We start from the raw sequence: 288,358 nt of genomic DNA on the forward strand, positions 1-288,358 counted from the left end.
TTTAAGAAAAAACACGAAGTATTATGAGAATCTGGATAAAATCACAAGCGTTGGCAACACTGCCATAGTCAAGGAGCAGCAGCCCATTACCGCGCACTCCCCCGCCCTTCTGGTAAAGAATGAGCAATGAAGTAGCTTTTTCAAGCAGGTCGCACGTCAGACTGCAGGCTGCGCATTGCGCCGCGCTATCCCACAGCCCCCCCTCCCCCCGCACAGAGAGCGCGCCCAGTGTTCCCCGAGCTGCGCCTGCGTGTGAATAAAGTTTTTGTTTAAAAAAAAAAAAAACCGTCCTCTCAGGCTGTTGGCCGGTACCATTACAGCGGAGGGGTGTTTTCTCCCTTCTAAGCGAGCCAAAGGGGATAATTTCCTAAAATGGGGGGGTCTAACAGAGCAACAAACCGCGCCGCGTCTCAGCGATTCGCAGTCGATCACGCCCCGCGGGACGGAAGGGAGAAGCGGTGCTGCAAGTCGTGCGCCCTGTTCCGGGTCCACCCGGAGGATGGTGTGAGCCGGTCGCCCCTCCCCACGCCCTGTGGGGCAGCTGGTAGGGACGGGGAACAGCGGACTGTAGCGCGGTAGACATGGCGTATCCTGGGCATCCCGGCGCTGGAGGCGGCTACTACCAGGGCGGGGTAGGCGCGGGCCGGGGCCGGGGCCGGGGCCCTGCAGGGCGTTGAGGGGCTGGGACGAGCCTCCCGCCGGGCGCAAAGCCAGGCCCGCCCCGCTTGGCTGTCCGTGCTGCGGGGCGAGAGGAGCCCCCCCGGGGGGGTATGGGGGGCGAGAGGAGACACCCCCCTACACACACACACCCAGCCTTGTGCGGGGGAGGAGGCTTCTTCCCCGGCCTCGGGGGCCGTGTCCGGGCTGCAGGTGCCTTGCCGGTGGGTGGGGGTCGGACACGCTTTGCAGGCCTGCGCCATGTCTGTAGCAGGGAGCTCGGCTTCTCTGTCCGGCAGAGTCTGTGCGCCCGGCCACGGAGCTGTCGGGGCACGTGCCAGTGCTAAAGCTCAAGTCTCCGTGCAACGTCCACCGCCCACCGCCCCAGCAACAGCACGGCCGTGCCCTGCCTTCTCGGGAGCCGCCCCCCGCTCTTCCGCTGGCGTATGGATCCTGTTCGCAAGCCCTGTGGCTATGCGGCCTCCACGCCATCGGCACTAGACGCCCAGCTAGTTTAAGATCTTTTCCCCACCCCCCCGTCTCCCCGCAGCACTGATCTAGACGCTTTCCGTTGCAGTGCCCAGTACCTAGCCCACAGTCCCTAGCAAAAGCGGTGGATTGTATGAGATTTTGAAGAGCCACCGAGCTTGATCTCTTGTGTGTCCCCTCCCTAGATGTAAGATGGTTCAGGCTGAACTGGTTCCTAGGCCTGTTGAAAGCATTTGTCTGGTTAGTGTAATCATGTAAACAGTTCTTAGATCAAAAGTAAACTGGTTGGAGTACATGCATTTTACAAGCTTGCGGGGCTTGGGAGAAGACTGAGTCAGAATATTAAATTTCTGTAGCAAGCCTGAGGTGGGTAATGGTTTTGTTTTCCTGTTATAGTTAGGGCTAGAACGGGATTTTTGCTGCCGCCTCTGGCGGACCAGAAGCTGGCTCCTATCACAGCACATAGTCTCTTCCTTTCCTCTTAGAATAACAAAAGCTGCTGGCTCAGGCAACTGATAGAACTGTAGAAATGGTGAAGATTTTTTCAGTGTGCTGGTGTTAATGGAAGCCATTGAAATCAGTTTTCAGAGTAACAGCCGTGTTAGTCTGTATTCGCAAAAAGAAAGGGAGTACTTGTGGCACCTTAGAGACTAACCAATTTATTTGAGCATAAGCTTTCGTGAGCTACAGCTCACTTCATCGGATGCATACTGTGGAAAGTGTAGAAGATCTTTTTATACACACAAAGCATGAAAAAATACCTCCCCCACCCCATTTTCCTGCTGGTAATAGCTTATCTAAAGTGATCACTCTCCTTACAATGTGTATGATGATCAAGTTGGGCCATTTCCAACACAAATCCAATGAACTCAGTGACAGTGGTAGATGCCTAATACCTCAGAAAAGCAGCCTACTTGATTAGAATCCCCTCCCTTTCCCAGCAAATCCAGTTCAAGATATATTCTTCCATCACCCTCAATAGAGGTAATAGCATACTAAACTTATCCTTTGTTAAATAAAACTAATTTAGTTAGAATCAAAGCTCTGGTTAAAACATGAATATTGCTTTTGTGGGTACAAATAACACTCAGCTTCTTTGAAAGGAAGAATGGGCTTGTGCTTTAACAGACGGGAGCATAGGCCCAGGCCTATACCAGAAATTTTGTCAGTACAGCATTGTTGGTTAGGGAGCATGGCGGGGTGACATTTCTGTACCAGCAAAAGCTCTAGTATAGACATAGTTTACTGGCATAAAACTGCTTTAGCCGGTATAGCTTACTTTGCTCACCAAGCCTGTATAAACTACACCAGCAGAAGCATTTGTATTGCTGCGGTAAGCTGTATCTACACTAGAAAGGTGGTGCCAGTATAACTATACTGGTATTGCTACCCCAATGAAACTTAAGGGTAGACTTGGCCTTAGGTGAGCTGGGTTCAATTTCTGGCTCTAATAGTCTTTCTACATGATTTTTAGCAAACCATTTCACTACTTTGTGCTTCAGTTTCCCATCTGGAAAAGGGCAATACTTTTTTTACAACTTTGTCTTTGTCATTGTAAGCTCTTCCGTGCAAGGATTGTCTATGTATTTGTACAGTGCCTAGTATACTGGGACCCACATTTTTAGTAGTGGATTTTATATGTTGCTCTTAAGCAGGGGTTGGCAATAATTTTCGCGGGGGGGCCACTCCACGAATTTTTGTAAGTCGTCACGGGCTGCATATTTCTACTATATTAATGGAGGGGGTCGGAGTCTGGGAGGGAGTTAGGGTGCAGGAAGGAGCTCCGGGCTGCGGCAGGGGATTGGGGTGCAGGAGGGGGTGCGGGGGGTGGGCTCTGGGAGGGAGTTTCGGTGCAGGAAGAGGTGTGAGGTCTGGGAGGGAGTTTGGGTGCAGGAGGGGATTCTGACTTGGGGTGGGGTGCGAGGTGCAGGTTCTGGCCGGGAGGCGTGTACCACAGGTGGCTTCTGGCCAGCGGCGTAGTAGGGCTCAGACAGGTTGCCTGCATGCTGTGGCCCCATGCCGCTCCTGGAAGCGGCTGCTGCTGGCATGTCTCTGCATGCCCATTAGAGAAAAGGGGGGAGCGGGTCTCCATGCACTGCTTGTTTCTGCAGGCTCCTCCCTGGCATTTCCCATTGGCCGGTGTCTGGCCAATGGGAACTGTGAGGATGATGCTGGGGCAGCATGTGGTGCTGCCTCCTGCCCCTGCCAGGGGTGCGCAGAGACATGCCAGCAGCGGCCGGTCACTTCCAGGAGCAGCGTAGGGGCAATGGCAGGCTGCGTACCTGCCTAAGTTCCCTGCTGCGCTGCATGACTTTTAGGGGCCCGGGGATCACGAGGGGGCAGCCAAAGAGCCTGGTGGGCCAGATGGAAATGTTAGATGGCCTGGATCCAGCCCGTGTGCTGTAGCTTGCCCACTTCTGCTATAAAGCAAATTAATACTAATAATTTGTGGTTTCATCTCAGTCAAGCAGGGTGCACTCTTTCAACCTCAAAGCACTAGAGCAAGGGTGGACAAACTACAGCCCTTAGGCCATTTTAAGACAGCCCGCGAGCTCCTGCTGGGGAGCAGGGTTGGGGGCCGCACCACGTGGCTCCCGGAAGCCACAGCATGGCCCCCCCCTCCGGTGCTCCATCTGGGGAACAGGGTCGGGGGTGGGCGCTCCATGTGGCTCCCAGAAGCTGCGGCATGTCCCCGCCCCCCCATGCTCCAGTCGGGGAGCAGGATCGGGGGGCCACTCCACGTGGCTCCTGGAAGCTGTGACATGGCCCCCCTCTGGCTCCTGTGCGCTCCAGTGGCCCCCTCCGGCACTCAAATGGGAGTTGAAGGGGTAGTGCCTGATGACGGGGCAGCGTGTAGAGCCGCTTGGCCATGCCTCCGCGGAGGAGCCGGGGAAAGGACATGCTGCTGCTGCTTCTGGGAGCCACTTGAGGTAAGCACCGCTCAGAGTCTGGACCCTTGAGCCTCTCACCACACCCCAACCCCTTGCCCCAGCCCTGATCCTTCTCCTACCCTCCAAACCCCTCGATCCCAGCCCGGAGCACCCTCCTATACCCCGAACCCCTCACCCCCAGCCCCACCCCAGAGCCTGTACACCTTCCTGCATCCCAATCCCCTGCCCCATTCCTGATTCCCATCCTGCCCTCCGAACCCCTCGGTCCCAGCCTGGAGCACCCACCTGTACCCCAAACTCCTCATCCCCAGCGCCGGAGCCCGCAGCCCCCCTTCGCCTGCATTCCATTCCCCCAGCCTGGAGCCCCTTTCCGCATCCTGAACTCCTCATTTCTGGCCCCAACCCGGAGCCTGCACCCCCAACCAGAGCCGTCACTCCCTCCTGCACCGCAAGCCCAATTTTGTGAGCATTCATGGCCCACCATACAATTTCTATTCCCAGATGTGGCCCTCAGGCCAAAAGGTTTACCCACCCCTGCACTAGAGTATAAATTTGACTCCCTAATTTAGGCATATTTGCTATGCAACTGACAGTGCTGGTGGCTGATTCTGAAGGAGGTCTGATGAAGTTAGTGGAGATTACATATGGTTTAGAGTTGAATGTGGACAAGACAAAAACTTTATAGTGGTATGCAAGGATCCTGTGAAAACATGGAAGATTCTAGTGAATAACAGTCATACAGCAAGTGAGAAGTTATTGCTACTTTTAGGAAGCACATTCAGAAGATGGAAGATCTGATACTGAAATCAGCACCAGAATAACAAGAGGAAAGAGACATTCTGGAAGAATATATATCTGAGGAAAAGGGATATAAATCTGAAGACTAAACTCCGACTCTTAAAAACCAACATTTGGTCTGTATTACATTACAGCTGTAAAACATGGACATTCAAACAAAGAAACGACAGCCCTTTGAATTATGGTGTTATAGAAGAATTCTGGAAAATATGGATAGACTATGTAACCAGTGAAAACATACTAGAGAACTGAGCAAATGCTAGTGAGAAGACAGACTGAGTTTGCAGTGGATGATGTGAGTTTGCAGGCACTTCAAGGGAAAGTTGATGGCAGGAGAACAACACAGAAAAAGAAGATCTTTGATGGACAGTGTAGTATCCTGTGTGGATCAAAAGAACTAGATTAGCAGAGGATCGTATGGTCGCAAACCTCCAGGAATGGAGATGCCATATACAAATAATTTAGGCACTCTGTGCTACTATTAGATCACTGGACTGACTCAAGTGTAAGATTTTATGTAGGCCTGCTTTACATTGTAGCAAGAATGTACACCAAAGTTGTGTGCTCTTTTAAAGCAGTTATATGTTTTGACAGGGTGTATATAAAAATGAATTGATGTTGAAATGTAAGATTGCAAATATTGTTGTCAACTAAAAGCATTAATTTTATCTTAATCATTTATTTCTTGTTTTAAAGTATGGAGCTGCTCCAGGAGGACCAGTGTTCCATGGGCAGACTCAAGATCCTTTGTATGGTTATTTTGCTGCGGTAGCTGGGCAGGTATGTTTTCCCCCCAAAACAATTTGGTTGAAGTTGACATAAGACAAAAATATTCTTATTATATTACAACTTAAATATTGGACATCAGTGTTTGCCACAGAGATGCATGTATAGCAGAACTTCCTAGCATATTGAAACTCTGAATACTGGAAACTGTGTGTGAGGACAAGCTGGGAATCAAGTCAAATTAGATTAAATACTGTTTGAGTTTATGCTGGCTCACTTTAAAACTATGCACATGGGTGGGGAGGGCCCATCACTTGTAGTGTAAGAATCCAACCAGAAATGTCAGCTGCATGGATGGCCTCAATAAGAGCCAGGAGAGGTTAGTAAGAGTTAGGCCATTATGTAAGGGGATGGCTTCACTAGGTGTGGGAACATGGGAGTACCAGAACCTGGTGGCATGAACTACCTGGAGTAGCTTGCTGGACAGAGTGAACATAGTATAGGAGAAGGGTGCATTTTTTCTTCAGATATTTGTTTATTTTTTCTATGCCGGGTTTTGACTGCCTATTTATTACTCTAAAGGATTTGGTATACTATAATTTTGTATTTTCTACATAATGTCTTTAAACATCTATATATTCCTGTAAGTAACAATTTCTAATCAATGTTAAAATCTTATTTTAATCAAGTAAGCTCCCTAGAGCTAGAGGTTTTATTGCTGTGATAAAATAGACTTTACATCTTTCTAGTCATTTTTGTCTAATAAATCCTATGTATTGTCCAGTAAACAAGTTGTCTGTCCAACTGTTGGTTTATTTGCAAAAACCCATTAATGCTGTTTCAAGGGTGTAATTGTGGAAGACAAGACATTCAGAATTAAGGATCCCAGAGTACTCTTGGTCTCTGCCCCCTTTTCACTATTCTCTTTCAATAATTTAACTTCTTAAAGTGTAATAGTTTCAAAAATACACGGTTACTGAATGAATGCATTCTGGCAGCAAAGACAACAAATGAGAATATTAGAACAAACCACATGAAGGTAGTCAAATGAGTACATATCTAAGGAGTCTCCTTATTCGTGACGAATCTGGTTCTTCACTGAAATAAAGTAGAGACCTTTAGAAATGTTTCTTACTGAGCTAAAGAAGAATCTGTTATCTACCTGTAGTAGTCCTTGAGATGAATAAACCTGTAAGCAAAGAGTGACTGAATGGATAAAATGAACAGGACTATCACGTGTCCATCCATGAAAATACGTAACAGGCCAAACCCACCTAACTTTTCAAGTCAAATTATTATAGAACCTCCAAACTGGCTTGACTCCTTTTTCATTTGCAGCCTGTTGTCACTCACAATATATTTATCGCAGGATGAATTTGTACATCTGCAATATCAATCTGAGTTTTATATAAAAACTTATACTGGAAATTATCTTAAAAGAAAAAAACATATGAATGTTAATATCTTAGATATTTAAAATAAAAACTGAAACCACACTAACCTTTTTTTCAGAATCTCTATTCAGTGAATTGAATTTGTCTCTGAGAACTATTCACTTTATTACTGCTTGTCTGTAAAGCCCTGTCTAATGTAAAGTTGGACTGTTAAGGGTTTTTTTACCTAGAACTTGCCTTATAGCTCTGTTTCCAATTTCCATTCTTTCAGTTCTCCTTGACATTTTCAAGTTGTCAAGATACTGGCTTCTTGTTTTGCTTCTTAATTTAAAGAATTTTAGAACGTGATTGACCACTTCTGATTTAATGTAATTGAATTTCTTATACTGGAGTTTTCCTGTGTTTCTACCATACCTGTAGTGCATATAATGCACTGTTTATGAAGCTGGCCTGAAGACCAAAGATACTAAAAGTTGGGGAACAGTGTATTGTATTGGTCAAAAGGTACAATTGCCTTTTGTCAGGCCTTGTAAAATTAAATGTCAGCTAGAATAAAGACCACTTATTTACAGGACATATTCAGAGGAGTGTATCTGGAGTTGATAGATAAGCATGTTTTCCCCCCACTAGTCTCTCTTGGAAGTACAATAGTTATAAATTTGAAGACTGTATCCTTTCTCTGATGATTTTATCTGGGTATCATCTGTAGTCAGCAGTTTTTATCGTTCTTTAAGGCTTAAATTAGATATGTACCAGATATACAAAACTCTCAGGAAAATGCTGGGGAAAATTAGATAGGCTTCAAATATAAAACAACTCCCTGTTTTAGTACTTAATGCTTCTGGAATCAGTCAAGTCTATTTGCATCTAAAAAACATTTCATATTAGAATGAGGTTAAATTGCACTTTAGAAATTTTTATGAACTTTAATCGTGGGTGTGAGGAATGTGACATGCAATTCCAACTCCACTTTTGACAGCTCATTGCTTTACCTGACTTGGCAGTTGTTCATAATCTCTAACTGGCCTTGAGAGGGATGCTTTGGAAGGAAATCGTATTCCTAATTGAGCAAATAGGTATTTTTTCTGTTTTATTCCTTTAAAATACTTTACTTTCTGCTTTAATTTGCTCTATTAACAATTTACTGTTCCAAACTGACGGTTCAAAAAAAGTTGATCTAATATCTATCTCGGGAAGTGGGGATATATATTCTCTGATATAGTTTACTTTGTTTTGTAGAGTCCCATTATAGAATCTAGAATGCAAATCTTTAAACCAGGATTGTCTGTGTTGTCCTCAACAAGCTCATAGCACTTTTAGTTCTATATTATGGTAACTAATCTTATCTCGGGAGTCAGGAAGGAGGGTTGTTTCTCTCTTCCCCCCCCGACCCACCCTCACATTTTGTAATCTTCGGAATGTTTTTCTCCTTCCTCTGAAACATCAGATTGTACATAACTAGAGATGATGGGATACCAGTTGAGGTGGAGTGGTGCTCTGAGTTGGTACAGCGAATTCTCTGTGCCTTGCTGATGTCTTGCTCATGTGTTCAGGGTCAAACTGATTGCTGGATTTGGGGTGGGGAAGGAATTTTCCCTCCACTCAGATCAGCTAGGACCTTGCTGTTTTTTACGCCTCCACAGCATGGGGCATGGATCTCCTGGTAGGATCATCTGGACTTATTTCACCCAGTGAATTCCCTACTGTCACAGGGGCATTGGATGGCACATCAGTATTTCCTGTTCTCTGCTTATGGCATGCAACAGTTCAGTTTTCTGAGGATTAAAGTACTCTAGTTTAACTGAGATCATTGGGTGCAACAGAAGTATTTGGGTGATATTTAAATAACCTGTGATATTCAGGAAGTCAGACTAGATGATCTAGTGGTCCATTCTGGTCTTAAACTATGAATAAAATAATTTGGAGTGAATTTAAATTGAAATTAGTATGCTAGGTAGAACCAGTCTTTTGTATATGGTTCCATGTGTAGGTTTATCAGTGAACATGGATCTTGATATGAACGTTTATCGACATTTACTAGTGAAAAGCTAACTTTTCCAAGCCTACTTCTCTGTTTTCAAAAGGATGGACAAATAGATGCTGATGAGCTGCAGAGATGTCTGACCCAGTCGGGCATAGCAGGAGGGTATAAACGTAAGTTGACAATTTAAATAAAAGTATATTTGATTCATATTAGACAATCATTAGTTGTACTGTCTGCATAGTTAAGTTCACATGGTAAGAAGCATTTACATTTGTCTTTGAAAGTAGTCTAACTGCTTCCATACATTCCACTCTGGAGCCTCTTGCACTATGCTGCAAGAACTTAGTCATAGGGAGTAGTTGGCCCCGATAACACTTCTTTACAGAAGGATTTTAGTTTTGCCTTCTCACTTCCTATTGGCTCACCTGGAACTGCTAATGTTTCAGCAAATTTAGTTTGTGTTATCCATTAGGCTAGCAGGTACATTACTATGAGATGATTTTTAGGTCTATCAATTAATTGCAGTTAACTCACACAATTAACTCAAAAAAATCCGTTTTAATTGCACTATTAAACAATAGAATACCAATTGAAATTTACTAATATTTTGGATGTTTTTCTACATTTTCATATATATTGTATTGTGTTGTAATTGAAATAAGTGTACAAAAACAAAACAATGTAAAACTTCAGAGCCTACAAGTTCACTCAGTCCTCCTTCTTGATCAGCCAATCACTAAGACAAACAAGTTTGTTTACATTTACAGGAGATAATGCTGCCCTCTTCTTAGAATCATAGAAGATTAAGGTTGGAAGAGACTTCAGGAGGTCATCTACTCCAACCCCTGTTCAAAGCAGGACTATCCCCAACTAACTCCTCCCAGCCAGGACTTTGTCAAGACAGCCCTTTAAAACCTCTAAGGATGGAGATTCCACCACCTCCCTAGATAACCCATTCCAGTGCTTTACCACCCTCCTAATGAAATAGTTTTTCATAATATCCAACCTAGACCTCCCCCACTACAACTTGAGACGATTGCTCTTGTTCTGTCATCTGCCACCACTGAGAACAGCCTGGCTCCATCCTCTTTGGAACCCCCCCTTCAGGTAGTTGAAGGCTGCTATCAAATCCCCCCTCACTCTTCCCTTCTGCAGACTAAATAAGACCAATTTCCTCAGCCTCTCCTCATAAGTCATGTTCCCCAGTCCCCTAATGGTTTTCATTGCCCTCTGATGGACTCTCTCCAATTTGTCCACATCCTTTCTGTAGTGGGGGGCCCAAAACTGGATGCCGTACTCCAGATGTGGCCTCACCAGTTTTGAATAGAGGGGAATAATCACTTCCCTCAGTCTGCTGGCAACGCTCATACTTTTGTAGCTGACATTGCAATGTATTTATGTGCCAGATATGCTAAACGTTCATTTGCCCCTTTGTGCTTCGGCCACCATTCCAGAGGATCTGCTTCCATGCTGATGACTCTTGTTAACAAAATGTGTTGTTTAAATTTGTGACAGAATTCTCCCTCAAGGATTTCAATGTCCCCTGCTCTGTTTTACCCGCATTCTGCCATATATTTCATGTTATAGCAGTCTCAGATGACCCAGCACATGTGGTTCATTTTAAGAACACTTTCACTGCAGATTTGACAAAATGCAAAGAAGGTACCAATGTGAGATTTCTAAAGATAGCTACAGCACTTGACCCAAGATTTAAGATTCTCAGGTGCCTTCCCAAATCTGATCGGGATGGAGCATGCTTTCAGGAGCCTTAAAAGAGCAACACTTTGATGCAGAAACTACAGAAACTGAACCACCAAAAAAGAAAAATCAATCTTCTGCTGGTGGCATCTGACTCAGATATGAAAATGAACATGCATCGGTCCACGCTGCTTTGGATTGTTATTGAGTAGAACCCGTCATCAGCATGGATGCATGTCCCTTGGAATGGTGGTTGAAGTATGAAGGGACTTATGAATCTTTAGCATATCTGGCACGTAAATATCTTGAGACACCGGCTATGACGCTGCCATGAGAATGCCTGTTCTCACTTTCAGGAGACATTGAAAACAAGAACGGGCAGCATTATCTCCTGCAAGTGTAAACAAGTTGGTTTGTCTGAGCGATTGGCTGAACAAGAAGTAGGACTGAGTGGACTTGCAGGCTCTAAAATTTTAATTGTTTTATTTTTGAATGCAGTTTATTTTGTACATATTCTACGTGAGTTCAGCTTTCATGATAAAGAGATTGCACTACAGTACTTATATCAGGTGAACTGCAAAATACTATTTTTTTACAGTGCAAATAATCAAAAATATAAAATGAGCATTGTACACTTTCAATTCTTTGTTGTAATTGAAATCAATATATTTGAAAATGTAGAAAACATCCAAAAATTATTTAAATAAATGGTATTCTATTGTTTAACAGTGCGAGTAATTGCTTGACTGCCCTAATAATTTTGTGAATATGATATTCCAATGCACAATTAAGATTTATGTTGGACCGGGTGTTGTGGACACCCAGATTCAATAAACGAGAGAGCCTTCCACAGAGTCCATTAGAAACCAGCATAAAAGGTCCCCTTGGAGCAGGCCCTTCTATTGAGAAGGTATGAGTTCTCTTTTCATCCCTAGGCCCATGGCTCCTGGAGTGTATTTAGTACCAGATTTCCAGAGGATCGATTCAAGGACTTTTTGATATAGTTTCTCTAATTAGTCTGTCACAGAATTCAGGGGTTTAAGTATCTTGTTGATTTTTCACTCTACAGTATTTGGCTGTCTAGGAGATATCTGTCTGTTTCAGATGTTGGGTAAGTTTTAACTCAGAACAGCCACTCTCCAAATATTAATGCTTAGAATTTTGAATTCTAAATGGTAATGTGTAAAAGAGTTCATGTTTCAGAAGTGGTCTTTCTGCAACTCAGTTGCAACATCTATTTGACTAGATAGTCATCTCTATAAAACCTCCAGTGAAGGAGTTTTACACCTAATCCTGTCATCAGCCGTTTGAGCAGTACAGGTTTTATTGATTACTACATCAAACAGAGGAATTTGATGACCTGGGATGTAACCTTTTTAAATATTGATCTTGTCTGCATGATAGTCTTCATACAAAGATAATAGAGGGTTTATACAGCAGAAGCTGACATACCTTCAGTTGAGTTGAGCCCCATGTGTTTACTTAAGCATAGTTAGTAGGTGTAAGGCTGCCAATTTTGTTGGATGTGTTCCTGGAGGTTTCATTGTATGACATAATCTTTAATTAAGATTGATCTTTAATTCCTGGAGACTCCAGGACAGTCCTGGAGGGTTCACAACCCTGAGTAGGTGGTTACAATGAGGAAACTTCTGTAGAATATCCAAAAATTATATTTTGAATTTTTATCCTGAGCAGTAAAGAAATCTGGAGTGAAGGCTACAACTCGGACTACAAATCTGGGTTGATGCTCTTTAGACACTACAGACAAAGTACAAAGGTTAAATTTAGACCTTTCTAATCTTAAAGTTCATGCAACTGACTTTTGAAATTTTTAAAACAAATGCACAGATATTTTAATGTGAAGCTGTGTTCTGAAAAGGTACTATAAAAGTAGCAGAGTAGATTCGATTCCATGTTTTCTTCTGTGAGTCCAACTCTAACTTGTACAGTTATAAATAAAGATTTTTCTTGCTGCCTGCTTTGGAAACTTAACTTGATCTGAAAATCAAGGTTTGTTTTTTTTTCCCTCCCCTGCTGCTTGTATCATCACCAGTAATGAAGATTGTGTGGGCCAAATTCTTCCCTCTTTTACACCTGTGCAGCCCCATTTCTCTTAGAACATAAATTCCTAATGAAGTACCAAGTTCTCTTAACTAATCTGACGTGCAGTGAGACTAATGGCAAGAGTAGTGTGGATTCTCAAGCAAGCAGGTATAATTCTGAATCCACCAAGAACAGATCTGTTTTGTAAGAATGTGCCATTTTTCAAAGAGTCACTTTGCAGAGTTGACACACATTCATAGTGTCTAAAGCCTTGTACTTACAGTAACACAACAACTTAAAGCGCAATTAGAGGCTGGTAATTAGACTGCAAAAACAGCTCTGTGTCAAACTTTTGGGAAGTTAAAAATAAACTATGTACCCAAGTGTCTCAGGTTTTTAACTTCTACAATAAACTAATTTGAGAGAGCCTTCATAATTCCATTTTTATCCCTTTATTTTGTAATAAGTCACTCGGAAAACAAGTTTTTCTAGTTCGATAACATCTGTAACGTATTAAAATGACCAGTGTTAACACACTTAGGAAAGTGACACCCGCATGCATCTATTGATGTTCACCAAAGAATGCTATGAGTAGACTTGATGATCCAAGTACCTGAGATATGATGTCCACAAAGTTAAATTTGTGTGTTGAGTGGAGCTGAATTGCTCAGGGCATCAGTAATGGTCTAGATGTGAAACATTCTGTATCCCAACAGTTTGACTCCAGTCTAGGCTGGTAGCGTTTACTGTTATTACTGTCCTGATCAGACTACCCATTTTGATGTAACCAAAAGCTTAAATGAGTTGAGATTGACTAAAATTTATCTCATTTGTAATTTAAGACTGGATTCCAAAAACAGGCTTAAAATAATAACCTCTTGCACCACCCAACTCATAATGTAAGGTTTTTTCTTTATGTGAATCAGAGTGAGATTGCTAATTGCAAGACTGCAGCTTTCCAGTGGGAGTGATGTCTTATTTCATGTCCATAGTATGAAACCAAACTGAGAAATCAGTAATTCATATTTACTGCTACTAATCTATTTCCCCCCCCTCGTTTAAACAGCTTTCAACCTAGAGACGTGCAGGCTCATGATTTCTATGCTGGATGTATCCTTTGTCGTGTGTACTACATAAATATTACAAAAGGAAACTGCTAAAAGAACATTACAGTTGCAAAATCAGGCACTCCTATGTTAAGAAATACAAGAATTAGTTTGCACTGGCAACCTTAATTCTTCCCCTTGTATTTATGCATTTTGATATCGTCTTCAATTCCATAATACTTTTTTCTACAGAACCCTGTCTCATTCATTGAGAAAAGAAGACTGGGTGGGAGGGGGAACCTGGTATCAAAAATCAAGTATGTTAAGGGAAGGGCTGTTATAAAGAGGATGGTAATAAATTGTTCTCCATGTCTGAAAGTAGGACAAATAGTAGTGGGATTAATCTGCAGCAAGGGAAATTTAGGTTAGCTATTAGGAAAAACTTTCAAACTATAAGGGTAAACTGGAAATTTACAGGCTTTTGTTCTGGAAAATTTCAGACCAAATGGTTAAAGATTGGTAAAGTTATAAGTAACTGAAAACAGTGTGTTATAATGGAAAGTGTCTGGCAACCTTAATATGTGCTGCTATCAGGCCTGCCTGTAATTGCATTAACATGAAAGCTCTGATGGCTTAAAGTGCTTTTTAAAAACACACTGGTTAATCTTTATATTGTAGGCAGAATGAGTTGCTAGTTATGTCATTTAAGTAGAAAGTCTCCATGGAAGAGTATCCAAGGTAGTACAGCTCTAACACACAACTGGAATTGGAAGGATTAGCTACAGTAGAACCCCTATTTTCTGAACATTGATCTTATGAAAGACGTGTTATATTAACCTTTTCTTTCTTTTGCTGGCCAAGTCCTTTTTCTGCCACAGAATGTGACTTCAGTCCTTCAGCCAGCATTCAAGTGGCTGCACATGTTTGACAAGTTTGCAGTTCGCTCAAAAAAAAAAAAAAAAAGCATACTGTATACACTGGTTATGAACGATTAACTTATGCATTATACCTATGTAATTCTGAGATGTTTGATATTAAGAACTGAGTACCCAATTGATAAAATAGGGGTTCTACTATATTCATTTATAAAGTTTCTCTGCACTGATGTGATTGGTACTCAGTGCACCGATAGATCACTTGATATTTAGCATACCAATAGTAGACTCTTGTGACTGACAGAATTGAGAACACAAAGCGTAAAAAAAAGCCTTCATTTTCTAACTCAAAATGCCAAAGGAATGAAAAGGGAAAAATACAAGAGGAGAGTTGGTTTCTTTTGTACAGTATTGGAACTATAACCACTATTCCAAATGCTTTGCTGCAAGACATTATCAGAAATAAAATAAGAAGCATTAGGACATGTAGGCTCACCACTAACAAAATATAGCTCCCCTATAGTTCTCTGGTCCACTACCTTTAGAGTCTGCACGGATGCAAAAACTATTAACTTTTATATCTATCCGCACCCATATCACCTATCTTGCTGTTAAAGCCCTGTGCAGATACAAAAATTTGGATCCATATGCGATCCGCAAAGATCATAAACAATACAACCACATTCGCAGATATAAAGCAGATATCCATGGATTTGCAGGGCTCTAACTACCTTAACTTTCTTATTTTACTCTTGGTACCTGACCTGCAAAACAAATCTTATTTTTATGATATCAAATACTAGTATATGCACAAGCCTTTATTTTATTGCTTGCTTTTCTGATGTTTGGACAAAGCTACAGCTGCATTTTAATGATGAAAAATGCAAGGAGGCAGTACAGCACCAGAGAGGAAATGCTGTATTTATTTTTCAGATGGATGGAGGAGTACCTTTGGCTTTCTGATTGCTGACTTTTGGCCAAAAGTATTCTGTCTACCTGAGCTCTGGGATAGTTTTTTGCTCTAGAGGAAGGTAACACTAGCACAATGAATTTTTTTAAGATATCTTTTATTTCCCAAACTTCAGTAAATAAATTTCAATCCTGCATGACTGAATATAGATCCTCATTGAGGAATATTTAGCACTTGTTTGGAAATTAAACAGTTTTTCCTTAGCCATGATTCAGAGGGATATGTCTGGTACATTGGGATTCAATGAATTTAAAGAGCTCTGGGCTGTGTTGAATGGGTGGAGACAACACTTCATAAATTTTGACAGTGACAGAAGTGGTACAGTGGATCCTCAAGAGCTGCAGAAAGCCTTGACAACTATGGGTAAATTGTGAAACTTCCCTATTACTGGCTGTTGAAATTTCTCCTGCTTCTAGTATCATGACTTGGTGGGATTTCCCAACATAATAATGTTTTGCATTAACTGGCACACAACAAATCTTCGCATAAAAATTGCCTTGGATCACTGTAAGTTGGCTGTCATTTCACTATTTTTCCTGACTCTTTTAATTAGGATTTAGGTTGAGCCCACAGGCAGTGACTGCAGTCGCAAAACGATACAGCACCCATGGGAAGATTACATTTGATGATTACATTGCCTGCTGTGTAAAACTCAGAGCTCTCACTGGTATGTTATAGAGAAGTATCTGGTAATACATTTTTTATTTTATGAAATCAGGTTAATCTAAGGTGTCTCAGAAAACTTTAAGCTCTTAATCCCAGGAGTTGGCTCTTCCTACAGCAGTCAGAGCTGATACCGTATATTATTATTGAAGTTCTCCCACTTGTCCTCTTCTGAAAGGGCTTAATCGCTTCAGGGAAACCAACTTTTATGCCACATTACAAACATAGCAATGGTTATAAAGATTGTTTGTTAGCCAGGCCAGAAGTCTCTCCAACTATTCATTACCATAAAAGTGTATGGAAAAATTCCAAACTGTTGCTTTGAAAGACTGAGGTTAAGAACCTAAGGAATTACCATCTTGGGAGTTTCAACAGTAGTATGAATCGCTTCCTGTCTGAGCTCAACTATTGTCTTCCCCACCTCTTTCCTTATTTCTTCTATTTTCTGTTTGTTCTCTTGTCAGTCGCCCCCTTAACTTCTTGCTGTCACCCTGGCTCCAGAACCCTCTCCATTGCTCTCTTCAGCTCTTTCTCCTTCTTGCTCCTGCCCTGTTAGAACACTGCTCCTAACGCTTCCTCCAGTAGCGAATAGTGCACTTATGAGTGGGCCACAGCTACTCTGCTGAACCAGTGTTCACAGTAGAAGGTGTAGAGTGTTAATTATTTGGCAGCATCAAAGCTCTTCTGCATTAGCAAGAGACCTGTTAATCCTCACAAAACCAGTCTCCAGGACTTTGCTGAAAAGAAAAACTGGCCTTTGGACAAACTGGCACATGAAAACCTTGTGCCAACTGAGCAGTGCTTAAAAGCTACAAATTTGAAGTAGACTACAGGAGAGAGTGTTTTTGCATATGCTGCTTAGTAATATAGTGGCTGATTTTAATCCGAAGGATAGCATCTAAATACTTAATGTTTTGATAAAATAGAGTGATTCCATTGATTCCAGTAATATACAGTTCTTTATATATTTTTGCAGACAGTTTTCGAAGAAGGGATACATCCCAGCAGGGTGTTGTGAATTTCCAGTATGATGATGTAAGTGCACCTAAGACACTTGTTTACGCCATCCTAGCTACAATTGTAATGAAAGAAAAAGTACTTAGAACTGGAGCCAAAAAATCATTTTGCTAAAGACTATTACAAGTGGCACCCTTATTTCCTATCTTAGCTGAGATTCCAAGGATAGGATAGGTTTTGAGAAAGTTGTCTCTTCCCATCCGCTCTTCCCTCCTAACCAATTGTGGAGGGAAAAAAATGGTGGTGCATACTTGTCACTCCTCCCTCAGACAGTAGGTGTTCTAGATCTTCAGAATATCGTGTGCTTTCTGGGCTGGGATCCAGGTATAGTTAGGTTTCTGTTTCACTCCTTCGGTTGGCTTGGCTTCCCCTCAGTGAAGCTCTCATGCTGTCAAACTTTTTTAACCCCTCCACCCCCCCTTGGAGGGGGACTCTGATGCTCTGGTAGCCTCCTTGGGCGTGGCTCCCTGATTGTGTCTTGTTTGGCTGAAGACAGTTTGTGGAAAATGGAGTTGATGGCAATGGGTATATGTGGAGAGCATTTCAAACAACAGAGTGGTCGGGGGGAGGAGATTATTACTGTTCCACTGCATGTGGTTAATATGGATGCCTGTTTTCTTTCAGTTCATACAGTGTGTTATGAGCATCTAATTGAAGAGGAAGGAAGATGTGGATGGGCATGATTAACATTCCACTTTGTGTTTTGCTTTGCACCTAAATTTATCATGGCAATGTAACTAAATATTGGTATTTGCATATTTTATAACGATGCTGCTTTGTGATTTTTTTTTTAGTTTTGATAAATACAAATGAACAAAGGATGTTTTTAAAATGAAAGATCAGCTCTCATCCTTAACCTTATTTTTTTTTTAATTTTGCATATACTTGTAAATCACCTTTTTATGTATAACTTAAATGATTATGTAAATCGTAAGACTTTCTGTAGTGTTTACACTTCCCCCTCTCATGAGCTACTAAAAACATTCATCACAGGGCAGCTTGTCTTATTTCCTGTCCTACATAGTGGCATGGAGCCGTGGTGGTGGTTTTGTTCCATGACAATACTGCATAGAAGAGTCAACATAATAGGGTAATGATCATGCTAGAAAGCAAGATGGAAAATTGGGAAACTACAGTTAATCTGTAACCTGATTTCTTCAGGATGGACTCCACCCATTTTGCCATGGATGGCAAGTTGCACATCTATGTGCAGAGACCATTTGAAGAACTTCTTCTCCCATCCGGTGATCTTGTAGCGGGCTGCTCTTGTTGCCTTAAGAAAACTAACTGTTCAGTTTGTGCCACTTGAAAATAATATTGGTTTATATCTTCTATACATATATGCAGTTATTCACAGAATTAGGTTTATATTTCCCATAACTGTACCTTCAGCTCCTACCTTTGCAAGCAAAAATACTTCAGCTTATGGAGGCTTAAATTCATGTTTCCTAGCTTAAAGGGCTCTTTACCTTAAAGTAAATTTAGGCCTTCTTTAAATGACAAATAACCCAAAAGGCACAAACCCAGTTTCTATAAAATTCTTTGCAGCCCAAGAAGGCTCCCATCTCCTCAGTCACCTGCCTAAAGAGTCTTGGTGCTTTCCAGCAGCTTCTGTGGCTGGCTCTGCTGTTCGCCTGGCTTATTTTAGTTTTCTTTTTATTAAAACCGCTGTTACTTTAATTAGTAGTAAAATCTTATTTTTGCGTTCAAAAGGGTTGATTGTTATGAAACAGTTGATGCTTTTAACAAGAAAATTAAATAGCCTGGAAAAATTATTCCAAGCTAATATAAGGATATTAAACAGCTGCTTCTCTAATTTTTAGTGAGTGCTTATCTAATGTTCTTGTTAAGTGCTAAACTGTTTCATTAAAACAGGCACTTTTAACAAGAAAGTAAGATGTTTCAGTCCTTAGTAAAAGCTAAGTCAAAATCAAACCATTTTGCTTAGTAAAAAAAAAATTAAGCTGAATTTTTTTTCAGAATGCCTGATCTGTGGGAAATGTTGAAATGTTCACTTTTTCATCTAAACCTGAACAAGTATTTATTTTTCAAAGTTTTAGAGTTCCCACCAGCTCTAAAAAAGCAAACAAGCCAACACCCACCCCTTGGCCAAGAATATAGTTTTTTTCTTTCTGGTAGCATAAAAACAAACTTTTCCTGCCAAAGCAGATAATGTATTTTTTCCTTTCCCAACACTCATTTGTTTCTGCTTAAAATATTTAACCTCTTCAAAGCAAGCTTTATTTAAATACTTTTGACATGGTCATAACAAGTATTCTTTATGTAATTCTGTTGTGCATAATGTGTTAAGTCTGTGTTTATCACACATGAGAACCAGAACTTTAGTCTTCTGCATTATTATAAAGGAGCACTTTTTAAATACATGTAACTTAGACCAACAAATTCCATACAGGAGCTCTAAGTTTGTGGTAAAAACTTGGAAACATGATCCAGTTACATCCAATCCACTAGGATAGATGCAGAATTCAAGGCCAGAAGGGACCTTCAGATCTAGTATGAACTCCTGTGTGTGTCAGGCTGTCAGCACCACCTCTCCACCACCCTCACATTAAACACAGCAGCTGAAATTAGATAAAAGTATTGCAGTCCACAGGAGCCCTAAATTATTATGTATCACATGCTGAGAACAGGGAAATGCTACACCCACAAAATGAGGAATGTGACTCCTCCTTCCCCCTCCCCACAGTCACAGCCAATTTGACCTGAAGGAAAATTTCTTCCTGACCCCACATATGGCGATCAGTTAGATCCTGAGCATAAGAGCAAGAACTGATCAGCCATGTACAAGAGAAAGAGACTGCTTGATGCTGTGTCAGAGCCCTGGCCCACTTCCATCTGTGGCCATTTTTGATGCTTTCAGAGGAAAGAGATTAAAAAAACAAACTCAAAAAACCCTAGAGTACGGGGAGTGGGGAGGGGAAATCTTTTCCTGATCCCTTCTGGCCAACCAGCTGAAAACCTGCAGTATGAGCTTGTAGCACCATAAGATATAAACCAGACGTGAGCCTCAGGACTGCTGCTGACCCATCCCATCACCTGCAACCCTATCGTACACTTGCACTCATAAAATTGTCCTCTCTTAAGAACTGTGCCAGAACTTAAGTCCCCTGATGGTTTGAAACTCTTCTAATTTCCACCCTGAATTTGTTTGTAGCCACTTTAAACCTATTTGGTGTTGTCCCTTTACTTAAATAGCTCTTCACCCTCTCTGATATTTACCTGGGGGACCATTGCTGCACACAGGCAAGCTGCATATGGGCCTGATAAATGTATAGAGCACAATCAGATCCACCCTAAAATCATCTTTCTTGAACATGCGTGACCAAAATTGTACACAGTATTCCAGATGAGGTCTCAGCAGAGCCTTGTATAGTGGCATTAATACTTCTCTGTTTCTACTGGAAATGTCTCACCTGATGTACCCTAGGATTGAATCAGTCAAATCACATTGCTGGCTCATAGTCATCCTGTAATCAACCTACACACTCAGATCTCTCTCCACCTCTGTCACTTCCAACTGATGAACCCCCAGCTTATGACAGACATTAGACCCAAATTCATGACCTTGCATGTAGTACTATTGAATTCCATCCCAGTTCTGTCACTCCACTATTCATGGTCATCTAGATCTTCCTAATTTACTGTATTCATCTATGGCAAGAAAGTCCCATTCATGTAGTCATAAATAGTTTTGTGCCAAAAAATAAACTTATCTCCATTTTCCCTTAAACTAACAGATATTGAGTCCTAGAGTAAAAAAGTCTTGTCTCAGGAATTGTAGTGGGACATTAACAGGGCAAGGAGCAAGCTATTGCTGTTAAGTAACTCTGGCCTTGGCTACACTTGTGAATTACAGCGCAATAAAGCCGCCCAGAGCGCTGTACGTCACTCGCTGTCCACACTGGCAAGGCACGTACAGCGCTGGGTCTCTGGGGCTACAGCGCTGCCCTATTCCCCCCTGCCCGAGAGGAAGAAAGTTTGTTGCGCCGCCGCGGGTGTGCTGCAGCGCCAGTGTGGCCGCCCAATGCGCTCTGATTGGCCTCCAGAAGTATTCCTGAGTAGCCCACAATGCCTGTTCTAGCCACTCTGGTCATCAGTTCAAACTCTACTGCCTGGCCTCAGTGACTAACCGTCAGACCCTTTAAATTCTCTGGGAATTTTGAAAAATGCCCTTCCTGTTTGCTCAGCCAGGCGTGGAGTGCTCTCAGTGAATCCTTCCAGATGACCATGCCTCCACACGCCAGGCAAGCCCCAGTATGGAGCAATGGTGAGGTGCTGGACCTCATCAGTGTTTGGGGGGAAGCTGTCCGGCCCCAGCTGTGCTCCAGCCATAGGAATTACGATTCCTTCGGGCAGATATCAACGGCCATGAGGGAAAGGGGCCATGGATGCTCTGCAGTGCAGGGTTAAAGTGAAGGAGCTGCAAAGCCTGCGAGGCAAACAGCCTCTCGGGTGCTCCCCCCATGACCTGCCGATTCTACAAAGAGCTGGACGCGATACTTGGGGGCGACCCAACCTCCACTCCGAGCACCACCATGGACACTTCAGAGCAGGAGGAGGAGGAAAGCGGGAGTGAGGGTGCTGGGGTGGGGGGAAACACCCTGGAATCCCTAGATGCATGCAGCCAGGAGCTCTTCTTGAGTCAGGAGGAAGGTAGCCAGTCGCAGCAGCCGGTACTAGGTGGAGGACAAACAGAAGAGCAATTTCCCGGTAAGTGGCTTTTTTTCGGGAAGGAATTTTTTCGGTGCAGGCTCTCTGGGTGAGGAGGGTTAGGGCTGCATGCATGCCTAGGTGCAGAATAGCGCATTGATGTGGTCTATCACATCGCAGTAATCAGCCTCAGTAATCTCTTCTGAAGTCTCATCCGGAACGTGGGCAATGCACTTGCACAGGTTTATTGGGGGTCCTTGTCCCAGTTAGGCCAATGTGTCCGTGCCACTGTGCCACGAGGGATGGGGGGACCATTGCTGCACACAGGCAAGCTGCATATGGGCCAGGGCAGAAGCCGCATTGCAGTAGAAGACCCTCCCTTGCTTCCCAGGTCACCCTCAGCAGTGAGAGATCTTCCAGGATGAACTCCTGTGGAAAATGTGGGGACAGTGTTCAGTATAGGTGCCCCTGCAGCTGTTGGTTCTCCCCAGAGGACAGTACAGCTGTGAAACAATCAGTCCCCCTTGACCCTGTGCTTACTCACCATTTTGGGGCTCCCAGGGGTTATGTGCGCTCGCTTTGGGATGGGAAAATTATGCTATTGTGTAGACTGTGTGCCCTCCTTAAGTTCGGGGGAATCATTACTCTGTCTGGTATAAACAATGCTGCCTCTGTTAAGTGTTGCATTTTGCCTTTACAGATGCAACCTTGAGATCTCAGCCATCCGTGTTATCGCCGGCCGAGAGACTACAAAGACTCAGGAAGAGGCCATGAAAAAGCAAAGAAGACATGCTGCAAGAAATGATGCAGCAATCTCTTAAAGAGAATCAAAAAGCACAGGCGTGGAGGGAGCGCGAACGCAGGATCCGCCAGGAAAACGCAGTGCCCCGGCGGCAAAGCATGGAGCTCCGACAGCAAAGCACGGAGCGGCTGATAAGCTTCATGGAGCGCCACGCAGACTCTATCCAAGCGCTTGTAGCCATGAAGGTGGAGCACTACCGAGCCCGGCCCCCGCAGCCATTGTCCCAAAACTCTTTCCCTTGTGCCCCCATGTCACCTCCAACCCACTTTCCCCAACATCCGGGTTCTTATCGCCACCAGCTGCCTCCAACACCTGTAGCTTCACCACCCAGCCCTGAAAACTATGACCCTTACCCACTGCACTCAACCCCCATCCTGATTTATAGCCATCCTGAAGTGCAGCACTCTTTGCACAGCACTCCAGACAAGAAGGCTGAGTATGAGAACAGGACATACGCAAATCTATGATTGAACCGTTCCCCACCCCACCCCCTTGCCCTTTCTGTTTCCCAAGCAGTTGTGTTTCTTTTCAATAAATGGATTTTTTGGCTTTGAAAACATTCTTTATTACTGCATAAAGTAAAAGATACCTTAGCCCAGGAAAGAAACAGGCACGGCAAGTCAGAACCACTGCACTTCACTCCCGTGCAGGGCACCAGACATTACTGGTGGTTTTCAGCCTCAAATTGCTCCCTCAAGGCATCCCTAATCCTTGCAGCCCCGCGCTGGGCCCCTCTAATAGCCCTGCTCTCTGGCTGTGCAAATTCAGCCTCCAGCTGTTGAATCTCGGAGGTCCATGCCTGAGTGAAGATTTCATCCTTCCCTTCACAAACATTATGGAGGGTACAGCACGCGGATATAATCGCAGGGATGCTGTGTTCGGCCAAGTCCAGCTTCCCATACAGAGATCACCATCGTCCCTTTAAATGACCAAAAGCACACTCCACAGTCATTCGGCACCTGCTCAGCCTGTAGTTGAACCGTGCCTTGCTGCTGTCAAGGCTCCCTCTGTAGGGTTTCATGAGCCACGGCATTAACGGGTAAGCAGGGTTTCCAAGGATCACAATGGGCATTTCAACTTCTCGTACTGTGATCTTCCGCTCTGGGAAAAGAGTCCCGGCCTGCAGCTTCCTGAACAGGGCAGTGTTCCGAAAGATGCGTGAAATATAGAGAAATACCCAGTTCGATTAACGTACTCGGAGGCTAGGTGCAGTGGTGCCAGAATAGGAATATGCGTCCCATCTATCGCCCCTCCACAGTTAGGGAAACCCATTTGTGCAAAGCCATCCACAATGCCCTGCGCGTTACCCAGAGTTCTTCTGAGCAAGCTGCGATTAATGGCCCTGCAAACTTGCATCAACACGAGTCCAACGGTGACTTTCCCACTCCAAACTGGTTCGCAACCGATCGGTAGCTGTCTGGAGTTGCCAGCTTCCAGATGGCAATAGCCACCCGCTTCTCCACCATCATGGCAACTCTCAAGCTCTTGTCCTTGCGCCGCAGGGTGGGAGCGAGCTCCTCACACAGGTCCATGAAATTGGCTTTCCTCATCCGAAAGTTCTGCAGCCACTGCTCGTCATCCCAGACTTGCATGACAATGTGATTCCCACCACTCAGTGCTAGTTTCCCGAGCCCAAAAGTGCCGTTCCACAGTGCTGAGCGTGTCCATGAATGCCACAAGCAATCTCGTGTTGTACTCGTTACGCAACTCGATATCATCATCGGACTCCTCACTGTCACTTTGGATCTTAAGGAATATCTCGACTGCCAAACATGACGTGCTAGCGAGACTCGGTAGCGTACTCAGCAGTTCGGGCTCCATTTCCCACAGACCGAAACGGAACACAGATCACGCTGCACAGAAACTGTTGAAAGATGGCGCCAAATGTGGATGGAAACACAGGGATTGCTGGGATGCGAAGCGATGCATCACCGGGCATTGGGACAGGACCCAGAATGCCCTGCACCCCACACCCCCTTCCTATAACCCAGAACGCCAAAATGGGAAGAGATGCTCTGTGGGATACCTGTCCATAATGCACCGCTCCCAATGCCGCTGGAAGTGCCGCAAATGTGGCCATGATAGTGCGCTGGCAACTGCCAATGTGGACAGACTGCAGCGCTTTCCCTACTCAGCTGTACAAAGTCGGGTTTAACTCACAGCGCTGTACATATGCAAGTGTAGCCAAGGCCTCTGTGTTGTAAGAGTCAATAGAGATCAGGTAATCATTATGAATATGGCTGTTATTTCTATGTTGTGTGGTTTATGCCTACAGCATTTTGGCCTATATAAAATAAGTTGTGGTTAGTCTATTTTTCTTTATGGAGAAACATTTTTCTGGCAAGCAGCTTGTGCAGACAGCCCGTGGGAAGAGAAACAAAAACTAGGCTCTTATCTCTTCAGATAGTTCCTCTTGCACACATCTGGGGCATGCTAGGAAGTCATTGTGTGAGAGGCTTGCCCTGCTATTTACCATGCTGCATCTATAGTGTTGTTTAAAAGTATTTGGAGTCCACTGTGGTAAACTGGGTATCTCTGCTGAATGTTGAGTGTTCTTATTTAAGAGGCCTTTTAACAAAAGGTATCTATATATGAATTTTAAAAAATGCATACACACCACAGCCTTATTCATTGAAAGTCACTTTACTTATGTTACAATATGTCAGTAACATTTAAAACCACAGGCATTTGTATTAAATACTCTCATAGAAGTGGTTATTATGATGTTAATAAAACTGCAAGAATTTAGAACCCCAAATTACAATGAGTTTATTTTATAAAAGCAATGTTTTGTTTAGCTATAGGAAAGCCAGTTTCACTCACTTGAACAGCCCAATGCCTCTAACATTTGTCAAAAATATCACACTCAAAGCTGCAATGATAAAATGTGCAGCATTGCTTGTTGGTGTTTGTCAAAATCTGATGTTTCTGTAATGTAGTGTAAGAATTAGGAGGGTTTCAGGTAGCTAAGACAATGATTTGCAAAGTGATTGTTTATGTCCACTTTAACCAGTCCCCAATGGTGAAACCAAGTACTTGTCCACTATGAATGTTTTACTTAAGGGGGTAGCTTCAGAAATTAATAGAGCTTTTTATAGCAACACACAATAAAAATACTAGCACAAAACAAAGCTGGCAGACTCTACTGATATGTACAATGCCAAAAGCTTTTCTGAACGTGGTCATATTGTAAATAGTATTTTCTCCTGCAGTTTAAACAGTCCATAATTTGCTATTTTGGAAAAACAACATTTTGCATCTATGCAATGATTGTAATAAAAAATGAAAAGTACAATATTCTATATAAAACACTAAGTACTGAAACATTTTTTACCCATAAGAAAAAAACAGGTCATATACTCATAGTTTGAACCTACACTAGATTATTCCCTAGCATAAAATACAAAGGTAGTGAGCAAAAATCCTTCTGCTATTACAATATGCTATATTAGCACTTACTGTATTACAGCCTTACAGTATTGTATGTTTATCTGCTAGCACCACTATACTTGAAGGTCAGTCAGGCAAATTTACAGGTGTATCTAACCTGCTTGTAAAAAAATACTCAGCGTGCTAAAGCTTGAATACAGTCTTAAGGCCTTGTGTAAGTTTTTAAAAAGAAAACCTTTTAAAGTCATAATAATGCAGAGAAACACAAATAAATTGGTGTCTTGGTTTTGAACTCCTGTAACTAACACCAGCGTTAAAAATGTTACCAGCTGAATTCATACCCCACTCTGACTTCTGAGTCACTCAGCCCTCCCTCCGCAGAGTGTGCTTTTTAGTTGCCTTGTTCTTTGTATTTCCCCTAATCCTCATTTCTCTCTGAATCCCGTGGCAATTCAGGTCTGTCTATACTGCAGAAAAGTTCAGACTGGTTCCGCTAAAGTGACTTTAAAACTGATGGAAGCTATGGTTTAGATCTGGTTTTGAGGGTTAACAAAGCCCGACTGGCTTAGCTGAATTGGTTTTAAAACCAGGTATAAAGTTTGCCCAGTGTAAGACAGGCCCTTAAAACCCCAACACAGTACAGCATTACTATTTCCTGCCATGGTTTCCAGCACTTGTTCCTGTTACCTGCTTTAAGCAACACAGTTGTGGACTTTTCCCAAATGGTTGTTGAAAACTGTTCTGGAGGCTCAGACTCTATCCCATGGGCCTGAGAAATACTTTTAAAAAGTTATGTGCTATCCACACAGGCTGACACCAACAGTCACACGAGTCTGGCCAGCAATCCCATATTGCCCAATAGAGGGGATAATGCATGGAAGCTATGCACACTGTGGGGCATCAGCAGCATGTGAGACAATGCATGCTAGGATGTCCTATGGCACACATGGATGGAGGAGCCAAACCTGTAAGGAGGTGTTGGTTAAAATGTCCGATAGTTTTTACAATTTACATGCAGGAATGTCTGTCCACAAACTATGCTCAGCCGACCAAGCAACAAACTGGTTACATATTTGGTTAGAAATTGTAGTGTAGAAGGTCCTACACCAGCAAATGTGGCTATTTCTGGCCTTGATGTTGAAAACAGTTGTTGCACTGGTGTAGATAGGCTCAGATGAGTTAAATTAACACCAGTGGAGATGGGAGGGGAAGGAAAAGGCTTGATATCTAATCTGTTGTCAAAGTTCTCTCTCTTTTTAATTGTAGCCATGCTCTAAAGGCCCATTATTTTATAATCACCCAAGACAGTAAAATGTACTGTATACATGGGGCCTACATACATCAGTTTAGCAGGTTCAAAGTCTCAGACACCAAGGAGAAAACTGTTAGTCATTTATAAGTATCTGTACTTAAAGAAACATGTCCAGAAAAATCTCATGAGACTTAAGGTTAAATTCACAACATATTTATACACAGACACACTGTATAATTAAAGAATTGAAACTTTTTTAACTAGATGTGCTTACTTGTTTGCATATAATACTAATGTGCAAATTAGCAATCAGACATTTCTGATACATTGTATGAATTTGTTCATCAGAAACTGTAGCATGGGTTCCTTATGTTACCTCCTCCTTGTTGATAGCTTGATTCTCAGCACATCCATCATCAGCAGGTAAGCTGTGGCATGAAGAATTTAATACACAGAAGAGCACAAGCATGGTGCAAAGTTTCTATTTGAATGCAGTACCTGCTTTTCAGTCCTCAACATATTGCTCATATTAATCTTATTTTAAATATACAACATTCTTAGCCCACAGTATGAAACGGAGATCATTGCTTTTAAAGATAGCTCACTTTACTAGTAAAAATCCTTATTATCAGGCACCTATTTATGGCACGTGTGAAATAATTTAGGCCCAGATCCCTCAAGGTATTTAGGTACCTAACTTCATTTGATTTCAATGGAAGTAAGGAGCCTAAATCCCTTTGAGGAGATGGGCCTTAGTGACCTCTCAGCACCCTTCATCAGCAGGTGTGTGCATCACAGCTGGCACCCATATTGGAAGACTCAGCAGAAAAGCCCATTAACTTGATGGGCCATGACGACTGTGTATCTTCTCCACTCTGTAGTTGCTCCATCTTGAGCAGGGTGAAGTTTTGCATGGCAGCTGATATCACCACTGCATGTGCTGCAACTTGTGTGATTACAGCGGCCCGTTATCCAGCTAGCTTCTTTCAGAGGCATTAAACTAAACTAGTGGCAAATTATGTAATACAAAAACCAAACAACTGTTCTGGGTTTAACCTGGTCAATCTTCATTGGCATTTGAGGTTCATACACCCTACAAGTTCCTGTTTTTGTACAATTACTTAATTTACTGTTCAGGTCACTAACTTAGTGCAGAATTTTCCTCCAGAATGCATTTGAAAAAAGGCAAAATTTCCATTAAGTGCCAGGTGTTTTCACTCTCTAGGGCAGTGGTTCCCAAACTTGTTCCGCCGCTTGTGCAGGGAAAGCCCCTGGTGGGCCGGGCCGGTTTGTTTACCTGCCGCAACCGCAGGTTTGGCTGATCGCAGCTCCCAGTGATCCCTCGGCCCGCGCCGCTTCCAGCAGCTCCCATTGGCCTGGAGCAGCGAACCGTGGCCACTGGGAGCCGCAATTGGCCGAACCTGCAGACGCGGCAGGTAAACAACCCAACCCAGCCCGCCAGGGGCTTTCCTTGCACAAGCGGCGGAACAAGTTTGGGAACCACTGGTCTAGAATACCAAAGCGAAAGCCAATATTTATTTAATTTAAATTTAGTGCTTACATCTAGATTACCAATCACTGCATATCTCCAAATGTCAATCATGTCCATTAAATTACCCTACACACAAATAGCGGTATCATCAAATCCTACAAATGAGTGACACCAGAAAGAGAAAAAGGCTGCAAGCACAGAATACAACATAGATAATACAATTAGGAGACCTATTCATTTTCAAAACAAGATACTATGAATGTTATATAATCTGCCACTACATTACATTCAGTTTCGGCCACCAAATCTTGTTGTGTCTTAATGGAAAGGGAGGAACAAATGAATATATAGAAAAATATAAACAAGATTATTCAAAATTACACACGAGTTTGTATTCAAACAAAATATCAGAAAAGGCACATGATAAACATTTCAGTTACTAAGGTCAAAAAACTAATGCATGGAGAAAAGTTATCTTCCTTGTGGTAGAACAATGAGTTGGTCATTTTTACACAAGAATTTCCTTATTTGGGAGAAATATTTAAGGGCCTGATTCAAAAAGTCCCTTGATGGCAAAAGGAGTCCCATTGACTTCAGTGGGCTATGGACAGGGCCGGCTCTAGGCACCAGCAAAACAAGCAGGTGCTCGGGTCAGCACATTTCTAGGGGCGGCATTCCGGTGCCGGCCATGCTGCCCCTAGAAATGTGCCCCCGCTGCCCCAGCTCACCTCCGCCTGCTCCCCTGAGCGCGTCACCGCCGCTCCGCATCTCCCCCTCCCTCCCAGGCTTGCCGCGCGTGAAACAGCTGTTTGGCACAGCAAGCCTGGGAGGGACGGAGGGAGGGAGGAGAAGCCAAGCAGCAGCGCGCTCAGGAGAGGCAGCGGTGGTGGAGCGGAGGTGAGCTGGGGCGGGGAGCGGTTCCTCTACCCCTCCCCTTACTTTCTGCGCTCCCCCTCGCTCACCTCCGCTCCGCCTGCTCCCCTGAACGCGCTGCCTCTCCCTCGCCTGAGAGGAAGGGGGGAGAAGTGGAGTGGCATGTTCAGGGGAGCAGGTGGAGCAGAGGTGAGCTAGGGCGGGGGGTTGCGGCAGGGGGGGGAGCCACAGGAAGCAATGGGGGAGGGGAAATGCGGCACGCTGGGGAGGAGGTGGGGCTAGGAATTTGTGGAAGGGGTTGGTAAGGGGCAGAGTTGGGATGGAGCCGGGGGCGGGGGGGCATGAAAAAAAAGTGGGGGCAGTCAAAAAATTTTTTGCTTGGGGCAGCAAAAATCCTAGAGCCAGCCCTGGCTATGGCTCAGACCCTTCTTCCATAAGATGTACATTAACAGTTCTCTGTCCTGTTGTCTTTGGCCTACGTTCAAACTAAACCTTTGCAAAACTAGAGAGACAAGATAGGTGAGGTAATATCTTTTACTGGACTTACTTCTGCTGGTGAGCGAGACAAACTTTTGAGCTACACAGAGCACTTCTTCAGGTCGGTTCCAAAACTAATCAATTACATACTTCTGTACCGACAAATCTATTATCTGCATTAAAGTGCAGAATCTTTGCCCAAAACCATTGTGGATGCCAATGCTTTTCAAACCCACACTCTCTGTTCTCATTCATAACTGTAATAAGTCACAACGCTTACCAAAATCTCTTGCCATGAAGGGGATAAGTTCCTCTGCTAGGCCAGTGTTGTGTAGATGTAAACCTGCACACTGTCTTATAAATAAAATATAATACTTCTAAAAATCTTACCTACTTAACAGTTGCTGACATCTTTAAAAATGTCTTAAATTTAAAACTAACCTAAATTTGACTAAGTATCAGAGGGGTAGCCATGTATCCACAAAAACAGCAAGGAGTCCGGTGGCACCTTAAAGACTAACAGATTTATTTGGGCATAAGCTTTTGTGGGTAAAAAACAACTTGAAGTGGGTTTTTTACCCACAAAAGCTTATTCCCAAATAAATCTGTTAGTCTTTAAGGTGCCACTGGACTCCTCTAAATTTGACTTGCTTTAATCAGAGAGAGAAATTTGATAAACTGAACTCTGTTACATTAAAAGGCTGTAAGTGGTAAATTTAGTAAGTAAATTCCACTTACTAAAGGAATATGTGAAAGAGGTAGAAGATTCAGAAGCACACATTATGTTCCCATCAGCATCTAATCAATTATATCACTGTGGGCCATGTATTCTAATATTTCTTATTAGAAGATATCTTTTGTTCTGCAATGGAATTACCAGAGGGCTGGACATTTGTCACTTCTGGAGAGGTACTGACAGGAGAGGTGTTTCAGCTGATTTATAATTGCCATTTTTATTATTTAAAGAACATTTACAATTGAAAATGCCCAGGGATGTTACAGCATCCTTTGGAATCCTTCTGATGTTGTAACTATATCTACTCTACATCCTTTAGCACACTGCATACAGTTGACCAGAAGTCAGGCTAATGCCATCTTGCTGCATGTCTCCTTCGTAATGAGTTTCTTTTTGCCTCTTCAATTTCATTGGTCTGGATCCACTTGTATTCAGCTCAAGGCCCATGCTAACTGCAAAGGAGCCCTCTGCTGCTGCATGTGTAGGGTATGTCTACACGGCAGGTGGCAGTGAGCCGCCCAGCCAGGATAGACAGACTGGGGCTTGAGCCAGCACTCTAAAAATAGCTGTGTGGCTCTGGCAGAGACTCCGGCTAGCCAACCAAGCTCAAGAGCACCCAACCTCTAGGCTTCCGCTCAAATGGCTAGCCTGAGTCTCTGCTGGAGCTACAAAGTCCACATAGCTATTGTTAGCACACTAGCTCACGCCTTGCTAGTGTGAGTCTGTCTACCCGTGCTGCGAGACTTACTCCCAGCAACAGTGTGGACGTACCCACAGTATGGTAATGCATGGTACAAGCGATACCAGTAAAAAAAAAGGGATTGGCCAGTTGCCTAGCTTTCAGTTTTTGTATAGTGCTATGATAGCATCATGCCCATCACAAGCTGTATACTCTGCCGTGTTGCTCCAGCATTGGGTCTGACGCGCTTTACACACCCCCCCCCCCATCCCCATCCCAAATCTGCCACAGAGACCCCACTTCCACCGCCTTAGCTGACGACCTTGGAATACTCCTCAGTTTCCAGTAAATGTATGTTCACTGCTAGTTAAAGACTCCAGCTCTGATTTCAGTGGGATTGTTCCTGATTTATACCAGTGTGAGAGGAGACAAACACACATCACCACTATCAGACAACTTATTTTTGCTGGTTCCTTAGGTGCTGATTTAAGCCAAAGCATCATTGAACTTTGATTTTTCTGTTGATTATAACAAATATATTCCCAGATTGTGGAGATTTTGGTCAGACACCAGTGTGCTGAGAAACACATTTACAGTAGTAGAACTGTTGTATTTCCAAAGCTGTCTGCTCATAATATTCAGAACACTTGAAGTGTGATGATGTTAGTCATGACTGTTTCTTTAGGCATTTGGCAAAATACATGTGTGTTACAGCTGTTTTCACATTTTAAAATGTTTACATATATACAATTTGTATATGGAGATTATAAACACAAAAGGTAAAAAAGATATAGTTCTTGTTTGTTTGAAGTTTATGCCTCTCAAAACTTAAGATTCTGTAGTAAAATTCTACATTTCTTACTCTTGCATGCTAATTTATACTACAGTATGTGGTTTACCCCTTACTTGTGGAAAATAAAGAACAGAGGGTTCATGCACATAGCATAATGTTTACATTGGTCACGTGCTTCAGAATACAAAATTCTGAACTCAATTTTGTTGTTATTTGGGGACTGCATAAACCAAAGAAAAACTTCTTTTATTTGGGACTTGTACATGAATTTTAGTTGTATTTCTACACATATTGGTCATCATGCAAAATAATCTTATCATATTCAATCTATTTATCCCATGTTAATTTTTGTGATTTTTGGTTATTCTTTACAGATTTAATAGAATTCTAATCAACAGCAAAACATGTTGTTTTTTTCCCCTTGGGTTTGAGAGCAGGTTCTCTCTGTGATCACTGGCATCTCTGTTGTTCTTTCAAATTGTCTGAAGAGCAGATGAATGTGCCATGACTCAGTGATGCTGAGTTTCTATAAAATTTGAAGTAAACAGTTCTGATGTCACCTAGGTAAACTGTAGAACTAAATGGAAGTCTCCCATAGCTGGAGGGGGGGAAAGGAACACACATATACAAAGTTATAATACAGTTATTAACTAAATTATATGAGAGTTTTGTTGGGGAAGAAAGGCTGCTTTTTTAGGTCTCTAGTTCCTAGTGGATATCTATTCATATCACAATGTTATCAAACGATCGGAAACATTTCAACAGGACTGAAAGCTGCATAATAAAAGCCTAGGACTGGGAGAATAGAGTTGAAGAAACAATGTCAACTTAAACTATCAAGCTTGTGTCAGAATGCTTTTACTCACTATTGTTACAACTAAAACTGATGTTATCATAACTAAGGTTAGAGAGAGCACAAAATTTCCCCCTACAATTTGCCTGCTCAGAACTTCTTTAATTTATGCCAGGGGACTGGATAGGTACTCAGGCAGCCCCATGACTGGGGGAAATAAGTGTGGCTTAACTTCCTTTGTACCCCTCTGCCTGCACTGTGCTGGCCCAAGATCTCCTTGACCACAACTCAGTGGGTGAGATTCTGTGCTGTGCCTCTGAGTATAGCAGCCCAGAGCTCGCAACACAGCGCGATGGGGACACGAAAGTGGCTTTAGCCCTGCCTATTCTGGGCCGCTCTGGGGGTTGGAGCAGGTCCCAGTGTAATTTAGACAGCGCTGGCAATAGACAATACACTCCAGAAATCCTGGCCAGGAACAGTTTTTTTAGGATTCGTTATCTGCCAGCACAAGTTAAAGAAGTCTTGTGCTAGAAGCCAGCTCAGCCCCCAGCAGTCTCCAAGCTTAGAGAGGAGGAAGACTGGCACCTGCGTCTGCACAGCTCCCCAGTTTTGGCTGCTGCTCTGGCATATCTAGGAATCGGTCTCTGTTTTCCTTTTAAAGACTGACAGCAAAATTAGTCACTATGTTGCAGGCTGGCTGGCCCTTTAAGGCAGCTATCCCTCACCCTCACGGAGGAGCTGGCAACATAAAGGCCAATTAGAGAACCCAGCTGGATCTAATGGGGCTTAATTGGAAAGAATGATCCCAGCTGTAGTGGTGAAGCAGAGAGGGTAACTGGGAGTGGATGACAGGGGATGTATCCCTTGATGATTGCCTGTTCTGGGCATTCCCCCTCGAGCATCTGCCATTGACCACCCAGAAGATAGGAATCTGGATTAAACAGACCATTGGTCTGACCCAGTATGGCTGTTCTTATGTGCTTAATTCAGAGAAGGAAGACCCTGGATAGAGGAACAAGGATAGTTCTCCTGTGGGAAGTGCCAGAGGAAATCAGACTGAATCAGCCACTAGGAGCAGGGTAGGCTCCAGTGAGAGAGAGCCTTGAGTTAGGGCCTGCAACAGGAGAAAGAGACCCACAGGGAGCAGAGTAGGCTCCTGTGAGGGAGCCCTAAGATAGGGCCTACAAGGAGCCGGGATATCCTCGGAGGCACAATGCTGGAGTTCCTGGTGAAGGAAGAGAAGCTCTGAATGGGCCAGGAAGCACAGGATTTCAGCCAAGCCTGAGAGGGGCAGATGAACTATAAATATTGACATTATTTGAACTTTAAGTTGGACTTTTATTCTCCCCTTAAGAGGACTGAATGATTATGAGGCTTGGCCAGAGGGCCAAGTCACAAGAGACCCAGAGCAGGGATCGGGAGAAAATGCTGTCTGGAACTGGCCATTGCGGGGCTAAGGAAGTGGCCATCAAAGGGTGCGAGTGGGAAATTCCCTGCAATACAATGTCCAAGCATGAGGGGGCCACATTTAAATATTTCCTTAATTAAGAGTTTTCCTCTGACTATACATAAAGAAGGAGAGACACATACCCTGGCACTTTGTCTGTTAGCTTTCTTCTCCTCATCAGGAAGTGGAGGCATCGGGTATGGGTATTTTCTGCTGGAGGCAATAGATCCAGTGGAGGAAGATGGAGACTTTGCAGGAGACAGAGTCCTGAGATGTTGAAACACACAAAATAAATATGATGTCTTTGGGCACCGGAACTTCAACAGCAACTGCAAGTACTTGGAAGCTTGATTCAGAATGTAAATGCATACTCTATGAACTCAGTATTAGAAAAAAATTGATCATTACTCTAAACATTAAATGATTATAAATAAAAATCACTCAAATGCTTACAGCTTCCTTAATACTGGAAGGAAAACTTAAGGCTGCTTCTTATCTTTCATTAGTGTAGTTTCCCATAATAATCATTTTCTTAAACTATATTACATAGCATCATATCTTATCATTATAAAGTTAACAAACCAAGTCACCTATAGAATAGAGAACTAAAACAAAGAAAGGACACTGACCTTTAAATATAAACAATGCTAGTATATTCACAACTAAATATTCTACCAGGGAGTGAATAAATGGCAGTAAATAGTGGTCTTTTAAATAGCTTTTATACATTACAATGCTAAAATATGAACACAGTGGATAAACTACTATTTATACATATTATATTAATTTACATAAAATGCATGCGCTTGGAGGCCAAACTGTTAGTTGTGAAGAAACAAAGGCAAATACAAAGTGCTAACAACAAATTATTAGACATGCAAGCATCAAACAGTGCATAGTGTTCCAGCCAAAGAAAGAGTCTGATGAGAATATACAAAAATGGACTGATTAATCAACTGCAATCAGCATTTCTGTACAAGGTGAGCAGAGTAAGCAGGAGCAAGTCAATGTTTGTATCACATGAAAGGCATTCTTTTTACGTCAATAAGGTGGCAGGACTTTATTGACTGGAATTTTACACGTGGGAAAATCTCGACACTTCCCTTTTAAGATTCTGCACTTTTATCCAATGAGAGAATCCTATGAGGGCCCCATCTTTGGATAATAGAGAAGAAGAAAAAAAAACCCTGGAAGTAGAAAATCTAAATTACCCTAGCTCATTAGTTTCATTTTGCAGACAGAAGGCCAAACTTTGACAAGGGGCCTGCATCTGGCTGCCATTTGCATGTGGCCATGTCCCTCACACACTTCTTGAGCACTTTTACCTACATGCTCCATTTCTAGGATGTGCTTGAGGAAAATGTTGCCACTCCGTTTCTGCATGCACATTCTCAACCACTGCACACACAGCAAGAGGCTGCAGTGGTGAGCTACACTAACATCACAGTCATCAGAGCTCAAGTCAAACAGGACTACTCATAGTAGTCAATACAATGCCCAGTCGTAAGTTTTTGTAGGGTTGGGCCCTTATATACCAGTGTAGGCGCAGAAACAGGCTAAAGGCTCTGGAATGGTCTGATGAAAACTTTGCTCTCTGTTATATTTAATAGCAACTCATTTAAACGTAAAGAGTTTTTAAAAAACTTTTTTAGTCTAATACATTGTCATGATTGTGTCTGCGATTGCCTATAACTGCAAGCTCGTTTCCCCTACAAACAATGGCTGATGGTAGTTATGACCAGCAAGGTATCAATGGAAATTACATAGGAGCTTGTGACAGGTGTGAAATTGATGTCACCAATGTACATGTACTGTACTTCTAAAGTCCTGTGCTGTAATCTCTCAAATGTCATACTAGTTTAGGAAAGAACAAGATTATAGCCATACAGTTCTTTACGATATTAAAAAGTAACTGCATTTTGAGCACAAAGTGTGATAGACCAACACACACACAGAGATTTGCAGGATGACAATTTTAGGCCTCTACTGAAATATGAAATAAAGTATTTTTGTGTGCAACATTGCAAGCCTAACTGAACAGCAAACTGCCAATGCGAAAAATCAGGCTGTTTTTAAAAATCAAGGGAAAGGCTCACAATTTTTCAGACCTGTCCGCTCACTAATGCTAATCTCATTTGCACTGACAAAGGTTCGTAATGGTATTTTTCTCCCTCATTCAAAGGAACAATGGGCTCCGTAGTCAAAAAGAAAACCAGGAGCCTATTTTACACTGATAATGAGACCTAAAAATTAAAAACCCTTCATTTTCATTTTTTAAAACACAAAATATGAAGTAGCAGGAGATAAGAACTGAGGGTGTTCATTTTGTATTCTGAGGTCTTTATCTGAGAATAAGATGTTTATCTCAATATCATGGCCGAAGTGTGTGTGTGTGGATGTATACGGATCAGGGAAGAGAACATCCTTCTTCATCCCAGGATCAGGCTATGCTCCCTCCTACTGCTCCTCTTGGTGATGCAAGCCACCCCAAGAAGAGGAAGCACAGAGAGGAAGCAAGGCTATGGTCCTGCCCCCGCCCCGCACCAGACTGTGCAGGGGTGGGCAGTTGCATAGAGACAGAAGCAAGCAGCGGCAGCCCAAGGAATGGTGGCGGATGCACATTCTCTCTCTGCGGCAGGGTCCCTGGGGAGGATTCCTAGCTTACCCGGTGGAAACTACAGCTCTGCATCACTGGCCAAAGCATAAATGGCCCAATCTGACCCACGGTTTGTCACTGGGAGGGGTGGGAGGATCAGAAATAGATATGTTTCAAGGTCTGCTCCCAGGCACATCCCTGCAGTCCTACTGGACTTACAGGGGTTGCACAGATGTAATGAGGAGCAGAATTTGGTGTAATGGGCTAGATTCTCCAACATTTTTATTATATCACAACTATCTTTGTTAGGTCTCATTTATAACCACCTATCACAGATTTACAATGTGTATGCGTCGTCTTCTTTTGGTTTTCTATGTTTGTCACTGTAGTGGGTTTTTTTGTCTTATAAACTTTGTAGAAACAGTATATAAGGAATTTTGCAAATGATTTCAAAATCAGATGTGTATTACCCAAGAAAAATTTTTGCTTTGCCTTATAGGAAATAGAAAACGATCTCCAGGGAAAATGCTTCTGAATAAATCAGTTCTTCATGCATGCACAATGCTACATTTTCAAACTGGGCGTGAAACTGGTACACCCACAAAACGGTTTGCCAGTGTGTTGCTCCTACAAAAGGCCCACCTGTGCACATGAGCCATTGTGTGCACACGTTACTGCCTATACAGCTACCTACCTGGCATACAAATACCAATGGCAATGAGCAAACCTAAAGTGTTTCGAGGCGCACCAGTTACACCCACATCTGTGAAATTTAGATGCCCAGTTGGACGCCTACTACATTGAAAATGCAGTTGCACACTTAAATAGATAAACATGCCCTTCCCTCACAATCCCTGGCCACTTATTTCTGCTACTCATTTAGGTACTCTGGATTTTTTTTTAATGGTCTTGACTAATGTGCCACCTGTACAGAATGTGAAAACACATCGCAAGTTCAGCTGTGCACGGAGTCAGATGCACAATCACTGATTTTTTTTTACTTGTAAAATGCTGTACTGTTGAAAATATCATGCTAAAGACTCTATCCTGCCACTGTTTATGTGCTGTGTATCCCAGATTTATATGCACTTTAAATGAGAGAGCCATGTAACAACTTTCTCATTTACAGTACGGAAGAAAGTCAGCATCCAGCTAGAGGGATACTTGTGGGTAGTACCAGGGTTAGCGCTGGACAAAACTCTGCAGTTTGGGGTCAGGTGGGTTTCATTGAGCTTTTACCATGGGTTTCAGTTCTCATGGTTTCGCATCTGTTAACTTTCATGTTTTCGTCTGAACTCACATGCAAGGCCTGAAATACAAAATGAAGCCATGAATCTTGGGGGGTCTGGGAGTTTTCATCCTGGGGTCTGAGATCAAGAAGGATGAGTTAACGACTCATTTTTTGTGTCTGTGTTTGAAGCGGAAACTAAGAGACTTTTGTAATCACATTGGGTTTCAAAACGACACCAGTGATTTAGACAATGTTGCAGTCAAAAGGGATGGCGTGAAATAAATGTCACTTAGCCCACAGCTTAATGACACATGATCTCCTAAAACACAACTACTGTCAAAATTAGAGAAGACAGCTATGCTGGATGTCCCTTATTCCTCAGTGGTGCTGTTTATCACCTCATTTTGTAAACTGCACTAAATCAATTTAAAAATCCCTCTGGTTAAAGCGGCACACACCCCATTCTCCACTGAATGCATCCGATGAAGTGAGCTGTAGCTCACGAAAGCTTATGCTCAAATAAATTGGTTAGTCTCTAAGGTGCCACAAGTACTCCTGTTCTTTTTGCGAATACAGACTAACACGGCTGCTACTCTGAAACACACCCCTAATGCCATCAAACTGAAATAAAACCTTGCTTATATTGGTTTAGCTTAAATCAGTAAATTATCAGTTTATGAGTATCTATACTAGGGGTTTGCATCATTTTAACCAGATTGATTGCATTAAACTAGTATATATTTGTTCTAGTATAGATTAGGCCATATTTTAAAACACAAATACACCCATTTGTCCTCTCTTTTTTCAGGGGTGCAGGAAGAAGAGGGCTGAGTAGAAGCTGAAAGTGGGGCAGAGTTTTAGTTCTAAAGGTGGATCTGCAAGAATAGGGTGAGGTTCCAGTTTTGGGACATTCATTCTAAATATTGCATGAAGTTTCTAAATGATCCTACATGTGCCCAGACCACTAGATTCACACAGCTTATTAAACACATTTATCTTCAGAGTCTCAAGGTGAAATCCTGGCTCTACTGAAGTCAATGGGAGTTTTGCCATTGGCTTCAACCAGGGCCAGGATTTCACCCTCGCCACTACTCTTCTCCATAGAAAGGAGTCAACCTACCTAAGAAAATGGCTCTTGCCATTACAATGCCTTTATTAAACAGCTCTTTTCCATAGGAACTGTAAATCCCTCAGACAGAGCCTGTCAGAGTGAAAATCAGGGCCTTCTCCATCATGGAGCCATGATGTGGGAACTTATTACTGGAGAAGATGAGTGACTATAAACTGCTCCCTGCCTTTAGTACGCAGTACAGAGCTTACTTGTACTTTCCAACAACTGCAACTAAATACAGCAATGAAATAGAAAGGAGTAACTGAAAGTAAAAAGGAAGAGAGAGTGCTATTGAGAGAAAGGGGTGAATGAGGCAGGAAGGGAGGAAGGAAAGAAACAAAAAAATCTTTTTTTAAAAAAGCACAATCTGACCGGCCCAGATGAAACAGGGAGAAAATGAGCCCGGTGGCCCTGTGTGACTATGACCTGTCAGAGATGTGCTCACACACAAAGGCAACGGATGGTGGGGTAAAAACTTGGAAATTCGAGGTTAGAACTGGTGACGCAAAGCAGAGTTAAAGCTGGTTTAGGTGGCAAGCTGAGAAGGAGCAGAGGAGAAAGCGCAGAACAGGAAAAAGCAAACAAAGCAGAAAAATATGAGAGGGGAATGGAAAACTTATTCTCCCTTCCCCTCCATCCCTCCTGAAACTCGTCCTCCACCCGACCCTCCTCCCTCCACCATCTCCCTCGAGACAAGTGTCTGGGTTTTCACCTTGAAAATCTTGTTTCTCTGTAAACTATTTCCTATTACTGTAAATATTTGCAGTAACTCAAACTCGGGTAGCTCGGTGTTTCAGAGGGACCCTTTGCATCACTCATGCACAAATAAATCTATGGGACTGGCATACTTAAGGCTTTGACAGTTCACATTCTAATGATACCATCGCAATCCTGAGAGCCAGGCTTGCCTCAGTGAGGCCTGCAAGTAGTTCTTGATCACTGTTCAAAAGGTTACTTTCAGGAGAAACTGCAGTAGTAGGCACAGAGCTGGCATGAAAGGGACAAGTAGTCTGCCTCTAGTGTAAGACCAGTAGCAGACTCCTCTCTCCCTGGAGCAAGGCCAGGAGCCAGGGAAGCTATTTCCCTGCTTTGTCCACTGCTGGGGCTGTGCAGCAATATGCTGCCCCTTACACAGATTGTACATATACAATAAAAGGAAGGGCTAGATTGTAAGTGACAGATGAAATTCTCCTTTACAGTTCTTGGTCTCTCCTATTTGGGGAACCCACAGCTGGGTGCTTTGTGGGACCAGAAAGGCCAGCTTTGATTTTTAACCATTAAGAGTAATTATATCTATGTATATACACACAAACTTGACTCCCCTGTGGAAAAGGTTCAGTAAATAGGTCAACAGGCCACTATAGGTAACCTAGGGCCAACTTTTTAACATTTTTTTTGAAGTCTGCTGGGGGAAGTCCTCACAATGCTCTGTTTTCTGAAAATCTTCAACCTCATAGTTCGGCAGTTATCAATGTTTTGTGATTCTATCTTCCCTCTGCTGGTGTCAACAACAGCACTTAACACACTATTCCCAGAACTATGCTGACATCACTGAGGGTAGCGTAGAAACAGGGAAGTAAACAAAACAGCTGTGTTCATTTCAGCTTTCTTTAAAAGAGAGCACAAATGAAACAACTACCAAAAAGTATTATTCTGTATTAACTGTCTTCATTCTTAGAATCAGAGAATATCAGGGTTGGACGAGACTTCAGGAGGTCATCTAGTCCAATCCCCTGCTCAAAGCAGGACCAACCCCAACTAAATCATCCCAGCCAGGGCTTTGTCAAGCCTGACCTTAAAAACCTCTAAGGAAGGAGATCCTACCAACTCCCTAGGTAACGCATTCCAGTGCTTCACCAGCCTCCTAGTGAAAAAGTTTTTCCTAATATCCAACCTAGACCTCCCCCACTGCAACTTGAGACCATTACTCCTTGTTCTGTCATCTGGTACACATGAGAACAGTCTAGATCCATCCTCTTTGGAACCCCCTTTCAGGTAGTTGAAAGCAGCTATCAAATCCCCCCTTCATTCTTTCTTCCACAGACTAAACAAGCCCAGTTTCCTCAGCCTCTCCTCATAAGTCATGTGTTCCAGCCCCCTAATCATTTTTGTTGCCCTCCGCTGGACTCTTTTTCCAATTTTTCCACATCCTTCTTGTAGTGTGCGGCCCAAAACTGGACACAGTACTCCAGATGAGGCCTCACCAATGCCGAATAGAGGGAAATGATCATGTCCCTCGATCTGCTGGCAATGCCCCACTTATACATCCCAAAATGCCATTGGCCTTCTTGGCAACAAGGGCACACAGTTAACTCATATCCAGCTTCTCATCCACTGTAACCCCTGGGTCCTTTTCTGCAAAACTGCTGCCGAGCCATTCAGTCCCTAGTCTGTAGCGGTGCATGGGATTCTTCCATCCTAAGTGCAGGACTCTGCACTTGTCCTTGTTGAACCTCATCAGATTTCTTTTGGCCCAATCCTCCAATTTGTCTAGGTCCCTCTGTATCCTATCCCTACCCTCCAGCGTATCTACCACTCCTCCAAGTTTAGTGTCATCTGCAAACTTGCTGAGAGTGCAATCCACACCATCCTCCAGATCATTTATGAAGATATTGAACAAAACCGGCCCCAGGACCAACCCCTGTGGCACTCCACTTGATACCTGCTGCCAACTAAACATGGAGCCATTGATCACTACCCGTTGAGCCCGACAATCTGGCCAGCTTTCTATCCACCTTACAGTCCATTCATCCAGCCCATACTTCTTTAACTTGCTGGCAAGAATACTTTGGGAGACCATATCAAAATCTTTGCTAAAGTCAAGGAATAACACATCCACCACTTTCCCCTCATCCACAGAGCCAGTTATCTCATCATAGAAGGCAATTAGGTTAGTCAGGCATGACTTGCCCTTGGTGAATCCATGCTGACAGTTTCTGATCACTTTCCTCTCCTCTTGGATTCTTGGATCATGGTTTCTAAAGCCAACCATAAGATGGCGTTTTTCTTGAAACCACTTGAGTTATAAAATAGGCCCTTGAAACAATTAATTCATTAGTGTTTTTTCCCCCAAGCCTACACTTTATACTATAAGCCACTATCTTTGGTCATTTTTCTGAAGTTTTGCACGGTTATTTTGTTCAAAAATTTCTTTTAAAATATCGTATATTTAAGAGCTTAGAAAGCTGCTGTGTGATTTTTAAACAAAGTATCCTTAGTAGTAATAATGTCTTTCTTGTGTCTGAGAAGAAGCACCAGTTTAACTAAAATAGTTTATTACAATTGATTTAGTGAAGTGTTGCAAATTGCTAAGTGGGTTTAAACTTAAGTCAATTTCAACCAGTTTCCCAGTTAAGCTAAATCAATATAAGTAGATACAAAAACCAAAGGAAATGTCCATGCAGGGGGCTGCACAGTTTAACTAAACTGATTTAAATAAAGTATGTTAATTAAACTGTGCAATTTTTGTGTTTCATCAATGCCTTGGTCTGCTGAAGTTGCAGGCTTCCACTACATTTTGATAAGTACACCAGTAGTCAGCATATTTCTGTTTCTTCTAGATGGTTTCCTAAGGAATTTAATCTGGAGCTACTGCTGAACTGGAAAGTTGTGCAGAAAAGTGCTGTGACATTTAATGTGTACCTTTCTGCCAAAGCACTTCAGTAGTTCTTAAAATTATATAACTAGTCCCTAACTCTTTAGGGGGTGGGGGGAAAGGTGTGAAAGAGCATATTCCTAGACAGATTGTCCTCAGATACACACATTCAATTCCAAGAGACTTCAGGTATTTGAAGCCAAATTTTGGCTCAGGGATTAACTTAATCTAAATCATTACAGTTTGAAGCTACAGTAATTATGAGATAAAAGTTCTAATGCTACTAAGTTGCTAAGAGCATCCAGTTCTTTTTTTAATGAAAAGATATGCAGTAGGGTACTTCAGATGGATCTTTTGCCTCTACAAATATCTTTTTGCATTTTCAAAATGTAGCTGTTCTAAGTAACATGTAGATGATGTAATGGAAATAATTCACAGCTATCATTTAAAATACTAAAAGTATAATTGTGGGATTCTGAGTTCACCTGCCTTTTTTAAAAGTTTCTGTATTCATTTTTGGTGGATGGGGTATTCACTGAACACTTCATTTCTAACGCACTGCAGAGATCCAATCATGTTAACAGCACATGATACGGCTCACAAACAAGAACAGCTCTTTCCAAAGCACTGTGGGATTAGCAAATTAAATGTCTTCTCACATTTCCACAGATTGTGTCTGCTTCATTCTTTTATACTGTGCTGTTGAAAACTAGGAGCTAGTTCTCAAATACAGAGAGAGGTTTGGGGCCTGATTATCAGTTTTACTACAGTTCCTTTATGCCACTGTTTGTACAAAGGGAGCAGAAATGTGCCCCTCATAATACCTCCTGTGCAAGGGGACTTGGTTTATAGAACTGGTGTAAGCACCCTGACCTTGCTTCCAGGCCCCAGAATAGTGGGTGTTTTGGGGCGGGCAAGTGTTTTGGGGTGGGCTAGGGGATGGGGCATATTCTCTACTTCCTGGAGCCTACAGGGGCCATAGGAAGCAGAGCATAAGTTAAAGCAACCATATGGCTCCTCCATACACTAGACAAAACAGTGGCTTAAAGCTATCTTTGCCCCTAACCTGGGAATGGGGGAAACTGAGAATTGTATGAAGAATCAAAGTTTCATTATTCAGGTGCAAGATGGAGGCTGACTTAGTTTTTCTGTTTACTTGGCACTAAATTCACAATTTTCTCTTTAAAAATAAGTATTTTCAGTAGAACCCTACACTCATTTGTACCAGATACACTAGGTAGTTAGATCTTCCCAGTGCAGAATGTAGTGTCATATTTCTCATTTTTAATTCTGGTCATGTTAATTATTTCATCCCCATTGTATTTTTAAGGTAAAATTCCATTACATTTTATTCTTTTTCTTTTCATTGAAGTTTAGTATGCACTATATAGACAGTGGGAAGAATAAATGTGTTTTGAGATCACTTGTTTCAGTAAATGAAATCCTATTTAGGTTAAAACTATTTTATTAGTGGTAAATACGTCTCATGCCCATAAAACACTACTTGGCATAAAATGAGGAGAAAGCTACTAAAAGCTATAGATGATGGTGGGAATGCATGCACTACAAACACCCCTTTCAATGGCTTCATTAAAACATTCAGAAAAACAACTGGAATTGCACATGAAGCCAAAAAAAGAAAAAAAAAGACACCAAAAGGCAGCAAATGAACAAGGGGCCCTTTGCACCTACAGTAACTTGTACTGATATATACAAGATAGGAATCCCAACATATTTATATATGCTGGAACAGCTCTTACAAATGATATAGAATTAATTTACAAAATACCTAAAGTATGGTCCTTCAGTGTTTTTATTCACATCTTCTACCCACTTAGCTACATTATATTCTCTTTTGAACCAGGGATTTAAATACCTGCAGAAAGCAATGGAAGGAACAGAGAAGGCAGAAGAACAAGAAGAATAGAAAATCTGAGAACACACAGCACAAGCTCAGCAAGGATGTCTTCGTCCCCAAAATGCAAGTGAGTATGGCAAATAAATCAGTATGGATGTTGGGTGAGGAGTAGGCAATGTGTACAACTGCATGAGAAAATTTGAACTACAACAAGGCTCAAGTTCAATTAATCTGGAAATTGTTGAGGACACATTATTCATTTAATTTCCTAAGGGTGAAATTTACCTCTATGCAGAGGGCCAGGAATGATCACAAGGTAAATGCACCTCTTACGTCCTCAAAGTAGTGACATGATGAGATTTTGGCTCCTGTCCTGCAATTTACTCTCTGTGAGAGCAGGCGATCTACCCAGCTGGAATGAATTGCAGGAATGAGGCCTTAAGTGCTGCAGAGACTTTGGGCTGGCCCTCTGTACATGGATGAATTTCAACCTCACCATTTAAAATGCTCTTTTTGCCACCTCTGGTAATTTCTTTACAACTATATTGTGAACAAAAATTGGTTTTAATAATTTTGTGTGATCTGATAAAATTGCAAAGAGGGCTGTATAATTGATCTGATATTTTACCCTGTGAAACCTTGATTAGCAAAAGAACCACTTAAAAAACCCCATGTATGTGTTTAAGTTACACACAAACTATTGTTATTTTATTCCATGGTTAGCAGTAATATTACAACAGGTAAAGACAGTTGTTTTGTAACTAACTTCCCTTGCCCACCAATAGGAAGTTCACTTAATTGTACTGAAACCTTTCCTCTTCTCCCTTTGTAGTGTTAACAATAAAATGGGATGTAGACACTGCACAACTGGTTTGGTGCAATTTACATTCTGCATTTCTGGTATAACAATCACAATGGTGTAACAGTTATTTATATCACTGCATTTATATAATAGGGATCAACACAATCTGAAACAGTAAATGAAATGTAACAACAAAAATGCAAATATTCTTTTTTCAATTACTATAAATACCTTTGGGTCAGATCCCACAGCTCTTATTCATGTGAGCAGTCCACTGATCTCATGAGTGAACTGTTTCCTCAAGGGATTGATTTTACGAGAACAGGACAGGAAAGTTTTTCTTTTTCTTTTTTTGAAACCACAACGCAGTGTTCTACAATATTCCAAACCATGTCAAAGTCTAAAACCTGTCGCAGGTTGTTGTTTTAAAAAAACCTCCTTAGACCTCCTTTTTTTGTTCTGGAACGTCGTCTCCCTGCCCCGCATAAGCACAGCCACAGCTTTCAAAAAGTATTCGCCCCCAGCCGCAGTTGCCTCCAACTTGTCTGTCTTAATTACAGACGAGTGAAATCAGTAGTGCTTTATGCTTTCCAACCTGGCTTCTTCGTCAAAAGTGGAAGTTTTAAGCTGTGGTGCAGCCACAGATGAAGTGCTAGCAAATCAACAGGCTGGCGCCGGTATCGTTTGGACCTGCTGTTACAGTTTTAGCTGCTGATGTAGCTATGGATTCCCTGGCGAGTCAGCCAGAGCTGCAGTCCTTTTAACCTGCACTTTTTATCTGAAGAGGTCTTTGGATAACCATGAAACACTCCTGATCTATCTTTTTAAAGTAGAAAATAAAATGTAATGTGGCAACAAAGCATGCAGTTGTTATACAATAATGTTTGTGAGCTTCCGAGGCGCAGTTACATACAGGTAACTTCCATTCCTTCCCACCAATCTGCATATAGACAGGTTTATATGATGTCACTGCAGACCACTGAATTATATCAGGAGAAAGCTCTCAGACTGATTTTTGTAGTCATCTGTGCATCAGTCATCATTGAAATCCAAAATTACTTTGAATGATAAATTCTTATTTGGAATAAATCTGTCATTAAATCTAAGCTAAAACTAGACCAATGGCTTGATCTGGCTTGTAGCGCAACATGCAATAATGCAGAGGACCCAGGTTCAAGAGTGATCTCACACCTCAGGCTGGCAAGGAGGAGGGCTGAGCTAGCGCTGCATCAGCAGGAGCACCTCCAAGCGGTCAAAAGTGTTTTGCCACAGTGAGACTACTGAATACTCAGGGGAAGGGACTTTTCATGGGATAAAAATGGCAGCCCAGAATGAAGGAGCAGGTGAAACTGACCTGTGATCCCGATTCCCTGTATGGGGGTGGTGAGAACCCCCTTGGCTTATGCCTTGGGTTGGGATTTGGTGGGCGAGAGAAAGCCCAGGCTCAGATACATGGGTTACCCTGCTGCAAAAACACAATATATAATAGAAAAATCTAAGCCAAATCATGTTTATATCAATTATAACAATGAGGAAGATGCACACTTAGATTAACAGAATTAACAAAGAGAACCAGTACTGCTAATTGGCAAAACACATCTTACTAGGACATGTTTTAACACATCTCCATTTTATTGTCAGGATATTCGGAAAGTCTGTATTAGCTTTCTTGAATAATACTCATTGATTTTAACAGAAAACTATTACTTTATCAGACCACTCAATCAATTCTGTTGTAGAAACTTTGGAAGAACATGCTGGCCCTGTTAGTCAACATTTTCTCTGTATGGAGTGAACCACCTGACTTCATTAAATAAAAATTCCCAAGGGTTTTTTTGACTCATCTGGAAGCAATTAAAAACTGACAAAAATAGTTGTAAGTGTCTAGGTAGAGCTATGACATTTATCAGGAGCCTTACATCAACCAAGAAACAATCTGTTAGATTTCAAGGCACACACAAAATAATGCCTGGTATGTTTTTCAGGAATTGCATGAGACGCTTGCTATGTGCATCCCATAGTAATACTAATGAGAGCATATGGCTGAAACCCTACCCAATGCTTCAGAAATTCAGAGGAAACTAACAGTTTAATTTGTGGGCCAATTTCCAATCAGTTGCACAACTGTGCACACAAAACAGTGCACCTAATTAGTGCATGCAGTCACTGCAAATATATGCATAAATCAGGTATGTGTGTGTAAATGCACATCTGGTAGCTTCCTGTGCAAATGCTTGAATTCTGCACACATTCAGAGTATGGCACAAATCAGACTCATAATGGGTTAATTTACAGTGGATCTTGTTTACTTATTTGAGACAATAGTTTGGCACCTTATTATTTTCTTTTCACTGTGTGCACTATTCAGCTCCCAGATGTCACATAGGAAATATTCCAATCGCTATTATCCATTGTCTCAGGATATATTTTATTAAGGTTCTTCCACATTTACCTGAGAAGTTAATGAGGTGAATTTGTCTTGAAAATATTGCATGAACCCTAAGGCACCCTAAAAGCAGCTGGCATCATATTTTTGTTAAAACAAACAACAAATGTTTTGGTCACAGTAACAGATCATTCCTTGTCAGTTCTGTTCAAAATGTGATTTCATATTTCTAATTATACCCTATGTGTGACCCCCCCCCCCCCCATACAATTCTCTCCTCTCTTCACTGCAGAAGTGTTGCTTGGGAGGATCCAGTTTTGTAGCCTGTGAAACCTGCTCTCCTCATGGCTGATCTTCTTGCAGACCAGACTCTTGATAAGGAGTCTTTGCAATCACCAACCTCTCTCACCCATCCCCAAAGCAGACACCTTCAGGGGAAAGGGTGTCTTCCCAGCCCACGTAGTCTAGCAAGTATATTTCAGGAACACAGATGCTCTGTGCCACCCCCTTATAGGTTGCTGCTCTGCCCTCTGTAACAGAAGTCTGAGACTTACTTTTCAGCACCAGGTGCTGCCTCTGACTGTTACCATTTCTGCTTACACTATACTCAGCAGCAGGGAGGAAACGAGAGAATTAGATATGGCAGAAATTATAGGTCACGTTAAAAAGAGAAAATGATACAGACCAAGACAGGTTTTTAAGTTACTGTGATCCTCGCTATTGATTCATTCTCATTTATTTATTTATCCCGAAGTTCTCAGGTATTTTAAATACACAAGCTAAGCATCACAGACCAGGGGAGAAGATGCTTTCTGCTCTTTAACCTTCACTAGAAATACAATTCTCTTCCCAGGTGATGGGTTAATGTTAGAGTAAAAAAGTTTATCTGTTCTCTATAGGCCAAATTCAGCCCTGGTTAAGCAGACACAGCACCATTGACTGTAACAGAGTTATGCCAGACCTGAATTTGGTGCTATGTTTTTAAGCCTTGTCTTCAGAAATAAAAGTCAAAAAATGAAAGAGAGCACAAAACAAGTTTCGAAAGAAGAACTTGCAATCTCATCTGCACTCTGAGCAGGTTAGTCAACCAGGCTAATTTGCTCTTATCAAATTGTCTCATGCAAAGGAAGAAAACCAAACAATCAGCATTCCAATAAGAGTTTATCAGCATTAAGACCAAGGGGACAGGGATGCTGCAGTCACTTGAAAGTTAAACTCCTCCAAGGGATTTAAGAATAATGTTACTGGTTTTGTACTGCCATTTTTAACCATGCAATGTTGTAGCTATTAAATGTCTCAAACTATTAATGTTTGTAATTTGTAGCAAAGACTCATCTATGTGAACCCTTGGAAACTATGTATGCAACAAATGTATATTGAACTTGGAATACTCAAGTTTTGGAACAAACTCAAAATCCTTTAGCTGAAAAAGGCCAGGCCCACAGAAAATCTAGTAGTATCATCGGCAATACCAGGCGGTACTCAATACCTGGAGGGCCGATGAGAAGCACAGTCAGGAAAGTTACTGAAATACTTTCCTCATGGATTGTATTTTCTAAATGGACAACCTACCTAATTCTCAATTACTGAGGGACAATCTCCACTCATTGATATATTTTGCTTTCCACAACCAAATCTCTGTATAACTTTTCAAGAGTGATGTACCCGAGTATTCGGATTCTAATATCTAAACTGTATTGTTAAATCTATTCACCTACATTTGGGTTATTGCTGATTATGTACTCTGTGTATCATATGACTTTTAAAAACAAACTTTGTATTTGTGGATAGTCTAAGCACTATACCCAGATGTACAGATACTCTTTTCTCAACCTATGTATTATATAATTTTTTTAACATTAGCTTTGATAACATTTTTTAATCTATTAGCTTCCAGCAGGACTGGTATCAAACTCTTCTGCCAGTATGGGAGATACATTAGTACTGATGACACGGGGAGAGGGAATAATCATTTCTGTCAGGGTAGAGAATTATAAATTCTTAAATGGCACAGTAATGACAAAGGAAGCCTAATGGAAAATGTTTGACAAGCCTAGAGGTTACGGTTCCACCTATTCACCATCCTTTCAGATAAGGGGTCTAACTAAGTAGACACAGATAATATGGAGTATTTCTCACAAGAAGAATAGCAAATATGGGCCTATTCAATAAATTAAAAAAACAAAGAAGGCAAGAAAGCAAATCTAATAATTCTGTAACTGTCTATGTGAAGCTTGTACATGTATGACAGTTTTACAAATGAGCTCAATTCTTATTTGTTTAAATTAATACATACATGCCCATTTCTCTATTTTTCCCTTACTGGATCAGATCGAAAGCCTATTGAAGTCAATGAAAAGACTTACATTGACCTCAGTGGGCATTGTATCAAAGATTGTGCATGGACAGTCTCATTATGTTCTGATCCCAGTGGTTTGAGAAGATATTCCGGGTCAAACATGATGGCTTAGAGCACTAAACTGTAAATGTGTCCTCAAAGCACAGTTAGGTTCTGTTCCTAAAACCTCTGGGTGGGGATTCAGAGATAGGAAAGTGTGTCCCCAGGAGGACCAGTGTCCTCTGAAGTGGTTCCATCTGGGGTGAGGGCAAAGGAAGGAAAATACGTTATCTGAAATTCACTACTTGAACAGGACACACTCAACAATGGCAGTTTACAGTAGACAAAAGCCTGTCACCCCCGGTGGGGTTTACTATAGGTCTGACTGCGAAGAAGAAAAGTAATAATTAATTGTTTTTTAAAAAGTAAAAAGAGATTAAAAACACCTTTGTTAAACCATTTACCAGTCAGTACTTTGAGTGAGCCACAGGGGACATCTGTAGTTTCTACTTTAAAATGCTCAATGTAAATGAAAGTAGCATTAGTTTGTAAGCTGTTCTTTTCTGCTTTGCTGTTAAAGGGTCGACTTACTCAGTTGAATTAGACCGTGGCCTATATTTTTTGCCTCTGATTTTCTTTCTGTTTCCTCCTATATTACCTGAAAGAGATCAGAGAATAAAGGCAGACCAAATAATATCTTGATATGTACATGTACAGCATTCTAAAAATGTTTATAATTCATGTTCGTTACCTCCCTGCCAAACTAGTGGTATTGCCAGCTTCAGCCATTCAAAAATCAAGAGTCAGGCCTCCCCAAAAAGCCATGAGCTTTTATTTGCCATCTGGTTTCTGAGCCTTTAGGGTGCATTTGGGTCACATTTTCAAACTTTTCTCTGCAACCATGAGAGGTAGAAACTTACGTTTTAAAATATAAAAGCTGAAATTCTCACCCAGTTAGAACCTGCCAGAGCTGGGGCTCTAAGGTAAACACTAAATATTGTGAAACTCACAATACAATCATAAGGGTTGGAATCACTAAGCTCCTCGTGGTTGATTTCTCCACATTTTTCATGTCCTCTCACGTTGGTGTTAGAACAATGGGTGAAACCAAGGTGATATAAGTTCTATGTAATTAAACATCCCACTAACAGCTTTGTGTGCTAGTGATCTCTTCCTAAAATATTTAATATATTTAGAAAAAATGTCCAATACATGAGCTAAAAGGGACCCTGTCAACTTGAATCTTCTGAAGTTGACTCAAAACAATACAGTTTGCTAACAGAAACACATTACTCATAGTGCCAATTTTTAAAAAAATTCCTTTAAGAAAAAATTGTTCGGGGCTTTTCTACTCCTCTCGCCTGTTGGAAGGGTCTTTTAAGTGAGCCTACGACCCCATAGTTTCATTTTCGGCTCTACTGCTGGTAAACACCGACTATTGCAGGGCTTGTAAAAAGGCATGCACCATCAACAACACAGCACAATTGGCTATGCACAAAATGCTGCTGCAACAAATACACTGAAAACAAAATGAGTAAAATGCCCCAGTCTCTTTCAATTGTATTAATCTTAGTAGATACAGGTAGCAATAACAGGTAAAACATTGTGAGAGAATTGTGCATTTCAAGTTACCGGTGTCCTTTTAATGCCCAACCCTGTGAGGGACTGAGCACCAAATGCAGTGGGCTAACATCAGTGGGAGTCGAGGATGCTCTGTACCTCACTAAAGGTAGTCAGCTCTGCACAGGATCAGGCCCCTTAAAAATTAAAACAGGATCATTGAGAGACGGATTCTCCACCACTTTGCATGAACTCAGCAGCAGTGGAGAGGAGAGGCCACAGGGAAACAATTCCTGCTCCCTGATCCTGCACCAATGACCCAATGAGAAAGCAACTTTAACTCATGAGGTCTCTCCCTTCCCCACCTTCCCCTTACACTAGGGTAAGGAGGTGGCTGGTACTGGAGCCAGCTCTGTGCCACCACAGAACCCCCCTGTACTGACTATTTCTGGCCAACCGAATTCCTCTTTGCATCTTTTGACTGGTACATAGAGCACCAGAGAATCTGGCATGCATGTGCACATGCAGACCTGCATATAAAAATTGGGCATTCTGAATATATGAATTGTCAGACTGGACTTCCTCCTAGAAACTATTACGAATGGAAGGCTGCATGGAACGATAAAGATAATTTCCATATATTTGGTCTTGAATTTAACCTATAATCTCAATATCATCAGGCATTAACAACCTTGACCTCCACTGTGAAAAAATATACACATCTAAATGTACCGGTACACATTTTTAGCATAGTTGCTAAAACTGTATTAAATTTACAAAGACAAACCACGGATCCAGTATTGTTGCCCATAGACTGGTAAAACTCCCAGTGTAGCTGGTGGGAATTTTGCCGGAGGGGCTGCAGGATGAGGCCTTACATTGGCAGAAGCCTTTAATTTCTAAAATTTAACTGATTTACATTTAACATAGTTGTTCTCAGATGAGTGGCATCATCTGGGCAAGACTGTTATTTTACAGTCTTCCATGCATATGGGGAAGTGTGTACTTGTGCTCTCCCCAAGAGAAGACTAAGAAGTAGACTGTGCCTTCCAGTTTCCTCCTGCTCTGGGTGGTGTATGTAGAGGAGAAAGGTAGCTTGTGCCAGCCCTAAACTTGATGCAGTCTATGTTTCCAAGCACAGCTGCACTGGCTGGAACGTTTGGCCGTGAAACTTCGCCCATGCGCAGGGAGAGAAATTGTGGTATGGATAGCCAACACAGGAGCAGTTGGGACAAGCCACAATCTGGATTTTAGTAATAATCTAATTCAATAGAATTTAGCCTTGGTGATCAGTGACTGGAATGATCATTTGTCTAAAAAACTTAAGGCCAGGTTTTCAAAGGTAGTTAGCACTTAAAGATGCAGATTGGTGCCTAGTAGGATTTTCAAAAGCACCTAATCACTGAAGTCAATGGGGGTTAGGTACCTAACCTGCTTAGGCACTTTTGAAAATCCCCCAGGTGACTGCCTGCATCTTTAGATGCCTAAATACCTTTAACATCTGGCCCTCAGAGCCTTATTTCCAAAATTTAGCATTTCCTGTTTTGATATGTTTGACCCTGTTTGCAAAGATCAGCTGATTTCAAGCAACAGGGATAAACCTCCAAGGAATTTAGTTCCTTGTTAAACTCTTAAATATACATCTCTTAATCTCTGCCTTTGAAAAGCTGCAGTGGGGCCATTCTGATGCTCTTGTGGGCAATTCAATTAGAGGGTTAAAATTCTTAATTTTTCATACAAAAAGAAAATTGGGAGATGTTTTTCTTCTCTGATATTCATTTTTTTTCATCCAATGTATCACCCCCAGGTATTCTCAAAGATATACCTTTCCAAGGCAAAGTGGCTACAGCCAATGGAGTGGCATGCTTTACAACATATCAAGCCATAGAATCTCGCCCATTCTGCTCAAGTGGCACAAAGGAAGCAGAACTATCTGTATCTTCCCAACTGACTCAGGCCCAGTGCATCTGCATCCTAGGCCTTCCCCACCCCCAGACTCTGAGTGGGCATGAGTAAAGATGGGTAGGGGATGTGGTTGAAGCATGTTGTGCTCAGATAATAACTAGCTTGTGGGCAGGTCCTAGGGATCATTACCAGCTACTAAAGTTTAGAGTATCCCTGAGGCTGCTCTAAACTCTGCAGGAGCTGTGGCCAGCATAAAACCAGCAAGAGACTTGGAGAGCTGTAAATGGCTCACTTGTGGTTCCCCACTGTAGGCACAGCAGAGAATTTGGGCCATTATATCTGTATTAGGGTTCCTCTTAATTGAATATATGCTGCATATATGTTTCAGGTTTGCACTCAAAGGATTGCTTGAAAGTAACAGTTGAATAGTACTGTCTAAAATTGTATTTAAAATTGCAGTTTGGCCCATTGCCACAGACCTGGAATAATTCACCTCTTGGAGTCGAAGGGTCCAGAGCTCCTGCTGTTAGTGATACAGCAAAATGTACTAGTATGTTGTGCTGTTAAATCCAACTCCCAGGTTAAGAACAAAATGTACACAATTTTAGGGAGTCATGTTCCTGTCCATAGAACAATTAAATTGTCAGCATATTGGTAGTGACACCCAGGTGGGTTCTTTCTGTAATCAGCATAAAAGTTCTCCCTTACCTTGCCATGAGTTACTTCTAGGTCTCCCATTTTCACAGATGTCTGAAATATGCTTTGTGTCTGGGATCCTTTCACTCCATGAATGAGATAATCCATTTGACCTGGAATAGGAAGGCTCATCTGTGACTGTTGTTAGGTTACCTTCTCATAATTATATATTGGTTTGATGAGTTAGAAACATTCACAGTTCCAGGGTTGGGTCACAAAACAAAGCCCGAAGGTCTGTCTGCACCAACAGAGTGCACTGTTTTATGGTAAAGCGCTGCAGCTAAGTTTTGCTAGTACTGGCCATTCCTGCAGTGGTTCAGTGTGTCCACATTCACTAGCCTGGGTTCTGTAAACTGGTTCAGGGTGACCACTCATAGCACTTCATCCAACTGTTGCTATCCCAGTGCACTGCAAGCTTCCTAAGGCATCTTTCTAGCTATCTGTTCCTAGCTGTAGCATGCCCTTCCCCCCCTCCCCAATCATTGATTCCATCCTGACTGAGGAATGCATGCTAAGGCCTCACACAACTGGAGGGAAACATGATGATGGAAGGTGGTTGGGAGGATTCCCCATTACATTTCTTCTCCTACCTCTAGCCCTGGAAGCCCAGGATGATCATGATGAGCACCAATGGACCTAGGTTGGGGTGCTCTAGGAGCTAAAGTGCTCATTCTCAGCTGAATAAACGGGCATGGGTTAGGGCTGTCGATTAATCGCAGTTAACTCGTGCAATTAACTAAAAAAAATTAATCTCAATTATAAAGTTAAATCACAGTTTTAATTGCACTGTTAAACAATAGAATACCAATTGAAATTTATTAAATATTTTGGATGTTTTTCTACTTTTTCAAATATATTGATTTCAATAACAGCAGAGAATACAAAGTGTATATTATTTTTGATTACAAATGTTTGCACTGTAAAAATTATAAACAAAAAATAGTATTTTTCAATTCACCTCATACAAGTTCTGTAGTGTAATTTCTTTGTCCTAAAAGTGCAACCTACAAATGTAGATTTTTTTTTTGTTACATAACTGTTTTGTTTTTGAGTGCAATGTAAAACTTCAGAGCCTACAAGTCCACTCAGTCCTAATTCTTGTTCAGCCAATCGCTCAAACAAACAAGTTTGTTTACATTTACAGGAGATAATGCTGCCCTCTTATTTACAATGTCACCGGAAAGTGAGAACTGGCATTTGCATCGCACTTTTGTAGCCGGCATTGCAAGGTATTTACATGCCACATATACTAAACATTCATATGCTCTCACTTTCAGGTGATATTGTAAACAAGAAGCAAGCAGCATTATCTCCTGCAAATGTAAACAAGTTTGTTTGTCTGGGCGATTGGCTGAACAAGTAGGACTGAGTGGACTTGCAGGCACTAAAATTTTACATCATTTCATTTTTGAATGCAGGGTTTTTTGTACATAAATCTACATTTGTAAGTTCAACTTTCATGATAAAGAGTTTGCAAAACAGTACTTATATTAGGTGAATTGAAAAATATGATTTATTTTGTGCAAATATTTGTAATAAAAAACAAATATAAAGCAAGCACTGTACACTTTGTATTCTGTGTTATAAATGAATTCAATATATTTGAAAATGTAGAAAACATCTAAAATATTTAAATAAATGGTATTGTATTATTATTTAACAGTGTGATTAATCACATGATTAATTGTGATTATTTTTTTAATCACTTGACAGCCCTAATACGGATATCTTATTCTTTTTGTGAGCTGGAGATTGCAGTGTGGTCTATATACTCAGAACCTATATGATGAACTAATGTATTTCTTTCTTCTCATGTTTTCCTCTACGATCCAGATATGTGTTTGCTGAGGGCCAGTATCTACAGGGAGAAGATCCTTATAGAAGACTCCCTGCAACACAGCTAGTTCTGCTTCCCACTTCCTTTGCCACATGTGGCAGTGGCAACCCATGATGATTGTTAGGTCTACAAGAGGGGATGGAAGTAGACAAGTGGTACCTGGAGACTCATGGCAAGGTAAAACAGAGATTGTTTATTTACTTGGGAGAAGCTCAAGTGTATTTGTATATTTTAACTGTATATCTGAATATACTAATGTTCTTCCACCTCTTTTCTCCTTTGGAGGACAAGAATCTGATGGAGACTGCTTAGGTAGTTCCCAGGAGCTCGGGTCACTCACAGGTCACCCTAAGCGATTTATTTATTTATCACACAGATATTTATTGATTCAAGCATATTTCCAGGATTAAATATCTTAAAACTGATACATTCTTGGATAATTTTTCTCCTACTAGTTTCTTTTACAGGTGCGACGGGTGGCCCCCACTTTTTACAGTGCTTCGAGTTCACTGTTTTATACTGGAGTGTTATTATAAAGTTAGCTGTTAATATTTTAATGACATGCTGAATTCTCTTCAACTAACCGTTCATAGTGTTTTCCAGCATCAATGAGACCAAATGAGTAAAGCCTCGGCTGCTCTTTGGTCTGCCCAGAGATGTGGGTATTTGTGGACAGAGTGTCCTGAAGGCAATTTGCCTGATAGGTGGGTATAACATCATGGGGACTGAACTGAAAGGATCAGTTAATACTGGGATTGTTTCAATGCCTTGTTTTCTGTCCACATTAGTGGTATGAAAGAGGCATTACCCAAACTTGCTCAACAGTGGTAACAACATTCAATTTCTCTGGCATAAACAGACCTTAGCATTGTACAGTAAATAATAAACAAGTGAAAGCAACATGAAAGAAATGGAAGTATGAGACGAAACAAAGGCATATAATGAAGAGAAGAGTTACATAATGTTCAATTAAAAAAGTTAAACCATTTTTTCTTAACTGGAATGCAAACCTGCTCCACTGCTGAATACAAGACCTATGGAATCTTGCTTTCCCAGGATTTGGTTAGAACCGAGAAACGATTTTGCAACTGAAGACGTTGCATCATTTTAAGATTAACTTTCACTCCCTGGAAGTAAATTATTTATCCCCCCACAAAAATAAAAGCTTTAGCCAAAAAGGGGAGTGTGGTTAGTTAATTACATCTCAAGTACTGTTCCCTTGAAGGATACATTTGTCTTAGTCATGGATTTAAATGGGATACTTTCAAGGAAATGGAATGTGAGGCCTATATAGTATATACAGTTTCACATACTTGCTATGTTCAGCAACTTTAAATGGGCTAAAAATTGAGTGAATTTTATCAATTGCTCATTTATAAATTATCCAAAGGGAGAAGAAATAGGAAGTTTAAAAAAAAATTCAGTTCTCCTATGAGAAGGACTCTATTCCTATTACTCACTGCTCCTTGTAAATCATTTTGAAGTGCCAGTTAAAAAGGAGTTTCATAATTAAAGTATCTGATTGCAAAATGATGGCAGAGCATGGTGAGTTTATCAACCACTAATGTACTATGAACATTCTGCAATGAATTTGTCATTTTAAAATGATGTTGATGTCTTTTCTAAGCTATTGGTGCCACAACATACTAGCAAACTCTAAACAAATTAATAATGTATCTTTTTGGATTAGTACTTAACAATGGTACAATCTACTGCTCTGAGGGACTAAGAATAGTCAGCACAAGGTACCCATGTTTGCAAGATCAAGTCCTAGATTAACACTTGATTGAAAGGTTTCAGAGTAGCAGCCGTGTTAGTCTGTATTCGCAAAAAGGAAAGGAGTACTTGTGGCACCTTAGAGACTAACCAATTTATTTGAGCATGAGCTTTCGTGAGATGCATCTGATGAAGTGAGCTGTAGCTCACAAGGGCTTATGCTCAAATAAATTGGTTAGTCTCTAAGGTGCCACAAGTACTCCTTTTCTTTTTACTTGATTGAAAGTTTAGTATATTAGTCTAGAAATAATATTTATATAAACTGTGAGCACCACACTCATTTCTGCAAGTCAGCAAGAATAAAAATATGTTTCACTACGTCTAGGTCTACTACAACTACAAGGAGTTACCAATGACATTTACAAATAAGGATACAAAAATAACATTCATATTAACTAGTTTATTTTTATAACTCTTATTGAAACATGACAGTATCTCTTTTCTTTGATTACGTGAACATGATATAAAATTCACAGGATTTTTTATTTATTATTTTGTTTTTGAACCCGCCAAGAACACTATAGTCTTCTTGGAAAGCAATTTCCAAGCAGAGAGATACTGAAAATTAGATTATACAAACCTTGGACAGCAATGTAAATTATACTTATTCTCCTTTGATTTTTAATAATCAACAGTTTGGGGCACTTTATGTAGGGGTGACAAAAAATCAGTAATCAAAGAATAAAAGATGCCATTTTTAACATTCCACAAAGAAAGAAGAAGGACTCAAACCTGCTGCAAAACAATGAAATGTTCTGACTAATGGAATAATGTGTGATGGAACAGGTAGAAATCTGAAAATGCGACAGAAAAGCAGACCTCTTCTTAGAACTAGATGCTGAATTTGTGCTGACTCCAGGAGGTATGTCGCTATAAAAAGAGTCGGCCTCTCCAGGCTTTTTTACATAATCTCCCTGTGGTATTTGTCTAAAGCATAATAAACATTTTAAAGTTAGAAAACAAGACATGCACACATAAATATTAGTTTAGGAGAAAGAGGAAGAGATAACACTCTACAGGAGGAAACTGTTATACCACACACAATAAGAATATTAATAAACACCTCAGACTTGAAAGAGAAGTCCTTCATATTTTTGAGAATTCAGAAATGCAAGGTCAGAGGTTTAACTCAGAGAAACCTGCCTTTTAACTGAAAAAATCTGGCTGAGATTTTCAAAAGTCACGAGTTAGTTTTGGATGCCTCAGGTTTTGGATAATCAATTTCGGATGTCTTCAAGAGGCCTAGGTACAGGTGCTGCAGCCTGCAAAGGATAGTCAGCAACTGGGCATATGGCTATTCAGGGCAGAGACTAAAAGGAAGTAGAAGCTGGGTCAAAAGGGCGCTAAGGGAAAGGGTTGTGTGTTCTCCCTTCCTGGCTGGTTAACGCAGGGAAAGCTTCTGGGGAATTAATGCTCTGTGTTTTTCAGTTGCTTTGGTTTTTGTGTTTGAACCAAATGAATGAACAAACCCCAAAGAAAGAGTCTTAAAAGGGCTTGGAGCTTTATTTCCATTCCCTAGCTGGTGAAACTGCCAATCAGTCTGCATACCCATTCTCTGAAAATCAGACCACTTTAAGGTGTCTCCAATAAGGACACCCAAAATCACTGTTTAAAAATCTTGACCTTCATCTCAAACAAGGTTCACTTTAAAGCCCTCTAGCACTCTAGAAGCATAAACTGCAAGTCCAGAATTGTATTTTTAAAGCAAATGTAGTGCTTGTGAAAGGGATTAGGTTGTTTGGTCAGACAGAGAATTAACTATGGCAACTCAATTTTAGTAGGATTTACTCCTGGATCTCCAAGTGGGTTTAAAATGCACATTTTTTTCCCTCTGAAAGACAGATGACATGATGCTGACTTCCTTTAATTGGCACTGACTTCCACTTTGCTAAAGGTACTGGTTTGAAGGATTTCATCATCTGCTTGCTTGAATGACAGCTCCTAGTTTCGAGTTATCTCCTGGAGCTGCTGCAGCTTTACAGTTCACTGTGTCGGAAGTTTACACAAGAGGAATTTTGGACTACAGCAGCAGAACTTATTTTTTTCTGAGCTCCTGTGTGCAGGCTGAGGTTTTTTTTAGTACAGTGTTACTTGGCTGCAGTATAGTAAAGTCACTATCTTGAAATATTCATCTGAGCACCTCACTTCAAATGTAAATCATTACTAGGGTGTTCCCTTTAGGCTTAAATTTTAACTTTTAATTCTTTTCCATTTTGTCAACAATCAGTCTCTGAGTAAGTATTACTCATGAGATTGCTTGAAGAAGAAAAGTGACAGGAAAGACAAAGACAAGCTGCTAGCCCAGAAGTATTATAGGGTTTATTATATAATCTTTTCACCCTTTTAGATCATGCCTTCTGTTCTATGTTCCTTCTGTCATTCATCCAAGATTTGTTTCTGTTCTGATTAAACAACCTTTTCAATTATCAGAGGGGCAGCTGTGTTAGTCTGGATCTGGAAAAGCGGCAAAGAGTCTTGTTGCACCTTATAGACTAACAGATGTATTGGAGCATAAGCTTGCGTGGGTGAATACCCACTTTGTCGGATGCATGTATCGTATTCACTCACGAAAGCTTATGCTCCAATTCGTCTGTTAGTCTATAAGGTGCCACAGGACTCTGAACCTTTTCAATGTTTGCAATTAGAAGCAAATTATTTGCAAAGAGATTAAAATGTTCCATGTTTCTGAAGCACACCCATTTATCAAAATATATAATCACATTCCACTCATCCCTTTAACCATGATTTGAGGAAAAAGTTCCAATTTATGAACAACCAATCCCACTTTTCCTCTGATAGTGAATTTATAACCATCGGTTATCACTGTCCTCTGCAGATAATTCTCGCAGGTCAAAAATGTCTCCCTAATTCTAATGGATAACTTGTCCTTTCCTTTAATCATTAGCAGAAGATGCCCAGTTCAATATATATATATATATATATATTCACTATATCTGAAAATGTAGAAAACTTCCCAAGGTGTTTGTTTCTGTTTGTCACCATTAATAAAAATGCTCATTAACCAGAAGACTGACTTTCACTTTCACTTCAGTTTTCAGAAATATAGACTGTGTCCTCCTACAGAACTTGACTCTGTTAAGATTTCCTTCACTTCCAGATTTAAATTTCAAAAGCTCCTTATATGTTTAAAATATATGATCACACGCCAAAAGGCTCACGGACGGTAATCTTTTCGGTTCCTTTAATTCCATACTGAGTCTCACTTGTCTCAATCTTCATACACCCCAGGAATGTTTCAGAGGCAAACTTATTGTGATTTGTGGGTATCGCTATAGAGTTTAATGGTTCTGCAGTCTACTACTTAACAAATTGTCACTCTTTGATCAAACTAACGTTTTTTTCCATATCTTTGTGCATTTCAGGCTATCTCAGTCGATAGAACCATTGACATTTTACTCCTTTCAGTTTTTTACATTTGACTTGTTTCAGTTGCTTTGCTCCATCAAATAGTAATCCTTATGTAACACTGGCATGCAGACTGATGATTTGTTTTCATTTTGGATTAAGAGCTAACACTAACTAATTCCGATGAGGGCTTTCCAGTTGACCCTCTTGTATTTTTTTCATCTACTGAATCCTTGCTTATATATTTTCATAACTATTTCTTCAGATATCAGACTATAGGATTTCCTCTTCCTACATTAATGAGGTTTGGTTCCTAGGCATCACTGGCTGTTTCATCATTTCCAGCAAGTCTTTGCCTATACTAGTTTCCATCCTGAACCTTGGAATGGAAACTGCACACAGAATGTGTGTCCACATTTATAGCTTTCCATCTCACTTAATAAACTTCTTGGATGACGGAACCTAAAAGTTCACCAAGAATATATTAAAATTGGTATTTTAGATTCTCTCAATCCTCTCATGCTAATTTTGCACTGGGTTATAGGCTGGGTTTCTTTGATATTTTCAAGATTTAAGTTGCCCTATCCTCTGCCAATGTAGTTGTATCTCCAATCAAATGGCTTTAAGGCCAACTCATTCTGCACATAACAGATATGTAGGGAAAGAGTCAACATGGCTTTTGTACAGGGAAATCATGCCTCAACAGTCTATTAGAATTCTCTGAGGGAGTCAACAAGCATGTGGACAAGGGTCAATATAGCAAAATTGGACTTCCAGAAAGCCATTGACAGAGTCCCTCACCAAAGGCTCTGAAGCAAAGTAAGCAGTCGTGGGATAAGAGGAAAGTTCCTTGCATGAATCAGTAACTGGTTAAAAAATTAGAAACAAGGGTAGGAATAAATGATCAGGTTTCATAATAGAGAGAGGTAAATAGCATGGTCCCTCAAGGAGCTGTACTGGGATCTGTGCTGTTCAACATACTCATAAATGATCTGTGAAAGGGGGTGAACAGTGAGATAGCAAAATTTGCAGATGATACAAAATTACTCAAGATAGTTAAGTCCAAAGCAGACTGTGAAGAGTTACAAAGGGATCTCACAAAACTGTTTGGGCACCAAAATGGCTGATAAAATTCAGTGTTGATAAATGCAAAGTAATGCACATTGGGAACATTATCCCAACCATACATACATTGAGTCTAAATTAGCTGTTACCACTCAAGAGAGATCTTGAAGCCATTGTTGAAAGTTCTCTGAAAACATCCACTCAATGTGCAGCAGCAATTGTAAAAGCTAACAGAATACTAGGAACCATTAGAAAAGGGAAAGATAATAAAATAGAAAATATTGTAATGATGATGTACAAATCACTGATATGCCCTCACCTTGAATACTGCGTTTCAAAAAAGAAATATTAGAATGGAAGAGGTGCAGAGAAGGGCAAATGATTAGGGATATGGAACAGCTTCCATATGCAGAGAGATTAAGAAGACTGTGACTGCTCATCTTAGAAAAGAGATGACTAAGGGGGGGGATATGATAGAGATCCCTAAACTCGTGAATGGTGTGGAGAAAGTAAGTATTATTTACCCCTTCACATAATGGAAGAACGAGGGTTCATCTGATGAAATTAATAGGTGGCAGGTTTAAAACAAAAATAAGGATGTACTTCATGCAATGCACAATCAACCTGTGGAACTTATGCTGGGGATGTTGTGAAGGCCAAAAGTATAACTGGGTTCAAAAAAGAAATAGCTAAGTTCATGAAGAATAGGTCCATTAATGGCTCTTAGCCAAGATGGTCAGGGATGCAATGCTATGCTCCACATGTTTCTAAACCTTCATGTGCTTGAAGCATCTGGCACTGGCCACTTTCAGAGACAGGATACTGGGCTAGATGGACCACTGGTCTGACCCAGTATGGTCTTTCTTATGTTCTTATGATAAGAGACTCCCACAAACCAGTCTTCCATCATTCCTCTGCTGTACTGATGCAGCTGCGCCGCTGCAGCATGTCTAGTGAAGACGCTCTATGGCAATGGGAGAGAGCGCTCCCATCGGCATAATAAAACTACCTCTGCAAGTGACAGAAGCTATGTCAGCGGCAGAAGCTCTCCCACTGACATAGCGCTGTGCACCCTAGCGCATACGTCGGTGTAACTTATGTTGCTCAGAGGAGTGGTTTTTTTCACACCCCTGAGCAACATAAGTTATGCCAAATAGACAGTAGTGTAGACATAGCCTAAACAAATCTGCATTTGGCAGGACCTTGCTGCTACACGCCAAGCATTCTAAGTGAGAGAGAGAGAGAGAGTACTACAAAGGTAGAGGGCATGGAGTGCAAGTTCAGCAGGTGGCAGCAGCCGATATAGCAGTATCTTGGACCAAGACAGTGTAATAACTGCATTAAACAGGAGGGGATTGGTTGGTGGGGGAAGGCAGAAGAATAATCAGTGAGCAACTCTCTTTGGGTCTGATCTTCCACACTGAAGCCTATTTGAGTTTGGCCTTTGACTTGAATGAGTGCAGGATCAGGCCCTTGCAGTTAGGGATAGGAGGGTAGCAGGGTAGGTGGAAGGAAGCACAGTTTGGGGGACGGAGTGGGTTCTTCCTGGAATCAACAGCTGGACCTTGGTTCATGGGAAGAGTGATTCAATTAGTTTTACATTGCTTGTCTGAATCAATGTGAATCTTTGAACAGATCAGCATTTGGTTTAGACAGTGGAGCAGATTGTGTCACATTTTTCCAAACTGGCTCATACATCCTCACTGCTGATTCTGAACTCATACTAGTTTTACATTGGTGTAACTCCAGTGACTTCAGTAGAGTTGCTCCTGATTTATATCCGTGTGAACTAGTCCTGGAACTGTATTCTCATCTTGGTATATTCTCATACATATTAACCCATTTTTATCTAAATCCAATTTTATGGATCCTCCTTGTTCTGAAGTGCATTATCCTGAGTTCCAGGTTGTATATAAAACATAACTCAAATATAAACTTGCAGGATATATATGAGACTATTTGAGTTGTAACAGCAACATGGACTTTAACATCTATCTCTGTCATTGAAATTATTTTTTTCAAATTTATCTATGAATTTAATTTAACTAAAATGTATTTAATTTAAAGGTATAACTACAGGAATGAATTTGGTTTGGATAATTTAATGTACATCAGGTTCACATTACTGCTCACTCCTCTTGGACCTCAAGAACATTTTAATCTCTAAAAGCATATTTGGTTTTTGCTCTACTTTTATCTTTAATTATTTTTTTCTATATTTTCCTGTTCTTATTGGATGAAATACTGGCCCCACTTAAGTCCATGGGTGTTGTGCCATTGACCTCAATGGGGCCAGGATTTTAGCCATTGTGTTTTAAGTGTTCACAGCATTTTCAGATATTTCAGGTAAGTACTCCTTTATAAAATCAGAAGATAATTTAAGGCAGTGGTTTCTGATCTTTTTTCATTTGCAGACCCCTAACATTTTCAAATGGAGGTGCGGACCTCTTTGGAAATTTTAGACATAGTCTTTTGACCCCTAGGACCTGCAGACCACAGGCTGAAAACCACTGATTTAAGGAAACATTGAAATATGACAATTCATTATCCATAGGTGCTCTCCACAAAATTCACATCATCACAAAAATGGAAAAAGACAGAAATAATCATAATTTAAAGCCTTCCTAAGGGATGTATTCACTTTACTTTTATCACATACCTCTGTCTCCGATAGTTTCTTTCCATAGAAAAGAAGAGAAAGAAATAAGAATGAATTACCAATGTGTATATATTAGGGAGAATGTGGCTGTATTCAACAGCATAAACAACAAGTAAATCTAAAAGCAATGTAGGCCAAAGTGAAATTTTGATTCTTGATGATTCCTAAATAAATCACTTTTGGAAAAGAGAACAGATGTATTAGTTCAAAACAAATCTGTAGGTTTATATTCAGATTGGACTGTTAGCGTCTCTAGGATATGCAGTGCAATGTTTTATCAGTATCTGAAACATGCTTATTAAGTCTGGGAACTTTTGGAAACCTTTGTTCTGTTTTTCAATACATATTTCTGTATTACTAGGAAAATTCACTAAATTACTGCCTAATCATACCCCAAAACATGCATTAAGTTTTGAAGCTGTATTTCAAAGAGGGATTCAGATCTTCAGGTACTGCCAAAATCAGTGGGTGGTAATGCAAAAGTGGCTTAAAGCTGTCCTTTTATTAACCTAATCCTCATAGTATTCTATGCACGCCTTTCTCCTTGCACTGTACAAGAGCAGCTCTCAACTCCCCTAATTTACATGGCAGAGGGACCTGAAATTATAAAAATAGCTGGAGTATGTTCATTGTAGCCAGGTTCTCATCCAAGAAAGGGCATAACCTCCTGGCATGTTCTTGCATTTAGATATAGGGCATTCCAAATACTTAAGTCAATTATTTAATCATACTGGCATCATAAGAACATAAGAATGGCCCTACTGGGTCAGACCAAAGGTCCATCTAGCCCAGTAACCGGTCTTCCGACAGTGGCCAGTGCCAGGTGCCCCAGAGGGAATGAACAGAACAGGTCATCATCAAGTGATCCATCCCCTGTCGCTCATTCCCAGCTTCTGGCAAACAGAGGGACTATACAGTATAACTAGGAACAGCACTGGCCCAATATTCTGAATCATTTTGGTATTATCCAAGTAATGGTATTTGAATAGTCGAGCTTGGTTTCCTTTGTCAATATTCCACATAAAGGGGGTTGTAGCCATTCCATTTAAATCCAAATGCTGCTGACTTTTTTCTAAAAGCAGATGCGTTAAATCTTAACTTAATATCTGCAAAAATACTAAAATGTTTTGTTTACAGAAGAACTTCAGCACAGAAACAAAACTGAAAAAAAAAGAACATTAATACTGAAAGAAATGGACGTGGCCATTTTGGCCCTGATTCAGCAAAACACTTAGGGCCAGATCCTCAGATAATATAAACTGGATATCAGTTGAGAATCTGAAACTTAATCATGTGCTTCAATCCCATCCCCATTCAACAAACCACTTAAGCACAAGCTCACGTTTGGTATAAAGTTAATGGGAATTATGCATGTCCTTAAACTTAAGCTTGTCCTTAAATGGTTTGCTTACACAGGGGTTATCTTTCTAAATTCCCTTGACCATTAATAGAGATAATTCAGTTTCTATTTGATCAGCCACCCTAAATTTGTATAATTTTCAATATTCTTGCTTTATTACTTCATATTGTAAACAGCTATCCACTGAACATATATAAGTATTTTCAAATTTATTAAAAATTGCACATTATACTTACTTGTAACCCCATCCAGTTATTCCTAAAACGAGAGCCAACACTAAAATGGTGCCAGCAATAGCCCCTACTATTATATTTGTACTAACAACACCTGGGGAAAAGTGAAAGACAAAAAACAAAATATACAGAAATTTAAAAATAAAAATATACAAAGCAGTTAAAGCACTGTTCTAGAGATTTGTTTGAGCAATTAGATCTGTGCTGAATAATTTAAAACAGCGCTAGAGTCCTGTAAATAGCATTAATATGTTTAACAAGGGACTTTTAAAATTAGAAGCCATTGAATTTTGACCATGTAAAAGAAAATGAATTGAATTAATTGATTTCCAAATCTTGTTATAACTTCTGGAAGTAAATTAATCATAAAAAAAATTCAATTAAAAAAATAATACAAAGCCACTAGAAACACCTGCAATGTCTATGGAACCATATGTATGAGTCTGTGTGAAAGTATAAGAACATTAATTCTGTGATTAAAACACAAATGTTCAGTCAAATTTGATCATTCAATGGGCTGAACATTCTTAGCTTTCTAAATTTAAATAGGGGGTATCTCATATAATGAAATAGGATCTGTAATAAGATAAAATATCTTTATACCTGTATTGCAGGGGCAGGACAAGAGGACAAAAAGACTTAGAAACTCATTTTAAAATGTTCAACTTAAATTAAAAATACAGGCATGTTGATACTCTGTATAACATTTATACAACACGTTGAGGCTCTCTTTATTTGGTATAGAAGATTTCTTGTTCTCAGTTCAGAGATTAAGACTTTCTGTTTCTCATTATGATCATCAAGCTCAGTGCTTCCCTTTCCAAAAGGTGATGTCCAAATACAAACCTCCAAGTGCCATATAAAGATATAAAAGTTGCCCCATATGCATATTTCTTCAGTTATAAGTAGTGCTTATAAATATGCTGTAAATATGTACAATGAAATCTACATTAAGTGATCTCTCAATGAACAAATAAAAAGTGAGGTGTGAAGGGAGAGTGTCTTTTGATAGCGGCAAATGATAATTTTACTTTAAAAGCTGAAGGGAATCCTACATGAGATTTAATCATACTTATTATATGATGTCATACATTATTTTCATTATTTATATAATACTTAAAATATAAATACATAATAAAAACAGACTTTTACTATACAAAGGAATATTTGTAGACAAAATATCTATCTGACTGTTACCCTTGACAGAGGGCTTGTTTACATGGGAAAGTTTTACCAGTTATACCAGTATAATTACACTGCTATAGTCAGACTACTATAATTCCCCTTGGGACATTCTCATTCTCAAGTAAGAATGCCTTTTTCAGTGTAGTTTATGTTGCTTAGGAAGGGGTTTAAGCTACACTGAAAAAGTTATTCTTCTTTCAGAATAAGAGTATCCACCTGGGCAGTTATACTGGTGTAGCTATAAAGGTTTAAATTCACATTTCAGTTTTTACCAATATAACTTTCTTATGTAGACAAGCTCAGAGATTAAATAAAAAATGTGTTTACATAAATCACTTATTAAATCTGAAAGTGTACGTTCTGTCACGTGTGCACATATTATGTACAGATATTATATGTTTATATGATGTGCATGCATGCAACAAGAGGCCATGTTTTGAAAATTTGGCCCTGGAGAATAAGACAAAAATATAAGCAGTGCTGCCCCTTTTATCTGATAATGGGGGGGAGGGGTGCGGGTACTGGTAAAATTCTGCTAATCTTAACCAGGAATAATTCTGTTTATTTTAATAGGTTCATTCACATGAGTGAGGCAAGCAAGATGCACCTGGATTCACTTCTAGAACCCACATGGCACTCTTATGAATTCTACAGCAGTCAAGTTGTGCAGATCCAGTTGTAGGATTGAGCCATTTTTATACCATTTGTTTTGCTTTGTTTTTTTAAAGAGAGAGATCAGGCTATCTAGGACAGTGCTACTCAAAGTGGTGGTCCGCGACCGGTGCTGGTCCACGAGCCATCGGCTGCCAGTCTGAGCACACATTGGAAAAAACAATTGCCGGTGCCCCACATCAGATAGCTTGAGAAGCAGCACTGGTCTAGGATATTGCTATATGCTAAGTGAAGGAGTAGCTGATCTAGCTTTGCTTGCTGGACCTTCCCCCAAACCAAAGACTAGCCTCTACAATTTGTCATTTATTAAAGTATTACCACAAATATATGCATTACACACCTTTGCCTGCCATTTCTTTATCAAAAATTGAAGCATCTTTGTAAGCGGTGCTGCAGTCATCTCCTACCCAGAATCGATCACAGACACACTTAATTTCATTGCTGCAAACCTGCAGTTCAAAACGTAACCCAGAATAAAAATCACAAAATGAAATTTTTTCTCCATTATTTAGAATATGAGTTAGGTAGAGATGTGTGGAACTGGTAAAAAATTGCCTGCAAAGTTCGGTACAATATTTTTGTTGTTTCATTTTGGGAGACTGTGTCCCTCAGATTTCAGTTTTCTTTTAAAATAGATTAAATTGATAATTTCACATCAAAAACTGAGTTTCAGCACAGTAGAAATAGGAGTTATCAAGGAGTATGTTATGGCTCCCTTGGGGCAGGGCAGGTTTGAGCAGTCTGGGGATCGCTTTAAACTATGACAGGGACCAAGGGACTCTATGCCATCTTGGAATAGCCAGTACTCAGGGCACTCCAGCAACTCCAGTCTCTAGCCCAGCACAGGAACCAAATTCAGTAGCTGTGAACTGGCCAAGAACTCCCCACTCTGGGGGAATTCTCTTCTGATAAGATCCAGCTGTTTTATGGACCTTTTGTGCAATACAAAGGGTCCAGAATATGACAATCGAAACTGGACCTATATATTTTAAAGTTTCCCAGAGCATGGTACTAAGTCCTTTAAATTCATATGAGGAAAGATGAAGCAAGTGGGAAGAAGTGATGAAAATGAAGTAATTTATATAACTTTTGTAATAATAGTATGTACACTGACTGTAATAGATAGCTCAGACTGCCTTGACTCTGATGTATTCACCACCTTTATAATTTACACACAATCTTTAAAAACGTATCTAGAAAATTAACTTGTATTAACTTGTAACAATTCAGGTTACTTTAATAAAAATTATTTACCTTGTAACATAAATGCATAAACTTGGAAGCATTCAATAAAGGCAGCAGAAATGTGAAAGTCAAGGCTAAAAAACATGAAAACATACTCCATGTCCTGAACAAATTTTGTCATCTGTAGTGCCTGGGCAGATGCTGAAGTTGAAGGAATCAGTGGGGAGACATCTGCGCTCAAAACACATCATCTCTGGGCCACATGGTGTTCCATCCTCAACGTAGCCTAGGTCAGTCTCTTCATCTAGCTTAACATGTCCACCACTACAAAACAAACAAAGAGCCACAATAAATTTGTGCACTGCTTTCGACATAAGACTGTTCAATACACTGGATTCTTGGGTGGCACATTCATTTTTGTTTGTGTCATTTTAATGTGCAGAAACTAGGCAGAATCCATAAAAAATATTGGGGAGGATATGGGTTTTTTGTCAGCGGCCCTAATAAAAAACAAAGATACTATATTTCTACCGTAGACATGCTGCCCAAAAAAACCCTTTAAAATACTCAGATTAAACATACATAACTTCTGGAGGCTGATATTCTCTATTTAGCCATAGAATAAATGCAGGAAAAAGCAAGGCAAGCTTCCCCAAAATGGCATTATAATGTGCCTCAATCCAAATCTGGAAGAAGCAATGGCAGGGGTCAGACTGAAATTCAATTTACATCAGTTTTTGTTTTGTTTTTAATGACAGCAGTTGCTTCTCACTTAGGAAGGAGTTTGCTGACATTTCCATAGCAGAGGAATTTGGAGGGCAATATCATCTCTGTTCTATTTTATAGGGTTTTAAGAATTACCTGCAGTTGTAGGATTTCCCCAGCTGTATGACTGAAGATGTGATTTCACCATCAAGTTCTCCAAGTCTTGGGACATTAGAGATATTGGAACACAGAAGATAACCACATAGCACATCCCTGTTTTGAGGGGTTAAATAGACATTCACTCAGAAAAAGAATCCAATAAAAATAGTTTACACTTATATAAAAAAAGGTCTTTTGTTTTTTCACATGTGCTCGTAACTGGTACACAGCCCATCAGAATGGCAGACCACCACTTATTTCTCCCTCACTTACGTTAAGTGCTCAAGTCCAATATCACAGACAAAAGGGACCATAATTCTCTATGTTCCCATCCTCAAGAAAATTTTCTCTGCTTATCTGCCTTACATATTTTCCTGTTATCTTTCTTTGCTATTGCAAATACCTCAGTGGCCAGACTCTTTGAGCCTGAGGTCTTGTCTACATATAAAAGTTTTATCATTTTAACTATACCAGTACAATCCCCCTAATGCGGATGCGGTTATCCTGGTATAAAACTGCTTATACTGATATAGCTATTCCCATACAGGAAGGGGAATAACCTAGACCACTATAATACATCTTTATACCAGTGTAACTGTGGGCTTGGCTATGCTTACATTTTATAGCGCTCTAACTTGCTGGCTCAGGGTGTGAAAAATCACCCCCCCTGAGTGCAGCAAGTCAGAGCGCTTTAAAGCGGTAGTGTAAACAGCCTCCGAGTGCTGGGAGCCGCACTCCCAGCACTGGGAGCTATTCCCCTCGTGGAGGTGGATTACCAGGAGTGAGAGAGCTCTCTCCCAGCGCTCGCGGGCGACCACACTCGCACTTCAAAGTGCTGCCGTGGGAGCGCTCCCGTGACAGTGCTTTGAAGTTTCCAGTGTAGCCATGCCCTGTGTCCACCTTAAGGGTCATACCAGTATAACTATTTTGGTTTTAAAAAAATCACCTCCTACCTGAAATATTTATACTGGTACATGTCTGATTTTTCACTTTCTTGCATCTGAGCTGTCATTTATACCTAATTAGCACAGGTTTAAACAATTACCTAAAGTGCAAGGCAGTGGAGAATTACCTCATGAACTGGCATGCCACCCCTTGAGCCTCACCTAAGGCCACATTAGGAAAAGAGGCTTTTTATAAAAGGATTTTAATTGTTGTTTCAAAATGTGTTAGCCCCCAGTGTACACAAGTTTCAGGCCTAGGCTCTCCGTAGCAACACTGATTTCTGCCAGAGACGTCCAGAATCTATGCATTTCTTCACAAACAAGACACAGCAGTATTTACTTCAAATATTTGTGAGAGCTGGTAAAAAAATGTATGATACTGTACACAAATCTTCCAATCACCATTTTCTCTACTTGAGGATTTTATTTGTAGGAGAGAGGAATGTGGACTCAGACCCAAGCTTTCCCAAAGTTCTGGTGGTAGATGGATCCAAATTTCTGTTGTGAGATTATCTCTACTAGGTACTGTCTCTCTGGCGTCCATGATTTGGGTCTTCATTTCAAAAACATTTATACTCCATACAGTGGGCCTGATTCTCCACTGCCTTGCACTTTGAGAAGTCATTTGTACCTGTGCAAAGTGGGTGCATAAGTTACAAAATCAGAATGGTGGCATTTTACACCAGGTTTTCACAGATGTAAATGACTTCTCAAAGTGCCAGGCCGTGGAGAATCAGGCCCAGCCTCGCATTTAGGGTCTGACTACACTGCAGCTGGGAGGTGTGATTTCCAGAGTGGGTACACAGATTCATGCCAGCTCGGTTCAAGCTAGCACATTAAAAATAGCAGCCTGGACATTGCAGCACACGCAGCAGCTTGGGCGAGCCACCCCAACTCAGACCCAGGTGATTGGGCAGGCTTGGACTCAGGCAGCTAGCCCAAGCTGCCACTGGTGCTGCTATGTCCACAATGCAATCTTTAGTGTGCTAGTGCGAATGTCTACCCACAATGGGAATCACAACTCCCAGCTGCAGTGCAGACATACTCTTCGAGCAAAGCGAAGGAGTGATATTATGTACTGCCTTTCAGAGCCTTGGAGCAATGAGGAGGCAGGTAGTGACTTTAAGCCACCTTAACACCTCCTGGATTCTGGGTTGTTGTGATGGCCAAAGTGGCCCTGGCATAAATTTGGCTGATCTGAGAGCTGTTCTGATACAGAATCCCCCTCCGCCTTCTACTGGACTGCTCCACAGTCTGTTGCAGATGACAATCCATGAAGCTGGTGCAGACTATGGGGACTCTCCTCCAACCCCTGGCCCCATTCCTGACACCCTAAACTGGGGCTTGAGTTGTAGGTGGTCCTTAGAAGACAGCTGTCTTCTTTCAGTTCCTGTGCCAGGACAATTCTCCCCCAGCCAGATCCAGGGCTTTTAGAGTCTGTTTATGACAGGTGAAGGGTTGGACCGGGGCAAGAATCTCACACAAGCTGCTTTCCAGAGTAGATGAACTTACTGTTTGTTGCACTGTATCCAAGTGTCCTTGCCCCTTCCACAGTTACCTTTCTCAGTCCCTTCAATATTCAATTTCTCATAGCAGTATCTGTCAGCAGCTGTCACTTCTAAAAACAGAAACAATTTTCTTCTAATAAGAATATGCACATTTTTAAAAGCCTGATGCAAATTTGATGTTAGAAATCAGGTTGTAGATCAAATAAATCAAAAATTATCTTCTACTTTATTGCAGGGATATTGGCTCTAATTATCTCTCCAAGGATTTCTTTATTCCAGACCTTGTTTACAAGTAAAGACCAGTTTTTAAGGAAAAATGTTTTTGATTATGGCCAGTTTGAGGCTCTAAAGAGTTTGGGGAAAAATCTTGAGTTATAACAGCACTAGATTATAAAACCAAATACTTGCCAGGAACCCTGGATCTCTCTACTTATCTTAAATGAGGGAAGAACCAGTTCAGACAATAATAACATCAAAACCTTAGCTTAAGACTCAAATCTAGTTTTTAAAAAATTACAGCTAATTTCTCATCCTTTCCTCCATTATTTTTCCTTTTAATATATTTCCAGGTTCTATCAGGGACCAGTAGCATAAGTGCCTGAAATATAACACAAGCTATTCTCCTTTGATCTGTCTCAAGCAGTAGGAGGTACTAGATAGCTTATGACATGGCTGCTCTCATGAGACTTCCAGCCCAATTATTCAGACTCAACACGTTCTTTGGATAAGCTTTATAAAAGCATCTGAACTTCCCGAGTAAGAATCTAAACCAAACGTAAACTCTGAACCCTGGTTTGCCTGTAACAATTTATATTGTTTTTCTTCATCTCCAAAGAAAGCTGAAGCTCTGGCAGAAATCGTTTAGCTTCTGCCAGTACCAAGAGTGACAGAGTCAATGCTGAACTAGCTGAGACAGTCAATGCGAAAGCACCCTCCATTTGTACTAGAACAGCAAGCTAGGACATAAGAGCAGAGTGAATATCTTTGACCAAGACATAGCAGGCATAGCAAGTGCTGGTCTGTGACTGACCTGCTGCTGAAGACATTTCCCACAACATTTATTATTAGTAGTAGTATTGGTTTTGCAGTAGTGCCTAGAAGTGCCTCATGCACCAGGACCCTGTTGTGCTAGGTGCTGTACAAACACCTACCACATAGACAGTCCCTGCCCCAAAGAGCTAACAGTCTAAGGCTATGTCTATACTACCACTTATGTCGGAAACACTTATGTTGCTCAAGGGTATGAAAAAACCACACCATAAGCAACACAGATAGAAGTGCTGGTGTGGACAGTGCTATGTCGGCAGGAGAGCTTCTCCTGCTGACATAGCTACTACTGCTCGTTGGGGGGCGGGGGGGGGTTAATTATGTTGACGGGAGAGCTCTCTCCCATCAGCATAGAGCAGCTACACGAGAGATGTTACAGCAGCGCAGCTGCCTCGGTACAGCTGTGCTGCTCTAAGCTCTCTAGTGTCAACGTAGCCTCAGTTGAATCTTATTTTCTACACGTTGTCGTGTTCAACACACAAAGTTGCATCAGTTTAACTAAACGTGTGATTTCAAACAAATGTTGTTAAACTGGTGGGTGCAGCTCTGTGTGCGGAGACTCTTCTATTGGTATTTCAGGTGCCAGGGTTAAACCCACACAAAATTCCACACATTTAAATAAACTGATATGCACTAAATCAGACAAGAACGAAGACCTCTGGCAACCATTTATTTTTTCTAGCCATGGTTTCAAACATGTTTCTAACTGCTAACTAAATAAAGTACACCAATCAGTGTGAAGAAACTGATCACCATGGCAACCTAGGGAGGTCCTGGGCTTGTTCTAAGCTCCAAGGGCCAACAGGGACCGGGAGCACAGCAGAAGCAATTGCTCAGTCCCTTGAGAGAAGAAATTCTTGAGTGACCTTCTCTGACTAATGCATGGATCACCAGTGATGGTCTTTGAAGAGTCTCAAGCCAAGCACTCTGTTGGCTGGAGACATGGTTGCTATGCTGAAGGGTCTTCAATAGCCAGGGACAGAAGTAAAGTGAGGGAATGAAGATAGAGGATCACAGAGCAACTGCCCACTCCTTTTCATAAAAATGTAAAGAATTATACTAAAAGTGGGTCCAGGCAAAAAAACAAGAACTAAAGGGCAAAGTTTGCAAGTTTCCTCTTTTACATATGGAACCCAGTCTCATGTTGAGTACATATCATGGCACACAGTCCCAGCTAAATTCTGACTGATTTTAATGATTCCAGGTAGGTGTATGTCTGCAAGATATTTGAATTTTTAGAGCTATAGCAATGAAAGTCAACTTAGAAACAATAATGTTTACTTACTTTCACCCCAGATGTATTTACACTGCCGATCCCTGGTTTTACATCTTCCTCCAAAACAAATACCCTAAAGAGATTGAAGAGACAAAAACAACCTTTTTTCACATTTTCACAACTGGGTCAAATACACTTTCAAATCAGGTAAATTACTGTTATTCATTTTATTTTGCATGTAATGGAAAGACTAATTAACAGGTAATGTGGTTCTACTTTCTAACTGAAAATACTTTGTGAGCCTAGATCCAAATCTCTTTGAAGTTAGTGGAAAGACTCCTACTGACTTCAAAGGTCTCAGATCAGAACCTATAGGAATATGTTTTCCCATCTATAAAAATAATAAAAATATAAATCCAAATTATAATTACCTGTTTGTTATCACATGAATACCCATCCATTTTGTGACTATTGGGAGAACACTATAGAAAGAGAAAACAAGCACTTGATAATCCAGATAGTGAGCGGGCTATAAAAACAATTTATAAATCTAAGGCAATTAGTGGCATTTCAAAATTTCTTTCACTATCACTTTCCCCCTTAAACTTAAAGTAATTTTTATACAACATTTAAACAACTTACGATACTACTACAATAACTCTCATACTGACTGAGATTGTGCATGTGTTACACTTGTTCACTTTTTGTGAAAGAAGTTTAAAATATTACCTGGCTGGAGTTTCCTGTGCAGTTTTCTGGAATATCACAATCGTTTACCGCATCTCGGCACACAACCCCTTTCGATTCAAACTAAAACAAGTTTGAAAAATCGCTTTCTTAGTATCTCTATAACCAGCTTTTTCATGCAATAATCATTTCAACAGTTTTAACCAGAATCAAAGGAAGGGAAATTTTCAACTTTGGGAAGCTATTTTGACTCAGTTTAGATTCCACGCATGTCACCAGGATTAAGAAAACCATCACCTTATATTTTCAGTTACAAGTGTAAGGGCCAAATTTTGCTCTCACTTCTATTAATCTACCTAAGATACTTGCATGTCTCCCATCACTGTAGTACCTGAGGATCTCACAGTCTTTAATGTTTATCCTCACAACACCCCTATGAGGTAGAAAAATGCTTTTACCTCCATTTTACAGAGAGGGAACTGAGGCACAGTGAGACTAACAACTTGCCCAAAGTAAATGACTTGCCCAAGGATGTCTGTGGAGGAAGAGAATTGAAACTGAGCCTCCTGAGCCTGCAGCTAGCACCTAACTACTGGATCATGCTTCTTTTCTTTTATAATTTTCACTTCTGCCAGCACAGCTACCCCAGGTCATTAGTAAGAGATCATTGGGTCACTTACATCTATGTAACTCCATTATATCAGTGTAAATCAGGGTAGAAATTGGCCATAAACATTGTTGGATTCCACATCATTTTATCCCCACTTCTAAAGTATCCATACATTTAAGGATGAGAAAGTTAGTAATGACAGAATGTATGGTGTTTAATTTCTGAATAAACATTTTATACCATTGCCAAAAGCCTCATGACCTGATGAAATGGCAAAATATCCCACAAGTGGGGACTGTCAGTGCTGTGCACCCTGTTTACCAATGAAGCATCACTACTTCCTTCTCAGTCGCATCACCAGTTACAGACATGCCTCGGGTCCACTTCAGAGCCCTCAGTTTTTCCTGACTGGGTCTGTTAATCTGCACACCCCAGTTCACTTTTTTCATTTGTGCTCTCTTTCTGTGCACAGATTTTGTATAAGATTTGACATGCTACTGTTCTAGGTCCTCAGCCGGTGTAATCAGTGTAGTTTCATTGACTTAAGTAGAGCTAAATTGATTAACATCAGTGGAAACTTTTTTCTGACACCTGGCTTAGTTTTTTTCTCCCCTGCCAGCTGTGGAAAAAAATAGGTAAGATAGACAGATAGGGTAACATTTTCAAAAAGTGCCTCAGTGATTTAGGAGCCTAAGGGCTTGTGTACACATGCAGTTGTTCCTGATTAACTCCACATGTGGACACACTTATTCCAGAATAAGAGTGCCTGTTACAGGGTGACTGGCCCTTTCAAAGGGAGTGAGGACCAGCGCATCGGTGACCTGCTGCTCAATTAGGCTTAAGGGAAGGCAACTGGGCCTTATAATGGGCACCTCTGACAGGAAACAGGGAGGAGAAAAGAAAGATGCTGAGCCTGGTAAGAGAAACCCAGGTCCTGGGCTAGACAAGAAGTTGATCTCCAGAAAAGATCCCTGATAAGGCACTATCTGGGGAAGGGTGGCAGGATTCATAATATGCTTAGAGAAGCTTATCTCCTGAGGGAGAGCCTGAAGAGATATCACCTGGCAAGGGGCTGGCAGGATGTTTAACCATTGACCACTGTGGTTGAAGAAGAGGAGCCCCTAGGAATGGGTGAACTGGAAGAATTGCAAAGGGAAGGAAAAATAGCTGGTTTTGGACAATAGGGTTTTAGAACAAGGTGAATCCTCCTGTTTGTGGATGTGGGGGTGACAGTGTTAAGGTGACATGGTACCAATAAAGAAGTCCAGGTTGGGCATAAACACAGATAATCCTAGTGTACTTATTATATGGAAGCCCTAACTTGTGGGGAAACTGAGGCAAGGGTGCTACAGAGTCACGCCTGGCCAGCAGGGGGTGCTATAGGGCAGGCATACTCTTTTACATTACCTTGCTCCTGTTTAGTTTAACCCACTTTCACAACTCTATTTGGCAGACAGCCCTTAGTTCCATTTTCTAAAGTGATTTAGGCATTTGGGAGCCTAAGTCTTACTGAAAGTCAATGGGACTTGGCTGCTAAGTCATTTAGGTGCTTTTGAAAATTTTACTCATAGACATCTTCTGGGTTTTTTAAAATTGCATTTTAAAAAAATGTGCTTAGAAAAATGAGGTCTATTACAGCATAATTTGCACCTTTTTTGCATTTAATGATGAGTCCAAAGTCAAGGCAGAATGTGGCACTGAGCTGTTACTAACATTTCCCCTATAGGAGTCAGACACATCAATGCACATTGATTAAGATGATAATATCACATATAAGTACATTGCATAGATAACATTATTATTTATTGGATGAGCAGCGTCCTTTATTAGAACAGTGTCCTCAGCTTGAAGACAAAAGGTGAAAATCAGAAGTGTGTTTAGCTGGACTTAGTGAACAGACACTTGACCTACTCCTGCCTATTGATTGATTGATGAGTCTAAGGCTGTCTACATTAAACCTCTACAGTAGCACAGCTGTACCTCTGTAGTGCTTCAGTGCAGACACTCACTAAAGTGATGGGAGGGGTTCTTAATCCACCTTCCTGAGAGGCAGTAACTAGGTTGACGGAAGAAGCCCGAGAGCTGTCTACATCAGGGGGTAGGCCAGCTTAACTACATTGCCCGGGAGGGGGGGGGAGGGGGGTTCACTCCCCTGAGTGACATAGCTGGGACGACCTGACTTTTTAGTACAGACCAGGCGTTAGGAGAGTTTAAGCTTGTATAACTTACATAGGGCCTGATCCAAAGCCCAATAAATTAAATAAAAAGACTTGCATTGTATTAAATGGGCTCTGGATCAAGTCCCATGTTAAGGAGCCAGGGGGAGGTGTAAGTTAAAGTAACAGCAGGCCTCCTTTAACTTACACATCCTCACGCCTTACTGCTAGTTGCTCTTCTTACTACACTCTTCTTTGTGACCCTCTGTTCTATAAGTTTCCACAACAGAGACTCTCTCTGATTCAGAGAGGCAAATTCAGAGGTGATGTGTAAGTGATATGGTGCATGCATCTGAACATGTAAGTCCAAAGGAGTCCAGAAGGAGTCCAAATTGATTTGGACTGGTTTGGGGTTGGAAGAAGGTGTCAATTAGTCTAGACTTAAACTCACCTCTGAATTTGGCCCACACTCCCTGCCCCAAGTATCTTATAATCTAAAAGACAAAGATCAGAGTTAGATTAACCAGCTTTTGATGAGTTTTAAGAGTCAAACTTTCAGAAAGGGAGGTCCAAGGTCTGAGAGCAAAAATGCATGTGCAATTGTGCCTATAATCACCTAAACTCACTAACTCCCCATAAATGACAGCATAAGTCACTTTAAATGCATTGTACTTACCTGACACTTTCTACAGCAAAGCCCATTGCTGCACTCTGAGCCTGCAGTCAGGGTGCATGTATGACAGCAATCTCCTCCTTCAATGGCACACTCCTGGGGAAGAGACACACGTGTGAAATGTTACAGAGAAAAGCCTATTTCTCCAAAAGCTCCATTACTGCTACCAGGTGCTTTTAAACTCAAGTAGATTTTAACCAGGCTCAGTATGAAGCTGAATATATACTATATGCATGCCACTAAAACATCAGGATTTCCACATAGTAGAGTCTGAGATGCCACAGTTTCCCCTGTATATAAAACAGGACACAATTGTAATAACTGTGTGGTATCTGTTGTCAAATGCTGACAATTTTAATGGTGACCACTATAAACTCTTGATATACTAATACCATTTTCCAAATATTAAAAAATAATCTTTCAGGGCCTGATTTTGCAGCCTTAATTATGATTATTATTTAACATTACATACATATATATATATATATAAAAACCAAAAACCACCACCACGCTGGGTCCATTGCAGTAGGCACCATATAAACACATAATCAATGACAGCTCCTGCCCCAAAGATCTTACACTCTGTGTGCATCCCTCTCATTAACGTTAGTGGAAATTGTGGGTGTCAGTGACTCCTGGATTAATACCCGAGCCTGTAGTTATTGATCCAAAATATGTTGTACTTACTGCAGTAGTACCACAGTCACACTCTTCTCCATCTTCGACAAAACCATTGCCGCATTCTGGAGGATCTAGAAGCTGCAGTGCAAAAATTAAGAAAAACAAAACGCTACAAATCTTTCCCAAGATCCCAAGTGAACGTCTCAACTCTTAACTATGTACAATTTGTACCACAGGACTTAAACAAATTCCATTAATCACAAGGTGACATTTTCACTGTTCAGGATGGGGGTGGGGGTCTTAATTGGCTGATCTTGATTTTAATATCAGCCTTCCAATGGAGTGTTGTAGGACAATACACCCAGAAACATGTGGTTTCACTTCCCCCATGCTTCTTGTAAAGAGGTCTGTATTACCTCTTCCTTGCTAGAATGAAGCATGCATCTCTGAAAGACTTGTGAATTAAATAAACATTCATTTTTTAAAAATTGTTTTACTTTAAAAGATTTTGGATACAATGTTTTAAATCGCAACTTGATCACTCTGGCTTCCACTTCTTTCTTTCACATTTTCATATCCTATAAAAGAAAAATCTAAATGCTGCTAATCTAAATTGTGATGTGATCTAAAAGGGATACAAAAAACTTCTACTGTATTCTACTAATTTTTGTGAATTAGCATAATCAGTAAATAAAGCCATGATGAGCATACATTCTATTAAAAATCACTTTGTTACAAAAAAGAATCCACCCAGTGAAGGGATTTAACAATCAAAATGTCTCATCATCTGTCATGAGATGTGAAAAACCAGACCTGCAAAAGGAAGGATACAGGTGTTCAAAAACAAGAAACAGTTACATCCTATCAACAAAATAAACAGCGCTGACTATCCCTTATATCATTAAGTACATCTGTTAAAAGAAACACACAACACTTCACAGATGTACTCCCTATTATAATCATCCAAATGAGAAGACAGCATTTAATATGTGAACTTCGTGAGATGATTTTCACTGGGGTGCTGAGAGAAAAAGCAAATTCATTCTTGTTTACTTGATAAAGGCAGCTCTCTCATAATGAAAAATCTACGAACCTGCAGCCATGAACTATTCAAGTGAAGAACAATGCCCCCCTCTAGTGTTTACTGCAATTCTGCAGCTGTGCAATTGGTCATAAAGTTTATTCTATTCCTCCAGCTACTGAAGAAATAAAAATTCTGCTTTGGCAATCCCTGTTTTCTTTTGCATTCGTGGCAAACAACGCTGCCAGTTTAGCTTGTCTCCATGTTTCCTCACTAGTCCAGGATTAGCATTGTAGATGATAGCATCAGTTATAAACAAAGGATTCAAGATCCCCATCCTGAGTACCTTGGGTTTTGACTATTGCTGCAATAAACGAAGCTGGTGTTCACCAACTAACCTATTGCAGAAGCTACCATCCTAAAGGCGCCGACTCTTTTGCTAGGGCTTTCTTCACCTCTAATTTATACTTTGTAGTCTGAAGTCTCTGGTGGCTGGAGACTGTGTGGCCAGTGACAGTCCTGACAACTCAATTCCCACAGAACAATGAAGTTACACCAGAGATTAATTTGATCCACTGAATACTGTCCCTCCATCCTTTTGATCATATTTTTGCTCTGTATCTTTAAGCATTTGGAAAGTCACTTCTATTTTTCAAACACTATTTTAAAAAGTTATAGTTGCAAAACAACTTGTTGCAAAATAGCAGGAGGTCAGGGAAGCAGTCTCTTTGAGGACTAATGACTAAGTCGTCATTACTTCAGAAGTGGTTGGTTTATTAATCTTCCCCTAGCGACCAAATATGTTATATTTTCTGTTTCCAGTAACAAGAATACACCAAAGACACTACTCGTACCTGGAGTCTGCTTGGCAGCTTGCTGCCCTGGTACCAACCCACCAGATTGGCTCTAGAAGCTAAGTCTTAATTGCAGGGGCGGAGATGAAATGAAAGCAATGTTACTTGAGGTTTCCAGAGATCCACACTGACAGACATTAGTCTAAAGTGAAGCAGAACTATGACTGTGCAGAATGTTTGCAAAGAAACCCAAAACCTCAGTAAATTAAATTTGGTATCATGTTCCATTTCAAATGCCAAACTCAGTCCATGCAAACCTGTAGAGTAGAACTGGGTGACTGATGGTTTTGTGTCAAAACCTGGTGAAACGTTGTGGTTTCACAATGAGTTTTGTGGTCTGAGCCATTCAAGCAAACGTTAGGGGATGTGTGAGAAGCACGAACCAACGTGCATAAACAGTACTTAAAATGTTTGCCCAAACTCTTATGAACTAAAATCACCAATTTTCAACCATCTGTAATTGGAAAATCTGGAATGGGAAGTGGGCTGGAAACCTCACAATCACAAGGGTTTTTGTGATATGACCCAGTTCTTCCTGTTTCAGCTGGATCAGAAATACCACAGGAACGACTTTCCTTCTGGTATTTCTTTATCATCATTTTGTATCCCACCTGAATAGGCAGAGTGCAAGAAGATAATTTGTTCTAATGTATCCTGAACCTTTTCAAAAGTTTAGAAGGGTATCAGTTCAATTCAATTAAAGCTGAAAACTCTTGAGGATTACTTTATTGAACTGTTGAACACGTCCCTAGCCTCAGTAGGTGCGTACTATATAAACAAGGCACATAATCTTCTCCCTATCCAATTCCTGACTGTCCAGAACAGTAACGCCAAAGTGAGTTGAAGAATACTTTTAGTTATATTGATTCCAGGATGGCTTTACCAAAATAAGTGATTAGTATTGAACCAAACCAATAATGTTGATTGAAAGTGTGCCCTGAATTTATTTGTCCACCCAACAAATGCCAGTTTCTTCAGCAGGCCAAAAAGAACCAAAAAAACCCCAAACAAACAAACAAAAACCCCCAAAACCATTTGTTCCAAAAATACAGGCTCTAAAATTATTATTCGGTGCTGCACTGAAGATTTATTCTGGTGTATGTGAGGAAGAGCTTTTCTCTGAAAGAAAGGGTCTAAAATGCTGGAAGAATCTGTTCAAGATTTTGTTAAAGCACAAGGATTACATGATGTGTGTGTATTATGCTGACCCCTTTGCACAGGGCAAATTTCACCCTCTGAGACTTGGTTAGAAAGGGTAGTTTCCTTCTTCCAAGAGTTCTGGCTGCAAAAATATATGTATAAATAAAGAATACCTTGACCACTGTTCCCTTTCTCAATAATCAGCTGTTAATTACCTTGGATGGTTTATTGAAGAGGCAGGCACCACCTCCGTTGTTTAAAAATTCATGATACTCCTCAATGTCACACTTGGAGAACTTGCTTGGAAGATAATAACTACAAAGAAATAGGGTAGTTGGTTATTTATTTCTCAAGCTGCTTTTGACCATTATACAATATTTTGTCTGCTTCCAAAATATGGGGGGAAACATATGGTCTTATTCTTGGAAAGGGGTTGCTAGCATACTTGATTCAGAGCCATGTGGTGAAAATATCTGCTTGCAAATCAGTACTCCCATTCTAACTTCTATGCCTTTTTGTAGTGCAAGTGTTTGTAGCATTTGGCTACAACTCTGTAACTGAAATTTTTAATCTCTCGTATATTGAATATGTTCCTTTTCTCACTGTTGAAAGAGTGTTTAATATTGCCCTAAATCATGTACAACTTTTTCATAGCAGATGCTCAGTTCAAGCATGAAAGGTATATTTGTTGATTCATTTGCTTTACATCATTACATGGAAGTTCCTATAAAGAAATGTCTTACCCAGTGTCTCCCATTATACATCCAGACCATGTGTCCTCACACTTACACTCACCTAACAACAACAACAAAATTAAAATTCATACTTTGAGTCTGACAATTTTAAAATCTCTGCATAACATATATTATGTTTCTCATATTAAAAAGAACACTGAAAACCTATATTCCTAATTTCCTCCAAATACAATATAGAAAGAAACATTTACTTTTTTCACTATGCACAGGTCTCAAATTTTTGTGTACACATTGGCGAAACTTTCTTCCATAAAACCACACACATAACTATGCAATCTTGACAATCTTAGAAAAAAATTCTTGCTTTTCATTTCTTATTTTCCAATAGAATCAGGTGGAAACTCCTCCCCTTTCACTTGAAAGAAGAAAAAACAAACAAGCAAACATAAACTTACCAGTTAGCAGTTTTCTTTTATCTGAGAAAATGCCAAGATTGTGGCCTAACGACTGCGCCAATGTCACTGCAAGAAAGTCTGACTTTCCATACTGAAAGAAAAAAACAGGATGGGAACAATAATCATTTTGACAGAAGAAACTGAAAACATAAACACACCTTTTGTACGTTTTAAAATAAGATTTTTTAAGGCAAAAGCAGATCAACAGTTTTATGGCTCTTACTTCAGTGAAGACTCATTTAACTGCGGCTGGATAATGGATCAGCAAGGAAGACAAACCACACTCTTAAGAATAGGCCAGGTAAGATTTTTTTCTTACCAGAGTAGCTTCAAGTGTGAAGGAGAGAAAGCTGCAGACTCTCGTTTGGAAATGCAACCGAACCCAACCCCAACCTTATTCCGTTTGCCTTTCAGCATTATCCTCTAATTTGAACTTTATTTTGTGGGACTGTATTAATGTTCTGTATTGATCATGCAATAAGGGGACATTTTGAGAAAAATGCTTGTGTGGACACAGACACTGTGGCTACCATATAAATTTGTGCTAGTATGAATATTCACACCTACTTCATTCACACCTCCACCTTTCAATAGTGAACAAATTCCACCAATGTAGGCTGCACCACTCCGACTGCTCTGAAATTGACTCCCCCTTTAAAAAACAAAACAAAATGAGAAAGTTTACTTCTTACGTTAGCCAATCCCTCTATTTACCTCTCTTATTTCCAAATGCCAGTTGCAATTACTGTGCTGTTCACTGCACACAAACAGAACAGAGAGCTGTGAAAACCAAAGAAACTTTCACAATTCTTTCAAGGAAACCTTTCCCAAAACACACTAAGGAGGAATAACATCTGTTCTCATGCACAGGCAAATTCTTTGAGGGAGAAACTCTCCTATAAAATAGTTTCATATTTTCATAAAGTTTAAGGCCAGAAGGAGCCATTACATCACACAGTCTGACCACCTGTATTAAATTTTAACCAAATACCCCTATATTAAGCCCAATCACTTTAGTTAGACCCTAAGTATGTGAGCAAGACACACCAGCCAGGCATCACTTGCAAAGAGGATTCTTTGAATCCCCTCAGAGCACTGGTGCATCCTGTCTGGTGTCCCGTCTTCAGCTGTGGCTGACCACTGATTCGTCAGAGGAAGGTGGAAAAAAACAAAACCAACCCACAATACATTGGGCCAATTATGTGTCAAGGGAAAAAAAATCCTTCCTGGCCTCTGCAGATGACTGGCTGAAGCCCTGAGGCATGAGATTTCCTTAAAGCTGCAGATGGGAGCATGCTGAGTGCTGTGCAGGCAAACCTGTTTCCCTTGGCCATGACAGAAAGGGATGAACAGGGGGATTCATAGATTCACAGATTCCAAGGCCAGACGGGGTCACCATACAACCATACAGCTCAATCCCTCAATTCCACTGTTTGTATCCCTTCTAAAAAGACGTAATTGTAGGAGCTGCTATTTCTAGATGATCTAGGAATTTAATGTTCTTAGATGTTGCTATTATTAATTATTATTATTTGTATTATAGTAGCACATAGAGGCTCCAACCAAGATCAGGGCCACACTGAATAAAGTGTTCTACAGCCACACAGTAAGAGACAGACCCTGCCCCAAAGAGCTTACAATCTGAACAGACAAGACAAAGGGTGGGGAAAATAAAGTATTTTACCCCAGTTATACAGCTGGTGAACAGAGGCACAGAAAGATTAAAAACCTGATCCTACAAATACCATTCTTAACTTTACTCATGTAAAGTCAGATGGACTAATTTAGCACGTACCTAAATGTCTATGGGATTGGGCCCTAAGTGACTTGATGAAGGTCACACAAAAAGTCTGTGGCAAAGCAGGGAACTGAGCCCCAATCCAGTCTCTCACGAAGAGACCACCCTTTTCTCTTTTCCATTAGTGTGATTGATGTAATAAAACCTACCAAAACAATTCAGAGAATTAGGGAAGAACAGAAACATTCCTCCCAGTAATGATACTCATTTTATGATCCTTATGGTGCACTTGTCTTTTGAGAACAAAGTATTTTGAGGGAACAGAGAACCTCAGTAATCCTGCAGTATGCAAGGCACTGAATATCTACTGGCACATATTGTGCCAAATTGGCTTTTAAACAGAGCTCCAAATTGGTTTCAATGTTCTGCTATAAATGAATGATGTGAGTGGCCCACTGTCAGTATTCTATTGCAACACAGTACCATGCACTATCCATCAGGGCAGCTGTGTTGGCAGGTAATTACACAAGACAACAGGAGTTCACAGCACATGCAGCTTGTGTTTAATATATTGAAACTAGCATGAGAGTAACGTTTAGTTACATGATTAGTTACATTGTTCTAACCTCCCTCCCGCCTCCCGGTCCCTACGCACTATTGTCAAGATTACTGTACACTGCATAACACCATAGAAAGGAAAGGTTTCGGCCACTAATAATAAAGCACTCCCCATGGAATGAAAAAATAGTAATAAAATGGCATACGAAGTTACGTACGAAAAAAGGTGAACTGCATCACTTTTCTCTCTGATAAAATCTCTCCTATATTTCATAAACTCACGCAGAGTCACCAATGGGTTTTCAGATATGGTGAACTTGTTATCAGTAGCCCAGGTTTCCATGGCAACCAATACTATCCTGGTGTTAAGTTGTTCTTTATATATCTAGTACATTAACAAAATGAACAAATTTATTATATCATATAGAATATAGTTGCTTCTTTTCCCTTTTTTTGTAACAACTTACATCTGTAATAATGAACATTTTGTTCCCTGAGGCTCATCAACTTTCTTTTTTAAACAGGAAGTTGTACAGATAAAATCCAGATTTAAGGTCACACCCCAGTAAGCAGTTCTGCATGACCACAAGGGTCCACCAGCAAAGAGCTCCTGGCAGGATCTGAGCCTTGCAAAGGTCTCTGGGACTCTAAAACCTTTGTAAGAATAAACTGAGAGATTTGATACAAATCTCTAAAGGACCACATAAGAATTCTGGATAACTCAAAGATTTAGGTTCAGAAAAATCAGGGTTTATCTGTATTTTACAGTGTCCAACATATCTTACTTACACAACAGGGCTCTATACTCCTCAACAGATATATGCAACAGGTATCGGTATCAGGGAGACATGACCACTTCCACTGTTACAGAATTCTTCAGCAGTGCCTATCTTCAGACTGAGTGACTTATCGGGGGAACCCTGGTGTCCCAGACCAAAGGATTTCAATGGTGGCAATACTATTTTTCATTTGCAAATCCTGGAAATGTTTCTGGATACAGTAGCCATCTGTTGTGTGATTTATTGCCCCAACAACTACCTATATTCCCCTGCCCCATATAAAATAGGATGAACTCGAATTTATTAAAGGTTGAATAAAACATACAATTTCTCCATATATTTTAGTGCACTATAGTTTTAGACCCCTTCCTGGTTGCAGCTGTAGTTAATACATTACCCTTTCTGGGTAGTTTTCTGAATAAGATGTGCTTTAAAAACTCATTCAGGCCTCAATCCAGCAAGGTACTTGAGCATGTGAAGTCACAGGAATTATCTAAAGTTAGACACATGCTTAAGTACCTTGCTGTACTGGGAGCTAAATAAATATCTGCAATCTTCACATAAATTAATATCATGTATATCTGTGAAATAACATTTCCTACAGTTATCGGCACTACAACCACATGGTTCACGACACATTTAGAAAAGCATTTAGTTGAGCAATACTTACTAAATCTGCCATGTTCACCACTGATTTAGCATAGCTGTTCGTATGGCCAACTGATAATCTATGTTTTTTACACTGAAAAACAAACACAGACCAGTTAGAAATATATTTCTGAAAAATAATTTTGACTGAAAAACATAAATCAAAAGATGAATCTATCAACAGCAGAAGCTGTGCTCAAGCTGCTTATCTTTTTCACTGACTGGAATGTTAAAAAATTGTGTCTAGCAAATTGTTCAGATACTCATATTACCTATCTGCCTCACAATGGTGTTGTGAAGATTCATTAATTAATGTTTAGAAAGAAACCCAACTCCAAGAGAGCTAGAGAGCGAGAGACTCCTAACTTGAGAGAGAGTAGGGTTGCCAATTTTGGTTGAACGTATTCCTGGAGGCTTCATCACATGACATAATCTTTAACTAAAGATTAATCTTCAGTTGCTGGAGATTCCAGAACAATCCTAAGAGAGAATGACCATCTGAAGTACAACTCCAGCTCCAGGAAGGAGGCTGAGGGGCCTTGTAAACAGGGGGAAGAAAAACCTACTAGGACTTTGATACAGACCCAGAGTGGGCATGAACTTGAGCTACTAAAGAAATGAGTTTCACTCTGCAAAAAGAGTTAATAAACCTACAAAGGGGATAAGGGCTTTGACCTAATCTGGTCTGTGTAATTGACTGGAACAGACCAAGTGGGTGCTGTGAGCAATGCACTTTTAGGACCACAAGGGGATACTCTGAAGGCAGTTCACCATGACACAGGGTACCAGAAATTGGCTGTGAGGCCTCCTCCTCTCAAGGAGGGAATCTGAACAGCAGGGCATAAACAAATCACTGTGGGACATTTACCCTTCCAAATCTGCATATGGGGGGGTCCAGGAACAACTGCAGGAAGACCAGCTCTCTCTTTTTTTAAGGCATCCAACAATTGGAACAAGACAGATGTTGGAAAGGAAGAAGTCATGGGGTTGTAATTTAGGTAGTCCCTCTTTCTCTCCTTAAGCTGAGAGTCCTCCCAAGCTTTTCTCCTTGGAACTGAGGTTGTAACTTAGGCCAGCTATTGGGCCATAGCCAGCTTCTCCTACTGCAGGCCCCTTTTCCCAATTACTCCTCAAGCTCAGAGGGTTCACAAGGTTACCCTTCTCCTGCTGTGAGGCAGGAGGCAAAAACTGGGTATATCTTTGCAGGGCTGTGGCCTTATATTGCATTTTTAAAGTTATTTGATCTGAATTTAGAATATTTTAAAAAACCCTTTACAAAAACTAAACCCCCAAAATATTCTCAGTACTGGTAGTTGCACTACAGAAGAGCTTTTTAAAAGAAATATTTTACCTCAGCTAAAACTAATTTGTTACCATGCACTGGACATGCAGAAATATTACAAAAATTGTATCTTCCCTTATTGTTTGCAGTGTTGTTGTAGCCATGTTGGTCCAAGGATATAAGAGAGACACGGTGGGTGAGGTAATATTTTTTATTGGACCAACTTCTGTGTAAGATCAGAAGCTCGTTTCTTCCACCAACAGAAGTTGGTCCAATAAAAGCTATTACCTCACCCATCTTCTCTCTCAAATATAGTAGTTATTTAAACATTATTTTCAGTTATGTTTTGAGAAGTTTTTCAAAGACACTGGACGCTGTTATCTACATTTTCACTTTTGTTTTTAATTCATCACTGTTTACAATATCTTCTTAGAGAAGAGGATAGGGCAGTGGTCCAGGGTTCTGGTCTCAGCTCTGCCACTGATTTACTGTGTGACCTTACGCAAATCACATAAAGTTTCATTTTCAAGGATTGCTGAGCTTCCACAAGTTCAACAGAAATAAGTGGCTCTGACAATGCTTAGCCCATTCTGAAAATCAGGCCCTGAATCTCCCCATACCTCCATTTACATATCTTTGAAATTAAGATAACGATGCTTACCCACATGTACAAAGGCTTCAAGATCTACAGATGAAATATTCTATATACATGCTAATTATTCAGAATCAATAGTAAAAGACAGGAAACAAAATGTATTTTCAGACCATTTTTGTTCTTTAGAGCAAACACTGATATTTTCCAACCAAAATTTCTCATGGAGACATTTGGTTTACTTCCTAGTTTGTAACCCAGTTACTTGAGCACATCTCTAGAAGTAACTGCTGCTGAAGATTCAGCACTGATCACTCACTCTTTGTTTTTAGATGATTGCCTAACAGGGGAAATTGTATTGGGGTTTTTTGTTTTGTTTTGTTTTTAATTTAAATCCATCTCTCCATCATAGAGAAATTAACAAACAATGTGAATTTTTATGCATTACCAGGCAATACAAAATTTACAGTAAGGCAAAGTTTGGGTCTAAATGACCAGACAGTGTATATGACAGTTTCTTTCCAGCTACCATAAGATACATCGATCACAGATTAGAGTAAGAGCTAGGAAACTGCCTGTGGGTAAAGTTACATCCATTTAGAATTCTGCAGTATTTGATGGTTCTGTCCAAGTTCTATAGTCACAGTTTATATTCTATAGGATATAAAATGAGAATATTAAGCAAGAAGTACTTCAGAGTCAATGAGCCCTGGGAACAGCTTGCTTACCCTGAACAGACAGATTCCAACACTGATTTATCATGTCTGTGAAATCACCAAGGTCTGGTCTACACTTAAAAGTTCTATCAACGTAGCTGCATCGCTCAGGGATGTGAAAAAAGCTGTAGCTATGCCGACCTAAGCCCCAATGTAGTCATGGCCAGGTCACCAGAAGAATACTTCTGTTGGCCTAGTGACCTACACTACAGCCTACAGCAGCATAGCTGCAGCGCTGTAGCATCGACATGGCATAACAGTACATACTCAGCTGGGCAGGAATTCAGCAATTATAAGGCGCTGCTGTTTGTGGCCTCAGCAAAAAAAGGAAGAAGGTCAGTTAAACAGATATATACGTTAGCATATTATCTAATTCTAATTGTTTGGACATTCAGCAACATAATGTGTGATCCCTAAAAAGATACTAGGTGCTCAGAGTTCAGACAGTGTTGTAAATGCAAGAGGATTAACATAAAGTATACTGCCTAAAATATAATGAATACATCTTTCTAATATGTACCCAGGTTCATAGTGTAGGAAAATGAAATAATCACGGTGTTTATTCAATTAACAGACATTTTACCAAATGTTTTTAACCAACAAGAAAATTAATGTGCAAAAGTTTAAACAGGAAACAGCTGTGTTCAAATGGGTATATCATGTAGCAGGCAATGATGCCTGCTCTTCTGGCTCAAACACAACCACTATAATAAAGAAAATTCTGAACACCAACTACCATCTTCTGTTGTGAAATAGAAATCACTGTCACCCTCGACATTATTGCTATGCTCACCCAATACAGGGGTCAAAGGAATAAAGCTCTGTTATTTAAATTATTTAAGGATGGCCGTGTATTCCTTCTAGAACTTGACGGTATCTTTGCAAATGTGGACATTGCTTAAGAGAAGCTGTTCATAATTGAAAAAACCCTAGGGAAGCAGAACAACTATAGATCTATAGATTTTAAGGCCAGATCATCTAATCTGATCTGCTATATAACATATGCCATAGAATTTCATTTAGTTACTCCTGTATTGACCCTATCATTTGCATTTGGCTAACCAATAGCTTCCAGAAATGCAGTCAGTCTTGATTTAAAGACTTTAAGAGATGGAGGATCCACAACTCCTCTTAGTAATTTTTTCCAATGGTTAATGACCATCACAGTTAAAAAATTGTGCCTTATTTCTAATTTGAATTTATCTGGTTTAACTTCCAACTGTTGATTCTTGTTATGCCTCTCTCCACTAGGTTAAAGAGCCCTTTAGTACCGTAACAAAGTAAGTGAGATGCATTCTCATTAAAAAAAAAACCAATGATTCTGCACACAGTCACTAGTAAACTGCAGACTAACATTATAGATTGTTTAGTTATTATAGGTAAATATTATGTACCATCAGTTTGGAGTCAGATATACAGCAGGTCACTCTGTGTCAAATTCTTGTTCTGAACATTTTTTAGGTCTAATTCCGTTCTCAGTTATGCTGGTGAAAATGAGGAGTAACTCTACTGGAATCACACAATGATATAAGTGAGATCAGAATCAGCCCCTCAGTCTTTAGGACATAAACTGTATTAATAAGATCATTGGTGTACTTTATTGTTTATGCCTTGAAGGCAGGTAAGACAATAATAAATTATTGATGTATTTCAAATAGCAAAGTATGCAAGTCTTACCATTAGATGATCATTCACAATCATTAACTCAATGTATTTTGTTTCCTCCTCAACTTTACGTGAAATCTGATGAACCTGCAAAAAGATTAACAAACAATAGCTGTTTAAAGGGCAACTGGAAATGAATCTTAATTTGCCACATCAACAAGGGAAAAGTTTTGATACGGTCTCCCACAGTATTCTTTCCGGCAAGTTAAAGAAGTATGAACTGGATGAATGGACTATGAGGTGGATAGAAAGCTGGTTAGATCGTTGGGCTCAAAGGGTAGTGATCAACAGCTTAATGTCTAGTTGGCAGCCGGTATCAAGCCGGTTTTGTTCAACATCTTCATTAATGATCTGGGTGATGGAATGCATTGCACCCCCAGCAAGTTCGCGGATAACACTAAGCTGGGCGGAGAAGTAGATATGCTGGAGGGTTGGGATAGGGTTCAGAGTGACCTAGACAAATTGGAGGATTGGGACAAAAGAAATCTGATGAGGTTCAACAAGGACAAGTGCAGAGTCCTGCACTTAGGACGGAAGAATCCCATACACTGCTACAGGCTGGGGACTGACTGGCCAGGGCTGGCTCTAGGATTTTTTCCGCCCCAAGCAAAAAATTTGCCTCCCCAAGCTCCGAGAGCACAACTGCCCAAGCAAAAATAAAAAAAATTAAAAATGGTGATCGGAATGCCACCCCTGGAATTGTGCCACCCCAAGCACGTGCTTTGCTGGTCCCTAGAGCCAGTCCTGTGACGGGCTAAGCGGCAATTCTGCAGAAAAGGACCTGGGGATTATAGTGGATGAGAAGCTGGATTCGAGTCAAGAGTGTGCCCTTGTTGCCAAGAAGGCTAATGGCATATTGGGCTGCATCAGATGGAGCATTGCCACCAGATCAAGGGAACTGATTATTCCCCTCTATTCGGCATTGGCGAGACCACATCTGGAGTATTGCGCTTTTGGGCCCTCCACTACAGAAAGGATGTGCAAAAATTGGAGAGAGTCCAGCAGAGGGCAATGAAAATGATTAGGGGGCCGGGGCACATGTCTTGTGAGGAGAGGCTGAGGAAACTGGGCTTATTTAGTTTGCAGAAGGGAAGAGTGAGGGGGGGATTTGACAGCAGCCTTCAACTGCCTGAAGGGGGGGTTCCAAAGAGGATGGAACTTGGCTGATTTCAGTGGTGGCAGATGACAGAACAAGAAGCAATGGTCTCAAGTTGCAGTGGGGTAGGTCGAAGTTAGATATTAGGAAAAACTATTCCCCTTGGAGGGTGGTGAAGCACTGAAATGGGTTACTTAGGCAGGTGCTGGAATCTGCATCCTTAGAGGTTTTTAAGGCCTAGCTTGACAAAGCCCTGGCTAGGATGATTTAGTTGGGGTTGGTCCTGCTTTGAGCAGGGGGTTGAACTAGATGACCTCCTGAGGTCTCTTCCAACCTTAATCTTCTATGATTTATATTAATTCATCTCCCTGTGTTCTCATTTATTATGAATGCTGCCATCCTTCCACCATTTTAAATTTATACTGATTGTAGCACTATTAAAAAACGATTGTATATTTGTATGTATGTCAGATCTGTCTGTGTTTCCAAGCTATAAATAGGGACAATCTTTTAACTCCACATCTGGTCAGCAGATTATTGTTGGAGGGTCAACAGGAAAATTATATAATAAATGTATATAAAATGTAGTGTGTCCTCTGCCCCCGTTCCCTCCAAAATAGGTGTAAATCCTACAAAATAAACTTAGAACTTTCTAAAAGAACCCTAGATTTCTGAGAGAGAGCCTAAACAGTGTCTACATCTTTAAAAACTTTTTTGGTACCAATTGTAAACTCACAGAATTGCTACAAACTCTCAGAATGGCACAATTAACTATTTTTCCCCAAAAAGCCTTTTTGTAAGGGCTGTACTGCTTATTCAAATTCTAAATCAATCAACTATCATTAATACACAGTCAATTAAGTGTCACATTTCCTTCCAGTTTACAGATGTTCACAGCCAGAGTAAGCCGGTACGCCCTGGTACGGTGTACCAGTAAGAGCCGGTGTGCTGTACCGGGACCGGCTTTCCCAGAGGGCAATTTAAAGCCCTGAGGTAGCGGCGGCAGGGCTCTGGTGGGGATTTAAAGGGCCCCGGAGCTCCAGCCACCACTACCGCCCCGGCCCTTTAAATCTGCGCCGGAGCCCTGCTGCCGAAGCTCTAGGGTAGGGGTGGCGCTCTGGAGGGGATTTAAAGGGCTGGGGCGGTAGCGGTTGCCGGAGCCACAAGCCCTTTAAATCTCCACCTGAGCCCTGCTGCCGAAGCCCTGGGGTAGCGGCAGCGGGGCTCTGGCGGGGATTTAAAGGGCCCCAGAGCACCAGGCTCCGCTACCGCCCCGGGGCCCTTTAAATCCCCACCTGAGCCCTGCTGTCCGAGTGCTGGGGTAGCAGTGGTGGGGCTCTGGCAGGGATTTAAAGGGCCCTGGAGCTCCAGCCGCTGCTACCACCCCGGCCTTTAAATCCCCGCCGGAGCCCTGCTGCCCGAGCCCTGGGGTAGTGGCGGCGGGCCTCCGGAGGGGATTTAAAGGGCTGGAGCGGTAGCAGCAGCTGGAGCCCCAGGGCCCTTTAAATTCCCGACGGAGCCCAGCCGCCGCTACCCCAGGGCTCGGGCAGCAGGGCTCAGGCGGGGATTTAAAGGGCTCCGGGCTCCGGCAGCCGCTACCACAGTGGAGCCCCAGGCCCTTTAAAGCTCTTCCAGAGCCCCGGGGTAGTGGTGGCAGCCAGGAGCCCCCAGGGCTCCTCAGTGATTTAAAGAGCCTGGGGCTTCACTGCAGTAGTGGCAGTTGGAGCCCTGAGCCCTTTAAATTGCCCCCGAGCCCCGGGGCTCCCAGCCGCCTCCGCAGCTGGTAGCTCAGGGGTGATTTAAAGGGCCCCAGGCTCCCAGCCGCCACTACCGCAGCTGGAGCCCCTGGCCCTTTAAATCAAGATTTAAAGGGCCCACGGATTTAAGGCCCTGCCTCTTCCGGTTGAGGCCATGCCTCTTCCGGTTGAGGCCACCCGCCCTGCTCAGGACTTCGGCGTAGCAGTAAGTCCTCTAACTTACTTTCAACCCTGTTCACAGCCACGTTTCTAAATGATGCCTTTATTTTCCCTGTTCTTCCGAGCAGAATTATGTTATTATTCTTGCTGTAAATCTTGAGCAACTACTTCTTGTTTGTGAAAAGTCAGACAATCCCTCTAGCACTATTTGATATAAAGTGAATTTCACAAAAGTTATTTATGTGACCCATTTTTTTTTATTTGCCTGTTTTTTTTCATGGCAGTGAATATGCGCTTAAATTTTATTTGAGCCGTTTAGTCTTGTTTTTCATTCAATACCTGCTTCTTTTCTGGGATGTGTTTGTGCATGTATCATACTCATGGAGATAATCATGATAGCAGAGTATCAATACGAGTATATATTTCTAAGTGAATTTAGTGCTCATAAAAGGTCATGTAATGCCACCTTCTCCTCACTGGTCTCCCCACTTCTCATCTCTCTCCGAACAGCTGCTGCTGAAATCATCTTCCTCTTCTGCTGCTTGCACCTTCTCACTCTGTGACAGAATGTACCCCTTTGTCCAAACCTACACATTATAGTAATAATCTTTGTACAGTGTATGTCTTCTAAGGTACCATTCGAAAACTCATAATTTGGTGATCAATATTGTTCTGATAAAATATGTGTGGCAACATTGTATGTGAAGTTTTATAAAATTCCACTGCCTGGTGTTCTTAACACATGTTCCAAATTGACAGGTTTCAGAGTAGCAGCCGTGTTAGTCTGTATTCGCAAAAAGAAAAGGAGTACTTGTGGCACCTTAGAGACTAACCAATTTATTTGAGCATAAGCTTTCGTGAGCAACAGCTCACTTCATCGGAGTAGCTCACGAAAGCTTATGCTCAAATAAATTGGTTAGTCTCTAAGGTGCCACTAGTACAACTTTTCTTTTTGTTCCAAATTGAGGTTGGCAAACAGATCTGTGTGCTCTGCTTAATTTGCACTTAAGCAGTAAATAGAGCAGTGGTGGAAAACCTACAGCCTGAGCTCCACAAGCCCAAGTCAGCTGATCTGGGCCAGCTGTGCATATTTAATTGGTGTGTAGACATAATCTTCATAATCAGTGATGTCAGAGATACTGACAGATGTAAAACGCAATACAGACACATTACGTTTGTCCATCACCAACAGACCAGCAGCATCTCTGTGCAATGCCCAGGTCTAAAATCAGAAACAAGGAACTTTTGCAAACTCCGAAGAGTGTTATATCTGCCTTACCATAACCTCTGACTGCGCTCCACTAAGTGCATATCTGTATTATCAGAACAAATTTAAAAAGTGGCATATATATTTTACATGGCTCATTGTGCTATGGGAGATTTACTTTTTTTAAAATAAAAGCTACAAGGAGTATCTACTCAGAGCACATTAAAAATCTGAACTTTTAGTGAATCTTGTGGAATAAAAAGTTGGTTTTTAACCTGGTCATAACACTCATCCCAAATATACAGGATCTATATTATATTTTCATACTTAAAATAAATGTACACAATTAATGACCTCTCATAATAATAAACAAGAATGGTGCTTTCAGTTTATAATAGTAAATTTTACTGCTGCTTTTAGTCCTGCTTTTCTTTCATATAACTACCTGACTTGCAGCTACTCTGTTAAATGCAATTTTCTTTTCAATTAAGGAACCAAACACTATATTTCAAATTGGTACAGTATTTCTAACTTCAATTAAAGAACAAAGATCATTTCATTCTAGAGGTAACAACAACATCATAATCCCCAGATGTTGCAGTTTGACAATCCAGAAATGACAGAATAAATGGAGCTAAAGTTTGCAAGAGGAAAAGGCATGGCAAAGCATGACAACATCAAAATGATTTGGGATGTCTGTTCGTTCTCTTGAAATTGCGTTTCCAGTAGCTCGTGGTTGCATGATACAACACAGATGCGTAGCGCCTAAGAAGGGATTTCTTCAGCAGGTTCCAGCAATGTTACCCAGATGTTAGATACTGCCTTTGCAACTGTTTTTATTTATTTATGTAGGTCTCATGCTAAAACAGTATGAGCAATAGGACTTCATCTGGAGAGATTCCTTTATTAGCTGCAAACCAAGTCTGGTGGCACATTCTTTAGAAATTGTACGGGCACATACCTGCCTTTTACTCCTTTTGTGTCTTGGCTTTAGAACAAACTTCTGTGACGTGGTATTCATTTGCCAGAATTCTAAGTGGAAAACAAAGACAAATACATCACTTTTATCAAATATATATCACTTCACTCCATAACCTTGGGGCAGCATGAACAAAATATGGATATTTTCATTTTCTGTGAATTAGATCTGATAATGATTTCATTTTTCAATTCTTCTTCTAGAAAGGAGGCAACATTACAGCTACTTATCTTAACAATAAAGAAATTATAAAAATTCTGCTATTAATAATGCAGGTCTGCTAATATAGCCATTCTGTGGACTACATCCTCAGAAGGTGTAACTGATGTTCAAAGACTAAATTTCACCAAATACTGTGTGGTGAATATTATTCGTATGGTGCTACCATAAACTGAATCATATTTTCTGGAATGCAGGAAACAGCCACACTTGCAATGGCTACATTAATTCAATTTGATTTCTCTTTGTGTTAATTTATGGTTTAAGGTACAGTATTCACAGGGTATAATACATATTAGAGTTGGGAGAGACCTTTTGGGGTGTTTAGAATCCCCACTGTCAGTATGATATTACCCCACACTAATCCCACTAGGTCTTTAATTTTTTAAAACTTCTAATCATGAGCACTGAGAAGTTTATTCTTTTGCCAAATCCCATTTTACTAGGTGCTCATAAACCCCAGTGATAGGTACAGTATAAGCTAAACAAAACACAAGGACCTCACCATTTTTAATATCCAACCTGAACTTTTCCCTCTTTAGTTCTAGATTCTTATTCCTTGTTTCAACGGTGTCTACTGCAGACAGAAGTCCCTTTCCTTCACTTGTATTATCAGCTCTCGCATTTTTATAGTTTTTGCATATCTGTTTAATCACCTTTCAGTGAGACTACATGAAAGTTCCAGCAATCTCTCTCATTTTATATCATATCCTCTTTAATATTCTAATTTCCCTTCTCTGCTCTTTCTTTACCTTTTGGGGGTACTAATCATGAAGGGCTGAGAACTGTTTTCCGTATTCCAGAGTAATTTTTGCAAAGCCAGTGAAGAGGGCTGTGCAAAATTAGGCACTTCCAACTCACATATCTTTCCACTGAAGGTTTGATTTTGTAAGGAAATCCCAAACCACCTGCGTTCACATTTGGTTATAAACATTTCCAACATCTCCACTTCTGCTCATACTGCATATACTTTATACCAAGAACTGCATTTGTACACATGATCCAAACACCAGCATAAAACAACAATGCAGATTCAGAAAGTGAAAGGATGGCAATGGCTGCTAAGACCTAAAACTCAAAGTGGACCTGCATGTTTTACTGAACTACATCTAGCTATAGGACATCAGGTTGTAGTAATCAAGAGTTTCTAATGAAAATACATATCATAAGAGCTCATCTCCCATAGTGGGGTATGAGCAAAGCACAGTCACAGATGTTATACTTATTGTTAGAGCTGAGTGAATAACTGATTTTTTGGTTCGATGGCCCAAACAAAAAAATCCGAAATGATTTTTTTCCCCAGGACAACCAGAATCAAATTTTTTCATTTTTTCTCACTGAAATGTAAAACTGAATATTTTTTTAAGTCAAAAAATAAATTTTGTTCAATCCAGAATGAAATTGCTTTCTGTTGTTGTTGTTTCAGTTTTTTGCTTTTTAAACAAAAAATAAATCCATTTAGACTTTTTAAAAATGTTCTTTTCTTCCTGGGCGAAATTATTTGCCAAATCTGACCCAAAATCATGAGTACTTTCTGTTCACGAAACTGCATTTTTGGCGAATTAACTATTCATCCCAAAAATTGTTGCCCAGCTCTACTTATAAACTTTCTCATCAGACAATATCTGGTACTCACTTAAGATCCAATCCTGCAAAAATTTATGCATGTGAATAACTTCACTCATGAAACATTTGAAAAAAATGGTATTACTCATCTGAGTGAAGTTATTCACCTGCATAAGGGTTTGCAGGGTCGGGTCCTCAGTCTGTATTCCACATATGTTCTGCATATTCTTACAGTTCTTCTTATAGAATAGAAAATGTGAATACTTTTGAAGACATTTTGCTGCAGTACAGCAACTGAAATGCTAAGTGAAACATGGTCTTCAATGAGAGAATAATAGGAAGATGATCAAACTAATTCAATCACAGCCAGGGTCAGCTAACCGGGGCTTCTGTTATCCCTGATGGCCACTACCCAGATCTCACAACGAATCAACACGAACCACTTTCAAATTTACTGTTACTTGTCTGTTTTCTGTGAGTGCATTTATATATCCTACCTATACTTATATTGTAGATCCAATCCATGTTTTGGTGTCATGCCACCAACTCTTAACTTTTGATTTAAGGATCTGTAGGGCTGCCAGAAGTCAAATGGTAAAATTACAACTTTTTAGTCGGTGAAATAAAATATCTTACATTTATATAGCATCTCAGACTACTTTAATAATTTACAAACTATTTAAGGATCATTTCACCTACCATAAAAATGAAGCCATATCTGGGGTGGAATGTAGCAGCTTTGTAACAGCACACAGTAATACTTCACAACATTTTACAAGTGAATGATAATGACGAGAACATGCTGTAGTGCTTTCCCATCCCGAAGTATCTCAGGAAGAGTACCATGACCAATTGAAATCACAAAAGAAATTGAAATAGAAATAGGGATGTAACAAAACGAGAACATGCTGTAGTGCTTTCCCATCCCAAAGTATCTCAGGAAGAGTACCATGACCAATTGAAATCACAAAAGAAATTGAAATAGAAATAGGGATGTAACAAACCAACTTGGAATTTGATAACTCCTACTTTGAAAAAGTTCTATGAAAACTTTTATGGCCACTGAAGATCATGACATCTACTTTGTCTCATCTGAAAAACAGCACCTCCAAGGGCATAGTGTCTGCTATCATCATGCCAGAGCACTGACTGATTTAGTATGGACTCTGAGGAAAAAGTACCACCTACTGAATCGCCAGCCTCTTGAAGAGCCCTGGATTTCTCTCTTCAAAGTCCTAATCCTCCACAGTCAGTGACATTTGACAGGTGCATAACATAAAACGGTGTATCTGCTGGCCATCACACGGAGGAGTATAATTTATTCTCTAATAATATTTTTTAATTCCCATGGAACAGAAGAATATAAAAAGCTATGTTGCTACTGATGAGATATCATACCATTTGCTTTGGTTAATACTGATAGGAAGTCACCCCAGTCTGTTAATCCACCATCAATGTAAAAGACTTGTGGTACATCAAAGTACATTCATAATGCAGCACTGACAGGAAATCTTAAATTATGCACAGAGCCTACTAAGGATAAGAACAAATAATTCTTGAATCAAATTAGAAGTTTCTGAAGGCATGTAAGTCCACAAACAAGGTGGGGGGATAAAGAAGAAGAGAAATATTGGCAATATAAAGTACAGGGTAAAGCGCATTTTGTTATAACAACAGTCTTATAGGACAGGATTAGCAAAATAGTCCTGCTGCAGTAAATAAAAAAGTAAAAACCAAAAATACTACAAGCTAGCAATTGCAAATATATCATATCTGTTAAAGGAAACAGACAGAAAAGTTTAAGCACTGTAAAGCCACTACTCCCAGTTATGATACCATATATATCCCTGAAGATCCAGAGTGAAATCCTGGCCCCTTTCAAGTCAATGGGAGTTTTGCCATTGACTTCAGTGGGAACAGGATTTCATGTTAAGTTATTTATATCTCCACTCAGCATATGTATATCACACAATGGGAACTACACATACTCTTAAAATAAAACTAAAGACGAAAGGCAAAGGAAACCTAAATAAACAGCTCATGGAAATAATGAAACATTAGTTTTTCATTAGTATAAAATCTGCTGCAGCTGCTAAAACTTTCATGACAAACCTGAAACTGAGGACAGGTTTAGTGATCACAGAGTGAGCCGTCAATGGGATCCACAAAGCCTATAACATGTTGTTATGAAACTCGCTAGTTATAATTAACCTATTCATGTATGGGATCCTACCAAGCAGCTGCACAAGATTAGTGTCATATGCAGTTTCTCCACTTTGTTAGTAGTCATATACTTAAGTTATTTTCATTAGTATTCCACAATTTGATTATATGGCAACATTTCCCCATCTCAGCCAACACAGAGTTTTCTGAAACTGCCCCAGATGGAAAGTCTCAATTTTTGCAAAGAAAGTTTGACACACTTTGAAGGTCAAAGGGTTTTTGCGAAGGTGAAATGATAGATATCTGATTGCAGAAAAAATGTTTTTCATAGTCATAAAAAATTCAAAATTACATTTATTTTTTTCTCCAAAAGTCTGTGAAAACATAACGTTTCACCAGTGATAAAGTCCTTTGCCTACAAGACACACAATTCTAGTTCCAAAAGATTTCATCCTTTACTAACCCATTTCGAGAGAGAAGCTGCCGACTCAGTAGTCACACTACCTCTGTCTCTTTCAGAAGACATCCTCCAGAGTGCATCCCACACAACGTGAATTTCCTTATTAGGTCTCATATTCCATATTCAGTGCAACACAGCCCCAGTCCTCAGTGCTACCATATTATAAACTAGACATCTGTAATTGTCTTGAAGAAATCAGCAGTTTAGTACAGGTCTCATTCCTCCAGAATAAGCTATATATGTAGGAAACTACATTTCCAAACTGATAAACCCTTGACAAAATGGGGATATGCCACCCCAATGTAATTTAAGATGGAAAGACTGAAGCAGAAATGTTAAGAGTCAGAACTAGGATAAAACTTGAAAAATCCAGTTTCCTACTCCTACACTCAGACTAGTAGACCATTCCTATATCTCACAGTGGGGGAGGCCACTGATGTTCATCAATCCTTGGTAACTAGGGGATTATTTTGATCAACCTTTAGGTTGCCATGACCTTTTATGTAAAGTACATATTGCATGTGTAATGGCATATAAAGCATTCAATTCTTCAAAGTTTATTAAAAAAATCAACAATATAAAGGTTGAGGTGAGGTTTGAGTTAATTGTTAGGTTTCTTCTCCCCTACTCCTCCCCCATGTTTTTTTATGTTTTTATGTTTTTTTACTTAAACAGAAAAAGACAGATTCAAGCAAACAAAGGAGTAAAACTCCAAAGAATATTAGCAACCGAATATGATACACAAGTTTGGCAAAATAAGACACAAGTTAAAAGAAGAGAGCATTAAAAACATCATACCATATGGCAGGTCATCCAAAGGAAATTCAAATAACCTGGATTTGTAAACAGAGTGGAAATGGAAATCCTCCTGAAATAGTAAACAGTGGCATGCATTAAGCCAAGATAAAATGAACCATCCCGTGAATATTAGGGAGAAAGAAACCCTTTTGCATTAGGTACCAAACCAGTATGTTGGGGAAATAATGGAACACTGGAGGTTATCAAACCTCAAAGAACTTTATACACATTGTAGATTCTTCTCTTCCTCTCCCAATTATGATGTGATCATTAAGGCCCTGATTCAGCAAAGCACTTAAACCTGTATTTCACATTTAATATACAAGTAGGTCCTTTAAAGTGAACAGACCTAATCACATGCTTAAAGTTAAGCACATGCTTAAATGTTTTGCTGGATTGGGGTCTAAATTTTCTAAAGTTAAATGATATGAAATGCAAATGGATATGTATATATATATATATTGTTTTAACTGATTTTCAGTACTGGCAAATGACCAAGAGGTTGTTTTAAAGAAGCTACCAAGGGGTAGCTAAGACATGCATTATTGGAGGAAAACTTCTGTAAACCTCCTCCTGTTTTCCTGATACTGTATTTAGATACTGGGAACTCAAATACTAGATGCAATATACTGCCTTTGGTTTGCATCTTTAGAGCAATATATGAACTAGCTGCTGAGAGTGGGAGGACAAGGACTCCCACTGTGACCAGCCCCAACACTAGAGGTGCAAGGCTGAGCATAAGGCTTCTTTTGTTTTCTGCCTCCCTTGTGTATCTGAATACTGGATTAGCTGAAGTTCTACTTACGTGTGAAGTATGGTTTTCTTCTGGTTCAATAAGATAAGTATGATTCCCATCATAGAACATCCCACTGTTAAAGGCAGGAAAAGTGGTAACATTGAGTAGAGATTTACCAAACATTTATTAAAAGATTAAAACAATTTAAACAGGTAACCCGTGAAGGGGAGGCTATGAACTTGAAATATAACCATTAAAAACAAAATTAAAAGCAATTTCAGGTATTATCCCAGTTTCTAAGTCCTCGTGCCAATTTTTGTGATTTTACAACCAACTTATCCTTTTAAAAAAAATGTTTTTCCTCTTCCTTGTTGTAGTGATAAAGAGCTCGACAGAAAGAGCAGCAGAAACTGACTGACTGACCCAGTTCCCAAACCTAGTGTGAACCCCACTCCCTGGAACAGATTGTTCCTACTTCTGACAGATACTTAAGAGGTCTCTTTACATACTCTGGGAACATATGTATAGCTTGTCATGCCAAAATAAAGTATTAAACTGAGCTGACTCTTGGATTTTAAGCTTTTTGGTACCATAAGTCTGTCTGCCTGCCTGCTCCTACAAGACCCAGCATAATGGGAACACTTTGGAGGTAAACAAAACAAGGTAAACAAACTGAAAAAAAATCAAGAATAACAATTTTTTTCTCACACATCAATTTAAGTCCTTTATTAAATTGTTTTTGGAAAAGACACAAATAGGTTTTATATAAAACAACATCATCAGAAATATTCCATGAACTGCCAGAGCCAGTCTCCCATGCTATGTTACCCTTTCATACAGTATGTATTCTAGCAGATGGAAAGCTTTCACTAGCTCTTGTGGTATTCCTCATTATACGTCCAGGGAACAGCTCTCACACAAGTAAAATCTTCCAAATGGAAGAGGAATTTTAAGGGCGCCAACTATATACATGCTTGTTGTACATGCTGGAAAATCTGCTTCTGTAATTGCTCTCATGTGAACAATCACCAATTTTCCAAGCTAACAAAGGTGGCACATGGTTCAGTTCTAACCACAGGATAGGCTCAAGCTTTAAGGGATCCTAAGTGAATGTAGATAGCCTATGGTAATTAAATTACATGGTTGTGCATTACTGTTTATAAGTAAATACACAGCAGTGGTGAAATTCCCCACTGTGCACTCACACAAGGCCTATACACCACTTGAAATCCAATTTAAATCCTATTTTGAGTTTAAATGGGGTTTAAGCTTAAGCCTTGCACCAGATTTACGCACACCAGTGAATTTCACCCTAAAATAAAATGATCTGATATGGAAAATGTTAATTGGCAGTATACTAAAGAGGTACATTTCCTACCCCACTTCCCTTTTCATCTTTATCTAAGTCAGCCTTTTCTTGCAATTTTTTCTTTATTACAGCAGCATGTGTGTGTTGTTGAGATTAAGTTGTGTCAGCATTTCCTTTCTAAAGTGCTTCTTTCAAGGTTTTTAAGACTAGCTATAAATATGAGCTGTAGGCTCAGACTTGATATATACTGCACAACCTCAACAAGGGAGCAAGATTTTTTATTTTTATTTTTTTTGCAAAGTTTGAGAGGGGGGGGGAAAAAAAGCAACCCACCACATTTCATTCTTTAAGTGACAGAAATCGATATTGGCTTTTGGCTTATGCGAGTCAAATATGACATTGATTTTTAAAACATTTTTATAATTAATTTTTGCATTTTTTTCACTAAAATCAGATCTGACCTTGACTATACCCAGGGAGCAGCTGTATTGAGTAAAATGATATAATTTTACTCTGTTGGGGTTTTTTGGGACCACAACTACATATTAAACTTTTAAACCATTACAGCTTTATATAAACCTATCTAATATTTTCCTAAATGTTGTGTATTTACAGCTCCACCGAAGTAATTATGGATATATATAATATAATATAGTTAATATATAACTCATATTAGCAGTGGTTATAAATACATATTTAATTCAAAGCTATTCCATCCCTTTGCAGATAACCTGTAAATATTTTGTGGAAATTAACTTGTTCTATGATGTTTAAAATAAAAATCCTAGAGCCTGATGAAGGCCCTCATTCTAAGAATAAAATGAGATTTGGGACTCATCCTGCAGATTTTAAGTATGCAAAACTTGCTTTGCTATCAATGGCAATTTTACATGAGTAAAGTCTGCAGGATTGATCAGTGTATCAGCATTTGAGGACTTAATTCACATTCTCAGAATAAAGGGCCTCCTATTTGATCATTTCACCCAGCAGCATGGACCTTTGATCAAGTCAGAATTTGATCAATCCACTCTTTAATAATGGTACATGGTAATAACATATTTACAGTCAAACTACAAACCTGATCTGACTTAAGTCAATGGATGTTTTGCAATAGACTTCAACTTAAGCAGTCCATATATTTGAATCATACACTAATAAAAAAGTTAGATCCAAAGTAGTCATAGAATACAGACCATTTTTGAAATCTGAATCTTTACTATGTCAAAACTATACCCAAACATATTGTAACAATAAACATCTTGTAAATCAATTTGATCTTAAAATATCAAGACTTTTAATTTCACCACCAGTGGGCAGCATATTCATGGTCCAACAAGAAAACATATCTATCTATGTTACAGGCCTTCAAACTCTTATTTTAAATTAAGCCTTACTATAGCATGTCCATAGCTATTCTGATAAGGCCCTTCATTTCCAAAAAATATTTCTATAATTCTCAAACTGACACCACTGTCCTATAAGCTCCTATGTATGATGCACCCTGTACCCACATGCTAATTTCAATTGGGGCGAGGAAGGAGTCTTCCTGTGTGAAGGAGCTTGCAGGATCATGGCCTAAGAACATATTTGAATGTTTTAAATGCTATTACATTAGAAGAGATCATTACTCAATAATCTATCATCCATTATTAAGAATCAGTGTACTTTATGCTATACAATACACAAAGGAATACATGGTTCTCTTCCAAGGAGCCTGTATTGTAATAGAAAATGCATTAAAATACAGATTAATAAGAATATATAATTAAGCATATTCTTTGAAAGAGATTCAATACTGTATTCCTATACTCCAACATTCCCAACAGGTAATAGATATGTTTACATCACTTGACTGCAATGAAGAAAACAAAATGAAAATGGCAAGTTATTTTGCATTTATTTCTATATTCTTCTGTAAGGAACATGAACCCAAGAGCTAAATTTAAGAAGAAACGTGGACACTAGAAATCCTAATAATGAGTGTGGCTTTTTTCAAAATGTTATATTTTTGTTTGAATCTCTGCATTAACCCACTGTAGACTGTGGCTACTGGACATCCCAAATAAAAACTTGGCTAATTAGGAGTTAAGGCCACAGAAGTATATTGTCTCTTCAACGCAACTACCAAAAAGAAAGAAAATTAAGAGTTATGAGGATTCCACCATTGAACCCACTACCTTATTAATTTACTGAACGAGAGATAGACATCCCTAAAAAGAATGCAGGCATTAATAGCTAAAAAAATCACAAGATAAAGTTAAATAAACAATTCTGGCATCAACCTTGGCACCTGATCTACACCCACCCACCAATAATATAGCTGTTATAGGCTGGGACCTGGAGGATGTATTAAGCAGAGGAAAAGGCTTGAATTAATACTTGCCTGGATATGGAGAACATGGAGCTTATTGCTCCTTTAGAGGCATCTTCTCCAGCTGTTACAACCCATAAAGTTCACCATAGAACCAGCCCTACAGACTTTATTAGATGGTAATAGCCCCCAGTTTCCTCTGCTCCAGAGAAATACTCCAGATCCTGGTTGGAGTTAATGAAATTAAATGCCATCGTGAATCAGCAGTACTTATTCAGTATTTGAGGTCTACATATGAAAAGCACTATTTAAAAGATTATACAGATGATGATGATGATGCAGTGTCGCACCTGAGTTTAACATGACTTATTAAGGAAACACTGCATTCTCATACAGGGTCCTGGAACACTCCAACCTCTTATATTGTTTCAAACTGTCCCTAATGTGAAATAGGAATCTATTGATCTTTGTTGCTGATATACGTATATAGGTATTTGAAGATTCCTCCCTAAAAGGAAAAAAGAGATGTACCTAAGAGGGCTGAACAAAAAAGGAAAAGATAACAACTCTTTATCACTCTAGTTGTGTAGCTGCTTTAGAAGATACCAACACTGATAATTAAGCACTGAGAGAATATAGTGAGAGGGTTTCATCCTGAAGAACGAAGCACCAAATAAAGGCCAGAAAGGAATTTTTTTAGTCTCTTTTTCCCTTTTTCCCTAAGCCCCTGAAAGTTAACAGGGGTCACAGACTATAATCCAAGACCTAATGGATCACAACTAATGGAAGTCATGCTGTTAAATCTCTGCAGAATGCACTAAAATGCTACTATTTTTAGATTCACCTTCAGCACAGAACCTGAAGTCAGATTTCTTGGGTTAGTCCTCACTCCTAAATCTTGATTACAAAGGAGATAAAAGCATTATGGTACAAATAATCAGACAGAAGACTGCAGTGATGCTAAAATAAAAACAAAACCCAACAAATTTAACTAAAAGAAACTAACAGAAAATATGGAAGTCTGATACAGAATTTACAGAACTATTGGAGAAGGAAAAGGATCGAATCAATGAAAATCCCCATCAGATACGTGCCTGCCTTTCAGTGAAGCAGGAGTTAAAAAGAGAAGCATAAGGTAATTGTTGAGTGCTCCTATCTTTTTACCATTCATCACATGATCCTTCAAGCAATGTCTGACCTCAATATCAGGGGAGAGCCTGTAATTCCCAGTGAAGTCCCCTGAAGCTGCAGTTACTTAGTACCTCTGAAAATCAGGCCAGGAATCTTTTTGAACCAGTCCAAAACTATGATACAAACCCTCAGAGGGGCTATGTGGGATTTTTGTATAGCTGTTTGAGATCCTCAAATGGAAGGTGCTATTAAGTACAAAATATGGTTAAAATCATGCAAAGTTTTCAATTTGCCATCTAAGAGCCACTCCCTTCCTTCAGATTTACAAATATATTGCCATATATGTTAAGTACCAATCAGCAGGTAAATATCTAAGATCAGTGCCTCTGTGAAAGAAAAGAAAAATGACTTGAAAACCCCCACTTCACTGTCTCAGTTTTGTTTTGTAAATGGGGTCAGAATAGAAGAGAAATATGCCATCTACTCATTGTAGTAATCAGGAAAGAGCAAAGCATATTCTGACATAGTTAAAGAGTAACATTTAGAAAGGTTTTTTTTTTTTCCCCTTTGGAAAGGAATATTTTGGGTTGCTCTCACCCTAGCTTATTTATTTGTAAGTTAGTTTTAACTTGAAAAAATGGTATTACACAATACCAGTGTATCTATGTGCTTAATAAAAACCAACTCGGGCACTCTGTAAACTACTTGTAAAAATCCAAGATTTCTTTATAGGTACAAATTCAACCCATAATTTGTGAGGGAGGGTAAAATGTTTAACATTTTGCTGCAATAAGAAAACAATTAGTAATTCCTTTACTCTAGAATTTGTACTTGTTTTAAGAAATTACATACAGGCCATTAAAAAAATAACCTGGGGAAACTTACTGAAGTCCATGGCATGTTGACAAGGCAACAAATGATTCTGGGTTTCCTCGGATTTGGCCCTGGTAATAGCAATGCTCTCCTCCCTGCAATTGAAAATAGAGACTGTGAATCCATCATGTCGCATAATATCATACGCATGTCCTGTCAAACATGGCTTGTGCTATGACTACGTTGCCACACCTACCGGCATGGTGCCCACAATTCGCTGTCATTCAGAGTCAAGAGAAAACTGCAGAGGACATTCTTATCAAATAGATCAAAGAGAATTAGTCATAAGTGTCCCCAGTGCTCTGAATTTAAAGGAAACATGGTATATAATCAAATGATAAAAGAGTGCAATGAAAATTAACACTTGTCTTTTTTTTCCCTGTAAGCAGGGCATATACCACACCTGCCAAATCCTGCAGTCTTTTACTTGACAAAACTGCCACCAAAGTCAGGGAAAGTTTTGCCTGAGTCAGGTCTTCACCTAATGTCTGTCTAGCCATATGTATCTGCAAAGCACCCATCACTGTACAATCTAGACAGTGTATACAAAATATGAATAACCTCATTTCTATCTGAAAAAGTCTTCTACATCTTAGATCATTAATCCCATTGGAATCAAACTTAATTGCTGATTCCTCGGAGAAACTCACTAGGAGAAAGTCATTATGCTGTTTTGTTGTTGGTCGACGGCCGACTTAAAGAGAGGGGCCTTAAAAGCAATAACACTAGAGCTCATCCTAATTTCTGGTAGCAAACATGTCCTCCCCCGTACCCCCAGTAAGAACAACCTACCCCACCCCTACATATCCAGGAGTGCACATATTTAAGTGTATTTACTGAGATGGAAAGCATGATTATTTGTCTTCATGAGCTGGCAATCACTTGGGTGATAGTGATGCAGAGCCATAAGCCAAAGTTGCTGTTCATACTTACCATCTGAAATTAAATGCTCTCAGATTCTACCCTTCAAAAGGATATTTATAACAGCTGTTTCACCAACACTAAATTAACTGAAGTTTAAAAAATAAAACAAGAGTATGTTAGTAGCTTTTGGGATGTGACAAGGAAATCCCCTTTTGTTTTCTATAGGATCATACAGACTAAGAATTTCAAAAAGGACTAGTGATTTTTGGTGCCCAACTTGAGATACTGTAAAGGGGTCTGATTTTCAGTGGGTGTATGCACTGCACTTTCTGGAAATCAGGTCCCTGGAGTTTGGGCACCAAAAATCACTAGTCCCTTTTTAAATTCTTCTCCATCATGTTTTGTTGGCTGATACAGGGACTTTGATGCCATTGTGTAAAGCTAGAAATGTACAGTACCATGAATCTGAAGGTAGTGCTCAGATACTATGATGATGGCTGCCACAGAAAAAAAAACCTAATATATGATTAGAGAGATTGAAGGCCTACTAATATCTGACTTGTTTGTTGCTTCATTTTACAAAGACTATCCTTCTGGCAAATTTTCAATTAGAATCATAGAACCACAGAGTTAGAAGGGACCACAAGGGTTATCTAGTCTAACCCCCTTCCAAGATGCAGGATTTGTTGCGTCTAAACCACCCAAGACACATGGCTATACAGTTTCCTTTTGAAAACCTCTAGTGAAGGAGCTTCCATGACTGCCGTAGACAGTCTGTTCCATTGTCCTACCATTTTTACAGTTAGGAATTTTTTCCTGACAAGTAATCTAAATCTGCTATGCTGTAGTTTGAACCATTGCCTCTGGCCCTGCCCTCTGTAGCAAGAGAGAACAACTTTTCTCCACCTTTTTTATGGCAGCCTTTCAAGTATTTGAAGACCACTATCATGTCCCCCCTTAATCTCCTCTTTTCCAAACTAAACATACCCAGTTCCTTCAGCCTTTGCTTATATGGTTTGCATTCCATCCCTTTGATCATCTTTGTTGCTCACCTCTGGATCCTTTCCAGTTCCTCTTCATCCTTGCTATACACTGGTGACCAAAACTGGACACAGTACTCCAGTTGAGGCCTAACCAGCGCCTAGTAGAGCAGTACTATCACCTCCCGTGACTTGCATGCTGTGCCTCTGTTAATGCAACCTAAAACTGCATTTGCTTTTTTTGCAACAGCATCACACTGTTGATTCATGCTGAGGTTGTGATCCACCACAACTCCCGGATCCTTCTCAGCAGTGCTGCTGCCAAGGCAGTTATCCCACATTCTATATTTGGGCATTTGGTTTTTCTTCCCTAAGTAGCACCTTAAATTTGTCTTTGTTGAATTTCATTTTGTTGTCTATAGCCCAGTTCTCCAATTTATTAAGATCCCTCTGAATTTTAGCTCTATCCTCCAAAGTGTAGGCAAACCTCCCTAGCTTTGTGTCACCTGCAAATTTGATCAGTATGCTCTCTGTTCCTACATCCAGGTCATTAACAACAAATAATAATACAATATACTTATATATATTTATAATAATAATTAACATGCTTTTAAGTTGCTTCACAATTTTATCTCCTGTTTATCTGCTCTTGTATTTTATTGTGTCACCTTTCACTCTCTCCACTCCACTAACGGAGGCAGCCTCCACTGCTTGTCAACGCCTCTCACACCTCTATGTTTTCCTCCAGGCTCCCCGTTCATATGTTCCCTGAATTAATCTGTAAAGCCACTAGCCTGTCCCCAACAAATCCCTCACCAGGATTCATGTCTACCAAGATGTCTACAGGAAACTGCCAACTGATTATATCTAGATACATGGTCAGGAGGGACTGCTGATATCTATCATATTTATATCTTACAGTTTATTATAAGAATACAATTTATCTGACTCAGAACCATCTAGCTGTGCACATCTGGCCTACGTAAACATATGCTCTTCTTATTGTTTGCCTCATTCTGCCTTACTCCTTCCAACGATTTATTACAGCCATTCACTTGTTGCATCTTTTCTTTATTAGGTGCAGTAAGCTCTTAGGGGCAGGAATCATCTTTTCCTTTGTCTGTTACAGTGATTAGTACAATGGGGCCCCGGGCATCATCCTGGTTTGGGCTTCTAGGTACTAACATAATACATGTAATAAAAATTACCCTGATGAGTTCATGTCAAAAGAAATGATAAACTAGATGGATTTTCTAAAGACCGTACCCTATGGCATTTAAAAGATTTTTTACCATATCATTTTTGTAGCAAAGTATTACAGGAACATGTGCATGGGTGTGAGAATAATATTGGAAAGATGACTGATGGAATCAAATGGATTCTAACTACTTCTGGAAAGAATTTTGGTAATTAGTCAAGACTCTGAAACTAGTCAAGATGAACTTATCCTCATACAATGTAGTGTAATGTGTATCTGCACTAGTGCCTGATACTAGTCCAGTATCACCACCAGTGCCACTCATTATGGGGACAAATGGTTATGAAAACCAATCCCCCCCTAAAAGAAAAAAAGGTTCTCTCGATCCGAAAGGACCAAGCCCCAGATCCAGGTGAATCTACAAATCAGATCTTACCCACAAATCACGCTGTTGCCAATCCTTTAGAATCTAAAATCTAAAGGTTTATTCATACAAGGAAAAAGATATAGATAAGCGCCTGAATGGTTAAATGGAATCAATTACCTACAGTAATGGCAAAGTTCTTGGTTCAGGCTTTCAGCAGTGATAGAATAAACTGCAGGTTCAAATCAAGTCTCTGGAGTACATCCACAGCTGGGATGGGTGTTTCAGTCCTTGGTCCCTGCATACCTTGCTGCATACCTTGGTTCAAAGCTTCAGTGTAGCAAAGTTCCTCCAGAGGTAAGAAGCAGGATTGAAGACAAGATGGAGGAGCTGCAGCAGCTTTTAATATTCTCTTGCATGTGGTCTTTCTTTCTCTGTTCCAAAGACAAGCTGTCCATCACATGGCATGGAAAAACCTCAGAGTTCTGTCCATAGGCATGTCCCTGCATAACTTGCTGAGTCGCAAGGCATGTCTGCCTTCTCTCAATGGGTCACTTGTATAGCTGATAGTCCCTTAATGGGCCGTCAAGCAGGCTAGGTGGAGCTGACACCAACTTGTCTGGCGTGTTCCCCAAAAGCATAGCACAAGTTTGAATTACAGACAGTATAGAGCCAATATTCATAACTTTAACTACAAAATGATACACACATATAGACAGCATAATCATAACCAGCAAACCAAAACCTTGTCTTAGACACCTCATTTGACCCCCTTTATACAAGATTTGGTGCCACTACAGGACCCTGGTTGCAACAATGATCTATATGGTCCCAGATTATGTCCATAACGTCACACGTGTTGACATGTGGGTGCGACTTTACTGTGGGCTCACTTCTTCCGCTCTGAGACAATCTAGCAGGTCAAAAGAAATCTAGGCAGATCTACATGTGTATCTGGAAATATTTGTTGTCTGTGTGTGTCCCTGGTGCACTAAAAAAAAAAAAATCTGTGTTTGTGAACCACATATCTTGCCTTAAGGACTCTCTTAAACCAGGACCTCAGAGCCTGTCACTCTCACCTAATCAGACTGACAGACAGAAAAGAAGAGATGATGACAAAATGGAACCCTGCAGCACTCTGCACCTGAATGCCCACAGGGAGCAAATGCTTGCTGAGGAAATTCTTGAAGTCCCAGAGCCATCTGATCATTAGCCTTTTTCAAAAAGGAAAAATTAACAGCCTTGGCAATTAGAGTTCAGTACGCAGTGGCAAGAGATTATTTTTCTTAATCAAAGGTACACCTGATCCCTGTTTAAAGGCAGCAACAATACCACCCTGCTGTCTCAAAGGAAACATTAATAACCCCCATCAATAAAACAAATTCTCCACTGGTCTTCATCAACCAGGTTAGAGAAGGGTCTAGTTCATTGCTCTCCCGATGTATCAAGAACATCAGCTAGTAAATCAGAGTGGAATTTAGCAGCATTTCTCGCCTGCTGCTAGAATATTATGACATTAGTCAGGTCAGTCTGGAGTGAGTAGATCTTATTAGAAAATTAGGTTGAAAATTCTTCACAGTGAGAAAATTCTTCACAATTCTGTTACAGTACCTGTTATATCCTGCCTCCCCATCTGAACATTTCTGCTGGAAGAGTCTTGTCTAATGCTATGGTGAAGAAAAAGTACAACTTTTTTTTGCTTTTTTCACATGAATATAACCACTTCCCAGGCTGTAATCAATGTAGTTCTGAACAAGCTCTCTGCTAGCGGCACTCTGTTCTTCTCCTTTGCTGCTTCAGTCAGATGCAGGTCCTCTGTGCTGACCCACCATGGCGACCTGTCAGGACAATGCAGCAGGAGTGGCTTTGGCAGTCAATTGTTCCTGGTAACTAAAAGCTGCCATAATATTCTGCAAAAGCCATCAGAATGATGCAATGGCAGGACCCATTCAGACAGGTCAACCACCTGGACAGGAGGGAAGCTGTGCCCAAACATCGGCCTTCACGCATAATCTGCTATTACCGTTGGTTAGGTACTGCTCACAGAATTCCGAACTACTGCCAGCTGAGCCCCTGGCATGCCACCTTGCTACAGCCATCTTCTGGCCAACCTCTTAGCTTCATGCTAGTCACAGTATGCTGATTTTTAGAGAGAGAATGTGGGTGAGGTAATCTCTTTTATTGGACCTAGAGAGACAAGCGTTCAAGCTACACAGAGCTCTTCATCAGGTCTCTGTTTTCTGGCAGTCATAGCTCTGAGGCCTACCAACAACTAGAGTGGCAGTGGCTGCTGGAAAACAAGTAGGCCGTAGTACTAGCAGTGAAAGTAAACTGGAAAAAAACATCTATCCCCAACCCTTTTAAAAATAAATATCAAAAGGAACATGAGAAGCACATTAACCAATATTCACAAAGAATGAAAAAAATAAGAAGTAAAAAGTAAGAACTGGACACCCAAACTGTACTCAAGAGGAAAATCCTTAGTAATCAACTTAGATTCCTCTCCACGTCTTCAATGGAGACAGTAAAAAGAACAGGAGGACTTGTGGCACCTTAGAAACTAACAAATTTATTTGAGCATAAGCTTTCGAGAGCTACCGCTATTTACAATGGTTCTTTGCTATTTTTAGCTCCTCAGAGATACTAGGAAGCTAAGGACTCCCAGTCATCTGTTTGCAACAGCTCTCGTTTCCAGAATGCTCCAGTAAGCCGTTCCAAAAAAAATTCCCTTCAACCAGGAGAGGTATAGCCATTAATACACAGCATTACTGGGCCCAAAAATGCATGACCTCCCTCTCATTAGCTTCTGTGTACTAATATTTTAACACTCAGTAGTCCAAAGGAGAGGAGAGGGTCCTCTACTTCTGTTCCTAGTGGTAGAGTACCCCTTTCTTTACAGAGGAGAGCTCCTAAAGGACCAGCTAACAATGGCTCTATTATCTGTGACCAGCTAGCTAATGACTAGCCTTTTTAAAGTGCCAGCCATTGCAGGTTCATTGGGTTTACAATTCCTGCCCTCCAGTAAGTAGCTAGTTTTACTTACAAATTCTTGAGGCTTCCACAAAGTTTAATCTAACGCCAGCTGCTAGATAATGTGCCTTTCAGATATCTTCACAGTTCCCAATTGTTTAAATTTTTACAAAGGGAAATCAATATTGGCCATGAACAAGGGTTCAGATTAGAATCTCATAAAACTGAAAAACAGGAAATTTTATTTTTTCTTAAAATAGGTTGTGGACTTTGCAAACGAGGCTCCTGGAAGCTAAGCATTTATCATAGGTATTAACATAATTTGAAGTCAAAGTGCAGTAGTGAGTGACTCTAGGACAGAGTTTTAGAACCATTAAAGATACAGCCTCATTATCACCACTGAAGCTCTCCCTGTAAAAGCATTTCAAATCTGTTGGCAGCATTCTTTTAAAAGATAAGTATATTCTTTTAAAAGTACATAAAAACACACAGTTGCACCAATTGCCATATTATATGTGGTTTATGACTGATGCTTTCAACACTAGGCATCTGCTATTGGACTAGATCTTTGAGTTCAGATGAGGTCTTGTGTTTACTGGCCAAAAGCTACAGATACCATTCTCTGTGCATTCAGCTTTAGGGCATGTCCAGCTACCTTGTTAGTCAGCACACTGCCATCTGGGCAGGGAACTGCACTAGCATCTGGCAGCCTCTTGACTCACTGTCATTCAATGTTAGAGAAAATGATTTTAAGTAACACCTGCCTAAAGCAGATGAGAACAGGGCTATTTACAGCTTCCTTCCTACTGTGGCTAGTGCCACAGACATAGAATATCAGGGTTGGAAGGGACCTCAGGAGGTCATCTAGTTCAACCCCCTGCTCAAAGCAGGACCAATCCCCAATTTTTGGCCCAGATCCCTAAATGGTTCCCTCAAGAATTGAACTTCCAACCCTGTATTTAACAGGCCAATGCTCAAACCACTGAGCTATCCCTCCCCTAACTTCATAGAGTTCCTGCACTTGGATTATCACAAGGACCATCACACTGTGCCAGGTTCCTGTGTCTCTGAATGTAGGAAGAAAGGAATGAGCGCTTCAAGGCACAACGTGAGAGAATCTTTGTGCTTCCCTCCAGGACTCTTGTGCCCCAGCACAACAGCCAGGCACAACCCAACCCTAAGGGCATGCCGATGCTGCATGCTTCTTTCCACAGCATATAGGGTACATGCACGGACAGTGTCCCTAGCACGGGTATAAATAACAGTGTAGATGGTGAGGCATGGCTTAAGCGAGTAAAGACACACCTGAAGGGTGTGGGTATGTACTCAACCACGTACCCAACATGGCTCTCTACTCACCCAAGCTGTGTCTCCTCACCTACAATGCTATTTTTCATAGTGCAGGGTCCCACTGCCTCCCAGGGGCTGGAGCCCTCTCCCCCTGCAGGGGGAGACTCTGGGGAAAGGTTCTGGAAGTGGGGAGGCCTCAGTGCAGTGAAAGGGAGCTGCTGAACCTTTCCCTGCTGCCTCCACATCGTGCCAGAGCCTTTCACTGTCATGTGTAGCTACACCGCAGCATGGACGCAGCTTGCTTTTCACTGAGGCATGTAGCTACATGTGCCCTACCAGTGGTGTGTAGTGTAGATGTAGCCTAAACTTTCAGCAATTACTTTTTTTCTCTTTCCATCCAGGAATCTACATAACATGCAACCCCACTCAGAAGACAACCCCCGCAGGCACGCACATATGCAGACATTTACCAATCAGAAGAGGGGAAAGCCCTGTGTACAATGGAGGAGAAAGGGATTAAAAACACAAGCAGAATTTACTTACTGACTCTTCATTATTTCTGAGCGATGGAAAGTCCCTTCTTGCTCCTTCCACATGAATATCCAACCGCTTATAACTGCATCTAGAATAGTAGTTCTCAAACTGTGGGTCAGGACCCCAAAGTGGGTCGTGACCACATTTTAATGTGGTCGTCAGGGCCAGCTTAGACTTTCTGGTGCCGAGGTTACAAGCCCCCTGCCTGGGGCTGAAGCCCTTGGGCTTTGCCCCTGCCTCCCCCCTGACCCGGGGCAGCAGGGCTTAGGCAGACTCAGGCTTTGGTCCCCACTCCTGGGGTCATGTAGTAATTTTTGTTGTCAAAAGGGGGTCACGGTGCAATGAAGTTTGAGAACCCCAATCTAGAAATTTTAAGTCCCCACATGAAATAATGATGTGCTGGTTTAATGGCTCTAGGATCCGAGATAACAAACATGCGATGTGTTGAGCCATTTTACGACTATGGATGACACATTGTCATAAATATAAAGGGAAGGGTAAATCCCTTTAAAATCCCTCCTGGCCAGAAGAAAACTCCTCTCACCTGTAAAGGGTTAAGAAGCTAAAGGTAACCTCGCTGGCACCTGACCAAAATGACCAATGAGGAGACAAGATACTTTCAAAAGCTGGGAGGAGGGAGAGAAACAAAGGGTCTCTCTGTCTGTCTATATGCTGCTTTTGTCGGGGATAGACCAGGAATGGAGTCTTAGAACTTTTAGTAAGTAATCTAGCTAGGTATGTGTTAGATTATGATTTCTTTAAATGGCTGAGAAAAGAATTGTGCTAAATAGAATAACTATTTCTGTCTGTGTATCTTTTTTGTAACTTAAGGTTATGCCTAGAGGGATTCTCTATGTTTTGAATCTAATTACCCTGTAAGGTATCTACCATCCTGATTTTACAGAGGGGATTTCTTTACTTCTATTTACTTCTATTTCTATTAAAAGTCTTCTTGTAAGAAAACTGAATGCTTTTTCATTGTTCTCAGATCCAAGGGTTTAGGTCTGTGGTCACCTATGCAAATTGGTGAGGCTTTTTATCCAACATTTCCCAGGAAAGGGGAGGTGCAAGTGTTGGGAGGATTGTTCATTGTTCTTAAGATCCAAGGGTCTGGGTCTGTAGTCACCTAGGCAAATTGGTGAGGCTTTTTACCAAACCTTGTCCAGGAAGTGGGGTGCAAGGTTTTGGGAAGTATTTTGGGGGGAAAAACGTTTCCAAACAGCTCTTCCCCAGTGACCAGTATTTGTTTGGTGGTGGTAGCGGCCAATCCAAGGACAAAGGATGGAATATTTTGTACCTTGGGGAAGTTTTGACCTAAGCTGGTAAAGATAAGCTTAGGAGGTTTTTCATGCAGGTCCCCACATCTGTACCCTAGAGTTCAGAGTGGGGGAGGAACCTTGACACACATATAACATGGAAATATCATTGGAATGCTCCCGCTGCTTCAGGCAGCTGAGGGTGGGGGTGGGGGAAAGGAACAGTGTGAAGTGACTAACACTAGCGGTGAAACCCTGATCCTACTGAAGTAATTGGCAAAACTCCTGTTGACTTCAATGGGGTCAGGATTCCACCCTCAGTATGCCAGAATATATTTTAAACTCTTCACACCCTTCACTTCCATGTTTTTTCCCCTTCTCTTCCCTCCTCCCCTCTTCATGCCTTATTGTATAAGCACTGAAAAAAATGTCCTCTTAATGAAAATGTGTTGCTAGGTAAGATGGGATGTATGCTCCACACTGGCGCTGAAAGAGTTGAATTAGGCCAAGAGCACCCAATCAGCCAATTAAACTGCAAATGAGGGAGATTTAGGCTATATGCAGGGTGCTAATTAGGAAGAAGCTCACCGGTGAGGGAAAAGATGGGGCTTCTATAAAGCCAGGAGGCTGGCAATAGCATGAGGTGGCAGGGAGGAAATCTGCAGTCCCTATCCCAGAGGTAAGGAAGAAGGGGATAGGAGCCTCTGAGAAAAGGAACAGGAATCCATGAGGAAGGGTTTACCTGGTAGGCCTAAGAGAGAAGGGTCTGACTATGAAGGCTGTTGAAGGAGAAGATTAAAGAAGCATGGTAGGAAGTAGTCCACTGAAGAGAGCAGTAGGGTTGGTGAAGACCCAGATCTTAACTTCTTGCTGAAGGGCCCTGGACTGGAACCCAGAGCAGAGGGTGGGACTGGGTTCCCCCATTATCTACCACTGAGTAGTACTGCTTGGGGCAGTGAATGGGAAGACTGAGTTACTACAGCAGTGACATGGTCAGGGCATCAGGCATGAGGGCTGCCTGATGCTGCTTGGGCAGACAGACTTTGAAAGATTCCTCCAGAAGGGGAATCACTGTGTCCTGTCTGGAGGGCTGAGTCACAAAATAGCTGTATTGAGACTCCATGAGTGAGAGGAGCGCTGCAATGGTGGAAGAGGAGAAAGGAGGCATGGAACCTGGTGGTGCTAATCGCCAGAGGAGGACACCACCCAGCAGTAAGTAGAGTACCCTGTAATACCAGGTTTTGGTAGAAGAGAAATAATTAAAAGAGGGAGGACAGGGTAATCAAACCCACACGATCCTACATGATTCATGATCTAAGAGTCTTTCTAGCCAATATGTTAAAAAATGCGATTCAGTACAAGACTACAGCTGACAACTGCTGCTGTTTAAGTTTTCATATTCCCATAGCAGGATGCACATAGAATGTAAACTAGTAATAATTAATCTTTTTCCCCTCCCAAGTCTTGTATTTAAGACCACTTACAACCCCGAAGTACCATTAGGTAGAGAAGGCGCAACATGCGGAATGACTGAGCTACGTTAGCTCCCTGTGCCCTACAGAGAAGAGTACATTTTACTTAAACTCAGAAGGAACTCTCTCTATAATGTAAACTAAATCAAAACAGGAAACCTGAGTCCTTCCACAAATCATACTGATTGTAATATGGTAGAATAACACGTCTAAACAAAAGATTTTCAGAGAAACTGAAAGTGTGCAGAAATTTTAACGCTCTGTCAGCACCTATAATATAAACTGAGTTCTATAGTACAGTGAGCTTCAGATAAAACAAATGCAGCTATAGAAAATTCTGTGGGGAAAAAAGCTTGTATATTATACGTATGGGAAAGGGCTCTGGGACTGTATAAGTACTGGAGAGGGGCTTTGGGGAAACTTGCAGAAATCTGATTTTTAAATCTTTCCATCAAATAGAAGAGAGGTGTATCATGGTGCTCGGAAGAGCAGACAGCTTAGTGGTTGGGGTGCCTGACTTCCAGCCCCTTGCTTCCCTGATGGAGGTGCCTCAGTCCTTAAAGAGGTGTGGTAGAGGGACTCAGACTCTTCCTCCCCACTGGCTCCCAACCAAGGGCCCTGTGTTAAGCAATGCCACAAGGATCCTCCTGGCAGAGTGTGTAAGTCCACGGCCCTGGGCTACTTCCTACCTCAGTTTGGGGCATGGACCCGATAGTCCAAACCGTCTGTAGTGGCGCAACTTGAGTAGCAACCCCTTGTGGACCTGTTGTGGCATCCTGTTGTAGTCTGAGGTCCCTCTGGGTGGAGCAGACATAAAAGTGGTGACACCTAATCCCTACCCCACAATGTTTCTATAGCTCAGTCACATGCAGTTTTCTCACTGCTGGTGTCCCTTGGTCTCCTTAGCTGTTTCCCTCAGTCAGGGATGCACTGCTTCTTCCCCAGTCCCAGAAGCTATCCCAGCTATCAGGCTACTAATAGCTGCCTCCCTATGTGAGGGGAGCATCATCTCCTGCCTCTTCACCAGTCAGCCCTGAACTAAGCCAGGTTCTCTCCTTTTCTTCTCCCTCCAGGCCTGGCATTGGATGCAGGTACAGTGGGGTGGGTCTAACTGTATCCATAAGCTCTCTTTAACCCACTGATTCTTAACCTTTTGGGGCTCAGGTCCCACTGTCGCAACCCACTAAATAGTTTGGGGGTGGAAGCCCTGATGTGGTTTCAGTTGCATCCTGCCCGGCACTCACTGCACAGTGGCAGCTCCTCTACTGTGGGGCTGGCTGGGTTTGACTCTCCACTCAGGTGTTGCAATCTCTGGGGTTGCAGTGCTGCTCAGGTTTGGCACCGTCCCACTGATTGGACTAAATTTGTGAAAGTGGAGTTGTGACCTGGCTCATGGCATTGCAGCGCCACTCACTCAAATGTGACCTATCCGAGCTCCCGTTGTCATGATGGCTGGGCCAAAGCTGAGTGGTACTGGAATCCCAGAGATTGCAGTGCCTGGAGCAGGGAGGTGAACTGGGAGGGACAGGAGACACAGGAGCAGCCATGCAACCCTTTGAAACATTCTGGTGACCCAATTATGGGTCTCAATCCATGGGTTGACAAACCCTGATTTACCTTTTCATGATGATGTGAGGTTTCTCAACCTCTTCACAGGAGGGTTGTTGTGATTTCCCTGGTTCTAACAGAGTAATCTCCTTTCTGGATATGGCAAAAATTGTTGTTGCCCAAAAGGACTTACCACTACAGCTCAAATTACTTATGAGCATACTTTTTTTTTTTTTTTTGCCTATGGAATGCACCATCAGACTAGTTTTTTTTTGTTGTTGTTTTTTTTTTTTTTAAATATCTGACACCTGATGCAATTACCTGAGGGACAGTACCGCATGAAACTCCCCATCTCACAATGCCTACTTCCTCTCCCTCCCCCCTTACATGTTACACAAGCTGAACACTGAGATCCTATCGATGTCCTAAATGTGTTTTTCAGGAACAAAGTATAAACACTTCCAGCAAAGTGCACTTAATATATGTGTGTGTGCCAAGTTGTATTGCTTCCCTCCTGGTTATGAGAGTTTTTTTTGTTGAAGTGGGAAGAGATATGACTGCATTCTGCTATCCTACAGTCTTCCTAGTAAGCAGATACACCTCAGGTAGACAGTGCTATTGTATTCGAAATGGGGGACTGGGAGCCCTTTGCTAAATATTGGCAGCACATCACTTGATTTGTTATAAAGTAGGATTGATGCAATCAGTGAATCATTGTTTTTCAGTTATATCTTGAATTATAATAAAGCTGTGATCAGTCAATACCTATGGAAATATGCTACCATGGCATGTCCGAACACTAATGAGGATGTCAGTATGAGGCTTAATAAAATAATACATGATAAGATGTAATTGATACTCACTTGATTTCAGCCACTGGGTGGTAATGACTTCTAGTCACTGCTAACCCAGGTCAGATTTGAAGTAGTGACCTTGAGAGGAAAGGCTACATATCTCATTATCAGGCCCCTCAGCCATCCAGTCTCCCCACCTTCTGGGGGGCTTTTTAATACTCTGTGTTCACTTCTGAATTCTTTTTCTATAAAAAGAATATCTTATTTAAGCCTTCCGCCCCCCCAAAACTATGATACTGGCATATTAAGGCTGAGATTTTAATTGTATAAAAAAGAAGGATCCACAGTTAAAGTTCTCCCAGCACTGTACTCTTTCCCCTTGTCCATATGCATTAAAACAGTCTTAAATTATGACAACACACACTAGGTGATGTACATACTATTTGGCTAATAACACAGTATATGAAGGAGTTGTAATTATTTCTACAAACTTAGACACGTGCACGGTATAAGACATTTAATCTTCATATGTTGTCTGGTATTGTAACAAAAAAGATTTTGTAATACACATATGAATAAGGAGAGTTAAAGTTGCTTTCTGAGTTTTACACAATTAAAATCTCAACCTTTCAATTGCATTAACATGCTTTAAAACTTTTAAGTGCCTAAAGCTAGGTACCTAAATACACACTGAGATACTTAACTAAGGACATGTCTACACTACAAACTTTAGCCAACTCAAGTTACGTCAGTATAGAGCTGCCACAGTTAGTATATCGCTTGTGCACGTGCATACTTGGTTCGTTGTGTCAGCACCGCACATACTCTCTAGGAGTGTTTGTTTTGACACACAGTGCAGTGCACCATGGGAAGGTATGGGCCACCATCTAGAGTTCTGTCTTTTGGGAAGTTTTGGCAATGCTTTTGGCAAAGTCGAACAGGGTGATTGGGATGGCAGGTTCAAGCTCCATTCATGCAACTTTCTCCACCCTATAATGGCATGTCACTCCCATAATTTTCACACCTATTTTGAAAATTCTACAAACTGACATGGGACTTGTAGCTGTCTACCATCTCTGACAGAAGCATGAAGCCTGCACAGCTCTGCACTATTGTCATGAGCATTGCAACCACAGGACACGTGATCCTCCAACGTTTGCAGAGCCAAAAGGAAAGCTGCAGGGATCATGATGATTTCCTAGAGGGCAGATTGCTGTGAGATGTAGCAAGAACCAGTTCAAGATTGTTGGTGGCATTCATGGAGCTGCTGCCAATGGTGGAGTGCCACTTCTGGCCCAAGAAACAAGTGCTGACTGGTGGGATTGCATTGTAATGCACGTTTGTATGATGAGCCGTGACTGCAGAACTTTCAGATGCGCAAGGCCATATTCCTGGATCTGTGTGTGGAGTTCAACACAGCCCTTCAGCGAATGAGAGCTGCACTGACAGTGGAGAAGCACGTGGTAATCACACTGTGGAAACTTTCAATGCCAGATTGTCATTGGTCAGTGGGAAATCATTTTGGAGTTGGAAAATTCACTGTGGGAACCATTGTCACAAAGCGTGTAGGACTATTAATCATCTCCTGCTATACTGGACTGTGACTTTCGACAAACATGCAGGATATAATAGATAGATTTATAGCAACGAAGTTTCTGAACTGCGGTGGAGCAATAGATGGCACTCATATCCCTATTTTGGAACCAGACCATCTTGCCACAGAGTATATCAACCGAAGGGGGCTATTTTTCTATGGTTATGCAAGCGCTGGTGGATCACCGGGGATATTTCACCCACATCAAGGTTGGCTGGTCAGAGAAGGTGCTTGATTCTTGCATCTTTAAGAACACAGGACTGTTCACAAAACTACAAGCAGGGATTTTCTTTTCCAATTGGTGGATTACCATTTGTGATGTTGAAATGCCAATCATGAACCTGGGGGACCCAACCTATCCACTAGTCCCCTGGCTTTTAGGGACTGTACACTAGCCACCTCAACAGCACCAAGGAAACAGTCAACTTCCAGATCAGTAGGTGCAGAATGACAGTTGAATATGCTTTTGATAGATTGAAGTATCAGTGGTGTTGTTTACAAACAGGATTGGACCTCAATTGTGTAAAATATCCCAAGGGTTATAAAAAGAAAAGGAGTACTTGTGGCACCTTAGAGACTAAGTGTCCTGCATAATATCTGTGAAGCACAGTGGGAAAAGCTGCTGCCAGTGGGGAGTGGAGGTGCTGTCTGCTGAGTTTGACCAGCCAGATACAGGCACCATGAGAAGAGCTCAACATGGAGCTATACGGCTCAGGGAAGCTTTGAAAGAGCGCTTTAATAGCAACCCACAGTAACGTCTTGTGGTTTACTGTGCTCTACCTGGTCCTGCAGTTTAGGGGCCTGTTAAGAATTGTGTGGTGCTTGGTGCACGTCTGTGAATATCACTGACAGGGCACCTATTAATTTTGTGGTGCTTGCTGTACATTTATGATTATTACACTGTTTGTCATTGATTCTATGAGTTGTCATTCTGTACAACAATAAGTGGGTGCTTTCATTCCCACTAAGTATTCTGCAGTATATGTTGGGAACTAATAAAGATGAATTATTTTCCATACAATAGAGTTGAACAGAGTAACAAACACTTCAAAAAATTCTATGCAAATTCAAAGCAAATACATTAAAACCTTAATAAATTTATGAAACAGAGCTTAAAGCAGAAAGAACATTAATGTTCATTTTAGCTGCACATACATCAACCATGGCTATCATAGGTAGGTGTATGTGAAGCTGTGGTTGTCTTTAATGTCCCCCAGTGTGGCGGAGTAGGGTAGGGATTCACCCCCTGACACTACATGTAATTTTGAGGGTCGTCTGTAGGGAGGTGCTATGCTGTAGTTCTCCATGGACTACAGAGGGAGGCAAGCCCAGGATTGTTGAACCTGAAGGTCTGCAAGAATCTACAGCATCTGTGTTTGCTGCTGGAGAAGCCTCATCATGTCCTGGTGCATCTGCCTCTCTGACTTCTGGGCCTTTCTCCTGTCCAGCCTTTCCTTGTCCATACAGTCTGAAATATTCATGCTCCAGGGCCTCTTAGGTGCAAGTGGTGTTCTCGTCCATCCTCCCCATGGAAGGAAAAGGACTGGGTAGAGACCGTCGAATCGTGGAAGTTAACAAATGGTTACATAGGTGGTGTCGGAGAGAAGGCTTTGGATTCTTTGACCATGAGATGGTGTTCCAAGACGGAGTGCTAGGCGGAGACGGGCTCCACCTAACAAAGAGAGGGAAGAGCATCTTCGCAAACAGGCTGGCTAACCTAGTGAGGAGGGCTTTAAACTAGGTTCAGTGGGGGAAGGAGACCAAAGCCTGAGGTAAGTGGGGAAGTGGGATACCGGGAGGAGGCACGAGCAGGAGCGCATGAGAGGGGAGGGCTCCTGCCTCATACTGTGAAAGAGGGGCAATTAGCAGGTTACCACAAGTGCCTATATACAAATGCACGAAGCCTGGGAAACAAGCAGGGAGAACTGGAAGTCCTGGCACAGTCAAGGAATTATGATGTGATTGGAATAACAGAGACTTGATGGGATAACTCACATGACTGGAGTACTGTCATGGATGGATATAAGCTGTTCAGGAAGGACAGGAAAGGTGGGGGAGTTACACTGTATGTAAGAGAGCAGTATGCTGCTCAGAGCTCAAGTATGAAACTGCAGAAAAACCTGAGAGTCTCTGGATTAAGTTTAGAAGTGTGAGCAACAAGGGTGATATCATGGTGGGAGTCTACTATAGACCACCAGACCAGGGGGATGAGGTGGATGAGGCTTTCTTCTGGCAACTCGCATAAATTACTAGATCACAGGCCCTGGTTCTCCTGGGAGACTTCAATCACCCTGATATCTGCTGGGAGATCAGTACAGCGCTGCACAGACAATCCAGGAAGTTTTTGGAAACTGTAGGGGACCATTTCCTAGTGCAAGTGCTGGAGGAACCAACGAGGGGCAGAGCTCTTCTTGACCTGCTGCTCACAAACCGGGAAGAATTAGTAGGGGAAGCAAAAGTGGATGGGAACCTGGGAGGCAGTGACCATGAAGTGGTCGAGTTCAGGATCCTAACACAAGGAAGAAAGGAGAGCAGCAGAATACAGACCCTGGACTTCAGAAAAGCAGACTTTGACTCCCTCAGGGAACTGAGGGGCAAGATCCCCTGGGAGAATAACATGAGGGGGAAAGGAGTCCAGGAGAGCTGGCTGTATTTTAAAGAATCCTTATTGAGGTTACAGGGACAAACCATCCCAATGTGTAGAAAGAATAGTAAATATGGCAGGCGACCAGCTTGGCTTAACAGTGAAATCCTTGCTGCTCTTAAATACAAAAAAGAAGCTTACAAGAAGTGGAAGACTGGACAAATGACCAGGGATGAGTATAAAAATATTGCTCGGGCTTGCAGGAGTGAAATCAGGAAGGCCAAATCACACCTGGAGTTGCTGCTAGCAAGAGATGTTAAGAGTAACAAGAAGGGTTTCTTCAGGTGTGTTAGCAACAAGAAGAAAGTCAAGGAAAGTGTGGGCCCCTTACTGGATGAGGGAGGCAACCTAGTGACAGAGGATGTGGAAAAAGCTAATGTACTCTATGCTTTTTTTTGCCTCTGTCTTCACAAACAAGGTCAGCTCCCAGACTACTGCACTGGGCAGCAAGCATGGGAAGAAGGTGACTAGCCCTCTGTGGAGAAAGAAGTGGTTCAGGACTATTTAGAAAAGCTGGACGAGCACAAGTCCATGGGGCCGGATGCGTTGCATCCGAGAGTGCTAAAGGAGTTGGCAGATGTGATTGCAGAGCCATTGGCCATTATCTTTGAAAACTCATGGCGATTGGGGGAGGTCCCAGATGACTGGAAAAAGGCTAATGTAGTGCCCATCTTTAAAAAAGGGAAGAAGGAAGATCCTGGGAACTACAGGCCAGTCAGCCTCACCTCAGTCCCTGGAAAAATCATGGAGCAGGTCCTCAAGGAATCAATTCTGAAGCACTTAAAGGAGAGGAAAATGATCAGGAACAGTCAGCATGGATTCACCAAGGGCAAGTCATGCCTGACTAATCTAATTGCCTTCTAAGATGAGATAACTGGCTCTGTGGATGAAGGGAAAGCGGTGGACGTGTTGTTTCTTGACTTTAGCAAAGCTTTTGACACTGTCTCCCACAGTATTCTTGCCAGCAAGTTAAAGACGTATGGGCTGGATGAATGGACTATAAGGTGGATAGAAAGCTGGCTAGATCGTTGGGCTCAATGGGTAGTGATCAATGGCTCCATGTCTAGTTGGCAGCCGGTATCAAGTGGAGTGCCCCAGGGGTCGGTCCTGGGGCCGGTTTTGTTCAATATCTTCATAAATGATCTGGAGGATGGTGTGGATTGCACCCTCAGCAAGTTTGCAGATGACACTAAACTGGGAGGAGTGGTAGATACGCTGGAGGGTAGGGATAGGATACAGAGGGACCTAGACAAATTGGAGGATTGGGCCAAAAGAAATCTGATGAGGTTCAACAAGGACAAATGCAGAGTCCTGCACTTAGGACGGAAGAATCCCATGCACCGCTACAGACTAGGGACCGAATGGCTCGACAGCAGTTCTGCAGAAAAGGACCTAGGGGTTACAGTGGACGAGAAGCTGGATATGAGTCAGCAGTGTGCCCTTGTTGCCAAGAAGGTCAATGGCATTTTGGGATGTATTAAGTAGGGGCATTCCCAGCAGATCAAGGGACGTCATCGTTCCCCTCTATTCAATATTGGTGAGGCCTCATCTGGAGTACTGTGTCCAGTTTTGGGCCCTACACTACAAGAAGGATGTGGAAAAATTGGAAAGAGTCCAGCGGAGGGCAACAAAAATTATTAGGGGACTGGAACACCTCACTTATGAGGAGAGGCTGAGGGAACTGGGGATGTTTAGTCTTCAGAAGAGAAGAATGAGGGGGGGATTTGATAGCTGCTTTCAACTACCTGAAAGGGGGTTCCAAAGAGGATGGATCTACACTGTTCTCAGTGGTAGCAGATGACAGAACAAGGAGTAATGGTCTCAAGTTGCAGTGGGGGAGGTTTAGGTTGGATATTAGGAAAAACTTTTTCACTAGAAGGGTGGTGAAGCACTGGAATAAGTTACCTACGGAGGTGGTGGAATCTCCTTCCCTAGAAGTTTTTAAGGTCAGGCTTGACAAAGCCCTGGCTGGGATGATTTAGTCGGGGGTTGGTCCTGTTTTGAGCAGGGGGTTGAACTAGATGTCCTCCTAAGGTCCCTTCCAACCCTGATATTCTATGATTCTATGTTCATGGTCTGCAGCACTGGCTTGCAGGATTTCACTGAACATGTCATCCCAGAGTCCTCTTCTTTCTCCTCATCTGGCTCAGGTGTTCCACAGGTGTGGAGAGGGAACCCCTAAAGGCCACAATGTCAGCAGCTACAAATAAAACAGACAGAGGTACTATTGTTACTCTAAAGTTTTAAACAAGATATGCTTCTGCATCAGAGTGCTTGTGCACAGCACCACTTACAGCTCCAGCCGTGGGGTGTATGGCCCACCAAGGGTAAGAGAAATGAGGAGGGAATTGCTCAGTTGCATGAAATGGACACTGAACACTGGTACCATTTTCCACAGGCAGTGGTGATTTTAGCTGATAGCTCACTCCTGGGGGGCAACAAAGGCACAGAGCCCAGCTGCAGCTGGCGTCCTGAAGCTGTCTGGGCCCATAAGCTGCTATTCTGTTTATTGCAATGGTGCCTGCCAAAGTTATTGCCAACTGGCACAGGAAAGCGTCCTACTATGGAGGAAGAAATTAGGCTACCGTCCCTAGAAACCTTCAGGAGAGGATTTCAGAGTACCTCCATGAAAGCTTCATCAAGATGTCTCTGGAAGATTCAAGGGATGTCCCTGTTTACATAAAGAAACTGCTCCTCATAGCTCACCCCGCCTAAATCTATAGGCGTAGATAACAACTCTACCCCTTTTTGTTGTACTGCTACTGTAACCCATGTACCTAAGAGATCTATTGGAAGTGGATAGGAATGAGTTGGGTCTGGTTCATTGTTACTAGGTAGATGCACAACCAGCTCTCCACACTCAGAAGTTTCTAGAATTGGGTGTGGTAGTTTTGGGTGTGCTCAGTAGGTTCCCTGTTGCTGAATTCAGACTCCACGAGGGCAAGAGGTCAGGGCAGCTGCTTTACAAAAGGCCACGTGCCCAGTGTGGGCTGGAAGAAGCTGAGCCACAGGAGCAGAAAGCAGGCTGTTTTTGCTGACTGTGAAGCATTTTGCAGTGTGTGTGTGTGTGTGTGTGTGTTAAACTGAGTTGTTGCTTAATCAGCTGACTGGCTAGCAGTGATTTCAGCAGAAGAGTCTACATGGATTCCAACTGAAGATTCCTACAAGCAAGTGGAGAGAAGATGTTTTTGACTCAGCAAACTGTCTACATTTGGTGATCAAGACTAACTGAGACTCAACCTAAGCTTTTGGTAACTCTGAGTTTCTTCTCACTGTGTTTCTGTGGGGACTGACCTGTTTAGATTTTAATTTGTTTTCTTTATTTGTTTTTGTATAACTGTGAAGATAATGTATGTTGCTTATAAAATAGCCATGTTATGTTGTAAAAATTATTTGTTTCTTTATCATAAGATTTTATAAAGTTAGTACTTAAGAATTAAGTTCATTCCTTTTGTTCTTTTGGAACTTTGAATGTGGGGAGGTTGACCTTGTTCAATTCTTGATGAAAATCCCTAGAGCCTGAATTCTGGATCTCCAGGTGCTTTTCTATGGGAGTTGGGGTTTAGGGCAGTGAAGTAAACTCTAACCCGCCCACAGGTTACACAACCTCTTGTAGTACAAGCAAATTAATGAAAAGTTGATAGCTGTGCCCTAGTAAGTTGGGAGCACCATCACTGTTATGGGAAATAAATTTACGCACTTACCTACATTTTCTTTCCCTGCATCGGGCTTGTCCATGCTCGATATCCAGGACTGACTGGACTGAATTGGAGTCTCAAACAGATCCTGGCTCATGGCAGGGCCTGTGACTCTCGGTCCTCTGAGGTATCCATGGTGGTAGTGGGTTCTCTGCCAAGTATGGCATGCAGCACTTTGTAAAAGTGGCAGGTCTGCAGCTCAGCACTGGATCTACTGTTGGCTTCCCTCGCCTTCTGATATGCCTGCTGCAGTTCCTTTGCTTTCATGCAGCACTGCTGCTGATCCCTGTCATACTCCTCCTGCATCCACCATGCAATCTGCTCATAGATGTCTATGTTTCTAGGGCTGGTCCGTAGCTGTGTTTGCACGGCCTCTTCTCCAACCAGGCCCCAGAGATCCAATATCTCCTGTCTACTCCAAGCCAAAGTGCATCTGGAGCGTGCAGCCAGCATGGTCAGCTGGGCAATTGCACACAACAATGGGAGCTGCTAGGTGTGCTCTCCAAGCTAGACAATCAGGAAAAGGCATTTCAAAAAGTCACAGGTTTTAAATGAGGGGTGGAGGCATTCCAGGCTCCATGAGCCCCGGGCAGTGGAGTTCACAATTGTGACCAGTGCAGTCAGTGGTGGGATTGTGGGACAGCTGCTGGAGGATTATTAGGGTCAACATAATTAACACATATTTCACATTGCGTCAACCTCAGTACATCTACCTTAGCTCAACACCATTCAGGGAAGTGGGATTACAATATTGGCTTAATGGAGAATTTACATGAGTGAGAGACAAATTTATGTGTAGACATATGCACAACTAGGTCGATGCAAGGTGGCTTACATCCACCTGACTACATAGTGTAGACTAGGTGTAAGCTGCCTGATTTTGAGAAGTGCCCACAGGTCCCACTGAGGTCAATGGGAGCTACAGGGAGTTACTACCTTTGCAAATCAAGCTATTAAGAGTCTGAACATGATCCTGAACAATTAAGGATATGTCTACACAGCAAAGAAGAACCCATGGGTGGCCAGTGCCAGCTAACTTGGGTTCATGGGGCTTGAGCTGTGGGGCTGTTTCATTCCTGTGTAGATGTCTGGGCCCAGGCTCTAGGGCCTGCGAGGTGGGAAGGTCCCAGAACTCGGATTCCAGCCCAAGCCCAGAAGTCTACACAGCAAGGAAACAGTCCCACAGCCCGAGCCCCATGAACCCGAGTCAGCTGGCACTGGTCATCTGCAGGTTTTTCCTTGATGTGTAGACGTGCCCTTAGTGGCAAAGCTCCCAGTGCCTTCAATGGTGCAGGATCAAGAACTTAATTAAGTGCCTAAATATGGATTTACATTCTACTTCAAACATTTTGGCCAAAGGCTGGGTTGGTTTGTTTTGCATAACATATGTACAGCATGTTTACAACTTGCATACATTGTGATTTATTGGATTATTTGAGACATAGACAAACTGCCCTCTGGTTACAATTAATCACGCTGTCTAAAAATATATAAAGCCACCTATACAATCTCTCCGATTTGGACACTGTATCTCCGCTTAATTGTCTCAAAACTATTATCTAGAAACCTTTGTAGGTCCACATGACAGTTCTGTTTGGATAATGAGCAGAATGCATAGGGCTGTAATGTGAAAAAATGAAAATATTTTATAAGAGAAAATGTCACTGAGTAGGTATAAGTTGTTCAGTCTAAGGAAGAAAAGTCCCATGGTGTAGATTACTCAGCAGTTCAAGCTGTATTTTGCCTTTCATCTTAGTGACAGCCTCAGTGACAGAATGATAACTAAAAAGAGATAAAAGGACACGGAGATATATTGCAGTGAGGTAAAGTATATGCAAGTTGAGCATTTGTGTGCTTGGAAAGATCTGTACTGACACAATCAGGAAAAGGTAATGCATGAAGGGTGTTTTCTGCTTCTTGTTAAATGATTGATTGATTGAGTATTCTCTTTGCCTCTAGATAGAGTTCAGAGATGAGGATGACAGATTAGATTTCCTTACTGGTAGCAAAATTTCACTAACATGCGGACCAAACCTCCCCACCCAAAACCTTAACCCTTTGGGTTTTTTTTTAATATTGGGCATTGCTGGCTGATATAACAACATTGAAGGTCCTGCATTCCTAGCATTTGAAGCAGCTAGCAAGGAGGTGTGCTTCCCTGCCTCATTCAATGAAGTCATGACACTTAGCAATTACAGAGTATAGTGCATTTCATCTTCAAAGTGCTCCACAAATACTAATTAATTGTGCAACAATTAAATTAGAATTTACACTCTTTTGTTACAAAAGGATATGTTACATTGAGATGCCTGTCATTAAAAATCCCTTCATTCCTTAACAACTGGATCCTTGAACTATAGGTATTTCTTTTCTTTTTTTTCCCCTCCCCATCTCCAAAACACTGTAAGCAATGACAGAAAACCAGAACATTTTCTTCAGAGAAGGAAATTTTAGTTAGGGGATTAGAATTGTTCTGCCCAATTCTACAAAGAGCAAAAGCTAGAGCAAGCATCTGTCCACCCCTTTGGCACATACATGTATGTAACGTTGTTAAACAGCGACTGCGTATGCAGCTGCATTCGCATAGCGCATTAGTGCTCCCATCTGTTTCCCATATTGCTGATGACAGCAGTGGCAATATCTGCTACGTGCATTGTGCTATGTGATGTAGGGGAAAGAAGAAGCTAAAGAAAGCACTTCACTGTAAAAACAAAAATTTTAAAACAGGACTATCCTCACCACACTGTCGAGTGCCAAATAGGGAGAGGGATTTGACAGGGCCATTTAGTTGCCTTTGCAATCTGGCTAGAGCTCTGTTTTCTCATCCAACTTCCCCAGAAATGAGAGGGAGTTGATAACGAAGAGTGAGGTTTTTTCTCTTATCACCCACTCCTAGTCAGAAGAGAGGTGGTGGGTCTCCTCTATCCCCTCCCATCACAGGAGAAGGGAGAACCAATGATGGAGATGGATCTTCCTGTAGAAGGAGCAAATGTGGTCTTCTTGCTGAAATACATATCCTCTCCCTTCTGGCACTGCTACCAGCTCCACCAGCTAGTAGTGTTTTCCCCCAAGAGGAGTAGGTGCCCCCTTCCTCTCACACAGCTGGACCATGGCAGCTTTAATGTGTTCAGGGCCTTCCACATTTGCAGTAGGAAACAGCAAGATTTAGCCTTTAATATACGCCAGACTCAGTCTCCTCATTATGTAACTGACAGACTCAGAAATGGAGCTGGATAGCTTAGGAAATGGCACAAAGCAATGTGGTCTTTATTATGCAATTTATTTTTGTTGCAAGTCTGGCCCTTTCAGTAGCTTTTTCTTTTTTAACAAGTATTTAAGTAGTCTGCGTGATCCCTTTATTTTTGTTGTTTTCTATGTTTTGATTGGTTTATTCTTAGAACAAGTACCAATTTAGCAGGATTTTATGACACAATAAAATCATAGCAGAATTTTAAAATATTGAATCATCATCATGTAAGGAGTCTATGTCTGTATATGTATATGGAGAACAGTTTGAACTACAGAGTCCAGATTCCAATATGCATAATAAACATTTCTGGACTTTTTCTCTGCTTCTCTCTCTTTCAGTATCTTAAGGAAGTGGTTCTCCAACTGTGATCTATGGACCAACAGCTTACTGATCACGTGGGGCCAGATTTTCACAAGAGCCAACAGTTAGGTTTTCAAGTGCTCAGTACACAAAATTGAGGCCACCTTTTTTTTTTTTTTCAAAAGAGCTCTGCTCCTGGTTGAGGCACTGAAACCATGGCCAGTTTTTGAAGCATGCTCAGCTCCGACATGTACCGAGCATGCTGAGCTGTCCTGAAAATCTAGCCACTTATTTTGATGCCTAAATGGGAGCTGAGGGTTTTTGGGTTGTTTTTTTTTGAGAATCTGGCACTAATTGTGGCTGATGAGCTCTTTTGAAATGTGTGGCCATCAGACTGGTTCTCCCCCTTCTCAACATCTGATTTGTGTCCATTTATTCTTTTACATAGAGACTGTCCAGTTTGGCCAATGTACATGGCAGAGGGGCACTGCTGGCACACGATGGCATATATCACATCGGTAGATGTGCAGGTGAACGAGCCTCTGTTAGTGTGGCTGATGTGATTAGGCCCTATGATGGTGTCCCCTGAATAGATATGTGGACACAGTTGGCAACAGGCTTTGTTGCAAGGAGAGGTTCCTTACAGACAGCCCCGCAACCAGAATCAAATACTCACCAGCCACCACCCAACAAAAACACTAACCCAGGAACCTATCTTTGCAACAAAGAATAAATGGACACAAATCAAACATCAAGAATTATAACATTCAAAAATCAGTCGGAGAACACTTCAATCTCTCTGGTCACTCGATTACAGATCTAAAAGTGGCAATTCTTCAACAAAAAAACTTCAAAAACATACTCCAATGAGAGACTGCTGAATTGGAATTAATTTGCAAACTGGACACCATTAACTTAGGCTTGAATAAAGACTGGAGTGGATGTGTCATTACACAAAGTAAAACTATTTCCCGATATTTATCTCTCTCCCCTTTCCCCCCCGCCCCGCTACGGTTCCTCACACGTTCTTGTCAACTGCTAGAAATGGCCCACGTTGATTATCACTGCAAAAGGTATTTTTTTCTCTCCTGCTGGTAATAGCTCACCTTACCTGATCACTCACGTTACAGTGTGTACGGTAACACCCATTGGTTCATGTTCTCTGTGTATATAAAATCTCCCCGCTGTATTTTCCACTGCATGCATCCGATGAAGTGAGCTGTAGCTCACAAAACCTTATGCTCAAATAAATTTGTTAGTCTCTAAGGTGCCATAAGTACTCCTTTGATTTTGCGGATACAGACTAACACGGCTGCTACTCTAAAACCTCTCTGTTAGAATGTGATCCACACTATGAAAAATCAATAAAAATCCTGTTTTAAAGCCCCAGTCCTGCTACCTCTTGTTCATGCAAGTACTCCTTATTTGCCTCAGTAGCCCATTGAATTCAAAGATATTACTCACTGAAGTAAGGATTACTCATGAGAGGGGGATGCAGAACTGGTCCCTAATTTAGTAAAGCAGGGCTTACAGGCAGCCAAAAAAATGTTTAAGTTTGCCAATTTGTTTATATTTGCTAACACAGAAAAACGGATTAACTTTTTTTATTAACTACAGCTGTTATCTTGTGTTTCTGCTTGAGTCAAATTTTGGATTAGAGTCAGATTTTTTGACTGTACAGTATAGCACATGCTCATTGTGAAAAATGATCTTTACAATAAATGAACATGTGTTTCTCCATGTTCAATTCGGCACTGCATAAATATATACTTTTGGTTCCATAGTTTATAATATATATGAAAATTCTAGGGAAGGGTAAACTGATTATTAAGTAGTTGAAGTGAACAAATATTTCTGTGCGTTCAGTTGACCAAATTTTTGCTTTGCCCTTTCCTGCTTTTGCGGTCACATTGTAAGGGAACATTTCATTGTTTAGAGATTTGGGTAGTCTTCAATTCGGGGGGGTTGTTTTTTACAAAACCTAAATTTTGGGCAACATTTGGTTTGACAGTGTCCTTTAAAAAGAGCGACTATTATGACCCACTCTCACTGCTATGCATGCTATGTACAGTCTACATTTATTTTATTGCCGTACTTCCATGAGATGTTGTCTATGCACCAGAAGACTCTTTCACAGCAACTCTGAGGAGATATATGTAAATACTGATTTAACTTTATTCTTTCTGAAGTTACTGATGGTTCTGAAAAATCTAATGTTAAGTACAAATGTACGTAGCATCAGCGTATATGAATACTTGAAAATACAGCTGGCGTATTCAGAGAGACAGAGTGGATCATCAGGCTGGCTTTCATTGAATTAGTATAAACACACAGAGAGAATAGAAACTAACATCCTGCAAAAAGGACCCAGCCTGACATATTTCTTAGGAGACAACTTTAACAATATTTCTCAATGAACCTTTTACAAAAGGAACCTTCTATTTCAAGATGGCTAAATATTTTGAATTACTATCCAATATAACTTGCTATACTCAAATATATGAGGAAACCCATAAAAACAGCAATCCTGGTCTTTTAGTAAGTTTACGTAATGATACATTATGTAATAGAGTCATTGTGGCACTTCAGTTGGCACATACGTATTTAGAGCAAAGGAAAGTAAAAAAACTACAGCGTATACATTTCTCATAAGTATAATTTTGTCATGAATATTTATGTAATGTAAAATAAAAAAGAAGCTTAAAAATTAGATGAAACAAAACTTTTCTGACTCATAGGAGGAATTTATGTTAAAATCAGAATTCACTGGTTACAGAGAAATCAGGGAGTGTCCATTAAACAAACATTTAAAAAATGGGGGGAACCCTCAGAACCCCAAGCAAACTCTTACTTTAACTTCCACTGTCTTTCCTCCATGCTCGATATGCCTCTCAAGGTATTCTGAAGACAGCAGATCACTGCAACAACAGAAAAGGAACCATGAGCATTGAGTACATACACTTTTGCACTACATCTCAGCTAGGCTTGATGAAACATTTACATCTGAAAAGCACAAAAACAGCAGGATACCTTCCCTGGCATGTTCCCAAAACTCACTGAAACAATTAGCTACAGCAGAGTTGCTATCTATTCTGTGTGTAATAGATTTATATTTGAACACAAAAAAATGAGACTAGAGTCTATGCTGAAATTTTTGGATCCAAAGCCCCAAAAACCAGTCACTGATAATTGAGAGACCAGGTAGGCTGTTGACATCCAAAAGATGGGGGCAAAACTGACAAGGAAAGGTTATTACATTTTTCCATACATTAAAGGGAAACCATATACTTTCAATCTGATTGATTTTTTCTGGTTTACATTAGGAGTAAATAATAAAGAACACACTGCAAGTCACCTCTATAACAGATTACATTTGAGCTGAACAAAAAATGGCAGCTGCCTTTAGCAGACCCCTAGAAAAGTAATGGTGCAGTATTAAGGAAAAAAAATCATAATATACATGTGCACCATAAAAGTGAACTCAGAGTCAGTCTAAAGCAGTAGGTAAGATCATAATGCAGAGGGGAGTCCAGCCAGGATAAGGTCTGGTTATCCTGCCTGCCTTTGGCCATTCCACTGAGATAGACCAGGCTTTTGTACTCGTTTGTTGACTAGCTGACAGAGTGTCATTCTCAGACTCTTGCTGTGGATCTGTCTCAGAGCCATTTATTCACTCTCGCTTTCTCCAGGTGTTCTAAGGCTTTTATCCATATTATTTAGCTAAATGTCTGCAGGGACATTGCTAAGCAAAACTTCAGGGGTGAAATGCTGGCCTAGTAAATGGGAATTTTGCCATTAACTTCTGTGGGGTCAAGATTTCATCCCATTGCACAGCGCTAAATAGATTAAGGAAGATAAACAAAAATACAAAGCAAACATTGGACTAAGGGCAAGATAGTGCACTCAGTATCTCACGAGTGACTTAGGATCCTGGAGCCTCTATCACCCATGGAGTTCATAGAATCATAGAATATTAGGGTTGGAAGAGACCTCATGAGGTCATCTAGTCCAATACCCTGCTCAAAGCAGGACCAACACCAACTAAATCATCCCAGCCAAAGCTTTGTCAAGCCAGGCCTTAAAAACCTCTAAGGATGGAGATTCCACCACATCCCTAGGTAACCCATTCCAGTGCTTCACCACCTCCTAATGAAATAGTGTTTCCTAATATCCAACCTAGACCTCCCCCACTGCAACTGGAGACCATTGCTTCTTGTTCTGTCATACGCCACCACTGAGAACAGCCGAGCTCCATCCTCTTTGGAACCCCCCTTCAGGTAGTTGAAGGCTGCTATCAAATCCCCCCCCATTCTTCTCTTCTGCAGACTAAATAACCCCTGTTCCCTCAGCCTCTCCTCATAAGTCATGTGCCCCAACCCCCTAATCATTTTTATTGCCCTTCGCTGGACTCTCTCCAATTTGTCCACATCCCTTCTGTAGTGCAGGGACCAAAACTGGACGCAATACTCCAGATGTGGCCGCACCAGTGCTGAATAGAGGGGAATAATCACTTCCCTTGATCTGCTGGCAGTGCTCCTACTAATACAGCCCAATATGCCATTGGCTTTCTTGGCAATAAGGGCACACTGCTGACTCATATCCAGCTTCTCGTCCACTGTCATCCCCAGGTCCTTTTCTGCAGAACTGCTGCTTAGCCAGTCGGTCCTCAGCCTGTAGCAGTGCATGGGATTCTTCCATCCTAAGTGCAGCACTCTGCACTTGTCCTTGTTGAACCTCATCAGATTTCTTTTGGCTCAATCCTCCAATTTGTCTAGGTCGCTCTGGACCCTATCCCTACCCTCCAGCATATCTACCTCTCCCCCCAACTTAGTGTCATCTGCAAATTTGCTGCGGGTGCAATTAATCCCATCATCCAGATCATTAATGAAGATATTGAACAAAACTGGCCCCAGAACAGACCCCTGGGGCACTCTGCTTGATACCGGCTGTCAACTAGACATCAAGCCATTGATCACTAAACATTGAGCCTGACAATCTAGCCAGCTTTCTATCCACCTTATAATCCATTCCTCCAATCCATACTTTTTTAACTTTTAATACTGTGGGAGACTGTATCAAAAGCTTTGCCAAAGTTAAGATATATCACATCCACCGCTTACCCCATATCCACAGATCTAGTTATCGCATCATACAAGGCAATCATGTTGGTCAGGTATGACTTGCCCTTGGTGAATCCATGTTGACTGTTCCTGATCACCTGCCTCTCCTCCAAGTGCTTCAAAATGGATTCCTTGAGGACCAGCTCCATGATTTTGCCAGGGACTGAAGTGAGGCTGACAGGTCGGTAGTTCCCCAGGTTCTCTTTCTTCCTTTTTTAAAATATAGCCACTATATCTGCCTTTTTCCAATTGTCCAGGACCTTCCCTGATTGCCACGAATTTTCAGAGATAATGGCCAGTGGCTCTGCAATCAGAGCCATTTCTAATGGCTTTTGCTTTCTTTCCTTCTGCTAACTTGTCATGATTTTACACATGCAAATCAGTCACTGGTAGAAAGCTCGAAGGCCTAGATGATGTTTTTCTGACTACATCCCTTCATGATTTAAACCTTTTGGGAGAAATGGTCTCTTTTAAGATATGTTTAATCCATGCCTGCGAAGGGGGTAATATATGGTATTTCTTATTGCTTGCAGCCTGTTCCATCTAGCAACAGTTTATCCTTTCACTGGGTTACTAAAAGCATCACTATAACCAAAAGCACAAACTCTACCCTCAATTACTCTTGTGCAACTCCACTGAAGTTACAGTTGTATCTGTGTTACTGAGGTCCACAGGGAGCTCTGAGCTACAACACACAGAACATGATAAGGTCCTTTTCCCACAGACTGTATAGTCTAACTAGGCAGACAACAAAAAACACACTGAGACCAACATCATAAATTGGAGAATGCGTGGGAAGTTTTTTGGGAGGACTATGGGGGACTGATTGTAGGTGGGTGACAGTATTATTTTATTTTTAAACTGGCATGGGGTAGTGTGGCCTTCACAGAAGATGTCAACATGACCTGTTTGCCCCCTAATTGTACCACTATAATAAATCTCTTAATTATACGCAGGAGTGTTTTGTTTATAAACATAATTTCCAACAAAGAATGCCTTATGATAATATATTTATTAATAATTATATCACAGAGCATGGGAAATATCACAAAACACCAACAAATGCAGTTCTATTTTCACCTTCGATAATAATGAAGCATATAGATTTGGCTAAAATAAAATAGTTATTTCAAAACGATGTAAATTCCTAGCCAATGCCAATGGAATTAATAATTGGTTAAGAAGCATAAATCAATGAGCAATCGGCAATAAAATAATTTGTATTTCAGCTGGAATAAGTCACATGGTCCTTTATCTATACAGTAGTGTTGCAGTAGAAGCAGTTTGGTTGACAGCCACCCCATCCTTAAAATCGATTTCTGCTGGCTTAAATATATTTTTTAAAACCATACAGCTACTATAAATGAAAATCTGCATCTGAATACAACAAACAACAATTAAAAAAAATCTCACAAGTGCTAAGGACATAGAAAATCATGGTGACAAAACACCTATGAGCATAAACTGAACAGGCTGTGATACAATGTTTTCAGAACTATAAGCTCAATCAGTGAGATAAACTCCTTGAAAAGGAGTGAGCAAAAAACCCCACATGTTAAGTTCTAAAAAAATGTTTCACAAGAAACACATGTGAACTACAACTCTGACAACGAGAAAGCAATTATGGTAACGCCAACAATCTGCTTTTGGGGTTTTTGTTTTTTATAAAAACTACAAGAGGGGAAAATGGTTATTTTAAAAATGTACACAAATAGAACAGGCTAATCACCATCTGTTTACAATACCACCATCTTTTAGCACTATTTTAACTCCAAGTCATATCAGCGATTCCATATGGACCAAGAAATAAGAGTGATGTTTTACAAAACAGAGATGGAGTCCCTGTTTTGAACAACTTACAGCCTTAAGAGGTCAGATTGCTGCTACCCTTCCTAGCCAAGTAGTCCCAGTGATAGAACACAAGGAAACTAGAAGGCTTAGGGAGTAAGATTTGAGTGTTAGAGAGGGGTCCCAGTTCAGGAAAGCACCTTTATTCAGGACAGCACTAAGCATGTGTTTCAGAATTGTCTTGAATAGGTACAGACTTAAGCATGTGTATACATGGTTTTCCTGAATTGAGGCTAGGAATAGGAATACACAGAGAATAGGTGGGATGTGAAAAAAACAGTCAAGGTGTTGGAGATTAAATGGGTGCAGAGAGTATGAGGGAGAAGAATCTGCTATGGAGAAGTAAGTGGGTCAGAACTAAGTCTGGAATGAAGATCATGGAGTAAAGAAAGGAGAATATAAAACAATCAATCAGACTGGAAAGAAGAGGAGACAAGTCCATAGATCTTGAAGACTAAGAGAGAGAGAGATTTGTATTTGATTCTGGAACAGAAAAGAAGACAAGGAATATTTCTAAGGATGGAAGAGATGTGTTCCCTTTTCCAGGTGCAAGTGAGGGGAAAAAACTGGATTTTGAACAAACTGAAGCCTCAAGAGTGGAGATTTAGGGAAAGCATAAAAATAGAATTACAGCATTCCGGATGACTGGATCTGAATGCATGGATAGAAGTTATGAGAGCAGAGATAGCTGTCCTATGTAGAAACAATAGACAGAATTCCAAACCTAAGAGATATGGGAAGCACCAATGTTATAGGTGAGAAATAATGATTGAATTTACTGTATCTGATATTGTTGCCCTTTTCCATTGTACCTTGTGGAACATTTTTGTGAATGTTTTTCTTCTGTCTCATCACTTTTTCTGCTGTCTCTTCTCTGTCTTTCTTAAAGTTCATCCCTTTCCACAGTCCTCCATTATGTGTACCTAAAAATTCAGCAAAAGACTTTAATGAGAGTTTAGCTTCAAGTCAAACACAGTTTCTGACAACAGGATCAAATATGAGATTTGAGTTGGGAAGCTTTACAAAAAGGAAAGTGGTGGAGTTTTGGTTGAAATGCTCTTCCCACCAAATTAGTAGATAGCCTTTCTGGACATGCTGGATTCGAGGTAAGTTACACAAAGTATAGATGTTGAGAAAATTCAGACAAAGAGAAAATGATGAAAGGCCCAAAAGAATGAAAGAGAAAAGGCTTCAGTATCACCTGCATGGTAATGATAACCCAAGTTGAAGAGATTGGTTCGAGGGCTGAACCCTTCAGAACACCAGAGTGGAAAGATCTGTGCAAGAGGAGTGCATACTGCCTGTCACAAGAAGTAGCTGATGGAAAAGTAAACATGTAACTAGTAAACAAAATGGTTTTGACTCCAACTAACTGAAGAAGGCCACAATCATCAACTGTATCAAAGACAACTGAGTTCAAGAAAAATGAGGAGCACAAGAGAGAGTCTGTTTCCAACAAGACAAGATTATTGTAAAAAAGCAGTCTCAGTACTGTGAAATAGGCAGCATACCAGCTGGTAGCAAGCAGGGGTTTGCTGTTGGAGAGGTGATGAAAGAATACTTTTCTTAAGGAAGGTTAATAGCTATTGAAGGAGTGAGTATAGGGTGTGATTTTTGAGAATCAGGGTGTGGAGATTCAGGGCCGCAGGGAAGATAACATTGGAAAGTTGGGTTGATTATTCCCTTGACTCAAGGGCCAAGAATGGGGAGACAAGGCAAGAGGGAACAGAAATCGAGCTTTTTCTCTATGATTAATCTGAAATTCAACTATCCCAGGCAGTCAGAGCACAGGGACGATACAGTTACTGATTTGCAGGTCTGTTATGTTAGTATGGTTTCAGTATCAGCCATGAAACAATTTAAAAAAAATGTGATTTACAAAATCTGCTTCTGAAGAGCCACTTAGATGGCACATTCCTGCATCTGACTGGCTGGAGCATTCAGAATCTCTCATACTTATGCCCACTTTCTAAGCCAATCCACCCAGTCTTCTGCTTTCCCCTCAACGCCCAATCCTCCGTTCTGTTCAGGAAGGATTTGCTAACTCCAAACTCCATTGAGAATGTCTGTTTATCACATTATATTTGTAAAGCTTTCACCACACTCCATATCCCCTCTTCACAATTATGAAAAAATTTTTCCAATTGATATTTAATTTAATGGATATAGCTATTAAGTTAACCAGATGGGTATCTAGGGAGTATTAGCCTGAAAGAAGAAACAGTTCTGCTTCTCTGAAGCAGTAGCAGGAAGTGCAGGACAGGGCTGTAGGAGAAGAACTACTGTTTGAGGTGTCTTTGGGAGATGTGTACAGTGGCCATTTTGAGAGGAATGAAAAGGCAGTTTGAAACGTACATGTATGTTCTGACCTGAAGAACTTCAAGCTGCTCTTCACTTTCCAAATACTCTGGCCCTGCTATTTTCTGCTATTAAAAGCAAAACTTTTTTGGGTGGGGGAAAGGGGAAGGTGATTCCATGTACTCCCTCGCCTCTTCCATTTGGGTATTAAACAACAGTTACTCCAAAAAGAAATTAGGGATGTATGAATAAGTTGAGTCCTCAACAGATCACACACAGACTCTGTCCAAACTCGGTACTTTTCTATTATTATTATTAAATCAAAAACTGTAGCGCAATATGAACCTCAGCTAAAGCATCTAACACATGCTGGTATGTGCCTGGGATTTCCCTCTCCAGAACGTCTTCAGTCCTAACTCCTGACTCCTTCTTACCTAAAAGTACACTCTGGCTCCATTGATAGCCTGGTGGGAGCTAATTGATCCCACCTGCCAATATGACTCAACAGTAATTACCCTGAATCTTACTGCAGGATTTCAGCATGTGATCTTAGAGTGGCTCAAGAGAGGAGCTCTGGAATCCTAAACAGGCCTGTAATGGGTAAAGTAATAAAACTTTACAACTAAACATAATGTTCTGATTTGTGAACAGCCAAGGTTTGGACTCCTGGAGAGGGTTAATTTCTTGGTGGAATGAGCATAAGCTGCCTTAAGATGTTCTTGACTATTTTCATTTTATTTCCCTTATGTCCATAGTTCCTATTATCGCTTTGAAAAAGGAGTGGCAGCAAAAGCAGCGAGAAAAGCTTTCACAAAAGTAGCAGCACTTTCACTGCTCCATCACAAACAGCTCCAGGTTCAAACTCCAGCCTGACTGCTGACATGCGTAATTTTGCCAGCTTGGGTTCACCTGTCAATTTGTAGTTGTTACACCAAGGGCTTTTCTGGTCCATCCCTTTTCAGCCCTTGTGTTCTGACTGGGTAAGGTGGTCTTGTCTGCACAGCGTTACTCCTTTTGACCGAAGTGACTGGCCAAAGTTAAGGGCCCTGAGAGTTGCTTCGACTAGGAAGAGAAACTGATGATGGAGTCGGGTATCTGGTGACACAATCCGGATTATTTACATAGAATATACAAAATCCTGTTCCCCTGAACACAGGCGTCAAGCAACAGTAAACAGTTTCTTTGCTCATATCTCCAACACCCTTTCAGCCAGTGCTCAAATCAAAACGAACTCTCTCTACTCTTTTCTCAAGGCCATGCTCAGTGCTTCTTTCGGCTCTGTCTTGCTGCCTACTCTCTGCTTTTATGTGTTTCTCCCCTTCTTACACACACACAGATGCACAAACCTCTATCAAACAACGCCCAGAGAAAACCCTCCACCCACATTGTTCTAATTCCTGGGCAGACTCAGATGGACCTTTCTTTCTGGGCAGTGACATATGCCGGTGTTTTGGTGTGAGGCCCTTCTTTATCCTGAATGAAGGACAGCTGTTACACTCACCAGTTTCAATGATGTTTCGCCCAACCCATAACAATAATGGGCATATAGTCAATTTTGTGGGAAATTACTGAAAAATTCTGCACGTAATGTAGAATGCCTAGTGCCCTTAGCTTCCAAGAAAAACACAAGAGCTAATATTTTGTACTGTAGGTACAGAGAAAAGGGATCTAGTCATGGACTGACTTTAATATACCATACCATTTTTAACTATTGTCTTTTATGAAATCTAAATATAGTTTCCAACACAATAAAAGGAAGAATAATGCTTGCAAAGCTACTTAAAGTGCTATTAACCATTTCATAATTATACTTTTAAAAGAAAGACCCTTTGTAGAATCAGAGCTGCAAGGTGCACAAACACAATACAGTAGTTATTTTTTCTGCTAATACAGGGATTGTAACTACAGCCTACTTCTTCATGCCATACAAAGACTCCATCTACTTCCAACACAGTGGATCAGCAACACCTCATGCGGAAATTCTTTGCAGTAACCAACAGGAGGCACTACTGCTGGAGATGCTCTGAAACTAGAATATGAATAATGGGCTGAAGATGGTATTAGGTATCAACCTTCATTGGAAGGGTGATGAAATAAGGTTTTTCTTGCTCTAACTTTCATGATCCTAAGTCTCAGGGCTTGCTTACATGGCAGAATTACTCCCTGGCAAGCTAGGGCGTGAATCCACATCGCACCAGCTTGCCACACACACAGTAACATTCTCTGTGGACTCTGCTACAGACCAGTGAAAGTTCTGGAGTGCGGCTTAGTCTACAATACCGGGACTTTCACTCTGCTGGAGCAATATCCACAGGGGATGTTAGTGCGTGGCAAGCTAGTGCACTGTAGATTCACACCCTAGCTTGCCACACAGTAACTTCCCATGTAGACAAACCCTAGAAAGCTGAAAGCAGCCTGGGTAAAGGGCAAGTACTCTGTTGTTGCCTTACTCCTATTTCACAGTACAGTAGCAATGGCAACACCAGCATCAATACAGCTTCATGCTGTTTTTATTTATGAATAATTTACACAAGTATATCTTCATGCATTTTCATTTTTTACTGACATTTCTGAAGAAAGCCTATTAAAATAAACAGACATTTTTAGACTGAGTTTGCACCTCTACTACAAAGTGAAGAGAGCTTTATCAATGCCATTCTGTCCATGTGTCAATGTTGGGGGTGGGGGGTTCCTTTAAACTTTGAGTGAATAAAATTAATTTTAGTGTTTGAGCACATTAATAATACTGGTGGGAGGCAAGCACAGAGCAGACAGATGCTAGACACATTTCCCACACAACTTTCCCAATGCAGCTCCATCCCAGCCTTTAATGTGCCTTTTCTTGCAATAGCAGAAACTACCTCCCTTGTTGAGATTTTGTGATGTGGAAAACGTTTTCCTGAGTCAAATTTATTTCAGTTGTGATCCAGGGTGCATTTAAATCCAGATCTCCAAACTAAAATGGTTGTATGTTCATCTATTTTAGTACAGTAGCACTAGTCAACATTTGGTGCCAATTGCCCTCTCACAAATCAAACTAATTTCAGATTAAGGAATTACATCCAAAAACACTAAGGTTGCAAAATCAAACATTGAAAAGTTAGAAAATGCCAGACTTAAGGATGCATAGGCAGCCTTCATTTGGCCCCGTCGTGCATATCCATTATGATACAAGCTTTAATTACATAATCACATACTCTGTTTATCACAGGATTCCTGTCTCACTTGGTAAATGGGTAGTTTTTCTTCTTATTCCCCTTTTACAATGTGTGGCCACAGAACTCTTTTAATTATACACAGTACAAACCCAGTATTGAATACAAAATTATTCATTTCTCCCTGGGCATTTCTATGACGCTCTCATTATCAGATCTGAGAATTTCACAAATATTAATGAATTTATCTACACATCACCCCTGTAAGAATCAGTGGCATTATCAGCATCATAGATGGAGACTAACACACAGACAGATTAAAGCCAAAAAATCAAAAACATCCACTAGTTTTGGATGCCCAACTTGAGATACCTAGGGCCTGATTTCTCAGAGTATTTAGCATTACATAGCAGTTTGTATGTTCAAAGCACAGCTCCTATTGACTTCAGTTGTAGCTGTAAATGCTCAACATCCCAGGGGTGTCACTCACACTGAGCACCCAGACAATGAGGAACACACAATTAGTAGCCAACTGTGAATATTTTGGTTAAAATGGCTTGCCCACCATCATATCGGAACTCTGAGGCAATCCAGTTCTATAGCGCAACATCCAACTGCCTCAATCACAACACCTCTTCCTGCAATCCCCTGCTCATTCACTACACTCCTCCCACAACAAATGAGAAGGGTTTCTACAGCCTCATTCCCTACATGACCCTGACTCATTCCCAGAACTCCGTCCCTCCTATGGGAAAAATAGTATGTGGTCAAGTCATTAAAGATTGCATCATAATTCATACACACAAAGGGGCTGCATTAAGGTTGCAGTGTTATAAACCGCTCTGTCCCCAGGCCTTTACACAGCTCCTGTCCCTCCCCCCCCCCCCCCCCACATCCAACCCCGCAATCTCCTGGCTTTTGCCCCTTTTCCGTTCTGTTCCTATTCATCCTCCTTCTTCCATTCCTGGCGGGTGGCGGATTCAGCCTCAGACAGATGCCCAGCATGGAAAATTTAAGCCTAAACAGTTAAAGTTTGGAAAATCATAAAAAAAGCTGAAAACAGGGTCTTATAATGGAAAGTCTTGGGTACTCAACTATTGACAGCACCACCAGCTAAAATACATACCATATACCAGATCCTCTGCACTAATCACCATGATGTCAAAGAACAAAATTACCATGTATTTTCTTAGATATTGTGTATTCTTCAAATAAAAAATGTTGTTATTAACATATATGAATTAAAAATATATAATAATTCAAATTATGGAGACATTTATCCTTATTAATGTCAACGTAATAAAAGTATTGTCTCGATGAATATTTGAAGTGTTTCAGAAATTAAATGAAACCAATGGATTACTAAGTACTGTCATCCTTATGGGGAAAAATATTCATAATAGTGCAAAATGTCTACATTACTGGACCAGAAAGGAGGGGAACACCACTTACCAAAAGAACAAAAGCAAAGTTCACCTGTTGTAACACTGTAATTTGTTCTTTCAAAAAAGACTTGTATGCTAATAGCATAGACGTTTTTCTGGGTTAGAAGTCGGTGCTCCCACTCATGATATTTGGCAGGTGAACCATTGCCAGAGTTAGTCGGCAACAATGCAAACAAACCCTCAACTTGTCCACCTTAACACATGCATAAGACAGATAGAAAAGGGTGTTGCTTGAAGGAGCTATCCACAGCAGAATGGAGCCATAAACTGTCAGTCTAGAGACATCACAAAATTACAGACAAAGTTGAAAGAAAAAAAAAAGTCCCAGCTGATCTTAAAAATGAACGAGCAAGCACGAGGACACCAGTTGTTTAACTATATAATCCAAAGGAGCTACAAATGAGAGCATTATTATTTAATTTAATTTAATATAATTATTTAACCACAGAATCCAGAATATAATCACAATACCCTGAGTATAAAGCCATCAATCTTGATTTAACACATAGCATGTACACCAGAATAGCTAGCATCCAAAAAGACAAATGCCAGCAAATTATGACTCCTTGGTCTTACTTTGTGCTGTTTGGAATCTGGATGGTTTACTGAATGGGCAAACAGTTGACATGCTAGGGTGACTGGCAGATGTGTTAGTGTCCCTACGTATGGGTTGATTGCTGGCAAATAGGTACTAATCACTGTCATCTTTTGTTTCCCTCTTAGGGTATCATGAACATATTTATTTGGTATTTTAAAAGCTCTCATTCTATCCTAAGTCAGTCACTGAAATCCAGAGAAAACAATTACTTCTTACTCTGGCATGTATATTTTTTTAAAAAATACCTGGCTCATTGACCAAATCACATGCTCAGTAGTAATCTCCACAACAGCCGTTCAAATCAATGCTCCACAGGTAGCCAACACATCACGAGGACAGTGCAGTGTTTATTACTTATTCTCCATTGCCACACAGATTAAAGTATGAGCTGATTCACACTGACAGGATTCAGTAGTGAACACGACTTGAATCCTTGGGGAATCAGAATATATCCCTCTTTTATCTTGGTTATAGCTGGAGTACATTATAGGTTTTCTTCCACCCTCCCCTCCCAAACCTCCAGTTTAAAAGGACATCTACATCCATTGTCCTCATGATTCTTCATTCCCAAAATAACGCTCAGAGTAGAGCCAAATTCTGCACTGGTTTACACTGGCGTACATAATAGTAGTACTGACTTCACTGGGGTTACAACGGGTTTAGAGCAGTACAAAGGAGTGGAGAATTTGATCCCTGATCTGGGCATATTAGCCGACATCCGACATCCAGTTAACATGGCACAGAGTTTGAGGCAGAGAAGGTAGCACACAAAATCTTAGCCCATTCAAATAGTTCTGCTGGGGGCTCTCATATGACTGAAGCCATGCTGCCAACATCCACTCTACACACACTGCTGAGGGGCATCTGCCGGAGAAATACTCTAAAACATACAAACACAAATAAATAAAAACACAGTTGTATGTCTTTTCTTGCTTCCGCTGCTCGTCTGTTACATTCGTTTATTCATGACTTCCATTTTCTCCATCATTCATCTATTTCCACCATTCTGTTCAGTATTTCCTTTGTCCCATTCATGTATTCTTGGCATGCACTGAATGAAGTCCTAAATTAGGACTAATCCCATTGCCTTGTTTGAAGAACTCGATTTTGTAGAATTCTCAAGATTAGAAAATAGGGGCCTGTATACCAGGATGTGTTGCACATTTCCTTGACTCAGAAAGGTGTACTGAGCTGCATTTTGCTGAATGTTACATGTGTGTTTACTTTAATGTACAATTGTTCTAACACATATTTAAAGAATTTAGTACATTTTATTCAGCCCTGCTCAACAATAAGCATCTGTATTTTTGTAATTTATCACATGATCAGTAGTTTAAATTTTAAAACTTATGGCATTACAAACTCAAATATTGATATAGCAGAAGCACTGAAATGCATCCTATGATGAAAAAATGATGGGAGTCAAAGTAGATTGCAATTTGCGCTGCAAAGTACATTATTCTTTCCATGGTACTTAGTTTTCACATTCCCTAGAATCTGAATGACCACCTCCATTTTCCTTGCAGGAATGCCTCCCTCTGTGGGTGAAATGATGCCTTTTGCTGGCACTCATGGGCCCACTTCAGTAATAGATCACGATTCTCTTTTCATCATACAGCAGTTCACTGTGATTAGAATTTCTTCGTAGTCTGTCCTTACCCCTCATAGTCAATGTCTACATTCATATTTGGTTTCCAAAACACTACCCAGTAGGAATTCTGGGTAAAAACATCTTCCTCCATGCTTTAGCCCACTACTTCTGGTCATCATTTGTCAAATACTATATTGCATTTTCACCCAGAATTTAGTACCCATTTCATTTCCTTCAGGACTGTCACATTTCCAGTGACATCACAAAATGTATCTTGTAGGAAAAGAGTTAAAAGATGCAACCACCTCCAAAACTGAGTATGTAGGATTTGGTTTGATTCTTAATGTGTCCTATTATCCTCTGTCAACAAATCCTGTAGTTTGGCAATACGCTTTATTTTCCTCTCAGAAGGCACAAGTGAGTATTTCTTCTAAGTAACTGAGGACTAAATTTTCCTCTTAGACAACTCTGCTCAGAGCTAATTTTTCCACAGCAGCCTTATAGCTGCCTCCTTGTTCATAAACACTACAACAGACTCTTTCATTACATGATCATTCATACAACGTATATCCATTAATAACAAAAAATACTATATGCACATCAAATGGTGGGGAAATAATGCAGCTGCTGTATGTATTATATTGTACTACTGTGTAAGTCTGTAGAGGGAATGACAGTATCACAAACAGCATTGAGTACTGCTCCTCACAGTGCTCACATTTTAAATTCTGTATAGCCCTATCTGTGTAGTAGCTCACAGGGACTTCTGTAGATGCAAAGTGCCACTGTGACTAGGTGGAAGAGGTATGCTGGGGGCACAATATAATTTCATTTCTGGCACCATTCCCTTGTTCTCCACCCCTTTCACTTAGCCACACTGCAGTCTGCCCCTGGAAGCTCCTCGTCCAGAACCATATGCTGACCAGAGTTGGAAATACAGCTGAGTGACAAGGTCTGATATTGGAATAATGGACACCTGCAATACAAATGAATCTGTAAGGGTTCTGGCCCAATGGAATCATAGAATCATAGAATATAAGGGTTGGAAGGGACCCCAGAAGGTCATCAAGTCCAACCCCCTGCTCGAAGCAGGACCAATTCCCAGTTAAATCATCCCAGCCAGGGCTTTGTCAAGTCTGACCTTAAAAACTTCTAAGGAAGGAGATTCTACCACCTCCCTAGGTAACGCATTCCAGTGTTTCACCACCCTCTTAGTGAAAAAGTTTTTCCTAATATCCAATCTAAACCTCCCCCACTGCAGCTTGAGACCATTACTCCTCGTTCTGTCATCTGCTACCATTGAGAACAGTCTAGAGCCATCCTCTTTGGAACCCCCTTTCAGGTAGTTGAAAGCAGCTATCAAATCCCCACTCATTCTTCTCTTCTGCAGGCTAAACAATCCCAGCTCCCTCAGCCTCTCCTCATAACTCATGTGTTCCAGACCCCTAATCATTTTTGTTGCCCTTCGCTGGACTCTCTCCAATTTATCCACATCCTTCTTGAAGTGTGGGGCCCAAAACTGGACACAGTACTCCAGATGAGGCCTCACCAATGTCGAATAGAGGGGAACGATCACGTCCCTCGATCTGCTCGCTATGCCCCTACTTATACATCCCAAAATGCCATTGGCCTTCTTGGCAACAAGGGCACACTGCTGACTCATATCCAGCTTCTCGTCCACTGTCACCCCTAGGTCCTTTTCCGCAGAACTGCTGCCTAGCCATTCGGTCCCTAGTCTGTAGCTGTGCATTGGGTTCTTCCGTCCTAAGTGCAGGACCCTGCACTTATCCTTATTGAACCTCATCAGATTTCTTTTGGCCCAATCCTCCAATTTGTCTAGGTCCCTCTGTATCCTATCCCTGTCCTCCAGCGTATCTACCACTCCTCCCAGTTTAGTATCATCCGCAAATTTGCTGAGAGTGCAATCCACACCATCGTCCAGATCATTTATGAAGATATTGAACAAAACCGGCCCCAGGACCGACCCTTGGGGCACTCCACTTGATACCGGCTGCCAACTAGACATGGAGCCATTGATAACTACCCATTGAGCCCGACAATCTAGCCAGCTTTCTACCCACCTTATAGTGCATTCTTCCAGCCCATACTTCCTTAACTTGCTGACAAGAATACTGTGGGAGATCGTGTCAAAAGCTTTGCTAAAGTCAAGAAACAATACATCCACTGCTTTCCCTTCATCCACAGAACCAGTAATCTCATCATAAAAGGCGATTAGATTAGTCAGGCATGACCTTCCCTTGGTGAATCCATGCTGGCTGTTCCTGATCACTTTCCTCTCATGCAAGTGCTTCAGGATTGATTCTTTGAGGACCTGCTCCATGATTTTTCCAGGGACTGAGGTGAGGCTGACTGGCCTGTAGTTCCCAGGATCCTCCTTCTTCCCTTTTTTAAAGATTGGCACTACATGGAGACACTTATGGGTGTGATTGATACCTGAGCGTAGACTATATAAGTTGACTTAAAATTGTGCTTCAGTGAGTGCTGAGTATGAACTCCAGAAAAGGACACAAGATTTCTAACAAGAATCTTAACTTCAAATTTGCAGATGTCTTTGCATCAAATCTGATGTGCTCATGAATGCCAGGTTTGTATAATTTTTGGTGGTGATCAGAACGGGTCCAAGCAGAGCCATCCCATCCATAGGACGGACCGGGGTAACCACCCTGCGCCCCGTGCTTTGGGGGGCTCTGCACTTCAGGGGGACATAGGGTCCAGGGTGGCCTGGACGGATAGTGGGGGGCCTGGCACTGGCAGCAAGCGACCCAGCCCCAGCTCACCCCGATCCACACCACTAGGTCCCGGTGTCACTCAGGGGAGGAGGTGGAAGCTGGAAAGAGGCAGGGTGGGGGCTTAGAGGAAGGGGTGGAATGGAGTGGAGAGGGGGCAGGGCAGAGAAGGGGCAGGAAGAGCCAGGGCGGGGGTTGGGGGAAGAGGTGGAAAGGGGGCGGGTTGGAGCAGGGGCGGGAAGAGGCAGGGCAGTGCAGAGTGGGCTGAGGCCGGGTCGCTTGCTGCTGCTGGCACCTGGCACCCCACCAACCCTCTTGGACTCCCTGGACCTCACATCCCCCTTAAGCACAGGGACCCCCAAAGTGCAGGGCCTGGGGCGGTTGCCCCTGTCCATCCTATGGATGGGATGGCTCTGACAATATAAGCCCAAACATTGGTGGAGCCGGGCCCATGTTCCTGAATATTGGTGGAGCACGGGCACCACATGCCAATATAATTTGCCACCTATGGATGTGCTGCCAGTGTTTTAACAAGGGATGCCCACAGATTCCTTATCCTGCCTTTCCCCTGTGGTAAACCCTGTGTCCTGGTGTAAGTGTGGCAGGGAAGTGGGATGGCAATGTGTAAGAGGTAAGGAAATCATCCCAGCTCTTCCCATATTTTGGTGACAGAATTTAAACAAGGGGCTTTCCTGGAAACCCCCAAGGGCTTCCTCTAGCACATCACTGCTAATCAGTTTTAAGGGTGTTTTGGAGTCATTCATGCAAATACTAATTCCAATAAGTGGCACTGCAATTTACACCACAACTATTTACAACTCGACAAGAGCACAAGTCCTTGAACATTTTATTATCCTCTTTACTATGTAACACTATCCTCGTTATGACACATATTTGGAGTCTTCCTCAATATTTCTAAATGATTTATGTTTCTAAAACAAGTTCCTTCCAATGTACCATGTGCTATTTATAATAAAAAAAAATTGAACTCATTTGAATTCAGTGGTTCTGTAGTGTAACAAAGTTGACAGTCAAGCACAGGGGAGGAGGACTGTGGCTTTCAGAACAAGGAAACACCTTCAGAAAGCTGAACATTATTTAGAAGAATATAATTCTAAGTTGAACAGTAAATTGAAATAAAGCAACCTCCAGTGATGCTTATGATTCTGATTTACTTTTTAAAAAATGAAACGGGGGGGGGGGGGGGGGAGCATGAAAATGATAGTTTCCTCCATGGATTAGATACATGTCTAATGAAAGTACTCATTTTATTCTCATCCACAATTTTTTTTAAATTAAAATAAAATAATGAGAACCACATTTACAGAGTCATTTCTAAGACTCAATCCTCCCATTGCAGTAACTGGATGTGCTCCTGTGGGTAAGGTTTGCCTATGGGACTAAAGCTTTCAGGATTTTGCCTTAGTGTTGGGTGGTCAGAACCAATATGAAAAATGCAGCTGTGTCTTAATGCATAAACATGTAAACTGGTGTACATTTCCCCAGCAGTCTTCTGATTTCTCCCCTAACAGCACACAGTTAACAATGTTTGGGATGGGAGAGTGTCATCTAAAACTGCCACTTACCATACTCTGTTTATAGCAAATAGCTGTTTGAAAGGAAAACAGTTAAATTGCTGGGCAAATCAAAGGAAAGCCTTAATAGGAATAAACAACTTTTCCTTTTTACAGCTGTGTGGGTTGCAGATCATTGTTATGATGAGATGGAGATGACAGTACGCCAGAGCCGCTAGGGAAGTAGAGCGTAAGAATAGATAACGTGATGCCTGAGACACCTCAGATGCCCTAAGAATGTGTTCTGAAGGATGTTCTCTCTAGATTCCCAACTGCCATGCTCCCATCTTCTGCCAAGAGACCAAGGCTAATGTTTTCAAACTCAGGTGCTTGAAAATATGAATGATGATGCCAACTTGGGCACCTAAATAAGACTTGGGATTTCCAGAGGTGCTGAGCACTCATTGTGTCCATTGACCTGAACAGGAGTGCTCAGAAGCTCTGGAAATCAAGCCTCTCTTATTTAGGAGTCTAAATATGGATGTAGGATGCCTAACTTAATGCACTAGAGTTTGAAAATTTTGGCCAAATTGCATTATGGGAAAGATTCAAAATGTTCAAAGTTCAAAATTGGGACATAAATCCAGTTGCGGAGAGGAATCCAGCAGAGACAAATGAGTTTCATAGGAGCCCATTCGGTGGGAGTGCATGGGAGAGACAGATAGACTGTACAGATGGTACACACATTGCAGGGTGGAAAGATTTAGTGCCTTTGTACATTCCCATGTGGTTCCCCTACAAAACCCAGGCTCTGTGCGCTAGTTGAGAATTTCATTTTATAGCAGTAGAGCAAAGTTCTGCTATTTTTCCTGCTAAAAGGACCCTGCAGTTATTTATCCCTGTCCTCATGAAACATACTGAACTACTTTGCAACTTTTTTTGTAGTATTTTAAAGCAGTGGCTCTCAACCTTTCCAGACTACAGAACGCCTTTCAGGAGGCTGATTTGTCTTGCGGACCCCAAGTTTCACTTAAAAACTACTAGCTTACAAAATCAGACATAAAGATACAAAAGTGTCACAGCACACTATTACTGAAAAATTCCTTACTTCCTCATTTTTACCATATAAATTATAAAATAAATTGTGACTCTCAGGTTGAAAAACACTGATACAGTATATAGAGCAATATAAACATGTCATTGTTCGGATGAAATTTTAGTTTGTGCTGACTTCGCTAGTGCTTTTCATGTAGCCTGTTGTAAAACTAGGCAAATATCTAGATGGGTTGATGCACCCCTTGGAAGACCTCTGCATACCCCTGGTTGAGAAACACTGTTTTAAAAAGCTAAGATTAAGAGAGCCTGTTTTTAAAAACACATCTGGCTTTCTCGTTATTTAAGGGCACAGTCTTTCTGATGTATAGATGAAAAATGTGTCTACATACCCACACGATCAAAGTAATGCACTTACATTTTTTAAAGCAAATTCCACTTTGAAACAAGGCATACAGCAGCCTTCCTTGGTGAAGTAATGAAAAATGACATAGTAATAGTCCAAACATTTTTTCTATTTGGTATCACTGTATTTGTCTGAAAATCTCCCTTAAATAGAGTCTAATTTCACGGCAGGAATACTTGCAAACTACTCAGATGCTGCAGTGCATTTGCCTCAGAAGATCTTATTCTAGATGTCCAAGTGGTAGGCAAAAAAAATGTGTTTTGTTTTTTAAGAATAAAAATACATCTCTCAGATTGATCCTGCTTTCACTGACGTCAAAGCTCCCTACTGATTTCTACTGCTTCTTTCTTACAACTCAGAACCTGAAGTGCTTTACAGAGTTAAATAATACATTTGCAGTGTTAAATAATATATAATTGCACCAGGAAGGAGGCATTAAGGACAACAGCGTGCAAGGAAACGTGTTTTCAACTTGAAATGACCTGAGTCAGAGGCAGGAGATGAAGAAAGGCTGCTCCAGAACCAGGAGCTGCACCAAGGACAGAATGAGATTGTGTAGAAGAACAGAATTTATACTTTAATCCTTAGTTTCAATTTGATCCTTCAAGATATTGACTGTCTCAACTCCCATGTAAGTCAATAGAAGTTGAGGGCACTCAGCACCTTGTAGGATCAAGCCCTCTGTGATGATCAGAGAAACCACTGACACCAGTTTAATTTGAGAATGCATGTATGGTTCTACAAAAATGGTGTCCTTAAACATTCATGAGTATTTCTGTCTAACTCAGTCTATGCCTTTTATTCTCATTCACAGAAAACCAAACAAAACTAAAGCAGACATTTACAAAAAACAGGCATTCAAATTTGCTACTTGGGTGCACTAGAAGGCAAGATGGTGTCAAAAGAACACACTCAGTAAGAAGCAGGATTCCAGTTCAGTGCTCAACAGAACCGTAAACTGATGGACTGGCCACTGGCTGCCTACACTAGCACACCACAGCCTCAAGAGGGTATGGTATGCTGCCTTGGCAACATAGGCAGCCCCCCCTCCCAGTATGCTGGAGGGTATAACAGTAGCAGGGGACACAAACTGCTCCTTTCTAAAGGAGCACTCTACTCTGAGCTCCTCCTCTCACAGACAGCCTAAGATAGCTTGTCCTGAAACAGCAGGATGTGCAGCCATTTCGCTGGCACGCACCGCTCTCAGCACAGCTCACGGATGTAAGGGGTTTGGCCCACAATCTATTAATACAACTTTTCCAGACTATATTTCTAAGCACCACTCAGTTAGTATTATAAGTCACGTAGTCAATAATTCCCTTCCTACCAAGTCCATTTTATTTGGCAGTGTACTTCTTCAAATCTAATATGCAGTCAAGGCTCAAATAGTTATATTTCATAAACATCATTGTCATGAAAGAAATGGATCATTTGTACACACACTTTACACTTACATCTCTACAGTTTTAGTTCACTAGTTTTGCCCTAACTCAACGTACAAATACCAGTCCCCTTATTCAAACTAGAAAGAGTGTATTGACCTTTCTTCTGAAATGGGTTCCCGCCCCTCAAGCAATTCTTTTTTTTTTTTTGGTCTTCAAAGACACATAAATAAGAGAGACTCACCAAAATAATGCCTTAGTCATCTTGCCCAAACAAGTAACTTGTTGAAAAGCATTGGGAGACAATTCAAAACAGGCAATTCTTGTTTGCTACTCAACCACTTGAGCCCAAGCACTAAGTTATGTTTTAGCCAGGATACAAATTCATATTTTTCTGTACTACTGAAATTTATTTCTGAAAGGATATGGAACAATTCTATGTTTTACTACCACAGACCAGTAAATAATTATTCCTTTCTGACATGACACAATAAAGTCCTTATCTCAAATTCAAGTCATCCAGAGCTGTGGAACTTATTTGCGTGAGCAACCCTGCAAAGTGACTGAAGAGAATCCAGCACGTAAGTCTCAAATAGACGTTAACAGTTACATCTAAGAATGTACAAAAGATAGAGAACAAAAAAATATAATATAGTTTGTAGAAAAAAATTAGCATAGTAACAATGAAAAGTTTATAAATATATGCTTGTATACCCACACCCTACTAGATATGGTTGTGATATGAGGGAAGGGCAAACTGGGAAAATTTGCAAAACTTTCAAAATGTTTTTTGATTCAAAGTTTTTGAAAAGAACGTATTTCAAAAGTTTTTGCACCATCTTTTACCTAAATTTTACTTTTTGCCACTGCAAGTGTCTGCTTTTGCCATTTCTATCTCAGAACTGCTTACCCTAGCCATCCAGATCCTCTCTCCTCGGAGAGTCACTCCCATTTCCTTTATATCCAGGTGGGGTGGTGGAGCCACTTGCCTCAGTGAATCAATAGAACCCACTTAACCTTTTCCCAGCAAGACTGATGTAGGAATTCTATTCCCATTCATTCACAGGGATACACACACCCACAACCCTACAAACAACGAAACTAAAGTTTGCATAGAAGTTGTGGATTCTCTCTGCTGCACAGATGCTCTAGTGAGGGAGAAGTGGGACACCCACATTCAGCAGCAAAACAGGATTCTAATCTAGTGCTAAAGAAAATTGTAAGATGAAAGACTGCCTTCTGCCTCAATTAGTGAGCTGCCATCTCAGAATGATGTGGCTCGATAGTTGGGTGGGGGGAATGGGCAACCCCTATGCATACTGCACTGTATATCAGAGAGCAGCAAGGGATGCACATTGCTCCTTTTAGGAGTTTCCCCTCACACAGCTAACCTAAGCCATCATGCCCTGAACCATCAGGATGGATACTGAATGGCACAGAATGCTTCAGACAAAGGCTTCCAGTCTGTTACAAATGGCTATAGAGCAGAACTAGAATGACACCCTTTCTTAATCAACCTTGAAAGGAGAGTGTAAGTTCTGACACCATCCCTGCCAAAGTAGCATGCATTCCCTGCAACAAAAAGGTCTAAAGATCATAAACTTAATTGAAATAAAAATATAATCCACTCCTGCACATCCGTCCCAGGCCTTACATTAATTCTAACATCCACAACAATGGAGCATAAGCTTCACCCAAAACAGAGTAATGTTCAAGACACTAAATTAAAAACTAAAGAACAGAGTTGGTCCATGCTTTTTATGTTGGTGGACACGTAGTCATAGTGAACACATACTTTTCTTTCAAGCAGATGCTCTCAAAAGTTCTGAAGGTACAAACAGTGAGGTCTGCTGAAGTATGTCCAATTAAATGAAATAAATATTTAAAGTATCCATTGTTAAAACCCATGGTCACCTCAAACAATATTATAGGGATTGTGAAAGATTCAAAGAGAATTTTCCTTTTTGCCTGATAGCGCAGGTGAAATATGACTTTAGTTCTATTTGTTTATGGATTTGAAGAAAACCATAGTTTTATTATATATTGTGAGAAACACATATTAGGAAAATGTATTCCACCTAAATCTTCCAATACAAGCACCTTAACCTGCAGCTTCAGGTCTTACATCAAATTTATTCATTTTTCAGGCTGTTGAATGTAATATAAAGTAAGTTGTGCCCCACACTGTACAAGAAGAATAATGTTTTGGGGATGTTGTCAGAGCTCAAGAGCCGAGAATGGAAACATTGTCTCATCATACTCCAACTTTATTTTCTAACATGTTATTTTATGAATCCCTCTTTATCTTATACTGAAAAATGAGAAAAACTATAGCACCGTAAGGTGTTAGTACATTAAACTTGCCTATGCAATTTTTAATTAGAAAACTTGATGCATGAATCTATAAGTAGCTCAAAGCTTACTAAAAGTGATGAGATTTTTGGAATGAAATTTCACTCAAAAAACATCACCAATTTGTTTTGGGCAAATTTGAGTCTTTGAATATTTTTTTTGTGAAATTTTGGGGCAATGGTTTTCTTTGACTTAGAGACAAGGAAAAACTCCTTCACCTCAAAACTTCATGTACCTGAATTTAGAGCGAATACATCTTTCTTGACCTTTACCTTTGTGTGAATTTCTGTGTGAAAAGAGAATGGTGGCATAGAGAGAAATGAACATCTATCATGATGCTAGATGCTTCTGCGCTGCTGCTAATAGTGACCTCTTTCCCATTGCCAAGACTCTTCTCTCAAAGCTGATTCAGCACCTCATCACACACATAATGTCATTACTGGGCTATGTCAGTTGTGAGGTGAATTTGCATGAATCATCAAATCAATAAATGAGACTGGCAGCATATTGAGCCATAAGTGGCAGTATTTTAATCAGCTCTGCCTCAGAGGAAAGGTGGATAATGGCATTTAGATCTAGCATGACACAAAATCACTCAGCAACAAACATCAGCCATAACAGGATCAAAAAACAAGCAGAGGTAAGACTACAAAGCATAAGCACAATTACATTCATAGAACCATGAAATAGAATCATAGAATCATAAGACTGGAAGGAATCTCGAGAGGTAGGACTAAGTATTATCTAGACCATTCCTGACAGGTGTTTGCTAACGTACTCTTAAAAATCTCCAAGGCGGGCCGAGGGATGTGCTGGTCTCTGCTTCCCGCAGCCCCCATTGGCCCGAAATGGCAAACCGTGGCCAGTGGGAGCTGCGATCGGCTGAACCTGCAGACACTGCAGATAAACAAACTGTCCCGGCCCACCAGCGGATTTCCCTGACGGGCTGCATGCCAAAGGTTGCTGAATCCCTGATCTAAGACGTGGGAGGTAGTTGTCCTGCTCTACTGGTGAAGTCTCAGCTGGAATATTGTGTCCATTTTTGGGCACCACAGTTTAAGAAATATACGTATAAACTGGAGAGCGTCCATAGGACAGCAACAAAAAAATATACAAAAAACCTGGGCATGTTTACTCTGGAGAAAAGAAGACAGAGGGGAGACCTGATTCATAGATTCCAAGGCCAAAACGGATCATTGCAATCATCTAGTCTGACCTCCTGTATAACATAGGGCATAGAACTTTCTCAAAATGATTCCTAGAGCATCTCTTTTAAAAAAACATCCAATCTTTATTTAAAAATTGCTAGTGATGGAGAATCGACCACAACCCTTGATAAATTGTTCAAATGGTTAATTGCCCTCACCTGTAAAAATGTATGGCTTATTTCCAGTCTGAATTTGTCTAGCTTCAACTTCCAACCATTGGTAAGAAAGTGTAGTGTCCACCCCCTTTGAAGCCCATCAGCATGAGGGATCAAACTTGGGACCTCTGAACCTAAATACAGGAGCCTCTACTGCCTCAGTTAAAAGAGCCAGTTCTGGCTAAAAGACCCAACTCTGTAAATAAATAGTCTTCAAATATGGTAAGGGCTGTTATAAAGAGAATCACAGAATCATAGATTTTAAGGTTAGAAGGGACCATTATGATCATCTAGTCTGACCTCCTGCACAACGCAGGCCACAGAATCTCACCCACCAACTGCTGTAACAAACCCCTAACTTATGTCTGAGCTATTGAAGTCTTCAAATCGTGGTTTAAAGACTTCAAGGTGCAGACAATCCTCCAGCAAGTGACCCGTGCCCCACGCTGCAGAGGAAGGATAAAAACCCCATGGCCTCTGCCAATCTGCCCTGGAGGAAAATTCCTTCCTGACCCCAAATATGGTGATGTGGGCAATACTGAGCATGTGGGCAATACTCACCAGCCAGACACCCAGGAAAGAATTCTCTGTGGTAACTCAGCTCCCACCCCATCTAACATCCCGTCACAGGCCATTGGGCATATCAACCGCTAATAGTCAAAGATCAATTAATTGCCACAATTAGGATATCCCATCTTATCATCTCCTCCATAAACTTATCAAGCTTAGTCTTGAAGACAGATATGTCTTTTGCCCCCACTGCTTCCCTTGGAAGGCTGTTCCAGAACTTCACTCCTCTGACGGTTAGAAACCTTCATCTAATTTCAAGTCTAAACTTCCTGATGGCCAGTTTATATCCATTTGTTCTTGTGTCCACATTGGTACTGAGCTTAAATAATTCTTCTCCCTCCGCGGTATTTATCCCTCTGATATATTTATAGAGAGCAATCATATCTGCCCTCAGCCTTCTTTTGGTTAGGCTAAACAAGCCAAGCTCTTTGAGTCTCCTTTCATAAGACAGGTTTTCCATTCCTCGGATCATCCTAGTAGCCCTTCTCTGTACCTGTTTCAGTTTGAATTCATCCTTCTTAAACATGGGAGACCAGAACTGCACACAATGTTCCAGATGAGGTCTCACCAGTGTCTTGTATAACAGTACTAACACCTCCTTATCTCTACTGGAAATACCTCGCCTGATGCATCCCAAGACCGCATTAGCTTTTTTCACAGCCACATCACATTGGTGGCTCATAGTCATCCTGTGATCAACCAATTCTCCAAGGTCCTTCTCCTCCTCTGTTAATTCCAAGTGATGCTCCCCCAATTTATAACAGAAATTCTTGTTATTAATCCCTGTCATAAATATAAAGGGAAGGGTAAACACCTTTAAAATCCCTCCTGGCCAGAGGAAAAACCCTTTCACCTGTAAAGGGTTAAGAAGCGAGGATAACCTCGCTGGCACCTGACCAAAATGACCAGTGAGGAGACAAGATATTTTCAAAGCTGGAGGGGGAGAGAAACAAAGGCTCTCTCTGTCTGTTTGATGCTTTTGCCGGGAACAGAAAAGGAATGGAGTCTTAGAACTTAGTAAGTAATCTAGCTAGATACGTGTTAGATTCTGTTTTGTTTAAATGGCTGATAAAATAGCTGTGCTGAATGGAATATAGATTCCTCTTTTTGTGTCTTTTTGTAACTTAAGGTTTTGCCTAGAGGGATTCTCTATGTTTTGAATCTGATTACCCTGTAAAGTATTTACCATCCTGATTTTACAGAGGTGATTCTCTTACTTTTTGTCTTCAATTAAAATTCTTCTTTTAAGAACCTGATTGCTTTTTCATTGTTCTTAAGATCCAAGGGTTTGGGTCTGTGTTCACCTATACAAATTGGTGAGGATTTTTATCAAGCCTTCCCCTGGAAAGGGAGTGTAGGGTTTGTGGAGGATTTTGGGGGGAAAGACATTTCCAAGCAGGCTCTTTCCCTGTTATATATCTGTTAGACGCTTGGTGGTGGCAGCAATAAAGTCCAAGGGCAAAAGGTAAAATAGTTTGTACATTGGGGAAGTTTTAACCTAAGCTTGTAAAAATAAGCTGAGGGGGTTTTCATGCAGGTCCCCACATCTGTACCCTAGAGTTCAGAGTGGGGAAGGAACCTTGACAATCCCTAAATGCATGACCTCTCACTTTTCACTATTAAATTTCATCCTATTACTTTTACTCCAGTTTACAAGGTCATCCAGATCTTCCTGTATGATATCCCAGTCCTTCTCTGTATTGGCAATACCTCCCAGCTTTGTGTCATCTTTATTAGCACAAACTTTATTAGCACACTTTAGCAAACTTTATTAGCACATTCCCGCTTTTTGTGCCAAGGTCAGTAATAAAAAGATTAAATAAGATTGGTCCCAAAACCGATCCCTGCAGAACTCCACTAGTAACCTCCTTCCAGCCTGACAGTTCACCTTTCAGTGTGACCCACTCTAGTCTCCCCTTTAACCGGTTCCTTATCCACCTTTCAATTTTCATATTGATCCCCATCTTTTCCTTATCAGCTAATAATTCTCCATGTGGAACCGTATCAAATACCTGACTGAAATCGAGGTAAATTAGGTGCACTGCATTCCCTTTGTCTAAAAAATCTGTTACCTTCTCAAAGAAGGAGATCAGGTTGGTTTGACACGATCTACCTTTTGTAAAGCCATGTTGTATTTTGTCCCATTTACCATTGACCTCTAATGTCCTTAACTACTTTCTCCTTCAAAATTTTTTCCAAGACCTTGCATACTACAGATGTCAAACTAACAGGCCTGTAGTTACCCGGATCACGTTTTTTACCTTTCTTAAAAATAAGGAACTATGTTAGCAATTCTCCAGTCATACAGTACAACCCCTGAGTTTACAGATTGATTAAAAATTCTTGCTAATGGGCTTACAATTTCATGTGCCAGTTCCTTTAATATTCGTGGATGAAGATTATCTGGGCCCCCCGATATAGTCCCATTAAACTGTTTGAGTTTGGCTTCTACCTCGGATGTGGTAATATCTACCTCCATATCCTCATTCCCATTTGTCATCCTACCACTATCCGTAAGCTCCTCATTAAAGACTGAGGCAAAGTATTTGTTTAGATATTGGGCCATGCCTAGATTATCCTTAACCTCCACTCCATCCTCAGTGTTTAGTGGTCCCACTTCTTCTTTCTTTGTTTTCTTCTTATTCATATGGCTATAGAACCTTTTACTATTGCTTTTAATTCCCTTTGCAAGGTCCAACTCTACATGGCTTTTGGCCTTTCTCACTTTATCAGTACATGTTCTGACTTCAGTAAGGTAGCTTTCCTTGCTAATCCCTCCCATCTTCCACTCCTTGTAGGCTTCCTGCTTTTTCTTAATCACCTCTCTGAGATGCTTGCTCATGCAGCTTGGTCTACAACTCCTGCCTATGAGTTTTTCCCCTTTCTTGGGATGCAGGCTTCTGATAGTTTCTGCAACTTTGACTTGAAGTAATTCCAGGCCTCCTCCGCCTTTAGATCCACAAGTTTTTCAGTCCAATCCACTTCCCTAACTACTTTCCTTAACTTTTTAAAATTAGCCTTTTTGAAATCAAAAACCCTAGTCACAGATCTATTTTTGTTTATCCTTCCATTTAGTTTGAACTGAATTAACTCATGATCGCTCAAACCAAGGTTGTCCCCTACAATCATTTCTTCTATGAGGTCCTCACTGCTCACCAAAACCAAATGTAAATTGGCATCCCCTCTTGTCAGTTCAGCAACTACTTGGTGAAAGAATCCATGAGCTATCGTATCCAGGAAAATCTGAGCCCTATTATTATTACTAGAACTTGTCCTCCAGTCTATATCTGGGAAGTTAAAGTCTCCCATGATCACACAATTACCATTAGTATTTACTTCTTTAAAAACATTAAAGAGGTCTCTATCCATATCCAAATTGGATCCCGGTGGTCTGTAGCACACCCCAAGCACTATCCCAGGAGACGCTCTAATAGCTTTCTTCCCCAATGTGATTTTTGCCCAGACAGACTCTGTCTTATCCATTCCATCACTTCTTATTTCTTTACAGTCTACCTCATCATTGATATACAATGCTACTCCACCACCTTAGCCTTTATTTCTGTCTTTCCTAAACAGCACATACCCTTCAATACCTGTACTCCAATCATGACTACTATTCCACCATGTTTCTGTTATCCCTATAATATCTGGTTTCATTTCCTGCACCAGTAGCTCTAGTTCCTCCATTTTGTTACCTAGGCTCCTCGCATTAGTGTACAAACATCTTAATTTTTGCTGTTTGGCTTTGCTCACATTCTTTATCCAATTGGGCACAGACATTCTACCTCCAATATTACCTATTAGATTGGTATGTACACTGCCCTTCCGCCTTATGTCCATTCTCCTACCCATGGCTGTATCCTTTCTTACTTCATTTTCTTCCCTCTCAAAGAGAAAATCTGGAGTGGAGATTACCTGGACATCTCCCAACCATCTCCCACGAATTCCTAGTTTCAAGCTCTCTTGATCAGTTGTGCCACCCTCCATCCTAGAAGTCTATTTCCCTCCTTACTCGGGTGAAGTCCATCCCGAGAGAAAATTCGTCTGTCCATGAATGCTTCCCAGTGGCCATACATCCCAAAGCCCTCCTTATAGCACCACTGCCTGAGCCATCTGTTGAGCATCATAATCTTGTCACACCTTTGTTTCCCTTCTCTAGGAACAGGCAGAATCCCACTGAAGATCACCTGAGCCTCGATTTCCTTAACCATCCTCCCCAGCCTGGCATAGTCTCCCTTGATACGTTCCACTGAGAATCTAGCCGTATCATGTGTTCCCACATGAAGGATAATCAATGGATTCTTTCCCCCTCCCGTTAGGATCCTCTTCAGCCTCAGGTCCACATCCCGTATCTTAGCACCTGGCAGACAGCACACCCTTCTGTTCTCTGGATCAGCTCTTGTTACAGGCCTGTCTAGTCTTCTCAGTAATGAGTCCCCAATCACATAGACCTGCCTTTTCCTGGTGATGGTGCGATTCTCCAGTCTATCCCCTGTTCCATCTGGCTGCCTGTCATCTCGATTGCTATTGTCCCTTGCAATCCTCTGCAACCCATCCCATATTCTCCTGGGGCTCATATTTGGTGGTGTTATCTCCATTGACTCTTCCCCTCTTCCTATAGGACTGCTTCTTTTCTCTTCTTTCTTGCCCTCTCACCTTCAGTGACTACCTGCTGTGCCCCCTCTTCATATTCCAACTTCACAAACCTGAGCTCTATTTCTCCTTCACTAGCCCATCTTTTCCTCTGCCTTGTTCTCTTAATCACATGCTTCCACTGTCCACTTTCCTCACCCTCAGAGTTCTTTGGTCTTGCTTCCATCTGCAAGTCTGAGCTTTTCCCTTCAGCCTCCTCATGTCTTTGCTCAATGATCTACTCAAATCCCCTTCTAAACTCAACCAGAGTCTCCACCTGCATCTCCAATCCTCGGATCTTCTCTTCCATCAGGTCTATCAGGCGGCCCTTCATGCAGATGAAATTCTTTTCATGTACCCCCTCCAGGATCATGTACATGCCACAGCTTCTACATCCAGTCATCTTCGTGTCTTCCACTACTTGGGTCACTCCCACTGCTGCCTCTGTGTCTGTCATCGCCTTCCCACCTAAATCCTGTTAGTCTGGGAAACACAAACCAAACCAAACCACCACCACCCACAGCAAAACAAACCCCCAACGAGCACCAGAACACTTCCAGACCACCACACACTCCCTTCACTAGCCTGTCTGTTCCTCTGCCTGGCTCTCTTAGTCTTCCCCCAAACTCCCCTAACAAACTCCCACTCAAACTCCCCTGTTTACAGCTCTGTTTGCTGGCTCCTGTGCCGCTGCAGCTGTCTGTGCCACTGCCTGACTGGCTGGCTACCTTTATAGGACCCCTACTTAGAGAAGCCCCGCCCCCTAATCAATTGTTCTCTAAGTCCGCTGAAAATAGGACAAAAAGTGATTGGCTTAATCTGCAGCAAGGAAGGTTAGATATTAGGAAAAACGTTCTAACTACAAAAAATAGTTAAGTATTGGATTAGGTTACCAAGGGAGATTATGGAATTCCCATCACTGAAGGTTTTTAAAAACACATATACAAACATCTGTAAGGGATGGTCCAGGTATATTTGGTCCCACCTGAAAGTAGGGTGATGGTCTAGCTGACCTCTCACTGTCTGTTCCAGCCCTACATTTCTATGAGTCTATGATTTGAACCTGGGATCCTTGATCAGGAACCTTCCTCACTGTTGTTAATGAGTAACCAAAGCTGTACACTGAAGAGTGTTTATTCAAATAACACAGGTACAGGTTGAGACTCACTCTTTTTTCCATAATGACAAGGCATAAACACTAATTCTGAAAAACTATAATATGTGCTCTACAGGTTACCTTTCATTACTATGATTTAACCATACATCATGGATTTTCACTGGGGAAAAAAAAAAAGTCAGCGAATCCAAAAGAAGAATCCAGTATCTTATAGCCAACAGTTTGACATCATTTGACACTATGAAACAAGAAGTACTACAAATTTTGTTACTATCTAGTGTTGTGTCAAATTGATGGTTAGCTTATTCTTCTTATTAGTATCAATTACAGAACTATGAAGAATTTATTGGTATATATTTTATTTTTTATTACCTATAATTAGTTAAAATGCAGCAATAACAGACAATTATTATTAATTATTCCTATCCAAATAATGGCGGTAGTAAGCATTTTCCCTTTTGAGGATTCTTGGAAATTTAGAGAGAGGAAAAATCATCCTTACCAAAACAATTTTAAAAATTTCCTACATGCTCAGTTAGCTAATTGTTTCAGCCAAATAGTACACAACATATGAAAATAAATATGTGTGAAAAAACAAACAGCAAAGAAGTATAATTAGTCACAAAATCAGCGTAGAAATTATTTCCATATGTGCTAGTAACACAAAACAGAATGTGCTAGCTATCTTTCAGTCTGCATGAATATTTAATATTACTATCTGGATAACAGGCAAAAGACATAAGGAAGACGACTGCATGAGTGATTATTATATTTCTAAAAAATGTGCAGTTGTGCTCCTCTCTCCTTTCACCCCACCCTAGAAGCATTATAATGCCTACAGGTTTACTTTTTAGTAAATAACGACTAGTAATGACTATTGAAAATAGTAGCTTTGCCTTTCTGTTGGTTGGGATGGTTCATAGAATACTACATCCTTTTACCATTAGAAATGGGTCAGAACCAAAACCTCTCGCCAGAACACTTGTAAACTTTCCAGCTCTGCTCCCTCTCTAAACCAAACTGTGAGAGAGCTGAAGAGTACACTTCTCAGGTGGAAAGTGGCATAGCCATCCAAGTCAGGGGTTGCAGACGCTGAAGCTCACCCGTAATGAGAACTAAAATCACATTCGTAATTGTTACCTCCTGCCACCCCCACATAAACACAGGTTTCTTTACCTCATGCTCTTTTCTCTTAGCACATACAGTACATAAGGTCATATACTTCTCTAACCATTGTATTTAGTCAGTGGTTTTCATGAATATTGTTTGGGAAGGCACATTACAAATGAAAATACTGATTTTAAAACAAAAAGTGAGCTATAAAATATAAACCTGGTAACAAAAACCTGGAAACTGTATAAATAGACATGTTTCCTGCTTCCCTTAAAGCCCCTCCCTGAAACACTTTGGATAGGATTTTCTATTTCTGAGGCTTCTGCATGCTTTTCCAGTATTATGAGTGTCTACTGTTAACTTATGCATTATTAAAAAGATAAGAGGTTAAAAATAGCTCTATTTTGCAATGGGAAAATGGAAAGAGTACTGAGCCCAAAGCCACTGAGATTCTTTGACTATTGTAGCATGTGAGACTTCACCAACTTCTTCCACTTCCTCTTCAATTTAGTATCTCTGTTAAGCACCTATATGTCCCCTATTACCATAGTATCTGAGCACCTCAGAATCTTTCATATATTTCTCCTCACAACACTCCTATGAGGTAGGAAAGTGTTATTATCCCCATTTACCTATGGGCAACCGAGGCACAGAGAGACTAAGTGACTTGCCCAAGGTCACATAAGAAATCTGTGGCAGAGCAGGGACTTGAACCAAGTCTCCAGCTAGCCTGCTAGCCACAGGAACATGCTTCTTTTCCTTTGGACAGCAAAACAAACCATTCAAAAAATCTGCATTTTCAGGTTTTGAGGCCTATAAAGAAGATGCTGAGTCCTAAGGAGAGGGAATAAAGATGAAGATACAACTGCATAATAAATGCACACTTCATATACAACTAAACACTGTCTGAGCACAGAACTTTCCTCAGAAGCATGAGATAAAAATCGACACAAGAATGGAAAGTGACAAATCCTTCAGAAGAATATAAAATAAAAAGATTCTGGGGATAATCTGGAATCAGGAAGGATTTTGACTCAGTTGATTTTGTAGGTAAACTGAAACCTAAAAACTGTTGAACCTGGATGTAGTTAATAATCTTATGTGTCCTGGAACTTGGCTCCAAAACAGAAACAAATGGGCAAGAACTCTTCTAACAGCTGGGTTAGCTAGACTCTGCTTCTCCCTGTAGGAGAAAGGGAGAAAGCTAGCTCCATCAGGCTTAGTTTACATATTTTAAATTCACCCCAGAGCATTTGTGGGGTGTTGTATGTATGTTGTATTGTGTGGAGTTTTTTTTGTAAATTATATTAAATGGTGCCTATAAGTGTATTTACTGTAAGGAAGGGGAGAAACTGTGAAATGATAGCCTGAGGAAAGTGGGTCTCCCTGGGCTTAAGGTAATGCTCTCTAGGTACAGAACCAAAATTCAAGGAGGATAGAGATCTGAAAGACTCTCTTTGAGACACCATGTGTTTGGATTAGGAACCATGTGTAGAGCTCACTCTGTAGGGCCTGACCAATAATGGCAGAGTGGATTCTGTGGGTGGGACTGGAGACTTGACGTTGCAGGAGCAGACCAGCAACAGTGCAGTGGACTTGATTCTGTAGAACCAGAGGCAAAGCAGAGTAAAACAGGATTTAGTGTTGCTGGCTTTGTTGGACTGAAACCGACAGGCAGGCGAGAGCTAAAATCCTAATAACTGCTTTCCCACCATTGAATCTAATCAGGTTTGAGTTACGTTTATGTGGGTGGGAACTGAATTCTTGGCCTTCAGCTAGTGGGGTAAATTAAATGGGACTGTGGGATGGGCCATGCCCCTCATAGATGTTCAGGTTTTACTAATTTTAATTTTTGTGAATACATGGTTATGCTTTCCCAGACAAAAGGTTTTGAAGTTTCACATTACAAAGGATTTGTGAGTGGGAAGAAAATACTTGGAAAGGTAGCTAGGAATGTTACATTTTAATTTCCTGCTGCCGGGAGTGGGAGTAGAGCTCTGTATGCTGTCTTGAATCATACACCTCATTATTTCAGAAAGGCTCCCCCAGACTTATTGAACCCAGCCCTTGTTCCTGCCATCAATACCTGGCAGAGGGTCACACCTATTTGTTATGTATGAGACAGTTCTTTCTTAAATGCAGCAGGAGATTCAGCTGAGGACAAGATTCTGTTTGTTCTGGGCCTAAATCACTGACTAAAGCAAAGAGGAAAGAAGATTTTCAAAAGTTGTTTTGAATTCTTTGAGGGGGTCAACAAGCACGTGGACCAAGGGGATGCAGCGGATATAGTGTACTTAGATTTTCAGAAAGCCTTTGACAAGGTCCCTCACCAAAGGCTCTTAAGCAAAGTAAGCTGCCATGGGATAAGAGGGAAGGTGCTCTCATGGATTGGTAACTGGTTAAAGATAGGAAACAAAGGGTAGGTATAAATGGTCAATTTTCAGAATGGAGAGAGGTAAATAGTAGTGTCCTCCAGGGGTCTGTTCTGAGACCATCCTGTTCAACATATTCATAAATGATCTAGAAAAAGGGGTAAATAGTGAGGTGGCAAAATTTGCAAATGATCCAAAATTACTAAAGATAGTTAAGACCCAGGCAGACTGTGAAGAGCTATGAAAGGATCTCTCAAAACTGGGTGACTGGGCAACAAAATGGTAGATAAAATTTAATGTTGATAAATGCAAAGTAATGTATATTGGAAAACATAATCCCAACTATACTATAAAATGATGGGATCTAAATTAGCTGTTACCACTCAAGAAAGAGATCTTGGAGTCATTGTGGATAGTTCTCTGAAAACATCCACTCAATGTGCAGTGGCAGTCAAAAAAGCAAACAGAATGCTGGGAATAATTAAGAAAGAGAGAGATAATAGGACAGAAAATATCTTGTTGCCTCTATATAAATCCATGGTATGCCCCCATCTTGAATACTTTGTTCAGATTTGGTCGCCTCATCTCAAAAAAGATATATTGGAATTGGAAAAGGTTCAGAAAAGGGCAACAAAAATTATTAGTGATATGGAACGGCTTCTGTATGAGGAGAGATTAATAAGACTGGGACTTTTCAGCTTGGAAAAGAGACGGCTAAGGGGAGATACGATTGAGGTCTAGAAATCATGACTGGCCAAGAGCATAAAAGGGTTCAAAAAAGAACTAGATAGATTCATGGAGGATTGGTCCATCAATGGCTATTAGCCAGGATGGGCAGGAATGGTGTCCCTGGCCTCTGTTTGCCAGAAGCTGGGAATGAGCGACAGGGGATGGATCACTTGATGATTACCTGTTCTGTTCATTCCCTCTGGGGCACCTGGCACTGGCCACTGTAAGCAGAAAGGATACTGGGCTAGGTGGTCCTTTGGTCTGACCCAGTAGGGCCTTCTTATGTTCTTATGTAACTAGTGGTTCCTGGTTCCCGAGACACCTCAAGGAGGTCTGAATTACAAAAAGTGCTGAGAATCCACCCTCTGGAAATCAGGTCTGTTTAAGATGTTTCTTGTTGGGCACCCAAAATTGGAGATTCCCAAAAGCATTAGTCACTTTTTGTAAAGCTTGCAGTTACCTACTTGAAGAAAGAGTTTATTCCTGAGAAGGTTACAGTCCTCCATTTGGCAGGCAGAACAGTGCTGTCTTTAATTAAAAGACATATGGAACATTTTGAGGAAAGACAAACAATCACCAGCCTTTTGGATATTGTTGTAGTTGCATATTCTTTGAAGGTTAGTTCTTTTTCCAGCATCATTTTGAATATATTATGCAAGAAGAAGGTAATTCAGATAATACTCCATACTTGAGTTTGGAAAGACAGTAATTCACTCTGACATGTGACACATTTCTAGCCATGGTTGTGATATCAATTTTACTGCTGTCAAAATGCAGACTGTTTTCAAAGTTGTAAGGGGATCAAGCCTATGAATACAATTTTTTCTTCTTTTTGTTTTTGTTTTCATCTGCACTGAAGGAAGGAAAATTTTGTTGTATCAAAAAGTGTATGCCCAGCTCAGAACATGGGAAATTGTTCAACATTTTCCATAAGTTTAGGTGCAAAGTAAATTTGTCTACTTCAAGCACAGCTGTGGAAACAAATTCACGCTTTTGACCACATGTTCCAATAGTAGATCAAAGACTATTTACAGCTAAAGGCCTAATGGACTCTTGTCCATTAGGGAACAAGTTTATTGAACCAAAATAAAACGTTGCCAATTAGTGTTAAGAATGGAAAAGGCATGATTGAATCTGGTATGTCTTAATTTCTGATTTTGAGGTGTGTCTTAACCCAGCCTCTAATATTGCACCCAGCTAGGTAACTACTTGATTTATCAGTGCAATTGAGTAGACTCCTAAGACCCCAGTCCTGAAGTAACATGCATTCAGATGGACCACACAGGAGCTGAACTCAGATCTCCATCAACATGCAGCTTATTACAGTATCAGTGCATAAATGGGTGAAACTATGGGAACAAATAATTGCACCTGCCGTTTTGTGCCTCAAATGTTGGAGACTGCTTTAGAAAATTTAAATCCCACTTTTACATTCTGGTAATATGGGTTTTTCACATTTATTTTGTTGTTTGTTTTAAAAACTACATAATTGATATTATGGAAAGCACAGGATTATTGGGGTGATATTCACCCCAATGCAAAGATCAGTACAGCATTTATGCACAACTTAATCCCATAAGCCTTATGCTGGCACTCTGCACATGAGCAAATTTCACCCTAAAATATTATTAGCCCAACAACATTGAGAGGAATTATTCCATTTTCTCTTTGACATTTACTTTACACTTTTCACAAGTCTGAAATAGAATAGAGAAAACATGAACTCCATGACTAAAAACAAGCTTTTAGGTTTATGTAAGGCAGGTGGAATGCATAGACAGGAAGGAGAATAATGGTATACTTAATACACAGTCTACTCTTTTCCTCTCTAGACCATCTACACACAGTAAGAGAGACAGAGCATGGAGTCCTTGACAACCTCTGTTCTATGCTATGCATCATCCAAATCAGATACCACTTTGTCAGACTCCCCTGACCATTGGGTCATCTTTCCTGGGGCCAGAATGTCCCCTCCCACAGAGAAGCCTTATGGAAGGGGGACAGACAGACAAGAAAACTCAATGAGGTTGACCTTGCAATTTCCTGCACAGCACATCCTTAAGCCCTCCTGTGGCTCCCTTTGAGTGGCTCCCACCCTTGCGTATCCTAGGGATGTATGTAGAAAGAAGCTCCTAGAGCTGCAGAGACAAGAGCCTCCAGAGTCTCTCTGTGGGCTCCTACTGGTCACCTCCTTCCCCATGGCAGCACAGCTCCCGCCTTAGCTGGGTCACCCTATGGGCTGCTCACTACCAGCCAAGAATGCACTTACAGGGTTGTTAATGCATCTTTAAATCATATGAACTCACAACCAGATTTCAATGCAGAAATATGATAGGGCTGTTGGGAGCAACAGTGTGAAGAAGAGCCAATTCTCACCAAGTCTTTTTCCAGAGGAGGATCATTGGTAGGTGCCAGGGAGCTAGAAGGGATGGTAGTTTGGATGTGATAGTCCCTACTTCCATGCATTCCCAAGAAGGATCACATTGGCAACATGGGATCCACCCTGCTGGTGCCAAGTGGTGAGGAAATGTCCATTCATTGAATTCAAAGTGACTCACAAAAGATTTTAAAAACATTTCACTTGGTACCCTTCAGACCTCCTCTATTCTCCACAAAGCAAAGTAATACAAATGTCCACTTTTTTTTTCCTTTGAAAGTAAACTTTAAGAGCCTTTTCATTCCTGCTGCCCCAATTAAGTGTTGACCTGTCTGCACATAACCAGCTTCATTTTTCCACAATAGCTTGAGGCTCAGAGATAATGAAAGATCCCCGTTATGGCTTCTCTTCAATTTAAATAGTTCATCCCAACTCTCCACTCAAGGACAAAATAGTAATTGCCCTATTTCTCCCTGGTACGTGGCTATTCCAGTCTCATAAGAAATATTAGCATCTCTCAAAAATTACTTGCATGATTAAGCAGAATGCAGATTAAGTAGAAACAAACACCCCTGAAGATTCCATAATAAAAGTCTGTGGGAGAAAGTTGTAAATACACAAGGCTGAAATAATGCAGAAAATTTGCAAAGGGACAGCAATAAAGAATCAACAAAAAAAGGGGGAAAATATAGCTAAGATTTTAGTATCTTTAACTTTTCTAGAGAAGGCCAAGATGATACACTTCGGATGTTTCTTTACTGGGAGGTAGAAGAGAGAGGAGGACACTGGGAGATTTTAAAGAATTCTCCTAGCAAGTGCTCTAGTTCAAGCTCCTCCAGTGAGAGTAATTGTGAAAGTGCTACATTAGACTATCCCCCAGTATTTTTATCACCATGTTTCCACCATGCTCAGACAAGGTCTAGACAACTTTGTGGTAAATACTGGCCTTCTGCTGTTGCTAGCAACACAGCGAGAGCACTTGCTGGAGAATTGCCTAAAATCTTCACTGTAGCCAAGGCTAGAGAAAGTGAACATAAAAAATTTAAATGAAAATGTCTCCGATAGGAAGTTATATATGTGATCAGTTTGGTAGTTGTCAAGAAGGACCACGTGATCTCAGAACTCCTGATATAAATCACCTTGGTTGATAGTACCAGATTATTATGGCTTGTTTAGATTTTCTGGACAAACTTTGGCTATATCCAAGTGAATTAAACAATTAACCAAGAGTTTGATTGCAAGGTTCCACTTGCAGGAGTCTTATGGAATTGGTCAAAGTCAAGATTTTCCCATGGATTCATGAAATAAACAAATGTAATCAATTAAATAAATAAAGTTTGATTTAAATTTTCTCTTTCCTATGAAATTAGATTTCCATATAAGGTCTGATAAGTGCTGAATACTCACAACTCTCATGAAAGTCAGTGGAAGCAGTGGGTACTCTACCTCTCAAGACCAGATCCTTATAACACATTTGATCATTTGCCTATATTGTGCGGAAGTTCATTAAAACTCTGATACATTACTAACCAAACAGCCAATCAGATTTGCTCCCTTCTTTGTACTTATTGGTTGTTTCAGAGATTGTGTATGTGGGAGATTGAGGAAAAGATGTAGCCTGGATAAAAAAATTAAACAGTTAATGACAATTTATTTATACTGAAATTTGATACAGAATCTGTCCAAGAAGCCTTCACAAAATGACTGTTTCCTAACCCTCCCCAAGTGGTTTTGAGAGGACATATTTCCAGAGAAGATGATAAAATTTAACAAATTAAGGTGATTAATCTATAAAGAAATCAGATCACTTTTAATTGAAATCAGTGTTACTATATCCCTCAGCAAGATATGCACTTGGCAAACTTGAGAAAAGCAACAATCAATAGATGGTAACATATTAGTTTAAAGCATTTTTTAAAAAAACCTGAGAGGTAAAGCAGACTTTTAAAATATGAGTTATGTTGGCAGTGTTTCTTTAAGGTCTAGCTTCAAAGTTTTTTAAAGGCTAATAGAAACAAACATAGAATCATAGAAGATTAGGATAGGAAGAGACCTCAGGAGGTCATCTAGTCCAACCCCCTGCTCAAAGCAGGACAAACACCAACTAAATCGTCCCAGCCAGGGCTTTGTCAAGCCGAGCCTTAAAAACCTCTAAGCATGGAGATTCCATCACCTCTCTAGAAGAAAAGGAGTACTTGTGGCACCTTAGAGACTAACCAATTTATTTGAGCAAAAGCTTTCGTGAGTTACAGCTCACTTCATCGGATGCATACTGTGGAAACTGCAGAAGACATTATATATACAGAGACCATAATGTCTTCTGCAGTTATGGTCTCTGTGTATATTATGGTCTCTGTGTATACAATGTCTTCTGCAGTTTCCACAGTATGCATCCGATGAAGTGAGCTGTAGCTCACGAAAGCTTATGCTCAAATAAATTGGTTAGTCTCTAAGGTGCCACAAGTACTCCTTTTCTTTTTGCGAATACAGACTAACACGGCTGCTACTCTGAAATCTATCACCTCTCTAGGTAACCCATTCCAGTGCTTCAACACCCTCCTAGTGAAATAGTTTTTCCTAATATCCAAACTGGACCTCCCACACTGCAACTTGAGACCATTGCTTCTTGTTCTGTCATCTGCCGCCACCACTGAGAACAGCTTAGCTCCATCCTCTTTGGAACCCACCTTCAGGTAGTTGAAGGCTGCTATCAAATCCCACCCCTCACTCTTCTCTTCTGCAGACTAAATAAGCCCAGTTCCCTTAGCCTCTCCTCGTAAGTCATGTGCCCCAGCCACCTAATCATTTTCATTGTCCTCCACTGGACTCTCTCCAATTTGTCCACATCCTTTCTGTAGTGGAAGGCCCAAAACCGGACACAATACTCCAGATGTGGCCTCACCAGTGTTGAATAGAGGGGAATAATCACTTCCCTTGATCTGCTGGCAATGCTCCTACTAATGCAGCCCAATATGCTGCTAGCCTTACTGGGAACAAGGGCACACTGTTGACTCATATCCAGCTTCTCGTCCACTGTAATCCCCAGGTCCTTTTCTGCAGAACTGCTGCTTAGCCAGTCGGTCCCAGCCTGTAGTATTGCATGGGATTCTTCCATCCTAAGTGCAGGATTCTGCACTTGTCCTTGTTGAACCTCATCAGATTTATTTTGGCCCAATCCTCCAATTTGTCTAGGTCACTCTGGACCCTACCCTACCCTCCAGAGTATCTCCTCTCTCCCCAGATTAGTATAATCTGTGAATTTGCTGAGGGTGCAATCCATCCCATCATACAGATCATTAAAGAAGATGTTGAACAAAACTGGCCCCTGGGCACTCGGCTTGATACTGGCTGCCAACTAGACATCGACCCATTGATCACTACCTGTTGAGCCCGACGATCTAGCCAGCTTTCTATCTAGCTAAAATCAAGATATGTCATGTCCACCACTTTCCCCATATCCACAGAGCCAATTCTCTTGTCATAGAAGGCAATCGGATTGGTCATCCCTACATATACCATAATAAAAGTCTACTGGTAATCAATGCGGTATTTAATTACTGCATTTATTATATGATTCCTGAGATGAAACATTTCATTTTCAGAGTCCTCCCAGAATAATATGACTTTGTCTTAGTCCACATGTATTACTAACAAAGTGTAAAATATCTTTGCACTTCCATATATTGTTGACTGACCAGTTCTCCTCCTCAGAGAAATAACTTTCTATCAGCCTTGCAGTTATATAACAACGTGCAATAATAAGCCTATAAAATGCAGAAAAACAACAGACCATGCTCTCCAATGTTTCTGGTGTATATGAAAAACACTTTTTGAAATATAGCCCAACATGTTCCCTGGCCAGATTCAGTCAACAGTCAACAACTAGGTCATACCCATGGCCTGTATGTATTACTATCTGCTTAAAAATGTGCACAGAAAACCAGTATATATGTTCAAGCAAAGGCATATATGTGTACTTAGACCATGCTGCCATTAGTCCTATTAATAATTGTAAAGCACCATTGTGCTACGTGCTGTACATACACATAGTAAGGGCTTGTCTATGGTCAATTAGTGTGCAGCAAGCTGGCATGCCAATCGACAGTGCTGTAACCTGCCACACACTAATTGGCCACGTTGACCCTGCTACTGGGTCCTATTAATTCCACAGCGTGCTTCGATGTACTGCTTTTTCAAGCAGAGGTGATAACACACTACAGAACTTTTAGTGTGTGCTAGTGGGGTCCACTATTTACAGCAATTTAGTGTGTGGCAGGCTAGAGTGCTGTAGATTCACTCCCTGGTTTGTCCACAATAACATTTCTTGTGGACAATCCCTTACAGAGGTCTCACCCAGGGTGTTTACAATCTAAACAGGTAAGATAAGATAAACAAAAGATAGGAGAAAGGGGGTATTGTTACTGCTGTTTTTACAGCTGGGGAACTGAGGCACAGAGATTAAGGTAGGTGCACAAGGACACAAACAAAGTCTGTGGCAGAACCAGAAAATGGATCTGTAGTTCCCCAGTCCCAGTCCATTGCCTTACCATAAGACCATCTTTCCCTAGTACCTATAAATCTCATTACCTGATTTGCATGATCAAATGCACGGTTTGCTGGGGCAATTTTTCAGAACACCTAGAAACCAAATGAAATTTTGGCATGGTCAGTTTAGTCATTCTATTTATTATAAACCCTAATGAGTTTATCCAGGCCAGAAATGCAGGGGGAAGATATGATGTTACTAGAGAGAAAAGGGAAAATGTGTAGAGAGATCTTTTGAAGGATTTTGTCCGTTATGTTTCCAGACTAGGCAAGTGTTCATCCATTTAATTTTTGTATTTCAGTATGTCTACTTCCAAGGGCCATAGTTTGTCACTTGCCCTTATCAATCCATCATTACAACAGTAGGTAAGAAACAATATTGTGCCATTTACTAGAGAAGCAAAATTCACTATTTTAAAGATTTTACACAACTTCCTCAAATTCTGTTTTCCAACTCATATAAGATTCTAGATTTTACATTAAATACACAATATAAAATTGTCAAGTGACACTGAATTTCCTATTTAATTTCACAGTGATTGCTGGTTGCAAAAAACACAGAATAGGTTTCTCAAAAATATAATGGAAGAGCAAATACTGAACAATTGCCACGATATCATGAAAGGATAAAATATAGAAATTTGAGGCCTAGGGCACCTTGGAAACTCTAGGGTTTCTTGAAACCATCTCTGAAGATGTAAAATAGCTGAAAAAGAAAAACCGGTCCCAAGGGGTCACATAATCCTAGAATAGAGGGGGGGAAAAGAAAACAGCTCTAGGAATTTGTATGGTTTCTCATCTCTTATACTTCCTCAATATGTTATCCTTTTTCTTTCCAAACAAGCTTCTTCCACCACACTGCTTCTTTTGTACCCTTTTCCTTGAAATCTGCAATCTATAGCCATATGTAATTTATTGTGGGATAATATTATTGAAGTAATCTATTTAAGGCATTCGTTTTTTATGCAATATCGCTCTCAGAGACCATCCTGATCTAATGCTTACCAATTTTTAAGCAGCAGATTCTCCAAGAAATGCCCATCCTTCCTCTCTTGGAGAACAAGAGCAAACCAACGGGTTATGTTTCATTTCTCATACTAGTGCAGCAATTGGGTATGAAAACTCGGCAGTTCTAGTGATAAAGAGACGAAATATTATTACTGACAAAGCATCCTATTATGTGAAATCCAATACCCAGTATCAGAGAGTGGGAGGGCATTGATGAAAAAAATTTAAATCCTCACTAACCAGCCAACTTTCATGGGAAGGTTAGAAGTATCAGCAGCCAGTATACTTGGGAATTTGGGTACCAAATACTTCATCTCTATTACTCTTAGATACAGCAAGACCTAAAAGAACATGAACTCATATGATCTTCACAGTCAGATGTAAGGCTAGATGAATCCATGTAACTACTTGATAATTAACTATTTGATCATTCTTGATCATTTTCATATCCAAGAAATCCAGCAACGGGAAGAGCAGCCCAGGATTAAAAGTGCCAAGCTGCAGTCGCAAAACCCATCCATATATCTGCATAGCATTTGAACACTACTGCATCTATTCCAAATGTAAAATCATAAGCATGCCAGAAATCCATTAACAGTGACTTTCTGGCAATCCACTGAGGAAGAGTACATTATCTTATATGAGAAAAGAACGGAGATCAAAGAATGATTATGGATATGTACAGGCAAAAGATCAGTCATCTCCCTCAGAAAATGTGTTGTAATGTAAGGGTTATCAAATAATTCTTTCAAATCAGAAAAAAAAAGGAAAATAAAAAAACCCTTCACTTTGTGCCACAGCAAAAGCAGTGAAAAGATGAATAAAGATCTCCAGCGACCTTTTCTCAATAACAGTGGGAGCTCTTTATATTAATCTCTTTTGCTAGATTGTATATCAGATAATTCTCTACAAGCTGCTTATTTTGTGATTTCTGTTTATTATTAATTGGTTGATGTGAAGCCTAAAGAAGATATTTCAGTGGTTGGGGCACTAGCCTAGGACTGCTCTGCCACAGACTTCCTGTGTGATCTTGGGCTAGTCACTTAGCCTCAGGTCCCCATCTGCAAAATGAAGATAAATGCATTAAAGACTGTGAAGTGCTCAGATACTGCATTAACAGGAACTATATAAACAGCCAAGATAAACAGGCCAAAATTCAGTGACGTTTCCTCAAGGACAAAAGTGGCACTTTTTCCGTAGATAGAGTTGCACTGGTATTTGAAAGGTTTTAGGTGCAGTCCTGGCCCCCTTGAAGGTAATGGGAGGTTTGCCATTCAATGGGACCAGGATTTCACTCCACGTGTAGCACAGAAGACTCTAAAGGACAGAATAAAAATAAGAATTTTCGTCACTGATGGTTAGAAATTGCCATAGTCTGGAATTTCTTGGCTCCAAACATGAGCAAGTGCAGTTCAACACATCTAAAACCAAGCTTGTGGTTCCCCTTCTTCTATCCTGGCACTGTTTCATTGACTACTAGCAGGATCAAATAGTCTTTCCTGACAGACACACTTAAAAGTAAGAGACATTAGAATAATATTAGCTAGCAGAGCGACAATAAGAATTTTATTGCCACCACAGAAGCTATCTTTGAAAAAAGTAGTTTGAGTGGGTACTGCAATGTATATAATCAGCTACATTTTTAATGAGACTCTGAAATGAGTCTATGAATTTGTACACACAGTTTTGCTTCAACTGACAACCCTAAGGATGAACTCCCCCCACGCCCCCGGGTAGCCTCACCAGGGTACTAATCACCAGAAACACACATTCTTCATAGAAAGGACCAAATGTGAATTTTGTAGAAGCTTTTAAATTATCTGGACCCATGTATTTAAGTGAACCCTTGACTTCAGTAACCCAGGATTTTAGGTCCTGCAACACAGAACATTCAGTGGCCCCTAACTAAAGGCTTAAAATCAGTTGTGCTCCTTGCACTTCAAACTCTGTCTCTGGTTTGTGCTGAAGTAAATTCCTATCTTTGGTTTTTATGCTAACCTTAAATATTTTCTTATCCACCTCAGTAGGAGTTTTACATTGAGAGATGGATTGATGGATTGTAAAAGCAACTCGAAAAGCATACAGGGTATTATTTAGAAGAATATATTGTATCAGCACAGAAGGTTACAATGTCATTACAGCAGAGGTGAGAACAGTATGGCTGAGTTAAATTGGACTTTGTGCCCTTTTTTACAATGTACAAAGAGTGTTCACAATATACATGATCTGAGATACACACACACACACACACACACTCACTCACTCCCCCAACAGATCCTAGGACAAATTCAGGAAAGACCAGACTTGACATTGCTGAGGTTTCTAAGATAAAGAAAAACAAGCGGGGGAAAAAAAGAAAAACTTTTTGGAGGAGAAGGGGGAGAGGGAAAACCAACTTCTCAGACCCTCTTTGTACATCATAAACAGGGGTACAAAGTCCAATTTTAAAACAAAACAAATCCTTTTGTAGGTCATCTTTAATAAAAGTACAAAATGAACTCTCATCACACTCTGCATCACACAGAATTGCCAGAATTGCTTTCTTTCGGATGGCAGAAATAAAGTAAATGGAACAGAATGAGGGCACAAGATAAATACCTTCTAACTTTTTGACATTTATTTTTCTAAACAATACAAAGCTATTAGCATGAGACAGTATTTTATTCAGTTGATATGAGGCTTTTCTCCCCACAAGAACTTACTTGTGTGCTGGAGTAGGAGAATAAGGCCTGGTCTACACTGGGGGTGGGGATCGATCTAAGATACGCAACTTCAGCTACGAGAATAGCGTAGCTGAAGTCGACGTATCTTAGATCGACTTAGAATCACTTACTTCGCGTCCTCCTGGCGTGGGATCGACGGCCACTGCTCCCCCGTCGACTCCGCTTCCACCTCTTGCAGTGGTGGAGTTCCGGAGTCGACGGCAGAGCGATTAGGGATCGATTTATCGCATCTACACTAGATGAGATAAATCGATCCACAATAGATCAATCACTACCCGCCGATCCTGCGGTTAGTGTAGACGTGGCCTAGGATATTAAAAATATAGTTCTCTTCAATAATGTATCTAAAACATTTTGCTATTAAGGATTAATATGATCGCATATTTCATTGAATAAGTAAGATTTTGATGTGTTTATGCAACGCAAATTGTTTTGTATTTCATTAATAGAAGTCAGCTTTGTGACTTCATGCCTTATTTGAAATGCATTGCAAATATACCACTTTTGTTTTCAGTGCTTGATTCTTTGGTTCATTTACCATCATTTAATAAGAGCACAGAAAATAAGCAAGTAAAACAAAATAGAAAACAAAGATATTTGAAATCTTTTAGAGAAAGATATACAGTGTATCCTGAGTTGCTCAAATCAGAATTATATAAAAATGAAAGCTTTATTGTTAAATTTTTGCAGGAGGCCAAGGGTTTACATGGGATATATAACAGTCAGATAGTAACAGTGCAACCATCTCCCAAACAAGTGCATATATACCTTACAAAAGCAATCCTAGTGTGTGCCTAAATTCTAATATTTACCCTTATGGAACATTTCCTATGAAAAGGAGGAATAATCTACATGGGAATATTTTGCATATCAGCCATAGGGCACAAACAAACAGTAACATGTGAGCAACACTCTCAGATCCCTGGGCAACACCCTTCCTGTGAAATGTGAGGGTATGTCTACACTGCAAAAAACCAGACAAACAAACAAAAAAAACCCCACAGAAGCAGGTCTCAGAGCCCAGGTCAACTGTCTTAAGGCTAAAAATAGCAGTGTACATTCCCGTTTGGGCTCTGAAGAAACCAAGCAAGGGGAATGGGTAGACATAGACCACAAATGAAGTGGCCACCTTCAGCCCAGTGCTCTCACTGCTGGTTGGGAGTCTACTGGTGTGTGCACCATCACCTGGGATTCGGTCTTGTTCTGTGCATGGGAGTGGTGGAAGTGGTCTTCCAGTAAACACTGGGCAAAATGATGTCATGCTGAAGATACTTCTGTTGCTAATATAAGTAGGAAGTGACTCAGTTAGTGTGATATGTGCAAAACCCTTCATGCTCAAAGTTTTGTTTTTTAAAGTCAGAAGTACATTTTACTACAAATAAATACTACAAATATTACTACAAATTTACTACAAATACTGGCAAAATAAAAAAAGAAACTAAAAGATTACAAATTTGACCAGAGAACCAAATCTCTGTATAATTTATGAATAGCCCTTTATCTTTGTCATAGAAATTGTGATGAAAGCAATAGAATCTATTGTTTTGATAAGACAATAGAATTTGTGTGCAACACAGTCCAGCATTGCTATATGCCATCTGCAATGTATTATATGATATCAAAGTAAGATTTTAATACTGTATGTTAATTCTCAGTCTTGCAGAATAAAAATGCATTTCATATTATTCTTGCTCATGTCCTTAGTAAAAGAAATTTTAATTACTTATTTTGCCACACAAATAACTTTACATCAGAAATTATTTTCATATATAAATTCCCAAAGTTTTCAAAAAGAAAATTAAATATGATTCTTTCACAGACACACATGCACGCACGCACTTGTTCATCTTTAACCAAAATAATTTTAGTCACCAATTCCCTCTTGGAGTCCTGTTGATGTCCACTATTTTCATTCCCCCAAACCTCCCCTCCCCACTAGAGACCCTGCTTTTCAGTGATTCTCCCTCCAACAGAAAGGGTTGACAAGATTCCATTCAAACCAACATCAGTCCCATTGCTCATCTGACAACATTATTTAAGTGCAAAATTGGGGCCTGATGCTATAAAGTGCAGAGGATTCCCCTCCCATTGAAGTTAACTGATTAAATGGGAATTGAGGGCACTCAGTATCCCCCCAGAATCATGTTTGTCACCTTTTCTATCTCTTCTGAAGTGGAATGACTGGAAATCTACACCGCATTCCAGAGGACCTTTGATTTATAAAAGAGCATGATCTTATATTCATTTTTATATTCTATCCTATTCCTTGGGCATTTTGTTGGCTATTTTGGCTACTGCTCCATAGCGAGAGCAGAAGTTTTGCCTGACTATCCATAATGACATGCAGGTCTTTTTCCTGAGTGGTGGCATTTATTTTAGAACTCAATCATATGTATACATAATTTAAATTATTCCTTTCAGTAGGTACCACCTGACTTTTCTCAACACCAAATTTCATTTGCTAGTGTGCTGTCTCTTGACTACCCTAAATAATTTTGTGCCACCTGCAGATTTTGCCACCTCCCTGTTTTCCCTTTAGTCCAGATTGTTAACAATTGTGTTAAACACCACCAATATTAGACCAAGACTTGGAGCTCCCAGCTGTTAACCTTTTGCCATGTTAAAAACTGACCACTCATTCCTACTTTTTGTTTTCTATCTCTGAGCCAGTTTCTAATCCATGACATTACTTCACCTCTTAGTACTACTTAGTTTGTCAAAGACTTTAAAAGTCTAAATAAAATGTGTTAACTCGTTCTCCTTTTTCCACTATTCTGTTGACTCATTTGCACATGTTTGCAAAAGTAATTATATATCAACCTATTTTGCATCTATGAATGTCTATTTGTGTTCCCAAATGCAGATTTTGCACACACAAAGTGATGTGTGTATCTTTTTGTACATCTAAATAGATCTAGAGGTCATTTTTAAAAAAAACCTGGCCCATAATGTCCAGTAAATGCCAATTGGCTATGGTTTTTCAAAATACTTATCCACAACGCTATTAACACTTATTTCATATTATTAAAGCTTATTTGAGATTTAGATGCTCTAGATTAAGCTATTTTAAATGAAAAATTAAATGGTGAAAGCCACCATGACTAAAGTTAATGCTTTTGCTATTTTAATGTATGGCCACGTGAAATCTGTTAAAGAAAAATATTTACTACATGAGAAGGTTTGAATATTCACTGGATTCAATGGCATTTTGTCACAGCAGCCTTTAACTTTTATGTAAAAAGCTGTAGAAGGTTTTCATCATTTCTCAAAAAGAAAAGGAGTACTTGTGGCACCTTAGCAACTAACCAATTTATTTGAGCATAAGCTTTCGTGAGCTACAGCTCACTTCATTGGATGCATACTGTGGAAAGTGTAGAAGATCTTTTTATATACACACAAAGCATGAAAAAATACCTCCTCCCACCCCACTCTCCTGCTGCTAATAGCTTATCTAAAGTGATCACACTCCTTACAATGTGTATGATAATCAAGTTGGGCCATTTCCAGCCCAAATCCAGGTTTTCTCTCCCCCCCACACACACAAACCCACTCTCCTGCATCATTTCTGATTACATTTGTAAATGAAAATTACATTTTTCATTAAATTAAAAATAACAGTGTCTGCCTCTGATTTTGGGTTTCCTACTTCAGAAACATGATTTTCAGAGGTGATGAGCACACCCACAACTCTCAGGGCTTGTCTACACCAGGGATTTTTGCAGTTACCACAGTTAAAATGCCCAGTGTATATGCAGTGCACTGGTGTGACTTACCTCAGTTTCAAATGGGGCTTTATATGGGTGCAAAAATCTCTAATGGAAACAAAAAGGGGTTGGCACCCCAGAAAAAAACATGCCTCAGGTTTCTTAAATTGGGCAACCAAAATTAAAAGCCAGGGTGAAAATTTTGAGAAAATTGCTATGGTTTGGGGTAAGCAGCAAGTACCCTGCGAGAACAATTTCAGAGATGGGGCAAATGAGACAGCAAGCTTTAAAAGGAAAGCTCCTGAGTGAGTGGAGCAGAAAAGATTTTAGGAAAATAGGGGCTTCAGGGAAGACTGGGGAGCAGGAGAAAAAGTAATGATGCTAGAGCAGGGAGGAGGTAGAAAACAGAGGGTGGTTGGGTAACAGAGCAGCAGCAGAATAGGCTATCAAGGGAATAATTATGTCAGCAGGCAGGAGACCTGCTGATTCATGGAAGGAAAGCTCTGTAAATGACAGTACACAAAATACAAGTTAGGAATTGTGAATAAGGCACAGTGTTCTCACATCACCTCAGGTGGCTTTTATGATTACCATGGTGTTTTCAAAATTCCACACTGAACAGTATATATAGCCAAGAAGTCACAACAAAGGATTTATGGTATTATCTATAGCTCAGGAGCGTTATGAGCAGTGACTCTTGTGACCCAAATTCACTATTCGTATAAGCAGCTATAACTCCATTTTTAGGGATAAGTTCAGAAAAAAATTCTCCCTGTAAAATCCACATTTCAATATAATAGTTAAATCTAAAAAAATAATTTAAAAAAATCCCCACACTACCCACGGGCTTTTGTTGCTGCAGTAGTCAATGGCATTTAGAGATGCTCACAACTTTGCAGGATTGGGCAACAACATACGATAATCAACTGTTAAGTCCCTGAGCCCAAAGCCATTTTTAAACGAGATCATAGATGTAATACATTATTTATCTGTATGGATTAACAATACTTATCTCCCAAGTGACAGAAAAAAAGTAAAACCAGATTAAATCTGGGCACTGTCACCAGTAAACAATGAAAATCACTGTAGTAGTAAAATGACCAACATGTCTTCAAAATGATTATAAACTTATTGTGAAGAAAGTCTTCAAAGTAAAATGTTTATTTTCCTTTAGCTATTTTTCTCAATGAAATCATTTAGCACTTTGGAAATGTAATTCACTTGGTGCTGATAATCCCATCTCCAACATCTGTTTCAATCACTGCACCGTAAACCAACACATATTGCTTACAATTTATGCAATCAACTAAAAGCAGTAAAGTATGCAATATACTTTGTTGTTTAATGGTTTGACCTTTTCGGTAAACAATATTTTTGTTTATGGTTTAGTACATTATCACTAAGAAAGAGAAAGAGAGGACATAGATTTTGTATACCTATATAAATGTTGTTAAATTTTTTATATGGGAAGTCAAGGATCATTGTGCTTTAAGTGGTGTTTCAGAAGCCTCAGGGGAATTCTCATCCAGGTACTTAGAACAGTCTCACAGAAATGCACTTTGACACACAAAATAATATAGGATACATTATAAAACTGAATGAAATTGCTTCCTTTTTCAGTTCAACGAATATGCCAAATAAGCACTTTCAAATTTTTCTGTAGGCACCAGTTAAACTTTCCTCTACTATCAAACAAGCAGCAATATAGGACAAATCATGGACCCAATGAAGTCAAAGGCAAAACTTCTATTGATATCAATGGGACCAGGAGACCTCAAGTCAGCAACTGCTAAAAAAGTGCAAGATCTGAGACTAAGGCTACACTACAACTTAAATCAATGTAAATTATGTTGCTCAAGGGTGTGAATTAGCCACTCCCATGAGTGACATAACTTATGCTGATTTAAGTTCTGGTGTGGACAGTGCTACATCGGTGGGAGAGCTACTCCTGCCGACATAGCTACTACTGCTCACAGGGGCTGGAGTACTTAAGCCAACAGGGGGGCTCTCTCTGACCAACCTGATTGACTTCTATGATAATATAACTGGCTCTGTGAATATGGGGAAATCGGTGGACGTGATATATCTTGACTTTAGCAAAGCTTTTGATACAGTCTCCCACAGTATTCTTGGCAGCAAGTTAAAGAAGTATGGATTGGATGAATGGGCTATAAAGGTAGATAGAAAGCTGGCTAGATCGTTGGGCTCACCAGGTAGTGATCAACCACTCAATGTCTAGTTGGCAGCCAGTATCAAGTGGAGTGCCCCGGGGGTCAGTCCTGGGGCCGGTTTTGTTCAACATCTTCATTAATGATCTGGAGGATGGGATGGATTGCACCCTCAGCAAGTTTGCGGATGACACTAAGCTGGGGGGAGAGGTAGACACACTGGAGTGTAGGCACAGAGTCCAGAGTGACCCAGACAAATTGGAGGATTGGGCCAAAAGAAATCTGATGAGGTTCAACAAGGACAAGTGCAGAGTCCTGCACTTAGGACGGAAAAATCCCATGCACCGCTACAGGCTGGGGACAGACTGGCTAAGTGGTAGTTCTGCAGAAAAGGGCCTGGGGATTACAGTGGACGAGAAGCTGGATATGAGTCAACAGTGTGCCCCTGTTGCCAAGAAGGCTAATGGCATATTGGGCTGCATTAGTAGGAGCATTGCCAACAGATTGAGGGAAGTGATTATTCTCCTTTATTCAGCATTGGTGAGGCCACACCAGGAGTATCATGTCCAGCTTTGGGGCCCCCACTACAGAAAGAATGTGGACAAATTGGAGAAAGTCTAGTGGAAGACAATGAAAATGATTAGGGGGCCGGGCACAAGATTTATGAGGAGAGGCTGAGGGAACTGGGTTTATTTAGTCTGCAGAAGAGAAGAGTGAGGGGGGATTTGATAGCAGACTTCACCTACCTGAAAGGGGGTTCCAAAGAGGATAGAACTAGACTGTTCTCGGTGGTGGCAGATGACAGAACAAGAGCAATGGTCTCATGTTGCAATGGGGGGGAGTTCCAGGTTGGATACGAGGAAAAACTATTTCACTAAGAAGGTGGTGAAGCACTGGAATGGGTTACCTAGGGAGGTGGTGGAATCTCCATCCTTAAAGGTTTTTAAGTCCCGGCTTGACAAAGGCCTGGCTTTGATGATTTAGTTGGGGTTGGTCCTGCTTTGAGCAGGGGTTGGACTAGATAACCTCCTGAGGTCTCTTCAAACCCTAATCTTCTAAGATTCTATGACATCCTGGTAAAACTCCCATCAATCTCAATGAGACCAAGATTTCGCCCCTAGAAACTACTGTTTATAGAAAAAGTAAGGGTCTGACCCACTTCCAGTCCAGGTCAATGGAAAGATTCCTATTCACTTTAGTGAGCTCAGGCTTTAATGTAGTATTGTAACAATGTCATACTGACAGCAATAATGACTTTTATAAATGGGCATTGATTTGGGATTAATGAACAGAAGTCTTTGCCCCTCAACCACTATTACATTTCACATGAATACTTGCAAAGTACAAATAAACCCCAATATGTTGTGTTTTTCCCCCTTAGGCTTGTGTTGTGATCTTCCATTAACTTCACTGAGAGCAACATTTGAAGTTTGGATGTAAAATAAACAAATAGAAGATTCAAATGCTCCCCAAACACAGAGACATCATAAAATTCTAAAACTAAAAACACCAGTGCTTCACTCTTGTGATTTATGTCATCATAAGAGCCAGCAATATCTCAGTGCAATTTGCAGGCAGGATCCAGGGAAGCAAATCTTATGAATCTTATTCACAATTCCTTCAGCTGTGATTCTGAAAATGTAAAATACTGCTGTGTTTAAATGCCAAAGATATTTCTTCAAAGAACATAGGGCCTGGTTAAAATGTGAATGAATGTACTGGCATTAATAAAGGGAAAGATGGTCAGATTTATTTTGTAACTGAAGACTAAATTATAACAACATTCAAAACCTAAAATTTCATTGTCAGAAGGTAGGTGGTCCCTGTGAGTACACCAGGCCCAGCTCCAATGTCAGAGCAGGTGAGACCTATTGAGCAAATTAAATGAGGCAGGCTACACAGGCCTGTCAGAGGGCAGGAAGAGGAGAAATGACTGGGGCAAGCTGTGCCTGGGGAGAGGAAACACAGAGGAGTGGAGCTAACTCTGGTGGTGGATCCCTGGAACAAGGGTTCAGATGCTGAGGGGGGTAGCACTGGGGCCAGTGTTCCAGAGGGAGCAGAGCTAATTGGCTATGAGAAGGGAAGCTGGTTGGAACTTGGAAGCTTCAAGAAACAGGATTACCAGAGACCCCTCGGAGGAGAGGTTATGACAACCTAGGACAAAGGGTGAACTGAGGAATTACTTTTGTCTATTATGTGCTTATGTTTGGACAAATAAATCCGCTTAAAGGAGACTGGGCATGGCAATAAGTGCTTGTTAAGATGGGGAGAAGCCCTGCCATCTCCCATATACTGGAGAACACAGGCTCCTGGAGCAGCCCCTGATAGAAAGGGAGAAAGAGGTAGATCTTTGGTGCTCAGTGAAGAGTAGGAAAACAGAGGCAGCATGCATAGAACAATCTTTGGCCACAAGGGGGTGCTTGGGTGGTGGCCACTGTATTACATTAATACAGTTATTGAGAGCAATTCACCTTTTTAAAACCTAGAAGAAACAAAATGGAACATTACATAGTACAAATTAAAGGAGGGTAATCTAACTAACACCAGCCAACATGGATTTATGGAAATTAGATCTTGTTAAACTAATTTGATAGCTTCTTTTGATGACACAAGTTTGGCTGATTAAGGTAGAAGGACTGATATAATGTACTTAGAACTCTGTAAGGCATTTCACTTGGTGCCACGTGACATTTTGATTCAGAAACTTGAACAATACGTACAAGATCAACATGGCACACATTAAATGGATAAAAGCTGGCTCACAAGTCACAAAATACACTTGTAAATGGAAACAATCATTAAGCAGATGTATTTCTACTGATCCCAAAGGGATCAGCTCTTAGTCCTACTCTATTTAACATTTTTATCAGTGGCCTGGAAAAAATATAAAATCATCACAGATGATATAGAGATTGGCGTGGTAAATAACGAAGAGGACAGGTCACTTGATACAGAGCAATCTGGGATTGCTTTGTAAGTGGGAGCAAGCAAAGAATATGCATTTTGATCTGGACAAAGATAAAGTCATACTTCTATGAACAAAGAATTCATGCCAGACTTGCAGAATGGGGAATTCTATCTTGAGAAGCAGTGACTCTGAAAAGGACTTTGAGGTCATGGTGGATAATAAGCTGAATATGAACTCCCAGTGCAAAGCTGTGGTCAAAAGGGCTACTGAGATCCTTAGATGTATAAACAGGAGAATATGAAGTATGCGTAGGGAGGTTGTATTACGTCTCTATTTGACACTGGTATGACTTCTACTGGAATTCTGTGTCCAGTTCTGGTGTCCACACTGCAAGAAGGATGTTGATAAATTAGAGAAAGCTCATAGAAGAGCCATGAGAATAATAAAGGATTAAAACATGTCTTGTAGAGAAAGACACAAGGAGCTTAAATCTCTTTCATTAACAAAGAGAAGGTTAAGGGGTGACTGAATACAATCTATAAGTACCTATATAGAGAATAGAAATTTGGTAAGAGGCCTTTTCAATCTAGCAGACAAGGGCATAGCGAGCAGACCAAGGGACGTGATCGTCCCCCTCTATTCGACATTGGTGAGGCCTCATCTGGAGTACTGTGTCCAGTTTTGGGCCCCACACTACAAGAAGGATGTGGATAAACTGGAGAGAGTCCAGCAAAGGGCAACAAAAATGATTAGGGGTCTGGAACACATGACTTATGAGGAGAGGCAGAGGGAACTGGGATTGTTTAGTCTGCAGAAGAGAAGAATGAGGGGGGATTTGATAGCTGCTTTCAACTACCTGAGAGGTGGTTCCAGAGAGGATGGTTCTAGACTATTCTCAGTGGTAGAAGAGGACAGGACAAGGAGTAATGGTCTCAAGTTGCAGTGGGGGAGGTTTAGGTTGGATATTAGGAAAAACTTTTTCACTAGGAGGGTGGTGAAACACTGGAATGCGTTACCTAGGGAGGTGGTAGAATCTCCTTCCCTAGAAGTTTTTAAGGTCAGGTTTGACAAAGCCCTGGCTGGGATGATTTAATTGGGGATTGGTCCTGCTTTGAGCAGGGGGTTGGACTAGATGACCTCCTGAGGTCCCTTCCAACCCTGATATTCTATGATTCTATGTATACCAAGAGCCAATGGCTGGAAGTTGAAGCTAGACAAAGTCAGACTAGAAATAAGGCACAAAATTTTTAACAGTGAGGGTAATTAACCATTGGAACTGCATACCAAGAATTGTGGTGGATTCTCCATCACTGGCACTTTTTAAATCAAGACTGGATGTTTTTTCTAAAATATATGCTCTAGTCCATAAGAAATTCAGGGAGGACTTATGGCCTGTGTTATACAACAGGTCAGACTAGATGAGCACAATGGTCCCAATTGGGCTTTAGAATCTATATGAGATCACAAATAAAATCTCAGATTTTGTCTTACTATACACCAAGAAGCATTGGCACCAGTAATCATATTTCTGCACAGTAGATATGTTTAATGATACAAACTTTAAAAATAAAAATTGAGCCACTTGAAGTCAGTTTATCCAAAAAAAGTACAACACGATTCCAAAACATGCTAACGTATGTTGGGGTGTATAATAGTTAACCCTAGTGAACATTAATCTTTAAAGCAATGATGGGAGGGAGGAAGTATTTGGTAAGATTGTTTTTTAGGTGGGTGTTATATAAGTTTGCCTCTAAAGATGAGCGTGGGATGAATTACTTTACAAAATGGCATTATGAAAGCATAACTCAAACTAGCCAGCTAGGGTTTTGACTCTGCAAGGGTCTAGTAAAACTGATTGGATTGGGAATCATAAGCAAATTGTTACAAAAATATAGCAAAAGACTTTAGACCAATCACACCTGAAGGGCTTGATTCTCATTTACATTAAGGCCTCTTTACATCACTCTGGCATTAAACTGGACCTTAAAGTGTGTGTGAATTACACACACACCCTTAACACTGTAAGACTGGCACAAAGGGACCTTGCTATAAAAGAGTAGCTGGCCCAAAGTGTAACTATACTAGATAGAGCAAGGCCAGATCCTCAACCTCTCGCTATCAGTACAAAACAGCTGTGATGCTGCAGGATCTGACCCCTCGTGATTCCCCATGCACATGGGAATTCTCAGGTGGTGTAGCACCAGTGCTTGGGGGAGGGAGCATGAGAAAGGGGCAAACTTTGATGCATCTTCAACTCATTGAGCCCCAGCTGCTAGAACAACTGGGGCTACATGCAGCCAGGCATAGGTTAAAGCAGCTTTTAGGGGACTGGCCTGTCTTTCAAGTAGACCCAGGATTGGGGGGGCAGCAAAGACGGTTTGAAGCCAACTTTGCCCTACCAGGTGACTCCTCAAGTCTCGCCCTGAGCACAACTCACCCACACAGGAGGATCTGGCCCAGCAACTCTCCTTGGATTTACACTAGTATAATGGAGAGAAGAATCTGGCCCAGTATTTACACCAGAACCAACAGTCATGTGGTCCTGTGTGAGGCACCCAGGAGTGGACTATAGCACACAGTCTGAAATCACTTAACTGCTTCACAAGTGCTGTAGGTGAAGACTCAAGACTGGGGATATACTATAAAGACTTACCTGTAGAGAACTGGTATACCTTTGCACATGTCAACGCCCATATCCATCTGAGTTGCATGTGTGCAAAAGTTTTTGATTCAGGGCACTCTTAGAAATTTTTCATTCATGGTTTACACGACACCTTTATAATAATATTAGTGACTAGTTGCCAATACAAATTTCAAGAAGGTTTTAGCAGCTTGTCTTCTCATAGGGAAAAAAACTTGGCTTTTGGCTTTTAAATTGTCTTTCATTTTGTTTTGTTTTGTTTTTAAATGAAGCTTATGATCTGACATAGGATTGCAAAACCTTGGTTGAAATATGTTCCCATAAGAAATATTCCCACTTGGAATGTGCAATATTTGTCTCTCTCTCTCATCACAGACTACAAAAATTTGTTTGGTGGTTTGAATGGGTTTTTAGTTACTGTAGTGCTATTTACCTTCTAAGTGCCATTAACAATAACGGAAGTTAAACATTAAAAATTCCAAATGTCTTTTTAATTGTTATTTAGTGAATGCTGCTATGACTTTGTATGTTTGGCGATAAATTAAAAGAAAAAGACATTTGGTGACAATATACTTGTTCAGTGCTTCACATCCCATGTTTTATTGTTGTTATTGATTTCTAATGCAGTTTTATTTTATACTCTACAGTCTGCGAGGTGACTTTGAGCCTTGTTTCAAAATACCTTTCTTGTTCCAGTTATCCTCATCTCTTACGAGCAATGTTCTCTGCATATCTAACTTAAGTACTTATTGTGACAGATGGACAATATTCTGCAATATACTGAACAAACCGTATCTAATTAAGATAAACTTTACTGAGTTAAGTTAAAACTTATTGAATTAGAGTTAACACCTCTGGGAGAATTGTATTAAACATGCAATGGCGTATGTGTTATTATGGAATTGTATGTACCCTCTCTAGTGGGAGGACGGTAATGAACTTTCTCAGTTATCAGCCTGCGGAGACACAAATATTCTAGTTCAAACTGGATTCTCTCAGGCTTTGGATAAAAAGCCAGAGTTTAGGCTGACATAAGGCCTACTTCCTGATCCAGCAAATAGACAGAACCTCTGGTCCATGAAGGGCCCCAATTCTTAGAGAAGGATTTCAAGGTCTTGGCAAGCTGAGGCCCTATAATATTGGGTGCCAATTCTGAGCTGAAGCTCTGATGAACTTGTAACCACAAGGATGCCCCTAGGGTAGTGTATTAAAAGACTGCACTTGCCAGAGCCCATGTGAGAGTTAGGATGAGCTCTGGTAAGCTTATTGGCATGCATGTAGGTTCTTCTATTGTTTTTATGTTTTCTCTGTAATGCTTTGTACCTTAAGAATAAAGTAGGCTTGCTTAGAGAGAGCTGTGTAATAGTATATATCTGTAGCAATTACACTGTTACCTGTCTCTGAACAGAAAGCAGGCAGGTGTCCTAGGGCAACCTATCTGTGCTGGGAATGACACAATGAAGGCAGGGAACTGTCCAGCCCGAGAATACTGCAGTCAGAAGAGAGATGGACATGTGTCTCCACCCAAGAGAGGGAACAGCTGGGGAGCTGAAAGCCAAGAGTGGGTGCCCTTGATGAACCACTGAGGGAAATACAGGTGCAGCTGCCCTGAATTGTGACCCTTAGATAGACCCCATTACTGTAATATCTGAGCACTTCACAATCTTAAATGTATTTGTTTTCATACCACCTCACTGAGGTAGGGAAGTGCTATAATCCCCATTTTACAAGATGAGGAACTGAGGCACAAACAAGCTAAGTGACTTGTCCAAGGTCACACAGAAAGTCTCTGGTGTAGCAAGGAACTGAACCCAGTCTTCTAAGTCCCAGATCAGCCTCCCTGCTGCTGGCTCATCTTAATCTCATACAGGAGCCCAAGAAAACATTCTGCTTTCCATTACACACAGCAATTCCACTGATTTTAGTATCTTACTCTAGATTTATGGCCAGGATATAACAGAGCCCCACATGAGTGCACAGGTGAGGGGAGAGTGCAAGGATCCTCTCTCCCCTCTTTCTCCTCTTGCACAACCTGCTCAATGACCTGTTATAACTGCCATCCGGGTGCTCAGGGGAATGCAGGGACTGGTCCCTTGGTGCCCCCTGGGAGCACACAATGTCTCAAAGAAGAGGTAATGGCAGAGAAGAGGTATGGCCATATCCCATCACTGTAAATAATCCCCACACTAGTAAATAATAGTGATAATACACATACTACTATAACTTTCAGTTTGTTCAAAACATAGCGACCTTCTGCATGTGGGCTACCATGACCATATAAAGACAAACCCTTCATCTTTATACAGGCTGCCTATAAAATGATGGCTTGCTTCCAAGACAGGCTTTTAAAGCCTCTAATGGAGATGGTGCTGGCTAAAGTAGAGCTCTGCACCCCAAGTCTTGTGACGACCGGTACGTTCACACAACACCCACTGTTGAGATTTTCCACCATTGCATTTTAAGTCAGCAGGCCCCTGTGCTTTTTCTAAGGCCTGGTCTACACTACAGCTGTAAATTGACCTAAATTACACTACTTCAGTTACGTAAGTTACATAATGGAAGTCGACATAACTTAGGTCAACTTACAGCGGTGTCTCCCGCCGACTTACCTTACTCTTGTCAGGCAGATGGAATACAACAGTCGATGGGAGACTGCTTTGCTATCAACCTAGCATGTCTTCACCAGACCTGCTAAATCGACACCACTGCATCAATCATAGCAGTGCCAAGTTAGCTGGTAGTGCAGACATGGCCTAAGATGGGCTGGAGGGGTGAAGCTCACACACTCCGTGCAATCCACCTCATTTAGTCCTTCTCCAGCTTTAAAAAAACACCTATGGCTTTTTTGTTTTGTTTTTTTTCTGAGTATGAAAGGTAAATAAAATTCTTACCTTGCAGTTATATGTATATTAAAGAAAATGTGCTGAATGAGGTGTCTCTACCCCCCTTTTCTAAGCTTTCCATGTACTTCCCCTCAGAGAATCCCTCCACATTTTGAACTCTCAGTCACTAATCTTGCTATAGATAATCCTATTTACTGTTCTGTAGAACAATCTTATAGCTGCCCCCTTCCCATCCAGTTAATGAGCTTTTTTCAATCCATTCTGTGACAGATTAGCTCCCCATAAACAGATGATACACTTGGCCCAGTTCTTATAAGGCAGATGTATGCGCTTCACAGCAACGGGTCACTTCAGAAAAATTCTGGAAGGAGGCTGGGGGGACAAAGTTGTGTCAGGAACCCCCACTTATGCCTCCCTGCTGAGGCTGTGGCTGCTTGTGGTAGGTTGGTGGGCCCGTTCCATCCCGGAGGAGGGCAGACAGGTGGATGGGGTTTATGGTGGGGATCTCACCAATGATTGGCCTAGGGCAGGAATCAGGGCTTTGTCACTCCACATTCAGCTCCAATCCAGGCCACCACTGCAGCTTCCTGACCAGCAGTGCAGAGAGCAGCGGTAGTGCAAGAGGCTACTCAAGACAAGCTGCCTCCCCCTTCCTAAAAGGCCTAGCACAGCAGATTGGGTTGAGCCAAATCTGACACCTTAGACAGATGCCCAAAAGTTGGGGGGGGAGGGGGAGAGAGCAAACCAAGGTTTTGCTGGCTGTCCCACATAGCACATGACACCCTGCTTCACAAGACTAAAAATGCTTCAGACTCAAATATGTTGATTTTCCGATCCAATTTCTTACTTAATGATATCATTACAAACTAACTTGGAAGTATAAATGGTCACATTAACTATTTTAACAGAAATATTCGGCATAAATTAAGAAATAACCATTTCACTAGATGCCAACCAAGCTTCACAAACTTGAAGGAAAAGGAACAAAAAAAACCAAGCACACTTAATTGTTATGCATCTCACACATGATTCTGGGTTGATCGCCAGATTTAGATGTGCTCTGAAGTAGGGAAGCCTGGAGCAGCACTGTGATACCACCGCTAACAGTGAATTCTGAGATTTGATTTGATAACACTGAAAAAAACAATAATGACAACAACCATGGAATGAATCCATAGGAGGCAACGGTATCATAAAACACTGATGCCACTAATGCATTTCTAACTCTTGCCTGAGGGATTGAACCTTTTAAAAACACAGCTAGTTTAGCCTGAAAGCTTTTTCATAAATGCTTTAGCAGGCTAAACAGACAAACTTGAAAGAGACACAGTATTTTATTAAAGCGTACTGTAAAGATATTATTGCAACTAAAAAAAAATTATACAGTGGAAAAAACATTGACTGCACAGAAACCTACATCAAACTTCTGATTTTCAGCCCCAAAGCCTCTATTCATAACATTCATAACATAACATTATTTCATGTAGGAAGGCACATTTATTACATATGAACAAAAATGCATTTTAAAACTGCTCCAGATTCACAATAAACACCATATGCATACAGATTTAAATTCTGAAGTAAATCAACATGTTATAACAAAACATTGCAACATTTTTTCCTCTTTCACTTTCCTGTTCAAAAGACTGGTCAACACCCACACACATTCAGGGCCCTCAATTTTTAGCAACCCTTCACATGCCAGTCCCCATCTGTTTTTGTTTGTATTTTTAAATGTGTGTTTCTAGCCCTTTTTGTTGCAGAGATCACCTTCAAAATATAAAGAAAGCTCTATGGTTGACAGCTGATGGAGTAATTTTTTCTAAAAACCAGTGATTACTCATGAGCCACACTAGAGGCAACAAAGGCTGGCCTTTGGGGCTTTTGAAGCCCATGGCCATCAGTTCCTATTTTTTGATGGAGGGGAAGGAGCCCAAACTGAACTCTACTTTTGTGGGGAAGGGCACCAAGATTTTCACTAGTGGTGAAAGGATTCCACAAACTCCTTCTCAGCTGTTCACAGCTAATCCAGTTCTTCTTCTGAGCTACGAAAATGGTCTCCAGCTACAAGGGGTGGGACAACAAAGCGGAGGAGCCAGCTTAGCCTGTAGTTGCTGACAAATGATGTGGGGGGTGGAAGAGGCAAAGGAACAGGAGGCCCTGCTTCCCTTTACTCCCAGATTCAACAGTGGCAGCCACTCTGGGAGGGGTGAGGAAGCAATGCAGAGGATAAGGGGAAAGGTGGGTGAACACTTGTGAGAGTAGAGGTTGCCAGGAAGCATCATATGTAGAAGCCAGAAGGGGAGAGGATATTCAGTGTGTAAACATTTGGGGTGGGGAGGAAGAGACAGGGCTGTCGTGGGGGGAAGGGAACAAAGAGAGAAATATAGGAACCTTCAAAAGATTGAGGGGGAGAGATAAAGATGCTGGAATGTGAAGAGACAATGGAATACAGATGAGAGCAAGGGGAAGACACAAGATAATAGGAGGGAGGGTATCAGGGCATGGATGAGAAGGAATGGGGCAACTATAAACAGACAAAATAAAGAAAAGAGAATGGTGATTTTCAAATAAAGAAACACACAAACAAGGGAGAAAGGAAAGATAGTAATGAAAAAACAGAAAAAACAGTAATCAGAAATGAGAAAATGATATGAAGATGTATACAATGAATCTGGAGAGGTACAGAAAGAAAAAGCAGGGGATGAAAAATGGGAGAAGGGAACGAATGCAAGAAAATATCCAAACTGTTAAGCTAGTGAATTTTATTGAATCAATTTATTTTCCTTTATTTTATTTCCCCGATGACCTCTTATTTCTGTTGGGGAATAGAATGGAATCACAATTGTGAATACATATTTCTACCAGTGGCTACTGCACATTATGTATAGTTAATTAACTAGAGAAAAAAATAGAATATAACCCCAAAATCACCAGAATCCATACTAAACCCTTGGGTAACAAGGAAGAAGTAGCCCCAAGACCTCCAGCTTAGCTGGAGAATTGTCTACAATTTTCAGATGATGGTTGTGACGCACAGGTTTTTTTATACTGCTCCCAACACCAAGGCATCTGAGCAAAGGCAGATAAGATCCATGTTTTCTGGAACAGAGGAGACTGAAAGAGGCTTCAAAAATTGCCCCTTCCTACCACCTACTAATTTAAATTAATGTAACCCCAAAAGTTTGTGGGGGCTTGGATAAGACAAAATTATCTCCTTGACACTCCCCAAAATACCAGGGCCAGCAAGAGCTGATGATGCCACCAACACATGCCTGCATCAGCACTGTTTTAGGTATTAGTGAAGAGGAAACTAATCTCTAACTTGTCTTGACAGGCAACTGATTTTCAAATATATTGTTATCATAGAATCATAGAATATCAGGATTGGAAGGGACCACAGGAGGTCAACTAGTCCAACCCCCTGCTCAAAGCAGGACCAATCCCCAATTTTTGCCCCAGATGCCTAAATGGCCCCCTCAAGGATTGAACTCACTACCCTGGATTTAGCAGGCCAATGCTCAAACCCCTGAGCTATCCCTCCCCTCCAAGGGCCAAGAGGGCCCTTGTTAAAGAGGGCCAAGTTTCCAAACTGGCTTCCAAAACTCCGTCCACAAATTTTGCATACACAAAATTGTCATTCCTCTCCCAAACCCCTCAGAAAAGTTTTTATTTTTCATACATAAAGGTCTGATGCTGCCATAGAAATGTAATATACAAGTTTGGAAATAAAAGCAAGAACTCACTCTAATTATAGTAAAGACAAAATATGTATCATTGTGAATATAACATCTGTTCCTGGGGACATACATTAAAAATACATTTTCCACATTGTTCTGGCATCCTTAGTCCTTCCTTTTATTTGATAAGATTTGTGCATAAGCAAATGCACTTCCAGAAGCCCCTTTGAAACCTTGCATAAAAGAAAAGGAGTACTTGTGGCAGTTTCCACGGTAAACATCTGATGAAGTGAGCTGTAGCTCACGAAAGCTCATGCTCAAATAAATTGGTTAGTCTCTAAGGTGCCACAAGTACTCCTTTTCTTTTTGCGAATACAGACTAACACGGCTGTTCCTCTGAAACCTTGCATAAAATGTCATATTACAGGCCAAACAGCACTTTCATTTTCATCACTACATGGGGGAAACTGGGGACAGAATTTCATTTACATTATATTACTGGTTTGAGAGAGAATACATTTTTAGATTTTGAAAAACATCGAAGTTCATCTCTTAGGACTGGCTACTCACATTAGGCCAGTTCCAATGCTCATTGAATGCCCTTTAAGGAAAAATAGGTAGCACAATCTGACCCCTGTTTACGGGGAAAAAATGGATCCTATCCTAAAATAAGCTTAATTTCAAATAGTTTAAATATTTAAATGTACAACATATTTCCATAAAGAGTAAACACATAACTTTAATAGAAAGAGCTATTGAAGAAGTTCATAGTAAAATAATGTCCTCTGCTTATCTTTCCAAATACTATTAATATTTTATTTCTTCTTATTAGACAATCCTCAGGCTGACACTACACCTGAAATCCTGAGCCTACTGAAGTCAATGGGAATTTTTCCATTGGCTTCAATGGAGCCAAGTTTTCACCCTTTGTTATCTGAACATGTGCACCTTTATATGTACATACATATGCACACACATACACACACAATATATGCTACTTCTGTTCTGTAGAAGGTTGATCTTCATGCATTGTATAATGCTTTTAAACAACATAAACTTTCTGTAAACCCTTACTCTTATGATAGAACATAAAAGTCTAAATGAAGTGCTTCAACCTTATCAAATTTAAATGTATCAATAATTTTTGTCAAATTTCTACCATATTGATACGTTCACCTGAAATGTTTCAATTTTGTCAGATGAGAATATTCCAAAATAAATCTGTTGTATCAGAATTAAGTATCAAGTTTAATTTATAAGTTTGCTATTGTTCAATCACTTTCTTTAGTCTGAAATTCACTATGCTAATGTCTTATAATGCTTCTCTTTTCTCAAAAGATGAGGAACTTATCTGCAGAAACATCATTTACACCATTCACCTTAGGCTTTCGACAACTAGCTATAAGTGATATTAATGGACCTCTAACATAATATATGCAGGGATTAAAAAGCAAATAGCTACCAATTTTCAGTAGCTCTTTGTCCAATGAGCCACAGCAGTTTGCCTGCACACTATCAATTGCAGAATTGCAGACTAAATAATAATATTTATATCTTACAAAACATCTTACGATAAGGTTCTTAATAAGTAGCAATATTTGAAAATATGCCAAAATATACAGAGATATTTGACAAAGCAAGAAAAAACAAATACTATTTCAAATCGACTAGATACATACCAATATTACTTATTACTGGTATTACATTACCACCAAAATAGGCATCCCATTGTGCTAGGCACTTTACAAATACAAAATAAAAGACAGTCAATACTTACTGGTTTAGCATTACATCTAGAATGAATGATGACCCAAATGCATCAACCTGGAAGCTGGCTCGGGCAACATGAGTGGACTGCAACGTTAAAAAGATTGGAATGTGTTAGCAGTCTGCTACATAAAAATGCATCACATAGATTTGAGAACATAATATAGACAAAAATGAAATAAAAGTACTAAGCATCAATACGCCATTAACCCAGGAAAAAATCATACTGTTTAGTGTACAAATATGTTGAATAATGGATTTTTTTACTGTATTATCTGATTTTATTCAAGATGGAGAAGTAGCAGGATAATAAGTCCAAATAAATAAAGGCAATATTCCCTTTAATAAATTTCTACCTTTACAACCTATTGTCAAACTTAGCATCTCTGCAGGTAGGAGTTTTCGATGCAGCATCCTGTACTGGCGTGTTATTTGTCTCATGTTATATCACTGTTGATCCACAGGAACTGCAGGACACAATACCTTTCTTTGGCATTCATATTCTCAACAGAAAGGTAAAAACACCACAAGCCAATCTTCCCTGACTAACCATCTAGATTGCACCTGGATCTGTAGTCAAATCTGTGGAGAATAGCTTGACAGCTGCTAATATGAGGCACGCTAACTTGGTTAAACTGCTTCATTGTGGTCTGGTCTAAACACCCTCAACCTTCACTGAAATTATATGGAGATGGAAGGTACTCAGCACCTTGCAGGATCAAACCCTTGATAGTCTTGATCCATGGAATTTTCACTCCTAAACACATACAGAGGAGTGATAACAGTGTGATAAATTGCTAAACCATACGGTCAGCTACATTTATCATGTGATTTCTGGCCGCCTCACTTACATTCTACCCACTAATCCATCTGTGCCAGAACAACTTCCAACATTCCAAATCCCTGAGCAGCTACAAAGAGCTGCCATTTAAAAAAACCTAAACAAACAATGTGCTAGAGAAGTCTCATTCCTTCTCTCCTAACCAAATGTATCCTTCCTTCATTACCACCAAAACTGCACTAGTCTAATATTTAGTCCTACTCAATGACATGTATAAGGTCTGATGTCTCACAGCCTACAGAGCTAGAAATGGGAGCCTTCCCCCGCTCTCCATTAGAAAAGGAAAACTCCCAGTTTTCCAATGAGACACAGAGCACATCCTTCTAGTCCTAAAAGTCCCAAGAAACTAAACTGCAAAACTGATTTTTGTTTAAATAAAAAGACCTTTTTAGACCACTTTGGAGGAGTTTTAATTAGTTGCAATTCTTCTTTCCCCCTGAACCCTGTACAATTGGACTTGTAGTAACTAAGTCAAAGGGATTTAATGGCTTTATAGGCCGAGGGATTAAAAAAGTATTATTTTTTTCTTTAAAAAACCCCCATAATACATTTCTGTAAATAAATGCAGTTCAGGCTAGTGCAGAGGTTACCAAGGATTTACTGGCGGTCAGTTGGGATGGCCTGCACAACTCACTCCAAAGGTGTGGAAGCAAAGGCCATTTTTTCATGCTTCTCAATACTGGGGTTGGTCCAGTCCAGTCCAGTAATTTACAGAAGCCTCAAGTTTGTCCTAATTGATAGTCATCTGCCCATTGACCCAAGTGTCTTTCAGCACCTGGAGATTGCACCCTTTCCGCTCAGGAACATCCCTATGCCTGAGATAGTAGAGGCTGTTGTGGCCTAGGGACATATGCCATATCTGTGCCACCCAGGTACCCCGCGTATACAAGTGGAATCCTCACAGAGGCAGATAAGCCAGCTTTGGGACTACTTTGCAGAACAAAGTAGCCAGACCAGAATTGGGCCCAATAGATTTTTACATTTCATAAATGGGGTTGTGATAATAGGAAAGTTAGCCTGTAACACACGTTGCTCCCCTCTACAAGGCGCAGAGGCACGTCACTTCCGCAAAGGGGTCCACGAAAAGAAATGCCTGGGCAGCTATACTGGGCACTGTGAGTGCTCCGTTCACACTGGAATGTCATGTTCTGTTCACACTGGAAGGTCATGTGTTGAGAAAAAGCTGTTCAGTAAGCTCTCAGCATAAAGAGGGAAGGAAGACAGTGAAGTACAGTAGAACACAATTTGAAACCCAATCTGTCATGTTTGTACCGACAAAATAGTGCAACCAGCTCTCAGGCTGGTAAAAGCTTTGAAAAGGAAAAAATAGGGAAGGTGGCCCGAAAAACTACAGAGAAAATCCTCCTGGAAAGGCTTTCTGGCGGATGCTCCCTAGTTAGAGCTGTGGAGAGGAACAAGCCAATCTTCCTTGGCTTTAAGAAGAGGAAAGTTAGTTTAGTCTGTTCAGGGGCTCTCAAGGGTCCATCCTCTTTCGTAGGGAGAAGCTCTCCTCAGTACTATCAGTTGCTAATGATATCATCAGCAAGGTCAGAGCAGCACTAACTGCACTGAGAACAAAAATTCAAGCTGGCTGATGCCCTCAGAAGGGGATTGGTAGGGAAAAAATGGGATCTCCTCCAATGGTAGCTACTCCCAGGGAACTGGAGAAACATCCCCATCAGCATAGCAGATGAGGAACAGAAGGAAAGCTCAGCTGAAGGAAGAGGAAAGGACCAGAGCCCCTGAACCTCCCTCTCCAGAAAGTCAACATTATTTTACAAAGAGATTCCTGAAGGATTAAGAAGGGATGAAGACCCGGTAGCCTTGCCTACTCCTTGACTTTGGAATGCAGGGAGACATTACACCTGGTAGAGTTCACAGCACTAGGACTCTCCTATCTTTCCTTGTCTACTTCTCTTGAAGCATTGAACTGCTCCCAAGTTCCCTGTGCTACTCGCAGCCCACAATGAGCTACCAGGATCAAGTTCTCACTGGCATCACCGTATCTTTTCCATGCCTGGAAATATATAGTGGAGACACATTCGCCATCAGTTTCCCTGGTGGAATACGAAAACATGATAAGTAAAGGGAATTACATCCTTTTGGTCTGCAAGCTTATTTTTTAAAGTACGCTGCATGAGTATTTTGTTGAAGTTCACTAACATGGGAAGTTCAGTGTAAGAGTATTAACACAAATGACAGGGGTTCCCCAAAAATGTAGACCCTAAATACAAATTTTAAAAATGGGGTGATTTTTTAAAGTGCTTAGAAGATCAGAAGTACTGCTGAATCCAGCGGAAGTTTGAGAGATAACTCAGATTGGATCTTCTCTTCAAAACGGTCCAGTTTTGGTAATGAAATGTATGTGCATATAAATCCCAGGAATTTAAATCCTGCTTTAGGTGTAAGATCCAATGTAAAATTAACTATGGAGCTGCCAAGGTGCCTCTTTATGGATCTCTTTTTATACATACAATTTACATATTTATAGATTTTAAGGCCAAAAGACACAAGATCATTATGATCATTTAGTCTGACTTCTTGCATAACACAGGTCATAGAATGTCATGAGGTGATTCCTCCATCAAGCCTTTTATTTCTCGTAGAACTAGAGCAGATCTTTTAGAAAAAGACATATGATCTTGATGTAAAGACTTCAAGTGACAGAGAATTTATCCCATCCCTGAGTAAATTGTTCCAATGGTTAATTACCTCACTGTTAAAAATATGTAGCTAATTTCTAGTCTGAAATTTGTCTAGTTATGAGATTCTAAGCATTGCATGCATATTTTTATACACACACACACTTCTACACATACAAGTTACACACAAATATGTATATATAATACACACAGTCTTCATGTTATGACTTAGTTATTGCATTACAACCTTTAAAAAATGTGAAGTGCTACAATTTTTATAATAATCCCTTTCATGTAAAATTAGTCAATATCAGGAGAGTGGGAGCTATTCTGAAACTTTAAAATTATAGGGTTTTCAGGATATTTAGAATTATTCTGAAGCCTTCGCTGAGTCTGCCTAAAGCAAAATTGTTCAAAACCCCTTCAATTCTCTCTTTGTTATGCAACAGAACTGAAGTGGTGACATAATTTTTAGGTGACTTTGATGTGCCCATATTCTCCATTTTCCAGTGCTATGCTGTGGGGTTACTACTGATGCCTTGCAGTAGTTCCCAGTTTGTATTTTATGTTCAACCCAAGATTCCACCATTTACATCTGTGGTCCCCAAGAATTCTAAGATTGGAACCCAAGGAGTTTAGAGAAGCCCAGATCTGGTACCATGTCCCTCTCTTGCTTGCCATTGCAGCTACTAGCACCCCCTGGATTATCAAAATTATCTGTAGCAAATCAACAAGTTTGCATTCCTTTTTCAGTTCTCAACCAGCAGTATATGCTCCTGATTTGTGTTCCAAATGCCCTCTTTTCCAGTTGGATTTTGCCACCTTTTTTTGGCAATTCCTCCAGCAGAAAATGATGGTCCAAGAACCTATTTATCTGCTAGAGGCCAAAATATGTTCCTCATCTTTTTTTTTTTTTTTAATTGTTTGGTTGTTCCACGGAGGCATGTTTGCTAATCTCTCACTTCAGCACACCAGTCAGTCGTTTTGAACCTGTTTATACACCTGCAACTGCTGTATAAAGATCTATGCTATTAGCTGTTCATTACTATATTATTAAATTCAAAGAGCATTCTAAAGCGCATTTCAAATTCTTAACAATGGACAAACTTTCACAATTGTTAGTTTCTTTGTGGGAGACAAAACTGATTATTCCATATGTCATTACACAATTACATCATCCATGGCTAATTTCATAGTAATGGAATTGCAACTATGAGAGGCATGAGGGTTTGTTGTTTGGAAATTTTTTTTAACTGTTAAGAATACTGTGCCATATTGATCTGGTCTGGAAAATTTCCTCCCCCAAACACGTATCTGAGCTTTGCAATTACTATGCTATTGGACACTAGAGCTGACCCTTGACCACTAGTATTCCCAGACAAAAACTAAAATGATGTTAAGGTAAGAGTAGGTATCGGTAATTTAAAGTAAAACATTACACGGATGTTGCAATTATCCAAAACTCATAAACTTAAAAGAAACCCAAACATGCTGAGACATGGAAATGCAGAGTTTCAATAGCCATTTTGATTATGCTTTTTATAGCATTTTTGTTAACAATACTGTTCAATATGAAACATTTCAAAAAAGTAACCTTTTTTGGCAACAGTTCCTTGGGGTTGTTTTTTTTAAAAGGCCATTTTGGACCAAAATCCTGTTTGTAGAAGAAATGTTGATGAACTCTAAGAGACTCAACAGAAGAAAGATATTTCATTCCGACTGACAGAGTAGACATAGCTTTAACCAGAGGCTGCTCTCTGTAAATTGGTCAAGCACGGGATTGAGGGAGGAATCCTACTTCCAACAGACTGGAAGTAAAGAGGGCTCCCTTACAAGAGCCATCCCTTAGGAAACAGTTTGCTGTAATAAAACAAGGAATATGCAACATTCCAAATTATCAATAAGGAGAAAAGAACAGAAAAAAATCCTCAGTCTGACAATCTGAAGTAAAATCAATTCGGTACTAGATCTGGTCTGGATTTTTTTGTCAAAAAATGTCAATTCATCTAAAGCAGGGGTAGGCAACCTATGGCACACGTGCCAAAGGTGGCACATGAGCTGATTTTCAGTGGCACTCACACTGCCTGGGTCCTGGTCACCAGTCTGGGGGACTCTGCATCTTAATTTAATTTTAAATGAAGCTTCTTAAACATTTTAAAAACCTTATTTACTTTACATGCAAGAATAGTTTAGTTATATATTATAGACCTATAGAAAGAGACCTTCTAAAAACGTTAAAATGTATTAATGCGAAACCTTAAATTAGAGTGAATAAATGAAGACTTGGCACACCACTTCTGAAGGTTGCCGACCCCTGGTCTAAAGCTAAACTTTTTGCCGGAATGTATCGAGTTCGACAAAACTTTGTCAAGAAAAATTTCTCGGGTTCAGGATGGATTTTTGAGTCAAAAATCAGAAGGAGAGAGACCCACCCCAGAAGAACCAATAGCCTAGTGGTTATGGCACTCATCTGGGACGGGGGAGTCCCTGCTCTACCTGATTCAGACCTGGATCTTCCATATCCCACATAAGTGCCCTAACCACTGTACTCTTGGCTATTCTGGAGTACTTCAGTCAGTCATAATGTGTGCGTGTGTCTGTTTGTCTCTCTTTCACTCCCCCACCCCATCAAAAAACTGTGAAAATCTCTGTTCCATCCTGATGCACAATGGGAAAATTTTAAAAATCTCAAATTCTCATGGGACAGGAAAACCATTTCTTACCCAGCTCTATTCAGTATGCTTCCTAGGCTCAGGATAATACTGAATATTTCTGCAAGATGCATGAAGTAAAAAACTTGCTTCTATATTATTTTTAAACAAGACTACTAATAATCATATTTTGACAATATGAAGTGTTTAGAGAAGAGGTAAAACAGCTAACAAAATTAACTTCAGATTCCCAGACACATGACAACAAAAGAACCAAAGGGAAGGAAATCAGTGGATTATTTTATGCCATTTAACTCTCGCAATGGTAACAAGAAAGGCACCTGGAAGGGCTCTTCTCAACCACTGAAGCAAGATAATCAATTATGTCATTCAGTTCTCAAACCAAGCAACTTTCCCAGAAAACTGAAACATTTTTAGCAATCATAGATGTGACACAGCAACATGTGACAACTGAATCATAAAAATGGAGTTCCACTGACACAAGGAAGAAGCACACTATGCAGCATATGAACAAGAGACAGAAGTAGAAAACACCATTATAATGAAAAAAGCATAGTGCTTCCAGCTCTAGAACAATCTAGAAGTTCCAGAACCACAAAGCTAACAGCTTGCATGCAAGTAAATAAAAAAAAAGACAGTATGATTAATCTACCTCTAAACTAGGATGATTGCAGTACAACATATCCCAAAGAATGTTGTCAAATTTGCATGAGTGCATAACATGGAGTTCCTGAGATGGCTCCTCTGTAGACAGTACTGCATGCCATACACAGCTAACGTGGGGTAGTTAACAATTGACTTTATTAAAGATTGTGAAGTTAAAACAACATTCCTATGTGAAATATTACAGGAAGTTTTGACACAAGTGATATTAAACTGAAGGGTCTAAATTAGATTCAGGGTGATGTACAATCAATACAATAGAGTGCAAAAAAGGTACCTTTGGGCTTGTTTACATGAACTTTTAGTTCGGGGCAAGCTGAGCTGTCAGCTAACTAATGCTAACAAGCCATGCCCATTGTGAGTGTGGGCCCTGCTACCGCACACTCATAGGTTTGATCTATGCTGCTCTGAAATGGGAGTAGATCACAATGCACTAGGGAACTGTTAATGTGCTGCAGCAGGGCCCACACTGACAAACGGTGCATGGCAGACTTGCACCATGTACAGTTACACCCTAGCTTCCCCAGAACTAAGTGCTTGCATAGATAAGCGCTTACTGTACACAGTAATCTATGTATGGGCCAACGCCTGGTCCTAGTTACATCATACAATCACAGAAATGTAGGGCTGGAAGGGATCTTGAGAGATCATCTACTCCAGCCCACTGAGGCAGGGCCAAGTACCATAATGAATCCAGAATAGATCCAGTGATTTCATTGCTGCAACTGAGACCAGAATTTAGTCCAATGTATTCAATCCGGTCACCTCCTCTGAAACTTCACACAGATGACCAGTCTTCAGAGACATGCCTATTTCACTAATAGAAAAATCTCAGAAGAAAAGAATCAGTCTTTTAAATGACATACAACACAAAAAATATAAATAGAATGGGGAGCAGTTGTGGTTCCCTAGGTCACATGGAGGTGGTGGCCACTTTAAATTCTAATATTTACTAAAGTGTTTAGAATCATACACAACTGAATCTGGTAAAATTATTGGATTCAGATATGATACCACCTGAAGGAAGGTTTCAGAGTGGTAGCCATGTTAGTCTGTATCAGCAAAAACAACGAGGAGTCCTTGTGGCACCTTAGAGACTAACAAATTAGCTAGCTTATGCCCAAATAAATTTGTTAGTCTCTGAGGTGCCACAAGGAGTCCTCATTGTTTTCACCTGAAGGAACTGTCAAATCTCCATCTTGTCCCCACCATTCTTAGCAAGTACCTCTTGAAATACTTGTAGACAACAGTTTACCACTTCTGTAGTCATTCTCTCTCTCTGTTCAAAAGCTCTGTCTTTGGTCACACCTATAGCTATATCAAGATACATATGGCAATTTCTTAAATAGACACCATGCAAAAAATGCAGAAACAAGAGACTGTGTTAGCGCTGTGTAAAGATTTAGTTAGAATATGTGTGGGATGCTCGTGACTCCTGAGTGGCAAACATGCCACAAACTTTGCTGAAAAACTAGAAATGAGAAAGGCTATTTAAACGGTTTCTTTCATTTGTTTGCTTTGTTAATACTGGACTATTTTTTTGTAACTCTACACCTGCTAGGCTCAGAGGGTGAGAGAAACATTATCAGCCAGCTCCTCAGCTAGCGGAAAATTGACATAACTCAACTGGCTTCAGCAGAGCTATGCCAATTTACACCAGCTGAAGATCTGGTCCTGAGTTCTAAAATAGTTTCTCTCCATACAAACATCATGATACCAAGGGACTGTCAGAGCTAGAAGCAAAGGCTGCATGTCCCATTAGAAAGCCAGGAATCTATTCTTTCCAGTAGTAAGAAGGTTTTTTAATTGTTTGTGGTTATTAAATTAGAGGCTGCTAGAATCTGTTCAGTGGGATGAAATCATGAGTCCTGGGGAAGATGGATGAGTGGACAGACTGCTGATGGAGCTGAGTTAATTGCATGATCAATGCTGTTTATCACATGGACATCACTACTGTATGGCAAACATCTAAGTGGAAGTGGTGACAGTTTTTAAGCAGCAGCTCTGACCACTTCACCTAAACTCTGCCTACTCATCCATCTTCTCCAGAACTACTTCTAACATTCCAGACTTCTGAGTAGATTCAGTCACCATTTATAATAAATAAATAAACTCCGAGAAGAGTACTTCCCCCTCCCCAAATGAGAAATTCTCCCCACAACCACCCTAAATTAATGTGGCCCAAGGGCTAGGTGAAGCAATATTCAGTCTTGTACCTGTGACAGGTTTAATTCCAGACTTCTCATGACCCTCCAGAGTTAAAAAGGCAACTTTATATAACCAAAATGGGCAAGTCTCCACTTCCTAATGAGACACCCAGCACTTGCTTCTAGCTTTGGAAAATCCTGAGATATTGGACTTTATATTCATGACAACTTTCTGTCTAGAAAAGTTACTTTAGTTTATTGATATAGTTTTTTTAATTTAGTTATAATTTTCATCTCCTTCTGAGACCAATTAGCATAACTTTTGTTGTGGAAAAACTTTTTAGGGGATTTGTTGGAAGAACTTCTGGAAAAGCAGAAGAGCAGGCTAAGGATTCAGGTATGAGAGCAGTGGTGCTTATCTAATCTGCTGGATGACTTTGAATATATCACTGCCATGACCGATAAGGGAAATTCAGTGGATGTTGTACCCTTAGATTTTCCAAAGTGCTTTTGACAAGGTTCCACACCAGAGATAAAGGGCTAAAGCAAAAAATAATGAAATAGAAGATAATATGGTGTGATGAATAAAGTACTAAATTAACAATAGGGAACAAAGCAAAGCCTTGGATGAAGACTTTTCAAGATAGAAATATATTACAAGAGGATTAACCCAGGGTCAGTTTGAGAGCTTCTAGTTATTGTCATAATTATATTAATACAAAATGATTTTGACTCCTATTGAAGATAAGGCTTCTAAAACCGTAGAAGTGGAGGCAGAGCAAACAGGGCCTGATCTTTAAGACTTCAAGGCCAGAAGGGACCATGATCATCTAGTTTGACCTCCTGCACTGGTCACAGAACCTTATGAAGGCACTCCTGTAATAGACCCCTAATCTCTGGCTGGGTTACTGAAGTCCTCAAGTCTTGATTTAAAGATTTCAAGTTACAGAAAATCCACCATTTACTCTAGTTCAGATCAGCAAGTGACCTGTGCCCCAGGCTGCAGAGGAAGATGAAAAACCCTCAGTGTCTCTGCCAATCTGACATGGGGGGAAATTCCTTCCTAACCTGAAATATGGCAATCAGTCAGACGTTGAACATGTGGACAAGACCTACCAGCCAAGCACCTGGGAAAAAATTTTCTGTAGTAACTCAGAGCCCTCCCCATCTAGTGTCCCATCCCCAGCCATTCAAGATATTTGCTAATCGCAGGCATAGATGGGCCATATGCCTTGGTAGGCAACTTTGTCATATCATCCCTTCCATAAACTTATCAAGCTCTACCTGGAAACAAATTAGGTTTGTTTGCCCCCACTGCTCCCCTTGGAAGGCTTTTTCAGAACTTCACTCCTCTGATAGTTAGAAGTCTTCATCTAATTTCAAGCCTAAACTTGTTGATGGCCATTTTATATTCATTTGTTCTTGTTCTTAATTAATCAAAGTTAAAAGAAAAAGTTAAGGGACTTGTGCTTATTCTCGCCGGAGAATAAGCCACTTTAAGGTAACAGAGACTTTCAAAGCACCTTCTTACTGAATGTGTTGTCAGCTCTTGGGCTAGATCCTGATTAAGAAATGCTGAGTAATGCCTTACTCTGCAAATAAACTAATTGAAATAAGGCCCAACTCAGCATGAATAAGGGTGGCATAATAGGGTCCATCTTCAGAGTCAAACCACTCATTACAGAAGAGTAGGAAAATATAGTTAGTAAAGTTATTGTAAAGGTCACCAAAAGGCACTGTGTATTGGCTCAGTCCCAACAGCTATGCCTAATATGCTAACTGTCCTTGCTTGGATCCAGTTTTCAAACTGCTCTGTTGTTTGCTCTATTAGTCAAATTATTCTATCACTAATTGTTGTTTTCCCTTGCTTTCTGCTTACCTTTTGTCACATACTTATATACATCATTAATTTTAGTAGACATGATGTTAACTTCAATTTCCAGCACAAGAGTCACTTTTTCAGAACTTTCTGTCCTAGCTATCATTCCAGAAAACATTTCAGAAGGTGGCGGTGAACATATATTATACAAACACATAATATGGTTTGAAAAGATCCAGTCCGGCCTGTTTGCTTGGACATAAGGCCGCTCGGCTACTTTTTCCTTCTCTTTTGTTTGACTATAAAGTTTCTGCAGAAAATTAAGTTTCCCCTCAGATGAGTCCTCCCACTAGAAGATCAAAAAGATTGTGCAGGATTCAGACTTCCTGCTGTAAAAATCCCCACCTCACTAAGCTTGGTCTCAAAAGAAGCAGCCAATTCTCGTCTCCTTTGGGTTCATGATACATGTTACTGCTCCCTCGCTTCCTTTAAAAAGTTCTCCCCACAGCCACCAATGATTCCCTTTCCTTTCAAAGATGATTGCAGGAGTGCCCAGCAAGGAGCAGCTGTGACCATAAAAACCAAAGGCTCATACCCCATCTGCCTTTGTGTCACATGCTCCAAACTGTTTTCTGGTAATTCTACGAGCCATCCCAGAAACAATGAGAAAACAAAAGGAAAGAACAGACAAAATTGCTTCCCCGTCTGGAAGCTTTGCATCTGCATAGCTGGCAAACTGATGTCATGTTTGAAGCAAAGATGTTGATATTGAAAAATAGAAGAGATGATACCCGATGAAGAGATATCCACAGAGGGTCACTGCAATCTTTCCATAGATAAAATGAGGATTTATTAGCTCATGGCTTGACAAGCTTCAGATGTCACATCCATTACATGCAAGCTTGTTTGATCTCCTTTGTGTTGTTTTTATTGAGAAGATATACACACACATGCACAATCTCGGTTGGCCCAGTGTTTGTAGTTTTTAGGAAGTAGAATGAAGGAAGTTTATTCAGGAATCAAAAAAGACCCTTTTCAGCAGAAGGACAAGAACAGCAAATACAAGACTGGCAATATCATCTATAATCCACTGTCACAGGGTGAGCTGGCCCTTTTAGGTAATTGCGCTGAGCCCCACCAGTGCCTAGTTATCCGTCCCCAGGTGACGGATATGGGTTTGGGCCAGTGGTTAGTTGGGGTGTCAAGGATTATCTGAAAGTAGCTGGGGGGGGACTTCCTATAAGCAGGAGCCTTCTGTATCAGAGAGAGAACTGTAGGCTCTTCTTTCAGATCTAGAGGGGACCTGGGTTCAAAGAGGACTGGGGGAGGAACTCTCCATACCAGCCAGAGGGACGGACCTGGCTACAGCTACCTGCAGAGGAGAAGGAGCAGAAGCCTTAAAGGAGCAACAGACTGAAATGGGAGACAATTGAGGAAATGCCAGGCAGCAGAACCTGCATTTTGGGAAAAAATGTTGAGTCCAGCAAGAGGCTGAAGAACCTGGGGATAGGGGGAAACACTTGTTTTGACTTCAGTTGAGATTTGAACTGTGAGGTTCTTGTAATAAACCAGACCCCACAAAGGAGTGTTATTTGACTCACATGAAAGGCTGGGTGCAATTATTGAAAAGTCCAAGAAGGTTAAAGTGAGGAAGTGGCAGGGTCCAATGACAGATTGGGCAGGTCCTGATTACACTCCTTTATTTGGAATGGCATTTTGGATTTAGATATTGTGACAGGGCAAAGCCAGATGGCTACTGGAAAGTAGTGAGAAACAGGTATGTTAGCCCCAGGCTAAACAAATCCCTGTTACCATGGTAACCAAATGGCAGTTGCTCCAGGTTAATCAAGACTCCTGGGGCCAATTAAGATCCTTCCAGAAAGCAGTGGAGACAACTAGGTTGATTGGAACACCTGGAGCCAATCAGGGGCTGGCTGAAACTAGTTAAAACCTTCCCACTTAGTGGGTGGGGTGTCAGGAGCTGTAGAAGGGAGCTATAGAGCAGTACAAACTTTATCAGGCACAAGAAAGGAGGCCCTGAGGTAAAGGTGACAGATATTGAGGAAGTAGGGGCTGCTGTGGGGAAGAGACCCAGGGAATTGTACTTGTCCTGTTTCCAAAAAGTCAGCTACCAAGAGCTGCTACTATCAGGGTCCCTGAGCTGGAGCCTGGAGTAGAGGGTTGGCCTGGGTTCTCCCCTCCACTCCCCTCTGTTCCCTGACTAATCACTGAGACTGGGAGACAACAGAGACTGTGCAAGGGAGGATAACTTCTCCTCACCTCCCTTGCTGGCTTATAATGAAAATGGCTCTGTAGGCTGTGACCCTTGCCTCTAGAGAGAGAAGGGTTATGTAGAGGGTCACAGTAAGCCTCTGAGGCTAGCATAATCCCCCAGAAAGCATGGGACCCACTGAGACAAGGTCTGAGCGTTGTCACAATATGTAAGGACAACGAGCAAGGCTAGCAATGCAGCTAGCTATGTGTTAACAGCACATATCATAACTATGACAATATTTGTAATGCAAGTCACCTCTAAGCAACACGAATGTAGCGTAATAAGAAAATGTCTGCAGCATGGGCCATGTAAGTAAGTTATGTGAAATAAGAAGTGGAAGAGAAATGTTGGGTTTGATGCTGAACTCACTGATACCGGTATAAATCATGAGTAATTCTACTAGAGTCAGATCTGGGCTCACTCCCTATCAAGCTTAGATCTGATAATGCATATGATTATTATGATGCACATGGCAGAACAAGCAAAGACTGGAAAAAGAGTCATGACTTCCTATAAGCCTTACTGACCCCTAATCCTTCCAAGGCCTTACATGCTGCATATGTGTGGATGCTTTATGGAATTAAGGACTGGTTTCTGGGGTCAATTTTTTTTTTCCTCCTCTGACAATATAAAAACCTCACAATGCGCAGATTTCATTGGGATTTGGACACCTAAATCCCTTAGGAGCCTTGGAAAATCCCAGACCTAATGCAACATTACAGGAATGTGTGTTCTAGGATAGTAATTTTCACAATATGAAATGAACTTAGGTTTTGGGATACTGTTTTTAAGTAAATTCATCTGTTTGTGATCGAGAATCTGATCTGCGAGGAGGGAATTCTCCTGAAAGAAGTTTGTACAGAAAGGGTATTTATATAGAGATGGCCAAAGTAGACTATAAAATAAAAATATGCTATATCGCTAAAATGCCAAACACACTACTTGCAAGTCAACTTTAATTTGCAAAAGTGCACATCTGGTAGCCCTGTCCCCATCAGAACTTCAGATATCAAAGGGTAGAATCCTGCTGAAGTTGTGCTGCCCTTACTGCAGGCTGAGATCAAAAAAAGTTTTGGTTTCAGCACGCTTTTCCCCTCCTTGAGGGCAGAACTTGCACCTAAACATGATATTGCTATTTTAATTAAATATCAGTCACCTATTCATGAAGAGCTAAGGTGGCTGTGTGTATGCTGTTCCTATGTTTATGTTAAGGAGCTCCATCAGAGAGTCTAAAAGCAGTAAAGTACTGCATATATTTTGCCAAAACCCACTCAACTTTGTTTTATTGTGGGGAAAGGAGGCTGAGCCTGGCAGCAAATTGAGTGGACACATTTCTTAGCTGCTATAGTCTCGGTCCAGACTTAGCCTTTGTTTTGCCCTAAGTTTCATGATGGATTTATTACAAACTGTGTCTGTGTTTCCACCAGAGCCATCAATTACTGGCCAGTACACTGAAAGGGACAAAAGAAAGTGGAGAAATCGGACTATTTTTCACCATGTGTCTGTTTCCAGCAGTCAATGCCTTGTCACTCCCAGAATCTTGCGCTTCTTCTTTAGCCTACTCTACAGTCAGAGAGCTCCATTAATTACTGGTTTCAGAGTAACAGCCGTGTTAGTCTGTATTCGCAAAAAGAAAAGGAGTACTTGTGGCACCTTGGAGACTAACCAATTTATTTGAGCATAAGCTTTCGTGAGCTACAGCTCACTTCATCAGATACATACTGTGGAAAGTGTAGAAGATCTTTTTATACACACAAAGCATGAAAAAATACCTCCCCCAACCCCACTCTCCTGCTGGTAATAGCTTATCTAAAGTGATCACTCTCCTTACAATGTGTATGATAATCAAGGTCGGCCATTTCCAGCACAAATTCAGGGTTTAACAAGAACGTCTGGGGGGAGGTAGGAAAAAACAAGGGGAAATAGGTTACCTTGCATAATGACTTAGCCACTCCCAGTCTCTATTCAAGCCTAAGTTAATTGTATCCATTTTGCAAATGAATTCCAATTCAGCAGTCTCTCGCTGGAGTCTGGATTAGAAGTTTTTCTGTTGTAATATCGCAACTTTCATGTCTGTAATCGCGTGACCAGAGAGATTGAAGTGTTCTCCGACTGGTTTATGAATGTTATAATTCTTGACATCTGATTTGTGTCCATTTACTCTTTTACATAGAGACTGTCCAGTTTGACCAATGTACATGGCAAAGGGGCATTGCTGGCACAGGATGGCATATATCACATTGGTGGATGTGCAGGTGAACGAGCTTCTGATAGTGTGGCTGATGTTATTAGGCCCTGTGATGGTGTCCCACCATCAACCTCAGCCTGGTCCAGTCCACACAAGAGATCCACTTCCTGGACACCACAGTGCTAATAAACGATGGTCACATAAACACCACCCTATACCGGAAACCTACTGACCGCTATTCCTACCTACATGCCTCCAGCTTTCACCATGCCCACACCACACGATCCATCGTCTACAGCCAAGCTCTGCGATACAACCGCATTTGCTCCAACCCCTCAGACAAACACCTACAAGATCTCTATCAAGCATTCTTACAACTACAATACCCACCTGTGGAAGTGAAGAAACAAAATGATAGAGCCAGAAGAGTTCCCAGAAGTCACCTACTACAGGACAGGCCTAACAAAGAAAATAACAGAACACCACTAGCAGTCACCTTCAGCCCCCAACTAAAACCACTCCAACGCATTATTAAGGATCTACAACCTATCCTGAAGGATGACCCAACACTCTCACAAATCTTGGGAGACAGTCCAGTCCTTGCCTACAGACAGCCCCACAACCTGAAGCAGATACTCACCAGCAACCACACGCCACACAACAGAACCACTAACCCAGGAACCATCCTTGCAACAAAGCCCGTTGCCAACTGTGCCCACATATCTATTCAGGGGACACCATCACAGGGCCTAATAACATCAGCCACACTATCAGAGGCTCGTTCACCTGCACATCCACTAATGTGATATATGCCATCCTGTGCCAGCAATGCCCCTCTGCCATGTACTTTGGTCAAACTGGACAGTCTCTACGTAAAAGAATAAATGGACACATCAGATGTCAAGAATTATAACGTTCATAAACCAGTCGGAGAACACTTCAATCTCTCTGGTCACACGATTACAGACATGAAAGTTGCGATATTACAACAGAAAAACTTCTAATCCAGACTCCAGTGAGAGACTGCTGAATTGGAATTCATTTGCAAATTGGATACAATTAACTTAGGCTTGAATAGAGACTGAGAGTGGCTAAGTCATTATGCAAGGTAACCTATTTCCCCTTGTTTTTTCCTCTTCTCCTCCCCCCCCCCCCCCCGACGTTCTTGTTAAACCCTGGATTTGTGCTGGAAATGGCCCACCTTGATTATCATACACATTGTAAGGAGAGTGATCACTTTAGATAAGCTATTACCAGCAGGAGAGTGGGGTTGGGGGAGGTATTTTTTCATGCTTTGTGTGTATAAAAAGATCTTCTACACTTTTCACAGTATGCATCCAATGAAGTGAGCTGTAGCTCACGAAAGCTTATGCTCAAATAAATTGGTTAGTCTCTAAGGTGCCACAAGTACTCCATTAATTATTATTAGTTACTAACTGTTTGAACTACTTAACATGAAAAATAACAAAACAGACCAAATCTGCCAACATCAGAACAGAAAATAGAAGGGAAGACAAATACATTCCTTGTTGCAAATTCTTCACTTGACTCCAATTATATGAGATTAGTATTATTTGTGTATTATAGTAGTATCTAGAGATCCCAATCAAGAATCAGGGCCCCCATTGTGCTAGGCTCTCTATAAACAAGTCATAAGATGACATACCTTGCACCAGAGGTCTCCCAATCTAGCTTTATGACAAGATGCAGAAGATGGGTGAAACAGACAAATAAAGTTAGACAGGACAAGGTAACTAAAGCTAGTACATTGTTATATAGCGGGCAGTAACCTACTAATCTACAATAGGCAGAAAGCTCTCAGATATCAGTGGTACAAGATCAAGTCCTAAACAAATACAGAATTCTACAGGAGATTTAGAATAGATTTGAAATCTACATGGTTGATTATTTCTCAGATTACTCTTTTTGTTTTAGAGTCACTATAATATCAAACAGCTGGCTGGCTAAGGAACTGTTGGTATCATTTAGATAGAACTTCACCTTTGACTGATCTTCTCTTCAGCTCTGAATGGTAGAGATGAAATTCTCCCATGGTTTTAGAGCCAGCACACAGTCCTTCACATGAGAGAAGGCACGGGAAGGGAGTGCACGATGGGAACTAAAAAAGTATCTGACCCACAGAGTATTCTGTGTACTCCCATATGTGCCACAGAAAGAGTCTCTGCCACACATGTCAGTGTGGAAGGCCACGATGGGAATTTGGGTTTATAGAGATCCTGTTGCCCTTAGAACTCCTGCAACTGGAGGAGAGGTGGCAGCTGCTATCTCAGCCCATAAATGAGGTTAGCAGATGTCAGAGAAGAAACATAGCAGCCCAGGTCTCCAGTCTCAGGCTAGGAAGTGAAATTCACCTCTCAAACCAAAGCACTCTACCCGCACGGAGCCCAAATATTCAGGCTCTCTGTGGGTGGAGTGAATTTCAACTTGAACTTTCAACCGTTTGTTTTATTATTTAGCAACAGGACTATTTCTCAAGCCACTGATGTAGTTAAAATTCTACAGGACACCAATAGTATGCTCTGTTTGTTGTTTAGGGTCCTGTCATAGGGAAATACAAAGTCATTTCTACTTTGTTAGAAGATACTGTGTTAGTGTTTTGTTCTGGGTTTTTATTTTAAATAAAATCTAGAGGTTTCTGGCTCATGAAGACATTATCCACACCATGGGGTCCTGCTGGTGCAGGTAGAACAAAACTCAGCATAATTTAATTACTAATTTATTAAGTGCCCTTTGTTATGGTATCAGGGTGCACTGATAATACTTGGCACCCTCTCTTGCACATTTCATCCAAAAGTCCCAGCATACTTTAGAAAGATAAACAAATTAAGCATGATGGGATAGTTATATATTATAGTCCCCATTTTGTAGACAGGGAGATAGAATCAGAAATGGAACCCAAACTTCTTGGCACCCAATCCTGAGCCCCTTTACATCTGACCCCATTCCATCCTGTAGATCAAAATACTACCAACATCAATATGTGGCTACCTAGAATGGGCAGTACTAATTGCCATCCTGCTATTTACTACCTGCCCATCATATGGAATAAAGCTTTCATAGCTTTCACATGATCAATGAAACATTTTGACAAATATTTGCCTGGCACTATGCTCTGAAGACCAACAGCCTGGGGCATTGTAATTAGAGATACATGGATCCATACATTAGGTTTCTCTCGCCAGCATAGTGGTCCCTGGCATTAGGGCACTATGTTGCAGGGGATTTTGCCTCTTTTGTGCTCCCTGATTATCACTTCTTCAGCCCTGTGATAGTCCGTCTCCCTCTGAGTCTTCCATGGCCTGGCCTTCCAGCCAGGTAACCTCTTCAGTTTAGCCCCCTTCTGGGGTAATAAAAAGTCCAAATGATCATTTGTCTGACTCTTTAGAGCTACACTGAAGTTCTCTGCTTCTTGGCCCTTACCCCCAGACCCTGCAGAGCTTTTCCTATGGTACTTCATCCTAGCAGGTTTTTCATGTCTGGGGACTCTGGAAGCTTATCTCAGGGCTGTCTCTGTTCCTTGTAGGCCCTAGCTCAGGGCTTTCCCATGGATTCCTGCCCTGCTCCCTTTAGGCCTTCCAGCCTAACTTCCCCAAGAACTCTCCTTGCTCCTCTCTCCTGAATCTCCCCCTCCACTGCATTCACAGCTCTATTTAAGGAGTTCTCTCCCTGATCCCCCTCAGCTGGGGTCTCTCATTAAGCTCCATCACACCCAGCTGGATCATTAGTTTCTAGATCACTAGAGTGGCTGAAGAATAGCTGCTAAGTCACAGGCAAGGCTGAGCCCAGCTTTCCTTAAAGGGCTAGCCAGCCTTTGATCCTCCGCTGAGGACACCCTGCTTCCACTCCTTAAGAGCTCAAGTCTAGGGGTTTCCAATGAGTGGCTATATGAAAACTGTGATTAATTTCTATTTTTGTGTATATATATTTTGTGTATATTACACCAAGGCTCAGAGCCAAAGAAGCCCTTGTGAGTTGAACACAAATATGACAATTAGCTGCAGAAACTAGATTTTTAGAAACCTAGACAAAACTGAAACTGTAAATCCATCCCCTCCTGGCTGCCTTTGCCCTCATTCATCCCCTTCTCTCATCCTTCTTTTTGACCTCTCTCTCCTCTGGCTCCATCCGCACACAATACAGGCATGCTGTGGCTTCCTCATCCTCAAAAGGCCATCTCTTTACTCCATCTGTGTCTCAGCTGCCTCCATTCTCTCCTTTCTCGGGACTCCAAACTTCAGTTTAGATCCCATCTAATGCAGCTTCTGCCCTTTCCTCTGGACTGAAACTGTCATAAGGTCATTAAGGACCTCTTCAAGGCCATATCTCAGAACTTGAACTCCATCCTTACCCTCCTTGACATCTGACACTGTCAATCATACCCTCCTTAATATCCTGTCCTCCTTGGACTTCTGTATCTTCATCCTCTCCTTCCTCTAATACCTTCAGCCTCTTTCTGTAGGAAAAAGAGAGGAGAACCCAATCTCTGTAGGAATCTCTATTCCCTTTATACCCTCTTGTTGTGCAATCTCATTCACTCACATGATTTCAGCTACCATCTTTATGCCAGTGATTCAGAAATCTAGCTTTCCGGTCCTGACCTGTTTCCCTCAATCCAATCCCAAATCTCCACTCAACCTCTGACATCTATTCCTGCACACCTTAATAATAGCTTAAACAACACAGCTAAAAACTAATTTATATTTCTTCCTATACTCTCCCCCCTCTCTCCCATTCTGTTACTACCAATAATTCCACCAACCTCTGTCACTCAAGTCCATAACCTAGGAGTCATCGTTCACTCTTCCCTATCCCTTAACCCACACATCCAGGCTAGGTCCAGATCTTGCAGCTTTCTACTCAGTTCTGTATTTAAGTTCTAACCTCTTCTTTCTATTAACACAGGTAAAACTTTCATTCAGCCTTCATCATATCCCATATTGATTAGTATAACTTCCTCCTCTCTAGCTTCCCTGATACCTATATCTCCCCATCCCTCCTATCTTTAATCAATTCAAACACAGCTACTAAAATCATCCTCCTTCTCCAGTGTTCTGTGATTGTCATCCCCATCCATACTTCCTCTTGCTCCCCATTTTCCTTTCCCATCACATCCAGTACAAGCTTGTTGTCCCAACCTTCAAGGCCTTACAAAGCTCTGCCCTCCATACACATCTGCTCATCTCTTATCATGTTGTCCCTATGCCCATTACTACTGCTCTGCCAAAGATGCTAGCCTAGACTGCTTCTCTTACAACCACTTTGGTGCCTTCTTGAATGCTGCCACTTATGCATGGAAAGTCCTTCCTGAACTAATTCATAACTAATCCTTTCCTTCAAGTCTCTGCTCAAGACTCATTCTCTTTCATAACTCCTACAAGAAACTGGCCCACTAGTCATGGATAGAATGAAGAACAGTCAGAAATAAGTAATATGTATCTAATAATTTTAAAGTGTGTGTGTGTGTGTGTGTACAAATCATATTTATTTTGATTGTCCTTGTTCTCTAACCCTTTGGCACTTGTCTTCCTAGATCATAAACTCTTTCAGGTAGAGACGGTGTGGGTGTGGACAGTATCTAGCACATTGAGGTACTACAGGAAGACAATTAATAACTCAATAAATGTATAATGTAATTTTATAAAGTACTTAACTTTTGCTGAGCCACTAGGTAGAAGCAAACCCAAAAGTTAACTCTGTTACTGCAGTCAAAACACCTACCAAAATTGCAGCTAATGTTAAGTTTTATTGTGGGGTGTTGCACCATAATAGCCAGCATATTGAATTATCCAACTTCAACAATACACTGCTCAGACTTTACAGTGCTGCAAAAATACTTTCCAAACAGGCAGCTCCTCAAAGCTTTCTTTAAGCAAATGTAGCAGAGCTGCAGATCATATGTTGTCAAGATGACTCAGAACTCCGGGATGAGGCAGTGCAATGCCCTTTTCAATTAAGAAGCATCCGTCCTTCTAAAAGAAAAATATATAAAATGCAGACCCATTGTTTTTGGTCTGGCTATATTCCAAACGTCCCTTCCCATCACAAGTAATTACTGATCCCTTCAATGGGGCAACAGCCAGCTACTTATACCATGGGGAAAGACTATGAATGTATCAGGTAGCAGAAGGAGGCTTATTTATGAAGCAGGAAAGCTTCTAGTTGCACACTGATATTTTAGTAATCAGCAATGGTGGGAAGAAAACAGATCACTTAACAACATTTTTTAAAGCTTGCCTCAGTGTAGAAACTACGCTGAAAATACAATTAAACTTTTTATGTTAAATCAACAGATTTCTCTTTTGAGTGAAAGGGATGAGATTAACATTGCATAATGTTAAACATGGATGAAATGCAACATCAAATTTTTCAGGAGCATCAGATTGGTAAATAAAAAATCTGAAACCATCTGTATGGAAAGACAGACTATTCAAGAACCTAGGAAGTCCTATTAGTCTCCAGTTTAGGCAGAGATCCAGGCCACTATTTTGAATTGTAATGTTGTAGTTGATTTCAATTTTAGATATTTGTAACAGATGTGGCATGTGCTGTTACAATATGTGAATGGTTCAAAAACTTCAGGAGTCCTCAAGTGATTTTGAAATGCTGAGACACAATTTATTTGATTTTTGTTTTTTAATTATACATATCTTGAAAGCATTTAAAACTGCTGTAAACATTGTATTGTATCATGTCATAAATATAGTCTCAGTACCAGAAAACTCACATAGGATGAAAATAAATGATGTATACAGGTAACTGAATGTGCTATGAAGAAACAATATATTATTGAAACATACAAAGAGAACACAAATTGCCAGAACTTCCTTCAAAGTTTGTCAGAAGAAAACAAAAAATGTAAACATTTACTATGTATATATTTTTGGATGGAAAATTAAGCCTACTACTATCTTGGATTACAACAGTCACCTAGAATGCATGTTTACTCCAGGCTCTGTCTTTGACATGTTCTGAGAAACATTTTGTAATATTAGATAAAAAGATATTCATACCAAAAAATATAATTTAATTGGAATTACATTGACTAAAATTATTTCCATTAGTATTAGTTTTGGAGTAAAAGTAGATTGCAAGTGTTCACTGTTTAGGTACTAATGTGCAACCACTTACATATAAACAGTTTTTAATAAGTGATTGCTATCATCAATTACTGTATTTTTGTTTCAGTTTTAATAAGTATGTCCATGCTCACTAAACACAATCATAATGCACAACATTCATTCAAAAACTGACATTGCACTACTTTACTGCTATGAGTATTTTTTCAGCAGCATTGTTGCAAATAAATTTGTCTGGGTGAATTTTAAAAAACAAGTAAACAAAATCAGCCTTTCTATACAAATCCTCACTTAGATTCAAAAAGCTAGAAATCATCTCTATAAAAAATCACCTAAGGACCATTTTAAATTAAGAGAAATAAAAAAGGTAATAGAACTATCCCTTCAATTTCTAGACTAATTTTTTTGGCGGTGCAGTAGGATTACTGTCCTCCAGGACCCCCAGGAAATGAGATAGAGATAGATAGATCTTACTGAGAACATTTTTAAGTAAATACTGCTTTTATCTGATGTACTTGGTACCCCTGTAGTACATTCCTCTGTCTGGATTACAAAACACCTTTCTAAACACAATTTCTTACTTTTTCTGCGAAAGTAATTCTCTGTTCTGGTTGTACAAAGGTACTGATATAGCACTAAATGGCATTCCAGGGAAAACCAAAGCTTTCCTATTTTTAAAATCTGAGTTAAATGCACACCCATATTCTTAAAAGCAAGCGGCTCAACCTAACGCCAGACTGTCACTGATGCAGGAAGTTGGAAGACGCACATCTTCCCGGCATTCATAGATCAGCCACACTCAGGGAATTTGCAGTAAAGGATCATTTGGTCCATTGCCCCTACCTCAACCAAGGGTTTACGTAGCTATGAAACCCTCCCCACACCTAAAATAGGTTTTAAAATAATAACCTGAGCTAACCCAGCGTTAGGGAGCTAACCCTCCCTTCTTGCTATAGACTAAAGCAGAGAGGGTCACTCTCAGCAGCAGGAGGGTTTTGTGATGATCAGTGCAAGGTTGATAACTGCATCCTGTGTACCTCATTGGTGGGTTGACTTCGAAGCCCCCTCCCCCTTTGCTGTGATTTCTATGCATGGCGCAGCATCATACATGACTAGCATTTGGAAAGAGCCGATTTCACCAAAGACACGTCTCCGGGGCAACAAGCCACCAAATACTCAGCTGCCGGCTCCCACCACTTAAAAAGTCAGAGCCAATCGCGAGAACCGAGCCACCTTCCTGACCTGCTTCCGATCCGAGCGGCTGCTGACCCGAGTGTTGAGCACCCCATGCCCAGTCTGGGTGCCGTCTTCCGGGCGGGGAATCAGACGGAGGGGGACGATATTCTGCTTCTCCATAAATCGGTTTTCAGCCCTTCTCTCCATCTCCGTCAACAAGGCGGCTCCTCGGGGAGGGAGAAATGCACACGATCACGCCGCTGGCCCCGCTATGCTAAGCTGTTCTCGCTGCAATTACAAATCCCCCCCCCCTCCCCCCATCTCTCTCGCTCTGCGTGGACAGGGAAATAGTGTCTGACCCACGCTTACTGCTCACAGGGTACAGACAGCGATGTGATGGGGGCAAGATCTCCATCTTAATGGGGCTTTTCTTAAAAAGGTACCCTTACACATGCTCTCTCTTCCCCCTCCCATCCCCCCAAACACATAGCCATGAAATGTAGCTCGTGTTCTTAGCAGCTGCATGATGTTAATTGCACCGGTGTGGTTCCTACCATGCACCTGACAGACACATCCTTACCACTGGAAAGGGTAAGCCCCCAGTTAAAGGTCATTGCATGCGGCGATCATAAATGGTGGTAACTTACCTGTCTGCCTGGAATGAACCAGAAAGAAGGTCCCCAAGGCACAAAGCATCAAGGAGAGCAGGTAAGCAGCAGGCTGCATGGCTGTGTCCTTCCGTTCCCCCCACCCACCCGCCTTGGAAATTATCAGAGACAGGTCTGCATGGTGCAATATTGAGCAGCTTTGCGCTCTCGCCCCCTCTGTCCTGTGTGGTCTATGGCCAGCCGTGCATTGCTGCTCCCTCAGTACTGCATTGTGTTTTACTGGCTTCCGTTTGCTTTCAGGATCTTTTACTGCATTGGTTGTTTTGCTGTAGCTTAAGTGAATTCACGCTCCTCCCATCTCTCCTCATCCACATTCAGAAACCTCTAGTAGAGAGACTATATCAATAGCCAGCTAGGCTTCCTGAAAAAATCGCTCTCCACGACTTTGGAGAGGGAAGATGAGTGAGTGAGGTTAGCTGGGAAATGTAGTTATTAAAGCCCTGCAAGAAGGACATTTAAAATTATACTGGTCAGAGCATTAGAGGAAAAAGTATAAGGCACAAACTTGCCCCAGCAGGGGTGCACTCAATCTAGTAGGTTTTTTTACCTTTATTTTCCACGACACCAGTATTATTACTAACATGCCACTTGCATTTTGTTTAAAATGTGTCAGTTGCTGAGATTCCTCTTTGATAGGGTCCCCAGGGTTCCACCTGGAACTGGGGTACCACTGAGCCCTCTGACGCACCATCCTGAGCTCCCTCTCACACTATGCTGCTGTGACAAGCTGCAAAGACCTCCAGCCTGCACTTTCACCAGCATTCACAGAAGTAGGGACACACCCAGCTGCAGTTACACACAGGCTCTCAAATACCAGCTTCCCAGCCTAGGACACCAGAGCAGGACTATCCTGCCCTGGTCAAATCTGGCCAGTTATGGGTTTAATAGCCGGTTCACCTCTTCCTTAATGTGGTAACTAAGCAGAGATTTTCCCCAAGCACTCCAGTCAAAGCTCACTGGTTTAGATTAAAATATGAAATGTTTATTAACTACAAAAGATAGATTTTAAGTGATAGCAAATAGATCAAAGCAGATTACCTAGTTTGCATTTTATTTACTAAGTCTAAGATACTAGAAAGATAGGATATGAACAAGCAAATCCCCACCCTGGCTGATGAGACAGGTGGGCTCTAGATTCTTATGGGACAAGCTGCACTTGCTTTACAGCTTGGAATCTCCAGGTCTTTCATACACAGACTAGAAATCCCTTTAGCCTGGGTCCAGCACGTCCACCAGTTCAGTCTTTGTTCCTCAAGTGTTTCCAGGTGTCTTCTTGTGTGTGGAGTGAAGAACCAAAGATTATGTTCCTGCCTTATATAGTGTTAGCATATAGTAGGAACCCTTTGTTTCAAAACTTGGTTCCCACACCAGTTTGTAGTAAAATACTGACATCCCAAGATGGAGTCCAGAATCATGTGGCCTGGTCACATGTCCTTGTAGAGTCATAGCAGCGATTACTTACAAGCTGTTCTCAGGAAGGCTCACCAGGTAGGAGATAAGCTTCTTCTAAGGCCTGTTGTTTTCCCTAATGGCTCATTGCCCTGAATAGACCCTTCCCAACCAGCTATCTAGACTGAAAGCATCTTGGCTAGTGGGCACTACCCATGTGTAACTACATTTGAAATACAGATACGTAGTCAATATTCAGAATTTCAGATACAAAAATGATACATGCGTACAAACAGGATAATCATTCAGCAAATCAGAACTTTTCAATAGCACCTCAATGACTTATCAATCATATCATAATATTATTACTGTGAAGAATGAGGTGCAGCATCACATCCTCAATCAGGTGAAAACAAACACCATAAACAGTACTCACTAAACAGGTAAAGAATAGGTGACCCATTTTGTGCAGGGATGTGGAATTTAGTGGGACCTCTGTGCTGGATCTCTGTCCCCATTATCTCCCTTCTCCTCCCCCATCCTCAAGAGTCTGTTAACTATTCCCTGCATTTTCCCCCTTCTGTTCCCTCCTGTTCTTCCCCTTTTCCTCTCTTTTAGTCTGTTCTCTTTTCCTCCCTGCTGACTCCCCCTCCTGCAGAACACCCACAGGAAATTTTTAAAATTGCATACAGAACAATACTGTTCACATTAAAATGTACTGTGTGGAACCTCAGGGTGAAACAAAGGTATACAGAATTCCTCATACTGTAATCCTAGCATACCTAGGAAAGCATCTGTCCTCAGCAGAGCAGCCTCCACATGTGTGACTCATATTCTACACTCCCACCCACTAGGAATTGTATGGCAGTATTAAATTATTGCAAAATTATTTGACAGTCTTCAATGGATCCATTTTTCAGAGCTTGACAGGATTAGAAACTGCATGAGAAAAAGAAAACCAACACTTTCCAACCTGGCAAAAGGCTGACAGTGGGGTACCCTTAAGGTGACCCAAAATTGAGATTAGTCGAGAGGACTGTCAAACTTCCGAGGGACCTGACTAAGCAACACAGTGGCAGTGAAATTGTATTGACCAACTGTGATGCTTTGAGATTCAACCGAGACCAGTAAGGTGTTGTGTCACTACCTGCCCTGCAACTCTGGTGCCAAGCATGCAGGTCATACCCTGGCTTCCACCACCATTCCTTTTTGAGAAGTGACCCCAACATCTTTCAAATCCTGAACTTCCCCCAAAACTGTCACCCTGCAGTGTCTAGCCCTCTTACTGAACATTTACAGAAGTGATTAAATGTGTTGCTCCTTTAAATAGACTATACACTGCAGCTCATTAATTTAACTGGGAGTTGACAAACACTCCTTTCACTCACAGCACTGCATTGGTTTATAGTAACAGTCAAACAAGTTTATTAAACAAAAATTCATAGGTTTAAGTGATACCAAGGATAAGGAATGAAGATAAAAAGGGCTTCAAGCAAACAAAAGTAAAAAATACTGTTCTAAAGACTAATTCTTAAATGCCAGCAAGTTACAAGCTTTGCCTAAGCAGGTTTCTCACCTTACTCAGTTCCAGAGACTTCAAACCCCTCGGTTGAAAGATACAGTGCTCTGTGATTTCAAGAGCTCTGGCCCCTTGAGCCTCTCAAGTGATGGATGCCCAGACAACACTTCTTTCTCTTTCTGGGGTGAAGACACCGTTCTGTCTTCCCAAAGTTCATTGATCCTCCTTCAAGAGACAGGAAGTCCTCCTGGGGGTGGAGTCTCCATCCCCTGTTGAGATTCTTAAGAAACTATCTTCCCCCCTACTCTCTAGGTTGATGGCTTTGTTCACCCTTTATGTAAATATACCTTCAGTGTCTCTGCCTGATGACCAGGCGGGTTAGACAAGCAAATACACATTCCTCTGTCTAGGACAAACTGGACTTAGGCATTGTGGGCCGAACACATTTTAAGACCATAATTTTAGGACATATTTATAACATTTTGTACACACTTCATACATATGTCATGCAAGTATGTTAATGATCAGTGAGTTATTAGTTTTCCAACGGTATATTACATTTCCCATGATATATTTGGGTTTATATCATGACAGCGTGTTAGGTGTAGTAGGTATGAAAGGCATCACACAGAGTAGTGAACCACCATTGCACCTCTGTGTCAAACTAACACAAGGCAATAAAAATTGGAAGGCACAGTGTGATGAATCCAGTAAACAGAAAACTGATGTATGTCACCTCTATTTCAGGGACAACGTTGACCATCATAGTTTGTACTAATGGGTCTTATGCATGACTCTATAGACCAATTTGGGAAGAACATTTACCACACTGGCAACAGAGCCATTTGCCTAGCTGTGCTGATTGAGCTGCATGTTGTCTCTGTGCCAGGCACTGTGCTTCCATCTGCTCAGTGTGATTCTTCTCAAAGTCCTGGATGCCCACCCCTATAGGTGGCCTCATGAAATACAAATCAATCACTAGTTGCTCAATGGTCGAGTCAGAAATGTTTATTTTGCCTCTGATACATCCATGTGTGGGGGTGGTGGAATCAGGGTCAAAGTCCACCCTGTACATCACCTTCTGGCCAGATAGGAGGAGGCAGAAACTCTATGGAAAGACCCTGACCCTGGAAGTCACCTGGCACTTTGGGTAAGCAGTGGTGGTATGGCAAACCAGGAGCATCAAGGAAGTAGGATGACCTGTAACCCTTCAGGAAAAAGTCCAAAGGTGGTCACTATGGACAGTTCCAACGAAAACTGCTGTTCACTATACATTGGTAGACAGAAAAAGAAACAAAATGATATTCTGTATAAAGAATGAGTCAGAAAATATAATGCTATTACATAAATCAATGGTACATTGCTGTGCTCCAGCAAGGGTTAGGAACCACCTGACATGACACCTGTCCCTTCCTCTTCCAAGCACCAGCCTGCCAGACTTACACTGACTCCCCTCCTGCAGAGTACATAAAGAGATAAAGCAGCTTAGCAGCTGCTTTTTGCCTTCTGAGTAGGTGACTACTCCTCACAGTTAAGTGCTACTGTCCTGAACCTTCTGAGATAGCATTCTCACTACCTCCTGCTCTGTTTTTTTTAAGGGTGGCAATCAGGGATCTGGTGAAGGAAACTCAATGAACTTCCTTTTATGGGAATGAAACAGAACAATATGCAGACTGGGAGGGGGTAGGCAAAATCATGGTTGGACAAGTGAAAGATGGCAGAAAATAAATGTTGTGGACAGTGTGGTGTACATGGAAATTTCTTCATCAACTGGGGTGGGGGTAAAAAGCATGTTATGTGGCAAGTTGTGTGGCTGCACATTTGCACTGCACAGGTGACTCTGCTCATGCTCTACAAACAAGGAAGAACATCCACTGGGAATGCACTCTAGGTGCATGGTTACTTTTCACAAAATGCATAGTTACCTTGTGACAGATCCACAAGCTATCATGGGGACCAAGTATGTGGTAGAATTAAAAGACAGTTTTATGGATAATGAGGACATCCAGAGTTACAACAGAAAGAATTAAAATATAGTTTGGAATGTTATAAAATCTGATGCCTCCAACTTATAAGGGTTAAGAAGAAACTTACTTCAAATATCCTCTTTAAAGCATGTCATACTGATCACCAGCAGAGACTCGATACAGGACTAGATAGACCATTGGTCTGATCCAGTATAGTTTTTCTTCTTCAGCTACCATTACCACTGTCCACATCACATGCCATAGGTTCATCAAGCCAGCATCAGCATAAAGCATAGGACATTTATAGTAACTACTACAAATCTCTTAGTTTAATTTCTGTCAGAGAAAGGTCAAAGGATTGGGGTGAGGAAGAGTGGTTGTATACACAACAATCCCTTTGTAGACCAACTATAGCCTCCGCTTTAATTTAGGTCCCATGAAATACAATCTCTTTAAGAATAATATTTGGAGATACAAACCAAATGCAAAGAGGAAAATTTATAAAAATCTGTTTAACAGAAGTGCATAAGACATTAGATTCCTTAGCTAAGCAGGAATTCTAATGGTAGAGATTTAAACAAGCTAAAGAAATCTTTTAAATCATATTCTCTGTGACTGAAGGAACCACAGAACTCCCATCTGCACAGGAGAACAGGAGTACTTGTGGCACCTTAGAGACTAATACATTCATTTGAGCATAACCTTTTGTGGGCTACAGTCCACTTCATCGGATGCATAGACTAGAACATACAGTAAGAAGATATATACATACAGAGAATATGAAAACACATGCCTAGAACCCCGACCAGGGGTATTCTATTTGCTACTCAAGATCCATAAACTTGGAAATTCTGGGCGCCCCATCATCTCAGGCATTGGCACCCTAACAGCAGAATTGTCTGGCTATATGGACTCTCTCCTCAGGCCCTACGCCTCCAGCACTCCCAGCTATCTTTGAGACACCACTGACTTCCTGAGGAAACTACAGTCCATCAGTGATCTTCCAGAAAACACCATCCTGGCCACTAGGGATGTAGAAGCCCTCTACACCAACATTCCACACAAAGATGGACTACAAGCTATCAGGAACAGTATCCCCAATATGTCACGGCAAACCTGGTGTCTGACCTTTGTGACTTTGTCCTCACCCACAACTATTTCACATTTGGGGAAAATATATACCTTCAAGTCAGTGGCACTGCTATGGTTACCCGCATGGCCCCACAGTGTGCCAACATTTTTATGGCTGACTTAGAACAACGCTTCCTTAGCTCTCGTCCCCTAATGCCCCTACTCTACTTGCGCTACATTGATGACATCTTCATTGTCTGGACCCATGGAAAAGAAGCCCTTGAGGAATTTTACCATGATTTCAATAATTTCCATCCCACCATCAACCTCAGCCTAGACCAATCCACACAAGCGGTCCATTTCCTGGACACTACTGTGCTAATAAGCGATGGTCACAAACACCACCCTATACCAGAAACCTACTGACCGCTATACTTACCTACATGCCTCCAGATTCCATCCAGGACACACCACACGATCCATTGTCTACAGCCAAGCTCTAAGATACAACCGCATTTGCTCCAATCCCTCAGACAGAGACAAACACCTACAAGATCTCTATCAAACATTCTTAAAACTACAATAGTGAAGTGAAAAAACAGATTGATAGAGCTAGAAGAGTACCCAGAAGTCACCTACTACAGGACAGGGCCAACAAAGAAAATAACAGAACGCCACTAGCTGTCAGCTTCAGCCCCCAACTAAAAACCTCTCCAGCGCATCATCAAAGATTTACAACCTATCCTGAAAAATGATCCCTCACTCTCAGATCTTGGGAGACAGACCAGTCCTCGCTTACAGACAGGCTCCCCAACCTGAAGCAAATACTCGCCAGCAGCCACACAACAAAAACGCTAACCCAGGAACCTATCCTTGCAACAAAGCGTGATACCAACTCTGTCCACATATTTATTCAAGAGACACCATCATAGGACCTAATCACATTTGCCACACCATCAGGGGCTCGTTCACCTGCACATCTACCAATGTGATATATGCCATCATGTGCCAGCAATGCCCCTCTGCCATGTACATTGGCCAAACCCGACAGTCTCTATGCAAAAGAATAAATGGACACATCTGACATCAGGAATTCAAAAACCGGTAGGAGAACACTTCAACCTCTCTGGCCACTCAGTAACAGACTTAAAGGGGGCAATTTTGCAACAGAAAAGCTTCAAAAACAGACGCCAGTGATAAACTGCTGAGCTTGAATTAATATGCAATCTAGATACTATTAACTTGGGTTTGAATAGAGACTGGGAGTGGCTGGGTCATTACACATATTAAGTCTATTTCCCCATGTTAAGTATCCTCACACCACTTGTCAACTATATAAATGGGCCATCTTGATTATCACTACAAGTTTTTTTTTCTCCTGCTGATAATAGCTCATCTTAATTAATTAGCCTCTTACTCCACCTTTTCATGTTCTCTGTTTGTATCTATCTATCTTCTTACTATATGTTCCATTCTATGTATCCGATGAAGTGGGCTGTAGCCCACGAAAGCTTATGCTCAAATTTGTTAGTCTCTAAGGTGCCACAAGTACTCCTGTTCTTTTTTGCGGATACAGACTAACACAGCTGCTACTCTGAAACTTGTCATCTGCACATGTGTACTCATCCTTTTCTGGTGTGTAAAGTGGGAGACATGACAAGTTTCATCCTCCAGAAAGAACTCTTCCTCTCTATTGTGCCTCATTACAGTTAACCCCCCTGGGTCTTTTGTGAAGTCTGCCAGAAAACATTTCCCATGTTTATTTACCTATGTTGCCCCATTGGTTGCTGAGGCTCTTTGAAGCTGCTCAAAAGTGTGTGTGAAATCTTTACACATCTGAGCAAACAATAGTAGTTATATCTCATAGTTGAACACTGATGTGGACTTCTCTCAGTGAGGGAAAGGGAGGTATCAAGCTAAGGGTCCCCTCACACAAAAGCTATTTTAGCAAGCATTTTTAGGTTGATTTCTTATTTTATCCATTGTCCTGCAGGCCAAGCACACACAAACTTGGGTGGGTTATTTTCTTTACTAGGTTGAAAAGTTCATCCTAATCCATTTTTATATAAGCATGTATTAGTATATGCTTTCCCAAGCTGCAACATCTCCACAGCCCCTGAGACATGAAGAACACATACAGCACTATCTATATACAACAAGAGAGATTAAAGTTAAAAATGTCACTAGTTGATGGGGGAATCTAGAATAGGTAAATGTGATTTTTAGAAATAAAAGTGGCCATTGACTTACTCCAGATATTGAGGAGGTTGTTTTGAAATTAGAATAAATTACAAGTAATGGTTAATTTCAACATTTTTCAGATACAATGTTTTAAGTTTACTTCCTTTCTCCCCATAGAAAATATGAAAATTAGAGTCCAAACATGAGCAGACAAAAAAAAAAAATGCCAACTCCCCCCCAAAACCTAAAACTCAAGAAAAGTACTGACATATTCTAAGATCTAAGTGTGATTCCTGATAGAAACTTTTGTGGTATACAGTTTACTGGTGTTGAACTGAACAGCATGCAATCTCAACTCTGACTCTAACCATCTGAATATATCTGAGATTCAACAAGTTAATTGCATTATCTTTGCACTGAGTGTTTAATGCCAGTAATTAATGTTGGTAATAAATATATTCAAGCCCCTTTAACTAATGGACTGTAGGGCCACAATCCTGCTCCCAGTGAAGTCAATAGCAAAACTCCCCAAAGCAGAAAACCTAAAATCAGTTATGACTTCTGGCTAGCAAAATAACTGGCAATAGAAAAGAATGTGACCAGGGTGGAAAACCTCTTAGTTAATCACCTGTAAAAATTTGCAAAGCGCAGGAATCATTTTACCCCTTGCATATTTGAGGGTGCTTTCCACTCTGTGATCACCAATACGTTGCTGGAGTCCACAGAGATTTCCAAAAAGCCATTGACACAGTAGCTAGAACAGCCTTACACATGTTGCTACACCACTATGGAATCCCCAAGAAATTTGCAAATATTATCCAGAATTTCTATGTAAACATGACATGCCAAGTAATACATAACAGCAAACTGAGGGTCAGACACACAACTGGCTCCCAGACTGATTGCTAGGCAATGCAGCAAGCTCAGCTGGGCCTAATGAGATCCCTCCAAACAGCTACACTTCCTGATTGGGCAGAGGAACCTGTGGTCTCCTACTTGAGCCCTGCAGGAGCAGTACAGCCACTGCTTAGCATGTACCATACCTGCCGTGGTGCTTACCGTGCTCCAGCCTGCTTCCAGCCCTTGCTCCCAGCCCAGTCCAGTCCTGCCTTGCTCCTAGCCCTGCCCCAGCCTGTACCTACTGCCTTCTGACTCCAACTCTTTGCTATGTCCCTGTCTATGAGTTCTCCTTAGGTGTTGGCTTCTGCCTCTGGTTCTGACTTTCGGCCTGGCCCCTCAACCCTGACTCCAGCTTCACCATTGGATGGTATCTGTGTTGCCCTGGATCTGAGAGGTGTATATATCCCAGAATGTGATCAAGCTAATTGCAATGATATTATGTGCACTCAGCCACTATGAATTAATGAAATAGAACACCACATAGAAAAGGGTTAATTTGGAGACAGGGTTTCAGAAGCAAGGTCATAACTACTGGCAGTTTTGCTAATCAGTATGGGAGGAGGGGAAGAAAAAGTAAATAACTGAGAATGAAAAAAAATTATGTGGATGGACAGCCTTGAGTCTCGACACCTCTGATAGTAAGTTTATTGAAAGTTAGGAAAAGTGCTGATTTAGTGGGGGTCATTATGACCTGTTTAGAAGAAGTTAGTTATAAAAAGTTCAGATAATAGAGTGTATTTGGGAGCAGTCCTCAGGAGCCATCCTGGGAGAGACATTTTTCTTGACATCTTTACTCCCCAGCAGGGAGGTGTTTGGCCAGCGCTGACCTGTCGTTGATTACTCAATACCGTCTCAGAATATAGGTAAATATCTGGAATTTTCTAAACCTATTGCTTAGTCTGTGTGCTTAAATCTAATAAGCTGCAATGTTAGACAAAAGCATGTTTACTTGCATTACTCCTTGATCAGACAGAATTACTGAGTTCCTGTTGATTTATTCCTTACACCTCCCGGAGTGAAATACTTAAGTTGCCCCTGTTGGGGGTTCTGATAGCCCTGGGTAACACCTGATCCCTGGGTCTTTGCTTGTCATTACCTGAACTGCCACCACAACCACCAGGCAAGGTCGTGCTCCACAGTAGGTAGACCAACCATGGTCCAGCAGCTTACAATTTGAGTACTCCAGCCCCTGAGACTCTTGGAGAGACAAGCAGCCGGCCCAGCCACATTTAAGATTCTTGTCAAATACCTGGAGTTTGCTAGAGTATTCAAAAAACAGAAAGTGGACTTCCTATCACCCCACTGCAGTTATGAGTGCTCTATTGAACTTTTGCCCAGGAACAGAGGTTTCCTTCAGACACGTTTACACTATCTTTTAGGCCTTGTCTATGTCACCGCAGTAAATTGACCTAAGTTACGCTACTCCAGTTACATGAATAACCTAACCGAAGTCAATGCAGTTTAGGTTGACTCACCGTGATGTCTATGCCGTGCTGTGTTGATGGGAGACGCTCTTCTGCCGACTTACCTTGCTCTTCTCGGGGAGTTGGAGTAAAGGAGCTGACCAGAGAGTGCTCTGTGATTGATTTCGTGGCTCTTCACCAGACCCACTAAATTGATACTGCTGCATCCATTGCCGTAGTGCCAATCTACCAGTAAGTGTAGACATGGCCTGAGCCAGAGCTGCAAGCCCTCCAGGAATATCTAGAGGAACACCCACAGAAGGGATTTATTTGTCCCTCCACCTCCCCAGTTGGTACCCCTATATTCTTCGTAGCCAAGAAGGATGGCTCTCTCCAACCATGCACTGATTACCCGGCACTAAATCAAATCGTGGCTCACAACTGATATCCCTTTTTCCTTAATGATGTGCTCATGAAGAGACTCCAATCAGCCTGGACCTTCATGAAATTAGACCTGCGTGGAGTGTGTAACTTTGGCAGACTCTGGCCAGGGGATGAGTGGAACACAGCATTCTGATCTAGATATGTCTATTTTGACTCTTTGGCCATTTGGCCTCTGTAATGCTCCTGCTACCTTCCAGCATTTTATGAATGAGGTCTTTCGGGATATCCTGGATCAGTTCATGATAATCTATTTAGATGACAGTCTAATCTTCTCTGAAAATCAAGAGCTCTGGGACCACCATGTACGCATCCTCCTAGATGGCAGGAAGTTGGTTCTGACTAAGTCCAAGCCTAAAAAATGCAAATTTGACACAGAAATGGTGGCGTTTCTCGGTTATGTCATCTCCCTGGCAGATTTCACTGTGGACTTCAGCAAGGTACTAGTGATCACAGAGTGAAAAGCACCCTCAAATATGCAAGGGGTAAAGTAATTCCTGGGCTTTGTAAATTTTTACAGGTGATTAATTAAGGGGTTTTCCACCCTGGTCACCTTCTTAATGTCCCTCCTTAAGAAGGGGACCAAATTTGCCTGGCACACTGGCAGGCTATGTTTGACAACTTAAAAGGGTCTTCACATCTGCCCCATCCTAACCCACCCAGACTGTGCTTGGGTCTTCATCATTGGAATTGATGCCTTGGACTTTGCTGAAGTCGCAGTCATTTCTCAAGTCGCAGGACTCTGCCAGCTATTCCACCCCATGCCCTTTTCTCTTGGCAACCGAGAGAAAAACTATGATATTTGGGAGAAGGAACTCCTGGCCTTTGAGGAGTGGTGGTTCCTCCTTGGAGTGGCCAGCACCAACATCCAAGTTTGGATGGACCACAAATAAACAGCATCTACAGCAAGCCCAACAGTTAAACCAAAACCATAGCCATTGGGCATTTTTTTTTAAACCCAGATTCAATATTACTGTTACTTATCACCCAGAGACTAAAAATGGGAAGATAGATGCCTTTTCCCTCAAGAATGAACAAGATGAAGTTGAGAAGGATGTTTGTATCCACTTCATTGGAGGGATGGGTATTAACCCTCTGATGACTGCTATCCACTCTGCTCCTCAGCGACCTATGTGTGGTACCAATCTGCCAGTCTCTGGAAAACCCTGAGCCCTCCTCCAGGTCAAACTTCCATCTAAAAGGAGATTGCCTTTACATCCCTGAAGGAGAACCCCAACTCAAAGTACTGAGCTTGTACCATGATTCCCCCATGGCAGGGCATTTTGACCAGTTTAAGACCAGGAATCTGATTTTCAGGTATTTTTTGGTGGCCAACCTTATGAAAACATGTTAAAGACTATATTAGGATGTGTGATCTCTGCGCTTGCATTAAAAGGCTGTGCATGAGACCAGTGGGCCTTCTCCAGCCCCTTTCCACACCTCCACATTCTTGCTCCATCTTCTTGATGGACTTCATTGTGGAGCTGCTCCACTCCCAATGGTACAAAATGCTTGTAGGATGCTGTATGTATTGATCTGATTTATAACCTCTGTAGCCCATGGGGTAAAGTTATATGGAGTGTTTGCATTGTAAACCTTTATAATCACTTAACTCCCCAAACAGGAAAAGAAGCATTAACGTAAAGGGCTCGTCCATACACAATGGCCCACTGAAGGTAAATGGGGTACTGCATAGCATCAAAGGAGAGAGGCCCTGTTGAGTGCATTCCTAACTCCTCCAGTAAAGAGACCCCCACACATGAACTGTTTTTTCATCAGCTTGTACTCTTTAGTGGATTAAAAATCCCAGACAAGGAAAAACTGGATCTCTCTTTGCTGTTTGGACTCTTACAAGGGTTGGAGCTAAGAAACAAAAAGCAGAGATCCCCAGGGTCAACATGGGTTGGCCCTGAAAGACATTCAGTGGAAAGATTACTATATCACTGTCCCCTTTTAGAACCACAGACTGTGACTCATTTGTACTTACATGTTGCCTGCTTTAACCTGTAAATAACTAAGTTATTTTCCCTATTTAATAAATCCTTAGTTAGTTTACTATAGGATTGGCTATCAGCATTGTCAGTGTGTGAGACTGAAGGTACAAACTGATCTGGGGTAAGTGACTAATCTCTTGGGGCTGGGAGCAACCTGAATATTTTGTGATTTTTTGGTGTAAGTGATCATTTATCACTAAGTCCACCTTGAATGGGTGACAAGATAGACTGTAGTGCCCAGGGGGACTATTTGTGACTCCACAGTAAGATTGTTACAGTGATCCAGGAGTTCACACATGTTACTGGGTTGGTGAAATCTAATTACAGAACATACCACCAGTTCGGGTTGTCTGCCCTGCTTTTTGACCATCTGCCCTGAGACTGGTACGCAGTCATGAACCATTCCAGATTGCATGACAGAGGCACCCAGTTCATCTCCCGGGTCTGGCAGGAATTCCCCTGCCTATCCCTCTGTCAAGCTCAACCACAAGTGCCTCAGCCCCTTCCAGATCAACTAGTGACCTTCAAGCTCCAGCTCCCAGAGTCCCTCAAAATCCACCCTGTCTTCTATGTCCCTCTTCTCAAGCCATTTGTCAGCAACCCTTTTCTGGGTGGAAGGTGTGACACTCTGTACATCAGGGGAGTGCCCTATAACCCCCATATTAATCATTTATATATAATTGTGATATTTCACAAAGCATGCCACGTGAGGTATCAGAGGAAAGGTTATGATCTGCTAAAAGCCATTGTTCTATCTAAATATGTATATCATTAGTGCATATGAAGTTATGAGATTGTGTTGTATGGTTGTCACTAAAATATGCTGAGAGTTGGGGAACTGCCCAGATATTTGATCCCCAAAGACAAGGACAAGGGAGCTAACCAATGCCTAGGCGGGTGTTGAACAATCATCAATAACCACTGTCCAGCAAGGGAGTTACAATTCTATGATTCATTTGCATAAGGCAACATCAGGGGAATTACTCAACCTTGCCTGGTGACTCGGCAATGTCCACCAGACATGCCTGGACTTGTGTTCTCCAAGCAGGTGGACTAAAGGTATAAAACAACACAGGGGGCCCATGCTTGGCCTTTTCTCCTCCTGCACACCTATGCTGCAAGCAACAAGGACACTCTGAAAACTCCAACAGAGAAGGCTGTCTCAGGTTTCAAGGGTGAAAACTGCATACTATGAACTTCAATATCCAGTGGGGTGAGAAAAACTGCTTAATCTAGATGTTGCCCAGTCTGATAGGGTTGAGAGTTTAGACTGCATGCTTATATTTTATTTTGGTAACCATTCTGACTTTTTGCCCATCACTTATAATCATTTAATCTATCTTTTGTAATCAATAAATTTGTTTTACTGTTTATCTTTACCAGTGAGTTTGCCTGAAGTGTGTGGTAAATCTGCTCTGGTTCACAAAGGCTAGTGTATATCCACTTTCCATTGATGAAGTGATGAACCAATTAATCAACTTACACTATTCGTCTTGAGCAGTGCAAAACAGTATATTCCTGAGGTACAAGGCTGGGAGGATTCGGCTAGTGCCTGTCTCTGTGTGAAGAAAAGGAGTACTTGTGGCACCTTAGAGACTAACCAATTTATTTGAGCATGAGCTTTCGTGAGCTACAGCTCACTTCATCGGATGCATACCGTGGAAACTGCAGCAGACATTATATACACACAGAGATCATGAAACAATACCTGTTTTATTAGCACTGCAGTGTCCAGGAAGTGGATCTCTTGTGTGGACTGGACCAGGCTGAGGTTGATGGTGGGATGGAAGTTGTTGAAATCATGGTGGAATTCCTCAAGGGCTTCTTTTCCATGGGTCCAGATGATGAAGATGTCATCAATATAGCGCAAGTAGAGTAGGGGCTTTAGGGGACGAGAGCTGAGGAAGTGTTGTTCTAAATCAGCCATAAAAATGTTGGCATACTGTGGGGCCATGCGGGTACCCATAGCAGTGCTGCTGATCTGAAGGTAAACATTGTCCCCAAATGTAAAATAGTTATGGGTAAGGACTACAATGCTAATAAACAATGGTCACACATACACCACCCTATACTGGAAACCTACTGACCGCTATTCCTACCTACATGCCTCCAGCTTTCATCCTGACCACACCACACGATCCATCGTCTACAGCCAAGCTCTGCGATACAACCACATTTGCTCCAACCCCTCAGACAGAGACAAACACCTACAAGATCTCTGTCAAGCTTTCTTACAACTACAATACCCACCTGCGGAAGTGAAGAAACAGATTGATAGAGCCAGAAGAGTTCCCAGAAGTCACCTACTACAGGACAGGCCTAACAAAGAAAATAACAGAACGCCACTAGCCGTCACCTTCAGCCCCCAACTAAAACCCCTCCAATGCATTATTAAGGATCTACAACCTATCCTAAAGGATGACCCAACACTCTCACAAATCTTGGAAGACAGGCCAGTCCTTGCCTACAGACAGCCCCGCAACCTGAAGCAAATACTCACCAGCAACCACACGCCACACAACAGAACCACTAACCCAGGAACCTATCCTTGCAACAAAGCCCATTGCCAACTGTGCCCACATATCTATTCAGGGGACACCATCACAGGGCCTAATAACATCAGCCACACTATCAGAGGCTCGATCACCTGCACATCCACCAATGTGATATATGCCATCATGTGCCAGCAATGCCCCTCTGCCATTTACATTGGTCAAACTGGACAGTCTCTACGTAAAAGAATAAATGGACACAAATCAGATGTCAAGAATTATAACATTCATAAACCAGTCGGAGAACACTTCAATCTCTCTGGTCACGCAATCACAGACATGAAAGTCGCTATCTTAAAACAAAAAAACTTCAAATCCAGACTCCAGCGAGAAACTGCTGAATTGGAATTCATTTGCAAATTGGATACTATTAATTTAGGCTTAAATAGAGACTGGGAGTGGCTAAGTCATTATGCAAGATAGCCTATTTCTCCTTGTTTTTTCCTATTCCCTCCCTCCCCCCCAGACGTTCTGGTTAAACTTGGATTTAAACTTGGAGAGTGGTCAGTTTGGATGAGCTATTGCCAGCAGGAGAGTGAGTTTGTGTGTGTGTGTGTGTGTGTGTGTCCCCGGGAAAAAAGGGGGGGGGTGAGAGAGCCTGGATTTGTGCTAGACATGGCCCACCTTGATTACCATGCACATTGTAGGGAGAGTGGTCACTTTGGATGGGCTATTACCAGCAGGAGAGTGAGTTTGTGTGTGGGGGGGTGGAGGGTGAGAAAACCTGGATTTGTGCTGGAAATGGCCCAACTTGATGATCACTTTAGATAAGCTATTACCAGCAGGACAGTGGGGTAGGAGGAGGTATTGTTTCATGATCTCTGTGTGTATATAATGTCGTCTGCAGTTTCCACGGTATGCATCCGATGAAGTGAGCTGTAGCTCACGAAAGCTCATGCTCAAATAAATTGGTTAGTCTCTAAGGTGCCACAAATACTCCTTTTCTTTTTGCGAATACAGACTAACACGGCTGTTACTCTGAAACCTGTCTCTGTGTGATTCATGAGTGGCTCCGGGAGCATTCATGCAATTTAGCTGGGTGTGGGGCTCCACATCGGTTGGGCTGAGTGATAACAGCACCTGGAAGGGTTTGCTGCTTGTCAACAGTGACATTATGAGAGACAGCTCAGGCTGGAGAGTTAAGGGGGCATAGTGGTCCCACAGTCCCAGGCTGCACCCTGAGGATCCCATCACAGATGGATCCACCATTACTACCCATAGTGATCCAGGGACAGGAAAAGCATGAGGTCCACCAAATCCTTGATTCCTGATCAGTAAGGGGTAAGCTCTAGTACCTTATGGATTGGAAGGGGTACAGGCCAGAGGAGAGATATTGGGAGCCCTTAAAAAAAGCCATGCCCCTGCTGTTTTACAAGAATTCCAGCAACAATACCAGGACAAACCAGGCTCAACAGACCCTAGAAGAAGACCTACGGCAGGGGAACAGCTGACTCCCAGACTGGTCACTAGGCAACACAGAAAGCTGAGCTGGGCCCAGTAAGTCCCCTCAAAATGGCTGCACTTCCTGATTGGACAGAGCAGCCAGTGGTCTGCTACTTGAGTCTTGCAGCACAAGCACAGCAGCTGCTGAGTGTGTACCATGCCCACAGCTGTACTTACCTCGCTCTCATTGCTGCTTCCTGCTTCCAGTCCTTGCTCCCAGCCCCAGTCTCTCTGTGCCATTCTGGTTTCTGATTCCTGGCTCTGACTCTTGGTTACATCCCTGACTGTGACTCTGGCTTACCCTTTGATGCCCGACTCTGAACCCCCGGATATGACTGGGACTTTGACTTATCCTTCAGCTTAGGCTTTGGATTCTGACTCCAGTTCTCATCTTCGACTTGGCCCCCTCAACTCTGACTCCAGATTCAGCCTTAGACCAGAGCCTGATCCCTGGATCTTCCCTTGTTGTTACCCAAACTGCCACCACAATTACCAGGCAAGGTTCTGCTCCACCCACAAGGAAGGCCACCCATGCCCCAGTAGCTTACACTAAGACTACAAAGATGCTTTATGTCACCCATGGTCTTCCTATTGGTAACTGAGTGGGTAATGAGAGAGACCATAGAACAGCCAACGGGTATACAGATTCAGCCTTAGACCAGAGCCTGATCCCTGGATCTTCCCTTGTTGTTACCCAAACTGCCACCACAATTACCAGGCAAGGTTCTGCTCCACCCACAAGGAAGGCCACCCATGCCCCAGTAGCTTACACTAAGACTACAAAGATGCTTTATGTCACCCATGGTCTTCCTATTGGTAACTGAGTGGGTAATGAGAGAGACCATAGAACAGCCAACGGGTATACAGTAGATTTCTACACACAAGCTAGAAGACCTGAACTTTGCAGATGACATCAACCTGCTGTCCTATACTCACAGAGATATGCAAGCGAAAACAAATAATCTCCAGATGAATGCACAGTTAGTAGGGCTGTAAAACAACATTGAGAGAACTAATTCCATGAGGAACAATACACAACAAGAAACACCAACAACATTTTCTGGAATTGACATAAAAGGTCCAACACTTCACTCAGTAGCATTGTAGCTAAACAGGTGGAACAGATGAAGATATTAAAACCACAATAATTAAAGCCAGACATGTCTTCATAACCCTAAAGCTGATCTGGAGACACATAGACTTGCCCTCTGAACTTCGAGTATTTAACACCCTTGTAAAATCTATTGTATGGTGCTGAAACTTGGAGACCTATCAAAACTTTATTATCTAAACTCCAAGTTTTTATAAACAGCTCCCTTAGACAAATCCTCATCATGGCCAGAAAAAAAAAATCACAAATTAAGAACTTTGGAGGAGGATGAAACAGAGACCGATATGACAGGAAATTATGGAATGAAAAAGGAGGTAGTTAGGACACACATGGAGGAAAGAACCAACAGCCTAAGAAGACAGGTGCTGGACTGGAATCCCCATGGCAAAAGGCAATGAAGTAGACCTAGGACAACTTGGAAATTCACAACAAAAGCTGAACTGAAAGCTATTAAAATGACATGAGGGGAAAAAGCAAAGACTGCAGCAAGAGACCACCAAAGATGGAAGGCAGTGGTGAAGGCCTTAAGGTCTCCATGGAATAAGGAGGTGTAAGTAAATACCAGAAATAACCAAAGCAACAACTTTAGATGTGATTTTTTTCAAAAACCTAAGTCACTTAATACAAGTCCCATTGACTTTTAATGGTAATTGGTACAGCCCTACCAAATTCATTGCCGTGAAAAATGTGTCATGGACCATGAAATTTGGTCTTCCCCCGTGAAATCTGATCTTGTGAGCACTTTTACCCTATACTATACAGATTTCCTGGGAGAAACCAGCATTTCTCAAATTGAGGGTTCTGACCCAAAAGAGAGTTGCAGGGGGGTCGCAAGGCTATTTTATGAGGGTCGTGATATTGCCACCCTTACTTCTGCGCTACCTTCAGAGCTGGGCAGCCAGAGAGTGGTGGCTGCTGACGGAGGGCCCAGCTCTGCAGGCAGCAGCACAGAAGTAAGGGTGGCAATACTATACCATGCCAGCCTTACTTCTGCGCTGCTGCTGGTGGCGGCTCTTCCTTCAGATCTGGGCTCCCGGCCAGCAGCTGCTACTCTCCAGCTGCCTAGCTCTGAAGGGAGCCCTGCCGCTTGCAGCAGCGCAGAAGTAAGAGTAGCAATACCGCAACCCCACCCCCCACAATAACCTTGTGATTCCCCTCCCCTAACTCCTTTTTGGATCAGAACCCCTACAATTACAACACCATGAAATTTCAGATTATAATAGCGGACATCATGAAATTGACAATTTTTAAAATCCTAAAATTGACCAAAATGGACCATGAATTTGGTAGGGCCCTAGTAATTGGGCTTCTAAATTACTTAGGCAATTTTGAAAAGTGCATCCTTATTGGATTATTTTTTAAATCCTAGTATAATGCTTTCTGTTATGTTGAAATTTATAATTTTTAAGTACCTTAGTTGGATGAAGTTAATACTGTATAATGCTGATAAAGCAGCAGAACATTCAGCTTGCATTGCTAACACAAGTTTTTAAATACTAAAAAGAGATTCAAATTAATTAAAGGTATTATTGTAGTTTTTTAAAGTTTTGATTCAACATTCCAGCTTTGCTGTGTCTAAATTTTTTTGTGGTACTCTATTTAAGGACACTATAGAAAAATATAAAGTGTAATGTTTAGTTCAATTACAGAACATTTATACATACATATATATATATATATATATATATGAAAAATATTGACTTTTTTTACTTAAAAATAAGTAATGCACATTTAAACACATACACATACATTTCAAGTGATCAATATCAAACTATGATTTATTCAGTAAATTAAAATCCATTAAGGCTCTTTCCTGGGACAACATAGAATTTTGGCTGTATCATTCTGAATTCTTCAGTGTTTTTCCTATTCATTTTGATAGCTAATAACATTACTAGTACACCACTGTATATTTTTGACCAGATAAAGCTAAATTATAACTAAATATAATGACACATTCAAATTCTGGATACATGAAGCTTTATTTGGTGGTCAGTAATTTCATATCAATAATATCTAGTAAATGCAAGGCTCAACTTATAAATATAACTGGAGGGTGTTTTTTGGCTAATGTAGATCTCAGACTTTGACCTCAGAAGTTATTTAACCCAGGATATAGATATTACCTAAACCGGATGCATCCTAAAACTGTCATCTAAATGTAGAGCAAATTTATGCAGATAATCCATTCTGAAGTCAATGATACAGCTTCATCTGGAATGCTGTGTGCAGTAGTGGTTGCCCCATCTCAAAAAAGGTAATGAACAATTAGAGTGTGTTCAGAAAAGGGTAATAATGATTCAGGACCTGGAAAAACTCTCATATGAAGAGAGACTGAAAGAACTGGGACTGCTTATCATAGAAAGGAGATGAATAAGAGGACATGGTATAAGGAGCTAAAATAACGACTGGTACAGATAAAGTAGATTGGGAGCTATTGTTCTCCCTGTCTCAAAGCACAAGGGGACTTTAGTATTATTGGTATTATCATAGTGCCTAGAAACCCACTCCTGGATCAGGACTAGGCACTATACAAAACACAGAACAAAAAGACAGTTCTGGCCCCAAAGAGCTTACAATTTAAGTATAAGATAAAAGACAATGGATGGATACAGACAGAGCAGTTGGGGAGTACAAGGAAACAATGAGACAATATTCATCAGCATGATAGGCAGTGGTCTCAGCACACCAACAGCCTAACCATTGTCAAGTTTTTTGTAAGCACCATGGCAAAGCAGTTTTAAGGAAGAATCTGAAGGAGAACCAGAACGCCCCATGCTCCCCAATATGGCTACTGTGCTGGCCATTGGCCTTGCTGCCACTGTAGTGCAGTGGACAGCGCAGAAGGGTCCAGTACCTAATCCCGTCGCCGAGACCAGGGCGATGGGCTGAGCTGGGCCTCCGTGCCAGAGGAACCACATTCCAGCAACTAGGGAGGCGCTGTCTATGCCTGAGTCTGTTTACTGGTTGAGGATACTGGTGATTGTAACTGACCAGTGACTTTACTGGGAAGCGTGGAGGGGTATTGGTCCTGGGGCTGGGGCTTAACTTAGGCTTGAATAAAGACTGGAAATGGATGTGTCATTACACAAAGTAAAACTATTTCCCCATGTTTATTTCTCCCCACCCCCCGACCCTTTCTGTTCCTCACACATTCTTGTCAACTGCTGGAAATGGCCCACCTTGATTATCACTAAAAAAGGTTCCCCCGCCCCCGCTCGCCTGCTGGTAATAGCTCACCTTACCTGATCACTCTTGTTACAGTGTGTATGGTAACACCCATTGTTTCATGTTCTCTGTGTATATAAATCTCCCCACTGTATTTTCCACAGCATGCATCCGATGAAGTGAGCTGTAGCTCACGAAAGCCTATGCTCAAATAAATTTGTTAGTCTCTAAGGTGCCAAAGTACTCCTTTTCTTTGGAGTATGGTCTTTCAACCAGTTGTGCACTCACCTTATAGTCATTTCTTTTAGGCCACACTTCCCTAGTTTACTTATGAGAATGTCATGTGGGACTGTGAAAAGCCTTGCTAAAAATCAAGATATCACATCTACCGCTTCCCCCCCCCCGCCCCATTCACTAGGCCAGTGACCCTGTCAGAGAAGGAAATTAGGTTACTTTGGCATGATTAGTTCTTGACAAATTCATGGGGGCTATTCATTATAACCCTATCATCCTCTAGGGTGCTTACAAATTGATTATTTAAGAAAAGATTACTCATCTTCTGTAGTAACTGTGGTTCTTCAAAATGTGTGTCCCTATGGGTGCTCCGCTTCAAGTGTGAATGTGCCTCTTGAGCCCGGATTGGAGATTTTCCGTTAGTGTCTGTTCGGGCCGCACATATGCTCTATACAACCTCATGCCACACTTCTGAGGGTAAATAAGGCTGCGTGGGCAAACCACCCTCAGTTCCTTCTCTGTCTGAACACCTCATGAGAATAGTATGAAGAAAAGATGAAGGAGGGTGGGTAGTGGAGCATCCATAGGGGGACATCTCGAGGAACCAGTTACAGCAAAAGGTGAGTAATCTTTTCTTCTTCGAGTAGCTTCCCTATAGGTGCTTCACATCAGGTGACTCCTAAGTAGTATCGTCACAGGGAGGAGGGAGCTTCGGAATCAAGTCCAAGACTGAAGGCAATGCAGCAGAACCAAGTGCCGCATCAGATCTGATAGCATGGGCCAAGGCATAGTATTTAGAAAAGGAACGCATTGAAGCCCATATAGCTGTTCTGCATATCTCAGACTCTGGAAAGTTTCGGAGTAATGCTATGGAAGCTGCATGTGATCTGGTAGAGTGTGCTATAATCCTTTTGGGGAGGCAACGGACCAGCTGCATCACAGCAAGCTATAGTACATGCAGAAATCCATCTTGACAGTCTCTGTGAAAAAGAGATTGTGGACACCTTTGTTCTATCTGAGATAGAGATGAAGAGTCTAGGTGATTTCCGAAATGTCCAGCATACATCTACTATATGAAGGGAGTCCTGCTGGGATTTATATAGTTTAGGAAAAAAATACTGGTAGATTAACATACTGGTTAAGATAGAAATCTGACATCTTAAGATTTCTAGGTGAAAAATAATTGCATTCTATGTAGTCTTATAGATTGTAGTGCTTTCTTTCTAGCTTCATTGAATGTATTGTAATTTATTTTTTCTTTTAAATAAAGGATACTTTGCTTTCAAAGAATTCTTGCTTGAATGTCAATCCTTTGAGCAGAGGCCTGTATCCGTGTCCTTCCATGGGTTAGCAGAATTAGTCTGCTCTGGGGAATTCTCTGTAGGTTAGAGACAAACCCCTGGTAAAACCCTGGCAACTCCTCTAGGGCAAGCCACCCCTTATTACCCATTTGGGCGGAGTAAATGGACAATCAGTTTATGGTTATAGGCAAGCCAGTATTGCAGATGCTTTGGGTCCAAATAGTGGGTAAACATGCCCACCTTTTCAATAACCCATGAAGGATTTGAGTGTCCAACTCTCATTTGTAGTCCTGGGAGAAGTGGCTGATAAGCATATCAACTGTGATACTCTGGACTCCAGGAAGGTAAATGGCTGAGATCTGAATCTGATGGGCTATACATCAGTTCCATAACTTTATAGCTTTGGCACACGGGGAAGTGGATCTTGCTCCTCCCTGTTTGTTGATATTAAACATGCAAGCCACATTGTCTATCATGATTCTGATTAATTTGCCTTTGGTGAGGGATAGAAAGTGGTATTCTCTGAATGGCCTGAGTTTTAACAAGTTGATATGGAGACTGGCTTCCTGAGGTGACCATCTGCCCTGAGTTGAGTGTATGTTGAGATATGCACCCCACTCTAACAGTGATATGTCCATTATCAGTTATTGTTAGAGATGGGAGGATGAGAGGGGTGCCAGCACAGACATTGCATTGATCTTTCCACCAAGCCAGGGAGTTCTTTGCTGGAGGGACAGCATAACCTGTTTGTCCAACGTGTTTCCTGCTGAGGATTAGCTCCTCCTGAATCATCCCTGAAAGCAGCAGAGGCATAATCTTGCATGCTTAGTCACAAAGGTGCAAGCTGCCATATGACACAGGAGCTGCAAACAGTTCCTTATTGCAGTACAGGGGCTTCCTTAAATAGTCCCAACCAGATTTGACAAAGTTATGAATCTGTCTCTGGGATGGAAGGCCCTGGCTATCAACGAATCCAAATATGTCCTCATTAATTGTATTCTCTATAGAGGGGCTAATTTAGACTTCTGTATGTTTAGCTGGAGACTTACCTTCCAGATAAGAGAGAGAGAGTGTATACTGTCATAGAATCATAGAATATCAGGGTTGGAAGAGGTCAGGAGGTCATCTAGTCCAACCCTCTACTCGGAACAGGGCCAATACCAACTAAATCACCCCAGCCAGGGTTTTGTCAAGCTGGGCCTTAAAAACCTCTAAGGATGGAGATTCCACCACCTCCCGAGGTAACCCATTTCAGTGCTTCACCACCCTCCTAGTGAAATAGTTTTTCCTAATATCCGATCTAGACCTCCCACACTGCAACTTGAGACCATTACTTCTTTTTCTGTCATCTGCCATCACTGAGAACAGCTTAGCTCCATTCTTTTTGGAACCCCCCTTCAGGTAGTTGAAGGCTGCTATCAAATCCCACCTTACTCTTCTCTTCCGCAGACTAAATAAGCCCAGTTCCCTCAGCCTCTCCTCATAAGTCATGTGCCCCAGCCACCTAATCATTTTCATTGCCCTCCACTGGACTGTCTCCAATTTGTCCACATCCTTTCTGTGGTGGAGGGCCCAAAACTGGATGCAATACTCCAGATGTGGCCTCACCAGTGCCAAATAGGGGAATAATCACTTCCCTCCATCTGCTGGCAATGCTCCTACTAATGCAGCCCAATATACCATTAGCCTTCTTGACAACGAGGGCACACTGTTGATTCATATCCAGCTTCTTGTCCACTGTAATCCCCAGGTCCTTTTCTGCAGAACTGCTGCTTAGCCAGTCAGTCCCCAGCCTGTAGCAGTGCATGGGATTCTTCTGTCCTAAGTGCAGGACTCTGCACTTGTCCTTGTTGAACCTCATCAGATTTCTTTGGCCCAATCCTCCAATTTGTCTAGGTCACTTTGGACCCTACCCTACCCTACAGAATATCTCCTCTCTCCCCAGATTAGTATAATCTGTGAATTTGCTAAGGGTGCAATCCATCCCATTATCCAGATCATTAATTAAGATGTGAACAAAACCAGCCCCAGGACCAACCCCTGGGGCACTCCATTTGATACCGGCTGCCAACTAGACATCGAGCCGTTGATCACTACCCGTTGAGCCCGACGATCTAGCCAACTTTTTATCCACCTTATAGTCCAATCATCCAATCCATACTTTAACTTGCTGGCGAGAATACTGTGGGAGACCGTATCAAAAGTTTTGCTAAAGCTAAAACTAAAGCTGTCTGGGTGGAAGTTAGTACTGCTTTCTAAGATCAGCCCTTGATTTGCTGGGCATTGAGACACTGGAAGACTAAATTTGTCTCACTGAAGGTAAGCAGCCACTATCACTAAAACTTTCAAGAATACCCATGAGTCCAAAGAGAGGTCAAAGGGAAGTCCTTGGTATAGCAAATGATCCTGGCCCTATTACTAGAGAAAATTCTCCAGTCTCTACTTTCTATTTCTGATGTCAATTCTGAATAAGCAAAAAAAATCACTCCACCCTGAGATGGATGCTGCAGATCTTGAGAATGATCAGTGAAAACTTAGGATTTCTAAAATGGTGCCTGACAAAGAGCTAAGTATGTGTGTGTGTAGGGCTTGGTAGAATCACAGCTCTGAGGTAAAGGACAACGGTGAGCATGTGCAGTAAGGGGTGACAAACATCAGCTGGCTAAGCAGATCAGAACCCACTCATATCAGTCCAAACTAGCTTTAAAAGGTCAGAGCTGTCCATTGGAATTCTGAGGTAATGGTCAAGACTGAGCATGTGTGAGTGAGTTAATTGTTTCTAAGAATAGGAAGGTATATAAAGAAAGAGCTACAATGTAGCATAAAAAGCCAGCTGCCAGGCAGTTTTTTGAGTCTGGAGGCAGCATCTGAAAAGCAGAGAGGTGTGCGGGAAGAGCCGGGGAGCCAGCAATAGAAGCCAAAGAAAAACTGCTGAAGAGAGAGAGAAAAAAAGAGAGGTGGAGTGAAGCAGACTGACCAGGAACTGAACAGCAGCGATTTGATTTTTAAAAGAAAACAGCAACAGATTTATAGAGTAAGCTTAATATTCTTTTTAATTATAGTTTAGTAAAAGTATAGTATAGGATAATATACAGAGGTAGTATGTGCACATTTGAAATGTGTGTGTGTTTTAATTATATTTTACTTATGTAAACTTTAAAGCAATTTAAGATCTGCTGTCAGCAATTTGTAGCAAACTGGCCACTTGCAACAAATTGCTTCACTTAAACTACAATAGCATATATAGTTCAAGTGATTCTAAGTGCTCTTTAACTTGCAATAAGGGATTTGTGTCTCAAAAATTCTAACTAAAGCACAAAATCCCTGAGATACTTAGTTTTGGAAAAAATACTGCCTGTGTCAATTACTTTATTGGAAGGTTATATCCATATCCTTTAGTATCTCCATAACAACCCTAGGAACTTTTACCTGGGGAAGAACAGGCACACATACTTTTTATCTGCATGTTTACAAGTTGGCAGGATAGTGGCAGGACTTTGCCACGCAGACTTTGCTGGATCCAGGAGTGCTTGCTGGGTGTTACCAACTGCAAAATGTCCAGGAGCTTGTGATACGAGTCTAACCTCCTCAAGAAGTATCTGCAGGATGTCAGCCACTCTCTTCCCAAGGTCCTAGAACTGGAGAAAATAGTTAGCCACTGATGGTGATGGAGGCATGACTGCTTTGTCGTGAGATGAAGGCAAAATTGAGGTTTGAGGGGTAGCCTCTTAGTCTACCCTATCTTCCTGTTCCTCAAAGTTCTCCTCATTTGGGGGGTTTGTGTGGCCCTATTCTCCTAGTATAATAAAGACAGATGTCTAGCAAACTGTTACCAATACGCCAACCAAGGATCCTGTAATGGGTGCGGAAGGAAGCCCCGCACTGATTAGCTGAAAGTCGCCTTCATCCTCCCTCAATGTCCTCCAATAGGGGGCCTCCAATAGAAAAGGGAAGAGAATCCTGCAGTACTAGGAAGCACTGGTAATCCACAGACCGGGGTCTCAGGACCAAGAGTTGTTCAGTACCCATAAACAGTAAGGACTCTGGTTCACCTAACACTGACATGTCAAGTCCCTGGAGTAATGGAATTCCTGCAGTACTGAGTGGGTTAGTACTGATGGAGCAGTTGACTTGGGTGGAACAGCTGGTTTGAAGTGAGAAGGAGCCAGGGGCACAGGTGTGTGCTTCGATTTTGTCATTACTGATGGAGCTGAGTGGGAAGGCACTATTGGTAGGTCTGAAATAAATGGTGCTGATATGGAGGTAGATGGTAGTGGGGCCCTGCCAGCTCCGTGTTTCTTCAGAATGCTCTGGGATCTCCCTGCTCTGCCAGTACTGGTAGAAGAGTCTTTCACCTCCAGAGGACCAAGTTCAGAGGCTGAGCACTCCAACACCACAGATCTACAGGAGATCAGGACTTCTTGGGAGCTGGCTCCTCCTCTTCTGAGCTTTTCCTGAGTCCTCTGAGATCTTCCCCTTCTTAGGTGACCTTAGCCTAAGTCAAAGGGGCATTGGATCTGTCCGGAGAAAGATGTACGGGGGGAAGGGGCGATGTCTCCTGATCTGACTCGGAAGCGTGTTGAAGGGCATCCTTCCTCATCAGCATCTCCAGTTTGGTCTCCTGATTTTTTGCAAGCTCTAGATTTTAGAGCCAGGCAAAAGTTACATTTTTGGCAGATATGGGACTCTCCCAAGCAACAGATACACGTAGAGTGGCCATCGCTGATGACAATAGCCTTCTGACAAGAGAGGCAGCATTTGAAACCTGGTTAGCCGAGCCTGTAAGGGGGTCACAATCACCTCTCATGAGCGCCCCCTGGCCGAGTGTGTGTGCCTGCACTCTTTCTCTTCCTGTTTGTGGCAGTCTTCGCTGACTCAGCCCTCCACCGTCTGTCTGTGTATTAAAAGCAAAGCAAACTGCTTCTGGGGTACAATTCCAACAGGGGCCTCTCTCAGTGCCCTCTGTAATGTCTCTCTCAGTTTGTCCCTTCTCTGGAATAGAGGAGTGCTCCAGGGCTCCTTCCCTGGAGGCAATGTCTTCGCCCTCTCAGGCTCCAGCTCTTCAGTTGGGCCACTACAGTTCAGTCCCCCTTCTGGGGTGCCTCAAAGTCCAGGACGCTTCCCCTAGTGACTAACTGGGGAGGATCCGGGCCCGCCCACTACTCCAGATCCCAGACCAGGGACCCTGTAGATAGATAAAGGGATACAGCAACAGCTGCTAAGTTGTGCTGCTGCTGTACTTCCCCGGGCCACTTCCCCGTGGCTCCCACATATTCTTCACCCTTACCTCAGGGACTGGTCCTTGTGGAGTCCCAGCAGCTAGCCTGAAACACCATTCACTCTCCTCCAGATCTCACAAGGAACTGCACTCACTCGGGCCCTGCAGCTCTTCTTATACTGACGCACTGGGCCCTGATTGGCTGCTTCCCACACAGTCGCTTTAGGCAGGTGGGAGGACCTCTCTACTGCCCTTTTCTGGGGCGAGGTGTGGCAGGGCCTCAAGGCCTCTAGCAGGGGGTCTCAAGGCCTAGTCCACCCATCACACACCTCCTGCCCTCAGACAAGGTTGAGGTGGTGCTCTTGCATGTAATGTCTCTGCTTACCCAATCTTTTGCCCTAGTTTAGCAGGATATTTACTCTCTCCAACCTTTCTATCTGGGGAGTTTCCTTTGCACATGCCCCCATTTGTGAGGGCTCTCCCTCCCTGGCCTCTCTTACCCAGGGAGCTGTAGTAGTCTTTGCCCCAGTTTCTCAGAGTTTCCCTGCCACACATCTCTGTACAGAGAGATTTGGCAGTCTCGTACCCCAGTGGATCAGAGTCTTCTCCCTTAGGCCTTTCTACCTGGAGAGGCTTTTATAATATCTACCCCTTTTGGTCAGGGTTCCCTCCCAGGCCTCTCTGCCTGGAGAGATTTTCCACTTCAGGCTCCTTCCTTAAGTAGCTCTGTGACACACCTTCTATCAATTTTGCCCTACTTCCTCAGGGTACTTCTCTCCCAGGCCTTTCTACCTGGAGAGCTTTTAACCATCTCATTGCCCCAGTTAGTCAGGGTTCCTCTCAAACATCTTTCTCTGGAGAGGTTTTAATTGTTCACACTCCCTGAGAGCTCCTTCTATTCAGAGCCAACTTATCACAAAGGTGGGCTCAACCAAAGTTATCCTTTAGCCATGTTCTTTAGCCAAGGGGGTACTTCTTGTGTGGCTGACACTAGTAAATTAACCAGATCCCTGGTGATATCCTTATCTTCCCCAGAGAAATATGAAGTTACCCACCACAGTTTCCCCCTTTCTGTAGGTAGTCCATACGGTGCACATAATCCTCTGTAGTCAATGGCATGTCAATTTACCACATGCGCGACTGTGACAGCTTTCAGTTGGTCCTCTGAGCCCCTAGGGGGCAATGGAGAGCTATGGTCCCACTGGCAGGCCTTAGTCACACCTTTCGGGTGCTGGGGAATTAGCGGAGGTGGTGTGCCGGCACAAGTCTGCAGCACGCCCCTCAGGCAGGGGAGCGCCAGTATGGGTTTGTAGCGCACAGCTCTGCTACCCAAAACAGGCTGGCTGGGGTAAGGGAACTCAGGCCCACGCAACTCCACTGCGTTCCAGCCCAGGGCCCGGTCAGTGGCGGGAGGCGAAGGTCCCGCCGCTGGGTCAGCGGGGGCCATCCATGCCCGCTGACCAAACACACCCACCCCACGGTGCAGTTCTGCCCTTGGGCTACTTCCTACCCAGTCTCTCAAGCGGGTCTCTCCGGTCCCTCCAGCTCATCCGGGTATTCCGCTGCTGGCAGCTCCAGCTCCCCCTCTGTGTCGGACGCACGCTGGCCCGGGCTACAGCCAGGCCCCTCCAGGTCCTCTAGGTATTCAGCGGCTGGCAGTCCTGGTTGCCACAGGCCTTCCTCCCAGTCAGGTTCCTCCTTGCCCAGGGCTTCCCCTGGGTCAGCAGCAGGATCGCGAGGGAGCAGCCAGCAGCCTGTGTCTGTCCTCCTCCCTGGTGCTCTCCTCACTGGGCAAAGGGCCCCGCCCTTTGTACTTCCTGTCCCACCCCTCCCCTTCCGGGGATTGGCGTAAGCTTGGTCTGGCCCTGCCCACTCAGGCTGAGAGGGTGGCTCTTTACCCTCTGGTTCGGAGGGGAGCCACCATGGCTCCCTACAGCGACGTTCAGATCACCAAAGCCTTTTACTGCCTCTAGGCTGGTTAACAAAGCTGGGATTTCCCCAGAAATAAATTCTTTTACCTCGGCCGCCTGATCTGGAGAGAAGTCCTTCTGGATGCATCTGCATGTACAGCCTTCAGAATTATGGATCTCTCTATCTGAGTTCAGATCCCTTCCAGGTTTCCAAAGACCAGACACTGTATTGTTCTGCCCACTTCTTTAAATACATAACCAAGCAATACCCACTTTTGTTCTTTCTGTACCCACACTATTGTGTGTAAAACATTTAGCAGGTTAGGACCATTTTTAGCTTCCTTTTTGCTCTGGGAAGAGCTCTTCTTTTTAGCAGAGGTCCTGTTCTGGCCTTGCTCTGCTGCCACATCAAAATTCCGGAGTTTTAGAGCCAGAGCAGGCAGATGTATGTCCTTGTCCAAGTCATCGTCCTTCTGTAGTGGCCCCGATCCACACAACTTCAGCTCATTCTCCTCAGCCAAGTTGGACTTTGATCCTGGCTGAACCTTGAGCAGTTTCTGGAGCTTGAGCAGGACCTTTTGCAGCAGAAAGCACTGCTGTCCCCCCTTCTCTTTCTCCACTCTGAGGCGGGTCAGCCCTTGCTCCTGTTTTACTGTTTGTTGCACAATCCTGTCCCGTGAAGAGCAGATCTCTTCCAGCTGCTGCCGGTATTGGGCAACCTGTGTCCGTAGTTTCAGGATTTCAGCATACTTCCGATCAGCAGTAGCAACCTTCTCTTCTAGCTCACCCCAGCCCCTTACAGTAGAGGTCTGCTGTGTAGCTGAGTGGGCTACTGCCATTATTGCAGCCTCTGTTGTGCATGGGATCTTAGTGTTTCTGCCACAGGACATCCACTTCTTTATTAGACTGCTGCCCGATCCTTTCAGGTCTTTCTGGATGTCTAGCCCATCAGCCAACCCACTGGTATCCACACAAGCCTCTTGGTACTCCCTTTCTGTGCTCACCATCTTATCATGGGTTTCCAGACCTGCCTCAGTGCTTCAGACCTCCACACCTACAGAGGTGTGGATCACTTCTCTGGTCTTAATCTCTAGCAACTTTCTCAGTGTGGTAGGCTGCTCCCCTGAGGCCTGCCATGCTTTTTCTAGATCCAGCTTCTGTTGCCGGCTGTCCTTCAGCATTCTGCTCAATGAGAGGATCTCTCTCTCCTGCACCTCTATTTCTGTACAGGCCCACTGGTCTTGATGGTAGGCAGAGCATTCCATCTCCAAAACAAGCAGATGCTCCAACTCCTTCTGTCTTTTATATTGGACACTTCTTTCTCCAGGTTTAGGTTCAGCTCATCTCCTGCACAGGGTTCCTGCCCATCGTCTCTTGCGTACCCAGTGTTTCTCTCCCTAGGCGGACATATTTTTCTTTCCTTGGTCAACTCTTTGCATTCAGCCACCAGCAACAGCTTCGCCTTCTCAAGGTCAGCTATGTCTTGCTTGGTCTGTCCCAGCTGCTTGGACATCTCTTTCACTGCTTGAAACGACCTCAATCTTGGGGGGGTAGGGGGGAGGGGAGGGGAGAAGGTGTGCGACGGGGTGGACTAGGCCCTGAGGACCCCTGCTGGAGCTCTGCCACAGTTCCTGTGACACATTAGGTATATTGCCCATGTTCTCTTCCTTTAGGACAGAGACCGGAGGCTGAGTCTTGCCTTCAGGAAATGGGTTGTTCAAGCCCCAAAACTGCTTTCCCATTTCTATCATATGGGCCCCAGTTCTGCTTTCTTGTCTAACCCAGGTTTGCCAATTAGGGTGAGGCCTGGGTCTATGATAATACCAGTACTGCCTTCACGAGTGAGTTTTTTTCAGGGCAATACCTTCTCATGTGGCCCATTTCCCTGCAATGGAAACAAATTGTTCCTAGGGCAGCCTTCCAAGCCCTAAACTGAGTCCCAACAGTCTTCTGTTCCGCCTTTACTATAGGCTGGGCCTCAACAATTCGGGCCAGGTGTCTTGGTCAGCCTGGCCATCACTGGTCTTGGTGGCGCTCAAGGCAACCAGGTCTGGCCTTACAACCATGGCTTGTCTCAGGGTAAACCCATCTCGCCTGCCCCACTTGCCTATAGTACCTGCCGCTCTATGGTGGGGTCTGCTGACTCTTTCCTTTGAGGCATCTGGGTGGACGCTGTCGTGGATGCCAAGTTCCCTGCCAACCAAGAGACTGGTGATCCTGGAGTTGCTGTTGAAGCTGCTCCAGGGTTTTTCCGTGTTGTTGCTGGGCAGCTTTCTGGGGTTTTGCACGTTCCGCTGGCCTAGAGCTGATAATAGCTCTTCCACGGTCCCCTTGCTTGCAGGGGACAGTCCGAACAATCCCCACTTCTGGTATCAGTGTAATTGGGTCACACTCACCTCTCACGAGCACCCTCTGGCTGAGTGCGTGTACCTGCACTCTCTCTCTACCTGTCTGTGGTAGTCTTCGCTGACTCAGCCCTCTGGCCAAGTCACACACTGTTTCTGTTAAAAGCAAAGCAAACTCCTTCCGGGGTACAACTCCAACAGGGGCCTCTCTCAGTATGTCCCTGCTCTGGAATAGAGGAATGCCCCAGGGCTCCTTCCCTGGAGGCAATGTCTTCGCCCTCTCAGGCCCAGCTCTTCAGTTGGGCCACTACAGTTCAGTCCCCCTTCTGGGGTGCCTCAAAGTCCAGGACGCTTCCCCTAGTGACTAATTGGGGAGGATCCAGGCCCGCCCACTACTCCCAGACCAGGGACCCTGTAGATAGATAAAGAGATACAGTGACAGCTGCTAAGTTGCGCTGCTGCTCTAATTCCCTGGGCCACTTCCTCGTGGCTCCCGCACATTCTTCACCCTTACTTCAGGGTCTTGTCCTTGTGGAGTCCCAGCAGCTAGCCTGGAGCACCATCCACTCTCCTCCAGCTCTTGCAAGGAACTGCAATCGCTCTGGCTCTGCAACTCTTTTTATACTGCCCCGCTGGGCCCTGATTGGCTGCTTCCCACACACAGTCGCTTTAGGCAGGTTGGAGGACCTCTCTACTGCCCTTTTATGGGGCAGAGTGAGGCAGGGCCTTGAGGCCCCCAGCAGTGAGCCTCATGGCCTAGTCCACCCCATCAGAAGGCCAAATAAGCTCCCCAGAAAAATGGGGAAGAAAAAAAACTGAAATCTCTGACAACTATCTAATTCTATACTAACACCAAACAACACAGCACTATACTAACTAATAAACAATTACAAAACATGCTGAGGCAGGCATGAGGCAGACATGCTAGAGGTCTGTCTCAGGCCAAGGCAGAAGAGAAGGAACGGAGACTGGTTCGCCTGTACAGCCCTGTATACCCTCAGAGCAAGGGATGAAGTTGTGTAGAGCATGTGTGCAGGCCGAACAGAAACTGCTAATGGAAAATATCTGATCAAAGGCTCAAGAAATGCATGCATACGTGAAGCGGAGCATGCATAGGGACACCACAGAAAAAGAATAATTTGTTCCAGTATCTTTTCGGATATAGAAGTTAGGCTGAATTTCCTGGTCCTCTTTGTTCCCCTTTTTAATGATAAGTACTATGTTTGCCCTTCTCCAGTCCTCTGGGACCACACCTGTCCCCCATGAGTTCTCGAAGATAATTGCTAAAGATTCTGTGATTGCTTTAGCTAGTACTTACATATCTGGGATAAATTTCATGAGGCCCTGCTGCCTTAAATATATCCAACTTATTTAAATATTCTTTAACCTGTTTCTTCCCTATTTTGGCTTGCATTTCTTCCCAGTTGTTGTTTATATTAATTGTGTTGGGTATCTGGTCACTGTTAACATTTTTAGTGAAGACTGAAGCAAAACATGTACCACAATAGGAATAAAACAAATATATGTGTCGAAGTAAATTTCTCTTTACAGTTCCATTCCCGGAATCTTAAATGATGGCAAGCTAAAAGGCTAAGAAAAACATAGCATAGGCACATGCATGAAGGCTCAAGAGGCAGACATATTAATTAATTAATCCTTGCAATAATCCCTGTTGAAGCTGTAAATAAGCACTGCTGCATTATATCCATTTTATAGATATAAAAACAGACAGAGCTTGTGCAAGGTCAAAGTCCGTAGCGGAGTCAAGAATTAAAAACAGACCTTCTGACTGCCAATTCTGTACTTCAACCCTAGAACCATACTCCTTCTAATCTATGCCAGCTAGTAAGACTGATGGATGACTATTTACTGAGGAGAGAAAAACCAACTCCAACTTAACAAGAACTTCAGTCAATCAGAAACCAACTACTTTGTTAAAAATAAAATATACTGTGTGTATATACACACAAATAAATTGGTTTTTTTATTGTCTGAAATTCACAATAAGCTACATGATGTATATATATCTTGGCTAGAAGCTGGAGTTAAACACATTGTATTTTAGGCCATAACCTATTTATCAGCTGTGATAAAAAGTGGTTTTTTTAAAGAAAAGCACACCAGGATTATCTTTATTCTTCAGATTTACACATGTTTTTGCATGTATATTTGATATACCAAAACTTGAACACATAATTTACAATACAAGAATTCATTTCCATGAATAAAATCCTCATCAGTTTGCAAATTTATTCAGAAGTCATTGTTTTAAATAAAGCAGCATTAAAATCCGATAAATGGGGTTGAAGAGGAAGAAGAAAATAATGACCACAGAGAATTTGCATTTTGTCCTTCCCAAATATCTTTCAGGCAACTTGAATCTTTTTTCTCAGGATAACTTGTAAAACCCCCAAAATCTGAATTTACTTCACTTGTCTGAAATAATTCCACCAGAGTCTGCATTGGGGAGCAACATGCATTTTTCTTTTCTTCAGTAACAGATAAATCATCAGTTTGCTTTACACATAACTCCATATTCTGTCTCCGGTTTCCTCTTTTATTTTTTCCTGAGGAAAGTTTTACTTTTCTGTGCAGCTTTCTAGAAGGTGAGCTGGGTCCACTATCGATAGCACATTCACTAGTTGCTTTGCTTGTAGAAAGACAATGTGATAGCGTCTCAGTCTTCAGAACTATATGATGCTCTCTCTGTGGATCATTATCCACACCAAAATCTAACTGTTTTTTGGTAAATGCTGAATTGGCATCTGTTTTCTTCAAATATTTTGCTGGTAGAACAAATGGATTATTTAATTTTCGTTTTGGCTGTGAGGTATTTTTGTCTTTTTCACTACTATCAGTGACTAGACCATGAGTATATAACTTTGTTTGCACTCCTTGCAAATTCTTTCTATTTAAAGTTACTTCAGGTTCAAATACTTCATTACTAGAATGCCCATAAAATTCAGATAAGTTCTCAAGGTATGTTTTGTTGTCTTTCTGGGGAGGTAGCTGTATGAAGTTTGGTGATAAACCAGTCTCTTTTAGATTTAAAGCACAGGAATCTTCTATTTTACCATTTTCAGCATTACTTTTGAATTTACTTACTACTTTGGAAGGAAATGATGGATGACAAGGAAGAATAGAACATACAGGTTCAGAAATGGAGTTAAGTTTTTGTACCGAACTCTGGGATACTTTTGTGTGTTGATGGTCCTGTTTTAGTTCCTGCACTTTAGAATCTTTCCAAGAATAACACTTGAATGAAATGTGTTGTCTTTTTAGTTGTTCTTTCAGCTCATCCGTTTTAGTTATGTTTCCAATAACAGGAGAAAAGTATCCCATAATACATTTTGTCCTAAAATTAAACAGTTTACAACATTAGAATCCAAAAGAAATATTTGAAGGAAACAAAAGATATCAGATTACTTTAACAAAACTTAATCTGTTAAATGTATCGAAACGAGTATTAAGATTGTCAAAACTGTCTTTATTCTTATAACAAACTTATTTCCTCTCGTAAATGCTTATATTACCACAAGATCAGAATGTACCATATACAAACTTCAATATTAAGAATGATTTCTGCAGATTCTTAAATCATTTTTAAAATATTCAAAGAAAATGGCTTTGCGTTTAAACAAAACCAAATTCACACATGGTAATCGGCATTTAAAAACAATGACCATGTTAAAAAATGTGATGTAAAATGACAACACGCTCAAAGCACTTAAATATTGTATAATTTTTCAGTTTCATCAGATTTAGCTTTTCACCCTTAATAAGCATTTCCAAACCACAAAAGGAACAGGAGACGGGGAGACACTAATGGATTGATCCTGCTCTTGTTGAAGTCAATGAGACTTTTGCCATTGACTTCAACTGGGAAAATCTGATGTCCCCATGTCATTCTTCTCTATTATACTTTTAGGAAAGACAGAAAAAAGACAAGAGGGTTTGCACATCTCCTGAATCCTTGAGGGAACACAACAGAGCAATCTCTATTATTGCCACAGTTGCAATCAGTGAAGGGATTTGAGCTGGAGTCCTTTTAAGTGTGTGTATTCACGGACGAACATTCTCTGAAAGATTCTCAGATATGGAACCTATTCCAATTCTTGGTTCAATACACACTGTACATCCTGTCTTTTCACTCAGACTTTGGCAAAGGGAGGTTGTGATGGGGGTGATTTTGGTGATGGGGGGCTGGGAATGGAGAGAAGAGGATTCTGATTTGAGTGCTGAGCTTTCTTGGTGTTATTATAGGTTAGCTGCTGATTTTAGTTGTATTTTTCTACATATCTGCCAAAGGAAATAGAGTAACAGGTAGGTGCCTTTTTTGTATAATTATAAATCTAAATAAAATAAATAAATATGATGGATAAACTGTTAACAAACCTTAATTATAATCTATTAACATGTACCACTGTAACAGTTCTCTTTTTTTCTAGAATACTTGGCAAATATACCCCGTGAAATAAGACAGATGAAGTAGACCAGACTTACTTTTTCTTTTAAAACCAGGTCTCTTATGTGTAACAGCAATAAGTTTCAGTGAATGCTCTAATAAATTTGTTAGTCTCTAAGGTGCCACAAGCACTCCTGTTCTTTTTGCAGATACAGACTAACATGGCTGCTACCCTGAAACCTATCTAAAACTGAAAACTATTAATTAGACCTTTACCAGATTTATACTCCCGAAGCTACATCATCTTGAAATCTCTGACTGGCTAACTCATTTATGGTGATTTTTAAAGTTAGTAAATGTGAATTACCTTTTCATTTTTTGTGTATCATCTCTGTAGTCTACAAAGTCATAAACAAACTTGGATATTATATCATCCACAACTTGATATTGGGTGCTCTGTGCAAAGTTTTGGTGTGGTTCACTTTCAAGATGCTGAAATTAAAAAAAAATAAATAAATCGTGAGACATCCTGTACTGCAGACATCCGTATACAAATAAAATGCCTCCACTAAAAAATAAAAGAGTAGCTTCTTTCTGAAACAAGAAGTATACCGCTATAGGAAAATACTCTAATATTAATAATGTATACAGCACATGCAAACAGAGTTTAGCATTACAGGAGGAGCAAGATGAAAATACATGGTCATATGGATTTGGGTCCTTTGACTGCTATTCGAGAGCAGCAAAAGTTAATTATACAGAATAGCAACTTTCAAAAAAGTATCTGATACTTTTTTTACAATTAATTTTGAAGGTCAGTCTAGATATTAATATACTAACATTTGGTGCAAAGGCATTCATTCACTCCCATAATGGCTAAAATAAAATAAAGTTGTTTCAAATACTCAATGTGCATAAATGGGCAATTCAAAAGAGCAATGGTTGCTAAACTCTTATTGACCATGTTTCTGAGATGTAACTATAAGTAACCTTAGCGGCCCTTCATGTAGTCAGCAAGCTAGCACTAAATTCCACTCAAGAGAAGATTTCTGTTTTTGTTTTTTAAACAAAAGAACTTTTGAGTATATCATTAAGTCAATTAATATCCATTAAGCAGAAAAATATTTGTTGATGCCACATTTCTAAGCACCGTATAACAGACTGGGTTGAGCGTACAATCTGTGTTACACTTACAGTTTGCAGATCTTCATATTTCCTCATACAACATTCACAATACCCTTTCTTTTTCTTATCCTTTAGAGGAAGTTGAACTGGACCACCACAGTCTTGGTCACTATTTGTTTTGTTTCTGTTAGCACAAAAGTTGTATGTAAAGAGTCAGTTATCTGTCCATATGAAGTTGGGCCTTTAAACTTGCTAACTACAAAATGGTAAAAATGTTAAGAGAATCAAACATTTTAGATCAATCAAATCAGAGTGAACAAAGATTCATTTCAGAGGACAGAATACTGGATTAGGACTCAGGAAACCTGGCTTCTCTTCCAGGCTCTGGCAATGGCCTGCTGGGTGACCTTGGACAAGTCCCTTTGCTTCCCTATGCCTCAGTTCCCCCATCTGTAAAGTGGGGACAATGATAGTTACCTCCTTTTGTAAAGCATTTTGAAATCTATTGATGAAGAGTGCTATATGAGTTAGGTATTAATGGCTGAAGGTGTAAAATGCCCCTGATCCTTCTCATATTAAACCCCAGAGGGTTGTTTTCAGCAACTGTTCCTCTACTTCCAGAGCCCTCACCTGTGGAGTCCTACAAGGCACAGTTCTCTACTCCACATTCTTCAATAGCTACATGGACATGTTGGGAAGCAGATGTGACAAGAATGCCGTACTAGCAGTAGGCCAATGGCACCCAGCCCCACATCTTCTTTCAGGGCCAGCCCACAACATTTTGGCACCTGAGGTGGGGAGCTCAAATGACGCCCTCCATGTCCCCTCACTTGGGCCAAAAGTTTGAAAGGTCTCAATTCTGCCTTCTTCCTGCTCTACTCCTCTCATGGTACTGCTCTGCTACCTACCCCAATAAAGGAGAACTAACAACTTAAAATGCCTTGTTCAAAAATTTTAAGTAACACTTAACTTTCAAATGCCTGAACAGCAAATGTAACTTTTCTTGTCTGCACAACAAACACTGGCATTATCATCTGTTTGAATAATCAAAGTGGTGCTTTCCGTGCCTTCTTGGTTGCAAAGATTTGAACTGCTTCCTGAAGGTCCACAGTCTGGGCCAACTCATACTCTAATGAGATGGTTGCAAGGCCAGCCAGTCTCTCCTGTGTCATTGTGGAGCGTAGATGTGTTTTTATTAACTTCAGCTTGGAGAAGCTGCATTCTCTACTGACAACTGTTTCAGGAAGTGTTAGCAGTATGCGCAGAGCAACAAAAGCATTTGGAAAGAGGGTGGTCATCTTATTTGTGCACATATATTCCAGAACAGCCTTTGGAGTTGATCCTGCTGAAATGTATCTTGAAAGGGCTTTCAGTTCATCGCCTAAATCACTCGCATCAATATCACGCATGTCATCATGTGTCAGTGCTGTCTCTAGTGCCCTGCATTGCTGGTGTAGGTCTTCTTCAGGTATAGTGAGGAGTTTGGGAATATCATACAACATCCCAAATATACTGCTGTGTTCCTTGAGCTGCATGAAACGTTCTTCAGTTGACTGTATTGCACCATCTAGCATCTGATTAAAGAATTCAACTTTGAATTGTTGTTTGGGGTCTCTTATGGGATTATCCCGTGCCTTGTAATTAAAATGTCGTCTTCTTCGGCGACTTGAATGGGTGGGAAAATAGCTTCAGTGTGAAGTTCCTCTGCCAAATTCCGGTCACACTTCAGAACATTTTGAAATCTCTCATCTGACCGGTAAGACTGTACACATGACTTTGCTTTGTCCAGTTGTTTCATTGCTCCAGATATATCAGGGTCAACACCTTGGAGTCTCTTGCTTACAACGTTTATTTCAAACAGTATGTCATGCCACAACACTAAGCCACACAGAAATTTGAAGTTATGTATGTTTTTGGTGATTCCATTAACTCCTGCCACTGTTCTTTCATGAACAGTTCCTGTCATAGCATTATCCTCCATAATGGCATCATCTATCTTCCCAATTTGGTGTTTGATAGGCTTTATCGCCTCCACTCGACTTTCCCATAGTGTGGCACTCAGTGGTTTCAGTGTCAGAGAGGATGTTCCCAGACGTTGCTTCAAAATTTGCCATCTATGAGTTGATGCAGAGAAAAATACATAGATGCTTTGAATTACATTAAAAAATTCAGCAGTCTCACTAGAAGCTGATGCTGAATCACTGATGATCAAGTTCAATGAATGAGAACTGCATGGGACAAAAAAAGATCGAGGGTTTAACTCTCGGATCCGTGTCTGCACTCCTCTGCTCTTTCCTCTCATGTTGGCACCATTATCGTAGCCCTGACCTCACGTCAGCTATTGCAATTCCCGTATCTTCCAGCTTTTTAAGAAGCACATTTGTCATACCAGCTCCTGTAGTATCATCAACATCAATAAATTCTAGAAAATGCTCTCTGACAGTCACCATTGCAGGGACATTTTCACTAGGTTCCATTGTTGTTACAATACGCACCATTAAAGTAATTTGTTCCGTATGGCTGATGCCAGGTGTGCAGTCCAGAATAACAGAGTAATATCTTGCTGATTTCAGATCTGCCACAATCTTCTGTTTGACTTTTGTTGCCAGTAACTGTATGATCTCATTTTGAATTGTTTTTCCAAGGTAGTGGTGTGTGTACATTTCTTGGGTGGTGACTCTTCTTAGATGCTCCTGGAGTACAGCATCAAACTCAGCCATCAGCTCCACAATTTTAAAGCAGTTTCCATTGTTTGGCACATACAGCTGATCTGAAGTGCCACACAGTACTAGGTTTTGGGTAGCAAGCACTCTCACAATGGCAACGAGCCTTTTCAGAACATTTTGCCAGTAAAGAGACTCTGATGCAATCTTCTCTTGATGCTGATCATCTATGGTGGCCTTTAACCTTAGTCTCATCTCAAGTTCTTTCCACCTATGGAATGCTCTCTGGTGATTTGCTGCCTTCTCATGGCATGCCAGATTTCTAGCCAGATTTTTCCAGTCCTTTGTTCCTTTAGAACCCAATGTGGCTGGAAGCTTAGAGTGGAAGAGTTTGCAATAAAAACAGTATGTAGCATTCTGAGTTTTTGAGTACATAAGCCATGGCCTCTCCACTTTGTCACCATTGGGGATTTCATGCCAGTAATGTGTTGGGTGGAAACTTCTATTTTCATTGTCTGTTGGAGGACATGAAGTTTTTCACTTGCTGTGGCCCATGCAGCACAAGGAAGTCCCTCAGGCTACTGCTCAAGTGAGTCCACAGTCCTGGATCATCTAAACTTAAGGAACTAAACTCAGTAGCAGCAGCTGTTTCTTGCGCCTCCACCACACTCTTTTGTGATCTACACTTTTCTTCAGGAATGTGCATGGTTACATCCATTTGAGATGGAGATATGGATGCTGCAGTAGCTGCCAAGTCACCTGCACTCTGACTAACTGGAAGATCAAGCATCTCCTCACCACTCACATCCTCACTGGGGCTGGAAGGCTCACTATGAACATTTGTGTCTATGTATCTCAGGAGAGCTCCTTCCTGCTTAGATAGAAAAGCTTCCTTTTCTTTTTCTGAATGCTGCCCCAGAGGGGCGTTTTCTTCTTTCACTCATGATTGCTGTTCTGTGCCAGCTATAGTGGCACTCAACACTCAATTGAAGAGGACAAATAAGCAGGCTGATAGCAGGTCCTGAGTGAGGGAAGATATCAGCATCTTGAGGGCCTAACTGGCTCCTACTACTTCAGTTGACTGCCTGTTCTCCTCAAGTGGGTTCAGGGAAGCAGCAGGAAACAGGAAGCTTCCTGAGAAGCTGGTGTTAAATCAATCCAGGCTCATGGGGGTGCTAGAGAGGTTCATAAGAGTACCTCTTCCTCTCCCTCCCTGCAGCTCTTTCTACTTTCTGTTACTCCCTCTCACCTTTTCTCCTGCCTCCCTGTTATGTCTCTTGTGCCCTCCTTTCTCCAGCACAGCACTCCACCATCTCTGTGCATCTAGAGCAGAGAGAATACATATGCACCAGCAGCAGACACAATTTTCTACATTCTGGATCCTAGTGGCACCTCCCCCCAGCCTGGCACCTGAGGCAGCCACCTCAGTTCGCCTCATGGTAAGACCAGTCCTGTCTTCTTTTTATCAAATGAGCAGTACCATCTCCCCATCTAGCCAAAATCAGCGTCTTCCTATTGACTCAGACTTGGCCACAGTAATCCACACATGTGACCTCTAGGCTTGATTACTGAAATTCATTATATGAAAGAATAAAGCCACATGCCCTGAAAAAGCTTCTACTGGTACAAAACGTAGCAATACGTCTGCTTAGCACAACAGGTTGCCTTGAGTATATAACCTCAGAACTCTACTTTCTGCATTGGTTCTCCACTGAATACAAAGTGCAATTCAATGTCTCTTCCCGATGTTCAAATTCCACAGGACTGGATCTAGCTACTCGAGGTATTTTCTCTAAAATCATTTTTTTTTTTTACCATATATCTGTTCCACTGGAAGCATGGAATTGTCGAACAACTGGGGAAAAAGTTTGTGAGCATGGTAAACAGAACTTTCATATGACCAGGAACAAGACTGTGGAACTCAATATTTGAAAAAAGAAGAATGACCACAGGCCTTACTGCATTCAGAACTAAGTGTTTCTGACAACTTTCCTGCAACAAATTCTTCTCTTTCAGATTTAATAACAAACACCCAACCCATCAAACTATTTCTCCTTCAGGCTGGGAAGGGAGAGAGATCATTATTTCTAATTATAAGTTAGGAACTCAGATGGGACAAGGACCAAATAGATAGATTAAGGGCTTATCTACACTTATAGTGCTACAGCTGTGTCGCTGTAGCACTTAGTGAAGACATTACTTACATCCGGGGAGAGCTTCTCCCATTGGCATAGGTACTCCACCTCCCCAGCAGGCAGTAGCTACGTCGACATAGCGCTGTCTACACCAGGGGTTAGGTTGGTATAACTACACTGCTCAGGGGTGTGGATTTTCCACACCTCTGAGCAACGTAGTTATACGGACATAAGTTCCTAGTGTAGACTAAGTCATAATTAAGCAGAAGAGCATAATTCCAGAGGTTTATAACTATCAGAGGATACCTTCCTTGCCCACCCTAATTCCTGACCCAAAAAAAAAAAAAAGCATACTACTCTCTCTCCCTTTTTTTTTTTTTTTTTTTAAAAGGAGAAATATTAAGTTAGGGGTCGGCAACCTTTCAGAAGTGGTGTGTCGAGTCTTCATTTATTTGCTCTAATTTAAGGTTTTGCATGCCAGTAATACATTTTAACGTTTTTAGAAGGTCTCTTTCTATAAGTCTATAGTATATAACTAAACTATTGTTGTATGTAAAGTAAATAAGGTTTTTAAAATGTTTAAGAAGCTTCACTTAAAATTAAATTAAAATACAGAGCCCCCCGGACTGGTGGCCAGGACCCAGACAGTGTGAGTGACACTGAAAATCAGCTCACGTGCCGCCTTTGGCGCACGTGCCATAGGTTGCCTACCCCTGTATTAAAGTCCAGGAAGGTGCCTTCCAACCATCTCACCTCTATATTCTTAGTGCTAACTTTGGTGATCAGGGCATTGTAGGGATTACTGGTAGTGCTCCTAATGTTTCTGCTGTGTTGCATTTGTCTCACTTTTCACAAAGCCATATGCACTGCAATCAAAGCAGATGGGAACCAGGAGATTGACCATGGCAGCATCAACAGAGAGAACCACTAGCAGTGTACAATCAAGAGTTGTGAAAAAGGACTGGGGCAATGCAGAAGCTATTTTGTATTAAGATAATAAATATAACTGTCAATTTAGATGATTTTTGACTGTGCTCTTAATTTTAGAGCAGGTAGTGATACGTGCACTATTTAAATTTCAACCCAAAAGGACAAAGTGAGAAAGTTATGAGAAACAGAAAAGAGAATTTTAGAATGAAGTTATCATCTCAGCCCACTATCTCTAGAATTCACTACAGTGAATGCTATAACATCAATTTTAGAAGTCAATGCCATAAAATAGTTCCAGCAGAGTAAATGACTGGTTGGAAGGAGTTCAGGGTCAGAATCAGAGCCTGATACTTCAGAAAGCACCCCATTAGACACTTAATTAGATAAAAATCACCTATGTAATTTGCCAAAAAGCATAACTTTGAACTGCAGCACTCAACATGCAGCCTGAGTGCCAAATACAGCATGTGACCATTTAAGTGCAGGGTAAGAACAAAGCTGATCAACTGCATATTCTTATTGCCTGTATACTCATACAGGAAGTATTCACTGTTCACCTCTCAAGGAAGATACAAGTATAAGCAATATTAGGGTATGGAACATTTTGTTTTATTTAGAGAAAATTAAGTCTACATGTAAATTAAGTGCATTCTTCAAAATCAAATAGTTTGGGCGTCATGACTTAGGATGATAGTTTTAAACAAATTTAGTTAACCTTTAGCTCTTTATTGGCAAGTGACAAGTTAAAATGACCAGCTCCGGAGCCAAGATAATTCATTTCTTGCTGTACTTAGAGGCAAGGTATCAGCAGTGGAAAGAAGAAGTGTCATAGCCTGCACTGACCCACAGCAATATGTTTATGATGCCTGCATCTGTACGTCCAAAAAAGGACAAAGGAGGGAGAGAGAAAAACTGACAAAATTACCAGTAGATTCAACAAATGAGACACTGGTATTGGTATAGAGCCCCATGTAAACTAATAATAAAAGGATCAATTTCTTAGAGACTGAAGAAGGAATTTCCATATTTTTTCTCAACAAACCTTTGTTTAGACTGAGTTTGCTTTTGGCCACTAGCATTCTTCTTATCTATATCAAATGGACTATAAGGTTTTGGAGCAGAATAGTTGAGAACAGGAAAGCTGGATAATTGTAGATAAAATGGTCTGTAACGGCTGTAATAGACAAGAAAATAGTTTTATTAGGATAATCAAACCTGATGTACAGACAATAAAACATCTATTTAGAGCAAATTAAATACACCCTTGTATTCAGAACCAAAAAATACTAATAATTTTTTTTCTTTCTGGCAGCTTATATACATGTAATTTATTATTGCCTCCTATGAATATCAAGCAGTTAGCTATCAGACAAGATTATGAAATATTTTTTTTCCTTCCTTCCCTCAACTTGCTGCTTTTTTCAAATCGTAAGATTTGCCTCTGGTGGCTATAGCTGCATTATGCATAACATCACATTGATGGCTTTTGTCCCTCCTCTGCATGCAATCTGGGAGCTGGCTAGAGTAGATTGCAAAGTTAAGAACTGCTCAGGTAAATAGTGTATTCATGTCCTTGAGGAATACAGATAGCACTTCCGAACATAAACCTATCAATCTTATATCTTTTGCACATTTTACAGTTTTATTAACTTAAAAAAAAATCAACTCCAAGGAGGGAGAAAGATCAGTGAACGTGTACGTATGCAAAATACTTTTATAAACAATTTAAGGGAATTATTGCTGCACAGAACTGTGCCTGAAGCTACTGGATCTAGAAAGGTTGCCTAATCTGAAAGTACATTCAATTTTACTGAAAATATGTGAGTAGTGAAGTTCTTCATTAAATAGGAATTCCGGTATTAGGCTTTAGCTCAAATTTTTCAAATCTCAAATAAAAGCCAAATGGTCTGAAGAAACCTGTTGCCCCCACCCAGCTACCTGCAGCATGCCCAGCTCAGCTGCTTGGTCTCCCTTTCTCTTTATGAACAGATATTTGTAAATTACGTAAACAGCCAGAAGCGTGTTTAGGTGCTTTACATACATTGTGAGGTCAATGCCTCAAAAATAGCAGTCTAAAGGGCAAATCCGTGCTTATTTGTGCTTTTTCCTTTCCTCTTCTATTCAGGTTCTTATGCTGCAACTTAGTCTATTTGCCAATCCCTGCCATGTTTATTTGCCTAATTCATGTCAACCTCCTGCCCCCTTTCACTAGTGCTAAAACCCTACCACAACTATGGAGCCTTCTGATGCACACTATAAGATTATGAGGGCTCAGAAAAAGTCTTCAGATGTGTGACTGGCCAGTGAGCCTGGAGTAGGCAAGAACCAGCATAAAATGGAAGCTAATTACAAATTGAGATGGGAAATAAATTATAGCACAACTGCATTTATGTTTTCAGACTTGACTAAGCTCACATTTTCTTGTTGAGCTTTCTTGTTTCTTGACATCTCTCACATTTATGACTGAGACTAAGACTATGTCTACACTGCAGCCTATGTTGGCAAAACTTATGTCGCTCAGGGGTGTGAATATTCCTCCCCCCTGAACGACATAAGTCACACCAACATAAGCGTTCGTATGCACAGTGCTCTGAGAGAAGGAGAGTTTCTCCAGCTGACATAGCTTATGCCACTCACAGAGGTGATATTTTTATGCTGACAGGAGAGCTCTCTCCTGTCAACATAGAGCGTCTTCACCACATGCGCTGCAGCTGCAGGATTTGAACCTAAATCAGCTCTCGGAGACAATCTGGTCCACAATATTCACATTTCGAAAAATATATAGCTTTTCTTTTAAAATTGGAGTTTGGTACATTTTAATATTTCAGCTGCATGAAGGATGGGGGCCAAATCCTCTGATGTGCCAAGCTTATATTTGCCATAGCTGAGGAAACGAAGGAAAGTTGGTTCCAAGTCACCTTTCCATTTTCCTGGTGCAGAGCTGGCTAGGGGTCATAACAGCTACCAGCATAACTTAGAGCAATGTAATGACTTCTTTAAAGTTATACCTGCTGCAGCAGTCCCTATAAGATTTCTGTGCCAGCCAAGGACCAGGCAGCATGCCATGTGCTCTGGCACTACCCCTATGTTGATGGAGAGAAAATCCTACACTGCCTCTTTAAGATCACTTTCTGGCTACATCTGGCTCCTGAGGCAGTGCATAGCCAGAACTCAGGAACTATCCCAAGGAACTTATCTCCTCTTGACAATTTCAACTGTTATTTAGAATAGTTATGGTAGAAAAAGCATCAGTGTCAGGCTTTCAGTTGTTTAAGAAAAACAAGAGATTTTCCAAGAGTCCTTTTTAGTTACTGAAACAACCAGAAAAAACGCTGACATGCTCAGGCCATTGAGCTAGTTGTTACGTGCTGTCATCTAAGGGGTCTCATACCACGTCCTGCTGGCCTCCACATATTTGGAGTCACCTAATTTCTCCCTGTTCTGCTGCCATCCCTACTCTGTGGTCTGGTACGCTACAAAGTTAGGTCGACCTAAGTTGACTTGTTTCAGCATAGTTTTACATGCATACACACCTTAATTTGTCTCCCACCAATGTAAACACCCCGTTCCATTGACGCAATAACACCACCTCCCGAAACAATGCATAGCCACAATCAACCTACTTCTGTCAATGGAGTGCAGGTGACGCTAAACCTAGGGCAGGACAGGGATGAGCAGCAATGCTGGGTGAAAGCCAAGGAACTCTGGCAGACATATCAGAAGGCGATGGAGGGCAACAACAACCTCCCCTTTCTCCCTATTTGAAAATGGTGCCCAAGAGATTCACGTGTTTAGAGAAAAAAGCACCGACTTTTCATTATTCACTTTACTTGTAAAATGTTAGAAAATAAACTCAGAAAAATATGGCAGTCTAAATTACACAATCCACATCACTGTCCTGTGCTCAGATAGAGTTAGAAGAAAGGAGGTAAAGGTGGCTTGTTAGGCTAGGCAAGGGGTCCAAAATTCTCCCCATGCCGAGTACTTTGTTTATCTGAACAGGAACATCCATTTTATCCTCTTGAATAAGCTTGATGAAACTTTCATGGAGATACTCTGCAATCCTCTCTGAAACATTTATAGGGCTGGTGGCCTTGTTTCTTCTACTGCAATAGGAGACATTCCCAATCCACTCTGTGATGAGTTCTGCTGGCACCATTGCAGCAAACAGGCTACCAGCCTATAGACCCAGGTGGCCTCAGGCACCAGCAGCAGCTGGGTTCTCTGTGCCTTTGTCACCCTAGAGCATGAGATATCAGTCAAAATCACCACTGCCTGTGAAAATATTGGCAAGATTCACTTTCCCTATACTCAGGCCCAAGACTGCTGAGCGACTAAACCAGGGATCGGGAACCTATGTTCCGCAGGCCAGATCTGGCCCACTGCTTCAATTAATTTGGCCTGTGGCAAGTCTCCGTGCCGAGGGCTGGAAGCCCCAAGCCTTGGCGCCCACCTCCGGGGCTGGAGCCGTGAGCACCGGCTTGCCAGCAGCATGTCCCTGCGCCTCTAGGTGGAGAGACGATCAGGGAAGCTCCACGTGCTGCTCCCGCCGCCAGCTCTATAGCTCCCACTGGCCAATGAGAGCTGCAGGAGTGGTGCCTGCGGGGGTGGGCGGTGCACACAGTGCAGAGCCGCCTGGCCCCTCTGCCTAGGGACTGATCGCTGGACATGCCGGCTGCTTCCGGGAACAGTGAGGTAAGCACTACAAGGCCGGAGTCTGCACCCTGAACCTCTCCTGCACCCCAACCCCCTGCCTCAGCCCCACTCCAGAGCCCACACCCCCAGCTGGAGTCCGCACCCCATCTCCTGCACAGAGCCTCCTCTTTCACTCGAAACACTCATCCACAGCCCCACTCCAGAGCCCATCCCCTACCACAACCCCCCTCCCATACCCTGAACCCCTCATTTCTGGCCCCACCCCAGAGCCTGGGGAAGCCCTAAACCTCTGCCCCCCTTCCCCATGGGGCTGCATGCACAAGCGCCAGCTTGCCCCGCTGCGGGGGAAAGCCCTGAGCCTTCACACGCACGCCACCCCGCACGGGGCTTTGTGTTGCCCCGGACTGATTTTTCTTGTGGGTCAATGGCCCCTGATAGGAAAAAAAAAGATTCCCCACCTTGGTCTAAATCTTCCATGCAACAGTTTCCTCCTCCCACTAGTCCATACTCACCTTGTCTTGAGCTGCAAAGCAGTGCTGTAATGAGGTGCTCCAAAGCTAACATTTTTTATTAAAGAATTATTATTATTTATTATTTAAAAGGCATTTATGGAAATAACATAAGGGAGTTTTGAGACTTAGCTTTACAGACATAACAAAGGGAAAGAGAATTATGTATCTATCTGTTTTAATCAGCAACCTCCGGCGTGGTGTGCTTGAGAGGTGGTCTCTCCATGCCGGCTGAATATCTGACCTGGATCAGGCAAACAAGGCGGAATATGTTCTGTAAGATCATCCAATTCTCTACAGCTACTGACTGTGATCACAATGACTGGAAGGACCAAATGACCAAGAGTAGTGTGAAGAACCAAGAATGGAGAGTGTGGCTACTGCATGAGAGGCAAAGAGATTGAAAGTTGCAGCAAGAAGTGCACCGGGATATTATGGTTTTGCTCAGGCAACAAACACAGTTGTTGCAGATCCAGAACATTACTGAACTAAATGCCTGAAGACCTGGACACAACATCCATTCCAATCACTGGAAAACTCCATGGTCACTGCTCCCTATGCCTCCCAGCATAACAGGTGGCAGCACGGCACGAACCCTTACTACCACTCCATGCCAGGGAAGACAAGGAGAATTATGACTGCACCTACACTAATCTGATAACTACAGAATCAGCCACCAATCATAATGCACTACATGTTTTTAACACGAATGAAACATTGTAATAAGTCTTTAATATGTAAACATGTATGCTAATTATTTTCTTGGTTTTTATTAAATATGACCACCCTGTTGGAATCCACAAAATCCTACCTCCATACTTCAGTGTTGGTATGGGGGTGAAGGGGATTCAACAGCGAAGTATGGCAGAGTGTATGTCTTACCAAGCCAAGATGATATCAAGTGAGCATCCAGGGTAGTAGGGAGTCCAACTGTACCTCTATTACTCTAGGGAAACCTGGCCAAAGTTGAGGGGGTACCGCAGCTACAGGACACAAGGGCTGGCACCCCGAATGCACTGCTTCAAAATTTTCCTCCCAAACAAGCCACACAAAGCAGAATAAACCAAGAAACTGAGCACAGACTCATTTGTCAGCCTGACCAACGCTCACAACCCAGGGTAGCACAGGATAAAAAATGGAAAATAGCTAAAGGAATAGTCCAACTATTTGTTACAAGTCACAACACGAGAATACTATCATCTGATCTGTACATCAATACTTACACCGAAGTCACAAAATCAATAAAAGCGGACATCGGGATATGCGAAACCAGAAGAACCAAAGAAGTCATTGCACAATGGAAAAGCAGAGAGCAAGTATTCCTAGGAAGATCATTAGACAATAGAGCAAAGACTGGAGGCATTGGATTCATTGTTAGGAAAGAAACAGTTCCAAGGATGGTCAACTGTGACATCATATCACCCCGGATAGCAGTTCTCACGCTTCAGATAAAACGAAGGAGAACGATTAAAATTATTCAGGTGTATGCTCCCACGCAGCAATTGGAAGACGAAGAAATGGAACATTTCTACAAAGAGCTGGAAGGAGCAATGCAGAAAAGATCCACCTACACAATTATCAAAGGGGACTTCAGTGCAACAGTAGGTGGAAAGGAGAGTGAGAAAGAAAAGTATGTGGAAAAATTTGGTAAAGATGTAAGAAATTATCACGGAGCATGTCTGGTTGCATTCACAGAGGCAAACCATCTCCACATAATGAACACGATATTTCAAAAAGAACAGTGTCTTTTCAAAAAGAACAGCGTGGCAGTGGACATGGAAAAGCCCAGATGGAGTCACACTGAAGCACATTGATTATGTAATGACGGATACCAGAAGAATCTTCAACAATGTAGTGATAATAGAAGAATGAATCATTTGCACAGGCTCAGACCATCATACGTTGTGCTCAAAACTATGCGTTGACAATGCCTACAAAGACTGAGTCAAGAGAAGCTAGAAACCGAAGCAAAAATGGCACTTCAGTGAAGAGATATTTGCACAGGAAGTAAGTGAAATGGACCTCGAGTATATGGTCAACAAGGACACTGATGAGGACTACAAAGAGTTTATCTTCCAGATAATCTCAGCAGCTAAGAAGGCAAAGGCATTGAAAACACTGGGATGCAAGCAAAGGACCAGTGAGGAAACTGTAAATCTGATGGCGAGGGCATGCATGAAATTAGAAGGAAAAATGGACGAAGAATACAGAACACTGTGCAAAGAAATTCATGTGAAGATCAAAGACGACTACGAAGACTTTAGAAAAAAGAAATTGAGAGAGGCAGCCGAAAAGAACGAGAGTCTGAAGAAGGTAGAAAGGGATGTTAGACTGAAACAGATTATTCCGGCAGCGCTGAAAGATGAAAATGGTGAAAGGACACTGGAAAGGAGCAAGATGAACGAAATATGTACAAAATTCTACAATGATCTCTACTCCTCACATGTCAACGTCCAGCGTACACCGTCAAGGCAGCAGGTTACAGAAGAAGTTCCAGACGCTAGGTGGGAAGAAATTGAACACGCAGTTCGTAACATAAAGAAAGGGAAGAGTCCGGGAGTGGACAATATTTGGCCAGAATATCTGAAAGCGGGGGAAGATACTCTCTTCAAAGCTTTGGTGCAATCCACATCAATAGTAAGCATGTTCCAGATGCATGGAAGAAATCAAAAACAATACTATTGATGAAGAAAGGCGATCCAGAAGAACTGAGTAACTACCATGTAATCATACTCCTCTCACCAGTGTATAAAGCAGGGGTGGGCAAACTACGGCCTGCGGGCCGGATCCGGCCCCTCAGGGCTTTGGATCCAGCCTGCAGGACTGCCCTGCATGGCGCCATGGGCCCCGCTCCAATCAGGGAAGAGGCCGGCACCATGTTCCTGCGGCCCAGGGGGAGAGGGTGCCAGAGGGCTCTGTGTGTTGCCCTTGCCTCCAGGCACTGGCCCCCACAGCTCCCATTGGGAACCGCGGCCAATGGGAGCTTCGGGGGAGGTACCTGGAGGCGTGGTAAGGGCAACACACGGAGCCCTGTGCCCCCCCACTCAGGGGCTGCGCAGGGAGGGGGTTCCAGCCACTTCCCGGAGCGCCACAGTGCCCTGGCCCCCGTGCGCGCTGTTGCCACCCCGGAGCCGCTTTAGGTAAGTGGTGCCGAGCCGAAGCCCGAACCCCTCCTGCATCCCAACCCCCTGCTGCACCCTGCACCCCAACTCCCTGCCCTGAGCCCCCTGCTGTACCCCGCACACCCCAACCCCCTGCCCCGAGCTCTCTCCTGCATCCCGCACACCCCAACCCCCTGCCCTAAGCTCCCTCCCACAGTCCGCACACCTCCTGCACCCCTGCCCTGAGCCCTCTCCTGCACCCTAACCCCCTGCCCTGAGCCCCCTCATACACCCTGCACCCCTCCTCTGCCCCAATCCCTTGCCCTGAGCCCGTTCCTGCACACTGCATCCCCTCCCACACCCCGCACCTCCTCCCGCACCCCAACCCCGCATACAATTTCCCCCTCCCCAGATGTGGCCCTCGGCCCAAAAAGTTTGCCCACCCCTGGTATAAAGTCTTCACCCGCGTCATACTCAAATCGGATTAAGAAGGATCTTGAAATGCACGAAAGCAGAGAACAAGCTGGTTTCTGCTCAGAGTATTCGACAATTGATCACATCCGCTCAGTTTGGCAGCTCATCAAAAAATGCAAGGAATACAAAGTACCATTGTGTACTTTATTTGTCGACTACAAAAAAGACATTCAACTCGGTGGAGATTAACACTGTACTCAATGCGCTCAATGAAATTGGAATCGATCCGAGGTACATTGACCTACTGGAAGAAATTAATCACAATTGCTTGACAGAGATAACATTATTCAATGTACTCTGCATTATTACCATACATAGAGGAGTCAGACAAGGCGACACAATCTCACCAAAGCTGTTTGCAGCAGTACTGGAGTTGCTGTTCAAGAAATTGAACTGGGAAGAAGGAATCAGAATTGACGGAGAACAGTTAACACATCTTCTCTTTGCTGATGACTGCGTAATACTGGCAAAGGACACAGCAGAACTGGATAACAAATTGCAGTAACTGCAAACACTTTTGCATGATATTGGATTGAAAGCGAACACGTCAAAGACGAAGTGAATGCGGAATGAGCATTGTGCAGAAGAAATCATCACTGTAAATGGGAAAGAAATTTAGGAGGTTGACAAATATATTTACCTGGGTCAGCAAATGAGCAGAGACAGGGAGGGGAATGCAGTAGGAGACGAAAGGCACAGTGGGCAAGTTTCAGCAAAATAAAGACGTCTCTAATGGACAATGAATTGCCCATGAAGAAAAGCAAAGAACTGTTTAACTCCACTGCTCAGCTAGCAATGATATACGGACCAAAAAGCAAGTCAACAATGAAAGTGGAGAAAGAAAAGCTCCCTGTCACCCAGAGAGCAATGGAAAGGCGAATGTGTAAGATATCGTTCCGTGATCCTATACCGAATGAGGAGATTAGAAAGGCGTACAGAGGTGACTGATGTAGTGCAGGCAATGTATGATGCAAAGTGAAGATGGGTGGGTCATGTAGTTTGCAGGAAAGACAATAGGTGGACAGCTCGCATCACTGACTGGATCCCCAGAGACCACAAGCAACCGCTAGGCAGACCGAAAATGCGCTGGACAAAAACTCTTTGGCCAGAAATGGGAAGAACGTGCTCGCAATAAAATAGAATGGTGTGGCATAGACTTGTCTTGGTGGAGGGATAGATGAGGACAAGCTACACAAAGGTGATGATCACATTGATACAATGCAGCTAAAATGCTTGTTTATTTGCATTTTAACTTTGTTTCCTGTTTATTTGCCTGCAATAAAATTAATTTTTTGAAACTTAAGAATATATCTATTAGTTTGCAACAAGCATAAATGCCATATTACAAAATTATTTACCAGGAGCCAATAATCAGCCAATATTTAAGTGCAGTAGCTCACAAAAGCATCACACAACACTATTATGGCTGACTTAAAATATTCTTTTAAGGTTCCCCTCAGCAGCATAGCCCCACAGATGGCTCTTCTAACATCACTTGCGTCTAGCTGTTCAAATTCAGCAGCCAGCTGGTCCATCTCACCAACTCCCACTCCCACCAGCCAATTGCCTCTCTCAATCGTCTCACCAATATTATGTGATATACAACATGCAGCAACAACAGAAATCTTTGCCTCACTGAGATCCATTCAAGTCAGTAAACTATGCCAGCAAACTTTTAAACTACCAAAAGCACATTCAAAGTCATCCTGCGCTTGCTGAATCGGTGGTTGAAACTTTCTTCAGTGCTCTTGAGGTGGCCAGCGTACAGCTTCATGAGCCAGGGAGCAAGGGATAGGCTGGGTCCCCCAAAATCACTATTGGCATTTCAATATCACCAGTGGGAATGTGCCAGTCAGGTTGCAGCTTTTAGAAAAGTCCTGTAGTGTTAAGATATGCGCGCCATATACTTTTCCTGTCCAGCCCACACCAATGTCATTGAAGGTTTCCAGATAATCTACTCCACCAGGCTGGCATAATCATGGAAAAGTACCTCTTTTAGTTTATGTATTCATTGGTAAGGTAGGGTGGTGCCAGAAAAGGGATATGCACCCCATCTATGGAAGCACCGTAGTTCAGAAATTCCATTTCTTCAAATCCAGCTACTACTTCCTGCACATTGTCAAGAGTCCCAGTCCTGTGCAGTGAGAGACACTTATTGGCCTTGCACTCTTGGATGACAATGGACCCCACTGGATTTACCAACTCTGCACTGACCCGCCACTGATCAACGCAATCTGATGGTGCAAACTTTCAAAGTGAAACTGCCACTTGCTTTTCCACTGTCAATACAGCTCTCATTCTGGTGTCTCTGCACTGGAGGGCTGGGGCAAGCTCAGCACACAGATCCATGAACACAACCTACTGAATTCTAAAGTTCTGCAGCTACTGTTCATTATCCCAAATCTGCATTTTGATATGATCCCACCACTCAGTGCTCGTTTCTCAGGCCCAGAAGCACCATCTACCAGGTGGAGTTGCTCCATGAATGCCAGAAACAACCTGACATTTTTATTCTGTGTCCATCATCACCCATTCATCATCCTTGAACATTTCCTCTTCCTCACAATACCACCAGTTATAGTAATATTCATTGAAGTTCCACAAATACAAAAGAATTGTGGATCCTCTAATTAGCAATGGTTATTAAAATTGTGCTGAGCTGTGCAGAGTCCAGGCTTCTAACAGAGAGATGGTAGAGATTTAAAAGGACAAGCAGGATTTTGGGAATTTTAAAAACAGTGCAAAAATTAGGGGATGGAGAAAGTTGCACTGGGGAAACCTGACCCCTAGTTCCCAGGAATCCCAGGGCAAATTGCTGGTATCCAACAAAACAGTGAAAATGTCCCACAAGGCATTGAGCTGGATGATGGCGCAGGACAATGGGATAACCTGCCCCAGGTAAACCACATTTACTACTGATGCAACCACTTGTGGTGAGGATGTGCAGTGCTGACACAAACAGCCAGACATGCACACCCGAGCGATATACAAAAGTTGGTGGAAGTAAGATGATGTAACATATGTTGACCAAATTTTGTAGTGTAGATACAGCCTGTGATGCATTATAACTAGTTCAGTGAATAAACATGCACTTCCAATTAAAGACTTTGGGTTCTCTTGGAGGTTGATTATACCGCCACAGCCTCTTATCTGAAGTCAGCAAGTCCAAGGAGCAGTAATCCAATCAGTTGTCCAGAAAGATTATCACATGTTTTCAAATGATTCAGTTTGTTGAGCATATTAGAGAGTAAAACAGCAACCCCTCCCATCCAGAAATAGCACTTACCAGCTTCTGTCTTCCACTTTCACAAATGGATTTTTCAGTCGACCTGCTCAACAGAAAAAAAAAAATCAAAATCTTTTCCCCCACCCAACAATAAACTTTGTTTATTATAACAATAAACTACATGTATAGACAGACATCCAGGTGATTTTTAAAAAAATATCTGCCCATAAACTTATCATTACCATGAGATATTTTTGTCACTTTTCTCAGGCCAACTAGATTAAGAATATGCCAAGGATGCTCCCTTAGACAAAAGATGTATTTTTCAGCATTCAGAAAACAAGACAACATAGAAACCTCAACAAGTGTCAAAATACTTACTTTTTGATTTCTGACCACCACATCGTTTCCCCTAGTTAAAAGAAAAAAATGTTTGAATATTGTTTATATTTAACCTCAACATTTAGTGAAAGGTTTCAGAGTAGCAGCCGTGTTAGTCTGTATTCGCAAAAAGAAAAGGAGTACTTGTGGCACCTTAGAGACTAAAATTTATTTGAGCATAAGCTCTCGTGAATCCGATGAAGTGAGCTCTAGCTCACGAAAGCTTATGCTCAAATAAATTTGTTAGTCTCTAAGGTGCCACAAGTACTCCTTTTCATTTAGTGAAAGATTTCTAAAACTGTGTGTGCATCTTTGCATGAAATCATGATTAACTGAAATGCAAATTAGGCACATGAATATTCTGAAAATCTGTCATGTCTATTTCTCAAAGAAATATTGCAGCTTTGCAAAATTCTGCAATTCAAGAGTAATTTTTTAACAAATGAATAAAATTTCAGTCTTTTTCCTCAGATCTATCATGGTAAAGACTCATGAAAAACTGGCTGATTCATGGTATTTTTGCAATACTGTTTTATTATAAATGAAGATAACAACAGGTATAAATGCTGTTAAAAATTGTAGGAGGCAACTTTATTGGTTTCATAACATTTATAGCTCTTTGCATAAAAATGTTACTAATTTACGTGATTAAAAGTGACAGTTATTCCATGTTATTTTAGCAAACAAAGGCTGTACTACAGGAAATATTTTCAAATTTCAAAATATTAAGTCCTTACATTTATTGGTTAAAAACCAAATACTCAGATACCTTAACCTCCTCAAGTTGTAGCTCTACTTAAGACGACCTGAAATGTGGCAAGATACTGACTCAGCACTACATTTTGTATTACTGAAAGAAATCAGGCCATTACAAGACCCGGAAAGGAAAACTGATACACTCATGAGATTCAGCAAAGGCTTCCAAGTGGCTCCAAAAGTTAATTTGTACTGAATTTCAGGGCAGCATGTACAGTATTGTCTGCTATTTACATACTGAGATTACTGGTTCTGTGGATGAAGGGAAAGCAGTGGATGTATTGTTTCTTGACTTTAGCAAAGCTTTTGACACGGTCTCCCACAGTATTCTTGTCAGCAAGTTAAGGAAGTATGGGCTGGATGAATGCACTACAAGGTGGGTAGAAAGCTGGCTAGATTGTCGGGCTCAACGGGTAGTTATCAATGGCTCCATGTCTAGTTGGCAGCTGGTATCAAGTGGAGTGCCCCAAGGGTCGGTCCTGGGGCCGGTTTTGTTCAATATCTTCATAAATGATCTGGACGATGGTGTGGATTGCACTCTCAGCAAATTTGCGGATGATACTAAACTGGGAGGAGTGGTAGATACGCTGGAGGGGAGGGATAGGATACAGAAGGACCTAGACAAATTGGAGGATTGGGCCAAAAGAAATCTGATGAGGTTCAATAAGGATAAGTGCAGGGTCCTGCACTTAGGATGGAAGAACCCAATGCACAGCTACAGACTAGGGACCGAATGGCTAGGCAGCAGTTCTGCGGAAAAGGACCTAGGGGTGACAGTGGACGAGAAGCTGGATATGAGTCAGCAGTGTGCCCTTGTTGCCAAGAAGGCCAATGGCATTTTGGGATGTATAAGTAGGGGCATAGCGAGCAGATCGAGGGACGTGATCGTTCCCCTCTATTCGACATTGGTGAGGCCTCATCTGGAGTACTGTGTCCAGTTTTGGGCCCCACACTTCAAGAAGGATGTGGATAAATTGGAGAGAGTCCAGCGAAGGGCAACGAAAATGATTAGGGGTCTGGAACACATGAGTTATGAGGAGAGGCTGAGGGAGCTGGGATTGTTTAGCCTGCAGAAGAGAAGAATGAGGGGGGATTTGATAGCTGCTTTCAACTACCTGAAAGGAGGTTCCAAAGAGGATGGCTCTAGACTGTTCTCAATGGTATCAGATGACAGAACGAGGAGTAATGGTCTCAAGCTGCAGTGGGGGAGGTTTAGATTGGATATTAGGAAAAACTTTTTCACTAAGAGGGTGGTGAAACACTGGAATGCGTTACCTAGGGAGGTGGTAGAATCTCCTTCCTTAGAGGTTTTTAAGGTCAGGCTTGACAAAGCCCTGGCTGGGATGATTTAACTGGGAATTGGTCCTGCTTCGAGCAGGGGGTTGGACTTGATGACCTTCTGGGGTCCCTTCCAACCCTTATATTCTATGATTCTATGATACTACAGATCAGGTGGACAGGCCACCCATAAAAATTCGCTGCCTTAATTAAAAAGATAAAGCTACCAGCCAAACAACAGTAGCCTGAATAGAGTTAGGCAGATCATAAACCAGGAACTGGGGGGACCAATCAAAAGTTATATGCTGGCTCTACACCATACTTGGAGTAGCCTGAAGACACTGTACTCCAGTAAGAAGACTGGGAACCAGGAGACTTTTTCTGTGCAAGCTGGGAAGAGTCACACTCTGTAGAACAAATGTTTCTATGTAGTGTTGTCACTTTGATCTGCACTGCTTATCTAGCTCCGGAAAGATCACACCAGTGCAACTGGGATCCTTCAGTGGCATAAAAGTAAAAAGTGTCTTACACCTCCATAGCAGGGAAAAGATGGCTATGGTTGGGATACCCTTAAGGCATGACAATATCCCAATTGTCTGGCTTGTGGGGCCCTTAGTAAACAGAGTAAGTTAAAGCAGCCCCCTGTTTACTCTAGCTTGGTGCAGAGGGAATGGCCCTTTCAGAAACTTTACTGCTATTGGCTCCTAGACATGCTTTTTTCAGAGCGGTGAACTAGAGAGACTAAGGATATCATTAAAGAGATTAAGGATATTACAAATTTATCTTTTTAAAAAAATGATGCTCGTCAAACATATAGCAAGCATTTCCCTTCTGATTTTTAAATGGATTTGGTTTAAAAAATTACTGAGGGCCCACAAGACATACCAGTTATCAGAAAATTAATACATAAACTCACCATTAAGAGTTTATTTAAATAAAATCAACCAGCATCTTGGAAGGAACTATTTAACTTGCCTACAATATTTGTCATTGCTAATAATTATTTCATTAAGTTAGAAAGGACTCACTTACCACATCTTTGACTGAAATGCTTGCTTTCTTGATCAGGCAGAGCTCCTTTTTCTTTTGCTCAAGATAATTTTTAATATCTTTCAAAAAAGGAGAGAATTTATTTTTAGCCAAACTTCTTTTTTGTATGCTTGAAGTTATTTGTTGTTTTTAATAATACTTTCGAAAAATAACAAATCTTGTCAGTGATTTAATTAAAATGACTTTCACATAGTTTGACTAAAAGTTTATAAAACAAATATATTTACCATCAACATGAAGTATTTTCACTCCCCAACTCAAGGCATTGGATAGTATAGTACCTGAAGGGATTAATTCCTGCAAACAGAAAGTGTTATTAATATTTAATAAAAGCAATACATTTAAAGGTTTGATGTAAAGCAAGACATAAGAAAAGTTGAGGTGAAGACATGGTATTTTCCCACACAGCTTCCTGCCAAAAGATAAGGATGACTTTCACTTGCCTCAGCTGCCTTCACAATCTTTATGTCACAGATCTTTCCATCCAGAAAGCCCATGTTGCTCACATTGTTATATGATTTATCAGCTGGGAATCCTGCAACTGCTGAATTTATTCATACATACATACATATATATATAATTCTGATTTCATGTACGTCTCAAATTCTATGTGTATTAACTACCAGAAATGCATAGACCTTGATAAAATATCAATTATTAGACATAAATCTTTAAAAACAGATCTTTTCTCTTCTTCCCGAAGTTTCCAGGAAATAAATGGAAAAACAGGTGAGTCTTGCAACCAGTCCTGAAGGTAGCGTGTGCTGGTGAGAAACAGCACAGCACATCTGGCTCTACTTCCCATCGGTGTATTTTCCCTTAGATCACTACTCTACTGCTGATGTTCACTACTATGCAGAATAGCGAGAGTAATATTCTTTACTAAATCCAAATTTATGGACTGCTCAGCTTACCTGTTCTTTGATAGCTTTTTCAACTAAAGATTTTCCTCTACTCAAACGTACCTAAATTAAAAGAAACTTTGCTTATTGTATGCAACACATTAGTGCTCATTTCAGACAGTGAAACATAAAGTGAGTTATCTTTTTATGTTAAAAAATTAGCTTTTTGTACAAATTGAAGTTAAAGGTTGTGTGTCAAATACCTCTATTAAACCAACAAAATACTATATATTATAACCATGTGTTAATCTACATTATTTAACGTACTACCACTTTCTATCAATTTTCATTCATCAATCAGATGCTGAAAATCAGCACCGTTTTTGCAGCGTGCTGTTGGGATCTATATAGCTAAAAGCTTAGTATTCTCACTGTTAATAGTTTGCAACTTCCATGAGAGTTACTAGCAATATGTTTCTAAGGAACAACATTTTAGCACAGTACCATCTCAACAGCCTGGGTGAAACTGTAGAGAAGGTAGTGCCATATTAGCCCTCTGCTGGCAAGGATTTATATCGCTTTATGAACACCAATATATATCAGATTCCAAACATTCTAAGTCATCTCCAAGCAGGAGGGACACACAGCAAAGAATTAACCTCATCCTAGAGGTCAAATATGATTTTGAAAAGCCTGAATTTATGAATGTTTTCATGGCCACAGTTGCTCAGTGTTAGGGCTGTAAAATGTCTTTGATTTCTGGATTTTTTTTCAGTGATTATTTTGGGACTATCAATTACAGAAAATAATCAACAAATATGGAAAACACAAAAATGTGGTAAATTGGTGTTACCAGTTTTCATGTCCTCTATTAGAGCCAGCAAAGTTTAACAATATAGTCTTTGCCTAAGCTTCCAGTATTGTTTACTGAAAAGACAGGTTTCACAATGCGTATCAATGTGCAACTGCCTGATAAGGGATATGCTTGAATAGATATTCAAGGAAATTATGATATTCAGCTATGGGAATAAGGCATTTCAAATACTTATTAGAAGCTAAACACCAGAGAGAAAGTGCTCCCCCAGGCACCTGTAGGATGACCAGCTCTGCTGCTGCTTTTTTCCAGAGCTTTTCATGTCAGAATTCTCCTTAGCTGTCAAGTCCCACTCCTACCCTGACCTCTCCCACTGCAAGACCTCCGACTCCCCTACTGTATGACCACATTTCTTAGTAATGAACAGAGACTTAGGAAGGTAGGGATGCTGGGTAACCTATTACACACACAAGATTAAGTGTCCCCTTCTACAGAGAATGACCATATTAGAAAGTACTGCACCCTGGCTTATGTATCTTAACTAGTGCAGGGTGAACTTTTCTGGATTAATAGTTTATTTGTTGAAAAATGCAGTTTCGGTTGATCCAAAACTATTTGTGACTATTCAAGTATTTTTTACAAAGTGGAACAATGCCAACAGGAGACACTAAGAAAGAACCCCTGTAGACTACCTCATAGCACAGGGGTTAGCGCACTCTCCCGCAACATGACAGACCCAAGTTCAAATCCCTTCTCCACCTCACCTGTGGGGAAGTGAACCCAAGTCTCTCCCATCCCAGATAAGTGCACTAACCACTGGACTAAACATTGCAAGGTGGGCCCCTCCATATTGTTAATCTAGACCTACATTTTATTTACTTATATGTGAAAATGTGCCCAGAAACAAAATGGTTAGTTTTGGGCCACACAAAACATTTTGTTCAATTTTAAATGAAATTTTGTCAACTTCTTTCAATTCAGTGATATTTTCTGGAATTTTAGGATTGGTTCAAGCTAATTTCTTTTTCAGATTTTTCACAGCTGCCAGCAGCCAGAACACTTGATTTTCACCACCTGTGGTGATAATCGTATTCCTAAACAGGGATCAGACATGGTATACCCACATAGTTTCTAACTGTGTCATATGTGGACATAAAACTTGCTCAGTTAACCATGTTACAAACTTGGTGGAAATCAGTGCAATGCTCAGGGAAAGGGAATGAGGACTATTAAAGTCAAATATAGCAAAAAAACATTTGACCATTGAAAACAGGTTTAAAATATTTGATTTGTGTGCTTATTTCCTAGATGCCAATACAGCTACACAAATCTTCTGCCTGCTAGTGTTGATAAGATAGTGAAAGTGGGTTGACTGTATCACACAAAATCTTGTAGAATGATGTTAAAAAGGCTCTACATATGCAGCTGCAATTCCTAGGTTTCTAAAGAATGTTGGCAATAGCAAATGCCATTGCAGGCCTTGTTTACATTAGGGATCACACTGTGTTCTGAACCATTTTAAATTACACTGTTTCAAAGTTGTTAATGATATTGCTGTTTAAGCAGTTTGGCCATCCTATGCTAGGAAACAGTTTTCAAAAATGTGGTTTAAACATAGTTGGCTTCAGTATGGAAAGAGCCAATATTTGAACTTTATTTTTGGGAAACACACTCTAGCTTAGGCAGGTTAAGCCATATTTAACTATCAGAGTTAGTTTTAAACTGATTCAAACTACATTTGTTATGTTGAACCAAGTCAATCTCAGCTCCACAGTTTACACAACCTTTAGAAAACAAAATAAGGGACGATCAGTTGAGCAGGTGGGGTTGGATGCACTTGATGTGCAG

General features: G+C 41.3%; 3 protein-coding genes across 14 annotated transcripts in view; 1 reads left to right on the top strand and 2 right to left on the bottom strand.

Moving 5' to 3' along the window:
* Nucleotides 1-493: 493 nt before the first annotated feature.
* On the top strand, nucleotides 494-18,931 carry SRI (sorcin). 4 transcript variants are annotated; one of them, XM_048838076.2, is made up of 9 exons: nucleotides 494-632; nucleotides 5,532-5,615; nucleotides 9,040-9,109; nucleotides 11,707-11,748; nucleotides 13,747-13,790; nucleotides 15,787-15,934; nucleotides 16,125-16,238; nucleotides 17,211-17,269; nucleotides 17,876-18,931. In XM_048838076.2, exons 1-9 carry the CDS (start codon nucleotides 582-584, stop codon nucleotides 17,900-17,902), a joined length of 639 nt encoding a protein of 212 aa, XP_048694033.1. In that variant the 5' UTR covers nucleotides 494-581; the 3' UTR covers nucleotides 17,903-18,931. The 4 variants fall into 4 exon arrangements, with proteins under 4 accessions (XP_048694033.1, XP_048694035.1, XP_048694036.1 ...); XM_048838078.2 differs by lacking the exon at nucleotides 11,707-11,748; XM_048838079.2 differs by lacking the exon at nucleotides 5,532-5,615 and having other exon boundaries at nucleotides 541-632.
* Nucleotides 18,932-31,142: 12,211 nt separating this feature from the next.
* ADAM22 (ADAM metallopeptidase domain 22) lies at nucleotides 31,143-226,355 on the bottom strand. 8 transcript variants are annotated; one of them, XM_048838074.2, is made up of 33 exons: nucleotides 225,998-226,355; nucleotides 225,417-225,577; nucleotides 201,841-201,917; nucleotides 136,913-136,979; nucleotides 109,318-109,400; nucleotides 103,751-103,814; nucleotides 102,946-103,015; nucleotides 97,722-97,792; nucleotides 92,554-92,628; nucleotides 88,309-88,380; nucleotides 87,078-87,244; nucleotides 85,131-85,215; nucleotides 84,564-84,654; nucleotides 84,157-84,208; nucleotides 83,629-83,728; nucleotides 80,465-80,536; nucleotides 79,781-79,873; nucleotides 76,381-76,461; nucleotides 76,083-76,133; nucleotides 75,721-75,784; nucleotides 73,393-73,498; nucleotides 70,934-71,050; nucleotides 70,228-70,396; nucleotides 69,228-69,336; nucleotides 67,034-67,124; nucleotides 65,438-65,455; nucleotides 59,167-59,274; nucleotides 54,747-54,847; nucleotides 51,165-51,231; nucleotides 47,204-47,314; nucleotides 44,979-45,065; nucleotides 34,800-34,923; nucleotides 31,143-33,014 (listed from the first exon to the last, which is right to left on the bottom strand). In XM_048838074.2, exons 1-33 carry the CDS (start codon nucleotides 226,074-226,076, stop codon nucleotides 32,994-32,996), a joined length of 2,904 nt encoding a protein of 967 aa, XP_048694031.1. In that variant the 5' UTR covers nucleotides 226,077-226,355; the 3' UTR covers nucleotides 31,143-32,993. The 8 variants fall into 8 exon arrangements, with proteins under 8 accessions (XP_048694031.1, XP_048694027.1, XP_048694026.1 ...); XM_048838070.2 differs by lacking the exon at nucleotides 47,204-47,314 and having other exon boundaries at nucleotides 225,417-225,574; XM_048838069.2 differs by lacking the exon at nucleotides 47,204-47,314 and having other exon boundaries at nucleotides 225,998-226,354.
* A 34,035-nt stretch (nucleotides 226,356-260,390) lies between these two features.
* DBF4 (DBF4-CDC7 kinase regulatory subunit) overlaps nucleotides 260,391-288,358 on the bottom strand; it is a 43,195-nt gene continuing 15,227 nt past the window's right edge. For both annotated transcript variants that reach the window (XM_048838060.2, XM_048838059.2), the window contains exons 5-13: nucleotides 285,769-285,819; nucleotides 285,082-285,151; nucleotides 284,837-284,913; nucleotides 281,771-281,801; nucleotides 281,450-281,492; nucleotides 270,466-270,597; nucleotides 263,765-263,879; nucleotides 262,938-263,062; nucleotides 260,391-261,520 (exon numbers count right to left, since the gene is read on the bottom strand). In XM_048838060.2, coding sequence (XP_048694017.2) covers nucleotides 260,449-261,520; nucleotides 262,938-263,062; nucleotides 263,765-263,879; nucleotides 270,466-270,597; nucleotides 281,450-281,492; nucleotides 281,771-281,801; nucleotides 284,837-284,913; nucleotides 285,082-285,151; nucleotides 285,769-285,819 — 1,716 coding nt within the window. In that variant the 3' untranslated portion in view covers nucleotides 260,391-260,448. The remainder of the gene's footprint in view (nucleotides 261,521-262,937; nucleotides 263,063-263,764; nucleotides 263,880-270,465; nucleotides 270,598-281,449; nucleotides 281,493-281,770; nucleotides 281,802-284,836; nucleotides 284,914-285,081; nucleotides 285,152-285,768; nucleotides 285,820-288,358) is intronic.

Source organism: Caretta caretta, chromosome 2 (genome assembly GCF_965140235.1).
Source record: "Caretta caretta isolate rCarCar2 chromosome 2, rCarCar1.hap1, whole genome shotgun sequence".
Classification (NCBI taxonomy): Eukaryota; Metazoa; Chordata; order Testudines; family Cheloniidae; genus Caretta; species Caretta caretta.

Bases quoted from the DNA above. Each gene is read 5' to 3' on its own strand.
- SRI (XM_048838076.2), top strand. From the start codon at position 582: ATGGCGTATCCTGGGCATCCCGGCGCTGGAGGCGGCTACTACCAGGGC. The intron at 9,110-11,706 runs GTAAGTTGACAA...TTCACTCTACAG, and splicing joins CATAGCAGGAGGGTATAAAC to TATTTGGCTGTCTAGGAGAT. The intron at 13,791-15,786 runs GTATCCTTTGTC...GCCATGATTCAG, and splicing joins TCATGATTTCTATGCTGGAT to AGGGATATGTCTGGTACATT.
- ADAM22 (XM_048838074.2), bottom strand. From the start codon at position 226,076: ATGCAGCCTGCTGCTTACCTGCTCTCCTTGATGCTTTGTGCCTTGGGG. The intron at 69,337-70,227 runs GTATGTTTTCAT...TTTGAACTGCAG, and splicing joins AAATTTGTTCAGGACATGGA to GTTTGCAGCAATGAAATTAA. The intron at 33,015-34,799 runs GTATGTGTCTCT...CCCCCCCTCCAG, and splicing joins CTAACAGACAAAGTGCCAGG to CTATGGGAGACTTCCATTTA.